The 242,481-nt window shown below is 41.0% G+C and overlaps 1 protein-coding gene, 1 long non-coding RNA gene and 1 pseudogene across 6 annotated transcripts; 2 read left to right on the top strand and 1 right to left on the bottom strand.

Moving 5' to 3' along the window:
- Positions 1-7,533: 7,533 nt before the first annotated feature.
- LOC117975143 (uncharacterized) lies at positions 7,534-10,633 on the top strand. The gene is made up of 2 exons (XR_004665358.1): positions 7,534-7,697; positions 10,512-10,633. It is a non-coding gene; the product is annotated as an uncharacterized LOC117975143 (long non-coding RNA).
- Positions 10,634-12,043: 1,410 nt separating this feature from the next.
- Positions 12,044-241,752, top strand: TRIM44 (tripartite motif containing 44). 5 transcript variants are annotated; one of them, XM_055094274.2, is made up of 7 exons: positions 12,051-13,081; positions 34,623-34,700; positions 75,253-75,492; positions 84,759-84,778; positions 240,216-240,330; positions 240,910-241,010; positions 241,099-241,714. In XM_055094274.2, the coding sequence occupies exons 1-7, from the start codon at positions 12,413-12,415 to the stop codon at positions 241,151-241,153; spliced, it is 1,278 nt and encodes a 425-aa protein (XP_054950249.1). In that variant the 5' UTR covers positions 12,051-12,412; the 3' UTR covers positions 241,154-241,714. The 5 variants fall into 5 exon arrangements, with proteins under 5 accessions (XP_003830412.1, XP_054950249.1, XP_054950251.1 ...); XM_055094276.2 differs by lacking the exon at positions 75,253-75,492 and having other exon boundaries at positions 241,099-241,752; XM_055094275.2 differs by lacking the exon at positions 240,910-241,010 and having other exon boundaries at positions 241,099-241,708.
- On the bottom strand, positions 207,486-210,829 carry LOC100986649 (keratin, type I cytoskeletal 18-like; annotated as a pseudogene).
- Positions 241,753-242,481: the final 729 nt, after the last annotated feature.

Genomic DNA, 242,481 nt, shown 5'->3' on the forward strand with positions numbered 1-242,481 from the left:
GAGACTAGAAATCTAAGGCTAAGGCTGCCTCCCTTGGTTAGTAAGACGACTGTACATCACACTTTACCTAGGACAGTTCTGGTCTCTACCTACTGTTCTGGCATGATTGTCAGTAGTGCTCCATTTCATTCTCGAGGTATTCCGGTTGGGACAATAAGTCATATAGTGATCCTTTCAATCGTGTTTCACTCTCGGCCCACCACTTCAAGTTTCAAGAAAGAAAACTAGGCACTCGATGCTATCATGAGTGCTGAGGACATCAGAGTCAACAGATACGGCCCATTCCCCCGCGGAGTTCACTGCACAGTAGGGGAGATACATGGCCGCTTTACGATTTATGAAGCACAAGAACAGAGGCACTGCTGGGCACAGGGGTAGGCAGTGATTGGGAGAGGAGATGAGGTGGCCATTACAAGAGAGGGAACAGCAAGTGCAAAGACATGGAGGCATGGCAAAGCATGGCATGGTTTAGGGAACCATAGAAATGAATCACTCCTAATGTCAAATGCAATGAAAGATTCCGGCCCCAAATTATTTTTCAGAAAAGGGCTATCTTACACTTGATTTCTTCCAAAGTCTCTCATTTTATGAGGTGATCTCCGGGTTACTTTATTTTAAATAAAATAAATTACCATTTAGGGAAGTAGATGAAATTAGTTGAGAGAGAGAGAGAGTATGTGTGTGCATGCGTGTGCATGTGCACGCATTCCTGGGCTCCCAATAATGCTTCCCAGAATAGCTGGGACTAAAACAGGGAGCTCACTCACAACAGAGTCTCTCTCCATCCAGTTCTCTTTACCCCTCTGCCCTGCACAGCCTGAGAGCAGGGTTTGCTAAGAGGGAGAGAGGCAAAGAGAGGAAAGCAGGCACACTGAGCCCAGAGCCCTAAGGACAGAGAATGAGAGAGAGAGAGAGAGAGACTGGCATAAAGACTCAATATTATTCCTTGCCTGGGGTATGTCCTCAAAATCCTTAGTGGTGCATGTCATTGTAAAGTAGCCTTTTAAAGACCACTTTTAAAAAGCAACAACATAGCACATGGCTATATTGTGGAGAATATATATATTCTCAACTATAAGGAATGGGTTTTTTTGTTTGTTTGTTTTTTGTTTTTTTGTGTTTTTTGTTTTTGGTTGGTTGGTTGGTTTTGAGGTGGAGTCTTGCTCAGCCCTGCCCAGGCTGAAGTGCAGTGGTGCAGTCTCGACTCACTGTAACCACCGTCTCCTGGATTCAAGCGATTCTCCCGTCTCAGCCTCCCGAGTAGCTGGGATTACAGGCACCTGCCATCATGCCCAGCTAATTTTTGTATTTTAGTAGAGATGGGCTTTCACCATGTTGGCCAGGCTGGACTTGAGCTCCTGACCTCAGGTGATCTGCCCACTTTGGCCTCCCAAAGTGCTAGGATTACAGGCATAAGCCACCTCGCCCAGCCTATAAGGGACTTTTTAAAAATATCCTGTTGTTATATAAAGGTATATGTACGATTTGTGATAAAAATTCCAGTGGCTGCATCATTTCGTTTCAAAAAGTCCTATGTTACAAACAATGTAGAAAGCTGTGAAGATGGTATGCCTTGAAAAGCTGTGTTCTGTGACTCAAAATGTAGCTCTGGTGACGATGAAGACATTGTCAGAATTGCCTGTGAAGAGTTGGAATAAACTTATTCCTGAAATTTGAGACACAAAAAGAATCAATGTTTCTAAATTAATATTTTATATAATATTTAATTTAAAATTTATTTAAATTAATACATGAAATATTACAAGGAGACACTGGAAATTTTCAGTTATATCCCCAAACATTTATACATTCAAGTTGGCAATACAAGTTTTCTTATATGATCATTTCATAAGAAAATGGGGGAATTGCCTAATTTGAGGTCACCAGATGTTTCGCACATACGAAACATCCCCCTTGGTCTATGGTGAACCAAGGCGTAGAGTTGAGGGAGCAGCAGGAGATAAAGTTGGAGAGGTAAACAGGTGGTCAAATCAAGGAGGACCTTGCATACCATGCTGAGTTTGCAGTAGGCAATGGAAATCTAATGGATATTCAGAAGATGAGTGTATCTTAATCAAATTTGCATTTCGAAAGAATGATTCTGATGGTAGTGTGGATGGTGAACAGAAATAGAAAAATGTTAAAATATGCTCAAAATATAAATGCAACACAGCACTCATGGCCCTGTTTTGCAGGTGCATCTTCAGAGCGTAGGAGAGGGACTGGCCCATGGAAAGTAACCAACACTTATTTTATTTATTTATTTATTTATTTATTTATTTATTTATTTATTTATTTATTTTTGAGACGAAGTCTTACTCTGTCACCAGGCTGGAGTGCAGTGGCACGATCTTGGCTCACTGCAACCTCCACCTCCCGGGTTCAAGTGATTCCCCTGCCTCAGCCTCCCCAGTAGCTGGGACTACAGGTGCATACCACCACGCCTGGCTAATTTTTTTGTATTTTTGTAGAGATGGGGTTTCACCATGTTGGCCAGGATGGTCTTGATCTCCTGACCTCGTGATCCACCTGCCTCGGCCTCCCAAAGTGCTGGGATTACAGGCGTGAGCCACTGTGCCTGGTCTACCAACACTTACAAAATGAATAAGTTAATGACTGAAGGAATGACCCACTCTGAAACTACCTGTTCTCACTCCTCATCCCTCCCCATCAGAAGAGGCTGCCTCAGCGTTTTCAGGATGGCTCTTCCTCATTTTGACTATGTCTGTGGGCCCTCTGGTTTATCTGTGTTTCTTAAACTGAGGCCTCTTCGGTCCTCAACTCCACTCCTCTAATATCTTGTCATCATTGTCTAAATAACTACTATGGCTATATGTTGTCTTCAAACTTTTTTGAAAATGTACCACTTTTTTAGAGAGCATACTTAGGGGAAATAAGTCACCTGTTACCTGTTCCTCACTCTCTACTCTTACCTACATCATTCTGGTACCTCCCACAATACAAATTTCTTTATTCATAGATAAGATTATAAACTGAGTCAAGATATTGAGAAAAATGCCTCACTCTATGGAAAAAAAAAAGTTAAGTTAGACTCCTATCTCAAACCATATACTAAGGTAACTTCTAGATGGAACTTAATGTGAAAGGGAAAATCATAAAGATAAAGGAAGAAGATATTGGAGTGTATATGTATAATCTTGGAGTAGAGATAAACTTTTAAAACAGAATGGATTTGACTATGTCAAAACATAAGGTCTCTATTCAAAAAGGACACCACTATAGACAATGATAATGGACAGGTGACAGACTGGGAGAAGATATTTACAATATCTAAAACTGACCAGGATTAATTACCCAGAAGAAACAAGAAAATTCTATGAAAACAATAATGAAATGTCAGAGAACTCAATCAAAAATAAGCAAAAGCAATGAACACTCTGTTCATATAACAAGAATATAGAGCCATTCATCTTTATAAGTAATCCGAGACATGCAAAAATAATACAAGTTATCACTTTATACCCATTGACAAAAATTAGAAAGTCAGATAATACCAAATGTTGTCAAGGAGTGGATACCTAAGATTTTAACAATCTCAGCATTGTATTAAAAAAAAAAAGAAACAGAAAGCATTCCTTAGTGCCATGTTTATGTAAGGACTAACACGTGCATAAACAAAATAATTACACTTTTTAAAGATAGATATATACTCAAGGATATTTATCAAACACATTAGAGTGAGTTTCTGTGGGAAGAAGTTGAGGGAATGAGAGTGGGAGTCTGTAGATAAAAGAAAAATTAAATTCAATTAAAATTACATAAAATAACTTTCATAAACTAAAGACAGGTGATGATCTGAGTTGTATGATTAACTGGCCTATCTGCACCTGAGTTCCAAAATAAATAAATAAATGGAGAGAACAAGCCTTGGGGAGATTTTCCCTCATAATCCCTGATTTACAAGGGCAGTGCACTAACCGCTGAAATACAAAGACTTTAATTACTTCCAGTCCAGAGGTGACTGCTTTTCTAACTGGAGTAACGGAAGGCAAATTTAGGGATTTTTCTCACTCCCAAAGAGGGCTGATCTTGCAGATGATTAAGTGTCTGCTTCCATTCCCCGAAGCCCACTCCGGTAAAAGTGAAGACCACCCCTAACAAAGCATTTTCAAGAAGAGGAGTTTGAAAACATCATTTTGCCAAAAAGAATGAGCACCACCCAGGGGTTAGGGAGCTGGCTTGGGGACCAGGCAGGAAGTCGGAGATTAACTCACAATTGACTGGATGTTCTTTTAAATCACTCTCTTGGCCTTTCGTTTACACACTGGTAAAATGGAAACTACACTAGCAGAGACTATAGAAAGTGTCTGAAGAAAACTGAAACAACAGTCAATGAAATCTTTTGAATTCTTACAGTGAATAAAATGATGAATATAAAAATGGGTATGTTATTATTGTTATAGTTACAGGAACTATTTAGCAAGTATGATACTCCATGAGTGTAATGAAAATGTCTTGATCAGGGCTTGTCTGAAGTTAGCTTTACACATGCTTATTTTTTAAGGGATTGGGGTGTTTAGAGCATTGTAATGTTAACAAGAAGTGAAGCATTTCCTTGTAAGCACTGGATGAAATGAAAATATTCAGAAGGGAATTGGGCCATGGAATTATTTTGTGCATCCCTCTCCAATAGGCTTCTGAGGAAAAGAGTCAGGCTCAGCCACTCAGCCATAAAGGCTTCATTCTTTATATTTTGGCAGGGCTGGGATGGGCTGGGAGATACTATATTTCACTGCACTGACTTTAATAGGATAAGATGTTAGCTAATATGATAACAGCATGAGATGAGATTCAGGTGATCTCAGGGGCTTGTTGGGGAAAATGAAATCAGTCACTGAAGTGACAGTCTAATTACATAAGAATGGGATCAGCTGAAGGGGTGCATTACCTTCCCTAAAGCAGTGGACTTTGAAATTCCACCCTGTTGTCTTTTCAATGTCTAAAGGTTTTTCTAAAATTAAATGTACTCTGTTATGCCTCTTACTAAACTCAGCTCTTCTATTTGGCACAGGTGAAGGGGACAGAAATAGATTTCACACCTGGAAGGAAAAGACAGGTAAAGTTATTTAGAATCAGGCAATTAGGGGGGATATTAACTATTCAAACCACAGATGAATATGGTAATATCCAATCTGAAAGATCTGGGTTTGAATCCCAACTCAGCTAGATTCTGGCTGTGTAAACCTTAAGTTTTTCACCTCTCTGAACCTAGGTTTCCTCATTTTGTGTAGAGTTCAAATGTTTAAAGACTTAAGGGCTATCAGCCACATAACAGCTGACACCTGTTTATTCAGGAATACACTATTTCTGGAAGTCTCACATGTACTCAGAAAACAGCTGCAGCTGCAAACTGCCCTGTCCTCCACATCTGCCTGCTGCTGAGCGTCTTGGAGATGGCTTAGAGCCATTGCTACCTACGATGAAAAGACAACGGCAATGCCAAGTGTGATGACCAGCCCCCAAGGTGACTCAAAGTTTTGGGGTAATTTGTTATTGTTTGGGCTCAGAAAATGATACCCCAAAATGAAGGCTTCAGAAGCATAAGTTTCTCTCTGACTTTCTCCCACTTTCCTGTCTCTAGCCCCTTATTCTCCCCCGAGGCTAGCCATAGAAACTAGAATTCCTCTTTTTTTTTTTTTTTTTTTTTTGAGAGGGAGCTTCGCTCTTGTTGCCCAGGCTGGAGTGCTGTGGCGCGATCGCCGGCTCACCGCAAGCTCCGCCTCCCAGGTTCAAGCCATTCTCCTGCCTCAGCCTCCCTAGTAGCTGGGATTACAGGCATGTGCCACCACACCCGGCTACTTTTGTAAGGTGAGTCGTAGACACCAGAACCTCTTTTCCCCAAAGCCAGTCATAAAACTTAAAAGTATTACTCTAACTTTCCCCCACATTTCTGCGTAAAAACTGGCCATAAAGAAACGATCTTACTTTGCTTGATTGTAGGTCATAAGACCCCCATTCCAGAGAAAGTCCTGCCCTGTACCTAGAAGGAAGGAATGTTGCACAGAAAGGCCAAGAGGAATCTAGACAGGCAGACCCTGCTGTCTCCCCACTCAGTCTGTTAGTGTTATCAGAAAGGGGCCCCAATCTAGACCCCAAGAGAGGGTTCTTGGATCTCGCCCAAGAAGGAATTCAGGGTGAGTCCGTAATGCGAAAGCAAGTTTATTAAGAAAGTAAAGGAATAAAAGAATGGCTACTCCATAGACAGAGCAGAGGGCTGTCGGCTGCCCACTTTTATGGTTATTTCTTGATTATATGCTAAACAAGGGGTGGATTATTCATGCCTACCCTTTTTAGACCATATAGGGTAACTTCCTGACGTTGCCATGGCATTTATAAACTGTCATGGTGCTGGTGGGAGTGTAGCAGTGAGGATCTCCAGAAGTCACTCTCATTGCCATCTTGGTTTTGGCGGGTTTTGTCCAGCTTCTTTACTGTCATCTGTTTTATCAGCAAGGTCTTTATGACCTGTATCTTGTGCTCACCCTCTATCTCACCCTATGACTTAAAATGCCTAACCATCTAGGAATGTAGCGCAGTAGGTCTCAGCCTCATTTTACCTAACCCCTATTCAAGATGGAGTTGCTCTGGTTCAAACACCCCTGACATTAGCATTAGATCATACCCTTTTTTCTTCAATCATATTTCTACATGGCTGTTCATACTTCATTGACCCTAAGTATAAAAATAGACAGTTTCCCCCTGTACTTTTGGGTCTTCATTCTGAAGACTCTTGTGTAATGTAAAACTTATATTAAATAAATTTATACATCTTTTCTTCTATTAATCTGCCTTTGTTCAGGTGATTTTATAGCAAACCTTCTGAGGGTGAAGTTTCCCCTCCCTTCCTACATTATGTAGCGATAGACAACTAACACAAATTTTATTAAAAAGAATAGTTTTTCCATAACAAAACCCTAAAATGTTAGAATGGTTTTAGAACTGAGCAGAGGGTAGAAGCTGGAAGGACTTTGAGAACAATGTTAGTGAAAGACTAGAGTCTTTGCTGGATGCGGTGGCTCACACCTGTAATCCCAGCACTTTGGGAGGCAGAGGCAGGCACATCACCTGAGGTCGGGAGTTCGAGACCAGCCTGATCAACATGGAGAGACCCCATCCCTACTAGAAATACAAAATTAGCCGGGCGTGGTGGCTCATGCCTGTAATCCCAGCTACTCGGGAGGCTGAGGCATGAGTATCACTTGAACCCTGGAGGCAGAGGTTGCGGTGTGCCGAGATCACGCCATTGCACTTCAGCCTGGGCAACAAGAGCGAAAAACGCTAGAGCCTTTGTAGGTGAGAACTTAAAGGGAAATGAGGAACATGTTTTTGGAAACTGGAGGAAAAGGGTCCTTGTTATGTAGTGGCAGCAGTTTAGTAACATGGTCACCTGCAGTAATGTGCAAAGTAGAAATTGTGCCTAACCAGCTGAGTGTTCTAGCTAAGGATATTTCATGGTAGACTGTTGAAGGTGCTAACTGATGTTTTCTTGCTGATTATAGCAAAATGTGAAAAGAAAGAGATCATCTAAAGGAAGGACTTAAAAAAAAATCCGGAACTTGCAAGTTTTGAAAATTCCCAGCTTCCCCAGATGGCAAATGATGCTACTGTGAAAAAATGGCTTCCAGGCAAGGAAAAACTCCAGGACATTCCCAGCAAAACATCATCAAATGATGAAGGTAAGAGTGCGGCTATAAAATCCTTTGTTCAGACCTCAAAAGGATCTATAGCAGTGATTCATAGAATCATTCAAACAAACCATAGAGCTTGGAGGAAGTTTATAGTGTTGTGCTTTAGCGGTTTCACTGAGGGATTCTACAGAGTAAAGAAGGGTTTATCTTGAAAAGAGCTGCATGTATAATTTTTGCCCAATGGTATGAGCCCCAATTCGATTTATAGAAGATTCACAAAGTTTTCAAAACAATTCTTTGGCAGAAGCACTGCCAGCATGGACACACAGACAGAGTACAAAATGAAAAGTAGCCTTTGGACCTCCTAAATTCTACTTGCAGTAAGCAAATTGATACAATTACACAGCTGCAAACATGAACTACTTTTAATGGAAAAGGAAAGATGACTCAGAGAGTGGAATCAAGAGCTCAACGGGTGAAATAAAAAGCCATGGGGAGTCATTCCTGAACAAGGAGTAGGTTTGAACCCTAATCAAACAGCTTCCAACATGTGTCTACCTGGATTTAAGGATTCTATGAGCCAGTGACTTCTCAGGCCTCCTGTCTTTCCTCCTTTTTGAGCAGGACTGTCTGTACCACTTATCTTTTTTATTTTTTTTTAGACAGAGTATTGTTCTGTCACCCAGGCTGGAGTGCAGTGGTGTGATCTCAGCTCACTGCAACCTCCGCCTCCTGGGTTCAAGCGATTCTCCTGCCTCAGCCTCCCGAGTGGCTGGGATTACAGGCATGCACCACCACGCCTGGCTAATTTTTGTATTTTTTTAGTAGAGATGGGGTTTCACCATGTTGGCCAGGCTGGTCTCCAACTCCTGATCTCAGATGACCCGCCCGCCTCGGCCTCCCAAAGTGCTAGGATTATAGGCATGAGCCACTGCGCCCAGCCTGTACCAGTTATCTTAAACCTGTCCCACCATTGCATTTTGGGGTGTGGGAGACATAGGCATTCAAATGAACTATACTTGAGGATCTGCACTTAAAACACTACACCAAAGCGCTTCATCCACACCTGGTCCCAATTTAGATGACAGGACTCCAGACTTTGAACTGATAATATAATGGGTTGAGACTTTTGGGGACCTTGGGAAGAAGTGAGTGTATTTTACATTTGGGAGATACGTGAATCATTGGTGACCAAAGGGCAGACTGTGACAGCCAACCTCCAACATGGCCCCAAAGATTCCCATCTCTTGGTTTTCAAACCCTTGTGCAGTTTCTGCCCACACTGAATAGAGCTAATCTCTAACCAATAAGCTATGTACGAAATGATGGCGTGTGACTTCTGAACTTAGGTTATAAAAGACATTGCATCTTCCATCTTGCCCTCTCTTGGATCACTTGCTTTGTGAGAATTCAACTGCCCTGTCTTGAAGACATTCCAGCAGCCCTATAGAAAGTGGTGAGGCCTTTTGCCAACAGCCATGTGAATGAACCATCTTGGAAGCAAATTCTATGCTTGTAGGTAAGCCTTCAAGTGACGATAGCACAGCCAACATCTTTACCAAAATCTCTTGAAAGACCCTAAGTCAGAACCACTCAGCTAAGTCACTCCCAGAGTCCTTGCTCACAGAAACTATGTAAGATAATAAATGTTTATTGTTTTAAGCTGCTACATTTTGATGTCATTTTCTATGTAGCAATAGGTTAATATAACAAGGGTGCTATTTGTGGACACTCCCAAAGATACTAATTCCTGGGGAATCAGATGGTTCGGATTTCTCTGCAGAGGGGTACAGAGATCTGCCTCATTGAGTCTGCCACACCTTGTCACCAGAAATTTATGGAGTCCCTTTTTAATAGTTTAATCTGGCCAGGTGTGGTGGTTCATACCTGTAATCCCAGAACTTTGAGAGGTCGAGGCTGGTGGATCACTTGAGTCTAGGAGTTCGAGAGCAACCTGGGCAACATGGCAAAACCCCATCTGTACTAAAAATACTAAAGGTAGCCGGGCATGGTGGCACACACCTGTAATCCTAGCTACTTGGGAGGCTGAGGCAGGAGAATCGCTTGAACCCGGGAGGCAGAGGTTGCAGTGAGCCAAGATCGTGCCAACGCACTCCAGCCTGGGCAAAAGAGCAAGACTCCATCTTAAAAAAAAAGTTTAATCTGTCTGCCTCTAAGACCCTCTCTCCACAGAGTGCTCAGATACTGAACTGAATTGTAAAGTGTCAGATACTGAACTGCACAGTATTATATTTTAACTTTCTGTCAGATAACATTAAGAAGAAACAGTAATAACAATAATGATGACATGATTCCCCTTCCCCTCATCAAAGACCCTGGATACAACAATGTCCTTTTAAGATATTAAAAAGGCCAGGCCTGTGGCTCACACCTATAATCCCAGCACTTTGGGAGCCTGAGGTGGGAGGATCACTTGAGTCCAGGAGTTGAAGACCAGCCTGGGCAACATAGTGAGACCCCGTCTCTACAAAAAATACCAAAACAAGTAGTGGGGCTTAGTGGCTCACGCCTGTGGTCCTAGCTACTTGGGAGGCACTTGGGAGGACTGCTTGAGCCCAAGAGGCTGAGGCTGCAGTGAGCTGTGATTGCACCACTGCACTCCTGCCTGGGCAACAGAGAGAGACCCTGTCACCAAAAAAAAAAAAAAAAAAAAAATTAAAAATTATTTTCATTGAATAAAAGACTTTCTAAATGTGAGAACGTTATGTTTGTAAAGGCTAAGTTGTTTCCTTTTAAGCCTGGGGGAGGACAGGAGTAGAAAATAACCAAGCAAGGCACACTTCTCACTAGGTATATTAATGTTGATGTTTGAGTTGACATTTGTTGAATTTTTTTTTTCAGAATGGTGCATCAATTCATGTTTCAAAAGCAGACACAGAAATAATTTCCAGAGAAATGAGCTGGGGGAAAACAGAAATGTGTATGGAATTGGAACAAAATAAACCTGATTTTTTTCAACATTGTATAGAATTGTTCTGAGGTTAAAAAGAAAGGTTTCTAAAAAATAAATATCTAACAAAAGCTGCACAAAGATTAGGCATACATTATCCATGGAGACATTAAAAACTATTAAAAAGTTTTTTTTACCCCACCTTATCCCCTGGTATGTTTGAGGAAAGCATCTAGAAATTCTAACTCAAAATCATCTAAGGGAATCAATGTAAAACCGACACCATTCCATCCCCTTTCATCCTTCTTAATACACCTCAGCCTCTCCCTTGACTAGATAAAAACGTAATTTTCCCTCTCCCAAATACAGTGCAAAACAAAAACCCTTCTGTGAATGGAGAGACATGGATATGGGGTAGAGGTGGAGACTTGCCTACATTACCAGCAGCCAGCCGAAAATGCCGTGTGTGTGTAAAATATGTTCCTTCAAAGGGGCATTGTGAGCACTAAATATAATTTGTGCCAAAAATAATAATGAAAGCTTAGTGAATACTCTACAGTGCAGGCATCGTTACATTTAATCCACAAAACTACCCCATGAGGTAGATATTTACCGTTCTTTTCACTTAACATCTTTTTTAAAAAGTGGAAAACAGAATGATGAATTAACTTGTCCATGGTCATAAAACTGATAGGTAGTGGCACCAGGATTTGGGGACCATCGGGCAGAGGATCTTCCAAAACCGGCTTTTAAAGAGCCACAAAAAGATGTAGCCGGGTTCTTGGCACTACAGTACTGCTTTATAAACAACAGTTCCCTTCTTTTCTCTTAGAGCCCAATGGGAATCTAGAGGGACACCTTACATAAAGGAAAATGACTGCAACCTGGACCTGTCACTCGACAAATACTGCCTCTCCCCACCTCACTTCACCTGACATCTCTGCCCAACCGAAGGCAGCTCTCAGAAAACCGCACAGAGGTTACCACCCCAGAAATTCTGAGATCCTAGGAGGTAGCAATGCAAATAGACAAAGCACAGTATTGCTTTGGATCGAAAATATTTGTTTGCTCATCCTGACTCCGATTCCCGGAGCCTAGACCAAACATAGCCCTTCCGCACTCAGGAAATCCCAAGAGGTCAGGTTCAGTCTGGTAAACAACACTGTCCGGGCACCTTGCAGAACACTGGGGGCTGTGACGGGCGGCGACAAATTGGCACAAGAGAGACTGAAATGCACAGGGACACCAGCCTAGTGGCCGTGAAAACTCAAGTTGACACTTCCAGGGAGGGAATGGGGGAGGTGGAGCCCAATTCCTGCCTCTGGAGAGAGTAAGAGACTTCCCCCATCCTCCTTCTCCCTCCTCCTCCTCCAAGGCACGCTGAGATTTGGAGCGGAGGCGCTGAGCCCCGCGGGAAAAGCAGAAAAGGGTCATTGCCACTTTAAATGACTCAGGAAGTAAAAGGAGGCCTCCTGACGGGGAAAGGGAAAGTGGAACCGGGGCGGCGCGGGGGCCGGCGGCTGCCGCGATCTCGCCCTGGTAGCGGGAGGCTGAGCGGGCTGCGCGACGCGGGGGCCGACGGGGGCGCCGGGTGGCCGCGCCGGAAGTGCCTTGCGCGGCAGAGGAAGCGCAGGGACAGAGCGGAGCAGGCCGAGCCGGCGGAAAGGGTCTTTGCTGCTGCGCCCGGGCAGGGGCTGCCGCGGCCCCAGGTCCCGCTTCGAGACGCGGCGCGGTCCAGGCGGGAGGCGACTCCCTAGGAAGGGACCCGGGGCGGGAGGAGGAAGTGAGGCCGCGCGGAAGGAAGGCGGCGAGCCCCGGGGCCCCGAGGCCTTGGCCGCGTCACAGCACCCACATGGCCTCTGGAGTGGGCGCGGCCTTCGAGGAACTGCCTCACGACGGCACGTGTGACGAGTGCGAGCCCGACGAGGCTCCGGGGGCCGAGGAAGTGTGCCGAGAATGCGGCTTCTGCTACTGCCGCCGCCATGCCGAGGCGCACAGGCAGAAGTTCCTCAGTCACCACCTGGCCGAATACGTCCACGGCTCCCAGGCCTGGACCCCGCCAGCTGACGGAGAGGGGGCGGGGAAGGAAGAAGCGGAGGTCAAGGTGGAGCAGGAGAGGGAGATAGAAAGCGAGGCAGGGGAAGAGAGTGAGTCAGAGGAAGAGAGCGAGTCAGAGGAAGAGAGCGAGACAGAGGAAGAGAGTGAGGATGAGAGCGATGAGGAGAGTGAAGAAGACAGCGAGGAAGAAATGGAGGATGAGCAAGAAAGCGAGGCCGAAGAAGACAACCAAGAAGAAGGGGAATCCGAGGCGGAGGGAGAAACTGAGGCAGAAAGTGAATTTGACCCAGAAATAGAAATGGAAGCAGAGAGAGTGGCCAAGAGGAAGTGTCCGGACCATGGGCTCGATTTGAGTACCTATTGCCAGGAAGATAGGCAGCTCATCTGTGTCCTGTGTCCAGTCATTGGGGCTCACCAGGGCCACCAACTCTCCACCCTAGATGAAGCCTTTGAAGAATTAAGAGTAAGTATTGGCCCTTCAGAGCATAAGCCTAGGGGTCAGGACACCTGGGTTTCAACTCAGGTGGCCTGGCTGTGACCACATTCGCTTTCACTGTGTCCCTAAGAAGCTAGTCTTTCCAACTTTTTGGGAGCAGTTCTTATTCACCCTTTTTAGTTGAACTCTTTTGAGAATCTGATGAAAGTTCTGGACTCTGACCTGAGAAAATACACAAAATCTAGTATACAATTTCTAGAAAATTGCAAGTTTCTGGTCTGTGGATCCCAGGTAAAGCATTTCTTGGGAGTTTTGACCCCACTTAGGCGAATTTCCACAGCATCACTATTGTTGAAACTGGTGCTTTGTGCTAGGGCTCTTGATAAGGCAATCTTTTTGCCTACTTGAAAACATGGGAAATAGGATTTTGCCACATGAATCCAAGCAAGTGATACGTCTGCATTGAAAAGACTAACAAAATAGTTTTAATAGTAACTTCATATGTGCCCCGAGTTCATTTTAGATTCTTCGTGTTTGAAACTTAGTAGAAAAGGAGGGTAAGAAGATGGAGGCCAAATTGGGGTGGGAGTGGAAGTTCCCATGTCCTCTGTCTGGATCTTTGTCTGTCGTGGACCTTAGTGGTCCCCCAGAACAGTGGACACTTAGGAAATATTTGTTGAATGAATGAATTTGCAGACGATGCGCCTTTTATTCATATTGTGGATGTTTACTATCATTGAGAGAAACTGCTGGTGTTAATCGGGGAGGGAGGGGGAAATTTTGAGTGGCGTGATCAGTTCATTAAGTAATCTGTATTGGTGAACATTGTCATATTATGATGACTTTTGCTTCCCTGAACAGGGAATAGCTGGCATTGGGATAACAAATACCTTGAGAGTGAAGATCCTCTGTATTAGGTTTTCCCTTTTTTAGTCCCTATTTATAATTGTAAAATGCACATTCAGAAAGTGTGTAAAAACTTACAGTCTAACAAATAATTATAAAACAAATACTGAGGTAGTCTCCATCCAGATTAAGAAATAGAACATTACTAGCAATATTGAAGCCTTTCCCCCATACCTTTTCCAATTATAACCATCTCTCTTCTGCATAAGTAAGCATAATCTTGTCTTCTGTGATCATTTCCTTGCTTACCTTTATGCTTTTACTCCATATGTATGCATTCCTAAACTTATTTGAACTTGACACTATGGGTGTCATATTTTTATCATGCATTCTTCTGGGTTTTGCTTCATTTTCTCAACATTGTGTTTGTGAGAGTCATCCTATGAGTGGCTGTAGTTTATTCACTTTCATTACTATTTCGAATTCCATTTTATGAATATGCCACAAGTTATCTATTCTGTCATAGATGGTCATTTGATTTGTTCCCAGGTTTGGGAGCGTCGGGCTGTTACAAACAATGTCAGTGTAAATATTCTTGGTCATGTCTCGGTGTACATTTAACATACATTGAAGTGGAATATAAACGCAGGAGTGAAATTGCTGTGTCAGAGGCTATGCATATCTTCAGTAATACTACATGTTGCCAACTATTTTCCAGAGTGGTTGTACCAGTTTGAATCACTATGAAGAGTATATGAGAATTCCTGTTGCTCTGTATCTTCAAAACTTGCTGTTACTGTATTTTTCATTTTTGTCAATCTTGTGGCTATGTAATGGTATTTTATTGTGGTTTTAATTTTCATTCCTCTGATTACTAATGACTTTGAGGATCTTTTATACTTCCTCTGTGAAGTACCTAGTCAGTTCTTTTGCCCATTTTTCTATTGAGTTGTCTTTTCTCATTATATGAGTTTTTATGTATCTGTTTGTTTTTTTTTTTTTTTTGAGATAGAGTCTTGCTCTGTTGCCCAGGCTGGAGTACAGTGGCTAGATCTCAGCTCACTGGAACCTGCGCCTCCCAGGTTCAAACGATTCTCCTGCCTCAGCCGTCTGAGTAGCTGGGATTACAGGCACATGCCACAATGCCTAGCTAATTTTTGTATTTTTTTTTTAGTAGAGACGTTTTTGCCATGTTGACCAGGCTGGTCTTGAACTCCTGACCTCAGGTGATCTGCCTGCCAAAGTGTTGGGATTATAGGTGTTAGCCACCGTGCCCAGCTATATATTTGTTTCTGATTTTTTTTGTTGTTGTTGTTCTTTCTATGTGAGTTGCAAATATCTTCTATGTGGTTTTTCTTTTTAAAGAAGTTGTGCCTTGAATAGAAGCTCTTCATTTTAATGTGGTAAAACTTATCAATACTTTTCCTTATGGTTAGTGCTTTTTGTGTCTTGTTCTACTTAGTATTGATTTTTGTGTAGTAGAAGTAGGGGCGCAATTTCATTTTTTCTCCATACAGATAGCCAATTGCTATTGCTGTATTTATTGAAAAGCCCTTCCTTTGTGCACTGATTTGCTGTCCCACTGTCATATATCAAGTGCCCATAATGTGTGTGAATGTGTTTCTTGGTTCTTCTGTTCTCTACCGTTTATCTGTTAGTATATCCCTGTGTGAACAGCATGTTTTCTCAGTTATCCCTTTAAAATATGTCTTAATATCTGGTAAAGCAGGTCCTTCCATCTTGTCCTACAAGAGTGTGTTGGCCAGTTTTGGCACTTTACATTTCTTAGAATCATAGTATTAAAAAGCCTGCAGGAGTGTATTTGGATATTAAATTTATAAGCCAATATAGGGAGAATTAATATCATTACAACATGAAGTCTTCTGATTCATTAATTTAGGTCTTTTTTATTGCTTCGCAGTAAAGTTTTATATTTTTTTCCTCAAAGATTTTTCACATCATTGTAAAATTTATTCCTAGATACTTCATAATTTTATAGTATTGTAGAAAATATGAGCCAGGCACAGTGGCTCACACCTGTCAGCTATATGGAAGGCTGAGGTGGGAGGATTGCTTGAGTCTAGGAGTTTGAAGCTGCAGTGAGTTATGATCCTGCCATTTCCCTCCAGCCTGGTCGACAGAGCAAGACCCTATCTCTAAAATAAAAATAAATGGTTTTAAGTTTTGTTTTCTAATTGAATATAGGAATATGATTAACTTTTATATATTGATTTTTTTGTGATCTATCTGCTGAATTATCTTACATATCCTAATAATTTATCTGTAGATTTATTCTACATACCTGATTGTATTATGTGTGAAGAGAGATACTTTTTGTTTGTTTCTTTTCAATCCTTATATCTGTTATTTGTTTTTTCTTGCCTTACTGCATTGGATAGCACCCCGAGTATTATGTTGAATGGATGTGATTGGTGGGTATTCTGGCCTTGTTCCTAGTCTAGCAGTAATTGATAACATTGCACAAATAAGTGATATGTTCTATGGTTTTTGAAAATAGATATGTTTTATCAGTTTAAAAAAATTCTAGTCCTGGTTTGCTAAGTTTTTCTGAATTTTGATTGGTTATTTAATATCAAATGCTTTTTTTGCATCTTTTGGGATGATCATGTGATTTTTCTGTTTCACTGTTATGATGATGAATTACATTAATTGACTTACTTATTAAAGTTAATTTTTAAAATCAGTGATACGTTCATATACCTCAAAAGCCTGTGTCCTTTTCACCTGATTCTTCTACCAGCTGTTGGTAACTACTTGTTTTTTTCTTAGAAACAGGATCTTACTCTGTTGATCAGGCTGGAGTGCAGTGGTGGGAGCATAGCTCACTGTAATCTCAAATTCCTGGGCTTAAGCAATCCTCCCACCTGAGCATCCTGAGTTACTAGGACTACAGGTGTGCCACCATGCCTGGCTAACTATTTATTTTTTATTTTGTAGAGATGGGTGTCTTGCTATGTTGCCCAAGTTGGTCTTGAACTCCTAGCCTCAAGCAGTCCTCCCGCCTCAACCTCCTACAGCTGTGGGATTACAGGCTGTTCCTGGCCAGTAACCATTTTTATTAGTTTTTTGGTTACCCTTCAGGTGTGTGTTTCTGCAAATATAGGTGTGTGCATATATATGGTCTTACTTTCATCTCTTCATATTGTTGTATTTTATAATTAAAGCAGAAAGACTAGCATTTCTGGGATATCCTTGATCCAACTTGGTCATAATAAAGTAGCCTTATGTTTTTGGATTTGGCTTATTAATAATTTATGTAGTTTTTTTTTTCATTTATATTTATGGGAGAAATTGGCCTATCATTGTTCTTTTACCGTTCTCATGAGATTTTGCTATCAAAGTTTGGCTTCATAGTCTGAGGCAGAGTGTAGTGTTTCTTATATATTCTTTCTCTCTTTTAATGGTCTGGAAGTATTTGTGAAAGATCGAAATATTTCTTCCTATAGTGATTGGTAGAACTGACCATGGAAGCCATCTATTCCTAGAGAGACTGAAGGGGGAAGGGAGAGTTGGTTTATTGTTGGTGCTTTGTTTTGTTTTGTTTTTTGGTTTTACATTTTTTAACTGATCACCAACATTTTATTATTATTTTTAGTTTCAAACTTTTAAGTTCTGGGGTACATGTGCAGGATGTGCAGGTTTGTTACATAGGTAAACATGTGCCATGCTGGTTTGCTGCACAGATCATCCCATCACTTAGGTATTAAGCCCAGCATCCATTAGCTATTCTTTCTGATGCTCTCCTTCCTCCCACCCCCTATCCACTGACAGGCTCCAGTGTATGTTGTTCCCCACAGTGTGTTCATATGTTCTCATCATTCAGCTCCCACTTGTAAGTGAGAAGATGCAGCATTTGGTTTTCTGTTCCTGCATTAGTTTGCTGAGGATAATGGCTTCTGGCTCCATCCATGTCCCTGCGAAGGACATGATCTGATTCCTTTTTATGGCTGCATAGTATTCCATGGTATATGTACCACATTTTCTTTATCCAGTCTATCACTGATGGGCATTTAAATTGATTCAGTGTCTTAGCTATTGTGAATAGCACTGCAGTGAACATACACGTGCATGTATCTGTGTAATAAAATGATCTATTTTCCTTTGGGTGTATATCCAATAATGGGATTGCTAGGTATTATTGTTTTACATAGTATTTTTGACTATGGACTCAATTTCTTTAATAGTCATAGGTCTGTCTAGGTTGTCTATTTTTTCTTAGGTCAGTTTTGATAAGTTACATTTTCTCAGATGTTTGTCCATTTTATGTAAATTTTCAAATGTGCTAGTATAAATTTGTGAATCATAATTCTTTTTTTTTCATTCTGTAGCTGTCTTAGCTATTCCTTTAAGAACTGTAGGCATATTGATTGATAATCTGCCTCTGATAATTCTAGTATGTGAAGACTTTGTGGACCTCTTTTTGCTGCTGTTTTTAGTTTTTCATGTTTCATGTTTTTATTTCTTTTTGTGCTGGGTTCTGTGTAGCTGTGTAGCTTCTCATTGCCTTTTAAAAACTGCTTATGGGACTTTTCCAAATCTTGCATGAAGCTGCATACTTCGAGAGAGGATTCGAGTTTGATTCTGCTAAGGCCTGAGAGTACAACTTGTTTAGAATCCGCTTCTACTAAATTAATTTCTTGAGGTTTCTTGGACCAAACTTTCAGGAGGACCTTGCCCACATCTTAGAGATTTTCTTTCATTTTTTTCCCCCTCTCTGTTTTGTTAACCTCTCTCCCTTCCCCTTTGGATGTTTGGATAGTGACAAGTTTAGTTTGCTTTTACTCTGAGATTTTTAGCAGGGTGAAAAGGTGAGAGGGTCCCAAGTCTATATGGAAAGGATCCCCTTTATTTATTTATTTATTTATTTAGAGATGAAGTTTCACTCTTGTCGCCCAGGCTGGAGTGCAATGGCTCCATCTTGGCTCACTGCAACCTCCACCTCCCAGATTCAAGTGATTCTCCTACCTCAGCCTCCTGAGTAGCTGGAACTGCAGGCGCCCACCACCATGCCCAGCTAATTTTTTATATTTCTAGTATAGAGATGGGGTTTCACCATGTTGGCCAGATTGATCTTGAACTCCTGGCCTCAGGTGATCCACCTGCCTTGGCCTCCCAAAGTGCTGGGATTATAGGCATAAGCCACCACACCTGGCCAGAAAGGATCTCCTTTAAATGGTTTTTCTGTTTGTTTGTTGTTGTTGTTGTTGTTGTTGTTGTTGTTGAGATAGAGCCTCATTCTGTTGCCCAGGATGGAGTGCAGTAGCGCGATCTTGCTCACTGCAACCTCCGCCTCCTGGGTTCAAGCAGTTCTCCTGCTTCAGCCTCCCAAGTAGTAGGGACTACAGGCATGTGCCACCACGCCCGCCTGATTTTTTGTAGTTTTAGTAGAGACCGGGTTTCACCATGTTGGCCAGGCTGGTCTCGAACTCCTGACCTCAAATGATCTACCCGCCTTGGCTTCCCAAAGTGCTGGGATTACAGGTGTGAGCCACCATGCCTGGCCATCCTTTAAATGTTTTACTCTGAGCATGCCATAGGCTTTGCTTTCTGTTATCCCATACTTCCCTCACACCTCAGTTTCTACTAACCAAATGCACAGCCTAGTTTCTTGGGCTCAGTATATGTTCTCAGATCAAGAACTGCTTCGTGTACTCTGCTTATCCTAATGTTAGAACATTACTAACTGAACTATAGACTTTACTGAATGTCACTAGTTTTTCCTATTGATGACTTCTGTACCACGATTCTATCCAGGACTTCACATTACATTTCCTTGTTTTGGATGATCTTGATAGTATTAAGTAGTGCTAGTCAGGTATTTTGTAGAATGTTCCTTGATTTGGATTTGTCTGGTGTTTTTTCTTATGGTGAAACTGGAGTTACAAGATTTTGGGAGAATATAATATTCTTCTACGCTTTGTTTTTTACACTTAGTACGTCTTGGAAATCACTCCATAGATTTGCTTCATTCTTCATGTATAGCAGCTGGAAATACTCCATTGAGTGTCATTCAATTCTTAATTTAAGATACCGTGTTTTTCAACTCTAGAATGTCAATTTGGTTATTTATTTAGAGATCTATTTCTCTGCATCTTTTTGGGAATCATTCTTGATTGTATGTTACATTTTTCTGATTCTTGTCATGTCTCACAGTTTTTCATTTAATGCCAGATGTTGTGTTTGAAGGAATTGTAAAGACTGGAGTAATATTTTCTTTATTCTCCTCAGAAAGAGCATGACATTTGCTCTTTTAGGTAGCTAGGGTGAGAAGCTGCTCATTTTGATTCGATAAAGATATGAGCTTGATGGCAGCTCTAGTTTCAGTTCTCTGGTTTTAAATGTTTCGAGTGCAATGTACATTTACTTATTGGCAAGAGAATATCTTGGAACAGTAAAAGTGGCTTAGTGGGATGATGGGCAAAAGAAGAGGATCGTTGTTATACTGCATTCATTCATTCAGCAAGTATTGAGAATCAACTGAGTTTAGGTACTTTCTAAGTATTGGGAATATAGCAGTGAACAAAATGAAAGTCTGTACTTCTGTCAGAGCTTACATTCTGTTGGAAGGAAGTAGAAAAGAACAAATAAGCAAACATGTAATAAGTATTATAAATGAAAAGTAAAACATAATACAGGATTAGAGAGGGACAGGAAATATCCTTGCTCTACCATTTTTTGACCTTAGGCAAGTTATGTTATAGTTTGTTCTTGTTTCTGCATTTCTAAAATTGGCATAATGATAAGAAATAAAATAGAACTTTTGTGAGAATGAAATGACTTTGTGGGTGATTAAGAGACTTTAACAATACTTAACACGTTGTTAGTGCTCACTAAATGTTAGCTCTTCTTTTTATTATTAATATAAGGAGGCTAATTATACAAGTTTAGAATTGAGAGGAATTTGTACAATTTATGTTTTGATACCTCAGTGTTTAACCAGGCTGTCAGTGGCTGGTATTGGCAATAGAAGGCCAAGTTCTTGCCAAAGTCTGCTGACATTTAGAGAAAAAGCAAACTTCAGAGTAGGCCAGAATGAGCAGAAAAACAGGGTGATCCTACAGCAAGAGGGGATTAGGGATGGAGACAACCTGCTAGGCCAAATGGACTGAGTGAACATCTTGAAGGGGCAAGATCAGCATTTAGTCACTTGAAGTACTGTTCTTTCTTTTCTCCTGGACATTGCTGTATTGCAGTTTTGGTCTGTGACATTTGGTCTCCAGAAGATTTTGTGGGTCGAAGTTTGAACTGAGCCTGGTCTTTAGCTTTATCATAGAAAAATAGTTATGCAGCCCAATTTATGACTTCTTACCTGAGTCATGACTTGTCATCTCAGATATGTGGGATTCTCTTACTCTGACCATAATTTCTATCTATGAAAATGGGTCACTGGATCTGACAAAAGAGCTTGATCTGGCTTATGGATTTATTCATATGAAAATTCTTACATTGTCAAGGGAATTTGCATTCAGAGATACATTTAATGAATTTTTATGTTGAACAATAAAAGTGCTTTAGATACACTCAGTAGTCTAGTAATTTTTAAAATTATTTTGAACACAACCTACAGTAGAGGAAATATATTTTATACTGTGATCTCCTTTATACACACAGCCACCCACTACACATACCCTTTTAACTCAAATGGAACACCATTTGCCTTACTACATACGATATGTTCTGTTTCTCTTCTATTCCGTTAAAAAAAAAATTCTAGACACTCCCACTAAATTGATTTCATGGCACACTAATGTGTCATGTCCTGTGGTTTGAAAACCACTTGTCTAGTTTACCCCAAGATCACCTGAAGAAAAGGTAGAGTCTTACAAAGTGGCAAAGGGAGAAGTGGTTGGCAGAATTCAGTAAATATATAGCATTTGTGGAGTTCTTAACATGGCTTTTCTAAAGACAGATCAAAAGGGTTTTAAGCCACACCCTTTGCTTTTAAGATGGATATTTGGGGAGAATGTTTGGTTAAGTGATAAGAGGAACAACTGCTTGGGGAGTGACTGAGGAACATTGGTGTCTGGGTGAATGGGAGGATATAGCTGTGATTCTCGAGGGGCTGGAGGTATGCCGTAGTGTATTCCATAGTGGTCAGTGAATCTGGCTTTTCATTCAGCTCATAGAAGAAGCTCTCACAAGGAGACAGAAGGTTGAAGGCTTGCTGTAATGTATCTATTTATATTTTTTACTTTTTATTCTTGCTGAAGAGATATAGGTCACCTTCTAATTAGAGTTTGTAGCACTGGCATACATAGTGGTTCAACCAGTGTCTTATTTATTTGTACAGAATAAGACAAAAGCTAAGACCAAGGTAAAGGGGATGGCATGCTGTCATTAGTTGGAGCCACCCTGCATAGTTCTGTAGAAAGTTTATGTGAGGCCTGCAGTTCTGGGATTTCCAATCAAAATGTACTTTCTTAACCTGTAAAAAGTCTTGGAAGTATGCAGTGAACTAGACAGATAGGGCTCTAGCTTTTTGGAATTCACTCTCTACAGTGGGAAAGAAATAGTAGAGTAATTTTGGATGGTGTTATATGCAATGAAAACAATAAATCATGGTAATGTAAGAATGAGTTGGTGTGGCAGGATAGGTTACTTTTTGATAAGATGTGTTATAGAAGGCATCTCTGAGCATATGACATTGGGCAGAGACCTGAATTATGACATCCTGTGAAGATCTAGGGAAATTTTCCTATTGTGTTACCATTCGATGCTACTGTATAGAGTCCAGTGATTTTATTCATGGCAGAGACAATTGGTTTGGTGTAAATGAACAACTCCTTATAGAAGGGTTAGTTGGCTCTGTAAATGAGAGAATGGCATTGTTCTAGCAATTGAATGTGTTGTTAGCATAGATGAAAATACTGCTCTATGGAGGGAATATGAGATTATTTTACATTAGTTAGATTTTTCAGGGGATTTAACATTGATGGTGGTGGAGCTTCATTAAATAACTAGAGTGCTTAGCCAGTGGTCTGAACAATCCGCTTTTGAGAGAAAAGGTCCAGGCTTTCTCTATTCTCTCTCCTAGAAGTCTGGTGCCCTCTTTTTCTCTTTCCTGGCCTTTCAATCAAAATAGGATGAGTTCATAGGCATTTTATGCTGTTAGGCAATTGATTTTTTGGGTAAGGTTGCTGATGCAGTAGGCTTATTCTTAGGCTCCTCTGGTTATAAAGGACTCTTGAGCCTCTTTCACCATTGTCTTGACCACCACTCTTGACAGGGAGGTTGCCCTGCCTGCCTGTTCATTGACATACCCACCTTTTCTCTCCGCTTGCACCTAACCTAAGTCTGAGAAGCCAGAGATTCATCTGTATCAGTGCCTCGTATGTGTTCTGCTTGAAGTTATAGTTCAGTCTGAGAGGACCAGCTGAGTTTCCTGTTCTTATTATTGTTTTAATATTCAGAACCAGGGGCTAAACTTGTTAGGTGGCAGTAAGGAACACATGCTCATGGACCTTTCAGAATAGGAGACGTATTATAGACAATGGATGAAACAGAAGCTTTAGTCTTGATACGGGGAGTAGAGATGAGAATGGGGTAAGAAATGCAGAAGGCTGGCTCTGGGAGAGTTGAATCTTGTGTGTGTGAGTGGGGGAGAGAGAGAATTTGCGTGTGTGTGTGTGTGTGTGTGTGTGTGTGTGTGTGTGTGTACGTACGCATGCGCACACGTGTTTGCGTGCATGTATATATCGCTATGATAGGATCAAGTCAACATTGCATCAGGTGCAAAAAAAATCAATATTGATGCCCTTTTTAAATGTCAGAAAACTGATCAAGAATGAAAAAACCAAAACCAACCAATCAAACAAAATTTCCCAAATATACCAAAGGCTCAATCCACAATTTACGGCAAATAACTCTATGGGCAGTGACTTTGATGTATACTATAATGTGCTAGATTATTTTTGTTGAACATTTATATATGAAACCCACTTCAGATGGGTTTAGTTAGTTTTTGGTAAGGTAATAATTTGTTTTTAACATCAATAAGAAGATTAGCAAATACATTCATTATAGTATGTCCGAACTGTAACATATAGCTGGCTTTCATTTTAGAGAATGATATTTTATTTTTTTAAACTAATTTTATTCATCTGAATAATTTTGGAGCACTTATTATGGTGAACTGTGTGGTGGATACTAAGAAGAATAAGCAAAGTTTCTAACTTCAGGAAGCTTACAGCCTAATAGGAAAGAGAATCTTTTCACATCCTTATTTGTGTGTATTAGAGAAAAGGTACAAACAGTATGCTATGGAAGTGGAGAGAAAAGAGAAATTGATATCACTGGAGGGCATGGAGCCAGGAATAGATTCTTAGAGGAAGGAGTCTTTGAGGTAGGCCTTGAAAGATGGGTAGGGTGTTACTAGGTAGATACAGGCTTTGAGGTATCCTTCTCTTTGTTCCCATTATAACAGCCTGTGAACATTTATTGTAGCACTAAATACTGTGTACTATGTCATGTTATTTCTTTCCATGTCTTTCCCTGGTGGGTTATAAATTCTTTAAGGCTAGAACTATATGTTATTCATCTTTGTATTCCCAGCACCTAGCACAGTGCCTGCTGGATGGTAGATGAACATGAAGTATGTGATAGGAAGTGTAATAATCTTGTCTAGTTCCAGGGCATTAATGAAGAACTGAGAGAGTATTGCATAGTTGTTGTAGATCAGTATTTACATTGGGATTAATTTGACTGCATCTAAAATAATGAAATAATTTGGAAAAATCCAAAATAACCACTCCCACATGATGTTTATTTCTCTGTCACATAAAATAACTTTGGGTGTAGGCAGTCTAAGGTTGGCGTGGCAGAACTATGAAGTTACCAGAAATCTAGGCTCTTTTCAGCTCCATTCTGACATCCTTACTGTGTCATGGGCCAAGATGACTGCTGGAGGTCCAAGTTCCAGAATGACAGACATAGAAAAGTGAAGAAGGGCACACCCCTCTATTTTTGTTTGTTTGTTCATTTGAGACGGAGTGGCACAATGTTGGCTCACTGCAACCTCTGCCTCCCGGGTTCAAGTGATTCTCCTGCCTCAGCCTCCCAAGTGGCTGGGATTACAGGCGCCTGCCACCCCGCCAAGCTAATTGTTGTATTTTTAGTAGAGACGGGGTTTCACTATTTTGGCCAGGATGGTCTCGATCTCCTGACGTCGTTATCTACCCACCTCGGCCTCCCAAAGTGCTGGGATTACAGGCATGAGCCACTGCACCTGGCCAGGCACACTGCTCTATTTTAAAGGGAACTCTCGAGAAGTTATACACATTGCTGCTTATGTTTCATTGGCCAGAACTCAATACCCTGGCCTTATCTAGTTGCAAGGGAGGCTGGGAAACAGTCATTTCTCCAGGCCACAGCGTGTCCAGCTAAAAGCTGAGGTTCTTTTACTAAGGAAAAATGGGAGAAGAATATTGAAGGACCAAACAGTCTTTGACCCAGTTGGCTTTGCAGTCTGTTTTTGAGTCTTAGCTCTTCCACCTACTAGCTGTGTAATGTTGAGTAATTCACTCAGCCTCTGAGTCTTGGTTTCTTCTTCTGTAACATGAGCTAAGTAATTGTTTCTCCTTATTGAGTTATGATGAGGAACAAACAAGATCATAGATGTAAAGAGTTTAGCACAGTGCCTGGAATATCATAAGCCCTCAGCAATGGGTTGCTCTTATTCTTATTACTGTTATAAAGCCATCTAAGGTTCTATTCTGAGTTCCTTTCCAGACAAGTTAGTCTGGCAGCAGTAGAAGTTCTGGACACCAAGTTTCTTGGGTGCAAACTGTTCATCCCCCTCTCCTTCTGTTCCTTCTGCCTGCTCTAATCTGGTGGGTAGATAGGCTGGAGAAAAACTTGTCTTTGGAGAAGAGGCTTCTGTATATTTCAGTGTCCTGCTGGTGCCTTATGCACTAGCTAACCAAAACACAGCTGGTAGGTCTAATTTTAGGTTCACAAGTCTTGCTGGTTGTCCTCTTTAGATTCTGTTTTACATTCTGAACTGTGGGAAGTTTTTATAGAAGCAGAGGGGAGGTGGGGACAATATACTCTTTACTTTCTGGTTGGAAAATAGCCTTCATTTTCTTTCTAGTAGGCAGTCATGGGGAGAGATGTAAGGTTAAGTTTATATAGGCACCCATACTATTTTCCTCTGTGAATTTTGAGTGTGTGTGAACCCTGGCAGGCTCTAACCTGTGTTGATTGGTAGACTCTGACTTCATGTGTATAAATAATGAAAATGCTAATCTTTGGCTGAGGTTATAAAACCAAGAGAGTCTAGAAACTTTTGTCTGTTGTTGAATTTTGAGACTGTTTTTGTCTGTTGTTGAATTTTGAGACTGTTGTTTTGAGACTGTTGTTGAATTTTGTCTGTTGTTGAATTTTGTTTGAATTTCCAGAGATATGAGAAAAATAACAGATAGCTGTCATTTATTGAGTGGTTTGTGGCCAGGTCCTTTTCATATATTGTTTCATTTGATCCTTAATAAAATTCCACAATAAGCTATGTTGTTATATTTTCCATTTTATATATGAGGAAACTCAAAAGAGGTTAAGTTTTGCTGACAGTTACTTAGCTAGCAAGCGTAAGGACTGGGATTTGAATCCAGGCCTGACAAAGTACATGTTCTTTCCACCATTCCATTTTGCCTCTACAAATTTGATTACTCCCTCTCATATTTAATCTAAGTTGTACTGACACATTATCCTTATGTTTATTTTCTGTATGAAGGCATTTAATAGATGAATACTTTCTGAATATCCTAAAACTATTTTCCCCTTCTCTTTGGTCTTCTTTTCTATATATTATATATAATTTAAATTAGTAACAGATTTTTTTTATTTTGTTCTATTCAGCACTTCTCTAGGTCAATACCTGATACTTAGTAGTCACTCAATGCATTGTTATTTAATTAATAATAACAGAAATTATAACTAACATTTATTGAGAACTTAGCTTGTACTGCTTCTCTAAACTTTCTGCATATTCTTTCATTTAATGTTTACCACAATTCTTTGAGGTATAGTATTTCTTAAGATAATTTTGTATATTATTCGAAGTTAGTGGCATTTCTTTTCTTTTGGTCTGTTTATTCATTCAACAAATATTTATTGAAGGCTTAAAATTTGCCAGGTGGAGTATTTTGGCCAGTAGGGAACCAACAAGAAGCAACTCTAAGTCATGGAATTTATAATCTTTGAGCAAAACAGACGGTAAGGAAGTTAAATAATAAGTGATATTTTAAATAATGATAAGTACTGTGAATAAACAAACTGGGGAAGGAGATAGGGAGTGACTGGGATGTGGGAATGAGAGGGAAGCCTTTTAAGGATCTGAGGACTTTTTGAACTAGTGACCTGGGTGTAGTTAGAGCCAGTGATGAGAAGCTCTAGGGGCATAGTGGTTCAACTGAAGGGAACAGCAAGTGTAAAAGCCCTGAGATAGAACAAGTTTACTAAGGGGATAAAATGAATGGCTGGAGTATAATCAGTAGTGGTGGGGTAGGGGTTGACTAGTAGATGAGGTCAGATTACCAAGTAGGCTGTGGTAAGGATTTTGGGTTTTATTTTAAGTAGTCATAGACTGTTTAAGCAAGGGAGTAAATGATCTGATTTATATTCTTAAAACTTCTCTTTGGTTCCTATGTGGAGAATGGGCTGTTGGGTAGCAAGAGTGGGAGCGGTATTGCTGCTTGTACCAGGTTGGGAATAGTGGACAATACGATAGTGAAGAATACATGCCAACTGGATATGGCATATATTTTAGAGTTCGGCCTAAAAAGACTTGCTGATGGATTTTTTTTCAGACCCAAGAATGACTTTGAGTCTGACAACTCAAAGTGATGGCCTAGTGTAGGAGTGGGTTTGGAGTTAGAAAATGAAGTAATGTAAAGGAGATGGTAAAAATTTTCGTACATGGGATGGTGATACTAAAATTTAATTTCATTTCCTTTTGACAAAACTTTGCTTTCTGATTTGATTCCTTAGGAGGACTTCCTCTCCCCTCCCCCTCCCCTCTCCCCGCTCCTCCCTGCTTCTCCTCTCCCCGCTCCCTCCCCTCCCCATTCTCTTAGATAGTGTCTCACTCTGTTGCTCAGGATAGATTGCAGTTGATCTCCGCCCACTGCAACCTCCACCTCCTGGGTTCAGGTGATTCTCATGTCTCAGCTACCCAGGTAGCTGGGAATACAGGCCATGCCCGGCTTATTTTTGTATTTTTAGTAGAGATAGGGTTTCTCCATCTTGGCCAGGCTGGTCTTGAACTCCTGGCCTCAAGTGATCCACCCGCTTTGGCCTCCCAAAGTGCTGGGATTACAGGTATGAGTCACTGCGCCTGACCAAGGAGGACTTCTGTATTCCACCTTCTGATCCTTTTCCACAATTTCTCCCAGACAAGACCTTCTGGTAAAATGACTAAGTTGGATTGATTTTTTTTTTTTTTTTTAGAAGAATGATATCAACACAAGCCAATGGAATAGGGAGGAAAACACCCCAATACAGATAGCTAGTATTCTTTCTGAATTCAACATCTTCTGATTGATTCTTTGTGATAATAGAATTCAATATTCAGGAGCCAGTTTAGGATATTTATGTGGCTTATATTTACATTTTTGCTGACACGTGACTTTTCTTTTGGGTGCCTAGCTGGTTATTGGCATTAGATTAGACTGACTTCCATGAAAGTGCAGAGACCACTTGTCAAGGAATTCTTCTTCCTATTCTGATGCCACTGCTACCTGCCATATTCTACTTTTGCTTCTACCCTTTACCCATTTTTAAGGCATGTTTCCATTAGCATGAAATGTTATTTCTGTGTTTTGGGGTGGATGGATATGAATGTATCAGGTAATATGTACTCCTTTGAAGAAAGGCACCCCAATTTTCATGGTGTTCAAACACAAGGAACATTAGAGGTAGAAAACATTTAGAATTGCTTCCAGGGATAGCAACTTCAGATGTCTACCAGAAAGGTAATGTAAAGAAGAGAAGCAAGCCAAGGTAACTGGCAAACTTGAGAGAGCTTGCTTTGCCTAAAGTGAGTAGTTGCTACTCAGCTTCAGCCAATTTCTGCTATATGGGAATGGGAGCCCATTACAGTCATACCCTTTGGATTTACAAAAGAAGCTAGAAATCTTTATTTTTATGTCATATGTCCTGATTTTTAAATGCTAGCAACTAACTTAAAACTCTTAGTGGATGTGTGGGACAACACTCTAAAAGACAAAGAAAATAGTTCTGTAGGCCTCAGGCTGTGGATATATAGCTTTTGATCTGGTCCATCTTCCTCATTTACAGATGGAAAAACAGAAACCCAGGGATGTAAAATGACTTCTCCAAGCTCACACAAGCAGTTGCTGGCAGTGCTAGTAGTAAAACCTGGGTCTCCCTTCTCTTTGTGCAATGCTCTTTACATTTGGAATGTTAATTGTTTTTGAGGATGTGAGAAAAGCTAATGTCATGTACAGCCCAAATTTTATATCGTTTTGAGGATTTCAGACCCCCTGAAATCCATACATGAATATCAAGTAAAGAACCTTCTCTTGAATCTGCTGGTCCGTATGTTTGCATTGTCAAAGGAAAAGGCCCCAGTATTTACATTTAGGCAAATTCATGGGAAGAAGCACTGGAAGCAGGAGACCTTGGCCCTCTTGGTCAACTTCTGCCTCTCTCCCTGCCTTACTGCCAGCCTTTTTTTGTTTGTTTGTTTTTTAGTATGCTAAATCTTAATTATGCAATTAATAGGAATATATTTAACTCTAAAATCCTTCTATCCTAAGTACCAGTCCCAGCAATAATTGCTTTTCTAATATTCTACATACCTATGTCACTCATAGAAAGTAATAATTTTTTAAAAAACTGTTACATGTACCATTTTGCAAGGTTTTTTTTAAAAAAAATTCAACAATATGTCATGCATTGTATCCAGGTACATACAACCTACCTCGTTCTTTTTATTTGCTATGTCATATTCCACTGTGTGTTAATTCCACAGTTTATTTAGCCACCCGGTATTTATGAATCCTTGGGGTGTTTACAGATTTTTAGTATTACAAACAGTGCTGCAATAAATACTTTTGTACATGCATCCTTGACACAGGTGCTAGTCTTCCTCAAGAGGAAAGGAGAAGTGGATTGGTAGGCATGTGATTTCAGAGTGGCAGTTATTTTATATATCCATCAACAACATATGGAAGTCCCCAATTTCCCCAGGGCCTAACACTTGCTGTTATGAGATTAAAATTTATTTCAGGCTGATGGGTAAGAAATTATATTTTAATCATGAGTGAGTTTGAGCATCTTTTGCATGTTTTGATGTGTTTGCATTTCACATTTCTATTTTTTTTTAAGACAGGGTCTTGTTTTATGTGTTCATTTTTTTTTTTGGAGATTTCTTTTGGGTTTATTTGGCCTTTTCTTACTGATGTATAGAAATCCCTTATGTGTTTTTTTCTGTATTCTTGATACTATGTATATGTTATAAATCTTTTTCATTTAGATCTTTCCGATCTTGGTTTTGTCACTGACCAGCTCTGTGATTTTGGGGACATTGTTTGACATCCACAATGCCATTTTTGTCCATTGTGAAGGAGAATACACTACCTTTTAGTTATTGTATTACTGTGAAATGCCAGTGAAAGAGTATAAGCGCTCTGAGCTTTGGGTTCATTTGATTTTCACCAGCCATTTTTTTCAGCTGTAAAGTGAGAATACACTGCTTTTCAGTGAAATGCCAATGAAAGAGCATATGAAAGTGCTTTGGAGACTAAAGAATACCTTCACATGTACAGCATTTTGTCCTTTGGTTTTATTATGACTCATCCCTAGGAGGTGGCTTCTGTGAAGCATCCTATGCTTCTACAGATTAATCAAATTCTGAGTGGTGGGTGTCACAATGTAACACTTGTCTCTTTTTATTCTACACCTTCTTAGGGGAGGAACAAGGTACATAAACAAGATATGCTCACATTGAACTCCTGTGTTCTTGGAATGCATTGGGTGGGATGGAAGTGGAGAAGTACAGATAGCAGGGGAATCCTACTACTTTGCTAGTCATGGTATGTGCCCCAAGGATTGACAATCATTTCTAAAAATGGAACCAAATGTCTACAAGGTTAGAATTAGGCTGTCTTTTCTTACTATCCTGGTTCACTTCTCAATTAGAACTCAGGTTTCAGAGGCAGCTGTTCTGTTCCACTATCTTTTCTGTTCACTGGTTCCCTAACTAGGGAACAAATGAGGATATAATCTCCTGTCTGGCTATCTTTTGACTAATGGCTGTCCTCAACAAACAAATAATTAACCAAAACATGGTACTATTCTATGGTTTGGGGATACTCAGACTCAGATACCACCACCCTTAGACCCAAACAACCCCATGCCCCTGACCTATGTCCCATACTTTTTTTTTTTTTTTTTTTTTTTCTTGAAATGCAGTCTCGCTCTGTCACCCAGGCTGGAGTGCAGTGGAGTGATCTTGGCTCACTGTAGCCTCTGCCTCCCAGGTTCAAGCGATTCTCCTGCCTCAGCCTCCTGAGTAGCTGGGCTATCCCATGCTTTTGAAGACCCCTCCTGTAGCCATGCCTGTCCCGTTCCGTACCACTCTTCAAGTACCTAGCTACCCAAGAATTACCTGGTAAAATGTCCTGAGCTTGCTTCCAGGGCCTGCAGAGCCTCTTCTTGAGTCCGTCTGCCTGAAGATGGACCAGTTTCTGATACATGTATCCCTAGGTCCCACATGTGTATCATGGGTGACCAAGAGGGGTATTCTCAGCTTGGACATGCTAGCTTGAACACCTGTGCACAAGGCCCCTTGGGGTGCAGGAAGGGACTGGAATGTGGGGAAAGTGGTGGGAGTGGATTGGGGCCAGAGTCCTCCATTTGGACTCTTGCCCCAGCTCTGCAGCTGTCAGGGTCAGGTCTGCCCCGAGGAGCCTCTGCCTTCTGACCAAATGCTTATTTTATAGATTTTTAAAAAAGCCTTTGGGAAAGGTTTTCTTCACCACTGATTTAGAGACTGAGTATAGCAGGCTCATCATAGAGCCCAGTTAATCTTGGTGAATAATTCACAGAGAGTGGGGTGGGGAGGTGGAACAGGTGAGTTTCCTGAAGGGAGGCTCTCTTAAGTTGCCTCTCCTCTGTCTCTTCCCTGGTTAGGCGATGCTGCTGATGCTTTGTGAAAAGGAGGAAGGATTCTGCTGACACACTGAATTTTTATGAAAGAAGGCTAAGGGTTCCCTTATCCATCCACACAAGGCACATCTGCTTGCAGACAGGCTGTCTGCTTCTTAGGGATTCCTTCGTTGTCGTTTTATTCTTTTCTGAAGGTTTTAAGGCACAGTTTGGTGCATTCCTTTCTGTTCTCTAGAGCCAGGGGGAAAGTCATAATGTATCAGAGCTCTTGCCGAAGAGCTTAAAATGGGCGCTGGCAGCTGGGATGTGGGGGAAGAGAGCTTTCCAGGGACAAGTGACCTGCTTGTTCAGCCAATGAGAAGCAGGTTAGAGGAATGATATCACCAGACAGGCTTTATTGTCTGATCATCTCGTAAAAGCAGGATTGTTTCTGGCAACTTAACCCTTTTTTAGGCACTTCAGGTCTCACCTGCTTCCTGGTATATGACCTCTAAGTTCCTTTTGTCAACTGTCTGCTATGAGACCACAGAGATTAAAGACTAAAATTAGCGGAGGATATAGGGGAGTTGTAAACCATCATTTTAAAAAATAGAACTTATTAAAATTTAGAACCTTTGCTAACATGGAAATGTGATTTAAGCTGTGTTTGGAGAACACATCTAAAGTAGATATTGGTTGTAGTCATGTTGTGTCTGATTTTTACTGTGTAGACTTGAGAGGCAAGAGAGGTCAGAGGGGGGAAAATTGACCCTTTAGTATATTTTAATTTATATAGTGGAATCTTATTAGGTATTTCCTATTTTGGAGGAATTGAAATTAGTTCTGTAAATTTGGAAGATATGTTATCACGGATCCAGAGGCCAATTTTGAGTAAGAGATACTTGCAGTATCTGTTTATTCTTGTACTTCTTCGTTGTCCCTACCCCATAGAAATGACAGTGAGTTTACCTCTTTGTGCTTCCTTTCCCTCATTGGTAAAATGAATGTTCCTACCTATCTGATAGAGTTGTTGAGATAAGAAAATAAATGAATTCCTGTGATTTTAGATTGTCCTATATATAATATAATGTATTATTATTATGGCATTCATGTCTTAAGGTTATATGTTCATTCATTGATTTGTTCAGACTTTTTGCAACATCTAGATGCTGGGCATAAGAGATACAGGGATATAAAAAAATACAGTTCTTACCCTTAAGGAACTGAAAATATCACGAGGGAGACGGATAGTAATAAAACTGTTTCATACTTCCTTTTTTATTTACCATGTGCCAGGCTCTGTTCTGAGTACCTTGACATACATTAACTAATTTAATCTTACTGCAGTCCTATGAAATAGATAGTTATTGGCTCTATTTTACAGATAAAGAAATTGAGACAGAGAGAGGCTAAGTAACTTGCCTAAGGTCACACAGCTAGTGTGTGACTAATGGCACTAGGGCTCTAGTCTGTGCTCTAAATCTGTACTGACCAATATAGTAGTCACTAGTCACATGTGGCTTTGGAGCACTTGTAATGTGGCTGGTTTAAATTGACTGGGCTGTAATTGTGAAATACTAGATTTCAAAGACCTAGCATAAAAAAAAATCTCATGTTGAAATTACATGTTATAATGATATTTTGAATATACTGAGTTAAGTAAAATACATCAAAATCAATTTTACTTTTTAATTGTGGCAATTATAAAATTATATACATACGCTTGCATTTGGGACTCACATTAGTCTTTTATTGTACTGTGCTATTCTAAATCATTATACTGTAATAATAGTAATAGCATATGAAATTTTTGAGCACTCACTGTGTGCCACATACTGTGCTAGTATCTTTTAAAACACTTTCAGTTAGGCCCCAAAATAGCCCAGTTTATTATCACTATTTTATAGAAGGGGGAGAAGGTTTTGAGACATTTAGTAATTTGCCTGAAATTAATCAACTAGTTAATGGCAAATCCAAAATTGGAACTGTATATGTCTGACTCAGAAACCTGTGAGTTTTATGGGTTTTTTTGGTGTTGAACTCCTGGCCTCAAGCAATGCTCCTGCCTCAGCCTCCTGAGTAGCTGAAATTACAGGTGCAAGCTACCACACCCAGTTAAAAAATCTGTGTTCTTAATCAGCACACTACAGTTCCATTCATAATTAAATTTCAGACTATTTTCTTTGTTTTAATTTTTATAAGTATGTTTAATATTGCATACTTCTATATCTGGTGCATAAAGGTTCAAAATAAAAATTACCAGTCTGTAAAATAGACATCTTGTATGGAACTGTCTTTTGTAGAGCTTCAGTGAACACCAGCACAGTTGAGCCTGAGATGAAGCAGTGAGTCAGCCTATACAAATTGTATTTAATTTTCATTCCATATAGTTGTGCCAGTCACTGGGCAATTTATGTCCTGACACTCTTTGTCCATAGAGAAGGGAAAGAGGGGCAATGCACCTCTCCTTTGTTGTTTAGCTCTCTTGGCTGCTAAGAAAAAATTGCTTTCTATTTCATTGTCTTCCAAAATGCTGTTTGTGTTTGAGAGAGCAACAAAATGCTGTCTAGTGACCCCTCACTTTTCTTTCTTCTAGAGCAAAGACTCAGGTGGACTGAAGGCGGCTATGATCGAATTGGTGGAAAGGTTGAAGTTCAAGAGCTCAGACCCTAAAGTAAGTATTGTTTCGAATTGATTGGGTGTTGGTACCCCAAGCATTTCATTCTCCTTGAGCTAAAATTGTGAGGTGTTGATGATCATCTCTCTGAATATTGCATTAAGATTTAATTAAGCCTGCCCATCAGAAACATTGTCCTGATATGCCTAGAGATAAGTCATCTATTTTTCTCCTTCTCTATTTTATGACTTACAACACATAATCATTCATTGTTTTCCCTGAACTGCAGACAAGTGCATTTTTAATCCTCCTTTACCAGGGGTCTTTGAATCTTTGGTCCTCTGTGTCCATTAGATGCAGCCAAAGGCGTCTGAGAGAAATACAGATCATCTTTTTTTTTTTTTTTTTTGAGACAGAGTCTCGCTCTGTTGCCCAGGCTGGAGTGCAGTGGCGCAATCTTGGCTCACTACAGCCTCCACCTGCCGGGTCCAAGCCATTCTCCTGCCTCAGCCTCCTGAGTAGCTGGGATTACAGGCCTGCGCCACCATGCCCTGCTAATTTTTGTATTTTTAGTAGAGACGGGGTTTCACCATGTTGGTCAGGCTGGTCTCGAACTCCTGACCTCGTGATCCGCCCGCCTCGTCCTCCCAAAGTGCTGGGACTACAGGTGTGAGCCACCGCACCAGCTGAGAAATACAGATCATCTTAATGCCAGGGACTGGCATGGGATCCAGACTCATCTAGTTGGTGTTCAGCACTGGCGTCTTATCTCTCCACTGCTTCCAGGGGCCAGCTGCCACTCAGAATACTTTTTTCCTCATGACCTGAAGTCTGGTTTGGAAACTGGTTTAAGTGTCCCGGCTTTTTTTTTTTTATTTCAATATGTTAGGGTCTAGAGGATTGATATTCTGGGAGACACCATAACGGGGTGGAGGTAAACGGAACTGAACAGACTTCCTTCTCCTTCCTACCCAGACACTTACTGTGGCACTACCTGGTATTGGGGCCAGCTGGCTTTGCCTTAGAATCAAAGTTTCTCACAATTAAATAGGGAAAGGCGCATGATTTTATTTTACTGTAGGTTCTTTTTGTTTTTTTTGTTTTTTGTTTTTTTTTTTTAAGAGGAATGGGACTAGCATTTCTTGAGTATCTAGTGAGAGCCAGGCACTTTGCTAGGACTCTTACATGATTGTGCTAAAATATACATACAAAATTTTAACCATTTTTGAGTGTACAGTTCAATGGCATTAAGTACATTCACTTTGGTTTTTTGTTTGTTTGTTTGTTTTTGTTTTTTGTTTTTTTGAGACGGAATCTCGCTCTGATGCCCAGGTTGGAGTGCAGTGGCATGATCTCGGCTCAGTGCAACCTCTCCCTCCCAGGTTCAAGTGATTCTCCTGCCTCAGCCGCCTGAGTGGCTGAGACTACAGGCACATGCCACCACACCCAGCTAACTTTTTGTGTTTTTACTAGAGACAGAGTTTCACCATGTTGGCCAGGCTGGTTTCGAACTCCTGACCTCAAGTGATCTGCCCGCCTCAGTCTCCCAAAGTGCTGGGATTATGGGCGTGAGCCACCACACCTGGCCACACTTTGTTGTGCAGCCATCATCACTGTCCATCTCTAGAGCTTTTTTACTATCCCAAACTGAAATTCAGTACCCATTAAATGCTAACTTCTCATTCCTGCTCTCCCCTTAAATACTTTTAATTATTTAACAACACTGTAAAGTAGCATTTTCTTCCTACTTTATTGATAAGAACACTGAGGTTTAGAAAGGTAGAATCATCTGCCCAAATCTAATGTAATATAGATGTGGAATTCAAACTCTGACTCCAGTGCCTGTACTCTTTATCTTATGTCATGCAAACCAAGCACTGGATTTTATCTCCTTTCTACCACATGATCACATTGTGCTGCAGTTTTCTAAATTGAAACACAATATGTGGCAGAGCCATAGACTGGTGGGCTCTTCAAAAGGTGGCTGCAGCCACAAGAATAAATTTCTCTTCATATGGCAATGAAAATATCGGGGACATTGGTAAGATCTCTTGTCTTCTGGTGTAGTCAGGGTTCCAGAAGTAGAGAGTTATGTTGGTAGATAGAAAAAATTAGGGTAACCTTTATCAACTTTCCTAGCTCAAAGTAGGAGGACCCCTGATAAAAGTTTTTCCTTTAGCTAGGATGAACCACTTATTAAAAGTTACCGAAAGCTTTTCTTACCAAGTTTCTCTGGTTTCTGGAGCAACTCCTGTTCTGCAGGAGACAACCATATTCTGATTCCGCCAAACTTATAATTAGCAGGGCAGTGAAGAGGGAGCGGATGTGTACAAATCACACTGAGTGTTCTCTATGTATGACTATAATACAGGTAAAGTGCTTTGGGATCCTTTATGAATGCATGTAGTGCTTCTGATGGAAAGCTTGCCAGAAAGTGAAAGGATTGAGCGGTTGCATGAGAGGAATCCCTGGAAGTGTCAGGGTTTTCTCTTGATGCATCATAAGGTAAAGGATATTTGTAAGGACCTGACTTGATCTTGGGTGTGTGTGTATACCTGCACCTCTTTTTTACGTTCTTTTTATTTTGCCCTGGATCATTTACTACCAACCTATTTTATTTTCAAGCCCCTTTTTAGTCTACCACAACCATATGCTGTATAAACTTGGAGCCAGCTTGAAGAAGGGTGAACGTAATTGCAGAATGACTGCCAGGTCAGGAATGGGGGTAAAAAACGGGCCACTTAAATATATAATTTCTGCACAAAGAAGATTTTCCTAGAAATAAATTGGCATCTTCCAAGACAACCCTTAAGTTTTTGTCTGTTCTGTTTTCCCACAGAGCCCCACCATCCCCTTTTTGAGTTGGCCTATTTAAGAAGGGCAGAAATCTCTTAGGCTTTGTGACCTGTCATTTCCTGGGCACAGAGGCTTTACATAGAAGCACTGATTGAGTCATGGAGGACTGAGCACCATCTCTGCCTCACTTCCTCTAGAATTCCCTAAAGCATCACAAAGCTTGATTAGTCCAGACACTGAAGCCTATTGGGGAATGAGTTAATTTTTACCTCTTGAGTTTTGCTAGAGAGCAGTAGAAGATGTCTAAGTTAATCATTTTTTTAAATTATAAAATAATACATACTTATAGATTTAAAAATACAGATATTCATAAAGAAAAAGTAAAATCTCTCCTAAGTTAGCCACTGTTAACAGTTTAGTATGTAACCTTCTAGACATTTTTCTATGTAGTACCTTTTCAAAATTCTTTTACAAAATTATACCCATGGTTTTACAATTGCTTTTTCCTTTATGTGGAATATCTTAGATATTCTTCTGTGTCAAAAATATAGACTTGATTCTGTTTAATGAGATGCCTCATTTTATCCAAAACATTTGTCAGACATCTTCTTTTCTTCCAGACCCAGAGGTTCTTAAACTTCAGTGTACATGAAAATCACCCAGAAGACGTATTAAAATATAGAGTGCTGTGCCCACCTCCAGAGTTTTTTATTCAATTGGCCTGGGGTGGCTAGACAATGTTCATTTCTATGAAATTATCAGGTGATGCTGATGTTGCTGTTTCAAGTACCACACTTTGAGAACCTCTGTGCTGTACCTTAGCTGTTTTCCTCTATGTTTGTTAATGATTTTTTTTCACTTCTTTGAACAAGTAGAAGAGCCCCTAGGAATAAGTCCAGGTGATTTCAACTTTGGAAAAAAGGTAGATAAAAATCTAGGCTTATGAAACAAGTTGAGCAGAGGTAGGAAAGGAGTAGGGAGGGAAAAAAGAGGTGGGTTGGGAAGTCAGCTTAGGCTAAAAGGACGGGACTGCTTTACACTGTCACTTCCAACAGAGAATTAGCAAAGCCAAAAAGAGGGAAAGGGATCCTGGTCGGGATTTAGGAGGATGATCAAAGCTCCCTGCCATGGTTGAGGTGTAGGCTGAGTTCTAAAACCAGAGGAAAATCAGGAACAACCAGCCATTATGGGTGAGCCTGAGGAGAGGAATCAGAGCCAGTGATGGTTAAGAAATAGGGTACAAGACCGAATGAAGTTTTGTGCATGGATGTTGCTGTGGTGAGCCCTGTTTTAAAGGGTACATACCTCTGGGCATCTAGAACCCTCTATATTGTGGAAGAAGATTACTTTTAATAACAAACAATCTTTAGTTTGTCAAAACGATTAGTAGGAAGTGGTCTTTTACATAATACGCTGTCCTAATGTGTTTGACTTGGTCTAGTTTGCAAACTTTTTTTTCTCCAGCCAAACTTTTCTGAAACACCTATTGCACAAGCAGGATTCTTATCTGTAGATTGAGTACATTTATGGTAGGCTTTAGGGAAAATTTAAAATGTAATCAGTCAGGGGTATGTGTGTATATGTGTGTCTGTACTTGGATTTTTAAGAAATTTAGAGCTTTTTTATTTCTTTATCTTCACAGCTTTCCTTTGTAGTGACTATGCAGTTATCTTTCACAGTTTACTCAGAGGTAACCTAGGCTTGGAAAACACGTTGATTCCCTTTCCTCCCTTCCCCCTGCCCAGTCCTCAGAAAGCATTGAACCAAAAGTACAACATGCTAAGCTCAATCAAACTAACCTCTTATTATGTAGTTAATAACAGCCACTTTCTCTCTATTATGTATTGATTGCTTTTCTTTCCCTCTGATATGCACTGTTCATTGTTTCCTGTAACTGGTGTGCTTGAAGCAAACAGTTAACACAGTTGTGTGTCTTGAATTCATACTAATCTTATATTCTCAAAAAGAAGCATCTTAAAACTTGAGCCAAGTGGCTCACATTATTCTGTGTGACTGGAGTGGGATTAAACATGGGATCTGATCATACCCAAGGCTTCCTGAAACAGCAGTTTTTTTTCCTTTTGTTTCCTCTAGCCTCTAGAGGTATTCTTACTGAAGTGTGAAACCAAAAAATTATCTAGCAGCATGAAATTAGTTAAATAAACCCAAGAATGGTTTTCTTTTTTTATTTCAGCATTTATGTAGCATTTTATAATTGCAAAAGAACTCTGCAATCATTTGTCATAGCTGATATCATTGGCATGGAACACAGCCCAGTCCTTCACTCTTCTGTGATAATCAGATTCTTGTCAAAAAATACAAATTTTAAATGTACAGGTAGTGATGAATATAAGCAAAACCTAATTTGAAATTCTTATTATTGTGTCCTATTGTGTCCTATTATTCACAAGGATCAAGCCAGGCATCATCTTGATCCTTGCCCTGTGCCAAAAAAGAAGTATTCACTGGGGCACTGTTTATTCAACCAGCTGAAGCAGAGAATTGAGATGCCTCAGCTATCAAGTTGTTACATATAGAAGTGTTCCTGTGGTTGATGAGTTATTAGAATTATTGACCCATTTCTGGACTTTTCATTTAAAAAGTTGTAAGTAGGGAATTTTGGAGATCATGAGTTATATTTATTTTATCCCTGTATCTTCAGCCCTTATTAGCATGGAACCTGGCACATAGTAATTGATATGTATTATCTGTTACAGCAACCTATAAAAATAAGTATTTGTCTTGTTTTATGGATGAGCATTCTGAGACTTCAAGGGGTTAAATAGCTTGCTAGTAAGTGATGGGACCAGGGCTTAACTCGAGATTTGTCTCACTTCATGTTCTTCACTCATACACTGTTATTGAATCCATGGGTAAATAGATGTATATATAGCCTGGCATCCCTAGCAATGTGACCCTTAACTGATTATTTTTTTATCACACTCTTCTTCTACCTCCCTTTACTGGGATCCTGTGCCATAGCACAGTCCCCCACAGCTCCAGAGAACCAGGACTGGAGAATGGCCTTTTCCAACAGAAAATGTGGGGAGATGGCAAAAAAGCCATAACCCTCAGAGCATTTAGCCCTCGCTAAATGAAGAACTGAGGCAAGTGCTTCCACAGTTTGACCCGATTAGTGAAGGACACTAAATGGGAAAAATACCTGTGCTCCCTCAGTCTTGCTCTAGGAAGAAGTAAATGTGGCCCCTTTTTATCCTCTCTAGACACTTGGGCAGGAGAAAAAGGAGAAACAAGCTCTTTCCCTCCTTCACCATTCCTCTGGCTTTATCAAAACAAAACAGCTTACCCCTCTCATCCTCCCCTACCCAATTATAAAAGAAATACAGTTGCTCCTTGACTTACAATGGGATTACATCCCAATAAACCCATTATAAGTTGAAAATATTATGTCAAAAATGCATTTATTACATCCAACCTACTGAACATCATAGCTTAGCCTACCTTAAACGTGCGCAGGACACTTACATTAATCTATAGTTGGGCAAAATAATCTAACCAAAGCCTATTTCATAATAAAGTGTTGAATAGGCTTATTTATTTTATTTTCATTTATTTATTTATTTATCTATTTTTGAGACAGAGTCTTGCTGTGTTGCCCAGGCTGGAGTGCAGTGGCATGATCTTGAGTTACTGTAAGCTCCACCTCCCAGGTTCACGCCATTCTCCTGCCTCAGCCTCCCAAGTAGTTGGGACTATAGGCGCCCGCCACCATGCCCAGCTAATTTTTTTGTATTTTTAGTAGAGACGGGGTTTCACTGTGTTAGCCAGAATGGTCTCGATCTCCTGACCTCGTGATCCACCTGTCTTGGCCTCCCAAAGTGCTGGGATTACAGGCGTGAGCCACCATGCCTGGCTGAATAGGCTTACTTTTAAAGTAAAACGCAGAATAGTTGTGTAGGTACTTGAAGTAGTTTCTATTGAATGTGTAGCACGTTTGCACCATCATAAAGTAGAAAAATCGTAAGTCAAACCATTGTATGGGGACTATCTGTATATGTTTTCAGTAGAAAAATGTAGAAGACCCAAGTATAAAGAAGAAAGAAATAAAATCGCCCATTTTTTTTTTATCCTTGCAGTGGTTTGTAAACTTTGGGTACTTACTTTTTATAAAGAAATGCAGATTCTTGAGCCTCACTCAAAGCATCTGATTTTGTGGTTCTGAGATATGCTTTTTAAATATGCAACCTGGATGATTCTCATGCACATGGTCATGTGCATTCTTTTGAGACCATACTTGGAGGTGAAAGACACCTATGGAAAAAACTGGGTAATATTATGGTTCTTTGTCTTTTGTGCATAAAATGGTATTATAGATTGAGTATCCCTTATCTGAAATGTTTGGAACCAGAAGTATTTTGAATTTTGGATTTTCAAATATTTGTGTTACGCTAGTTGAGCTTCCCTAATCTGAAAATCTGCAATCTGAAATGCTTCAGTGAGTGTTTCCTTTGTCAGTGCTCAAAGAATTTTGGAGTTTGGAGGATTTCAGATTTTGGAGTTTTGGATTTGGGACGTTTAACCTGTATTATATATTGTTAGAAGAAAAACTTCAGGGCCGGGTGCGGTGGCTCACGCCTGTAATCCCAACACTTTGGGAGGCCAAGGCAGGCGGATCATGAGGTCAGGAGATCGGGACCATCCTGGCAACACAGTGAAACCTCATCTCTACTAAAAATACAAAAAATTAGCCAGGCATGGTGGTGGGCGCCTGTAGTCCCAGCTCCTTGGGAGGCTGAGGCAGGAGAATGGTGTGAACCCAGGAGGCAGAGCTTGCAGTGAGCCGAGATCATGCCACTGCACTCCAGCCTGGGCGACAGAGCAAGATTCCGTCTCAAAAAAAGAAAAAGAAAAACTTTAGCCGAATTAAATTTAAGGGACTTTAATTGAGCAATGGACGATTCTTGAGTTGGGCAGCCCCCCAGAATCACAGCAGATTCAGAGAGACTCCAGGGGTGCCTCGTGGTCAGAACAAATTGGTAGACAATAAGTGACATAAAGAAATCAGAAGTGAGGTACAGAAATACTGGTTGAAGTATGGCTGCTGGGATTGGCCAAGACTCAGCGATTGTAACAGGCACATACTCCTAAGTTAGGTTTTCAATCTTGTCTACCTATTAAGTTAGGTTGTTCATCCACAAAGACTCAAATATAGAAGTACGGAGTCCTTCTCAGGCCATATTTAGTTTGCTTTAACAATTCCCCCCTTTTGGTCATTTTCTCAATTTTGAGAGATTGACTAAAACTTTAGTCACTGATGTCAGTATTACCATCATAAATGTACTTCATTTGGTCTTGAAACCCACTGAGAAACAGTAGAACAGTGAGTCTTGCAAAGATAGGCATAGAGACTGAGTAGTGGGTACCTCTTTATGCTGGAGTATACTGTTTGCAGGAGAAAAACAAAACCCGGTCCTTTCTGTCTAGGATCTATGTTTCTTTAAAGTCTTAGTTTGATTGGGTCACATTTAGCATGAGCGACTCCATTTTTGTTTGGTTTGGACTGTTGGGGCCTAGTACATGAGCTTAGTCCAAAACAATGGCCTCCCGTAGTTTTGTTTTAAAAAATTTCCCCTTTTGACCAGGTTCTCACTTAGGTGAGTGTAACCAAAACTTAGAGCCTCAGCACCACCCTCAGTTACCATCATTTTGGGTTTCCAGTCTCAGCATGTCATTCATAGGTTATGGTGTCCTGTAATATTTCTTTCAGCTCTTGTCATTCCAGTTGAAGAGAGACCATTTGACATTCTGGAGATGGCTGTATGCAAACATTTAAAACGTTTGAAAGAATAGAGTGCACTAGGGAGACTATTATGACTATTGGGAGGATAATACCAAGAGTTTGGAGTATGCTCCTTACCCAGGGTCCCCGTAAACCAAACCACCTAAAATCAAATAGATCAAAGAATGAGCTAACCAGTCTACTCACTTAACTAAGCAGTCTCTTCATTAATCCTCTAAAACTGAATCTCTACAATACCAGATTTTTTCTCCATAGGACACAACTGCCAACAGCTGCACATACACAGATACTTTTCTTTTAGCCAATTCTATTATTTAGCTTAACTTTCACAAGAGAATTTAAAGTCTGTTGTGTAACCATAGCCTTTACAGAAGAATCCGCTATAGAGCCGATTATGTGGGATACGTTTCTAATCATTGCCTTTTTTATTCCAAATCATGGACAAGGGACCTAACAAATGATACCCTTCTAGAAGAGTGAAAGCTTCCTGGCAGTGTTCTCTTTAATTCATGATGTGAGTTAAGAAGAGTGAATTAATGTTATGTTTCTGACTGATGATGAGGCAACGTATGTACCATTAAAGTTTCTCACCTACATTGGGCCTTCATCTTTTACCTTATAAAGTATAAGGTTATCCATGAATAAGGCTGGCTGCAAAATCCTTTACAAATAAAAGTATACCCTATAAGTGCACACAACAGACCCCCTTTTCATTTGTTTTGTTCATAGAAGCATAAACAAGAAAAAATATTCAAAGATAAGAGTCTTATGATAGTAGAAGTCTTGATCTGTGATCATGGGAAAAGCTGTTCACATCAAGGATGCCGTTTTCTGGGGAGAGACTTACCTGGTTAGCTTTACCCTAAGGGTTTCAATGAGTGCACATTTTTAAGAGTGAGGAGGGACCCTTCTCAGTTGTGAGATTATGAATCCAAAATTCAGGGTTCCAAAGTTTTGCTGCAATGTGGATGGCAAGGACAGTCTTTCTCTGATGTTCTTAGATGATCCGGTCTTTGGGTTCTAGATTGTGAAGGGGTTGACTGTCCTCAGTGAACCATAAAAAAGCTTTATTTACCTGGTGAAAATACACTGTAGCATAATAACTTAGTGTTATAACATTAGTCCTCTTGCATGGGGAGAGCTTTTATGCAACCAGAAAACATGCATTGAAAATAACAGTTGAATGAAATCTTTTTATAAAATGTTTAAATGGCCCATCAGGTGACCAGATGTACCTGAAGCTTTGATTGTTTTTCCTAGGAATATAGGACCAAACATTGTTTATAAACTATTTTAGCAATTAGTAAGTCACCACACCAATATATTCAATTTGGATCATTTTATCTTCTCTATGACGAGTCATGGAATGCTTTAAGGACTCAGGAAGGACAAGGTGCCCATCCTCGTTCTCCATGAGTCCATGCTTAATTAACATTAGACTTATGTCCTCTTGAATACCAGTAGTTTCTTCAGACTATGTGAATAGCACTAATAACTGATGGGTTATCTTGGGTAATTTGACTTAGACCTTAGAGTTCATTCATATTGTGTATCTAAACAATTTCAGTATTAGCTGATTTTGCATTAAAATCCGGCAATTTTCTTGATATTTAATTAATTTTTGTTCTGCTTGGGTTAGCAGTTTTATAAACCAGTCCGTCTTTTCATTGAAGTTCCGGGAATTCTTACCCAGTTCAAATGATATGATTCTGAAGTTATTAGAAACCTGTATTTAAGAGTGCTTTTTAGGATCCTTTTAATCCTTTCCTGAACCTCCTAAAAGACACCATATTCTAGGATTTTGTGTGTTCATGAAGTTTTCAGAAACTGCATCAGCATTAAGCAATTAACTGTGGGAATGACTTTAAATCATTATAGATGAAAACACAATTGACAAGGAAATTTGGTTATTTCTGTGGTCTACAATAACTTAACATAATAACCACAGTTATGATTAATAGCATATACTCAGACATATTAGAATTATAGAGATCTCATACAACTTTGTAACATATGTTAATATCACTCACTAAAATATAATCTGAAGAAGATTAAACTTTTTTTTTTTTTTTTTGACAATGCTTCCCATGTAACATGTCAAATCTGTAATCTGTTTACCACTCTTTTGGATGATTTCGGGGCCCTCTGTAGCATTTCAGTGTTAGAGGAAAGAAAAGGCAATTTTGAAGCTGAAATTTGATTTTGGTACTCCATCAAATATGTTAAAGGTTTAAAACACTTGATACTATGAAATAGAATTCCAGGTTACCATAAGTCATTCATTTAGCCAAAATGATGAGTCAATTTTTTTTTTTTTTTTTTTTGAGACGGAGTCTCGAGATGCTCTGTCGCCCAGGCTGGAGTGCAGTGGTGCGATCTCAGCTCACTGCAAGCTCCGCCTCCCGGGTTCATGCCATTCTCCTGCCTCAGCCTCCTGAGTAGCTGGGACTACAGGTGCCCGCTACCATGCCCAGCTAATTTTTTTGTATTTTTAGTACAGACGGGGTTTCACCATGTTAGCCAGGATGGTCTCGATCTCCTGACCTCGTGATCCACCTGTCTCGGCCTCCCAAAGTGCTGGGATTACAGGCGTGAGCCACCGCAAGCAGCCGTCAAAAATTTTTTAAAAGCTAAAACCTTTACTCACTGATAGAGTGAAGACTTAACTTTCCGAATCATCTGTCTCTTGTCTTTCCCCCAGCCCCTTTTTTGGTAGTTTATTTAAAGGCAAACAAAGGCCAAGCGCAGTGGCTCATGCCTCTAATCCCAGCACTTTGGGAGGCTGAGGCGGGTGGATCACGAGGTCAAGAGATCAAGATCATCCTGGCCAACGTGGTGAAACCCCATCTCTACTAAAAATACAAAAATTAGCTGGGCATCGTGGTGCATGCCTGTAATCCCAGCTGCTTGGGAGGCTGAGGTAGGAGAATTGCTTGAACCCAGGAGGCGGAGGTTGCGGTGAGCCGAGATCATGCCATTGCACTCCAGCCTGAGCAACAAGAGTGAAACTCTGTCCAAAAAAAAAAACAAAAATTAATTAATTAATTAATTAAAAGGCAAACAAAAATGTTTCATTATCTTTTAATATTACATGAAAATCTTGTTCAAGAGAGAAAGCCAAATTTCACTGTTGTACTACTGTACTATTAATGTCAACCGCAATTTATAATAAAACCTTAAAGACAAATCTTTCCAATCTTAGTTTGACCATAAGGTGAGATTTTCATAAACCTTTTTTTTTTATTATTATACTTTAAATTTTAGGATACATGTGCACAACGTGCAGGTTTGTTACATATGTATACATGTGCCATGTTGGTGTGCTGCACCCATTAACTTGTCATTTAGCATTAGGTATATCTCCTAATGCTATCCCTCCCCCGTCCCCCCACCCCACAACAGGCCCCGGTGTGTGATGTTCCCCTTCCTGTGTGCATGTGTTCTAATTGTTCAGTTCCCACCTATGAGTGAGAACATGCAGTGTTTGGTTTTCTGTCCTTGTGATAGTTTACTGAGAATGATGGTTTCCAGCTTCATCCATGTCCCTACAAAGGACATAAACTCATCCTTTTTTATGGCTGCATAGTATTCCATGGTGTATATGTGCCACGTTTTTTTTTTTTTTAATTTTATTATACTTTTAAGTTTTAGGGTACATGTGCACAATGTGCAGGTTTGTTACATATGTATACATGTGCCACGTTGGTGTGCTGCACCCATTAACTGGTCATTTAGCGTTAGGTATATCTCCTAATGCTATCCCTCCCCCCTCCCCACACCCCACAACAGTCCCCAGAGTGTGATGTTCCCCTTCCTGTGTCCATGTGTTCTCATTGTTCAATTCCCACCTATGAGTGAGAACATGCGGTGTTTGGTTTTTTGTCCTTGCGATAGTTTGTTGAGAATGATGGTTTCCAGTTGCATCCATGTCTCTACAAAGGACATGAGCTCATCATTTTTTATGGCTGCATAGTATTCCATGGTGTATATGTGCCACATTTTCTTAATCCAGTCTATCATTGTTGGACATTTGGGTTGGTTCCAAGTCTTTGCTATTGTGAATAGTGCCGCAATAAACATACGTGTGCATGTGTCTTTATAGCAGCATGATTTATAATCCTTTGGATATATACCCAGTAATGGGATGGCTGGGTCAAATGGTATTTCTAGTTCTAGATCCCTGAGGAATCACCACACTGACTTCCACAGTGGTTGAACTAGTTTACAGTCCCACCAACAGTGTAAAAGTGTTCCCATTTCTCCACATCCTCTCCAGCACCTGTTGTTTCCTGACTTTTTAATGATCGCCATTCTAACTGGATGTGCCACATTTTCTTAATCCAGTCTATCATTGTTGGACATTTGGGTTGGTTCCAAGTCTTTGCTATTGTGAATAGTGCCGCAATAAACATACATGTGCATGTGTCTTTATAGCAGCATGATTTATAATCCTTTGGGTACATACCCAGTAATGGGATGGCTGGGTCAAATGGTATTTCTAGTTCTAGATCCCTGAGGAATCGCCACACTCACTGACTTCCATAATGGTTGAACTAGTTTACAGTCCCACCAACACTGTAAAAGAGTTCCTATTTCTCCACATCCTCTCCAGCACCTGTTGTTTCCTGACTTTTTAAATGATCGCCATTCTAACTGGTGTGAGATGGTATCTCGTTGTGGTTTTGATTTGCATTTCTCTGATGGCCAGTGATGATGAGCATTTTTTCATGTGTCTTTTGGCTGCATGAATGTCTTCTTTTGAGAAGTGTCTGTTCATATCCTTTGCCCACTTTTTGATGGGGTTGTATTTTTCTTGTAAATTTGTTTGAGTTCATTGTAGATTCTGGATATTAGCCCTTTGTCAGATGAGTAGGTTGCAAAAATTTTCTCCCATTTTGTAGGTTGCCTGTTCACTCTGATGGTAGTTTCTTTTGCTGTGCAGAAGCTCTTTAGTTTAATTAGATCCCATTTGTCAATTTTGGCTTTTGTTGCCATTGCTTGTGGTGTTTGAGACATGAAGTCCTTGCCCATGCCTATGTCCTGAATGGTATTGCCTGGGTTTTCTAGGATTTTCATGGTTTTAGGTCTAACATGTAAGTCTTTAATCCATCTTGAATTAATTTTTGTATAAGATGTAAGGAAGGGATCCAGTTTCAGCTTTCTACATATGGCTAGCCAGTTTTCTCAGCACCATTTATTAAATAGGGAATCCTTTCCCCATTTCTTGTTTTTGTCAGGTTTGTCAAAGATCAGATAGTTGTAGATTAGCGGCATTATTTCTGAGGGTTCTGTTCTGTTCCATTGGTCTGTATATCTGTTTTGGTACCAGTACCATGCTGTTTTGGTTACTGTAGCCTTGTAGTATAGTTTGAAGTCAGGTAGCGTGATGCCTCCAGCTTTGTTCTTTTGGCTTAGGATTGACTTGGCAATGGGCTTCATCCCTGGGATGCAAGTCTGGTTCAACATACGCAAATCAATAAACGTAATCCAGCATATAAACAGAACCAAAGACAAAAACCACATGATTATCTCAATAGTTGCAGAAAAGACCTTTGACAAAATTCAACAACCCTTCATGCTGAAAACTCTCAATAAATTAGGTATTGATGGGACATATCTCAAAATAATAAGAGCCATCTATGACAAACCCACAGCCAATATCATACTGAATGGGCAAAAACTGGAAGCATTCCCTTTGAAAACTGGCACAAGACAGGGATGCCCTCTCTCACCACTCCTATTCAACATAGTGTTGAAAGTCCTGGCCAGGGCAATCAGGCAGGAGAAGGAAATAAAGGGTATTCAGTTAGGAAAAGAAGAAGTCAAATTGTCCCTGTTTGCAGATGACATGATTGTATATCTAGAAAACCCCATCGTCTCAGCCCAAAATCTCCTTAAGCCGATAGGCAACTTCAGCAAAGTCTCAGGATACAAAATCAATGTACAAAAATCACAAGCATTCTTATACACCAATAACAGACAAACAGCCAAATCATGAGTGAACTCCCATTCACAATTGCTTCAAAGAGACTAAAATATCTAGGAATCCAACTTACAAGGGATGTGAAGGAGCTTTTCAAGGAGAACTACAAACCACTGCTCAGTGAGATAAAAGAGGATACAAAGAAATGGAAGAACATTCCATGCTCATGGGTAGGAAGAATCAATATCGTGAAAATGGCCATACTGCCCAAGGTAATTTATAGATTCAATGCCATCCCCATGAAGCTACCAATGACTTTCTTCACAGAACTGGAAAAAACTACTTTAAAGTTCATACGGAACCAAAAAAGAGCCTGCATTGCCAAGTTTCATAAACCTTTTATAGCCCTTTACTGATCTGTTTAAGAGCAGATCAGTGCTTTAAGTGCTTAAGAAAACCCTGTTTGTGCTTTTATTTCTATGTTCAATTTACTGATAAACCAGCAAATACTACTTTAAATTTAGTCAAGGTGTTCACACACAGAATTTTTTTTTACAAGATTAATTTTTACAAGCCTTCCACAACTTGTTCAAACCTTTAGCTTATTCTTATCTAATTTAAAACAATCCTTTAACCCTCCAAACTAGGCAAAAATTTACATTCCCATGCCTTGTAATCTTTTACCAAATGTACATTTCATTCTCCTCACACACCTTGCTTGTAAAACTATTTTTTCAGTAGTCTCAATCATATGTTATAATGGTGACTCTTAGCAACTTTTACTTTTGGTGCATACATTTCCTTTCATGAATCCTTTCACAACTTAACACAGACCATCTATGTCATGTGTGGATTTTCCAACTTATCCTAAACATCCCTCTCTTTAAACTACTAGTTGTTTTACTTTAGGACAAGAATTACCCATAAAAAATCCTTTCTTATATAAAATCTCTTTTCTTTATAACCTTCTTTGCATAGCTAGGGGTCATGGCTAATTCCACATGTCCCCGGGACTTATCTACAATATAATGCTCCAAAGTAGGTAAATTGAAGAATTTTTAAAAGCAGTTTTAATTTCCCAAAGATTACTAAAGTTATGTGAACTACAACATTACAGTTTTTATTTTTCTGACAAAATATTTAAGGGCGTATTCTTAAAGTCAATTAATTAGAGCTGTTTTATATAAACATTACACACACGATACATGTATAACTACACAGAAGATTCAGTAGTTGTAAGATTTTTCATTTGCCAGTTTTGAATTTTTTTTTAATTGGATTACTGGGTTTAGGGTGGAGTCCTTGGAAGAACAGGGCCAGGAAGGCATGCAGTTTCTAAGGCCTAATATAATAAGCAGGCACAGATGGAAGGCAAAACAAGTCCCCCAAAATTAAGGTTCCATTTTTATACCAGATCCTGGATCCCAAAAGGAACAGGGCCTTAGATTTTGGGTAGATCTATCCATTTCCAATTCCTGGGGTTCCATGAGGAAAACAGGTTTTTTTTTTCCCCCCGAAACGGGGTCTTTTGCGCAGCCTGTTTTTCCCAAGGAGTCCCAGGCTGTTAGAGCTTGAATATCTGCTTGTAATTAAGCTGACGTTTAACTATAGCGCTCTTTAAAAAAAAAAAGTCCTTTTGAATATTACCCAACTTTGGCTAGGCCAAATGACCAATTTGTGTGCTCAGAAAAAGGAAAATTTAAGATAGTTAATGGAGGGAAAAAGAATCAACAAATGATAAAGGTCATGCAGATCTCAAACCAGAAAGTACTCATTCCCTAAGCTGGGAATTGAACCCTGAACCCAGGCTGCCATTGTGGAAAGAGAAACCACAGTCACGTGGTTACAAGGTCGAGCTCCCAAGGACGTAACTGACCAGTTTTCTGGGCTGTCTTGAACAGCAGGCTTATGGGGTCCTAGGCACGCATTTTATCCTAAGGTACCCCTCTTTATGACAAAACAATACAGAAAGACGCAAAGCATACTGGATTCACTACAGCTTAAGACCAGCCTCAGAATTCTTTTTTTGTATTAACCCAAACTTTATAGAGGAGATAAACAGTGACTTTTACGATTCATTTAACCAGTTTGCACAGAGAGAGAGAGGCCAGAGTCTGACTGGTAAGTAGTTCTTACCATTTTGCTGGCAGGCCAGACTTCTGGGTTCCTTTTCCCAGAGAGGCCCTAGTGACCCTGCTTACTACACTATAACCCTGGGTGCCAAGCTGTATCATAAAGGAAAATCATCTTTTTTGTTTCATGGATCCATAGCAAAAGACTCTCAATTTTGCAAGTTGCCACCCAAGGGGTTATGTGGGGTAACCCAGTCAACATTTTTCATTCTGGCCAGAGGAATATACATGTGACTAAACCTAGAAATAAGCCACTCTGCTTAGCAGTCAATATTGAACTGGCAGGACTCAAACTTGCCCTTGGTTGGACCCTGTCACCTTTATTCCATTTTTAACCAAGAAGGACTTTACTTCCCATGAGACCCTGGCTTTCTGCTGCACATTCAGAATCACTCGCCCACGCTCCGGGAGGGCAGCGAGGGTGTGGGCGGCCCGTGCGCATCCACCGCTCTTTGACCCTATCCCACGCCAGCTTGTGTGGCTGCGGAGTGGGCACATCCCTGGACTGAGAGTGCTTTGAGGAAAAGGGCTGCCCTCCTGTTTCTGCGATTAAGGATGCCTATGAACGGAATCTGCCATATCAGTGGACATTTTTGTGTTTAAAAGGAGAATGCATCTTTATTGAGCGCCAACTGTGATTCAAGCACTCACAGCAAATCCTGTGAAGTGATGTTACAGCAGATTCTAGGAAGTAAGACCTTCCCTAAGGCCTGGAACTTTCTGGTGTTGCCATGCATATTGTAGATGGCATGTGTGTGAAATTTTGCATATAGTTTTTGCGTGTGTGTATTTCATTCACAGTTTCTTGAAACCTAGGCTAAAAAAATTTCATTAACAATCAAGTATCATTAATAGACGATACAATAGTTCTTATAAAACATACACTGAAAGATGACCGAATAGGAACAGCTCCGGTCTACAGCTCCCAGCGTGAGCGACGCAGAAGACGGGTGATTTCTGCATTTCCATCAGAGGTACCGGGTTCATCTCACTAGGGAGTGCCAGACAGTGGGCGCAGGACAGTGGTTGCAGCGCACCGTGCACAAGCCGAAGCAGGGTGAGGCATTGCCTCACTCGGGAAGCGCAAGGGGTCAGGGAGTTCCCTTTCCTAGTCAAAGAAAGGGGTGACAGACGGCACCTGGAAAATCGGGTCACTCCCACCCTAATACCGCGCTTTTCCAACGGGCTTAAAAAACGGCGCACCAGGAGATTATATCCCGCACCTGTCTCGGAGGGTCCTACGCCCACAGAGTCTTGCTGATTGCTAGCACAGCAGTCTGAGATAAAACTGCAAGGCGGAAGCAAGGCTGAGGGAGGGGCGCCCGCCATTGCCCAGGCTTGGTTAGGTAAACAAAGCAGCTGGGAAGCTTGAACTGGGTGGAGCCCACCACAGCTCAAGGAGGCCTGCCTGCCTCTGTAGGCTCCACCTCTGGGGGCGGGGCACAGACAAACAAAAAGACAGCAGTAACCTCTGCAGACTTAAATATCCCTGTCTGACAGCTTTGAAGAGAGCAGTGGTTCTCCCAGCATGCAGCTGGAGATCTGAGAACGGGCAGACTGCCTCCTCAAGTGGGTCCCTGACCCCTGACCCCCGAGCAGCCTAACTGGGAGGCACCCCCCAGTAGGGGCAGACTGACACCTCACACGGCCGGGTACTCCTCTGAGACAAAACTTCCAGAGGAACGATCAGACAGCAGCATTCGCGGTTCACGAAAATCCGCTGTTCTGCAGCCACCGCTGCTGGTACCCAGGCAAACAGGGTCTGGAGTGGACCTCTAGCAAACTCCAACAGACCTGCAGCTGAGGGTCCTGTCTGATAGAAGGAAAACTAACAAACAGAAAGGACATCCACACCAAAAACCCATCTGTACATCACCATCATCAAAGACTAAAAGTAGATAAAACCACAAAGATGGGGAAAAAACAGAGCAGAAAAACTGGAAACTCTAAAAAGTAGAGTGCCTCTCCTTCTCCAAAGGAACACAGCTCCTCACCAGCAACGGAACAAAGCTGGATGGAGAATGACTTTGATGAGTTGAGAGAAGAAGGCTTCAGATGATCAAACTACTCCGAGCTACAGGAGGAAATTCAAACCAAAGGCAAAGAAGTTGAAAACTTTGAAAAAAATTTAGACGAATGTATAACTAGAATAACCAATGCAGAGAAGTGCTTAAAGGAGCTGATGGAGCTGAAAGCCAAGGCTCGAGAACTACGTGAAGAATGCAGAAGCCTCAGGAGCCGATGCGATCAACTGGAAGAAAGGGTATCAGTGATGGAAGATGAAATGAAGGAAATGAAGCGAGAAGGGAAGTTTAGAGAAAAAAGAATAAAAAGGAACGAACAAAGCCTCCATGAAATATGGGACTATGTGAAAAGACCAAATCTACGTCTGATTGGTGTACCTGAAAGTGATGGGGAGAATGGAACCAAGTTGGAAAACACTCTGCAGGATGTTATCCAGGAGAACTTCCCCAATCTAGCAAGGCAGGCCAACATTCAGATTCAGGAAATACAGAGAACGCCACAAAGATACTCCTTGAGAAGAGCAACTCCAAGACACATAATTGTCAGATTCACCAAAGTTGAAATGAAGGACAAAATGTTAAGGGCAGCCAGAGAGAAAGGTTGGGTTACCCACAAAGGGAAGCCCATCATACTAACAGCAGATCTCTCGTCAGAAACTCTACAAGCCAGAAGAGAGTGGGGGCCAATATTCAACATTCTTAAAGAAAAGAATTTTCAACCCAGAATTGCACATCCAGCCAAACTAAACTTCATAAGCGAAGGAGAAATAAAATACTTTACAGACAAGCAAATGCTGAGAGATTTTGTCACCACCAGGCCTGCCTTACAAGAGCTCCTGAAGGAAGCACTAAACATGCAAAGGAACAACTAGTACCAGCCACTGCAAAATCATGCCAAATTGTAAAGACCATCGATGCTAGGAAGAAACTGCATCAACTAATGAGCAAAATAACCAGCTAACATCATAATGACAGGATCAAATTCACACATAACAATATTAACTTTAAATGTAAATGGACTAAATGCTCCAATTAAAAGACACAGACTGGCAAATTGGATAAAGAGTCAAGACCCATCAGTGTGCTGTATTCAGGAAACCCATCTCACATGCAAAGACACACATAGGCTCAAAATAAAAGGATGGAGGAAGATCTACCAAGCCAATGGAAAACAAAAAAAGGCAGGGGTTGCAATCCTAGTCTCTGATAAAACAGACTTTAAACCAACAAAGATCAAAAGAGACAAAGAAGGCCATTACATAATGGTAAAGGGATCAATTCAACAAGAAGAGCTAACTATCCTAAATATATATGCACCCAATACAGGAGCACCCAGATTCATAAAGCAAGTCCTGAGTGATCTACAAAGAGACTTAGACTCCCACACAATAATAATAGGAGACTTTAACACCCCACTGTCAACATTAGACAGATCAACGAGACAGAAAGTTAGCAAGGATACCCAGGAATTGAACTCAGCTCTGCACCAAGCGGACCTAATAGACATCTACAGAATTCTCCACCCCAAATCAACAGAATATACATTCTTTTCAGCACCACACCACACCTATTCCAAAATTGACCACATAGTTGGAAGTAAAGCTCTCCTCAGCAAATGTAAAAGATCAGAAATTATAGCAAACTGTCTCTCAGACCACAGTGCAATCAAACTAGAACTCAGGATTAAGAAACTCATTCAAAACTGCTCAACTACATGGAAACTGAACAACCTGCTCCTGAATGACTACTGGGTACATAACAAAATGAAGGCAGAAATAAAGATGTTCTTTGAAACCAACGAGAACAAAGACACAACATACCAGAATCTCTGGGACACATTCAAAGCAGTGTGTAGAGGGAAATTTATAGCACTGAATGCCCACAAGAGAAAGCAGGAAAGATCTAAAATTGATACCCTAACATCACAATGAAAAGAACTAGAAAAGCAAGAGCAAACACATTCAAAAGCTAGCAGAGGCAAGAAATAACTAAAATCAGAGCAGAACTGAAGGAAATAGAGACACAAAAAAAACCTTCAAAAAATTAATGAGTCCAGGAGCTGGTTTTTTGAAGGGATCAACAAAATTGATAGACCGCTAGCAAGACTAATAAAGAAGAAAAGAGAGAAGAATCAAATAGACACAATAAAAAATGATAAAGGGGATATCACCACCGATCCCACAGAAATACAAACTACCATCAGAGAATACTACAAACACCTCTACGCAAATAAATTAGAAAAATGGATAAATTCCTTGACACATGCAGCCTCCCAAGACTAAACCAGGAAGAAGTTGAATCTCTGAATAGACCAATAACAGGCTCTGAAATTGTGGCAATAATCAATAGCTTACCAATCAAAAAGAGTCCAGGACCAGATGGATTCACAGCCAAATTCTACCAGAGGTACAAGGAGTAACTGGTACCATTCCTTCTGAAACTATTCCAATCAATAGAAAAAGAGGGAATCCTCCCTAACTCATTTTATGAGGCCAGCATCATCCTGATACCAGAACCGGGCAGAGATACAACCAAAAAAGAGAATTTTAGACCAATATCCTTGATGAACATCGATGCAAAAATCCTCAAAAAAATACTGGCAAACCGAATCCAGCAGCACATCAAAAAGCTTATGCAGCATGATCAAGTAGGCTTCATCCCTGGGATGCAAGGCTGGTTCAATATACGCAAATCAATAAATGTAATCTAGCATATAAACAGTACCAAAGACAAAAACCACATGATTATCTCAATAGATGCAGAAAAGGCCTTTGACAAAATTCAACAACCCTTCATGCTAAAAACTCTCAATAAATTAGGTATTGATGGGACATATCTCAAAATAATAAGAGCTATCTTTGACAAACCCACAGCCAATATCATACTGAATGGGCAAAAACTGGAAGCATTCCCTTTGAAAACTGGCACAAGACAGGGATGCCCTCTCTCACCACTCCTATTCAACATAGTGCTGGAAGTTCTGGCCAGGGCAATCAGGCAGGAGAAGGAAATAAAGGGTATTCAATTAGGAAAAGAGGAAGTCAAATTGTCCCCGTTTGCAGATGACATGATTGTATATCTAGAAAACCCCATTGTCTCAGCCCAAAATCTCCTTAAGCTGATAAGCACCTTCAGCAAATTCTCAGGATACAAAATCAATGTACAAAAATCACAAGCATTCTTATACACCAATAACAGACAAACAGAGAGCCAAATCATGAGTGAACTCCCATTCACAATTGCTTCAAAGAGAATACAATACCTAGGAATCCAACTTACAAGGGATGTGAAGGACCTCTTCAAGGAGAACTACAAACCACTGCTCAGTGAAATAAAAAGAGGATACAAAGAAATGGAAGAACATTCCATGCTCATGGGTAGGAAGAATCAATATCGTGAAAATGGCCATACTGCCCAAGGTAATTTATAGATTCATTGCCATCCCCATGAAGCTACCAATGACTTTCTTCACAGAATTGGAAAAAACTACTTTAAAGGTCATATGGAACCAAAAAAGAGTCCGCATCACCAAGTCAATCGTAAGCCAAAAGAAAAAGCTGGAGGCGTCATGCTACCTGACTTCAAACTATAGTACAAGGCTACAGTAACCAAAACAGCATGGTACTGGTACCAAAACAGAGATATAGATCAATGGAACAGAACAGAGCCCTCAGAAATAACGCCGCATATCTACAACTATCTGTTCTTTGACAAACCTGAGAAAAACAAGAGATGGGGAAAGGATTCCCTATTTAATAAATGGTGCTGGGAAAACTGGCTAGCCATATGTAGAAAGCTGAAACTGGATCCCTTCCTTACACCTTATACAAAAATTAATTCAAGATGGATTAAAGACTTAAACGTTAGACCTAAAACCATAAAAACCCTAGAACATAACCTAGGCATTACCATTCAGGACATAGGCATGGGCAAGGACTTCATGTCTAAAACACCACAAGCAATGGCAACAAAAGCCAAAATTGACAAATGGGATCTAATTAAACTAAAGAGCTTCTGCACAGCAAAAGAAACTACCATCAGAGTGAACAGGCAACCTACAAAATGGGAGAAAATTTTTGCAACCTACTCATCTGACAAAGGGCTAATATCCAGAATCTACAATGAACTCAAACAAATTTACAAGAAAAATACAACCCCATCAAAAAGTGGGCAAAGGATATGAACAGACACTTCTCAAAAGAAGACATTCATGCAGCCAAAAGACACATGAAAAAATGCTCATCATCACTGGCCATCAGAGAAATGCAAATCAAAACCACAACGAGATACCATCTCACACCAGTTAGAATGGCGATCATTTAAAAAGTCAGGAAACAACAGGTGCTGGAGAGGATGTGGAGAAATAGGAACTCTTTTACAGTGTTGGTGGGACTGTAAACTAGTTCAACCATTATGGAAGTCAGTGAGTGTGGCGATTCCTCAGGGATCTAGAACTAGAAATACCATTTGACCCAGCCATCCCATTACTGGGTATGTACCCAAAGGATTATAAATCATGCTGCTATAAAGACACATGCACATGTATGTTTATTGCGGCACTATTCACAATAGCAAAGACTTGGAACCAACCCAAATGTCCAACAATGATAGACTGGATTAAGAAAATGTGGCACATATACACCATGGAATACTATGCAGCCATAAAAATGAAGAGTTCATGTCCTTTGTAGGGACATGGATGAAATTGGAAATCATCATTCTCAGTAAACTATCACAAGAACAAAGTACCAAACACCGCATATTCTCACTCACAGGTGGGAATTGAACAATGAGAACACATGGACACAGGAAGGGGAACATCACACTCTGGGGACTGTTGTGGGGTGTGGGGAGGAGGGAGGGAGAGCATTAGGGGATATACCTAATGCTAAATGACGAGTTAATGGGTGCAGCACACCAGCATGGCACATGTATACACCTGTAACTAACCTGCACATTTTGCACATGTACCCTAAAACTTAAAATATAATAATAATAAAAAATAAAAAATGAAAACACATTAAAATAAATAAATAAATAAACATGCACTGATGTTGCCATGCCCCCCCCCAAAAAAAAAAGAACTTTACTGAGAGGAGGACCTCTACCCCAATCCCTTCCTTACTCAGGTAAAACGTACCCCATTACTTATCCAAAGTCAGCCAATTGGTGCTGCAGTTTATTTCCTTTGGATGAGGATAGTAACTAAGCTGAAAGATTAGCGGATTTAATTTTTGGAGGCTCTCATTTGTAAATGCACTTCAGTGCATTGTTGTTTATTCAGAACATTCTACTGTAAGTTACCTTTAGTAAGATTTTGTCATTTTCTGTAAGACTTTGCTGCCTCCTGTGCCTAATGCATAAGCCAGAAGGAACTCAGGTTTTCAGAAGTTTTGTATCCCATTTTTACATAAAATATTGGCTTTGCTCTCAGATTCCCTTGATTAACCTAGCCAATGATTTTTCCTACCTAAGTGGGCAAGAAAAATGAAACAAAGGGATGAAACAAAAAAATCCTTGCAAATCTTTAAGAGCTAAATTTTATACCCCTAAAATATTACCATTTGCTGTGAGTTTCTTTCTGACCCAGTCAGATGTAAGAGGCCTCTAACTGGATCCAAGCCAATTAATTACCAGACCAAATCCATTCCTGTACCCAGCCCAGTTTCCGTCATGACTTCCAAACCCAGTTTGGATCAGAAATTTGCTCAAAGAAACTCGGAGAGCTCAAAATGCAAATCCGTGGGGCTCCAAAATCCAAGAGACAACTTACGCTCCCCAGCTACTCTGAGACATCGGAGGACACAAGTGGATCCTGTGGGCACCTTACTTGTTCACTCGGCACTCCTGGGGGTCGTTAGAAGCTATACTTCAGACCCCACTTCTGACACCATTTGTTTAAACAAAAACGTCAGCTGAATTAAATTTAAAGGAGTCTAATTGAAAAATGAACGATTTGTGAATCAGGCAGCCCCCAGAATCACAGCAGATTCAGAGAGACTCCAGGGATGCCTTGTGGTCAGAACAAATGTATAGACGAAAAAAAAAAGTAAAATGACATACAGAAATTGGAAGTGAGGTACAGAAACAGCTGGATTCGTTACAGTTCAGCAGTTGCCTTATTTGCACACAGTTTGAACCCTCAGCAGTGTGTGACTGGATGAAATATGGCTGCTGGGATTGGCGAAGACTCAGTGATTGTTACAGGCGCATACTCCTAAATTAAGTTTTCAATCTTGTCTATTAAGTTAGGTTACAGTTCATCCACAAGGACTGAAATATAGAATTACAGAGTCCTTTTCAGGCCATATTTAGTTTGCTTTATATATATATAGAGAGAGAGCTTTGTATCCTACCTTTTTCACCTAAGGTTATCTCTTATAAATGGATACAATTTTATCATTTGAATCCTGTTCCATTGTTGAACCTCAATTTAGAAAACTGGGATTCTGAACAATAATTTTCCTGTCTACCCTTCAGCATTCTTAGTTGAGACAAACCCTTTTAACAAAGACAGATTATCAAGAGAAAAACAAATTTATTAACATATATACCTCGTGTGTGCATGTGATACCTAAGGGAAGATAAGTAAATCCCAAAGAGGTGGCTTTGAGTTCAGGCATGAATACCATGGAAGGGAAGGCTAGTTATAGGGAGATGCCCAGGAAAAGCATAGTAAACAAAGGTAAAGTTTGTTATGCAGATTTAAGTTGGTGCCTTCTCCATTTATAACATAAAAGAGTTTCTAGTGATTGGAAGTCATCCTTCTCTTCCTGGTATAGAGAGGGAGACAACCCTGCAAATGGAGATTTCCTTTACAGATGTACATTTCTCTTACAAAAGGGTAACTTCCCTTGTTTTCAGTACTTCTCCTGTATTTGCAGTTTCTCCAAATAATCAGCTCAAAACAATTCTTCTGCCAAAGAGGCGTATTTTGGGATGGAATATTCTGGCCTCCTACAGTCATATTTTGGGATAGCATATCTTGAACCCCATCAATAGTTACTGAAAGAAGTTATTCACAAAAGACCAAATATATGATTCTATCTATATGAAATGTTCAGAATAGGCAAATATATAGAGATAGAAAGAGACTCAATACTGTATGGGACTGAGGGAGGTGGAGGAATGTGGGGTGACTGCTAATAGCAATGGGGTTTCTTTTGGGGGTGATGAAAATGTTTTAAAACCAATGGTGATGATAGTTGCACAACTCTGGGAATATACTACAAACCACAAAATTGTATACTTTAAATGGGTAAATTGTAAAATATGTGAATTATATCTCAATAAAACTGTTGAAAGAGAACAAGATTACTGCCTGAATCAGTTTTTTCAGCCATTCACTTGAAGTGTCAGCAGTGAATATTAATTTTCTTTTTCCTTTTCTCTTCCTGACAGGGATGAGGGTTAAAAACCTGATGTTGGCCTCTGACAGGAGGAGGCAGTATACTACAATTATTAAAAGTTCAGGAATTGCCCTATCAGCTCAATGCTATCTGACCTTGGGCAAATCTATGCTTAATCTCTTCATTTCTCAGATTTTTTGTTCTTTTTTCAGTTCCAAAATAGGGAATAATAGTACATATTTCATAGGTTGTTGGGAAAACTAAGTGAGATAATCCTTTTAAAGTGTTGAGTACATAAGGAGACCCCCATCTCTACTAAAAGTTAAAAAAAAATTAGCCAGGCATAGAGGCACATGCCTATTGTCCCAGCTACTTGGGAGACTGAGGTGGGAGGATCTCTTGACCCCAGGAGATCGAGGCTGCAGTGAGCCATGGCTGTACCACTGCACTCCAGCCTGGGCAACATAGTGAGATCCTGTTTCAAAAAAAGTGCAGAGTACAGCCTCCTATAAATTGTGGCTGCTGTTAGCCTCCAGTCCGGAGAATAACCCTTACTTCCAGCAGAAGGGCAAGGGTACGTGAGGGCACCTTCCTCCCCACAAAGTTCCAGAAACCTTCCAAGCCTTGTAGAGAAAAATAAGCCACCTGTTTATAAATAATTCTATGCTTTGATCAATTAACACTTCCTAGGAATTATGACACCAATTGCATGTTTTAAGGGGCCATTGATACCTGTTTGAGTGATAATGACTTGCAAATAAATTGAGTTCAGTCTCCACTTTTGGGATCCCTTGGTGTGTGGTTTGTTGGCTCACTCAATCTGTGGGTCTTGCCTGGCTGCAGAGTAACTGGCAGTAGTTCAGCATAGGTCCGTTGCCTGTTCAAGTCAAAGCAAATGTATCTGCCTTGGGAGTGTGTAGTTGTGTGTCCATATATTCCCAATAGAAAGAAGAAATCAATGCATTGAAGCAAGTATGTTTATTGTTATGAAGCAGACTCCCTAGTTAGCAGAAATGCTTGGTGCCCAACTATAAGAAAAATAAAGAAGTTATTTTAGGAATAACTTTACTTAAAGTTATTTAAGAAACACATTAGGAAATATATTCCCACTTTAAAGTAAACGCTACTGAGATTCTTCACTCCCTACCTCCTCTTCTCCCTTCCCCTGCAGCTTTACCTTATCCTTCTCTTTCTTACTGGAGCCCCAGACCTCCTAATTGAACCACAGCACCAATAGATTATAGTCATTTAAAAACTAAGGTGGGCATGGTTTCCAAGCTGCCTGGTGGACTGGAGCATTGTTACAAAGCAGAGGGATTGAGCTTTAAATGGCTTAATAAAATTAACACTTTGTGATGTCTTCTTCCTCCTGCTCCAGCTCCTCTCTGCACTGACAGGAGACTTGATAGTATACTCTTTGCCAAAAGCTTGAAGGGCTGATTACACAGCGAACCTGGAGAGGGGAGTGAAGCTGTCAGGACTCCCCCCATAGCAGCCACGCTTCAGGTTTCCAGTGCAGGATTGTATTTGACAGTTAATTTAGGAGCCGGGGTACCTAGATATAAAACTTTATTGTGATAATAGTGATAAAATCACCCAGATTTTTATTTAAGGGCCTGCTGCTCTCCTGTCCCCCTCCTTCCTCTTTCCCTGTTAGCTCAAGCTCTCATTCAGTTAAAGAAAGAAAATCAGATTTGCTCAGGGAAAAAGGTGTTTTCTTTGATATTTTTAGACCAAACCTGCAGAATGCAACTCTCGGTCTACCTCAGATCTATATGTAGATGCTTATACATATATATAAATATAAATTTGAGAACAGTGCCTCTCTCCTGATTGACTGCATTTAGCCAAAGGGCAGAATTTATCAGGTCTTTACACCTAGGAAGAGACATTTCATTCAACCCAGTGATTCAGCTGATGTTCATCCCCTTGTTTAATGACTTTTGTTTACCTCTGCAGCAGGCAAAATAGATTCTACCATGTCTCCCTACTTCCTAACTCAGCCCATTTATTTAGACATTATGATCCCCTTTTATAAATGAAGAAACAAAGATTTAAGAGGTTAAGTGACTTGTTCACAGGGCTAAAGATGCTAGTAAGTTGCCTTTCTATGACTTCTATATGGAAGTTATTAACTTTTGCCTATAGAAGATGTATTGAGAATGGTATTCCAATGTAGTATTTGTTCAGACTTAGGGGTAAAAGTTTACATTGAATATGACATGCTTTTTTTTTTTTTTGGTGAAAGAGCACAAATATTGGAGTCAGATGACATGAGTCCATATATTTCAGTTTTATCTATAAAGGAGGACTAATCATACTATATTTTTATTAATGAAGATCCTGAAAATGAAAACTTGTGAGGAGATAAGAAACAGTGGAAGATGATTTTGGGGACTTAAATGTATGTTAGCAACTGTAGTTAGTTTAAGAGCACTGTGGTTCTTGGGTAAGCAGGTTGTTAGCTCCTTAAGGGAGTAGAGTAGGGTTTCAGTCTACAAAGAAGAGAAAATACCATGAGAGGCAAGTTGTGAGATTGAGGAGCCAACTATGCCCATAGACTGACTTTGTGTAGGTACAGAGGAACAGAATGTGACCCATCCTTCCTGTGCTTTCTGTACTTTGCTTCTGTATCATTGAAGTAGACTGACCCTGAGATGTTGGGCAGTCAGATCTGATCAAATCAGAAAAGGCAGCCATTGCTCCTTGACACCTTGTGGCCATTTATTTGAAACTGAGGCAAGGAGCCTCAGTATTGATATCTTTACTTTTCAATGCCTAGGATGAGTAGGAAAGTCTTTTAGATGTTCCCTTGGGAAATTAGATCTAAACTCCCAAGGGCATAGGCTCCCTCTTTTCTTTAGGAAAGCTTATTGGGGACTCTTCTTCTGTGAGAGCTCAGTAGATACCATATGGGAGGCACACAATAAAAGTTCACAGTTACTATTATCTCTAATGAGCAGAATGGTTCTGCTGATGGTTCTGTGTGCCCGGAGAGCCCTAAGTGCTTTCCATGTATTATTTTGTGTTAAGTTTAGAAAAATATCTATGAGAATGTTATTATTACCCTCATTTTACAAAGAAACTTTTTATGGAGAAATTTTCACCTTTCTGAGCTTCAGAAGCATGGAGTTAGCAGAACCAGTCCTCAAACCCCTTTCTCTACTCTATCAAAGTCCATATGCTGTACCGTTGTGAACCTATGTAGGAAAGAAGACTCAGCAAACATGAGAGCTACGTCTCAGTGCCCTTTCCTGAGTATTTGTGGCAGTATGCAGTTGTTTTGGTGTTGTGTTTTAATAAAATACAAATAACTGTGGCTTTATAGGGAAACTGCTTGAGAGAACTGGAATGGAGATTGAGTCTTATTTTAAAATTGCTTTAATCTTCAGATAAAATAGGCTTTCTTTGTATATTCAAGTCTAACTTATTTTAAGTCAAGACTTAAAAATAGTATAAATTCTGTATAGTTGCCCCTCAAACTTTCAGTGTCACTTTCCACCTCCCACTTCTACACGATAGTTCCTGAAGCAGAAGTTGTCTTTCTAGTTTGTGCATAGGCTAAGGTGTTAAGAAAGCAGGAAAACAAGATGGAATAGAAGCTCTCACCCTTATTCTTGGTTGTTACAAGTCCTGGGTGTCTCTGGGGACACATTCTTCTAGTTTCATATTCCTATAGCAGGGGCCACCCAGAATTTTTTTGTTTGCTCAGAAGTTTGTGACTGCTTTCTTTATTGACACCCTGGGGTCAGGCAAAGAGAGAAGCAACTTAAGAGCAAGCATTAGTATTGAGTCATAGTGAACCCAGCATCCCCAGTGAACTGCTTTCTGTTGCATCCAATTCAGTGTCATGTCACTGGGTTACACATCAAGTTGTCATGGCAATAAAGTTATAGCAGCTGACAGTGTGAACAAGCAGCCCTGGGAGGAGAGGATGCTTGGCAGCGATGCCACAGTCATAGTGGTTAGACATCCATCTCTCACGTTAAGGGGTGCTTGCCAGTCAGCTGTGACTGTGTCTCAGGTAACTGGGGAGCACAGGTGCTGTCTACTTCACAGTTATTAGGCCCTTTAAAGTACAAAGCCTCTAGGAAACATGGTCCTGAGCCTATATTATTCTCTCTGTGTATGTGTGTGTGTGTGTGTGTGTGTGTGTGGGTGGGTGGGTGTACACAAGGACATGTATATTTATGACTATATGGAGGAGGGAGAACCATGAAGGGAAGGCAATTCAGAAGAAGCATAGGGTCATATTCATGAAGCTGTTAAGGAACAATACAGAATTAGGGCTTAAGTACCAAAATTTATAGTCTTATGAAGAAATATTCTAGCCACAAGTAGAGGAAGGATGGAGTAGTCTGACTGAGATAGGGGATGTATTAGTCCATTCTTGCATTGGTATAAAGAACTACCTGAGACTGGGTAATTTACAAAGAAAAGAGGTTTAATTGGCTCACGGTTCTGCAGGCTGTACAGGAAGCACAGTGGCTTCTGGGGAGGCCTCAGAAAACTTACAGTCATTGTGGAAGGTGAAGAGAAGCAGGCATGTCATACGTGGCTGGAGCAGGAGGAAGAGAGAGAGGAAGGAAGTGCTACCCATTTTTAAACCAGATCTTGTGAGAACTCCCTCATTATACAGTACCAAGAGGAATGGTGGTAAATCACTCATGAGAACTCCACCCTTATGATCCAGTCATCTCCCACCAGGCCCCACCTCCAACATTGTGGATTACAATTGAATGTGAGATTTGGGTGGGGACACAGATCCAAACCATATCCAAAAGCATTTGTTTCTGGGAGTCAAAGCTATAAGCCAAGAAAAAGACTATATAAGAGAAAGCTGTGTTCCAAGCACCAAGGCAGAGGGAGTGAAGGGCACATATAATCACTAAGTTTGAAGGGGCCAGAGCTGGGATTTGAGATCAAGAATAGAAAGCCAAGGATTCAAGGCCAAGAGGAGATGAAAAGAGACAGAAAGCTGATCAAGAACAAGTTGGAGTTAGAAGCAAGATGCTAACCAGTGTCCTCAAATCACTCAAGAGTTCTTTGTGACTTTGAATTTTGTTTTAGCAAGTTAGTGGTGCAGGGGGCAGTGGGACTAGGTTAAAAGGTCTAAATGGGGTGAGCAGGGGGTGCTAAAGTGGAGCCTCGAAGATGGGTCTAGGTGTTTAGCAGGGAGTATTTGGAAGGGAATACAAATAAAAGAAGGGGATTTTCATGTATATGGGGCAACATCTCTGCAGCCAGACTGGTAAAGGGACACATGTGGGATAGCCTCTGACCTTCAGTCAGAATATATTGCCCACTGTTTTTTGCAGGGCCCTTAGTTAAAGTGTCATAATTTTTCCTTGAGGTAGTAGTAAGTCAAGAGACCTATTATCTGGTGGAGAAAATAAAACTTGACTCCAGAGTTTGGAGCCTGATAACTGCCTAAATCATGGCGTCATTAAGGGGAATAGAGGAAACAAGTTGACATTTGAAGGGGATCTGTAGGAGAATAATGTTGGGTCAGAAGGCAGATTGTATAATCAAACTATTTGGGTTTAAAATCTGCTACGTACTGTATGCCTGAATTTGGGCAGGTTTCTTACCTCCCTTCTTCAATTTCTTCATCTGTAAATGGGTATAATAATACTAGCCACCTCTTGGCATCATCATGATAATTAATTGCAGTATACACATAAAGTGCTTAGAATGGTGTCTAATATGTGGGGCACTGAAAAAAGGTAGCAGTGATAATGAATGAGGAGGGGAAGGGTTCAGTTTGACGCCTGATGGTTTGGATAATAGAAATGTATCCAGGTAGAGAAGTACATCAGCCAAGAGCAACTGTGAGACTGATTTCCTGTAGAGAAAATCTAGGCATAGGAGCCATCCTTATGGAGGTAGTAGTTGAATTTCCAAAGATGGAATGAAATTGTTAAGGCAGAGTGTAGAGTAGTGCTTCTCAGTGGAAAGTGATTTTGCCCCCAGAGGGCGGTGTTTAAAGACTAAGGGGTGTCAATATGCTGAATGCTACAGAGAGGTCAGTAGTGAAATTAAATAGAGTTGGTGACTAGTAGATGCCTTTGTGGTGGGGGAAAAAAGGGTAGCAAGTGTTATATGTTACTTTTTTTTTAAAGTCTGGTGTCAAAGGTAGAAGTCAGCTCCCTGTGATTTCATCTCCAACCTGACCAATCAGGACTCCTGACTCCCTGGTCCCCTGTCTGCCAAATTATCCTTAAAAAACCCCAGTCCTCAAATTTTCAAGGAGACTGATTTGAGTAATAATAAAACTCTGGTGTCCTGTTCAGCCAGCTCTGCGTGCATTAAACTCTTTCTCTATTGTAATTCCCCTTTCCTGATAAATTGGTTCTATCTGGGCAGTAGGCAAAGTGAACCCACTGGGCGGTTACAAAACTGTGCCTCTGAGAACCAGGATTAGACCACTGGTAAGCAATTCAGAACAGAGGAAAGCACCAAGATAGAAGCAGAGGCCCCAAATGTCAGTCAGTCATACCAACCAGCTGTGTGATCTTGGGCAAGTAGCTGAATTTCTCAGAGCCTCATTTTTTTTTATTATAAAAAATGAAAAGCCAAACTCAGTTTCCTTTTATCTCTAACATAATATAACTGCATAGATTTTAGACTCTTGAAGGAGTAATTCACTAATCCAGATTTGTCTCTAATCACATCTGTTGCCAAAACAAGAGTGGAGATTCAGGGCACCAGGAATCTAACTCAGTAGTTGTTAGGATGAGATAGCCAAAATAAGAAGTGAAGAAGATAATAGAATAATCTTGTCTTTTGACAATGCTCCTTAGCTGTTTTGGATGTCATTATTTTCATGGGCTTAAATCGAAATGGGGTTTTAAAAACTTTGATTATTCTAGAAAGGGGGAGTCATATTGGGAAGGAAGGGTCTTAAAGGTATTAAATGGGAAGGCAGAGAATGAAAATGTTGACAAATCTGGGCATAAGGTTTAAGCAGAATTATCTTTCCTGGTCCATTTGATGGTCACCCCACCCCCAGATCTTCTCTAGGCTTCTCAGTGGCTAGTTTTCTGTTTTAATTGTATTAGGTTGGTGTAAAAGTAATTGCAGTTTTTGCCAGTGAAATGGCACCAACATAATATTAACATTTTAAAAATAGATATTTTTTAGAATGGTTTTAGGTTAACAGAAAAATTGAATGGAAAATATAGAGAGTTTCCATATACTCCTTCCCCACATGCGTAGCCTCCCCAACTATTATCATCCTGTACTAGAATAGTACATTTGTTTTCATTGGTGAAGCTGTACTGACATATCATTATCACCCAAAGTTTATAGTTTGCATTAGGATTCACTGTTGGTGTTGTATATTGTATGGGTTTTGATAAATGTATATACCATTAAAATATCATACAGAATAGTTTCACTGCCCTAAAAATCCTCTGTGCTCTGCCTTTTTATTTTCCCTTCCTCCAAACCTCTGGCAACTGATCTTTTTACTGTCTCCATAGTTTTGCCTTTCCTATAATGTAGTTGATTCCAAGCCTTTTAGATTGGCTTCTTTCACATAGTAATATACACTTAAGATTCTCTCATGTATGTTCATGACCTGATAGCTTTTTTTTTTCTTGTTTTTCTTCTTTTTTTGGTGTGGGGGGGGGGTTGATTAATATTCTGTTGTCTGGATGTACCACAGTTGATTTATTGTTTTACCTACCAAAGAACATCTTGGCTGCTTCCAAGTTTCTGCAGTTATGAATAAAAGTTGCTATAAACATCTGTCTGCAGCTTTTTATGTGGATGTAAGTTTTCAATTCATTTGGGTAAATACCAAGGAGCATGATTGCTTAGGTTCTATGGTAAGAGTATATTTAGTTTTGTAAGAACTGCCAAACTGTCTTCCAAGTGGCCTTACCATTTTGCATTACCACCGTAATGAATGAGATTTTCTGTTCTTCCACATCTTCGCCAGCATTTGATCTTGTTAATGTTTTGACTTGAACCATTCTAATAGGTGTGTATGGAATCTCATTGTTGTTTTAATTTGTAATTTCCTAATGATATATGAGGTTGAGCATCTTTTCATGTGCTTATTTGCCATCTGCATATCTTCTTAGTGAGGTGTCTGTTTTTTAATCAGGTTGTTCATTTTCTTATTTTTGAGTGTTTATGGTTCTTAGTATATTTTAGATAACAGTCCATTATTAGATATGTCTTTTATTAGTATTTTTCCCAGTCTGTGGTTTCTCTTCTCTTTCACAGAGCAGAGGTTTTTCATTTTAATGAAGTCCAGCTTATCAATTGTTTTGTTCATGGGTACTAACATTGATGTTACATCTAAAAAGTTATCACTATACCCAAGGTCATCTAGCTTTTTTAAAATGTTATCTTCTAAGAGTTTTATAGTTTTGCATTTTACATTGAGGTCCATAATCCATCTTGAATAAATTTTGGTGAAAAGTGTAAGGTCTGTGTCTAGATTATTATTATTTTTTCATGTGGATGTCTAGTTGTTCCAGCACCATTTGTTCACGACTATCTTTTCTCTATTGTATTACCTTTGCTCCTTTGTCAAAGATCAGTTGACATATGTACCTGGGTCATTTCTAGGCTCTTCATCATGTTTCACTGATCTGTCTACTCTTTTGCTAGTATCACACTGTCTTGATTATTACAGCTTTATAGTAAGACTTGAATTGAGTAGTGGCAGTTCTTCGGCTTTGTTCTTCTTCAATATTGGGTTGACTGTTCTAGGTCTTTTGCCACTCCAAATAAACTTTAGAATCAGTTTGTTGATATCCACAAAATAACTTGCTAGGATTTTGATTGGGATTTTGTTAATCTGTAGATCAACTTTGGAAGACCTGACATCTTGACAATATTGAGCCTTTTTCTCAACATGGAATGTCTATTTATTTCTTCTTTGAATTCTTATATTAGAGTTTTATAGTTTTCCTCCTATAGATCTTGTACATATTTTGTTAGAATTATACCTAAGTATTTCATTTTTGGAGGTGCTAATGTAAATGGTATTATCTTTTTAACTTAAAATCGCGCTTGTTCACTGCTGGTATATAGGAAGGTGATTGACTTCTGTATATCAGTCTTCTATCCTATAGTCTTGCTGTTGGTTCCAGGAGGTTTTTTTCTTTTTTCTTTTTCCTTTTTTTGGTGAATTCTTTCAGATTTTCTACATAGACAATCTTATCATCTGCAAAGACAGTTTTATTTCTTCTTTCCCAATCTGCATACCTTTTATTTCCTTTTCTTGACTTGCTGCGTAAGCTAGGATTTTCAGTACAGTGTTGAAAAGAAAAGGTGAGAGGGGACATCCTTGCCTTGTTCCTCATCTTAGCGGGAAAGCCTTGAGTTTCTGACCATTAAGTGTGTTGTTGGCTGTAGGTAATTGTAGATGTTCTTTATTAAGTGGAGGAAGCTCCCCCCACCCCATTCCTAGTGTACTGAGAGTTTTTATAATAAATGAGTGTTGAGTTTTGTCAGGTGATTTTTCTGTATCTATTGTGATTTTTCCTCTTTAGCCTGTTGATGTAGATAAATTATATTAGCTGATTTTTCAAATGTTGAACCAGTCTTGCATACTTGGTATATATCCCTCATTTATGTCATGGTATATAATTCTTTTTTTTTTTTTTTTTTTTTGAAACAGTCTCGCTCTGTCACCTAGGCTGGAGTGCAGTGGCACCATCTCCCCTCACTGCAACCTCCGCCTCCCAGGTTCAAGCGATTCTCTTGCCTCAGCCTCCTGAGTAGCTGGGATTATAGGTGTGCACCAACACACCCAGCTAAATTTTGTATTTTTAGTAGAAGTGGGTTTTCACCATGTTGACCGGGCTGGTCTCAAACTCCTGACCTCAGGTGATCCACCCACGTCAACCTCCCAAAGTGCCGGTATTACAGGCATGAGCCACCACACCTGGCCTATAATTCTTTTTATATATGGATTAATTTGACTTGCTAGTATTTTGTTGAGATTTTCTTTAAGCCACATTTGTTTTAAAAAATAGTTTTTAAAAAGTGTTACATGTTATTTTAGAAAATTTGGACTGAGAAGTGAAAAAGAGAAAAGTACTTGTAATTCCACCATTCACAGATAACCACTCTCCAACATTTTGGTATTTATTTTGGTCTTTTATAATGAAAATAATAACAGTAACAACAGCAATAGTAAATACCATTATATTATTTCATCGAGTGGATACCTGAAGTAACTAAGCGGTTAACTGAGGTAGAGTTCCAATGGTAGTACCTTATTAACAAAGTGGAGGTGATGAAAGAAGTAAAGATACAAATGACTGCTTTTGCCTGGAGGCTTCTGAGGAAGATGAGAAAGATAGCTTAATGAAGAGTTTAAATGTTCACTTCAGTAAACTTTTGTCCTTTCATTCTCAATACCCCATTGTAAAACCTGCTCATGTCAGGCTTCTAACTAGGTCGCTGAGGATGACATCACTGAGAATGTTGGTAGTGGAATGCTGTTCAGAGTTTATGTCTACCGTGTTTCTAGGCTGCTGAATAATTTTCTAAGCCTGGTGGGTGGGCAGTTGTTTTATTCACAAATAGTGGCTATTCCACTGATACACAAAAGACACAAGAAATAGGAGATCTTGCCATCCATTGAAAAAGCCTTGACCTCCTTGTTGATGAAGTTTTTCCCTTGCCTGCCCTCACTGGAGTCTGGCCTAAGTTTGGAAGGAGCTCTCTTGGAGTACAATGTAGGAATAAATGCTGAAGGCTAAACAGATGCCTTAACTTTGAACTTCCCAACTTGAAGTTTCCATAGACACTGGCAAGTGGGGAGGACACTGTGCTGTGGGAGTGTGGACAGCTTGTAGCATCTGAAAAAGTTCCATTTCCTGCTTTTTTGTTTTTCTGTTTTAGAACAATGGCCTTTCAAATGAGGAAGAGGGAAGTGAAAATGGACTTTTTGGGGAGATATTTGGAGTCTTCAAACTCTATTTCATGCAGTCTACAATTTTTAAAGTTATTTTTGGAGTAGTCTCCTTAACATCTTGCAGGAAATTTGGCTTGTAGGACTGTTACCAAAAAGGGGTCCTGATCCAGACCCCAGAGAGGGTTCTTGGATCTTGCTCATGAAAGAATTCAGGGCGAGTCCATATAGTGAAATGAAAGCAAGTTTATTAAGAAAGTAGAGGAATGAAAAAATGGCTACTCCATAGGCAGAGCAGCCCCAAGGGCTGCTGGTTGCCTATTTTTATGGTTATCTCTTGATCATATGCTAAGCAAGGGGTGGATTATTCATGCCTCCCCTTTTTAGACCATATAGGGTAACTTCCTGGCATTCCCATGGTATTTGTAAACTGTCATGGTGCTGGTGGGACTGTAATGGTGAGGACCACCAGAGGTCATTCTCATCGCCATCCTATTTTAGTGGGATTTGGCCAGCTTCTTTACTGCAAACGTGCTTTATCAGCAAGGTCTTTATGACCTGTATCTTGTGCCGACCTCTTATCTCATCCTAAGACTTAGAATGCCTAACCTTCTGGGAATGCAGCCCAGTAGGTCTCAGTCTTATTTTACCCAGCCCGTATTCAAAATGGAGTGGCTTTGGTTCAGACGCCTGTGACAAAACAAATGTTTCTGAAATATTCAGTGTAGATTTGGATGCTTCTCTTTTGAGTAGCTTCCTGCTCCTAACCCTGACCATTAGTCTCAGTTCATCTCAGCAATACTTTTCTGAAACAAATTGTTTTTCAATCTCTCTCTCTTTCTCTCTCTACCTCCCTCCTTCTGTCTCTCTCTACCTCCCTCCCTCTCCCCCTTCCAACTCTCTCCCTCCCCCGTCTCTCTCTCTTTCTCTATCTCTCCTTCTCTTTCTTTTTCTTGTTTCGACAGAGTCTCATTTATAACTCATTGGAAATGATGAGTTGTAAAAGTACATTAGACTGGACCAGAGGAAAGTTTCTAAACCTAACTTTATTATCGTACTTCTCTTGTGACTTTTTTTCCCCTTCACCTATAAAATTAGAAGGTTAGATTCAGATGTTCAATAGGTAGTTCTGAGCATACAGTGGTCAAAATTTTCAAATTGCAGTGCTATGTTATAATTTCAATACAATGCTATGTTTAGTCATATTCCACTTCACCCTAATGCAACTATAACAAAGATATATCAGCTTGATTGTAACTAACATGCCAAAGGTTTTGATGTCTTAGGTTGGAAAATGCTTATTTGTTAATTAGAGAATGAGAGTGGGAAAAAGGCATAAAGGTTTTATAAAGCAGATTATTTTTTCCTTCAGTTTTCATTTGTGACCTGATCTGTATAAAATACAGTGTCATGCTGAAAACCCTATGTAATTAAAGCCATGGGAAATAGAGAATTTTAAAATCCATGACTCATTCACCTGCTGCAGTCTGGCCCACACCTTTACTAAGTGAGATGTCAGCTTCCTAACTGAACCACATGTGTATGTGAAGTCTAGTAAAATAGGTTGTGAGTCAGTTTTTATTATGATATCCATTTTTAGTTACTGGTAGCCATTAAGAGAGTTTCTCAGGCATTCAGAAAAGTCCATCCCTTAGTGAAAAGGTTTGGTCTCTGAGAGAAGGACCTAGTCATTTAAGACTCAATTTATTTCAGGAGTAGAGATCCATTGATCAATGATCACTGTAAAGCATAATAGCCCTAAAATACATACACTAAAAATAAAAAGGAATTATATAAACACAAATCACAGTTCTCAATCTGATACAGAATTTATAGGGACATTAATAACATTTAATACACTTTCCCATTTTCTCCAGCACCAGGGAGAGCACCTGCAGAGAGTATATGAGGGCTTATGACACTTAGTCACTTGATGTGTGAGCAGATACATGTCATACAGGCCTTATTTTGCACTGATGTCCTTAGCAGTGTTACAAAAGCTGCGTAAGGTATCAAGCTTCTTTCGGTTTCTAAGGGGCTAATTAAAAATTAATCTGCTACCCCCTCCTGTAGGCTTTGTCTTTCACAGTTTCCTTTCTTAGGTTTTCCCAGTTTGACTTCCCTTCTGACAGACTTTTATAGTGAACAGAGCACCAGACTGAGAACAAGAAGATTGGAGTCTTTCCCTCTTCTACAGGTTTGCAACCGTGTCCATTTCCTTATCTGTAAAAGGAAGGGGTTCATTTAGATGACAACTGTTTTCTCTTCCAGTTCTAAAATCCTCCATTGGCTTTTCTTCTGCCTTTCTCCTTTTGTCTACAGTTTACTTCTTCCCTGCTCCCTATCTCAGCTACACTCATAATATGCATAGTTGTTTTAAAATAATCATAAAATAAACATGGTTGTGAGGAAACATCAATAAATACAGTTGCTGGTAAAATTTGGAGTTTAGAAGTTCTCATTTTGATAATTTCTCACTTTGTTAGCCTTTCTTATGCCCTAAGCATAAATATAGCTAGCAGTTGTATTTTCTTTGGTTTGCAGTTGTTATAAAATAAAACAATAATATATTTGCACCCATCATAGTAAAAGTTTAAAAGCTTGATATAATCCAGTATTGGCAAGGGTGTAGGAAAATGCTTACTTTCATACGTTGTTGTAGGAATGTAATCAATACATCTGTCTCAGAAGGCACCTTGGCAGTGTGAAACAATATTTTTAGAGTATATGCCAATTTACTAAGTGGCTCTAAACGTCTTTAAAAAACTCATATGCGTATATTAAGAGATATAGCCAAGGATGTTTATTGCTGTGTTGTTTATAATAGCAAAAATTTGGAAATATCCTGTACTTCCATTAAGAGAGGAATGGTTAACTAGGAGACATACACACACACACACACACACACACACACACACACACACACCCCATCTCCATATCATACAGATAGTAAAAATAGTAGAATGAAGTTGATCTGTATGCACAAATATATCTTAAGTAGAAAAGTAAGACAACCATATTTTCACTATGATTCATTTATATAAAAACTACTTAATTATCTATATACATATATGTACATAACTATATAGAAAAATGGCTGGGAGGATACATACCAAACTATTAACAGTAATTGGGGCAGAGAGGAAGAATTTTGTTTTTTGTTTTGTTTTGAGATGGAGACTTGCTCTGTTTCCCAGGGTGGAGTGCAGTGGTGCGATCTGGGCTCACTGCAACCTCCACCTTCTTGGTTCAAGCAATTCTCCTGCCTCAGCCTCCCAAGTAGCTGGGATTACAGGCACCCACCACCATGCCCCGCAAATTTTTTTGTATTTTTAGTAGAGACGGGGTTTCCTCATGTTGGCCAGGCTGGTTTCGAACTCCTGACCTCAAGTGATCCAGCCACCTTGGCCTCCCAAAGTGCTAGGATTACATTCATGAGCCACCACGCCCGGCCTCATTTTTTACTGTATATATTCATCGTATATATTACTGGTATAAAAATGAACAAAACCGAAAGGAAAAAAGGATAAGAAATTACTCCCTGAAGAATGAAAAAGGCAAAAAGATTAGCAGGAAATTCATCAAAGATATTAGGGGAACATTGTTTTTAGGATATTCCCAAAACTTTAGGATCGGATAGGATCCATGGTGTGTATTTTGGCCAGGGCTGTATAGTAATAACTCTGCCCTTTTGTCTCTTTGTATGTTCAACTTACTCTTCTTATTTGTCTCTGTTCTAAAGGTAACTCGGGACCAAATGAAGATGTTTATACAGCAGGAATTTAAGAAAGTTCAGAAAGTGATTGCTGATGAGGAGCAGAAGGCCCTTCATCTAGTGGACATCCAAGAGGCAATGGCCACAGCTCATGTGACTGAGATACTGGCAGACATCCAATCCCACATGGATAGGTTGATGACTCAGATGGCCCAAGCCAAGGAACAACTTGATACCTCTAATGAATCAGCTGAGCCAAAGGCAGAGGTAAAGGAAAAGCCCATAATTATTAGTAGCAAGAGAAATAGGAGGAAACTGATGCCATATTTGTTAGACCCCATGTGGTCCCTGAACGTGAATGAATTGAAGTCTAGGTAGAGTATAAGTGTTTCACATGGTGTATAAACCAGTATGGAAGTATTGGCCACTAGTTTACTCAGTGGCTGGGCCTACCAAATTATTTATCCATCATTACTTTAAGGAGTATAGTCAGTGGGGGCAGATACTAATCACAATTAAGAAAGGAAGCCAAAAATTACAGCCAGAGAAGAGGGCAAGCGACAGACCCCAAGTTGTGAAATGAGCCTTTAAAGTCATCATAGACCTGGGTTGAATGAGAACAAATCATGAAGTAGAGCATAAAGCAGGCCAGAATGAAAGATTTTGGACTTACTTTGTACATAGTGAAAAGGTGTCTCAAGCTGGTTGTTATATGGAGCCAGCTGCATAAATTGGAGGCATAACTGCTGGATTAAGAATGGCATGTGCACTAGGGCATTGTAAGATTAAAAAAAAAAAAAAAAAAAAAGATGAATGAAAGACACAAGGTAAATGTTGAATCACTATACAAATGTTAGTTGTCATATTCATTGTTATTTTTAACAGGAATAAAAGGGTCTTAGGCATTTTACCAAACAACATATTTAGGCATTTTGAATCTACTTTGAAAAAATTATTTAAGGTAGCCATTAAAAAAAAAAAGTACAAGCTGGGCTCAGTGGCTCACGCCTGTAATCCCAGCACTTTGGGAGGCTAGGGTGGAAGGATTGCTTGAGTCCAGGAGTTTGAGACCAGCCTGGGCAACATAGTGAGACCCTGTGTCTACAAAAAAAAAATAAAAAAGTAGCAGACATGGTCTCACCTGCCTGTAGTCCCAGCTACTCAGGAGAGGTAGGAAGATTACTTGAGCCCCGGAGGTTGAGGCTGCAGTGAGCTGTGATTGTGCCATTGCACTCCACCCTGTGTGACAGAGTGAGATCCTGTCTCAAAAAAAAAACCAAAAAACAAAAAACTTATATTTCAGCCACTAGAGAGAGGCTACTATTAATCAGATTTCATAATTTGACAATTCTAGTGAAGGTAATGCCAGATAGGTTTAGGGTAGGTCCTTCTAGAAAAAAACATAGGAGAGTCCTGTGGACTTTCTAGGACTGTTGCTGACTCAGCAAGTCCATCCTTAACTGGACGTCCTGCCTTGGCTTGAGAGAGCCTGGCCACAGAATAAACTGGCCAGTAGAAGAGCCAAAGTAATCCAGGAGGCAGGTATTTCCAAGCTATCCTGACAGGAAATGTAAGAAACCATTGAAAGGTATCTGCTATACCCATCCAGGGCTTTGGTTAATTTTCATCAATGTGTGAAAAGAATAACTCTTCTTTTCATTTTATTCTCCCCATAATTGAGAAATTACGTGCCTAAATAAGTTTCTAGATAGGCAAGAGAGCACTTTATATTCATCATTTCCTTTAATCCTTATGTCAGCATTAACTCCATTTTACAAATGGGATATTTGAGATGCAGAGAACTGCAGAGATACTGACCCAATATCATTTAGTCAGTAGAAAATAGAGCCAGGGTTTAGATTTAAGTCTGTGCTATTTCAGTGCCTGTGCTTTCCCCCTACTATAAGACATATGCTAAGCATCCCATCTGTATCTGTGGGAAAATGAGAAGAATCCATGTTCTAGACAGCTTTGCATACCTTTACAATGTCAAGATGGTCAGTTTGTGTCTTAATAAACAAAAGGTTCAACCAGAGTTAATTCAAGGGATCGACAGCATAATTCTGTCCACAGTTCCTATCAAGTTCGACCCCTTCATTTATTCCCTATGTTGATTAGGTTGTTCTTTGAAAAATAAAAATTTAATTTTGGCTAGGCGTGGTGGCTCACGCCTGTAATCCCAGCACTTTGGCAGGCCGAGGTGGGAGGATCATCTGAGGTCAGGAGTTTAAGCCTGTCCTGGCCAACATGGCAAAACCCTGTCTGTACTAAAAATAGAAAAATTAGCTGGGTGTGGTGGCGAGCACCTGCAGTCCCAGCTACTTGGGAGGCTGAGGCAGAAGAATCGCTTGAACCCAGGAGGCGGAGGTTGCAGTGAGCCAAGATTGCAGCCACTGCACCCCAGCCTGGGAGACAGAGTGAAACTCCATCTCAAAAAAAAAAGTTTAATTTTGGGGTTTATTCTTCTCTTTTATTTTAATCTATGAATTTAGTCCTTCTCTGACATTAGCTGTCCTTTAAGCACCTCAGCTGTACTATGCTTGTTAACTCTGATGGAATTACTCTTAAAGGGATGCAAGAGCTGACAAGGCTTAAGGACCAGGCTACAGACAAAATGAGCTATTAAAAACAGAGATAGCGTTCAGCCACTAGAGTGTTTACAAAGAGCTGTTATTATTTAATAGCCTCTTGTTCCAGTTAATCTGGTAACTTATTGGTGAGAGCAAATATCTAGTACCTGTCTTTCAGTCATCAGAGGAATTATGTTCTTTTTGTGGTATAGAATTTATCAAAAATCACCTGCATTTTGAATTCAGCCATAAGACCTTCCCTCCAACATTTTATTATAAAATTTTTTAAACATACACCACAGTTGAAAGGATTTTACAGATTATGCCTATGTACCTACCACCTAGATTCTCCCATTAACATTTTGCCGTACTTGCTTCATTACGTATCTAGCCATCTTTTCAACCTTCCACTCACTGATCTATTTTATTTTTGGCATATTTAAAGCAAATTGCAGCTTCTGGTTCTGAGCAAGATGGAGTAAACACATTCTATTTTACTCCTTTCACTTATTACAGTAGAAATCTCTGGGCAAAAATGCTGAAATCATCTACCAAAAGACTCTTGCAGGTGGAAAAAAGATGGCATACTGATCAGGGACCTTGGGATTTGAGAGGATACAAGGCAGTGAATTTCCTGGGGTTTTCTTTACTTCCTATGTATGCTAGCCTGGGTGTTCTACAAACTGGAAACACTAATACACACAGACAAAAAAAAAATACCCAAGAAAAGCCTGCTTCTGGAGGCAAACATCATGAAAAAAGTGGCGCTGCTCCTCAACCCCAATTGGCACGCAGCAGTGGAGCCAGTGAGTGAAACTCACTCATTTTATATATGCCCTATGTTAATGAGGTATCTTTCTCTATGGAGCCTGTGGGTGAAACTCTTACTTCTACCTTTGGCCCTGCTCCTCCCAGTAATGAGTGGTACCCATCTCCTATGCATCCGTAGGTGGAACTCTGACTTCTGCCCTACCCTGCAGTAATAGTACGGAGGAAGTAGTACCTCTTCGTTTTGGAGACTGTAGATAGAGCTCTAACTCCTCCCTCTCACCCCTGCATTAACTAGGCTATGCACTTCCCCAGCTGAGTCAGTTATTGGAATTTTATCATTCACTCCTGCCCTGTAGTAATGATTTGGTTTCCCTCCTCCTCCCCAACTAGCTCTGTGGAGAATGTAGAATGGAGTCCTGTCATTTGAGTGGGGCAGACAAGAATAGCACTGTAGAGGCTTTATAAACTTAAGGTGACATGTGAACCATAGTTCACAGAAAGGATCCAGGACATGCATTCTGAATCTAAACAGGTTGACTGCTAAAATAGAAGATTTAAATAGGAACTAGGTTTTTATAATATAACTCATCATGTCCAGGATACAGACCAAAGAACCAATAAAAATCTCAATTCTGTAAGCCCGAGGCAAGAGGATCGTTTGAACCCAGGAGGTTGAGGCTGCAGTGATCTGTGTTCACACCACTATACTCCAGTATGGGTGACAGTGCAAGACCCTGTCTCAAAAAATAAAATAAAATGAAAATCTCAATTCTAAGGAGAAAAGAGAATTGATATATGCTAACTCTAAGATGGCATAGGTGTAGGAATTAAAAGACAAAGATTTTAACCTGCTATTATAAGAATGTTTCAGTGAGCAATTACAAGCACTCTGGAAATAAATGAAAACCTCAATAAAGAAATAAAGATATTAAAAAGTACCAAATGAAAATTTTAGAACTGAAAAATACAGTAACTGACACCAAAAATTCACTGGATGGGCTTAATGGCAAACCGAAAGAAAGATTTGGTGAATTTGAAGATAGATTGATACTGATCCAATCTAAACAGCAACAAAAAAACATGGAAAAATAATTGAACTGAGCTTCAGGGACTTATAGGACAATAATGAAAGATACATGTCACCAGTGTCAAGAGGGGAAAAAGGAAAGTAGAGCTGAAAAAATAGTTTGAAGTAATAGTGTCTTAAAATATCTAAAATTTGGCTGAAAGACATAAACCTACAGATTTAAGAAGCAGAGTGAACCTAAGCAAGATAAACTAAGAAATCCATAGCCAGACACATCAGAGTCAAACTTCTGAAAACTAATGGCAAAGAAAAAAAATCTTGAAAGCAGAGTAGCTAAAGAGAAATGACACATTAGCTCTGCAGAACAGCAGTATGAATGAACATATGTCTCCATTTATAAGTCTGTTTTTACATGCTCTCAGAAATGGTTCATGGTTTTCATTTAAAGGTATTAATGGCTTTTATTAAATTTATTCCTAGTTATTTAATATTTTCAGTACTATTGAAAATAGAATTGTTTTTAAATTTTATTTTTCAGCTTATGTTAGTATATAAAAATATAATTGGTTTTTATATATTAGCCTTATATCTTTTTTTTTTTTTTTTTTTTTGAGACGGAGTTTCGCTGTCGCCCAGGCTGGAGTGCAGTGGCGTGATCTTGGCTCACTGCAGATATTAGCCTTATATTTTGTAACCTTGTCAGATTCACCTATTAGTTATAATAGTGGCTTTATAGATTCTTTAGGATTTTCTATATCAGCAATTATGCCATCTACAAATAGAGACAGTTTTACTTTCTTTGTTTCTAATCTTTATGCTTTTTATTTCTTTGTCTTGTCTTACTGCAGTGGCTACAACCTCCAGTGCAATGTCTAACATAAATGGTAAAAGTGGACATCCTTGCCTTGTTCATAATCTTAGAAGGAAGGGATTCAGTATATTACTATTAAGTATGATTTTTTGTAGATGCCTTTTATCAGATTCAGGAAGTGCCTTTCTATTCCTAATGTGCTGAGGGCTTTTATATAAACTGATGTTGACTTTTGTGAGATATATCTTCTGTATCTCTTGAAATGATCATACGCATTTTTTTCATTATTCTGTTGTAATGGTTAATCATGTTGGTTAATTTTACAATATTAAATTAACCTTGCATTTCTGAGATAAAGTCCCATTTGGCTATGATGTATAATCTGGGTTCAGTTTGCTTATATTTTGTTCAGGAGTTTTGTGTCTTTGTTCATAAGGGATATTGGTTTATATATTTTTATAATGCCATTGTCAGGTTTGGGTATTAGGATTATGTTGGCCTCATAAAACAAACTGAGAAGTATTCCCTTCTCCTTTATTTTTTTTTCTCACTGTTTTTTGCGGAATTTACTTACATCATTTTATAAAACTCTTTATAAAGCTAAGTATTAAAAAATGGTGTGTCTTTATTTATATGTCATGAGCATTTTTGTCTTTTGTCCAGTTTGGTAAGGAGAATACTGAGTTGCAATGAGCTAATATTGGAAAAAGTATGTTCAGATGGGTAAACCATTAAAAATGATACATGCATATGATAACCATTTATTTTAAACTTGAAACATATTTGTACTTTTTTTTTATTCTGAGGCAAGGACTTTGAAAATATGGGTTTGCTAATTAGAGTTAAATGTCATGTTTCTGGCTAAACCATACCCATTTTGCGCCATTTATAAGGTCCAATTTCAGACTCTCTATAGTGAGGGTGATACCATTCAAAGCAAGCTGAATGCAGAATCTTAGTTCTTATAACTTACTGTTTCTAGTATTTTGCTTGTGTTTCACCTACACCAAAATTGACAACAATTTTTAAGTAATTCATCTTTATTAAATTCTGTGGATGCATTCAACTTAGTTCTTATGTGAGCAAGTTATCTCTCTTGCATTCACTTTTTGTTATTTAATTAAATGTGTCATCATTACAAGTTCATATAAACAGCCTTGTTTGATTCTTAGTGAACAACATTTCCACTGGTGGAGGTAGAAATGGGAGGTTGCACAAGAGTGCAGTCTGCCATCAGATATCACAAAGAGCATTTGTGATATCTTAATTAGGGATTTGGGAGCAGTGCTTAATCTAACAAGTCATTTAAATGGAAGTTGGTATTTAATAGACTCTCACTTCTGGTATTCTCTGAAACCAGAATTTGCTTATAATAGGAGTAGAAATTAATCTTAAACCTTACCTATATCTTGAATAATTATTTACTATGAGCCTTGTGCTGTGTTAGGTGCGGTGAATACAGAAATGAGCAAAACACAAGTTTCTATTCTCAAGGAGTTGAAATCCAAAGAGGGAGGCACTGTTTGATGTTGTCATTGTCAGTTTTCTTCTCTAAGTACTAGTGTAGAGTGGCAAACCCTACAAATGTGGGAGAAAGGAGGAGGATTAACTTATTCAAGATGTTAGTGAAGAAGTTTCGAGTAAGGCTTGATCTTAAAGGATAGATAGGAATTAGCTAGGTTTTTAGAATAGGGATGTGCATTTCAGGTAGCAGGAACATCACATGCATATCTTTTACTAGCAAGGTTAGCAATCCTCTCTGTGCCAACCTATTCAAAACGGCTTTATAATTCATATGTGTGTGTATATTCTTGCTTTGTAACAGTGACCATTGTTTCTGAAAAGAAGCATACATCTATAAGCAGTAGAATTGGATGAACATATAGCAAAACTTTGTGTCCCATCTTTTCTGTCCTTCCCCGCTCTCCCCTAGAAATGTTATTAATTAACAATTCAAGGAAAGTAAAATAATGGCTACTATTTGTTGAACGATTACAAGGTACTAGACACTTGCTTAGTGTTTTACACAGATTTTCTCATTTATTTTAATCCATATGGTGACCCTTTGAGGTAAGAACTAGGATCTTTATGTGCAGATGGAGAAACTGAACCTTGGAGAAGAAAATTGCCAAAAGCTTCACTTTTGGGATTAATGAACCAGAATTTGAGACCATGTTTTTATATTATAACTGAGAAACCCTGTCTCTTAATCATTACACCAAGGTATGTGATTGTGAGGAGGACTTGCTCTAAATTATGGGAGAAAGTTTAGATATTTTTTCCATAAAGTTATCTTAGACAATTAGGCTTAAACATCCAAAAATAATTGAAAAATTTGTGTTGAGATGTAATTATGTCATTCATAGTTATGTAACTCATATTAAATTTAAATTATATAACTTTTTTATTGGTATATTATAGTTCCCGTGAGACATACCAGATGATAAAAATGCGAAGAAATTTTCCACCATCCCTATACCCTCCCTCTACCACTCGCCCTACTTCCCTCTAGTTGGAGTGTGGATGATTAATGCCCTTCCCACTATTGCAGATCTTTAACAGTCTGCCAAAGATGCCCTTCATATTCGACCTCAAATGGCTAGTTTGATTTAAATCACCTTTCTGGCTGCAGCTGTACTTTACAGGCTTGCACCCTGGCAGTCTCCCTTTACCTCAGTCACGCTCAACCCCACATTGCCCTCAGTTCCAACCTTATACCACCCCCAGCGCCCTGCCCAAAACACACATGTGCACATCCCCATTCTCTAGTTTCACAGAACTCAAGGTCCCTTGAACAACACATTTTTAGAAATTTGCCTCTGCTCTTGCTAGTTCAGGGTTCTTCCCACTTTTCTCTGTTGTCAGCCTGGGAAAATACTATTTATCCCTCAAAGTGGCAATATCAATGTTACCTTCTGTGTGTGAAGCTTTTCCCACCTTCTCCAGGAAAGGCAGTGTTCATAACTTCCCTGTTGATTCTCATATTATTCTGTTTATGTTTTTGGTATTGATCATAACACATTTAGTAATAGTTCATTTTCTTTCTGCCTGTTTCTCATGCTCCTGATTCGAAAATCCTAGAAGATTAGATCATTATGAGTGATTGTTTTTCCTTAGTTAGCATATATATATATAGTAGCTTCTTAATGAATCCTACTGAATTGTTACTGATACTGATATATAGCCTTTATTAAATACATCCTGTGTCACAGGCACTGTGTTTGATGATTATAAGCATTATTTCATTTAATCCTCATACTCATCCTATGATACAGAGACAATTATTACCCCATTTTACAAATTAGGAAATTGAAGTTAAGAAAGGCAAAATAACATGAGTAAGCTAATACAGCAGTAGAGTGATAGGGTTAAGACTTGAACCCAGAACATCGGACTTGAGAGCTCATTCTGCCTTATACCAGTAGGAACCATTCATTCATTCATTCATTCTCCGAGGAGTACAACCAGAATGCACATTCTCTATTAAGACTACCCTTCAATGGCTAAAAAGAAGGATATAAAAGATACGCTGACACCAAAAGGATGAATGAGGTCCCTTGGGAAAGGCTTGAGAGTTATTTGAAAAATCTAATTTGATCACAGAAGGAAGCTCAAAGGAATCTGCTGTGATCACTTCTGATAGGTTGAGAGAATGCCATACCTGGAAAAATAATGTTAACACATTGTTTTTGAAAAGTGGGCAAGAAAAAGAGAAGAGCCATTGTTTGGTGGAAGAATGATGTGGATCATCAAATGCCAGAACTAACCGCTTACGGAGGAGAAGACCAAAGTCCAGATTAATTAATGTTTGCCCAAGGACACACAACTAATAAGTAACAGAGCTTGGACTAGAATCCCAATTTCTTGAGTCCCAGTTCAGTGCCCTTTATACCACAGTGTTCTTTATATTAGAATTGCAGTGTTCAGGTTTGATGAAAAATGCTAGAACAAGGCAGAAATGAGTCTTTGAAGGAAACAGCTTGATGTTTTTGGAACTGGCTAGCTTTTGTCTAAGACCTGCCTCTATTTTGGGTTTCTCACTTTGCTAAGAACTAAATACTGCCAGCCATACAAATGAAAAGGCAAGGCAATTATTTAGGCCTCCTAGGTCTGTGCATTCACTTCTCTGCTCTGCTTGTCAGGGCAAATTATCAGGTCATCTCCACGGGGCAGTTTGAACATAGGATTATATTAGCTCTTGTCTTAGCCTTTAGATGTCTGTTGGTTTGTCTCTGTTACAATAAATGTATAGTCCACACATTCAGGTTGGGAGAGGGGAGGGAAAAGAAAGAAATCTGACTCTGTCTGTACCAACAGTGATTTCTAATACTGTTTCTTTCTGTTTGTCTTTCAGGGCGATGAGGAAGGACCCAGGTAAGATCACATTGTTGCTTGTCTTTTCTCATAATTGAAGTAGAGTGACATTTGTGGCCTTTTAGTGCTCCATGAAATATAGACAGCCAAGGAACAGCACAGAAAAGGGATCTCTATCTTAAGCCTGGGATTTGAAGATCTTATTTTGTAAGACTCCTGTCTCCCTCTCATCTATGTCATTTCCTGCCTGTAACCTTCAGATAAGTAACTTTGCTGTATTCTTTTGTACATTCAGAATACCTTGTTAAGAAGAATAGGCACTACATTTAAATGGTAATGTAGTATCATTGTGGTAATGGTAATGGTATCAGGTGGACTGACTAGATAAATTTTTGTAGTCTTTCTTGATTGGAATTGGATTGATTTTTTTAATGGGCTCTAGATCTAGTATTCTTTATTTCTGACCTATAATATCTTTGTGTCAGACACAAGACACCTATATGATGAATCCTAGGGTACAGGTATACAAAACTTTGTTTAGGAAAAAAAAAATGTTCTTTGTGCTTCTGTATTGCCACAGTTGAATACAGTTTAGAAGTGCATTTTATTATTGTCTCAGCCTTGCAGTGAACCTGGACTGTGGTTTACTTACCCTTCCTGTCATTCTTCTCAAGCAGTGAAAACAGACTCCGGGAAAAGCTACAGCTGTGTCATCAACACAGTTGAGGAATATTTGTACAAAGTAAAAGGCAATGTCCAGATGGGTCCCATCTGTCACATAGAATCAAGGGTTGTTAAGGCTGGGAAGTATCAGAATGGTCATCCAGGCCACTGCTATTCAAACTTTATTTTTAGCAGAAGCACCCTTTTTTGAAATGGACTTTAAGCAGAGCCTCAATGTGTAAAAAACAATTTTTCTCTGGTTAAAGTTGGGGCAGCATTCATTGAACTTTCTCTATTCTTCAAAATAGACCCTGAGGAGCTTCTGCAGTGACCTAGGGTTCCTCAGAACTCAGTTTGAAAATCACTCTCAAGTCCCTTATTAAAAGAAGCTAAATGAATTGTCAAAGGTTACCTTACTGGAATCAGGATTTGACCCTTCTTTGTTATTTTGTTTGTTTGTGTGTTTGCTTTTTACAAACCAACAAAAACAGTTTCCTCTCTTTTTTCGTTTTCCCTCCCCATATCCTGAGCCTCTTTCTTAGCGCCAAATGTTGTCCCACATCTGCATCTCTTGGTGTGTTCTTCCCTTGGAAACTATAGTTTTTAACATCTGCTCTGGAACAACAAGACCTTGTCTAGCTCCTTGTCTACTATGGCTAAAGCCACAGGCACCCAACTTTAAAAGGCATAGGCATCTTGCTTTAAACCTACAGGGTTTCAGGGAACCACTTCAGACTCCATCTTTCAACCATTCTCAGGAACAGGCTCCTTCTTTGTTGTGGTTCTTTTCCTTCCTTCCTCACTCTTCACTCCCTTCCTTTTGTTCATTTAACATATATTCGTGACCTACTGTGTGTCTGGCACTGTGCTACATCCTGGGTATATCATGGTGACTAAAGCAGGCATAGTTCCTACTCTTGTAGATCCTAAGTGTAGTGGGAGAGGCGAACATGTAACTGGGCAATTACATGGTAGGGAATGTGTTCTGATAAGTTTAGGCTACTTTAGGAAGAGCTCCTAAGTTAGTCTTGGAGGATAAGGGGAGGCTTACCAGAAAAGGTTATATATAAACAGAGATCTGAAAGGTTGGAGCAGGGGTTGGTTGTTCTAGGTAGAGTAAACAAATTGTGTGCCAGTTCCAGACAAGAGAGGAGTGGAAGAAAGACAGCAGAGCCCAGATCATTTAGGGCCTTATAGACCTTCTTAAGGCATTTAAGCACTATACTGAAGGCAATGGGAAGCTATTAAAGATTTTTAAACAGGAATTAACCTGAACAGATTTGCATTTTAGAAGTGTCTACTACCTATGGAATGGAAAATGAATTGGAGGTGGATCAAGAGCCTGGGAGACTTCCAGGCACAGTGATGCGCACCTATAATTCCAGCTACTTAGAAGGCTGAGGTGGGAAGATTGCTTGAACCCAGGAGTTCAAGAGCAGCCTGGGCAACATTATGAGACTCTGTCTCTAAAAATAAGTAAATAAAAAATAAATTTTAAAAATTGAGGTCGGGCACAGTGGCTCACGCCTGTAATCCCAGGAGTTTGGGAGGCCGAGGCAGGTGGATCACCTGAGGTCAGGAATTGGAGACCAGCCTGACCAACATGGTGAAACCCTCTCTCTACCAAAAATACAAAAATTAGCCAAGGGTGGTGGCGCACACCTGTAATCCCAGCTACTCGGGAGGCTAAGGCAGGAGAATTGCCTGAACCTGGGAGGCAGAGGTTGCAGTGAGCCGAGATTGTGCCATTGCATTCCAGCCTGGGCAACAAGAGCAAGACTCCATCTCATAAAAACAAAAAATTGAAAAATAAGAAAAGAGCCTGGGAGACTAGTTAGACTAGGTTATCGATGATGGGAGCCTAAATCAATATCTTCTAGTTACTGGTTCGGTTTTTATCATTTTCCACAGACCTTTGGTTTAGATGCACTTTAAACTATCTCCTTGGCCCTCCTCTGCCTTTTCTCTCAGGATTAGCTCTAGCTCCTTAAAATCCAGTCCAGTCAGAGCCCTAGACTTACTTTCCCAGAAAAAGAGTTCAAACAAGACCATGATAAAGAAAATACCTTGGCAGAGGTAGTGTGCAGACTCCACAGGATAGCAGTGGCATTTCTGTCTTAGGAGAGCCGAATTATGGTGAACACACTCATCTTTATAGCCACATGCCAGAGTCACATTGATTAGAAGAATACAAGGACTGTATGAAGAGATTAACTCCCTTTAAAGATACTGTTCAGTGTGAGATTCTGGCTTTAGAGTTTAATTGCAGATACCTTTGTATCATTTTGACAAGATAATGGAAAGGCATAGAGTTTCTTTACTTGTAACCAAGATGTCAGGCCATCTCCCTTGAGCCAGGCTGCTATGGAGGTCAGTAAGGAGTCCATTGGACTAGGAGTTGACGGATCCCTTTTTGGTACAATAAGTACCAAAAATAAGTGCATGTTCTGATTTGTCAGAAAGGAGGAGGAGGAGTCAGATTTTCTTTTTTAACCTTTAAATTCCTACTTGTTGGTTCAATTTACTTTATTTGTATTAAACTACCATTTGGCTCAATTTATTCTGATTAACCCTTCAAGGCAAATTTTGCCTTTGATCTGAAATTTTTCTCATTTATGATATATACTTTACCCTTTCAACAAGCCAAATAGAGTTTTGTTCCAAAGGCTTCTGTATTGCTGACAGTACTAAATGAGAGTTTGATGTATAAGGAACGCAGAAAGGAAGTGTGGGAGTCCCTACACAAGGGATGGATGAGAAATGAAGCTGGAGACACTGAGTTCCAGTTCTGCTTGGATCATTATGCCTTTGTCTCCTTTGCTAGCATTCTTTTCACACAGCCACTTCTCTACTGTCTACATAGAAGTTCAAAGAGAATTAGATTCCAACCAGTCTCCATGGTGGAAGGAAAAAAGAAAAACTCCTGTCCTATGGAAACATATTTGTCTATAATGGATCTTCCTCCCTTTCTACTAGCTGGAGTGTCTTGCCTTTTTTCCTCTTTTCTGTTTTGATTTCCCAAGCTGTTTGATATTAGGGGACCAAATGTTGTGCTTTTAGTCATGTCTGTTCCTTGCCTTAAATTTCATTGTGCAGTTATTCTGCTAATTTACCACAATCATAATCATAGCTACCATTTATTGACAGTTCATTATGTCCAAAGTGCTTTATATATATTCTAATTTAATCTGCATGCAAACCTCATGATGTAGTTATTAGCCCACTTGTCAAATGAAGAAATTAATGCCTTGAGAGATTAATTTGCCTTAGATCACATGGCTAGTAAGTGGCAGAGCCATGACTTGAATCTAGTCTGGCTTCAGAGTTTAACCACCAAGTGCTCTCAGCCACCATTTGGACTATCTTCAAAATGGCAGCATGCTTCTCTCTGTGACCCTATACAAAAGCCAAGAGGATTCACACACAGTCCTCAGAATATGACTTTGGTCTTGTTCCTCTAACCTGGGAGTTCTTCAATTGCTTTGACATTGAGTTGCTGTGGCCCCTGTTTTCTGCAGGTTGCTTCCCCTCTCAGCCTCTGTCATTATAAAGGGAATGTCTTTGTCTCATTCTCACACAGTATCCTCTGAGGGTTAGCAGAAAAAGGGGTGCTCCCTGGGGAGCAGCCAACTAAGCCTGCCTTTGACTCCACAGAATAGCTGTCTGATGCCTCTCAAACTGGTATCTTACTCCTCAGATCCATGATACACAGTCATATAGCTGGCAAGAATTCTTGGAGGGCATGGAGAAACAAAAGTCCTAATATGTAAAACATGTGTATTAACTGCTGTGGAGTCATCATTTAAGAGAGTGTCTTTGACTTTGGGAGACTGACCCTGATCACGAGGTCAGGAGATCGAGACCATCCTGGCCAACATGGTGAAACCCCGTCTCTATGAAAAATACAAAAATTAGCTGGGCATGGTGGCGTGTGCCTACAATCCCAGCTACTTGGGAGGCTGAGGCAGGAGACTCACTTGAGCCAGGGAGTCAGAGGTTGCAGTGAGCCGAGATCGTGCCACTGCAATCCAGCCTGGTGACAGAGCAAGACTCCGTCTAAAAAAAAAAAAAAAAAAAAAAAAAAAAAAAGGTACCTTTGAAGCCCAGAGTGATTTTTTTTTTTTTCCTAAGCAGAAAAGCAATTTACACTTTTGGCATCAATTTTCTGCCTTCTCTGTGCTATTATGAGAGATCTTGTGTTCACTCCCTCACAGGTTGGCTCCTTCTCTACTCCTGCTGGAGCCTGCTGAGAAGTAATATATATCCTAGGAGAGGGGGTGGCAATAGGATCTGTTGGCGTAAAAGCTATTGTGTAGTGGGAGGAAGTCAGAGAGGGAAAAGACCCTTAAACTCTTGTGCTTAGAGGAGAAGGAGGAAGATCAGGATTAGATTTTGATTTGCTATTGAGGTTTTCTGTAATTTTTTTTAACCTAAGAGGAAAATGGCTTTTTAATAGTAACACCACACTTGGAACTTCTGTAGAATTTTTCATCTTCAAAGCTGGCTGTTATTCAGGCAAAAAGCTCCTGCTGAGATCACTGTGAATCTGACCCATACTGATTCTGCGATCAAACAGGAAGCGTGTTCTGAAGGAGTAGGAGCCGAAGGAGAGTCAGCAGACCTAGCTTCTATTTTTGATTCTGTCTGTGACTGACTGTGTGACCTTGGGCAAGTCATTTAACATCCTTGTACTCTTATTTTTAGTTCCCTGTAAATATTATCCTCACCCCTCTTCACTCTTTCCTCCACCTAGTTTTGGGGATATCCTTGTGAGAAGGAATACAAGTCTTTTATCACATATGGAGTGGAAACAACCTGCTTACAGATTCTATAATTTGGTGGATTTTTTTTCCTCAATTTTGTTTCTTTAAAAATTATCTTGGGTCTGTATTCTAGGTACTTTTTTTCCCCCTCTAAATGAATAACCATATGTTCTTAGATATGGCATTTTTCTTTCTATTTAGGTTGTAGAGATGAAAGAGGACTAAGTTAGTGATACGCTTAGGTTTCTTTTGTCTTCTGATTGCAAATTTGTGGTTTGGTTGTTGCATTGTCTTCATTGCAGGAAGTCTATCTGGAAGCTGAAGAAAATGGCTGTGATACTTGTGATATGGAATGGAACTATCAGGACTGCTTATTATGCAGAGTGGGGTGCCAACATCTAAGTTGGCCTTCAGCATACAGAGTCTCTTAATTGTCACATTTCCCTGTTATGGAACCTGAGTTGACCTTATTTTTCCATGCTAAGGATTGTTTATCCCTCACTTAAGTCAGATGAAAGTTGAAGCCACACTATGCATTGTGCTGCCTGTCTATACCCAAAGCATACCTCCTTGCTAAAATAATTGATTCAGAAATTTGCCCGTAAGAGTCACAACTTTATTTTGTGCATGTTAGTATATTAACCAGAGATTCCATTCACAGCTGGAAAATTCAGCTGAAGTGCCTCTAGCTTATTGCATCTGCCTCCACCTGGAAATGTTGACTAGAAGCAGCCTATATTTTTAACATACATCTACCTACTTTATAATGCTAAGAAAAAAGGGCCCAAGAGGAAGGGGCATGGATGTCACTTTGCATGCTATGGTTTAACTCTAATCAATTTGTTTACCATCCGGTACAGTAGTTACCATGCTTGGCAGGCTAACCTTGTTTATATATTTGGGCTCAGAACTTATCAGGATAACATTTCCCACTAGGAGCTCTATTCCCTAACCTCTCAGACAACAAAGATTGCAGAGGAATTCTTTCTTTCAACAAACATCTTAGAGTGCCTAATGCCAGGCCCTCTGCTAGGCCTTAGGGATATGGATATAACTAAGACTTTGTTCCTGCATTTAAAGATCTCAAAATCTAGTTTGAAAGAGAGCTAAATAAACCATTTTAATTTTATCTATTTATTTATTTGTTTATGAGACAGGGACTTGCTTTGTCACCTAGGCTAGAGTGTAATAGTACAATCACAGCTCACCGCAGCCTCAACCTCCCTGGCTTAAGTGATCCTCCCAACTCAGCCTCCCACCCCCATCAGCGAGTAGCTGGGACAATAGGTTCATGCCACCATGCCTGGCTAATTTTTTTATTTTTTGTAGAGATGAAGTTTCACTTTGTTCCCCAAGCTGGTTTTGAACTACTGGGGTCAAGTGATCCTCCTGCTTCGGCCTCCCAAAGTGCTGAGAATACAGGCATGAGCCACCACATCTAGCCAGCAATTTAAATTTTATATTTAAGTGCAGTGTAATAATTATTATGATAAATTATAAAGAAGCATTGAGTGCCAACTATATGTGAGGAAGTATTTTAAACATTTACATATATTATCTATATATATGGATATATATATATGGTCTATATACATAGGACAACAGTCCTAATAATGTTAATATATTAATATTATATTAAATATAATTACAATTAATATAATTATATTAATTACAATTAATATAATTATAATTAATTATATTAATTATATTTAATATAATGACATTAATTGTATTAAATATAATTATATTTAATATAATGATATTAATTGTATTAAATATAATTATATTTAATATAATGATATTAATTGTATTAAATATAATGATATTAATTGTATTAAATATAATTATATTAATTGTATGAAATATAATTATATTAATTATATGAAATATAATTATATTAATTATATGAAATATAATTATATTAATTATATGAAATATAATTATATTAATTATATGAAATATAATTATATTAATTGTATGAAATATAATTATATTAATTGTATGAAATATAATTATATTAATTGTATGAAATATAATTATATTAATTGTATGAAATATAATTATATTAATTGTATGAAATATAATTATATTAAATATAATTATATTAATGTTATTTATTATGTATTAATTATATATTATATAAATATACAATTATATTAATATATTAAATATAATTATAATATTAATTATAATACATTAATATCATTAATATATTATTTTTATTTCTAATTTGAATGAAAAAACTGAGTCGCAGAGAAGTTATACACTCATGAGGTCACACAGCTAAAAAGTGGTAGAGCCAGCATTCAAACTCAAGTAGTCTGACTCCAGACTGCAAGCTCTTAACTATTGCAGTATAATGATTCTCTGAAAAAAATGTTGGATGTAGAGTAGGTTCCAACTAACTCAGGATAAAGAATCAGAAAATATAGCGTTTCTTCTGGACCTTGACAAATGGATAGGTCTAGGCTTCTTCAGATTGGAAAAACAGGAAAGCTGTCTAAGCAAAGAGGTAAGTAGGAAGGCTCAAGGAGTGAAAACACATGTGCTGTGCGGGGAATGGTGAATAACTGCATGACTGGCCTGGGGCAGGAGACTAGACTAGAAGGTGGGTTGAGTCCAGCTTGTAAAGGGTGAAGTGTACCATGTTGAGGCACCAAAAGTTGTTACTGTTTTCTGTTACACTTTACCTCTTGACTACAGCATTGCCCCCTTATAGAAGAAATGGACAGACTTCTGAATCTTACAGGTTTCTTCCTCCAGTCACATCTCATGATTTGTTATGGGTAAATTGCTTTCTTTACATTTTTGTTTCCCTATCAAAATCTCACATCTTACTATACTTAAAGGACAAATATGTTTTGAAGCATTTAAAGTATTCCCCTTTTGGGGGTTGCTCTTTTAGTTGGAAAACTAAGCAACTGAGGTAAAGTAGTTGTAGAAGGGAATTGTCTATTTGATTTGTGTCTGTTTTGATAGCTTCTGCCTTCCTCTAATTTATTCTTTCTTTTCTTTTTTTCCACCACGTTTATTACATAAAAGACACTGATATTCTATTCCATCATTATCATCACTAATGTTTGTGACCCACTAAAATGATTTCCCAGCTCATCAGTGGGTTACAATCCATGGTTTGAAAAACACTGCAGCAAATTTTATGCTAATCTGCCATGGATACAGGGTTACCATGTCCATGATACCTTGGCGTGAACTAGAAAAAGGTGCCCTTTCCTCAAGATGCCTAATTCCATCTGCCAAAAAATTGTAATGTGCTGACTTTGTTAGAGTAAGATACTGTCATATGCCAGAGAATAGTTAAAAATAAGTAAAACTTGATGTCAACATTATGAATGGTGTGCCCAGTAAATAATTATGTTGTAAGCACCCTGTGCACAACTGTACATATTTGCCCTGGTGGACACTAAACCACATGACAAAATAGGTTGGAGGTGTTTGTTCAATGGATAAATTATCTCAGAGTACCTGTATACCAGGGATTTGTGACAGCTGTTTTGCCTTCTTAGGGCCTTTCTGCTCATTTCCCTATTAGAGTAGCCAGATAAAATACAGAACACCCTTTTTAACTGGAATTTATATAAACAACAACAAAAAATTAGTATGAATATGTGCTACACAATATTTGGAAGATACTCATGCTAAAAAATTCATTATGTATTTCAGAATTGCTAAAAGATTATATCTTAAATGTTCTTAACACAAAAAATAAGTGTGTGAAGTCATGGATATATTAACTAGCTTTACGTAATTGTTCCACAATATTTACACATATCAAACATCACATTGTATCCTATAAATATACACAATTCTTATTTGTCAATAACATTTAAAAATTAAGAAATATTTAAAAACATTCACTGTTATCTGAAATTTAAATTTAACTGGGCACCCTGTTGTTTTTTTATTTCTTCTTCAGTGTTTAAGTTCAGGGGTACATGTGCAGGATGTGCAGGTTTGTTACATAGGTAAACGTGTGCCATGCTGGTTTGCTGCACAGATCGTCCCATCGCTTAGGTATTAAGCCCAGCATCCCTTGGCTATTCTTCCTGATGCTCTTCTTCCTCCCACACCCAACCCTCTGACAGGCCCCAATTTGTGGTGTTGCCCCCATGAGTCCATGTGTTCTCATCATTCAGCTCCCACTTAAAGTGAGAATGTGCAGTGCTTGGTTTTCTGTTCCTATGTTAGTTTCCTGAGGATAATGGCTTCCAACTCCATCCATGCCCCTGAAAAGGACATGATCTCATTCCTTTCTGTGGCTGCATAGTATTCCATGGTGTATATGTATCACATTTTCTTTATCCAGTCTATCAGTGATGGACATTTGGGTTGATTCCATGTCTTTGCTATTGTGAATATTGCTGCAATGAGTATATGCATGCATGTATCTTTATAATAGAATGATTTATATTCCTTTGGGTATATACCCAATAATGGGATTGCTGGGTCAAATGGTATTTCTGGTTCTAGGTCTTTGAGGAATCACCACACTCTCTTCCACAATGGTTGAAGTAATTTACACTCCCACCAACAGGTTTTTCTCTGCACCTTGCCAGAATCTGTTATTCTGACTGGTGTGAGATGGTATCTCATTGTAATTTTGATTTGCATTTCTCTAATGATCAGTGATGTTGAGCTTTTTTGTTTGTTGGCTACTTGTATGTCTTCTTTGGAGAAGTGCGTATTCTTGCCCACTTTTTAATGGGGTTGTTTTTTTCTTGTAAATTTGTTTAAGTTCCATGTAGACTCTAGATATTAGGCCTTTGTCAGATGGATAGATTGGAAAAATTTTCTCCTGTCTTCCTCTAATTTAAAGTCAAGTTTGGAAAGCACAGTAAGTCCTCACTTAACATCATTCATAGGTTCTTAGAAACAGCAGCTTTAAGTGAAATGATGTATAACGAAACCAGTTTTACCATAGACCAGTTGATATAAACAAGAGTTAAGAAAGATTTAAGAAAGATTAATAAAACAAGCAAGATAATTATTTACCCCATTATTCCAGTTCACAGTCATGAGTGGCTGGAGCAGCTCAGGGCACAAAGTGGGAACCTGCCCTGGCCAGGATGCCATTTCATTGCAGGCTGCACACACACCCACACTCACTCAGACTATGACAATTTAGACACACCAGTTCACCTAAGGTGCACATCTTTGAGATGTGGGAGGAAACCAGAGTACCTGGAGAAAACCCATGCAGACATGGGGAGAAAGTACAAACTCCACACACAGTGGCCCGGGCTGGGAATCCCCCCGCCTTTATTTTTCCTCATCAACATTATAAAAAAAAAAGTTGAATGAAAAGACTCTATTCAAGGACCTGCTGTAGTTTAGTTCCTTCTAAATTAATGGAGAAAAGCAACATTGAAGCACCATCTTCCAAATAGATTTAAGGATTTAGAGGTTTTCCTTAAAAGGTAATCAAACAATTAAGTTGATGTGAAGGAATGCCACATTGGTCCCTGAGTTAGAGCCAATGCTGAGGAGTCTAGCTGCAGCCTAATTCTCTTCTTCCTTGTTTGTCTTCATAGCTATTTTGGATTAGCACTAAGCAGAGTGGATTTTAGGAAGTCACACAACTTCAGTCTATGTTTTAAGAATAACTAAATTTGATGTCCTTGGTTATGCCTCCCTCACCTGTGGACAGCCACAGCAAAATTGGTGGTGGTGGTGTCTTTTTCATTTTAGGAGAAACCTGCTGGTCTTAAGCATCTTGTCACATTTTTTCCCAGTGAGAGGCAGGCAAGAGGTCAGTAATTCTATTTTCCCAGCAGCTTCCGAGGGTCCTTCTTTTTTTTTTTTTTTTTTTTTCTGTAGCTCTATGTCACTGAACTGCAGTTACCTCTTTATCCAGAAGCTGAAACAGCAGGCATCTGTAACTCATGCTGGCAGCATATGCTGGTGGAGTTTTTTGTTTGTTTGTTTTCTTTCCTAGACGATGTGAAGTTCAGAGTCGATGAGTGCAGATTTTCTTAAAATTAGAACTGTAGGGAGGTGGCTTCAGAACTTTAAGAAATGTAGCCAAAGGCTGAGTTACAACTGGAGTACCCTAAATGGTGAGGTTTTACAAACCATGAGGCAAATTCATGTGCCTATACTTGTTTGGACCCAGGACCTAAACATGAATGGTTGCAGGTTCATAAAATAAATACTTTCTTGTCTATAAGCAGGGAGTTCAGCGAAGAAAAACATTTTCTTATATAAATGCCTCATTCCTTCTTAGCACCACTACCAGTTGTTCCCTGTAGGTTCGCAATGTGGTTATAAAATGGAAAAGCATTTTGTTTTCTTGGTGAGTACATGTCTTACCCTCTGGTTTCATCATTTCTATTTAGAGGGAAGTGAGATTGAGCATGAGAAAAACAGTGCAAAGAGGGAGGACCTGACAGAGTTGCAGCAAAAGCAGGGAGAGAGGCATTTCTCAGCTGCTAAATGCATCTTGGTTTAGATACTTTGGGACAGCTGCCATTTTCTCCCACCTGTACAGGTATTATTGTCTCTCATACAAAGACTAGTTAAAACTCACTAAGCTGCCAACTTTTCCCTACCTTTCAGGATTGTCCAGGGTTAATAGTTATCCAGCAGTAATACCTGCCTGTGTATTGAACATTAACTAGGAGCTAGATCTACATATATAATTTCAAAGTTTTAAAACAACTCTGTGAGGACAGTTATTCTAATCCCATTTTTGTTTGTGTATATGAAGATAGTGATGTTATAAGAAATTAAGTGACTAAGCCGTGATCACACAGTTAGAAAGTGACTCAACCTGGATTAGAACCCAGATCTGTCAGGGTTAAAATTCTGTGCTTCCAACTATTATACTGTACTGCCTTTGTCAGAAGATGGAAGATTCATATCTTCCAACCTCATGGCCAGGAAAAAGTAAAGCTGATGGATGGAATTATGACAAGCCAACAGGGATTTGGTACTTTTATGAGAAAATTTTTTCATTTTCTTTGTTGAATGTCAACAAGCAGTTTGTCTGAGAGGAAAGTTGAGGTGGGGCTTGCCAGGAAAGTGCCTAAGGTGGAATGAACAGGAACTTCTCTCCCCAGACAGGTAAACATTAGTTTACTGACTGGCTGTGGAGCCATCAACTGCCATTGCCTCTTCTGAAAGAGCCACTGTTCACCAAGTGGCAGGTGCAGGCCAACTGTTACCATGGCAACAGCAGGAGAGGCAAGCAGTTTAATTCCAGAACTGATAATTAACTGGGGGGTACGGTGCGGGGGGGGGAGAAAAATGGGGGGATAATTGTTGCAGGAGGGAAAACTTAGCAATTACCGGCAAGTTGCATAGATGAAAAGGCCAGGCACAGATGCTCCAGCCCAGCATGCTACTAGCTTTTGGCACTCGTTCCCTCAGGTTAGGAATTTTTGATACACTAAAGTGAAGGGTTGAATCCCTAGCCAACCAAGTCTTTTTAAGGAATTGCCTGAGGAAAGAAGATTGTCACGTAGGCTGTGAAAAGAAATACAGGGGGCCAGATGAATGACTACCCGAAATTATACCACTCACCCAGAAGTGACCCAGAAATCCTATCTAAACTCTGCAGGAGGGATTCATACTTGGTAATAAAATAGGACCCATAAAGCATACTTGTTGTGGGTGTCTACTTCTTTGGGTCGAATAGGGGAAAGTGGCTTGTTAGAAAATAAAAGGAGGACTCGAGGAAGTGATGAACTTGTTTAGGTACTTAATCATCATAGCTATTAGTCCATCAACCCTTCAGAGACTGTGTTAATGAAAGTAGCCAGCACTCACATGGATGATTATCTATCTCATTTAATCCTCAAAACAATTTAGGAAGAACATGCTATTAATATTCTCATAACAGACTCAGAGATGTTCAGTACCTTGACCAAGGTCATAGAGCTAGTAAGTTAATGTACTGAATCTTATCCTATTGGGTTGTATTTTTAAAATAGAACCTATACTATTCTATAGAGAAATCGTGGTCCCAATCTACAACAAAATCAGACTTAAGCAGATATAAACAATTTATAATAAAAAGGAAAATATTTTTTCTAGTAAAACAAGGTTAGCTGCAAAGTAAAATATCCCGAATGAGCAATGTTGGAGAATATCCTTTTCTTTTGAGATCTATCAGGCTCATAGCTCAAGATTAGCCCTATGTCCCAAGCCCTGATCAGGTGAATAATGTGAGTCATGATTCTTTCCTAACTTGGTTCTATGGCTCAGGTGGGATAAAGCTCAGAAGAAGAGGAGGTTTGTTGACATTAAGCAATGCAGAGGCTGTCCAAAACTCATCTAAATGATCTGTTAGAACCAAACTTCCATGATGTATGTATTTTTCACGGGAAAAAATGCCATAATATACAGTAAGACTTCCCTGTATTCCTTCGTGTGTGTATGTGTATGTTAGAGAGAGAGAGAGAGAGAGAGACAGAAACAGATATTTTACTTTGAAACAGTGAGTCTCAGTTGGAGGAGAAACATGGCATTCATTCAGTAGAGTTTTTAGAGCACCTGCTTCATTCTAGCATTGTCTTTGGTGCTAGGGATATAACTGTAGAGAAAACATTCAAAGTCCCAGCCTTCAAAGAACTTATGCTATAGAATCTTAAGAAAAGGTAAAGGAAGGTAAGTGATGTGTAATTTAAAAGCACATTTTAAGGAGACTCATTAATCCTTCTTTCAAAATCTGTTATAGAAAATAAAACTTACCCAGTCCTTCTGGCTGGTAGGAAGATATACAAAAGATAGAATAAGAATAAGAGAGCAGTAGAGGCCAGGTGCTACAGCTCACTCCTGTAATCCCAGCACTTTGAGAGGCCTAGGCAGGTGAATTGATTGAGGCCAGGAGTTCCAGACCAGCCTGGCCAACATGGCAAAACCCCGTCTCTACTAAAAATACAAAAATTAGCCAGGCATGGTTGCACACACCTGTAATCCCACCTACTCAGGAGGCTGAGGCACCATAATTGCTTGAACCGCGAGGCAGGATTGCAGTGAGCTGAGATCGTGCCACTGCACTCCAGCCTGGCCAGTGAAGCAAGACTCCATCCTAAAACAAACAGAGCAGTAGAGGTTGATAATCACTATTTAAAACTATGAGGTTACCCTTGATTTTCCAGAGGTTTGACAAACTAATAAGTTAATATTGCCTTTGCAAGGGAAAAAATTAATATCAAAATTTGGGAGCTTGACTGACACAGTAATTATGCTGGAAAATGTAATTTTGCCTCCATAATAGAGATGGGATTATTTCAAGAAGATCTCATTAATGTGCTGTTCATCAACAAATAGGAGTGTAACCTTTCTTTTATTAGATTAATGCAGGGTCGTGATGCAAAAGGCTGTTGGAATAATTCTCCTTTGTTCTAAGAAAATAAATTAAGTACCATCTTAAAGTCTAGATATGGAAATTAAAATCATTAAAGACAGAAAAACAGTGTGGCCACTCATTCCAAAATCTCCATGAGCCTTCTGTCATTTCTATAAAATTGATTCCTTTGTACATTTATGAAACAAATTTGATCAAGTGTCTACTATGTGCTAGGTAGTGCTAGATGTTGGAGCTATAGTAGAAACCAAAACCAAATGCAGTCCTTGTTTTCATGGCACTTACCACATGGTGAATGGTCTCTCCTCCACATTTGAGGGGCATATATTTATTCTGTGTCTGCTCAATTCACTTTAAAGGATCGGCAGCCTACTAAAACATTCATGTCACTTGTAGCTGTAAATGGAAATCTCCCAATGCAGAGCTTTCTAGATATATTAGACTAAACACTATTTTAGCTCTCAGTTTGCTCTTCTAAACTAGGGTTCCATGGTCCAGTAAGTTTGCAAAGGCCACCTTCTTGGAGTTCCACAAGTTTCATGATGCAATAAAGACTTTGAGCAGCCTTGTGATAATGAAATATGTTTAGTTTGTTTAACCTGACATTCCCAAACTTATTGACCGTAAGACTCTTAACCCCATCACATAAATGTAAGTCTTTAGAAGCAGTGTTCCTCAAGATATACTATGATGCATGCTGCTTTTTCTCCACTAGATGTTGGGACTTGTTGCTAATGACTGACATGCAGAAAGAGGGTATAAAGAAAATGTAGAGTCATTATCTTAGTTGAAATCATCTCTTCACCATACTTTGGGACTTCTAGGACATTTCTCTGCTATTATTCATGTAATTTATTTGTACCGCAATTAAAAGTGTAACTATCAGGGGTATAGAAAATGAAGGTAATACATATTCCTGGGAAAAGGAGGCCCAGAGAGGGCTGTTCAGATATTTTTAAAAATTGCCATTAAAAAAAAACTTGGATGTACATAATTCCATTTAAAAAATATCACCATAAGTTTTATGTTCTTTTCGTCTTAATAATGTGATTTTTTTCCTATTTTTAATAATAACAACGCAGTGGTACCACTGTAAAACAATCAACCCAGCACATTGCCTAGCACAGAGTAGACACTCAAATCTTGGTTAAATGAATGAATGAATCAGGCAGTGACAAGGAATATTACTAAATATAAAGCAATGCAGAACAATTACATTTTTCCAGTTTTAAGTCATTGCATAAAGTGGGCCAATCCTTCTATGTCTTGATAGTGCCTCTTACATCTAAAAGCTAATACATGTTTATCATATGTTGGGAAGAACCAAGAAAACATTTTACAAACCCTTAAGTACTGCATCTAACGAATAGTAATTTTTTTTCACCAACGATCATGGAATTGCTTTAACTTTCAATGTGTGAGAAATTTATCTAATATGGCCAGGCCTTGATGCCAGATGGATTATACACTAGGATCACAGTATTCTGACTAAAGGCCAAGAGAGAAGGGCAGTGAGACCAGGATATCAGGCTTTCATTAGAACCTGGCTGTCTCAATTTTCTCATCAGTCATATAGGAGCAGTAGTACCTACTATGTATTAAGAATCAAGTAATGATAGTATGTAAGAAATACAAGTAAGAAGAGTAAATTTTGTCTTATACCCTTTAAAAGCGTAAAGTGCTAAACAAGTGAAATAAGAGTGAATGAAATAAAGGTAAGTCTTTTATAATGGTATCTGTTAAGACATAATTGTATTTACAACCTGAGGCTTAAATGAGTCATGAGTCATTTAAACATTTACCAGAAATAACAAAGGAAACAAGAAAATTGACCTTGATTCAGCACCTTTACAATTTACAGGATGTGCACAGACATCTCATTTCCATGTTCTGTCAATCCTGAGAGGTGGTTTTGCTATTTCCATATTACATAGATGAGGAAATTGAATGAGTATAAGTGACTTGTCCAAGTTTGCCCAGCTAAAATTAGAAGTGGCAAGAGTTAGAGTAAGACCTTCCTGTCCTACATCCCATGGCTTTGCTGTCCTAGCTACTTTTGTTCAAAACATAACTCTTGTTTTCTCCTCTGTCCTCCAAATTCTTCTACCCTTTGCCTTCTTAGTAAGTGGCATTATTCTGTCTCAGGCCAGTAGCCGAGGAATTATTCCCAATATCTTTCTCTTTTTTTGTGCATTCCACATCCAGTTAATCAGCAAATCCTGTCAGATTTGTCCTAAGTATATATCAAATATAGAGGCTTCACACCACCTCTACCTCACCGTCCTGGTGTATGCCACATACTTCCCTTTAAGAATCCTACTGCCTTCTTCCTGTTGGCCACTCTTGTTCATTCTTCCTCCTGCCAGACCTCCCCCGACCCCCACTGCCATTCCATTCTTCACACAGAAGCTAGCATGAACTTCTAGGATACAAAGAAGATCATGTAATTCTCCCAGTCAGAACACTGCACTATGAATTACATTGTGTCTGGAATTTGTGTCAGAATAACCTGGGGGAAAGAGAGCCTATAAAGCCTCACAAAATGAGGCTCCCACCTACCTCTCTCCATCCCCATGCCCCATTGCTCACCTTAGCCACATTGCTTTCTTCCTCTTCTTCAGAGGTGAAGTTCCTTCCTATGTCAGGGCCTTTGTGCTCATGTTCCCCTCTGCAGGAATGCTCGTCCCCAGAGTTTCACATGACTCGCTCTCTCGCTTCATCCAGGTGTCTGCTGAAATACTACCACTTTAGAATAATATTCTTGACTGTGTTTTGGTTTTCTGCATAAACTTGCCACTGCATGAAAGTGTATTATATATTTAACTTATTTTCTTTCTTTTCCGCTAGAACATAAATGTAATAAGGGTAAAAATTTTGTCCATTTCACAACTGTATTCTCTAGAGCATAACAGGCATTTATTTTTGAATATACAAATCGCTTTGCAAACCCTGTTTTCTAAGTGCAGAAAACCCTGGTTTGGAATAGGAAAGTCTTAGATTCACTGGATTACATTCTCAGTCTGTCACTTTGTGTAGGTCATTTGCCTTTAGCAGTTATTTGTGAGTCTGCTTTTGTTATTTACAAAATGGGGATAATAAGGTGATACAATTGGGGGGGAGTTAAATGAGCAAATGTATATTATGAGTCTTTTGAAAACATTAAGGTGTTATAGACATGGAAGAGAAAGCCTGTATTTGGGCCTCAGAGCCTAATCCCCCTGTAAGACAGCCATTGTAGGGAATTTATACAGACCCATTTCTTCAGTGTTTCTCTGCAGCTCTTACAGCTTGACAGAGATTCTACTCTGCCAGTGTTAGAATCCCAAGCCTAGGATCTTCATTCATTCTCAGACACTGGCCTAAAGAATAACTTGTCCAAGCCATATGGTTTCCACATGGCTATGGGAAATAATGCTTATGGATCATAATTTTTGCTAGGAACCAATATTAAACCATCTAGGAGCAGTTCTCTTAGGCAGGACTACCTTAATGACAGGCAAGTATTCTCTTGAATCTTTTCAATATTGTTTTGTTTTCAGAACATGCAGATTATGCTTAAGTAAACGAGTAACACTGTTATTACTGAAACCAGATCTATCCTAATGCTGTTTGGGATGAGAATATAGTTGCCAAATTGATTTTTTTTTTTTCTTCAGACAGAGTCTCGCTCTGTCACTCAGCAGGTTGCAGCGCAGTGGCGTAATCTCAGCTCAGTGCAATCTCCGCCTCCTGGGTTCAAGCGATTCCCCTGCCTCAGCCTCCCAAGTAACTGGGACTACAGGCATGTGCCACCATGCCTGGCTGATTTTTGTATTTTTAATAGAGACAGAGTTTCACCATGTTGTTCAGGCTGGTCTCAAACTCCTGACCTTGAACCCAGGAGGCCAAGGCTGCAGTGAACTGAGACTGCACCACTGCACTCCAGCGTGGGTGACCAAGTGAGACTGTCTCAAATTTAAAAAAAAAAAGAAAAAAAGAAATTTATTGAATACTTACTAAGTGACTAGTAAGTACTAAGCATTTTACATGTGAGTATTAGTGTGGGCCTTCAGACTTTGTGTTAGAGATAATCTTTCTTTCTTTAGTAATCTTTACTAATCTTTTAGTGGTTGTATAAAAGAGAGGCATGCTAATATCACTGTAGTTAACGGGAAATTATTGGCGAAATCCTCACGTGAGTAAACGGAATCATCTCGGATTTCTTGCAGGATGCAGGGAAACATTCTGGATGTAGTACAAAATGGATAGCCAGTGTCCATGCTGCCTGCTGCTCACTCTAGTGCCCGACTATTATGGAGACTCACTGCCTGTCTCCACTTTATCTGTACACCTCCTACCTTTCTTTCAAGGTCCCATTTAGTTGCCTCTTCTTCCATGAATCCGTCTTTGATCCTTCAATCTTTATAGTTTATTTTTATTTTTTTATTATACTTTAAGTTTTAGGGTACATGTGCACAACATGCAGATTAGTTACATGTGTATACATGTGCCATGTTGGTGTGCTGCACCCAGTAATTCATCATTTAACATTAGGTATATCTCCTAATGCTATCCCTCCCCCTCCCCCCACCCCACAGCAGGCCCCGGTGTGTGATGGTCCCCTTCCTGTGTCCATGAGTTCGCATTGTTCAATTTCCGCCTATGAGTGAGAACATGCGGTGTTTGGTTTTTTGTTCTTGCAATAGTTTGCTGAGAATGATGGTTTCCAGCTTCATCCATGTCCCTACAAAGGACATGAACTCATCATTTTTTATGGCTGCATAGTATTCCATGGTGTATATGTGCCACATTTTCTTAATCCAGTCTATCGTTGTTGGACATTTGGATTGGTTCCAAGTCTTTGCTATTGTGAATAGTGCTGCAATAAACATACATGTGCATGTGTCTTTATAGCAGCATGTTTTATAATCCTTTGGGTATATACCCAGTAATGGGATGGCTGGGTCAAATGGTATTTCTAGTTCTAGATCCCTGAGGAATCGCCACACTGACTTCCACAATAGTTGAACTAGTTTACAGTCCCACCAACAGTGTAAAAGTGTTCCTATTTCTCCACATCCTCTCCAGCACCTGTTGTTTCCTGACTTTTTAATGATCACCAGTCTTACTGGTGTGAGATGATATCTCATTGTGGTTTTGATTTGCATTTCTCCAATGGCCAGCAATGATGAGCATTTTTTCATGTGTCTGTTGGCTGCATAAATGTCTTCTTTTGAGAAGTGTCTGTTCATATCTTTTGCCCACTTGTTGATGGGGTTGTTTGTTTTTTTCTGTAAATTTGTTTGAGTTCATTGTAGATTCTGGATATTAGCCCTTTGTCAGATGAGTAGATTGCAAAAATTATCTCCCATTCTGTAGGTTGCCTGTTCACTCTGATGGTAGTTTCTTTTGCTGTGCAGAAGCTCTTTAGTTTAATTAGATCCCATTTGTCAATTTTGGCTTTTGTTGCCATTGCTTTTGGTGTTTTAGACATGAAGTCCTTGCCCATGCCTATATCCTGAATGGTAATGCCTAGGTTTTCTTCTAGGGTTTTTATGGTTTTAGGTCTAACATGTAAGTCTTTAATCTATCTTGAATTAATTTTTGTATAAGGTGTAAGGAAGGGATCCAGTTTCAGCTTTCTACATATGGCTAGCCAGTTTTCTCAGCACCATTTATTAAATAGGGACTCCTTTCCCCATTGCTTGTTTTTGTCAGGTTTGTCAAAGATCAGATAGTTGTAGATATGCGGCGTTATTTCTGAGGGTTCTGTTCTGTTCCATTGGTCTATATCTCTGTTTTGGTACCAGTACCATGCTGTTTTGGTTACTGTAGCCTTGTAGTATAGTTTGAAGTCAGGTAGCGTGATGCCTCCAGGTTTGTTGTTTTGGCTTAGGATTGACTTGGCAATGTGGGCTCTTTTTTGGTTCCATATGAACTTTCAAGTAGTTTTTTCCAATTCTGTGAAGAAAGTCATTGGTAGCTTCATGGGGATGGCATTGAATCTATAAATTACCTTGGGCAGTATGGCCATTTTCATGATATTGATTCTTCCTACGCATGAGCATGGAATGTTCTTCCATTTGTTTGTATCCTCTTTTATTTCATTGAGCAGTGGTTTGTAGTTCTCCTTGAAGAGGTCCTTCACATCCCTTATAAGTTGGATTCCTAGGTATTGCATTCTCTTTGAAGCAATTGTGAATGGGAGTTCACTCATGATTTGGCTCTCTGTTTGTCTGTTATTGGTGTATAAGAATGCGTGTGATTTTTGCACATTGATTTTGTATCCGGAGACTTTGCTGAAGTTGCCTATCAGCTTAAGGAGATTTTGGGCTGAGACGATGGGGTTTTCTAGATATATAATCATGTCATCTGCAAACAGGGACAATTTGACTTCCTCTTTTCCTAATTAAATACCCTTTATTTCCTTCTCCTGCCTAATTGCCCTGGCCAGAACTTCCAACACTGTGTTGAATAGGAGTGGTGAGAGAGGGCATCCCTGTCTTGTGCCAGTTTTCGAAGGGAATGCTTCCAGTTTTTGCCCATTCAGTATGATATTGGCTGTGGGTTTGTCATAGATAGCTCTTATTATTTCAAGATACATCCCATCAATACCTAATTTATTGAGAGTTTTTAGCATGAAGGGTGGTTGAGTTTTGTCAAAGGCCTTTTCTGCATCTATTGAGATAATCATGTGGTTTTTGTCGTTGGTTCTGTTTATATGCTGGATTACGTTTATTGATGTGCGTATGTGGAACCAGCCTTGCCTCCCAGGGATGAAGCTGACTTGATCATGGTGGATAAGCTTTTTGATGTGCTGCTGGATTCGGTTTGCCAGTATTTTATTGAGGATTTTGGCATCGATGTTCATCAGGGATATTGGTCTGAAATTCTCTTTTTTTGTTGTGTCTCTGCCAGGCTTTGGTATCAGGATGATGCTGGCCTCATAAAATGAGTTAGGGAGGATTCCCTCTTTTTCTATTGATTGGAATAGTTTCAGAAGGAATGGTACCAGCTCCTTGTACCTCTGGTAGAATTCAGCTGTGAATCCATCTGGTTCTGGACTTTTTCAGTTGGTAAGCTATTAATTATTGCCTCAATTTTAGAGCTTGTTATTGGTCTATTCAGAGATTCAGCTTCTTCCTTGTTTAGTCTTGGGAGGGCGTACGTGTTGAGGAATTTATCCATTTCTTCTAGATTTTCTAATTTATTTGCGTAGAGGTGTTTATAGTATTCTCTGATGGTAGTTTGTATTTCTGTGGGATCTGTGGTGATATCCCCTTCATCATTTTTTATTGCGTCTATTTGATTCTTCTCTCTTTTCTTCATTAGTCTTGCTAGTGGTCTATCAATTTTGTTGATCTTTTCAAAAAACCAGCTCCTGGATTCATTGATTTTTGAAGGGTTTTTTATGTCTGTATTTCCTTCAGTTCTGTTCTGATCTTAGTTATTTCTTGCCTTCTGCTAGCTTTTGAATGTGTTTGCTCTTGCTTCTCTAGTTCTTTTAATTGTGATGTTAGGGTGTCAATTTTGGATCTTTCCTGCTTTCTCTTGTGGGCATTTAGTGCTATAAATTTTCCTCTACACACTGCTTTGAATGTGTCCCAGAGATTCTGGTATGTTGTGTCTTTGTTCTCATTGGTTTCAAAGAACATCTTTCTTTCTGCTTTCATTTCGTTATGTACCCAGTAGTCATTCAGGAGCAGGTTGTTCAGTTTCCATGTAGTTGAGCGGTTTTTAGTGAGTTTCTCAATCTTGAGTTCTAGTTTGATTGCACTGTGGTCTCAGAGACAATTTGTTATAATTTCTGTTCTTTTACATTTGCTGAGGAGTACTTTACTTCCCACTATGCGGTCAATTTTGGAATAGGTGTGGTGTGGTGCTGAAAAGAATGTATATTCTGTTGATTTGGGGTGGAGAGTTCTGTAGATGTCTATTAGATCCGCTTGGTGCAGAGCTGAGTTCAATTCCTGGGTATCCTTATTAACTTTCTGTCTCGTTGATCTGTCTAATGTTGACAGTGGGGTGTTAAAGTCTCCCATTATTATTGTGTGGGAGTCTAAGTCTCTTTGTAGGTCTCTAAGGACTTGCTTTGTGAATCTGGGTGCTCCTGTATTGGGTGCACATATATTTAGGATAGTTAGCTCTTATTGTTGAATTGATCCCTTTGCCGTTATGTAATGGCCTTCTTTGTCTCTTTTGATCTTTGTTGGTTTAAAGTTTGTTTTATCAGAGACTAGGATTGCAACCCCTGCCCTTTTTTGTTTTCCATTTGCTTAGTAGATCTTCCTCCATCGCTTTATTTTGAGCCTATGTGTGTCTCTGCATGTGAGATGGGTTTCCTGAATACAGTACACTGATGGGTCTTGACTCTTTATCCAGTTTGCCAGTCTGTGTCTTTTAATTGGAGCATTTAGCCCATTTACATTTAAGATTAATATTGTTATGTGTGAATTTGATCCTGTCATTATGATGTTAGCTGGTTATTTTGCTCGTTAGTTGATGCAGTTTCTTCCCAGCCTCGATGGTCTTTACGATTTGGCATGTTTTTGCAGTGGCTGGTACTGGTTTTTCCTTTCCATGTTTAGTGCTTCCTTCAGGAGCTCTTTTAGGGCAGGCTTGGTGGTGACAAAATCTCTCAGCATTTGCTTGTCTGTAAAGGATTTTATTTCTCCTTCACTTATGAAGCTTAGTTTGGCTGGATATGAAATTCTGGGTTGAAAATTCTTTTCTTTAAGAATGTTGAATATTGGCCCCCACTCTCTTCTGGCTTGTAGAGTTTCTGCCAAGACATCAGCCGTTAGTCTGATGGGCTTCCCTTTGTGGGTAACCCAACCTTTCTCTCTGGCTGCCCTTAACGTTTTTTCCTTCATTTCAACTTTGGTGAATCTGACAGTTATGTGTCTTGGAGTTGCTCTTCTCAAGGAGTATCTTTGTGGCGTTCTCTGTATTTCCTGAATTTGAATGTTGGCCTGCCTTGCTAGATTGGGGAAGTTCTCCTGGATAATATCCTGCAGAGTGTTTTCCAACTTGGTTCCATTCTCCCCGTCACTTTCAGGTACACCAGTGAGACACAGATTTGGTCTTTTCACATAGTCCCATATTTCTTGGAGGCTTTGTTGGTTTCTTTTTATTCTTTTTTCTCTAAACTTCTCTTCTCGCTTCATTTCATTCATTTGATCTTCCATCACTGATACCCTTTCTACCAGTTGATCAAATCGGCTACTGAGGCTTGTGCATTCGTCACGTAGTTCACATGCCATGGTTTTCAGCTCCATCAGGTCCTTTAAGGACTTCTCTGCATTGGTTATTCTAGTTAGCCATTCGTCTAATTTTTTTTTCAAGGTTTTTAACTTCTTTGCCTTGGGTTCGAACTTCTTCCTTTAGCTCAGAGTAGTTTGATCATCTGAAGCCTTCTTCTCTCAACTCGTCAAAGTCATTCTCTGTCCAGCTTTGTTCCGTTGCTGGTAAGTAGCTGCATTCCTTTGGAGGACGAGAGGCGCTCTGATTTTTAAAGTTTCCAGTTTTTCTGCTCTGTTTTTTCCCCATCTTTGTGGTTTTATCTACTTTTGGTCTTTGATGATGGTGACGTACAGATGGGGTTTTGGTGTGGATGTCCTTTCTGTTAGTTTTCCTTCTAACAGTCAGGACCCTCAGCTGCAGGTCTGTTGGAGTTTCCTGGAGGTCTACTCCAGACCCTGTTTGCCTGGGTATCAGCAGCGGAGCCTGCAGAACAGCATATATTGGTGAACAGCAAATGTTGCTGCCTGATCATTCCTCTGGAAGTTTTGTCTCAGAGGAGTACCCAGCCGTGTGAGGTGTCAGTCTGCCCTTACTGGGGGCTGTCTCCCAGTTAGGCTACTCAGGGTTCAGGGACCCACTTGAGGAGGCAGTCTGTCTGTTCTCAGATCTCCAGCTGCATGCTGGGAGAACCACTACTCTCTTCAAAGCTGTCAAACAGGGACATATAAGTCTGCAGAGGTTTCTGCTGCCTTTTGTTTGCTTATGCCCTGCCCTCAGAGGTGGAGCCTACAGAGGCAGGCAGGCCTCCTTGAGCTGTGGTGGGCTCCACCCAGTTCAAGCTTCCTGGCCGCTTTGTTTACCTACTCAAGCCTCGGTAATGGCGGGCACCCCTCCCCCAGCCTCACTGCCACCTTGCAGTTTGGTCTCAGACTGCTGTGCTAGCAATGAGCGAGGCTCCGTGGGCGTAGGACCCTCCGAGCCAGGCATGGGATATAAAATCTCCTGTTGTGCCATTTGCTAAGACCTTTGGAAAAGTGCAGTATTAGGGTGGGAGTGACCTGATGTTACAGGTGCCGTCTGTCACCCCTTTCTTTGACTAGGAAAGGGAATTCCCTGACCCCTTGCGCTTCCCAGGCGAGGCGATGCCTCGCCCTGCTTAAGCTCACGCTTGGTGCACTGAACCCAGTGTCCTGCACCCACTTTCTGACACTCCCCAGTGAGATGAACCCAGTACCTCAGTTGGAAATGCAGAAATCACTCGTCTTCTGTGTCACTCATGCTGGGAGCTGTAGACTGGAACTGTTCCTATTCGGCCATCTTGGCTCCACTTCCTATGTTTTTTAAATTAATTTATTTTTTAGATTGACAGATAAAATTGTGTATTTATATAGTACAACATGGTGTTTTGAAGTACATATACATTGCTGAATGGTTAAATCTGGCTAGTTAACATGCATTATCTCACATTATCATTTTTTATAGTGAGAGCACTTAATGTCCTCTCTTAGCATTTTTCAAAAATACAGTATTTTATCTATAGTCACCATGGTGTAGTCACCGTGCAATTTATCTATTAAACTTATTCCTTCTACCTAGCTGTAATTTTATATCCTTTGACCAACATCTTCCTAACCCCTCCCTCAACTGCCCCAGCCTCTGGTAACTATCATTCTTCTCTCTACTTCTGTAAGATCAACTTTTTTAGATTCCACATATTAGTAAGGTTGTACACTATTTGTCTTTCCATGCCTGGCTTGTTTCACTTAATATAATGTCCTTCAGGTTCATCCGTGTTGTTGCAAATGGCAGGATTTCCCTTTTTTATGGCAAACTAGTATTCCATTGTGTATATATACTACATTTTATTTATTCATTCATCCATTGATGGTTGCTTAAGTTGATTCCACATCTTGGCTATTGCAAGTATAATTTATCTTTGGACTTACCACTTCTCTATTTGATAATTATCTGTCTGCTATATTATACCAACAGCCTTCAAGCTCCCAAATGGCAGTGTCTGTACCCAAATTTTATCTCTATAACAAGTCTGTTGTAGCAGGTCTGTTGTATTGTTTGCTCTCTCTCTCTCTCTCTCTATATATATATATGTGATACTTTGCCATGTTCTAGACTTGGAAAATGATTGACTAGGACTCATGAACCCATGGCCATTCCTTAGATAATAATGATCACAGCCGTAACAGCTAATACTGATTGAGGGCCTACTATGTGACAGACACTGTTAAGGGTGTTACCTGTCATAATTCCATTTAATCCTTATAATAACCCCATAGGGGTAGAGTAGATATTATTGTCATCTCTATTTTCCAAATGAGGAAAATTAAACATTCAAAGATAAAATAATTTGTCCAAGGTCACATAGCTAGTAAATGGTAGACTAGTATTTGAACCAAAGCTTTCTGGCTGCAGAGTCATATCACTATTGTAGACTTGCACTGAAATGAATACAACTTCTCCTATGCATGTCTCCTCTTAAAGATGGTTTTAAATCTAACTCCTCAAGGCTGTTATTTATTTTTGTTTAAAGTGACTTACCTTCCCTGTTTGCTCTTTGAGCCTTCTGAGAAAGGCAAGGATGCAGCAGAGAGAGCCTTGGAGAGAGTAAACTGTATTCTCAGGAATACAATGGCAGAAGAGCACCTGGAGAGATTTGAGCAGTGCCCTTTTCCCTTTCCTTGGGAGGTGACAGGCTAAGAGGGTGCTTTCATGGCAGTGGCTGCCCTTTCAGCTTCAGGCTTGTGTACCTTGTACATGATGAGACTGGAGAACAGTGGACTGTCTGAGCCAGTGACCGTGCAGGCTGCTCTCTGGAAAAGCAGGGTGTGAATGCAAATTTATTGTCCTGGGACATTCCCCAATATAAATAGACTTTTTGTGCTAACTCCTGCTTTTCCAATTGAGGGCTATTTTCTCTTTCTTTTTTTAAAACAATCTTTCTAGATGGCATTTTTTTTTCCTTCCTGTCTTTGAGTGATAGGGCTCACATCTAGGAAGGAAATGATCTTTTACTTCAAAGGTTATATCCCTGTCAGACTTAAAGTTGTTTAAAATTAAGTCTTTGCCTCTGGAGCTCTGCGTCAAGGTGAAGAATGCTCACTCCAGAGTTCTGACTCCTTGAGGACTAGAAGTAAGAGTGAACTCTTGCCTTGAGCCAGGTACAGTCGGTCAGGGAATAAGTCTTTATTGAGCCTTGACTAGGTGCTTGGGCTTGTGATAGGATGAAATCCTTGCCCCCAAGTTGCTTACAACCATGGGGAAATGGTGTAGAAGAGTCAAGATCATAATATGTGAAATAACCAGACAACAGTAAGATAATACATAATTAAGAACCAAATACATATATCAAACTCAAGCAGTTGTAAGCATTCTCAGAATCAGTGTGATGCAATGGTTAAAGAATTTTGGCTTTGGGGTTAGAGGTTCTGGGTTTGAATTCCAGCTTTACCACCTGCTAGCTATATAACTTTAGACCTACTATTTAACTATTTAAACTATTTAAACTAAGGAGTTTAACTATTTAAACTCCTTAGGCCTTAGTTTTCTCATCTGCAAAATGGAGATGATAATAGTATCTAAAGTAAGTTTGCTGTTAGGCTTAAATAAGATGATCCATTCATTCAGTTAAAAAAAATTTCAGTGCCTTCTTTGTGCAAGGCACTATTTTAAGTATGTGGAATACACAGATGACCTTGGAATCTCAGTGGCAATAACGACAAATGTTTGTTTTTCTCACATACTACATGTCCACTCTGGATCAGCTTTAGCTCTGCTCCCTTCTCCTTTATTCTAAGACCAAAGCTAAAGGTGAGCCCCTATGTGGGAAATGCTGGCAAAGGGAAAAGGGCAATAGAAAACCATGCAATCCACCCTAGTAGAGCAGAAAATCACTGTTGGAGCAGAGTGAGAAGTGATTTCAGATGGGGAGAAAGAGAGTCCTGAAGGCCCACTAGATTAGAACATTATTGCAGTGATTCAGATGAAAGATCTTGACATTCTAGACTTGGATAAGCACAGTAGCAAAGGAGAGAAGAGAACAGGTGGAGGGAACAAGGATACAGGGAAATGGAGAGGACTTAGTGAGTGGCTGTATTTGAGGAATAAGGGAGAAGGATGGAGCTAAACTAAGAGCACTAGCTTCCAAAATTAGCTGTGCTACTAAGTTTACTTAGTTGTGTAAACTCCAGTCATTGAACCTCTCTGGCCTTGAGTTTTGAACATTTATAAAATGAGAGTCCTGAGTTTGATGTGGTCCCTAAGGTTCCTTCCAGCTCTATTCCTCTGGCTCTAAAACTCCAAGGTCTTTGTTCTGGAAGACCACACACTACTGGGAGTGGTGCTATTGGGAGGCTAAATTAATTTCGAGAGAAAGATGTTACAAAAACCTAGTTTTGCATTTGTCTGCTTCTGTTGGGTTGTGTGCCTTTCCTTTTTGCCTTTGCTCGTAGCCTTCACTTTCTCCTTGGCTTGACTGTGAATCCAGAAAGGAGATAGAATTTATTCTTCATCTCCAAGGTGGGATCCTTGGGAAGACACAGGGCCTGGAGGTCGTGGAACTAATGCAGCCTTGTGCACAACACCTTTCCAGTGTCTTTGGTATCTTGGCATCTTTATATGCTTCCATTAGCATATTTTGCAGTATGATAACATCTTCACAGATGTTAGTCAGGAGGTCTGTTTGGAGAGAAACTTTATGTTCCCCTATTCCCACATATCCACAGAATCAGAAACTTTGGCCAACACTTTCTTCTTCTCAAGGGCATGCTTCTTCCTCTCTTTTATCTCTTGCTTGCTCCTTCTCATGGGAAGAGGAGCAACTTGTCTCATTGGTTAGAGTCTGGCAATCATTTGGTCCCTCTTTGTTGTACAGAGTTAATGTGTTAACAACTCCTGCTCCAAAAAGACAACATGGTCTTATCCTTTTCTTTTGCTTTCTTTGATCACCTAGTTCAGGCAGGGTGGGCCTTCCTTCTGCTCACCATTACAGTAAGCAGATTAGGATGGAATTGCCTCTGATAAACCCAGACAGGTCTTTCTTTCAACTTCTCTTTCAGGTCACTTTTCCCCTGGGATTTAGATAACTTTAATTTAGTCGGAGAAGCGGCAGAAAACAGTCCATGTAAGTCAGCACTGTACTTTATTAGTTGGGTCTCCATTAGCAAAAGTAGTACCTTGATCACAGTTTAGCTGCTTAGTTTCTGCTCTTCCTGTTTGAAATTGGAGAATCTAGTAAATAAGTGACACCATGACCTTTGGCAGAACCCGTTCAGCATCACATCACAGTTGTTAATGGTTTCCTATCCCTCTTTCCCAGCTTTGCCAGTAGGAGAGTACAATTATCAAAGAGGAAGACGGTTTGCACCTTGCATCATAGGAAGTAGTTTACAAAGCTGAGTGGCCATCAACCAGTATATGCTTGACCCATAAACTGTGCTTCCAGGAAACAGTCCAGCTTTATATCCTGGCATTTTAACCATTTCAGATGGTCTTTTCAGTTAAATGATTACTTTGACTTCTCAGTATTAAATTTATTATGCAGTATGAGCTCTCTGAAGATGAATGTTGTACTTAATTTTTAAAAAAAAAAACCTCCTTCTCATACCCATCCCTATTCCATATCCCATATAGTGTTTTGTAATAAAACTTTTCAACTGGAAAGTACTTAATAAATTCTGACATGATATCGAAAGACTTTTTTTTGTTGTTTGTTTCTAAAATGAGAGGCCAACTCAGTTGAAATGGCTAAGCCATTTGTGTGCATAGTTGCAATCCCAGTTGATTCGTTACAGAAAAAATTTAAATCTTAATAATTATTTTCAGGACCTCTGTCATGAGACAGAGCTCATGGGCCTTGATTTATTCCACAAACATGTATACCAGATACTGTATGAGGCACAACAGAGAAAAAGAATAAGCCAGGGGCCTTGCTTTCAAGGCATCATAGCCCAGTTGAGAAATGAAATTCCTGAACAAAGAATTATAATCTACCAGTATGAGAACCCACATAGAGAAATGTGTTAAGTGCTATGGGAAGCAGAGTAAAATATGACTAGTTCTTCCTAGGAATCAAGGAAGATTTCACAGATGTTGACTCATTCCGACCAGTGACTTGAAAAGAACTGTACAACAGTAAGTTGAATGGTGACAGGTAGAGAATGGACATCCTAATGGTAAGCTCTGTTAGTTACAAGGAGATTTTAGAACTATGGTTAAGGGGAAAGTGTGCATTGCCTCACTATTTAAGTCCTTTGTCAGCATCGTGCTTTATTTTGCAAGAAGAGGGTTTTGCCAGCATTTATCCTTCTGGTTCTAGGCAAAGCTTGGGTATAAAAGAAGTAAACTTGGTATATTCTGAGGCAGCCATAATTTGAAGCCTTTCAGTCTTGATGTTTCACTCATTCATTCATTTGTTTATTCATTCTCTCCTGCTCTTTCTGTGCAATCTGATAGAACAAAATTTAGTTTCTTTTTAACCATCCCCTATTCTTTCAGTTCTTCTTTGGTATAACTATGTCTCCTGTTTCTTACTGTGTTTGTCGGAGACTAATTGTAAGAAACCAAAATCCATCCAAACTAGTTCAATCAACACAGAGTGGTAAGGAAAGGATATGGTACATTTCATAAGACCCAATAAAAGCAAGTATTTCTGTGCCTGGTGGAGACAGGAGTAGGAATTGCTTACAACCAGAGATTACTCTCACAGTCTTCTTTCTTCTATTTGTCTCTTTCTCCTTTTTGCATCACTCTCTACCTTCCAGAACAGCCTCCTCCTTTTACTTGTGTCTCTCTTCTTCCTATGTAATTTCAGCTTGCACTGGCATCACTTTGGCCCATGCCCTGCAGTTCTCTGATGCACATTTACCCTTACCTTAACACTGTCTCAAAAGAAAACCCAGCCAATTCATCTGTCTGTTAATTAGCTGCTTGAGTTAGGTGGGCATACCTAGTCCAGTCAGCTACAGTAAAAAAGTATGCGTGTGTTGGGGTTGGGAATTTATCTGGTTATATAGGGCTTCTCCTCCCCAAGGCCAGGGTAGAGCAGAAGGGTAAATTGGGAAAGGTAGGCAGAATTGAATGATACTCTGCTTTATTTCCCTAGAGAGACAAACCAGCGTACAATCTAAGATGACAGTTGAGATTTTCTTAACGGAAGTTTTTCATAGTTGGACAACAGAGTGCTCCTACATGCCCACATTCAGTGTCCATTCCAAAACAAATTCTACTTCTTCCATGTGTAGCATTTTGCAGATAAACTGAGTAGTGATTATTCATCCAGCACATAGTTCTTACCCCTGTTTCTCACTTGCTTTGGCCTCGGCAGGCCGGGATATATGAGAAAAACCAAGAATTTGGAGTCACTGGATTTATTAGTTCCATCTCTTACTAATTCAGTGACCATGAATAAGCTCCAACATCTTAGAGTCTCTCTTCCCTGATTCAAAAAATGAGGTTGACTTGTGCCTCACCAGCCTCCCTGGATACTTACAAGGAGCACATGATAAATGTGTGTTGAATAGTAAAGCACTGTGCAAATGAGTTCAGTTATTAACAAATTATGTTAGAGATGGAAACAAAGGTTGATTTTTGGCTTGTCTGACATTTAGCATGAAGTACTAAGGAATAGATTCTCTGATATCTGCTCATCCAAGTCAAGGCATGGTTTTAGGCAAGATTCGTAAACAACACGTTTCTGGTGCTCTGGCTCTCAGACTGTCATCAAGCATGTGAAGTTCCTTGAATGAAAGACGTAATGGAAACAAATGGGTGCATGCTCCTACATCAATGTGTGTGTGTCAGTATGGCCTCCAGGCATGATAGAGGACCTTTCATTTTTTAGCTGAAATTATTTTAATCATTATAGTGGTATTAAATGGGCTGTTATCTGGGTGCTTCTTTTAGTTAGATGGTGATGGTGAGAGAAAAACATGGACCACAAATGTGATTTAACTGAGGATCATCTTTACTTGGTGTGGATAAGAACAAAGAAAAGACCAAACTTGTGAACATACAAGATCACCTTCCCTGGCCCTCCTCTGTCAGTCACAGGTTAGGTATGCAATAGATAATCCTCAGTACTACTGCTCTGTTCCAGGATGGAGAATTAAGGAGAGGAGAGGTTGGAGGTGCTGCCAGCTCTTTTTCTTTGTCTTTCTGTGGTTGTATTATGTCTCTGTGCTGTGGTGGGATAATGAGGAAATATTGTGAGAATAATGTTCTTTCTCTGTGGGAAAAAAAGATGTATATATATATACATATATATGTTTACCACTTCAGATGTATTATTTGAAGAGAGGCAACTTGATGTAATGGAAGGACCATGGGCTTTGAAGTTATACAGACACGAATTCAAAAATCAAATCCCACATTAACTATTTTTTAATGGATATGACCTTGGGAAATTACTTAACCTCTGTGAACTTTTCAGATGTTTCATCCATGCAATGCAGATAATAGTGCAGATATGTGATCCCCTAGGACAGGGCCTAGCACATAGATGCTCACTAAATGGTGCCTATAGTGGTAACTATGTAGGCCCCTGATGGTCCTTGGCCCCAAGTGGCAGCTGCAGTGGAAATTTTAATCAGAAGGTTAGGGGGACTTCTTTCTAAAACCACGGTTAGTTCGTAAGGCTGCTCACAGCCCTCTGCTGCAGTTATAACATTCACTGAATCACATAGAGGGACCTTTGGGGAAAGAGAGCACTGCCCAAGGCATAGCAGACTAAAGGCCTAAAGGAAACTTAGATGGGGAATGGGGATTTAAAACTCAATGATTTGATGGTGGGTAGCCCAAAGAGAATGTTTAACTTGGATTCAAACTTTGAGTGTAGACTGTAGAATTGAATTTAAGAAAGTTTTATTATTTAATCCCCTGCTATGTGGCAGGTACCATGCAAAGTAGCTTGCATACTTAATTTAATTTACTGTTCATGGTAGCTGTACAAGGTAGGTGGGATTATTCTCACTTTGAAAATAAGTAAAAGAAGCTAAATAATTTGTTGAAGGTCACACAGCTAGTTGAAGGTCACACAGCTAGAAGTTGAGGGTTCGCACTCAACCCAGTTGTGTTTCCAAATTCCACATTTTTCCCAATATGCCTCACGGCTACCAGATCTCATAGCCCACTTGCTTAGTGCAGTAATTTCTAATCATGGCCCTTGGATCCCTGAAGGATTCAAGGGGATCCCTGAAGATAGAAATGAATTCTATGTGCCATTTTCATTATTTCAAAAACCTTAATGGAAAATCTTATATTTAGTTGCAACAAGTTTATACTTGGTAACAAAAATGGCATGTTTCTTTGCTTACAGTTAATGTTAACTGTTTTTCTCCCATGGTGACCTAGTTTGTCAGTTATTGATGTATGTAATAAAACTAATTAAATACTCAAAAATGCTTTTGGTTAGACAAAGTCTTTCAGATTCTGAAGCTCATGGGGAGGGTAAATGGGTGTTCTTGATGGTAAAAAATATATGAAATATAGTCAGATTTGAAGACTGCAAATTGATGGGTCATCAGCCAATTCTGGCCTAAAGATGCATTTTGTTTGGCTAATAAAATGGTGTTGTTTTTTAATTTGTAAATTCCTGACAAACATTTAAAAATTAGAAAATGTCACATCAAAAAGCAGATGTTTAAGCTTCTTTTCAAAATTCAAAAGTTCTGGCATTAGTGGATCCACATTTGTCCATGACAATAACCAGCTGGAACCGGGTTGTTACTTAGATGAACCACGTGCTTTTTCCAGTTTCCCACAGCCTCCACCTGACCCAGTTCATTGATGTATATTACCTGTCAGGCTCAGTAAGCATGTGAGTCTGTGATTCCTGGGCTAGCTCAGACTCCTCATCATCTTGTTTGGCTATGGAGTAAAACCCATTTTCCGTCTGTGATCACTCACATCTTTTGTGACACTCTGTACAGCTTTGTGTCTTGGGATTTTTTTCTTATGTTGTTATTTTATGTCTTTCATGTAAATAGGTCTGTTTGACAAGAGCCACATTCTCATCAGTTCACAGTTGGCATTGTTTTGGGGGCTGGAAATGCAGAGGAGTCTTATGGTGCTCGCACCCTGAGGGAGGTCACAGTCTAGCCTTGTTTCTTTTTAATTTACAAAGCATCCAGCATTCTGATGTGCATGTTCAGGACTTATTAGAATGTGGAGATTAACAGCATGGGATTTGGTATCAGAAAGACCTAGGTTAGAGTACTGATGTAGTTTATGTAAACTCTTCAGCTTCTGTTTTCTTGTCTTTAAAAGGGGGATAATTATAGTACTTATGGGATACAGTGAGGTTTGAATGACCCAGTGATTATCAGGGGCTTAGTTCCAATCCATAACATTTAATAACTGCCAAATACCTGGTAACTCTTATTACTAGGGCTGGACATACAGTTGGCTCTCAATTGATGCTTGTTGAATTAACAAATAAATTGAACAAATTGAGTGTAAGGAATTAGATGTATTCAGACAAATAACTGCAATGGATGATGTCACCAAAAGTGTCTCCAGCAGGCCTAAGGACTATGAATTTTTTTTTTTTTTTATAATTTCAACTTTTATTTTAGGTTCAAGAGGTACATTTGCAGGTTTGTTACATGAATATATTGCATGATGCTGAGGTATGGGGTACAATTGATCCTATCACCCAGGTAGTGAGTGTAGTACCTAATAGTTTTTCAACCCTTGCCCCACTCCCTTCCCCATCTAGTAGTCCCTAGTGTCTATTATTGCCATCTTTATGTCTGTGTGTACCCAGTATTCAGCTCCCACTTACAAATGAGAATATGCAGTATTTGGTTTTTGTTCCTGTGTTAATTCACTTAGGATAATGACCTTCAGCTGTATCCATACTGCTGCAAAGGACATGGTTTTGTTCTTTTTATGACTGCATAGTATTCCATGGTGTCTTTGTATCATATTTGCTTTATCCAATGCACTGCTGATGGGCACACAAGGTTGATTCCATGTCTTTGCTATTGGGAATAGTGCTGTGATGAACTAAGAGTGCATGTAACTTTTTGGTAGAATGATTTATTTTCTATTGGATATATACCCAGTAATGGGATTGCTGGGTTGAATAATAATTCTGTTTTAAGCTCTTTAACTGCTTTCCACAGTGGCTAAACTAATTTACATTCCCATCAACTGTGTATAAACATTTCCTTTTCTCCATAGCCTCACCAGCATCTGTTGTTTTTTGACCTTTTAATAATAGCAATTCTGACTGGTGTGAGATGGTATCTCATTGTGGTTTTGACTTGCATTTCTCTGAGGATTAGTAATGTTGAACATTTTTCCATATGTTTGTTGGCCGCTTGGATGTTGATATGGTTTAGCTCTGTGTCCCCACCCAAATCTCATCTTGAATTCTATTCCCATAATTCCCATGTGTTGTAGGAGGGACCCAGTGGGAGATAATTTGAATTATGGGGGCAGTTTCCCCATACTGTTCTTGTGGTAGTGAATAAGTCTCACGAGATCTTTCATCTCATTTTCTCTTGCCACCACCGTGTAAGAGGTACCTTTTGCCTCCTGCCATGAATCTGAGGCCTCCCCAGCCATGTGGAATGCTAAGCCCAATTAACTCTCTTTTTTCTTCCCAGTCTCAGTTATGTCTTTATCAGCAGCGTGAAAATGGACTAATAGAGTAAATTGGTACCAATAGAGTGGGGCGTTGCTGAAAAGATACCTGAAAATGTGGAAGCGACTTTGGAACTGGGTAACAAGCAGAGGTTGGAACAGTTTGGAGGGCTCACAAGAAGACAGGGAAATGTGGGAAAGTTTGGAACTTCCTAGAGAGTTGTTGAATGTCTTTGACAAAAATGCTGATAGTGATATGAACAATAAGGTCCAGACTGAGGTGGTCTCATGTGGAGATGAGGAACTTGTTGGAAACTGGAGCAAAGGTGACTCTTGTTATGTTTTCGCAAAAAGACTGGTGGCATTTTGCCCCTGCCCTAGAAATTTTTGGAACTTTGAACTTGAGAGAGATGATTTAGGGTATCTAGTGGAAAAAAATTTCTAAGCAGCAAAGTGTTCAAGAGGTGACTTGGGTGCCATTAAAAGCATTTAGTTTTGGATGCGCACGGTGGCTCATGCCTGTAATCCCGGCACTTTGGGAGGCCAAGGTGGGCGGATTATGAGGTCAGGAGTTGGAGACTAGCCTGGCCAACATAGTGAAACCCCCGTCTCTACTAAAAATACAAAAATTAGCTGGGCTTGTTGTCAGATGCCTGTAATCTCAGCTACTTGGGAGGCTGAAGCAAGAGAATCGCTTGAAGGTGGGAGACAGAGGTTGCAGTGAGCCAAGATCATGCCACTGCTCTCCAGCCAGGGTGAGAGAGCAAGACTCTGTCTCAAAAAAGAAAAAAAAAAAAAGCATTTAGTTTTAAAAGGGAAACAGAACATGAAAGTTTGGAAAATTTGCAGCCTCACAATGTGATAGAAAAGAAAAACCCATTTTTCTGAGGAGAAATTCAAGCCGTCTGCATAAATTTGCATAAGGAGGAGCCGAATGTTAATCCCCAGGACAATGGGGAAAATATCTCCAAGGCTTGTCAGAGGTCTTCACAGCAGCGCCTCCCATCACAGGCCCAGAGGTCTAGGAGAACATGGTTTCCTTGGTCAGCCCAGTGTCCCTGTGCTGTGTGCAGACTAGGAACTTGGTGCCCTGTGCCCCAGCCACTCCAGCCATGGCTGAAAGGGGCCAACGTAGAGCTCGGGCCTTGGCTTCAGAGGGTGTAAGCCGCAAGCCTTGACAGCTGCCACATGGTGTTGAGCCTGTGAGTGCACAGAAGTCAAGAACTAAAGTTTGGGAACCTCCACCTAGATTTCAGAAGATGTATTGAAATGCCTGGATGCCCAGGCATAAGTTTGCTGCAGGGGCGGGGTACTCATGGAGAACCTCTGCTAGGCAGTGCAGAAGAGAAATGTGGGGTTGGAGCCCCTACACAGAGTCCCTACTGGGGCACTGCCTAGTGGAGCTGTGAGAAGAGGGCCACCATCCTCCAGACCCCAGAATGGTAGATCACCGACAGCTTGCACCATGCACTTGGAAAAGTCGCAGACACTCAATGGCAGCCCATGAAGGCAGCTGGTAGGGAGGCTATACCCTGCAAAGCCACAAGGGCAGAGCTGCCCAAGACCATGGGAACCCACCTCTTGCATCAGCATGACCCAGATTTGAGACATGGCATCAAAGGACATCATTTTGGAGCTTTAAGATTTGACTGCCCTGCTGGATTTCAGACTTTCATGGGGCTGGTAGCCCCTTTGTTTTGGCCAATTTCCCCCATTTGGAATGGCTGTATTTACCCATGTCACACAGGTAGAACTCAGTGTGCCTGTACCCCCATTGTATCTAGGAAGTAACTAAATTGCTTTTGATTTTACAGGCTCATAGGTGGAAGGGACTTGTCTTGTCTCAGATAAGACTTTGGACTGTGGACTTCTGCGTTAATGCTGAAATAAGTTAAGACTTTGGGGGACTGTTGGGAAGGCATGATTGGTTTTGAAATGTGAGGACCTGAGATTTAAAGGGGACAAGGGCAGAAAGATGGTTTGGCTCTGTGTCCCCATGCAAATCTCATCTTGAATTTTACTCGCATAATCCCATGTGTTGTAGGAGGGACCTGGTGGGAGATAATTTGAATCATGGAGGTGGTTTCCCCCATGCTATTCTCATGGTCGTGAATAAGGCTCACGAGATCTGATAGTTTTATCAGGGGTTTCCGCTTTTGCATCTTCCTCATTTTCTCTTGCTACCACCATGTAAGAAGTGCCATTGCCTCCTGCCATGATTCTGAGGCCTCCCCAGCCATGTGGAACTGTTAAGTCCAATTAAACCTCTTTTTCTTGCCAGTCTCAATTATGTCTTTGTCAGCAGTGTCAAAACAGACTAAAACAGGTGTCTTTTTTTTTAAGAAGTATCTATTCCTGTCTTTGGCCCACTTTTTCATGGAGTTACTTGTTCTTTGCTTGTTGAATTGTTCAAGTTTATTATCGATTCCAGATGTTAGACCTTTGTCAGATGCATAGTTTGCAAATATTTTCTCCCACTTTGCAGGCTGTTTACTCGGTGGATAGTTTATTTTGCTGTACAGAAGCTCTTTTTTAATTATTATACTTTAAGTTCTAGGGTACATGTGCATAACGTGCAGGTTTGTTACATGTGCCATGTTGGTGTGCTGCACCCATTAACTCGTCATTTACATTAGATATATCTCCCAGTGCTATCCCTCCCCCCTCCCCCACCCCACAACAGGCCCCGGTGTGTGGTGTTCCCCACCCTGTGTCCAAGCGTTCTCATTGTTCAGTTCCTACCTATGAGTGAGAACATGAGGTGTTTGGTTTTCTGTCCTTGCGATAGTTTGCTCAGAATGATGGTTTCCAGCTTCATCCATGTCCCTACAAAGGACATGAACTCATCCTTTTTTATGGCTGCATAGTATTCCGTGGTGTATATGTGCCACATTTTCTTTATTCAGTCTATCATTGATGGACATTTGGGTTGGTTCCAAGTCTTTGCTATTGTGAATAGTGCCACAATAAACATATGCATGCATGTGTCTTTATGGCAGCATGATTTATAATCCTTTGGGTATATACCCAGTAATGGGATGGCTGGGTCAAATGGTATTTCTAGTTCTAAATCCTTGAGGAATCGCCAAACTGTCTTCCACAATGGTTGAACTAGTTTACAGTCCCACCAACAGTGTAAAAGTGTTCCTGTTTCTCCACATCCTCTCCAGCACTTGTTTCCTGACTTTTTAATAATTGCCATTCTAACTGGTGTGAGATGGTATCTCATTGTAGATTTGATTTGCATTTCTCTAATGACCAGTGATGATGAGCATTTTTTCACGTGTCTGTTGGCTGCATAAATGTCTTCTTCTGAAAAGTGTCTGTCATATCCTTTGCCCACTTTTTGATGGGGTTGATTTTTTTCTTCTAAATTTGTTTAACTTCTTTGTAGATTCTAGATATTAGCACCTTGTCAGATGAATAGATTGTAAAAATTTTCTCCCATTCTGTAGGTTGCCTGTTCACTCTGATGGTAGTTTCTTTTGCTGTGCAGAAGCTCTTTAGTTTAATTAGATCCCATTTGTCAATTTTGGCTTTTGTTGCCGTTGCTTTTGGTGTTTTAATCATGAAGTCCTTGCCCCTGCCTATGTCCTGAATGGTATTACCTAGGTTTTCTTCTAGGGTTTTTTGGTTTTAGGTCTAACATGTAAGTCTTTAATCCATCTTGAATTAATTTTTGTATAAGGTGTAAGGAAGGGATCCAGCTTCAGCTTCCTACATATGGCTAGCTAGTTTTCCCAGCACCATTTATTAAATAGGGAATCCTTTCCCCATTGCTTGTTTTTGTCAGGGTTGTCAAAGATCAGATGGTTGTAGATGTGTGGTATTATTTCTTAGGGTTCTGTTCTGTTCCATTGGTCTATATCTCTGTTTTGGTACCAGTACCATGCTGTTTTGCTTACTGGAGCTTTGTAGTATAGTTTGAAGTCAGGTAGCGTGATGCCTCCATCTTCGTTCTTTTGGCTTAGGATTGTCTTGGCAATGTGGGCTCTTTTTTGGTTCCATATGAACTTTAAAGTAGTTTTTTCCAATTCTGTGAAGAAAGTCATTGGTAGCTTGATTGGGGATGGCATTGAATCTATAAATTACCTTGGGCAGTATGGCCATTTTCATGATATTGATTCTTCCTATGCATGAGCATGGAATGTTCTTCCATTTGTTTGTGTCCTCTTCTATTTCATTGAGCAGTGGTTTGTAGTTCTCCTTGAAGAGGTCCTTCACATCCCTTGTAAGTTGGATTCCTAGGTATTTTATTCTCTTTGAAGCAATTGTGAATGGGAGTTCACTCATGATTTGGCTCTCTGTTTGTCTGTTATTGGTGTATAGGGATGCTTGTGATTTTTGCACATTGATTTTGTATCCTGAGACTTTGCTGAAGTTGCTTATCAGCTTAAGGAGATTTTGGGCTGAAACAATGGGATTTTCTAAATATACAATCATATTATCTGCAAACAGGGACAATTTGACTTCTTCTTTTGCTAATCGAATACTCTTTATTTCTTTCTCCTGCCTAATTGCCCTGGCCAGAACTTCCAGCACTATGTTGAATAGGAGTGGTGAGAGAGGGCATCCCTGTCTTGTGCCAGTTTTCAAAGGGAATGCTTCCAGTTTTTGCCCATTCAGTATGATATTGGCTGTGGGTTTGTGATAAATAGCTCTTACCATTTTGAGATACATCCCATCAGTACCTAGTTTATGGAGAGTTTTTAGCATAAAGTGCTGTTGAATTTTGTCAAAGGCCTTTTCTGCATCTATTGAGATAATCATTTGGTTTTTGTCTTTGGTGCTGTTTATATGCTGGATTATGTTTATTGATTTGCGTATGTTGAACCAGCCTCACATCCCAGGGATGAAGCCCACTTGATCATGGTGGATAAGCTTTTTGATGTGCTGCTGGATTCGGTTTGCCAGTATTTTATTGAGGATTTTTGCATCGATGTTCATCAAGGATATTGGTCTAAAATTCTCTTTTTTTGTTGTGTCTCTGCCAGGCTTTGGTATCAGGATGATGCTGGCCTCATAAAATGAGTTAGAGAGGATTCCCTCTCTTTTTATTGATTGGAATAGTTTCAGAAGGACTGGTACCAGCTCCCCTTTGTACCTCTGGTAGATTTTGGTTGTTAATCCATCTGGTCCTGGACTTTTTTTGGTTGGTAGGCTCTTAATTATTGCCTCAATTTCAGAGCCTGTTATTGGTCTATTCAGGGATTCAACTTCTTCCTGGTTTAGTCTTGGGAGGGTGTATGTGTCCAGGAATTTATGCATTTCTTCTAGATTTTCTAGTTATTTGCGTGGAGTTGTTTATAGTATTCTCTGATGGTAGTTTGTATTTCTGTGGGATCTGTGGTGATATCCTCTTCATCATTTTTTATTGCGTCTATTTGATTCTTCTCTTTTCTTCTGTATTAGTCTTTCTAGCGGTCTATCAATTTTGTTGATGTTTTCAAAAAACCAGCTCCTGGATTCATTGATTTTTTGAAGGGTTTTTTGTGTCTCTATCTCCTTCAGTTCTGTTCTGATCTTAGTTATTTCTTGCCTTCTGCTAGCTTTTGAATGTGCTTGCTCTTGCTTCTTTACTTCTTTTAATTGTGATGTTAGGGTGTCAATTTTAGATCTTTCCTGCTTTCTCTTGTGGGCATTTAGTGCTATAAATTTCCCTCTACACACTGCTTTAAATGTGTCCCAGAGATTCTGGTATGTTGTGTCTTTGTTCTCATTGGTTTCAAAGAACATCTTTCTGCCTTCATTTCGTTATGTACCCAGTAGTCATTCAGGAGCAGGTTGTTCAGTTTCCATGTAGTTGAGTGGTTTTGAGTGAGTTTCTTAATCCTGAGTTCTAGTTTGATTGCACTGTGGTCTGAGAGACAGTTTGTTATAATTTCTGTTCTTTTACATTTGCTGAGGAATGCTTTACTTCCAACTATGTGGTCAATTTTGGAATAAGTGCGATGTGGTGCTGAGAAGAATGTATATTCTGTTGATTTGGGGTGGAGAGTTCTGTAGATATCTATTAGGTCTGCTTGGTGCAGAGCTGAGTTCAAGTCCTGGATATCCTTGTTAACCTTCTGTCTCGTTGATCTGTCTAATGTTGACAGTGGGGTGTTAAAGTCTCCCATTATTATTGTGAGGGAGCCTAAGTCTCTTTGTAGGTCTCTAAGGACTTGCTTTATGAATCTGGGTGCTCCTGTATTGGGTGCATATATATTTGGGATAGTTAGCTCTTCTTGTTGAATTGATCCCTTTACCATTATGTAGTGGCCTTCTTTGTCTCTTTTGATCTTTGTTGGTTTAAAGTCTGTTTTATCAGAGACTAGGATTGCAACCCCTGCTTTTTTTTTGTTTTCCGTTTGCTTAGTAGATCTTCCTCCATCCCTTTATTTTGAGCCTATGTGTGTCTCTGCATGTGAGATGGGTCTCCTGAATACAGCACACTGATGGGTCTTGACTCTATCCAGTTTGCCAGTCTGTGTCTTTTAATTGGAACATTTAGCCCATTTACATTTAAGGTTAATATTGTTATGTGTGAATTTGATCCTGTCATTATGATGTTAGCTGGTTATTTTGCTCATTAGTTGATGCATTTCTTCCTAGCATCGATGGTCTTTACAATTTGGCATGTTTTTGCAGTGGCTGGTACCATAGGTTGTTCCTTTCCATGTTTAATGCTTCCTTCAGGAGCTCTTGTAAGGCAGGCCTGGTGGTGACAAAATCTCTCAGCATTTGCTTGTCTGTAAAGGATTTTATTTCTCCTTCACTTATGAAGCTTAGTTTGGCTGGATATGAAATTCTGGGTTGAAAATTCTTTTCTTTTAGAATGTTGAATATTGGCCCCCACTCTCTTCTGGCTTGTAGGGTTTCTGCCCAGAGATCCACTGTTAGTCTGATGGGCTTCCCTTTGTGGGTAACCCGACCTTTCTCTCTGGCTGCCCTTAACGTTTTTTCCTTCATTTCAGCTTTGGTGAATCTGACAATTATGTGTCTTGGAGTTGCTGTTCTCAAGGAGTATCTTTGTGGCTTTCTCTATATTTCCTGAGTTTGAATGTTGGCCTGCCTTGCTAGGCTGGGGAAGTTCTCCTGGATAAAATCCTGAAGAGTGTTTTCCAGCTGGGTTCCATTCTCCCCATCACTTTGAGGTACACCAATCAGACGTAGATTTGGTCTTTTCACATAGTCCCATATTTCTTGGAGGCTTTGTTCGTTTCTTCTTACTCTTTTTTCTCTAAACTTCTCTTCTGGCTTCATTTCATTCATTTCATCCTCGATCACTGATACCCTTTCTTCCACTTGATCAAATCAGCTACTGAACCTGGTGCATTTGTCACGTAGTTTTCGTGCCGTGGTTTTCAGCTCCATCAGGTCATTTAAGGTGTTCTCTACACTATTTATTCAGTTAGACATTCATCTAACCTTTTTTCAAGGTTTTTAGCGTCTTTGCGATGGGTTCAAACATCCTCCTTTAGCTCAGAGAAGTTTGTTATTACCAATCGTCTGAAGACTTCTTCTCTCAAGTCGTCAAAGTCATTCTCCATCCAGCTTTGTTCTGTTGCTGGCAAGTAGCTGCGTTCCTTTAGAGGAGAAGAGGTGCTCTAATTTTTAGAATTTTTCGATTTTCTGCTCTGGTTTCTCCCCATCTTTGTGGTTTTATCTACCTGTAGTCTTTGATGATGGTGACGTACAGATGGGGTTTTGTTGTGGATATCCTTTCTGTTTGTTAGTTCTCCTTCTAACAATCAGGACCCTCAGCTGCAGGTCTGTTGGAATTTGCTGGAGGTCCACTCCAGTCCCTGTTTGCCTGGGTATCACCAGTGGAGGCTGCAGAATGGCAAATGTTGCTGCCTGATCCTTCCTCTGGAAGCTTCATCTCAGAGGGGCACCTGGCTGTAGGAGGTGTCGGTCAGCCCCCTATTGGGAGTTCTCTACCAGTTAGGCTGCTCAGGGGTCAGAGACCCACTTGAGGAGGCAGTCTGTCCATTCTCAGATCTCAAACGCCGTTGTGGGAGAACCGCTACTCTCTTCAAAGCTGTCAGACAGGGACGCTTAAGTCTGCTTGTTTCTGCTGCCTTTTGTTCAGGTATGCCCTGCCCCCAGAGGTGGAGTCTACAGAGGCAGGCAGGCCTCCTTGAGCTGCGGCGGGCTCTACCCAGTTCGAGCTTCCCAGCTGCTTTGTTTGCCACTCAAGCCTCAGCAAGTGGATGCCCTCCCCCAGCCTTGCTGCCACCTTGCAGTTCGATCTCTGACTGCTGTGCTTGCTAGCAGTGAGCGAGGCTCCGTGGGCATGGGACCCTCTGAGCCAGGCACGGGATATTATCTCCTGGTGTGCCATTTGCTAAGACCGTTGGAAAAGCGCAGTATTAGGGTGCAAGTGTCCCAATTTTCCAGGTACCATCTGTCATGTCTTCCCTTGGCTAGGAAAGGGAATTCCCTGACCCCTTGTGTTCCCTGGGTGAGGCAATGCCCCACCCTGCTTCAGCTCACACTCCGTGAGCTGCACCCACTGTCCGACAAGCCCCAGTGAGATGAACCTGGTACCTCAGTTGGAAATGCAGAAATCACCCATCTTCTATTGCTCACGCTGGGAGCTGTAGACTGGAGCTGTTCCTATTCAGCCATCCCCTCCTCTCCCATCTTATCTGTCCAAAAGCTCTTTAGTTTAATGATTAGTAGATCCCACTTCTCATTCTTGTTGCAATTGCTTTTGAGGGCTTAGTCATTAATTCTTTGCCAAGACCGATGTCCAGGATGGTGTTTCCTAGGCATTTTTCTAGGAGTCTTAGAGTTTGGGGTCTTGTGTTTAAATCTTTAATCTGAGTTTTTTTTTTTGTATATAGTAAAAGGTAGGTATCCAATTTCATTCTTCTGTATATGGCTAGCGAGCTATCCCAACACCATTTATTGAATAGGGAGATCTTTCCCCTTTGCCTATTTTTTTTTTTTTTTTTTTTTACTTTGTCAAAGATCAGATGGCTGTAGGTGTGCAGCTTTATTTCTGGGTTCTCTATTCTGTTCCATGGGTCAGTATGTCTGTTTCAGTATCATTACCATACTGTTTTGGTTACTATAGCCTTATAGTATAGTTTGAAGTCAGGTAATATGATGCCTCCAGCTTTGTTCTTTTTGCTTAGGATTGCTTTAGCTATCTGGGCTCCTTTTTGGTTATATACTAATTTTAGAATAGTTTTTTTTTTTTTAATTCTGAGGACCACAGATTATTTTTGATGGCTTTGAATACGTTGCAGGATGAGACCAGAGGAAGTACATGTGGCAGAATCAGCACCCAGAGTTATTTAAAATAGATTTATAAGCCTACCTCTGTGGGATAACATCAGCCCCAGTTTAATATAAGAGAAGAGAAGAATAAATCTCTAATGTCCTTGCAAGGTAGACTCATGCTTAGTGTTTTGAGAATGTACTCAGGACTTCAGAATTGGCTGTAGGCTAGACTCCCTTATACAGCAGCTTGAGATTATCTCCCTGAAGAATTTTAACAGTTGCTAAGGTGACTGCTAGAAGCATTGGCCACTTTCTTAGGGATCCTGCATTGCTTTTTAGAGCCTTAAGGACAGGCAGAGGGGAACTAACAGATATTGTATGCTATCATGGTCTCATTTAATTGTAACACTGATCCTCTGAGAAAATTCACTAAACAGATGACAAACCGTATCTCAGAGAGATAAAGGAATATGTGCCAATATTCATACATGTTGTAAGTGGCAAAATCAGGACTCTTTCTACAATTCCACATAGCATCTCAAAGCCATCCCCATCACCCCTACGCATATTAAATACATAGTACCCATCAGCCCCACCCCCACCCTCAGTCTGAAAAGGAAACTTAAGGCAATCAAAATGGATCGACTCAGTGAACACATGCTGCCTTCTTTCTTTTTATTCATTTTCAACTCTATTTATTAAGCACCTACATTATGCCAGGCACAGCTCTTGGTGCTGAGGATACAGGGTGAACAAATCAGATGAGATCACTTCTCTGGTGGAATTTAACTCTAGTGGGAAGAGCTAGACAAAAAAACTAATAAACCACTAAATGAAGAAAATAATTTTTGATAGTCATGTGAGAAAGCAAGTGAAACAGTGATTTGGTAGAAAGGGACTGGGGAGAAGAAGCTACTATAGCTACAATGTGGAAAGTGTTCAAAGAAGGGCTAAGGAGGTCACTTTTGAGCTGAAACCTGACAGAACAAAGGAGCCATCCAAGCAAAAATGAACATGGGGAATGTTATAGGCAAAGGAGCAGGGAGTTCAGACCCCATCAGACCACTTCACGTTTTAGCCTTTTTTTTTTTAATGTAATGTGCATAACAGTGAAGCATGTTTCTGATTTATAATCTGAATGATATGGTATTATTCGGCGTTATTATTTTTCTAGGTATTTTGGCAGCGGGGCTAGTAATCTTACTTCAAGAAGGCTGTGATCTGCACAAGTCCCAGAGACAAGCTGGCGTTGTAGGAGGAGAGAGAACATGCGAGTTTACATTTGTTTGCTGAGAGAACCGCATACTTTAGGCTCAGCCTGAGGAGCGACTCACTGTATTCAGGGATGGTCAGGATCCAGATATGCCAGAGTCAGTGGGAAGCCTCCAGATCCCTAGTCACACAGATAGAACTTAGGCACCTCGGAAGCAAGCTGCTGGATTATGTGAACATTTGTTTTAGTGCCAAATGGGACTTTTCCCAAGATGTCTTTGGTTATCATGAAGAGTAAATTCTAAAACAAGGAAGGAAATAAAGTTATTTTTGTGTAGATAAGAATAGACTAAATATGTGGCATAGAATAATTGAGAGAGCCAGGAGTAGGAGAATGTTATGACCTCGAACATGGATCAAGTGGAATAACTTTTAAAATGATAAAAATCACTGCCTAGACCTATGCTTTTCCAACCTAGAACCTCTGAAAGCAGTAACGGGAACTAGAAAGCTGTTTGTAGTGTTTTAAAGATAAAAGTGAATGATAAGGCCACATAGGCTATCCTTTACTTCATGCCCTTTCAGATCATTCTTTGATCTTTCAGTATTTCAACAAATCGTTAATGAGTTATCTACTGTGTACCAGGTGCCATGCCAAGTGCTAAGAAATTGTATAAATGGCTCAAGTAAGGATCCTTGCTGTTGATACATTTTAACCATCTAATGTGGCAAAGAGACAAGTAAATGGATAATTTTAAAACAATATTATATATACTGATAGAGGGGTTTATGGAGTACTTTGTGAAGTCCAACGGGTGGGGGGAATCCCAATCCAGCTGGGGTAGGATCTTGGAAAACTTCCTAGAGGAGACATTGCTAAATCTCAGTCTTAAAGGACATATATAAATTAGCCAGTTGGATCCAAGGGAATGAAATTCTTGGCAGAGGAAAGATCCTATACTTATGTATAGGGCTTTTAATTCTCCAGAGTACTTACTCATTGTATTAGTTAGAATTGTGTTCTGTTCTGAGGAACAGAAAACTCTGGTATCAGTAGAATAAGTAAATAAAGGTATGTTTGTTTCACAGAATAAATTTGGAGATGAGTGACATCTGGCTTTGGTTTAGTGGCTACTGATGTCAGGACTGCCATGTGTCTCTGAGATTCCCTGGACATTTCCTTCATGCTTGTTGCCTTATGATTGAAAAAGAGCTGCAGCTTTGGGTATTATACCCATGTTCAGTCATGAGGGAGGGGTCAGAAGAAGCACCATGTCTCTATTAATCAGGAAAGTAAACACTTTCCCAAGGAGCACCCCACCACCACCACCAAACCAGAAGACTTATCCTTCTGTGTCATATGCTCAAGTAAAGCTACATGCCACTCCTAACTGCAGTGTAGGCTAGATACACAAATACTTAACTCTTCTCCGGAGTAGAAGTTAGCAAGGAGAGTGAGTTGGGAATGACTAAGTCAGTATCTGCCAAATATATAATTTAATTTGCCTCCTTATAATAAGTTTGTGAGGTAGAAAGAGTGGGTGTTATTAGCTCCACTTTACAGAAGAAGGAACATTTGGAGAGCCAGGTGATACCTAAAATCACAAAGCTGAACATTTATTCACTGATAACAAAAACAAAAGCTAATATTGGTTGTAGGTATGCTTGTTACACACCAGACTCTATGCTAAGCGCTTTACATATGTTCTCTCATTTCCTTCCCATGCAGTCCTGTAAGGTAGGCTGTCCTCATTTTATAGAGGTATCTGAGTAACACATCTGAGGTATAAGGAGATATTGACATAAGTTCCCCAGGATCGCAAAGCTAGTATATAGCAGAGCCCTCAGGATTCAAACTTCATTTCTCCAGAATGTCAGCCTGATGCTCTTCTTGCCTTACCTCCCTTTGATTTAAATGATCAAAATGTTCTCCCTGTAGATCCAGCGAATGTACCACCTCACTGATGTTGCCCAGAGCCCTTGAAGCCACTCTATGCCCCTGTTACTTCTTTTAATGTATGTGACCCACTCCTGTTTCTTCATTATTGCTTTTATGGACATAGAATCCAGCAACACATTATTTCAAATGTGCTGCCATTATGAATACATTTTCTTTCATTGTAATAGCACCAACCATAATGAATACATTTTGTATCCATGCAGATGTCACTGGTGTTTTCAGTGCTTCATTCTAATTTATGCTGGAAAATGAATACTTAAAGTATTGCCCAGGCTCCCATTACTCCAGAGGAAATTAGGGACGTCTTGTGTGTGTGCATATGTTTTTGTGTTCATGTAGCAGATAGAATGTTTTGGTCAGAATGAATTGTGTGCGTGAAATGAGAGCCTAGCCCTTTCCCGGAAGGGCACTTTGGAGGTAATTCACTATGCCTATCAGTGAACCTGTGCAAGCAGGTTTTTTGTGAGTGGGTGTTTGGGGCACAAATTATAGTCAGATTTTGTTAGAAGTGGAAGAGGGAAAGCCCTACTCATTGAGGGATACACGTTTTGGGGTGCCCCAGGGTCTTCTGGCCATCTTATATACAGCCAGCAAAGGTTGCAGATGTGCTTGGTGGCAGCAGTCACCCCATCTATCAGCCTCACACTGACGTGGCCTTCAATGTTGAGGGTGAACAGTGAGACAGAGGCCTACTGGGGAGCAGAATGTGCTAGGCTTGTGGTTAATTATGTGAACTCACCTTTATGGCAAGTGTTGGTTCATGACGTAGAAGATAATAGTCGAAGACTCTGAAACTATGGATAAGGGCAGGAGTACTCAGCTATCCAAGAAATGACCTCTCTTATGTTTGAAACAATATGTAGGCCAGAATGCTGCAGACATTCAGCCTGTCTGTAGGGGATTCTCGAAGTGATATACTTTCAGATACATCTGTGCCAAAAATACTATTTCTGAGGCTTGAGATCTGAGCAGCTAAAGGGTACCTAGAAGATAACTTGTAAGATCCATTATTACGAATTTTTATTCAAGGGCTCTGTGTATTAAAAGAAGGAGAAGTGGTGGTTTTACAGAATATAAGAGTATTCTAAGTTTCTTTAAAATACTACATTTTTATACCATACCTATTTAAATCTTTTAAATATTCAGAAGTTGCCTCTTAATAAAAATTGTCTACTTCGTTTAGGATTACTGACTCCATAATTTCAAGGCAAATCAGAGAAGGAATAGTGATTGCAAACTGAATTTAGAATGGGTGTGTATTTATGTATGTATATATGTATATGTATGTGTGTATACACACATATACAACATGCATATATAGATTAAGGGGTTTGGAAATGTTTATTTTGCCTCTAACACAAAAGGGCAAGAACCATTCTAAAACTTGGCTTGGGGAGAAGCAAAATTTCTCTCTAATCTTTAAGTAATCTTAAATTTTGCCAGGTTTTTATTGCTGAAAATCTAGGAACAAAAAACTAGGTTGTAGAATTTCAGTATCTTTTATTTTCTGTTGCATAATGAGTACTTTTCCCTCTTGCAGTCTCTCAAGCCTTAATTTTTACATGGTGCATCACCTGACTCTTATGTCAATACCTGAAAGACAGATTTGAAAGAACTGGTTATCTCAAATCTATCTAGAAATAGAGCCTAGATAAGACCAGTGCAATAACCTTAAAGAAGGTATTGTTCTTTGCTTCTTTCACCCCAAAAAGCTACAAATACTTGTCCTGTACTGACTGAAATGTTTACTATTTTACAGGAAATTCTATAGAACCAAGTATACTGCTTGAGGGGATTAATTAAAACACAAATGAATTTAGCTCTGAATTGAATCTGACTTCCATATTCTCCATTTTTGCAGATTCAAATAGCAGTAATGTTTGCTGTATCGCCTAAAAGAAAACAGCAAGCGGCAAAAACCTTCAGAGCTCTGCTTGTCTGAGGAGATGGCCCCACTGTTGACCATTTCCTCAGGGGTGGTGATTCAAAGCACATTTTATATTTGCCCTGGGGCAAGAATAGCCTTGCTTCAACCTAGAAGCCTTTTTGAAAGGGGTGCAGAAAGAAGAATGGATAGAAGGTGCCTTCTGCAGCGTTGCCTTCAGGTTTCTGTGGACAGAGCACAAAAGACAGATGCAGTTTACCATCAGAGCAGCTTTGAGTCAGAATTGTAGGAGGCTAAAACCTGAGAAGAACCTCTGGGTCTCTGCACCCCTATTCGGGTAAGAGTTCAGTCTTTATGGTGGACAGCAGGAGTGGCAACACAGTATCAGCCTGATTCTCCTTCAGTTTGCTACTTTCAGCTCAGTTAAGCTGGCAGGCAAGCCTGGGAACCAGCCTGAATCCCTCCCTAGGAGCTGCCCATCTTAAGAGAGTTCCTCTAGCAAATGTGCCTTCAGGGGCCTATATAACTGAAGCAAAGCCGTTTGCATCAATTCATCCTACACATGTCTTTTGCCTCCTAAAACGTTCAAGGTTCCCTGCCATATGCATATACTGGATAGTAAAAGTTTCTAGTCTCTCAATTGCTGTGCTTATAAGTCTGCTCTAAGATGATTGAAACACATGAGAGAGAACCAGCCCCAAAGAGAATGTGGCACTTTATTTCCTTAACCTGAGTCATCTGTGCTTTCACTGCCATTCTTTTGTTGTGGTTGTTTTTAGCCATGAAACGAACTCAAGATTTTTTAAAAATGTTTTCAACCATAAATAGCTCCTACTGAATGAGAATAAGTTAATACCAAACTTAGGTATTTTCCAAAACTTTTAATTTGAAATAAAACAAGTTACAACTATTATTTATAAAATATTAACCTTGTGCCCATTGTAATATTAAGAACTTTAAAAAGAGTTTAGTCTTTAGTAGCATTCACATCTACTCTATTACGTAGGTCTTACTGGATGCATTTTACAAATGAGGAAACTAAAACTCAGGAAAATGACTTTCCCAAAGTTACATCATCTGCTTATCTCAGTTCCCAGTCCTTTCCTTTTAGATGGTTATTGACAACTAGAAGACTGAAGAAAGATTCCATCAAAGACTCCATTGGCTCACTTAAGATAAGATAAATAGGTTGACTCTTCTTTTAACCAGGTGGACAGGAAAAGCCACCACACAATGCACACCACTTACACTACTACCTCATTAACCCAGGAGTAACAGCTACTGAGGCCTGGCAAGATTCACAGTCCCACCCAGCCTTCTTTTTAGTGGGAAGAACATGAGTTTTGCAGCCAGTCACTCCTGAGATCCAAATGTGGTCAAGTCACTGACCCCTCTGAACCTCACTTTCCACATCTGTAAAACAGAGAATCATAATGCCTTCTTCACAGAGATGCAGCCCTAATTGGACAAGAGATTATAATGATACCTATTATAATGCATACTCATTGAATAAATTTTTTAAAATACACAGTAATTTTCTCGGTGTTAGCGAAAGGTTTCCCAGGCACCATGAAGTGTTTTGGCTGCAGCAGGAGAGTGGTTGGCAGATACAGTGTTCTTCAGTTTCCATTTTTCGGGCTCATCCTTTAGAACCAACTTTGCTTTTTATGTCATGTTTTTCCCTCCAAGGTAGGAGGTGGGCTGACGCTTTCCCTTCTGCCCTCCCCATCCTATAGCTCTCTGTAAGTATTCTTTTGCCTCCCTTTTGTGATTTCCTTAAGTGCTTTTAATGGTTGCTTGACACTAGAAAGATATTCCCAGCAGGCACTCAGTTTGTAATCACTGCTTGTTGCTTGATGTGAACTTGTGGCTGACCTCTGGGAAAGCGGTGTGGGCGGGCATGGGGACGAGAGGAGGGAGCAAGGCTCTGCTCCAGCAAAGCGAGATGGTGCATCCCTGAGCAGCTGGCTGGCAACTGAAGGGGTGGCTCTGAAGATTGCTGTCACGCCTCCTTGCCACCTTGGGTCAGCCAGCCTGTCTGGAAGTATAATCAGTAGTGGGTTATGGTATGGTTAAACAACCATATTCTTAAACACCAGCAAAGCACAAAAGAAAAACAGGATGATAGAGCAGCTACAGTACATTTCCACAGTGTCTCTGTTATTACCACAAGGCGAATGGAATGCCCTGAGGAGCAGCATGCATACAGCTGGAACTAATCATCCCTTATTCCACAGCCTGTGACCTGGGGGCCTAGAATGTCCCCCACTTTTTTTTTAATCCTGTAATTCTGACTGTGTTCACCAAGGAGGTGATTGAGGTATTGCAAATGGAAGAAAAATACAAATTCTTTGTATCTTCCTTTTACAAATCTTCTTAGACACATGGCTGCTAATCAGGGCTGTAAGTGATTAATCTGGATACTTGCCTTCAAGCAGCAGTTCCCTGTCTAGAGGAGGAAAAGCCAAGTGTCTGTACCCAGTTAGTATCACCACAAGAGACACCTGTGGTAGTGAGTGTCAATGTCAGGGAAATGGATTTCATGTTAAATGCCTTGTGCCCAATCTTTTGTGACCCGCCTGAACCTTATGGGCATATCCCCAAACCACACTGTGAGCTAGGACTTCATAATGAGGCATTCAGTGTCTACCACTGTTCACAGCCTCACTTCCTAGCCTTTGTAATGAATTACCCTGTTTATGGACATGGCTCACTTTCCAGGCTGCCACTCCCCCCTTCCTCACCAGCTTTGATGCCAGCCTATGGCAGTTGTTCATGCTTATTCCCTTGATTAGGCTACTTCTAACTCACCTGGTCTTACCAGCCCTTGGGATCCTGCATTTCTACTGCTCCCCCATGAACAGTAGAGCCACCAAGTTCCCCTTGGTCCTACAAGCAGGACCCCAAATTCTCTGAGCCGGAGGGTGGATGATGAGTAGTCTCTGTAGGATGGAGTGGTCAGCACAGACTTCATGGAAGACGTAGACTTAGGCTGCTTATGATTTGGGTGGGGAAAGAGAAAGGATATGGCTATTCTACCCTGGAGCAAAAGAGATCTTTGTTATGACTTGTTAACAGCCATTTAAACCATGATTGTGAAGGAGGAGTTTAGAACTGGAGCTGCCACAGAGATTCAAGGATTATCTGTGGATTTTGGTGTTGTACTGTTCTTTACCAAAGGGAGGGGGAGGGGACATAAGGGGTTGTTGGAACAAAAGAAAGAAAATAAAGCCTCTAGTATGGCGTTATATCAGATTCATGGAGTCCTTCTATTCTCTTCCTCCAGACAATTTTTATATTCCTGTGTTGGGCCTCATTTGAGAGTCTGGTTTTGGCCTCTAACAAGAATGCCCCTTGCAGCCATGTTGTGACCATTCATGCCAATTAAAATGAATAAGAACTAAGTGATCGTCTTGTCTTTCACACAAACCAGTGGTTCTCAGCGTTGGTTGCTGGACCCCTACAGTTAATGGCTCTATTTCCAAAGCCTGGTCTTTCCATCCTCTTCAGTGGGCAAAAAGAGGCATGTGATTAGCCACCAGAGGCCTTAGTCCCACCAGGGCTCTGAGCTGTATCAGAAATCAGAGTAAGGAGAGGTGGCTGGAGAAGCAGTTTGGGAAGGACATAAGCTTTCTCTTTACAGCTGAACATAAACTAAGTTGTTCCACAGGCTTTGCTTAAACTTTTACAGACAGAATTATCACTCTTCTTTTTAACTCCTTTTTTAATTCTTGTGTATATTTCAGCCTGAGGCCCTAAAAATAGTTTTTTTATAGAGGAGTATCTTTATTGTCTCACAGCAAATATTTTTTAATTTGAAAACAACTCTCAAAAGAATTCTCTCATCTTTTCCCCAAAGTGGTTGACTGAAAAATATTTATTTTATTGTCATTCCCCTCCTCCTACCTGTCTCTGCTGGGCTGAGTGAAGATTGCAGTGGAATGTTTTAAGTAGTGAGTGGGTGAGTGGCTAGGGAAAGTAAAAGACCTATGCACCTCATGCTGACTTCTCATGTTAGGGTAGAAGAGCCATCTGATATATTTATTGTTCTATATTAAACTTGAGTCTGATTGGGACTGAGAATGTGAGAGCCTTAGAAATCACCTAATCCAAGGAGGAAGAAGGGGACACAGCAATATGTCATGAAAGTTTAGTATGTGTAGGGTAGTGCTTCATACAGCGTTTAATGAGAAAAGTGATCACTTAATAGTTTACCATGTGCTATATGTTTTTACATTCATTAAGAACCTGGGAATCATTGATCCTCTTTCACAAGTGAGGAAACTGGGACCCAGTGGAATAAGTTTTGCCCAGAGGGTACTCAGTTAATAAGTAGAAGGACTGGATTCAGCCTTGATTTCTCTGACTGTGCACTCCTGCTCCTCTTAGCCTAAAAGGCAAGGTTGAGAGTTCTGACAGCAGGGAACCTTGTCATCCAAATTACTGACAGTTGCCCCTCAGTTAAGCAGTCTTAGAGGGCGACCGGGCCTTACTCAGTTCTAAGAGGCATATTCCCCTGGTGCTCCTTAGGGTATTTACACTGTTCCTTCTGCCTGGGCCCTGCAATTGGGCCAATGGTGAGCAAGTGCTTTCCAGGTATCGTAAATACATTTTATGACACTTGATTTCTATTGAAATCAATCGTAAATACGATAGATTTCTATTGAAATCTATCGTGAATACATCTTATGACACTTGATTTCTAAGCCATAAACAGGTTATTCTTCATATAGATGAAACAGGTTTGAAGTTGTAGAATTATGTCATTTGGGTGCCACAGAAGAGCCGGCTTCTGGAAAAACTGGGAGGAGGGCAAAATGTGTCTTTAACAATCCTTATCTGCTGCTTTCAGCGCCCGGTACTTATGCCCTAGTCCTGACCCTTTAAAGATTATCATTTCTCTTCCCCCCAGCAAAACTTAACCTCATCGTAAGATGACAGCTGGCTCATCCAGAAACTCTTCTGCACTCAAGTGGTTTTTGGTGTGGTCCCATGGCATACTCTTGTCTTGTAATACATACTGATTTTTAACTAGGGGCTGAACTGTAAGGAACCTTCTAAGTGCAACACCTTAGACTACAGGAACAATTTTAATAGGGACTTTAGGCTTAATGGCTTATGGGAGATCTTTTGAAAGTGGCAAAGGCCTTGCTGTTTTTCACATGCTCTCATGTTTGGCATCTGTTACCTCCTCCAGTACATAGAGCAGTCCTTTGAGTTCAAAGCACTGGGCTTTGTTCAATCTTGAGATTGGGCAGTGACATATAAAGGATGGAAAGCTGCAGTCTTCAGTTCCTCTCTTGTCTCTGCTTCAGCTCTATTTGATGTTTTTATGTGTTTTGGGTCATCTAATGGTGACCAGACTAGTGCTGTCTCTCATCTGACAGCACTGAACTGCAGTACAAGGAGAGCCTCTGGTAAGATTGGCTGAAAGTAAATTGATGTGGTGTTCATCTCTTTGCTGTCTACATCAAGCAACCCTCCTCCCAGGAGGGGCAGATTTCATATAGTTCAGACCTGTTGACTGTATCATGAGCTTTTGGAATATTGAGGTTGGAATGCAGGTGGGAATAGCTTTCTTACCTTCTTTTCCGTTTCCTAGGGAAACTTATAACAAGAACACTTACTAAAAGGGCAGGGGTAGAACTGGGTAGTAGTAAACAGGGAAGGAACAAGGCAGTAGGAGAACAGGGACCCTCTATTCCCTTTCAGAAACGTCCACTTCTCAGTTATACTCATCTGAGAAGACATGCTGGCAGAGATGCTTGAGTTATTAACTAGGCATAAAACACCTCATAGTTTCTTGTTTTTTCCATTTCAGAGCCCTCTCACTGTCCCTGGCCCAGACTTTAGACTCCTGGACAAGTGAGTCTGGCTTTGACAAAGAGGGAGCCCTAGCCTCTGCTTGGGAGCAAGTGTCCATTTGCTCCAGACCCCCAGCATCATGACATTGGCCCCTGTAATACTCTTCCAAGCCGAGTTGTAGATCTGTGCTGATGATGTAATCAGATTTGAGCAGCCTAATGCCTGCTGGCCCCCATGTAGGCTTTATATTGAGTTACCACTGGGTGTTTGTTTTTCTTTTTTTCCTGAAACATCTGCTTGTGCTGCCTCAGGGAGTGTCACACAGAACACAGCCTATATATTTTAAGCATAGCCCTTGTTCACATTTTGAAGTGCTGTCAATGTGGTAGACGCCATATGGAGCCCTGACACCCTTCTCACCTCCTGTTCTTTCCCATCTACACCCCCCGCCCCGACATTTTCTTAGGAGACACTTCAAGCATGACCCATAAAGATAAGCATTAGGAGCTGCTGATGAGACACGTTCTCTCACTGGACCATCGCACATTTTATCTCAGCCATTCTGAACTTTTCACAGCTCCTTGAACATGCTGAGCTGTTTCACATCTTCAAGAGTTTGTTCAAGCTGTTCCCTCCACCTGGCATACCCCCCGCTCCTTGCCCCGTTGTCTTCCTAGAAAATACCAATCCATCTGTCAACACTCAGTGATAAAGTCTTCTCTGACTCTGTAGGTGGAATTTAGCACTTCTTCTCTTATGGCTCATAGCTACATTCTTTGCTATACTGTGAGCTCCTGAATGGTAGAGATATCTGATACACCACTGTGTTCCATCACTGGCATGTATTTGGGGCTCAGTCACTGCGAGGTGAAAGAATAGCCACTGACTTCAGGAGGGGAGTGATACAAAAACAGTTGAATTTAGTTGAGTACTCATTAGGCAGTAGGCTGAACACATTATATCCATTATCTCGTTTAATATTTATATCAACTCTTAAGAGGTAGATCTTAATACCATCCCTTCCTGAGGAGTTGCCCCTACACACACACACACACACACACACACACACACACACACACACACACACACTCATCATTCTCTATTCCAGCATCCTGGTTTATTTTCTTCATATCCACTATCTGAAATTATTTACGTGTTTGTTGTCAACTTACTGGAAATTAAGCTCCATGAAAACAAGGACTTTGTCAGTCTTTTTCACTGCTATTTTACCTATTTGAGTGCCTTATATACTGTGGGTACTCAATAAATACTTGTTCACTGAAAGCACAAATGAAGGAATGACTCCCCATTTCACAGATGAGGAAACTGAGGCCTAGATGTTAAATAGCTTTGCCAAAGTTACACAGCTCAGAGCTGAAGGGCTTGGATGGTAAGTAATCCTGGTCTCATTCCAAAGTGGATGATCCTAACATATTATACTACCTCCTGTAGGAATTCTTCAAGTAGACAGATCTTAGTGCTCGTAGAGAAAGGTATGCTTTCCTGCTGGATGTAGTTTTTACCTTGAAGGTTTACCTTCCCTGCCTCTTATCTCACCAGTGAAATCCCTCCTTCTGGGCCAAAGCAAGTTATGAGAGCTGCCATATGCCAGCTGCCAAATGTCTTCAGTGCCAGGCATGTTGCCAAACTAGGGGTAAAATAGTGAATGAGAAACAAATGCAGCCTCCAAAGAGCTCAAGTGACAAAGACTGACTTTTACAACATAACGGTGCTGAGGTGCACTGAAGCCCTGAACCTCTGGAGGCTGCAAGGGTAGAGCAGTGATGTGTCAGACCACCTGCATCACTGGTTCCCTGATGGCACTTAATTCAAATTTCATCCTTTGGTAGGGTCTAGTGAAAATCAGCTCAAACCTTGAAAGATATTTCTATGTAACCTAACTAAATGAGTGAGACCTTGGTGCCTCTCACTGCAGGACAGGCAGGATTGAAAATGAAACCAATATCTGACCCAACGAGATTCTGTCCTAAGTTCAGGGGAACAGGTTTTGGTGGCAGGCCCTTTTACATGACTGTTTGCTGGAGCCCACAAGAACCAAGATGAGAATCTGAGGGAAATGGCCACTTTGCAGCCAGGTTACAACAGGAGAGTCATGACCGGCTGCAGTTATAAAAACTGAAAAAAAAAAAAAAATCTAGCTGTGCAGCTTCTTTTTTAAAAAACAAACAACCAACAAATAAAAAGACACTATTGGGGCCAGGCATAATGGCTCACACGTGTAATCCCAGCACTTTGGGAGGCTGGGGCAGCCGGATCACCTGAGGTCAGGAGTTCGAGACCAGCCTGGCCAACATGGTGAAACCCCATCGCTACTAAAAATACAAATATTATCCTGGCATGGTGGTGTGTGCCTGTAATCCCAGCTACTCAGGAGGCTGAGGCAGGAGAGCCGCTTGAACCCAAGAGGCGGAGGTTGCAGTGAGCCAAGATTACGCCACTGCACTCCAGCCTGTGCGACAGAGTGAGACTCTGTCTCAAAAATAAATAAAGAAACTAAGAGACTATTGGGATCCCCTGTAACGAGGAGAAAGTTTTCGAGTAATTGGTGCCCAGACTGGAGTTTGAGTCTGCCAAGGCCTTGGAACATCTTTAGCAACAAGGTACCAGTTACCTCCTCTGCTACTAGTAATGAGGCATTACCAATAACCCAGCTGAATAAATGCAGCCAACTGATGTCACAAGCCCCCTCATGTGCTCCCTTCACTCATCATTGCCCAGGGCCAAAAACAAGAGCCAGGCCATGGTAGTTTCAGCGCTGCCTAGGATTGTGGGACCTTGGGATGTTACTTCCTTTGTCTACTCTGTATTTTCTTCGTCTGTAAAATGGAGTGTTAATGCTGTTACACAGGGTTATTATGAAAACTGTAAAGATTTGGGTGAAGTGATTAGTTCAGTGTCTAGCAAGTAATAACTTCCATTTATTAATTGTAAGTGCTTATAATGTATAATTATCCTCATTTTACAGATATGGAAACTTTAAAGAGGCATCTCACCCAAGGTTGTACTGCTAATGCATGCTGGAATGGGGTCTCAAAACTTAGTTGTGTGCTTTTTCCATGATCAGTCTCAACCACCACAATAACTAACCCAGCTCTCCCACTTCTGGATCCATGCATCAGCTGACATTTCATCTGAGGGAAAGAGGGGAGCCATGAATTAAGTATCCCCTCACCTCTATCTTGGCCTTGCTGACTTGATATCATCCTCATCTCTCTCCCTTCATAGACTGTTAGGGTAAGAGGTGGATAAAGTATTAGAATCCAAGCCTGCCTTGAGAACAGCTCACAGCTGGGTTATGGAGAGTTAGAAGTTGGCAAACACACAGCTGTTTTATAGAGAAGCCAGATGAGAACATTTCTTCATGGAGGTGAATTTGTTCTTCAGGTTTCTTTGTTTAGGGAAGGCTGGATATGAGCTTGCTTCTGCTTTGTCACTGTAACAGCATTCCCTGTCCATGGGCCACACCATCCTTTACTCATACGGCTTCCAGTAAGGCTTACTTGTTTGTAAGAATAATCAGTTTATGATGCAGCATTTTAATTCAGTCTAGAGCTCCAGTGGTTATGTGTGCCTGGTCATTGCAGAGACAATTAGAAAAGAAATGGAGGTTGGATTTACCTGTCAAAGTAAGCTGTTCATGAGATTCCTAGGCAGTGTCTCCATGACCAGCAAGTGGCCCATGGTTTGCCTGGGAAGGTTTCTTGAACAGTCACGCTTTATACGATTGTTTTGATCATTTATTCATTCACTCAAAAACATTTGTTGCAGTTTGACCAGTGCCAAGCACATTACCAGGTACTGGTGATACGGCAGGGAACAAAATAGTTAAAGCCGTTTGCCACCACAAAATAATTTTAGATAGTGATCAGTGCTATGAAGACAATACAGCAATTTAGTGTGATAGTACAGGGATGGGGTGGCTACTCTAGATTTCCTGGTCCAGGACAGCATCTGAAAAGGTGATATTGGAGCTGAGACCTGAATGTTAATGAGTCATTCATTCCAAGATGTGAGGGTAAGAGCTTTGAGGCAGACCAGCAAAGCACAAGCCTTAAGGCACAAACAAGATCAGCTTACTTGGGGAACAGAAAGAAAGCCAGCGTGGCTGGAAGGTGGCATGAATCAGGCTGGAAAGGGAGAGAGGGGCCAAAGCATGTAGGAATTTGTGGGCTATGGACTTTATTCTAGGGGTTATAGGAAGCCATTGAAGGATTTTTAAATGGGGTACTGATGTAATCTATTGCACATTTTTGAAATATTATTCTGAATACAGTTTGGATAATAGGCAATAGTGCATTAAGATTAGAAGTAGGAAGACTAGTCAAGAAGCAACTCCAATAGTTCAAGCAGGAGATGGTGGCAGCAGTGGAGAAGATGAATGGACACACATGGGAGAGGTTGTGCAGGGTGAGTCAATAGGACATGCTGTTGGACTCAGTGGGATAGGGAGATGGTGCTGCTAAGATTTTGAGCACCATGCTTGGCACATTCTTATTCATGATAGCTGTCACCGTCTTTATTTTTTAAATGGCCTGTACACTAAAAGAACAAACTTGAAAAGGAATCTTTAGTCCATTGGAATGACAGCATGGTGCCTAGAGTGTATAGGTGACACCAGTGTTAACTCTTCCCGTTTTTTTTAATAGATAGCAGTTTCAGAGGAAATGGGTGTTGCAGGTATGGTGAAATATTCAGGAGCCAGAAACTGACTTCCAGTCGATCTCACTCTACCATCAACTCACTGTATGACTTTTAGTCTCTCTTAGTCTTGGTTTCTTCATATGATGTTATTAAATAACTATAAAATGTTTTGAGCACTTACTGTGTGATAGGTACTATGTCAAGCTCTTTATATATCTGCCAACCACTTCATATACATTAATCTAATTTAATCCTTCCAGCAGCTCTTCCTGGTAGGTACTACATTGTCCACTATTTCCAAGTACGAACACCGACCTCAAAATCACACAGCTAGTAAGTGGCAGAGCTGTGATTCAAACCCAGGTGTTTGTGACTCCTAGGTCCATATTCATAACCTGCTGCCATATGAAAAGTAGCACTAGGTCATTATGGGTTGGTATACTTCCAACTTCCTACAACTTCAAGTGAAGTTCATCATCATGGGACTCCCAAAGCTACTGAGAACTGTTTTCTGTGTGTGTGTGCGCGTGCACGCATGTGTGTGTATCTGCCTCGCTCGCTCGCTGTCACACACACACTTGTGCATGCACACATACAGCGTGAATCTCTATTCAGACAGAGATTAGAGATAAGTGTCAAGTATATTTATTTATTGATCCTTTCTCTTTTTCTCTTTGGTAACTTGTGAGATACAGCAGCTGAGGCAACAGGAAATTTGAAGTCCACCATTTTATTAAATTTTATGTTTAAGATTTCTGTGGAAGGAAACTGCTTGAGAGAGATTTGGTTTCCATTATACACATGCCAAAAGAAGATGAGGAAACTGGGTCAGGTGGATTTCCTGAAGGTGCAGGAAGCAGGGAAGGCAAGTCCTTGGGCTAATTTCTGCTTCTAACTCTCCACCCCGTGAAATTGCCTGGGCCCTAGTAGAGGGTATAGGAAAGGTTCCTTTCAGACCTCATCACAGGAGATTGCCAGTGATAGAAAATCCAGCAGCACTGAGGGGAGGAAAGGGAAGCTGGGGAAGGCCAATGTAAAGGCAAAGAAAAGGAAAAACTTAACTGGCCCCAGGGCATTTTTCTCTTGAAGTTCAACAGGAAACTGTGTAATGTAGAAGTTATTTTAAAGAGATGGAACAGATAGACCCATACATGCATATATATGCACACACTGTATCCCATGCCAGGTCATCTCCCTGCAGACACTTTGAAATTGCCCCATTATTGGCAAGGGTGTGGGGAAAATGGGCATTCCTGTGCCGATGTGAGTAATGATTGTAAATCAATATAAGATTTCTGGAGGGTAGTATCAAATGCCTCTAAAACCATATCTCTTGTGTTCTTTGCAGAATATCTGATTTTAGGTCTGGGGAGGAAATAGCTAAGCCTGAAGGCTGTGTAGTGCTAGAAAGTAGGGAAGTGCTCAAAAACAAAAACAAAAAACAAAAAACCAGAAAACCGTTATTGATGGGGATATGTCAATGGAACATAGGACCCAACTACCAGAGCACTCAAAGGCGAAAGCTGAGCAGTTTGAGCAACAAAATAGTAATATTGGATTATAACCCAAAGAATAAAATAAACATCCATGAGTCCATTCTGATATAAATGATCAAATAAATAAATGAAGGAGAAGAGACAAAGCTCATGTTCGAAAGTATTCCACATAATGTATGTAGATATTTCACCCTCAAGGAGAGGGAACGTAACTCCTCACTCTTTAAGTATAGGTGGCTCGTAGTGACTTCCTTCCAGAGAATACACTGTGGGAATGGGAAAAAAGAGTAGCCATACCATAGAAAAACATGACAAGCACTACCTCAGCCAGGTGGTCAAGGCCACCTTCAACAGTGCTGTCATATTGATAGTATCAACCCTTGATATGATGTAATGATAATGGCACTTTACCTCTGTAATTTTCCTTCCAAAAGCCCATAACCATGGGCTAATTGTGAGAAAAACATCAGACAGCTTCCGATTGAGGGACATTCTGCAAAATACCTGATCAGCACCCCTCTAAACCGTCCTCACCATCACAAACAAGAAAAGTCTGAGAAACTGTCAGAGCCAAGAGGAGCCTATGGAAACTTAATGATGAAATGTGGTATTCTGAGTGAAATCTGGAGCAGGAAAGGGACTTTAGGGAAAAACTAAGGAAATCTCAAAATATGAACTTTAGTATGAAGGTATCAGTATTGGTTCTGTGAACCTCAAATATCTGAGACAGGTCTCAGTCAATTTAAAAAGTTTATTTTGCCAAGGTTAAGGACACACCCATGACACAGCCTCAGAAGGTCCTGATGACATGTCCCCAAGGTGGTCAGGGCACAGCATGGTTTCATACATTTTAGGGAGACATGAGACTTCAATCAATATATGTAAGATATACATTGGTTCGGTCCAGAAAGGCAGGACAACTTGAAGTGGGGAGGCGGCTTCCAGGTCATAAGTAGATAAAGGACAAATGGTTGCATTCTTTTGAGTTTCTGATTAGCTTTCCACTGAATCAAAGGAAGCAATTGGATATGCATTTGTCTCACGTGAGCAGAGGGATGACTTTGTTGTCTGTCCTTTGTGAGGGAGGTATGTAGCTTTTTTATCTTTGTAGCCATCTTATTTAGGAACAGAATGGGGGACAAGTTTGCTGATCGCGGTTCCCAGCTTGACTTTTCCCTTTGGCTTAGTGATTTTGGGGTCCCAGATTTATTTTCCTTTCATAGTTCATTGGCAACAAATATACCATGCTAATGTATGATGTTCATAGTAGGGGAGACTAAGTATGGGAATCCTCTGTACTATCTTTGCAATTTTTTGGTAAATCTAAAGCTGTTCTAAAAATTAAAGCTTATAAAACAAATGCAAACATGCCTTTGGACCCAGGAGGAAACTCCTGGGAATTTTTCTTTGGAAATAACTAAGGATGATTCATCCACAATGATGTGTGTCACAGAGATGTGGGTAATAGTGAAAAGGTAGAAATAATTTAAATGCCCAATATTAGGTATGATAAATCCATACAAATCAATCATGATCATAATCTTATAGAAATATATTTCTTGATATGACATTCATGATTGATAACTGAGTGGAGAAAGCAGACTGAAGGAGACTGTCAAGTATGAGCTGATTTTATAAAAGATACTTATTTTTATATATGTATAGAAGGTGTATGGGGAAATATATTTCACTGTGATAATGGTGATTATCCGTGGTGGTAACATAATGGAATTTTTTTTCTTTTTTATGGAACCAATACTTGTGTGTTACAGAAAGTAAAAAGCAACAAAAAAGAAAAAGTTACTCTTTGAATTAAAAAAATAAGGCTGTAAATGATTCTATTCTAAATCCAGCAGCAGTAAAGGACTCAGTCCTAAAGAAGGGAATTCTGAGAGCAGATGGGACACTGGCAAGCTACAAGCCTGCCTGTTACTTCCATTCAATCACCTCCCTATTGCAGGGCACTGCCTGGGCAGGCCTGCTGGCTCCTTTTAATCTTCCATAGAAGTAGGCCATCCCCACACAGGTTCTGCCAAGTGCAAGAAAGGTAGCTACCTATAAAAACAGTAAATAGGCTGCAAGGTACATGGAGATCAATTCAAACTTGGCACTGTGGTCAGAGTGTGGGCCTGAGGTCATGCTGGAGACCCAAGGCTCTCTCAGAGGTCCCTAAATAGGTCTGGAGAGACAGAGTCAGCTGTGAGGGCTGAGACAAACTCAGGTCTGTATTTCTTCTTCTTCTATAGTAATCCTACTCATCTCTGGCATTTTTTCATCTTAAAAAAGCACGTGCTTGTATCTTCCATCTCTTCATGGTAGGTGTTAATATCCCATTTTTTCAGGTGAAAACATTTTGCCTCAGAAAACTTCAGAAAAGACAGGCTCATCTCTTACCCAAGTCCAGTTCATTTCTGGGGGTTCTAGAGTCTGATTGCTTAACCTAGTTCTATTATTTACAAGTCGTGTACCTTAAGCAGGTCTTGCAGCCTCTCTGGGCCTCATTTTTCTCATCTGTAGAATGGAGATAATACCAGAAGCTATCGGTGAGTTTATGTATATAGATTTCTTAGCACAGTTTGTGGAACATTGAGTAAGACCTCTGTGAATAGTGGCCATTACTGAAAGAGAGAAGGCTCATAGGATAAAGTAGAACCCGAACTAGAGAGAGAAGAGCCCTTCTCCTTGTGGTTTAAGAAGGAATTGCAGTGAGGCTAGAGCGAAGTCAAACTTTTTTTAAGACCCATGATGAAATAAAGAATCATGGGACTTTTGCTCATGGCAGAGCTTACTCTTGGGTCTGCACTAGGTAATGATCAGGCAGTACTGTGTCTGGAATTTATTCCTTCCAGTGGGTTCTTGATCTCGCTGACTTCAAGAATGAAGCCGCGGACCTTCGCGGTGTTACAGCTCTTAAAGGTGGCATGTCCAGAGTTTGTTCCTTCAGATGTTCAGATGTGTCTGGAGTTTCTTCCATCCAGTGGGTTTGTGGTCTTGCTGACTTCAAGAATGAAGCCACGGACCTTCACGGCGAGTGTTACAGCTCTTAAAGGTGGTACAGACCCAAAGAGTGAGCGAGCAGCAAGATTTATTATGAAGAGCGAAAGAACAAAGCTTCCATGCTGTGGAAGGGGACCCGAGTGGGTTGCTGCTGCTGGCTCAGGTGGCCAGCTTTTATTCCCTTATTTGGCCCCACCCACATCCTGCTGATTGTTGTGCTTACAGTCCTTTAGCTAGACACAGAGCACTGAGTTGTGCATTTTTACAGAGTGCTGATTGGTGCGTTTACAATCCTTTAGCTAGACACAGAGCACTGATTGGTGCGTTTTTACAGAATGCTGATTGGTGCATTTACAATCCTTTAGCTAGACACAGAAAAGTTCTCCAACTTCCCACTCGACCCAGGAGGTCCAGCTGGCTTCACCTCTCAGTACCGGGTAATCAACCCAGTATTTGGGCCCAGCCAGAAAGAGGTGAAAGGACTTGGAACATTTAGGCCATCCTTCAGATTGTGGTGACGGGATAGAGAGGGGCATAGGAAGCAAAGAGAGACAGCTGTATGAATGAGAGCAAATTAATTAGCTCAGCAAGTCTATATGTTGGAGGGAAGCTTTCTTAGTTTTTGTCTGGTTTGGAGTTTTCCTAAACTTTGCTTAAAATGCAAGGCATCCTAATTTCCCAGATAAGGATACTGGGTCCTAGAGTCACACAGCAGAACCAGGACTAGAACTCTGGTATTTTCATCATGTTTTTCTCAGTTAGCCCAAAATAGACCAAGGACATTTTACTTTATTTTGTAAAGTTCAGATCCCTTAAAGCACAGTAACCTCCTTATTTTCAGCTCAGGCTGTTGGGGCAGGTGAGTGTGGGACAGAGGGGACAAAGAAGGCAACTCGCTCTGTCTAGTAAAGAAAGGTCCCTGGATCCGAGTGTTTAGTCCGTCTCCCCAGCAGTGCTGATCGCATATTTACTGCAACTAGGCAACCACTTCCTCAGATACTGAAAGTGTGAGACTTCCCAATTGGCTCCTTGTACAATGCCCAGGCAGTGTAATTTTTGGAGAATATTAAATCTATCTTTTTGAATTTCAGCTGACTCTAGCCTTCGTTCCTTGTCAATACCTCTTAATTCCTCCATCCTCCTGAGTTAAATAATCCTTTTACAGCAATAATCAATTAATAAATAACCAAGAACTCAGAAGACATGAGTGATGCCAAGTCACATTAAGTCGTACTATATGCTTAGGAAAAGAAACTATTAAACTTGCAAAGTCAGAATGCCTGCTACCTGATTTATTAACTTCCCCTTTATGCCCCTAAAGCTCTGGGTACAGAAGCCAAAAAGCTAAGCTGCCTATATATGCAGCCTAACTAACTAAAAAATTGTCACAGTGAAACACTGTAAAATGATTATGATAAAATATAATCATTTTATCAGCAGGTGTTTAGGGTCTGAATGTGGAGCTTATGGCATGCCTCTGACATTTCAGTTTCACAGGCACCACATCAGACAGTAAGCCCAACTCAGAGAAGGGATACAGCATTCTGCTTACTGGAATGCCTTAGTCTCATTCTGTCACCCCATCCCCTACCCACAACCAAGAAAGTGTTAAATTTCACACCATCCTCCTGGTCAGAATTTAGGAGCTCCCAGTTCCTTTAGCTAAACTTTTTTGTTTTACATCCCCTAAAAGAAATTTTAAAAGTATGTGCCTTTTTGCCCGTTTTTAAATTAATTCCTGAAATCATAGTATCAAGTGTAAATCGTTGCTAAGGGTGTGATCACTGACATGTTGTGTAGTTTATATGAGTTTTTATATATATTTTTGTCAAAACTTTGGCACTGTGAATTTAGCTTATTAAATTTACAAGCAAGGTGCACTATATAATCTAATTGGCAAAGCCAATTTTGGTGGTCAAACCATCCAGCCAAATCAGACTTGCTTTCTGTCAGATTAAGTCTGATTTCATTTTTTTCAATACAAATAAACATTAGCACACACCTCATGATAACCACCTCACTTTTGAATTTGAAGTGTTAGATCGATGGATAGATAGATAAAACACACAGCCTTGCCAAGAGTTTCCTGCCTGAATGAAAAAAGAGATTGTCTCCTTTACTATTGCTTGCAGTTCTCTCATAGGACTCCTCTAAGGGAGACATTCTAAAATTGTTACATGCTAAGATTCAGAAGGGTGAGTGAGAGTAGCATTCTGCAGAAGTGTGGGAGTATGGTGATCTGTAAAGTGGGAGTGGCTGAAACAAGAACCTTACAGAGCACAGGCATGTTTCTGAGAAGGTAAGTTTTAGGAAGCAGTATATATGGAAGTTAAGGATTTGGACATTAATTTTCTTAAAACTACCCAGGCCCAAATACTTCCTGGAAAGTAATTACATACCACAAGGGTATCCATACCCCAGTTTTAAGGCCACCACTTTTAGATACAGCAGTACCCTCAAACTAGATCAGTGACCGAGCTAAGGCCGGTTAACTAAACTTCACTCCGTATTTGTTCTCCCCAGTGTTTGGCAGGCATGACTTTTCTTGAGACCTGCCACCTAGAAGGGTCAGAGTGATACTCAGCCTTTCTAGTTAGTACCTGTATTTCATTAGGTCTGGGTTGTCATTTAAAAAACTCTCCAAGTGAGCAAAGCAGGATACTGTTGCTCTCCAGATATTTGAAGGGTATTTGGGGATAGGAACACACTTGTTCTGGAATGTAATGTTTCAGCTGCCAGAGCTAGGAACATTTGAGGGAAAGGCAGGAGGAGGCAGGTTTTTATTCAGGATAAGAAGGAAGGTGGGTTGAGGAAGAAGGGTAACATTTTTTATCATTTGTATTGCATAAAATACATAAAGCTTTCACAGTAACCCTGGAAGATAGCATTTCGACGAGGAAACTGAGATTCAGAGATGTTAGTGACTTACATAAGATCCCACAGTTTATTAGTTAATAACAGGGATTTGAACCTAGTTCAGTCTGGTGACACAAAAGTAATTATGTAATGCTGCCTCTCTCATTGGTAAGTACCTGCTATAGAATGTGCTGTCTGCCTGACACCCTTAGTTTATTTAAAAAAAAAAAAATGAAATAGCCATTAACCTCTGAGTCCCACTCCAGTTGTAAGTCTAAGTGTGACTGGCAGGTGTTTCAGAGGAGCGTGATAAGTGGCTGAGGTAGAAGGCTGTATTACTTCCCTTGCAGAAAGTGAAGACTTTTATAGACTAAGATAAAAATTTCATGAACAGTCAGGCATGGTGGCTCATGCCTGTAATCCAGCACTTTGGGAGACTGGGGCAGGTGGAATCACAAGGTCAGGAGTTCAAGGCCAACGTGGTGAAACTCCAGCTCTACTAAAAATACAAAAATTAGCTGGGCATGGTGGCATGCACCTGTAATCCCAGCTACTCAGGAGGCTGAGGCAGGAGAATCGCTTGAACCCGGGAGGCGGAGATTACAGTGAGCGAAGTTCGCACTGATGCACTCCAGCCTGGGTGATAGAGCAAGACTCCATCTCAAATATAAATAAATAAAATGAGATAACCTCATGAACATAGATGAGCTTATATACAAAGTTTATATACAAAGTGAAGCAAGAACATTCAGGAGAGGAGATGATGCCTCACACTAATTATATTGTTGAACCCTCCAGGAGAGACAACATACAAGCTGAGCAAAGCTCTGTGTTATAGATTCAGTTATGATCCCTTTTCTTTTTCATTATTGTGAGAAGTGGGTTATTATAAAAATAAGATGCTTTCTTTGAAGGTGCTGTTCTGGGAAGAAAAAAAAAAAAGGTTCTTCCTCCCTCCCCTGAGCCTGTATCTCACCTACTAGGCTTTAAAGTCCTAGAGGGCAACTCCTGTGTTCATCTTATTCATTTTTGTGCCTAGCATCATGACTTACACATGGTTGACAGTCAACAAATATTTAGCAAATGAAGTAATCAATAAATGATATGCCAGTATCCTAAGATCTCATGTTTTAAACTGTGAGATAAATTTCAGGCCCAAGAACAGGTCTCTTTTAGGTTAACGAGAAAAGATTTTATCAGTTCAGACTTCAGACCTTTTCCCCAAGCCACTCTCCAAGTATTATAGTAACGAACCTGGCAACCAAAAAGAGTTTATTTATAATTTGGTTATTCCCAATTTGGCAAGAGAGTTGTTGACTTCTTTGAAAATATGATGAAAAGTATGTCTTCTCTCAGACAAAGGAACACACAGATAAAATTCTGTATACAATTTCATTAGGTCCATGAACGTTTAAACTATGTGTCTCACGTTAAGAATGCTAAAAAGTGAACTGCAGCTTAGGGCAGAGTCACCATGCTGCCCTCATATTTGAAATAAAACTGACAAGAGAACAATGAGGGCTTGCTTTGGATATAATACCAAGGGGGAGAATATGACGCCAGTTCCAGCTCTGCCTTGATTCTGGTGAGAAGCTTTCATAAAAGACCCTTTGTTCCCTTTGGGACAGATGCCATTAAATACTGCTTCTTAATGACAGCCCACTGTCCAGCTTTTCCAGCATGCACCCTTCATCCCATGATTGTATAACCAGCAGGAAAGGGGAGTGGAAACAGGGCAGAGTTTGGAATGGTGAAGATTATTGAGTTGGTTCTTTTGGCTCCTAGCATATACTTAACTTGCAGGACCTGTTTCTTGAAATGTTTCTGCCCTTAGTGGAAGTTCTAGAAATTTGCTGCCTAGGATATTTTCCCTTAAAGTCTTTCCCAAATGGATGCAAAAGAGCACAGGTTTTATATAGACATAGATAATCCCTTGTGAGATGAAAAATTTCTAGGTAATAGCTGGGAGCTGATGTTCTACAGGCCTTTTCCTTTTCTACCAGCTTGACCACTTCAGACTTCATCCAACTGAAACTAAACCTTGAGTTTTAAGGACACAGACCTTACTATGTGACCCTAGGATTTTACATCTCTCAGAGCTTCACTTTTTTCATCTGGAAAACGGGGGATAATAATAGCCCCTACATAATAGGAAGAATGGGTGAGTAACACGTAATTCAGTGCCCCGGTCCACAGTAAGCACTTGCTCAAGTTGGCTCTTGTTACTATTTTAAGGGCAGTGACCTATAGAAGTGGATGGGGAGAAACTAGGCAAGTTTGCTACTTTTGCTTTTCTGAGTGTGCTCATTCCTGCATTTTCAGGCTCTACCTTCTCCTTGCCCCAGTCCCTGTACCAACAGTGTTCTCTCCCAGGTCCAAGCCAGAGGGGCTGTAACTCTGAGCAGCTGAGGTACTAGCCATGCCTGAGGGACTTGACAACTATTTGACCACTGAAACATCACTAACATCTGGAATAACCTGGCCAGGGCAGTAATGACTGACCAGTCCCTTCAACTGTGTCCATCCCTCCCTCCCTTTCTTCCTGTTGTTTGTATTTCACTTCCTTTTAAAAAACAATTATTTATTGAGCACCTCTATGTGCCCAGCCCAGTGCTAGTGCTAGATATACATAGTTAATAAAGTGTTGCTATTCTTATATGCTGTAGTCATGGGTAGAGAGAAGAGTAAATCGTAAACAAATAAATTATGTAATGTGATAAGGCCTATGACAGACATAAGATAGAGAATCACCAGGGAGTCCTACTTAGTAGAGTACCTTCTCTGACGAGGTGGCATATGTCCCTATGGCATGAGTTGAAATCTTGGATTTTTTTCCAAGTGGAGAGTGCCATTGAGAGTGCAGATGATAGTAGCTTCTCCTTGTTTTTTCTCTCCTAACAGTAGATGGCTTAAGGCTTAGAGGAAATCATACACCTGATTTTTACCAGCAATTTATTTTGTCAGTTAAGTTTAAAAGAATTATGACTCTCACCTGCTCCTTTAAATAGCTGCTCACGTACTGTATACCAGGTACTTTGCATTTTATATGTATTCTCTTATTTAATCCTCTAGTAACTCAAGAAAGTAAGTTTTATCATCATTCCCCCTATGGCCAGATAAAGAAATCAGAATTTAGAGAAACGAAGTAACTTGCCTTTGGCCATATTGCTCAATCATGGTAGTTAAGACTTAATTCCAGGTATGTCTGACATAAAGTCTCTGCTATCAACCAGTAGACTAGGCTGCCTCCCTTCTTGTGATATCTTAACTCACCTGGTTCTCCTTTTCCTTTGTAGTGGTGCCAGTGAAGAAGAGGACACATGAAGGCTTGCTACCCCCAGTGGAAAATCATCCCCTCCCCTTGTGTGTATGTGACAGCGTGTATGTAACGGCTTCTGATTTCTGTGAAAGCTGCTCAGCAACAAACGTACTTCCACCAGATGTGTCCCCAGATCCACAGCAGGCACTTATCTCTCCAAGGGATGACCAGTTTTATGCTTACTGTGTCCTTCTCATCCTCTGGTTGTGGTAGGTCAAGGAAAAGAGCCCCTTTGATCCACCAGGAGCAATTAAGAAAGGGTCCTTCAGGTAATCCCTCAATGGCTGCTTTGAACTTACTCAGGAAAGCCAGCCCCCATAATATTGTATTACCAAACAGTATCGCTTTGTTAGGAAGGATCTGGAATAATCTTGAAGGGAAGTCAGAGTTTTCTCCCTGCCTATTAACAAAAACCCAATTTTGTTCATATTGAAGCATGAAATAAATGAGAGCAAGGTAGGGCCAAATTGACTCTTGTGGACAGTCCCTAAAAGTCCAGTTCTACATTTGTGAAAATTGTGGTGCCATGAATTAAGATGGATGACTGGAAAAAGGTGTTGGAGAAAGAGTTAAAGATGAGGAAGAGATATTTTTAGTATATGAAGTTATCCAGGACTTGATATTCATAATTCAGTGCTGTGGAAATGAAAAAAATGATTGAAGAGGTGGAACGGAAATGACCTTAGGGGGAAAGAAAAGGACCAAAGAAGTCTGATTAAAAGTTGAAATCAGTATTTCTGAATTCAAATTGCTTGAATTTCTAAAATAGTCAGTAAAGGATCTAATAGAACCAGAATTATTTGGGTGAATTCTGCAGGTTTTATGGGCTTGTCACAACGTGAAGGGCTGGAATGTATATTACCAAATGGGAATTTCCATTGTAGGTTTTTGCTAGTCCCACCCCCATTTTAGCCTAATTTGGCTTAAACGCAGTATGGGGAGAATTGTTCCCATTCCATGTGTTCTGAATTCAGCTCATCTCCCAGCATATAGATATATCCTCCTTTAACTGCGACCAGAACCCTTCTTCCTGTGGCACTCCCCACCCATAGACCTTCAGATCATCTCCCACACCCTGGATCTCACTCTCCTCTTAGTAACAGAGACACACCTGAGGGTGGACTTCCTTGCTTTTCTCTACTTCCAAATCACAATTTCTTACAACCAAGCTTTGTGCTCCCAAGTAAGCAGGGATGTACTAGGGGAATGTAAAACTGCAAACTTAAAAACCTGCATCTTCTTGAAGCATCAGTTTTACTTACCAAATGGTTTAGAGTCATAAGATGACCTATTTTTATATAAAAGTTATATTATAGAATAAAATGTTCATACACATAGACTGTTAAGATAAAAAAATAGGAATCTTGCAAGGTAATTCTTATTTGCAAGTGGGTTATGTGTTCACTCTCCTCTACCTTTATGGTATTTTGGTGTTCACTTACGAAGCATACAACTAGAACCATATCCAAGCAGACTCTGGGTTGCTGTTAACCCAGGGCCTAGACTTCTAGTGCCTCTGAGGGAGAACCAAAGGAGCCTGCACTGGGGGAAATCCCTTTTCCTGCCTGCCTGTCTGCCTGTGACCTGTGTACGTATTACAGGCTTTAGGGCCAGCTGATTGTTATGCTTGCAGGATGGTTTTGAAACAGAAACAATACTTGTTTACTGTAGGAATCCTATTTATATTATTTTTCAGTCCTGTGAATGCTGTGAAATGATTTATTCCTTTGAGGCCAGGAAGCTCCCAGGCATATATGCTTCTAGGTTAGGATTGTCCTGACTCACTAAAGATGCCAGGATATTGGGGCTGAGGGGAGTTTGAGGTGTTAAAAAAAAAAAAAAAAAAAAAAAAAGCATTTTTCTCTCAAACTGATGGCCAAGAAATGGCTAGGACAATTTTGGTGCTTTACCTATCTCTGCAAAGACTGGAGAATTTGGCATACCATTAATTACAACCACCAATCGTATCCAACAAAAGTACCCTAAAAGAAGGACCAGTGGCCACTCTCGAAAAAATTTAAGTATCAGAAGATTAAAAAGATTTTAGGATTTGGAAGCTTGTATTGTCTTTCCCCAATAATCATTGTTTGATCTCCAAATAGTAGCCTTATATTAGCAATGGATAGATCATTGGTTCTCCATATCTGATCATATGTTACTACTTTGAATCAGTATTTGGGAAATTCAAGCATTTATGCAGTGGATATAAATGGAAATATAAAAATATGTGCCAACCTGTCTCAGTAACTTATCATATCTCTGTGATCCTCAAGGAAAGCACTTTTGCTTTTACTTAGAAAGCGTTTCAGATTTGCTTTATAGACTCCTGCTGTCTTTAGTACCTGATAAAACTTTAACCAGGGAAGCATTAAACACAGTGCAGCAGCTTTTGCCCAGGCTTCTAAGTTCCTGCCGGCAGCATTTATCAATGTAAGAACTAGGATGCTTCCTGCAGTGGCACTACCTTCCCCTAGAGCTGGAGCATGCTGCTTGGCCTTAAGCCTCAGCATGATTAAGCTTCCCTCCTGCCAGGTCAGTAAAAGTTAGAGAGCTCAGAATTGTGTCTTGCCTGGGTGCAGTTTGCAGGGTTTGCTGAAACCCCTAAAGAGAAGTCACCAAGGGAGGCAGGTAATGAATGTTTCCAGAATCAGTCGGATACTCATAGCAATTTCTGGCTATCTTTCAAATGTTGAATTTCTGGATGCTGAGAGGACTTTGATTTGATATCATTAAATCCAGGACAGTCCCAAGAAGTGCTTGGAGTCTCGGCTCTGACAGCCCAAGAAGGGAAATAACTTGTATTAAGGAACAACTATGAGCCAGGCCCTGAGCTGTCTCTTAGATAATAAAACAGATGGGGAGTGGAAGAGTCATTTGCTTCAAGTTACACAGCTAGGAAATACTCAAGCCAAATCTTGAACCCAGCTCCCCCTAATTCTGTGGACAGGCACTTTGTACCACACACCATGGTCCACCTAAAAACAGAAGGATAAAAAGACTTCAGGTTTTCCCACTGTGTGCTGACCATCCCAATTTATGAATCTTTTTCAAAATGACATTTCACAGTTATAGTTAGGGCTCAGAAATGGCATTGAGGTAGCCTTATTTCTCCCCTTTAGCAGATGCTTTAAGTACACATTGCTGACTTGAGCCCACCCCCAGGAGTTGCGAGAACATTTCCTTTTTCATGCCATCTTCCATAAATAAGGTGTTTCTTGGCCTTCAAAGGTATAGAACTTTGCAGCAGTAGTAAAAGTGAAGGGTGTTCTGCTCTCTACTCAACTTTATTTGAAAATGTCTGCAGCTTCACTGCTGTAGAAAAGGAAATCTTCATATTTTAGTAAACTTAGCTGCCAGTGTACTCTGTGAGGATGTGGCAATTCAAAGTCCAGTGAATCTGGACTCTCTTACTGATTCCTGGTTTTTGTGTGTGTGTTGGGGGAGTGTGTACCTATATATAAAGGACAAGTGTGATATGTGTGTATATGTATATACATACATACATGTCCACACACACACACACAATATTTGAGAACTAAGGAAAACTCAAAGCAGCCCCTTCATTATCTTGCGTACTACTTCAAAGATTTCTGTCAGCCCTAATTACAAGTGTCACCATATAGTTGGGGCTTAGGTACTTGCTTACAAGAAGAGCAATTCCCTAGCAAAGGTCATTAGCTCCTAAGGCACTGAGTCAAAGTGACAGCCCTGAAGGAAATTGCACTCCAGCCCTCCTCCAGGATGTCTAATAAGATGGGAAACTTGGATGCCCAGCCATTTTAGTGACCTGAGAGTCTAACTACTCCAGTTAGACCTAAGGGCACAAATGCAGAATTCATGACCTTGTAGTTGTGGCAGGGTCTAGGAAGTCCTCTCTCCCCAAGTAGAAAATATTCTCTTGCCATTCCTGAAATTCCACATTCATATAATGGCTGTGCAATACATGCTTCTCAATAAGAAAATTAACTGCATGTTTACTGTGTGCTGATCACATCAGATTTTTATGTTTAAAAAAATCTCATTATGGATTGAGTCCAGCCCAGCTCTAAGAGAAAAAGAAGGCCCATATGGGAGACTTCAGTCTCATTATTATTGCCTTTATCCAGCAGTGCTTATGAAGCCCCCTACCCTGTCCCATTCCAGAAACCATAAGACTCAGGCAGTTCTTGATTCTGGAGGCCTGCCTGGTAAGATAAGATAGTATCATTTGGAACTGAGAACATACCAGAAACAGCAGAACGAGGGCCAGAGCAGAAAAATGAAAATAAGTGGAGACACTTATGGATACATTGGTGCAAAAAAAGCCACGGAGCCCATACTGGGCTTGATATGACTTTGAGGGGACAGCAGATTAATACTTAATGAGGGTTAAACCTGACCAGTCTTTCTACAGTGACAGGCCACACTGCATGAATGGGGAGAACCAATGAATCCATTGTCCTCTGCCTATTTTCCTGTGCACAGTCACATTCCCTCCTTAGGAATCTTCCCCTTCCACCCTTTACATTAAACAAGGGAACACTGAATCTTTCAAGGGAATTACACGTTTGGGTTAATGTTTCAGTATATCATTTTCATACTGTAAATTATTTTGTAAGAGAGATTTACTGCTATCCCAGGATGTTCGGACTTGGTGCCCCTGTGCATTTGGAAATCAATAAACTATTACTGGAAATGCCATTTGTCTCTCAGAGTTGTGCACAAAGGACCCTGCAAGGTGTAAATGTTTATGACGAGCTGCATACTTGACTGTGGTAATGCTGGAGATGATGGTGTTTTGGTTACTAGATGTGGGAGTCTAATTTACTCCTGACTTTTCCACAGTGCCTTAGGAGAGAGCTCTGGGAAGTGGCAAAAGAACAGACTTGAGATCATTATTATTTAGTGATAAGTTTTCTCCTCAAAGTAAAATGATCCAGGCCTAGATTACATTTTATGAGCAACTTAGATTATAACCTAAAGAATACTTGGTGCCAAATTGTGTTTTCAAATAACATTAAAGTTTTAGAATTTGGATGAACTAGAAGGAAGGTCAAATTGTAATTTTTGCCACATTTTCTAGAAAAAAAAAGTCTTTTAGAGCAAATTACAGTTAGGCCAACAAAATCTTTGTTTTGTGAAACTTTAGAAATACATATTTGCATGTAATTGATGAAAACATAGAATGAGTTGTAAATGAAGCAATTCCAAGCTGGTTTGAAGGACCAGAGGTTGCATTGAAATCAGAAGTCATATACTCAGAGGCCTTCAGGAGCCAAATGTGAAGACTCAAGATGGTAGATACTGTGTGAATTAGAAAATACCAAGCCCTGCCTAAATGCATTAAAATTTAATGTTTAAAAATCCTAAAACCCACCAGCAGGTGTATCTGGAGGGACAGTTTGTGGACTCTCCTCTAAATTTTCTTTTAACACATTTATCTTCATCAGACCCTTTTAGTTAGCTAGGGACTGTGTGAGAACCTTGAGAAAATTGTCCAAGAGAGGGAGATAAGTCACTCAAGGTCACCCAACAAGCCAGGCTGGTAAAGCCCAGGACAGCAGACTCTCTGTCTCCGAGAGCAATCATTAGGCCCTACTTCCTCTTCCCCAGTTGCGGAGGACACTGCTGCCTGGTGGGGTGGCACTGCCTGCCACTGTAGCACTTAGGAGTCTTCAGTGTTTTAACAAACCACAATGTGTTTGGAGGTTTTCTTCCCTGCTTCCTGGTGCCAGTATCTCAACACCACATCCATTGCCCCAGCCCTTTCTTGTTTTATCTTTCCCTCTGAAAGCTACAACTCTATATTTTATTTTATTACTCTTTGTTTGGTCCAACATGGCCCCATTTCCTTTATACTCATAAAAAGGTAGAATTTCAGCTTGTCTGGAATATCTCCTGGCCTTCACAAGGCACCACAGTTAGAGACACCCAACAGAAAGTCGTAATAAGAGAAGATGTCACAGAAATAGAAACAAAAGCAAAAGACTGCTTGAAGTCAGTAACAGACTGCACTAAGTGTCTGTGCTTGTTAACTATTGTAATCTCCAGGTTTAAATCATTCATTTATGTTAATAATAAGAGCTGTCACTTAGCTCTTTCTCTGGGCCAGGTACTCTCCTGTTGTTTTTCACATTATCATAATAGTAACAGCACCAATACTATCATTCCCCACTTTGTTGCTCAGGAATCAAATTTAGAGAATTAAGTACTGTGACCACGGTTACACCCTAATAAGCGAGAAGCCAGAATTTAAACCCAGGTCTAGCAGACTTCACAGCCTCTTTCCTTAATCTCTTCTCTCCTAGCTGCACTGATTCCATCTTGTATTGGTGAATAACAACACTGATCCCCCTACAACTACCCCCACACATGTACAGTATGGCCTTGGGGCAAAGGAGTTTGCCTTTTGCAAAGAAGGTCTTGCTTTGTATAGCCTGTAAAATGCAATGTACAGTGAGGGAAAGAAAGTCTAAGGGTAGCAGTCAAATCTTCTGGCCTGAAACTGTACTTTTGGAAGGGAGGACTGTTAGACTTGCTTTATCTTCTTTATTCCAAGGCCATAAATAAGGAAATCAACGAGAGGCAAAACCATGTCTTCTTTTGCTATAGCCTTAGAATCCTGAAAGTCAGCCAGCTCTGACACTGAGTCTGTGATTTAATTAAACATGTTGAAGGCTCTCCAACAGCTTGACATCAGGCCAGCTTCATATTCTTGGAAAGGGACAACAGCAAAAGGAGCTTATCTGTTTTAAAGTTCACTTACTGAGTTCAGCTGTCACGGCCACAGCATACCATTTGCCTTATAAAAATGGCCCACAACCTTCACAATATTTTAGGATTCATGGCAACTCATTTACCTAGGGCTTAGCCACCTGATAGCTTTACCTATCCCTATTTCCTGAACACAAAATCTAAACCAGTGGTTTGACAATGAGTAACTGAGACAGAACTAGAAAAATCTAGAACCTCTGCTGAACCCATCAAAAGTGACTGAGAATTAAGAAGTAAGCAAACAAGGCTTCCAACCAATTGAAATAAATACCATGAAGCAAACGCATAAGACAAAGGCCATACATCTAGTCATCAGGCACCTCCTCAGAACCTATTTGCTCTTCCTTCACACATATTTCTAACTGTAAAGGAAAGAAACAGACTTTTAGAGGAAACAAGAAGGAAAAAGGAGGACAGCAATAGAGAAAATGGAAATTTTGAGTAGACTGCAAAGCTCCAAAGCCCTGATATATGGGTTATTTAGTGTCAAAAACAGTCTATACACATCTCAATCTTTAAGAGCCTCACTGTATCATGGGACAATATTCTATTTAAAATGATGACCCTGTGCACCATACATAAAAAAACTATGCTTAGAAGACAAAAATGTGTATATCAAACATTTTAGAAATATTTACATCCCAATGGTTAAAAAAAAAAACTTTTAGGAATTAAAAGGAATAAACCTTTGACCATCCAGAATATTTAGCTAAATCAAACAGTGTATATCCCCCTAGCTGACTTTTATTGTTTCATGGTGTTCAGAGAGTTTTTTTCACAGCTTTGTAAGTGACTTTCATGCTACAGTGCTTTGCATATAATGGCATGAACAATGGAGGTGCCAACTTTCCAATGTGATGAATAAAACTAATAACTAGAATACAGATCAAATTCTGTTACAACAAATACTGCTACCATAAAAGTCACTTAAGCATCCCTGTTATTTCTAAGCCCCTGTTGATTGCGCATTTATTTTAGGCAATAGTCATTCAACAAAATTGGAACATAATAAAAAGAAACTGGACCCCAGCGCAAGTTGAGTGTAACACAATTTAACCTGTAATAACAGATTCTCACTTGTATTTCTCCAGCTCTTTGCTGTAAGAAGAATAAACGTTATGTAGATATAATACCAGCGTGACAGCTTGTGGTTGGTGGTTTCTAGAAGAAATAATTCAGAAGCAAAAGACACACGAAGTTATGTGGCAGTTCCTCACTAGGGAATTTGGTCTCCAGGGCCACTTTTGACCTTAATCCATGTTGGAGCCATCAATCAAAGAATTGCTTGCATCTAATAATGGTGTAATGCCGATATTAAGCCCTGGAACGAAGATAGGATTCATTTCTCATGGATTATTGAGCACTCTGGGGTAACCTGGCCCTGATCTGATGATGCTAAGATTTAAAAACCCAGATGCATGTGACTAGAACTATCTTTTCTCCCATGATGCACTGCTTTCAACACTGCATGACTGTAAAAACATGTGCCACGCTGATTATATACAGAGATGGTCTAAATCAGCTGCATCCCATTTGGTACCCAGGCAAGGATTTTTCCATACCTATCTTTTTGCTGGTGGTAATGATGAGTTTTGTCACTTGCTATAACATTCTCTGTCTGTCCGTCTTTTTTCTTTTATGTAAATACTTTTGTGACTTCGTTGTAACCAGCATTTTGTAATACTCTTAACAGCAGAGGGGATTAAATCATGATTCACTTCTGAACAGTACAATCAGCAGTAGGAAAACGAGGAGGGAGGGAGAGGGAAATTGTCCACCACTTCCCAATGATAATGCCTGGCTCGGACCCCAGATTCACATCATACTTGAAGTTCATAAATTCTGGGCACTGCTCAGCTTGAGGAGGCAGGCATTGCTCCTTCATATTTCAGGGTGAGACAAATGCTCTGTTGAAGCCATGCCACTACAGGATACGTTCACCTCTGCTTGCTTTCCTCCCTAAGCCAGAGTGTAGTTAAACATTTATATGTCCCAGGCCAGGAGATCAAATTAAGAGGAGGTTAGCTACTTTCCCTGGCTCTTAAAAACATTTGAGTCCAAGTATGGTTCTCCGGCTTGAGGGTGGCCATTTGTTGCCTCACTGTTTTTATTAGGACATCTGGAGATTAGAGGTGTTAATTGGAAGTAACTGTTCTGTATTTGGTTTCTCTCCACACATTATGAGACCTTTTAGACCCAGTTGGATGGCTATATCCTAGTATGAAATTCAACTTCTAAGTAGGAAGAACTATGATAGAGGAACAAGATTGCTCTTTGACTTGGTGATAGTAGGGCAATAGGGAGTGTCAGTAGGGTAGTTTCAGGTGGGGAGGATGACAAACCACTGATAACAATAAAAATGGGTATTTCTCAACACTCAAGCCAATTTCCCATTTGATAACAAGTAGGTTCTGATCTATTTTCCCCAAATTAATATTTTCCCTGGAAGATTCTGACCTGTCTGATCAAATAAAGGCATTCCTCTGAGAGTATACCTAGCCCACTTGTGGCCAAATTATACTTGACTGTTATGTACTCAAAACAAGCTTTCCTGTTAATCTCTTTCTCTTACCTCTATTATGAGGACAAGAGGTGGAAGAATTAGGTCACCGGGGCATCTGCCATTGCATATGTTTAAGTGGTTTAAAGAAGCCAGGATTCCTAGAATGGTCTGTCTTTTGCCATTTCCGGGACAATGAGAAAATCCATCTGGAGTGTTTATGCCCCTCTGAATAGCCAAGTCATGGGCTTGTTTGCTTTCAGTCACTGCCTTCAGAAAAAGACAATTTTACAATGACTTACTTCTAATAATCACTGAAACAGCCTCATGAGGACATGCAAAACTGCTGTCTATCTTCAGACCTGGCCCATTGTCAAATGGCAGACTTGCAGAGCAAATAAGGGACCTGGCCTAGTTCACAAGGCAGTCAGAAGTGATCCAAAGTTCAGGCTCCCCCTCCCTTTTATCACTCCACCCTGCCTCTACTCCTCCGCCTCCTATTCTTCCGGCCTTTCCATCTGGAAACCATGAGCCTCATGGATTCCAGGCACAAATTCTCAGATTTCAGATGTTTGGGAAATTTCTCAGCTTGGGTCATTCTTCAAGAGTAAGAAATTGAATTTGTGAGAAAAAAAAACAGCTGAGACTGTTTCACAGAAGAGAAAATAAATAAGGTGTGGTGCGTATCCATCCTCTTCCCAACTCAGCTCCAAAACCACACACAATGTCTAACTTCAAAAAGAGTATTTAGATCCCCCCTGGGAAGGAACAGAATGGAAAAACAATCTCTACTCATAAAAACACTTTTCTGCCTTCTACAGTATAAACACAACTGGCATCAGATAATACAATGTAATTGATTTTATGTGTGTAATTGGGGAACAGAAGGGTCTCTAGAGGGTAGACCTAAGAGTAATGGAATGGAGTGAAAAGTAAAATTTAGACTAAATTGTTGGGAGGAAACTGTTAACATTGTGAACCACTTGACCCTAGTGTTGCATCTTCACAAAAAAGAGCAATGTGCCGTCTTCTGTCTTTGGAAAATGGGACAAGCTTGCTCCTGATACTAGGTTTTAGAAGCATACAGACTTGGTTTTAGTACTGGCTTTGTTCTTTACTAACTCTGAACAATTAAATGAGCAGATGGTCTACAGGGCTTAGTACAGTGCCTGACACATAGTAAGCACTTAGAAATGGTAGCTTCTGACTGTTGTGCTGGAGTCCTGTTAGAGATTCAGTAGATGGAGCCACCTTCATGTTGCCCCTCACTGAGCTGCTCTGCTCACCTCTAGATGCTCCCCATGGCTGTTTCATAGCCCTCTGTACCACATCCCCATGTACTTTTTCATATCAACGGTAAGTACCTCAAATTACCGTATGTATTTACTTGTTCATAAGGTTGATGTCTGTAACTCTTTGAAGGTTGTATTAGTCGTTTGCTCCTATATTACTAATGATGACAAAGTCGCCTGACAGAGTAGATGTTCAAATTTAGGGACTTAAACTGACTGACATCTTGATAATGCCCATATCCAGAGGTACTCCAGATATTATATCTTCATGCAGAAAACTGAAAGATACCTTTAGCTACATCTACCCCAGAATGAGTGTCCAAAGCAGGTGGCACCACCAAAAGGCACCTTCTTTTCCCATGAAAAGAGGGAAGAGAGTTGAGAAGCCTCACTCCCATCCCTGCTCTGCCACTGACAAGTTGTGTGGCATTTGGCACATCATGTTCTCTCTCTACATGCGCCTAAAATGACGGGTAGGGTCAGAGACATTGGAGGATCTCTCTTTTCTCTTCCACCTCTAACACTGTAAGATCTTAGCAAAGTAAAAAGGACAGTGATAACAGAAAAATTGTTCCTCTAAGAGTCCCAAGTCATCTTTTTTCTCTCCGTGTATGTTAGCATTTGTGTGTGTCTGTGGGTGTGTATGCATGTGTGTGGAAGCTATACAAGGAACGCTGAATCCATATGTAGACTTCATGGAGACTAGTACTGCTCCAAATGTGCACAAGCCATGTGATATGGTTTGCCTCTGTGTCCCCACCCAAATCTCATGTTGAAATGTAATCCCCAATGCTGGAGGTGGGACCTGGTGGGAAGATTGGATCATGGGGGAGTTTTCTCATGATTTAACAACATCCGCCCTTTGTTGTCATGATAGTGAGTTCTTGTGAGATCTGGTTGTTTAAAAATATGTGACACCTCCCCCCACCTTCCTTCTGCTCTGGCCATGTAAAGTGCTCACTCCCCCTTTGCCTTCCACCATGATTGTAAGTTTCCTGAAGCCTCCCTAGAAGCTGAGCAGATGCCAGCATCATGCTTGCTGTGCAGCCTGCAGAACTGTGAGCCAATTAAACCACTTTATGAATTATGCAGTCTCAGGTGTTTCTTTATAGCAGTGAAAGAACGGACTAATACACCACGAAAAAAAAAAATGTACCACAGTCAAATAAACTGGGAAGCAAAACAGTGGGCCAAAGTTAAATAGGTTTCTTCCCTGTAGAATTTCTGGGAGCTTTTAATATGTTCACGTGCATTGTAGAGCTTTCATGTAACAATTTTCTAGTTTTCTGGCAGATCTGTGTAACAATTTTAGGAAACACTGATTTAGAGATGAATCTAACTCTTCCTGAGTTAACTGTTGAGAGAACAAAGGCCCAAAGAGATTCAAGGATTTGCTTAAGGTCACCTGGCTATTGGGAAACCTGAGTTCTCCATATTTGACCACTGCATCCCAGAAGAGAATGTCTGTTTAGTGACTCAAGAGCCCACATTAGAACATTCTAGGAGACACCCCAAGGTTTCTCCCTTGATTCTAAAGGGAAGAGTTTGATAGGCTGCAATTCTCTGTCTCAGGACTTGCACAGACATTAACGTTCAGCATAGTGCAAGCTTCTTTGTCAGTGTGGTGCCGTCGGTAATATGGGGTGCAGCTCTGACAAGCTATGGTTCTCTCTCTCTTCCTCTCTCTCTCTCTTCTTTCCTCCCTCCCTCCTGGTTCTCTTTTCCAGGTTACATTCCAGACTCACTATTGTCATACTCTTGAGTGATAGTAAAGAATAAAACAGCACTGACCTGCTTGATTAAGATCTCTACCGCATCGATATACTGATCACCAGGGTATTCAGGTGCCCAGTAAGCCTTGTGCATGAGAAGCCTCTTGACTCAAACGAATGGTGACTGGGAAACTGAGGTGGAAGGCCACTAAAGGTGGCAGTTTGTATCTGGCCTCTTAACAGTGTTCACCATGAAACATTCTCAAATGCCTTCCCTGATATGTTAGCCTGAGGCATCAGAGGAACCGTCAGGTGCCTTGTGGGGCTATCAGTGTGTGACAGGCAGCAACATGGGGGTGGGAGGTGTAGTAAGAGTAGGTGTGTGTGTGCAACACCAGAGGGAAATATAGGCATATCAGGAAGAATAATGACTTGGCACCCCTCCAAACTGCTACTGTTTAGATATTAGGTCAACATTTATTTAGAGAAGATGGAGGCAGGTGTGGGGTAGGGAGCTGGAGTCTGTGTCCCCACCTGCTTACCACACTCACAGAAATAAAAGCCCAGGCCCTCTTTTTAGAAGACCATTTAGGGACCATCTGTTGTTATTCCAGCCTAACCTTTTTGGGGTCTCACCCTATCCACTTCCAAATGGCTTTCAAATTATTTCTTCCAATCCCATACAATTATGTCCCTGAAAGGAGTTCTTGGAAGTGCAGTTTTGTCCATCTCATTAGTGAGGTTTTTGCAGCACTGCAACCCCCTCCCCCAACAAACTGGTCATATGTTGTGTGTGTGGTGATCAGGCTGGTGATTTAGTGAGGAGCCCACTCCTCATCTAGAAAGTATGCGTGACACCCAGATCACAACACTCTCCATGTGGTCACCGGCTGTCTCGTACAGAGTTCATGAACTTCCAAGTAAGAAGAGACACAAGAGTGGTATTTTCTTAGGAGATTATTAGACCCACCAGAAGGTAACAAGAGCATTTAGCAATGATAAAGAATAAATATCCCCACTTACTGGGGCAGCTCTCTTTCCCATCTCTTCCTCATCCCTTTCCTCAGCTTCCTCCTACTCCTCTCCCAGAAATTAAGGAGCTTCATCTAGAAGAGCTCATGGACAACAAACATGCCTGGAAAAAGCTATTGCCTGATTGGCTCCCAGTTTTCATTGTGATGTTTCACACCTATCAAGTGACTTTGTTTTTAGAAATGCACAACCAAAGTATGGCCTTGAATTGGATCAACCCACCATCTCACTTCACAATACTCAGCCTAACATGACAAAACCACCAAGACAACCAGTTAATTTAACTGGAAAAAAAATCAGTTCAACCAGTTGTTTGGCAGAGGTTAAGTAGAACTGTGTTGATTGAATTATGCATTTTAAAAGGAGGTTGCATAGGTACAGCTGAAGTGAAATCCTTTTGTGACCTTGAACTTGGATTTTTATATCAACATCAAAGATTTATTAATGAAGGCTCAAGATTTCCAATAAAAACTTTTCCAATTAAATGTTTCCAGTTGTCTTCCTTTCCCAGGTGAAGTGGCCAACTTCACTAAGCCCAGTGGCTGCCTTTTGCCCAAGCTCTCTATTCTTGAAATAGAGGTAAGTTGTCTTTGAGTGAATAATGGGAGGCATTCTAGATCAGAATGCCTGGGTGTGGCATTTACTAAGTCATTTTAAACCAGTAACTTATATGCCCTTTGCCTCCATTTCCTCATCTCCAAAATAGAACTTGCCACACTGGGTTGATAAGAGGATCAAGTAAGATAATGGGTGAAAAGTGCTTAAAACAGTACCTGGCAAATAGTAAGTTATCAAGAAATGAAATAGTTATCAATATTAGCATCATTATCTTAACTTGATTGGTGTAGTAATAAAACAGGTTATTGGATAGGAAATTTGGTGGTATCCAATCCCATTTTTAGAAATCTCCCTGAAAGAAATGTGACATAGGTACAAAGCTTTTTGCATAAGAATGATCATGTAGCATTGCTTTTAAGGGCAAAAAATGTGGTAATGACGTCAGTATTCATTAACAGGGGACGGGCTAAGTGTCTGAGGATCTGTCCTTGTAGAAGAACACTCTCCAGAAAATCAAGGGTAGGTTTGTCTCTGCTGACTCAGCCCAGCAAACAGTGCTTCCGAAAATCACTGAGGCCTCCAAGTTCAGATTAGGAATCACAACTTTCCTTCCTGCAATCACAGAACATTCTCTGGGAAGCTAATCAGGATGACTTTTCTTTAACTGGGAAGAGTGGATTTGTGTCACTCCAGCCAAACTCTGAAGAGGCACAAGCCCTAATGAGGAAGAGATCAAGAAACATTGTTGAACGATACCCTGGTTCTCAGTATAATCCCATCTCACGACTGTGACCTTCAAGTCATAGGGCCAGTAGAGTAGGTCAAATGAGTTAAAACCCTAACTTTTGGACTTTGATAACCTTCCTTAGAGCTCTCTACTGTGAGAAGAAAAGGTCATCTGCTAGGCCATGTTCAAGCAAAGAAAAGTGGGATTTTTCCCATCTCTCATGATTCCCCAATCCCAATCCTTTAGGGTTTACCTATTCATGTTAACCAAAAACACTGAGTTGGAAGTGGAGCCAAGCCCCTTACCACTTTACCACTCCCTAACCTCATTCCTGTTATGTCTGATTTCTACCAAACAGGAGCATTAACCGAGATCCCTTTCCCCAAAACAAAAGCTTTGCCCATTTGAGGCTCTTGTTTTGTTTGGGCCCTTCTTGCTATCCTTCTCTTGTTCTGCGCTTCGTTTTCTCTGGGCCCCATTCATTCCAGTTTCTCGAGAGAAGAGGAGAAAGTACAGACCACAAGAAGGAAAAGTATTGTAATTCTGGTTGCTTTTTTACCCACAGATGACGACTCCTATTGTAGCAGCCGCATCACGTGTATCATTGAGCACTCCATCGTGCCCTTGACCCTTCCTAGTCCCAGCTCCTTGTCTTGGAGCAACAAAATGAAAAAGCTGAAGGCCAGGCGTGGTGGCTCATGCCTCTAATTCCAACACTTTGGGAGGCTGAGGTGGGTGAATCACTTGAGGCCAGGGGTTGGAGACCAGCCTGGCCAACATGGTGAAACCCCGTCTGTACTAAAAATACAAAAATTAGCTGGGCATGGTGGTTTATGCCTGTAATCCCAGCTACTCGGTAGGTGGAGGCATGAGAATCGCGTGAACCCGGGAGGCGGAGGTTGCAGTGAGCTGAGATCGCGCCACTGCCCCCTCCAGCCTTGGGGACAGAGTGAGACTCTGTCTCAAAAAAAAAAAAAAAAAAAAAAAAGCTGAGGCGAACGCCTCTGCGCCCCCTAGAGGTTGGAGAGTGCAACCAACAATGAGTGTGAACACATGGAAAAGCTCAGTGCCAGCCTCCAAGCTGTTAGCAATGAAGAGGGAGCTTGTGGGGCAGGCTGATCCAAGTCCCAACCGCCCTGAAGGGAGATTATAATCCCCAGTTCCTCCTCAAGAACTTCTCCATTGTAAGGCAAATCCCACTTTTCTTCTTGCTCCCATATTGGCACCTAGATATCAAGGGAGGCAAAACCAAATCCTTGGCGTCTCAGCTCTGCTTTTGTAAACCAATTTCCCCACTAATAAGAATTGGAGATTGTGTTTCCCCGTGCAGTGCCAGACCAGGCCAGCAGGGGTCTAACATTAGTTGCTTTTAACCTACAATGACTGGCTCTCCACCGTAGTGGCTGAGTGAGTGAACTTGAAGTGAAGAGCTAATAGCCATGACTGGAGAAAACACGTATAAACAGTGCATCCATTTTTGTAGTAAGACTAAAAACAGTCCAACCCACAGGATATCGATTTTCCTTATCCACAATGAAGTGCTTGGTTTAATACACTTTTCCTGTTTACTCTGAAAATGCATTCATAAAGAGAGCTATCTTAATCCAGGATCTTGGACCATCCAGATTTCTGTCTGAAACAGTTCACTAATTGCTGTTTGGTCTCTAAAGAGGATGCCATGAGGACTAAAGATTATATAATAAAAAAGACAATGTCTCAAAAAGCAAATGTCTCCAACTTATAGATGTCATAGTTTTAAAAACAAAAAAACACATGAGTTTAGTATTTCTGGATCATTCTTAAGGTTGGTATTTGAAACTGTAAGCTCAAATCTTTACATTGTCCTTGAATATATTTTCACTGTGGCTATTAATTACAACAATGATTAAATACCTAAAAAACTATTGTACTTTCCAGTTTTCAGTCTTTTTACATACATTATCTCGTGGTCCTTTAATACAAGAAAAAAATTAGTCTCATTTTATGGCCAATGAAATTGAGGCTCAGAGAGGTAAAGAATGTTGCCTGAGATCACACCACTAGTAGTAGCAGAGCTGGCAATTTTCCATGCCAAATGCAGCAATTAAAGTCCATGGGCATTACAGGACATTTACATATGCAAACATTTATGTAATGCAACCTTATTATGAATGGTATTTTTCAGCAACTAACCTGATTTTACTTATTAATATCTATTTATATCTTGTTGCTATGATAGAATAATCATACTATAATTTCTTTAAATTAACGGAATGCATGCTTTTGATGAAGTGCACATTCCTTCACATAGCCCTCCCTGTTCTATGTTTGGCTCTTTGATGAGATAGCAGGAAGTGGCAAGAATCCAATCTACCCAGATTCAAAAATTCTCCTTATCTTAAACAGGCCACTCTGTCAGAGAAAATGAAACTGTTTTAATCACATAACGACCTGAAGTGCTAGGTACTATTATTTTTCTAGATGAAAAAAGAGGCACAGAGAGGCCAGCTTGCCCAAGTGCAACAACTATAAAGTGCGGGGGCTGATTTCTACCCAGCTAGACTGACCCCTACCAGGGTCACAATCACTGTGGCACCAGGTGCAAAGACCCTCCAGATAGCACAGAAGAGGTAACAGGACAGACTCTATAATTTCCCCCAAAAGAGTCTAACGTGGTTGTGAGAACCAAATAAAAAGGGCTCTGTTGTTATACCTTAGAGAATAGGGAGAAGCGTTACAGGTTTTTTAAAAAGTCAAATGCAATATGGATTTAAAATGACTTTATAGACAATATAATTTTGATACCAATCACTCTGAGCTGCTTGGATTCTCACAGAATCTCCATTTTCTGCCCTCCCTTTTATTTAGAGATTTAATGACCTTAGATAACATTAAGGAAAGGCACCTTGAGCTTGCCTGTCTGTAGCCACCGGCACTACAGACCTGGCGTGGCAATCTGCCCAATCCCCACAGGGTGAGTTCCCACGAACTGATAACCTACTATGTGCCGGCATTTTGCAAACTGCCTCTAGAACAGGCACTTCAGGCTGCCTAATGAGTGGGTGTCTACTCCCTCTTCTTGCAGGATTGGGTGCAGGGGTCCCCGCTCCCAGGGGCCTCCAGAAACAGGCTCAGTCTCCCAGCTCCAGGGGCCGACCTGATTGGTGTAAGGGAAGTCCCGCCCTCTTGGTCATGAGTGGTTCAGAAATGAGCATGTGACTTGCGGGGGCTTCTGGAAGTTTCCTCATGCCCACAAAAGCCTGCCAGAAGGTACCACCTCTCTCCTTTACCCAGATGGTGCCTACATTTGTTCCTGTGATTTGAGGAGGAAGCTAACCTGGGGCTTCGGAGCAGAAGGTAAGGCAGCTTGAGAGAGACTCACTATGACTTGTGCCCAAAGCTCTAAGACCCTGCGGTCCTCACAGCACCCCCACAAGGGAAGCCTTGTTAAGGCCCTTTTGCAGATGAAGAAACTGAGGCCGAGGGAGGTACAGAGTAAATAACCAAACTGAAGTTCAATCAAACCCAGGGATATCTGCCTCCAAAACCTGGGCTCCCTTTCAGCTCACTGATCTGTCCACTTGTCCAGAGTGGGGAAAGTTAGAGCAGGACCTCTTTGATCTGGTGAAACCAGTGGACTCCTCCACCCCAGGCATACCTTCTGCTTCCCTCCACCTCACCTTTCTTAAGGCAATTCTCTCTGCTCACAATGCCCTTCACTGTCCCCTCCAATCCCTGACATCCTTTCCGGCCTCCACAACCCACCTCTGAGTTGCATTCCACTTCTGTCCACAAAATGCACTCGATCTGCAGCCTATACCAGGCTTTCAGCTGAACTTCCGACCTCATCATGTTGTACCCTAGGTTTGGCAATTCCCAAGTTTGTGTCATTCCTGGGGGTTTTCATTTATCCACATTTAACTACTGTTATTGACCATTAGGTCTTCTTGGGACCTATTTCTGGCTTGTACATCTGCGTATCTTAAGGAATCAGGTCTGACACCAGGAGCTACTTTTTCCCTGCCAGGAGCTACATTCGGTATTCCTTTGTTCCCCCTATTCTCTGTAAGGCAAACTAGGCTCTTCCCAGTCCCAAGTATATTGGTTTTACAAACTTGATCTTTTCTCAGGCCATTTTTTCTGTCTGGAATGTTCACCCATTCTTCATGTCCACCCAGAATTATGTTCATTTTTGTGTGTATCTTATCTCCTTTAATGACCTGGGGACTTCATGAGGGAAAGACCTTAGTCAATCTCATCCCGATATCCTCACAGCACCTAACACAGTGCCTGGCCCATAGGAGACATTCCGTAGATGTTTGTGGAATGACAAATGAATGAGTGAATGAATGAGTTTTCCCCTAATATGAGAAGACTGCAGCTAGTAGACTCTCAGGACCAAGGATGTAACTCTTTCGTGGAACTGGATCTCCCAACGAGGTAGTATTTTACAGTTGGTGGGATCTCACACTCTTTTAAACTATTTAAATGACTATCAGTCTCTCATATATTTTAAATAAGACTTTTTTTTTTTGGTTCATGTCCATAGGCAGTGTTGCAAAGCCGAGCATTTTATAATCAGTAACACTGATAAACGTGTGGCAGCTCCATTCACCCCCACTGCACACACGCAAAGTCTCAGACAAGGCTCAGGCAGCCTCCCCCATCCTGTATCTTCTGGCCTAATTATAGCCACAGACTAGGTTGCAGGTGGAGGGTTCTGGTAGATAATTGAAATCCACAGACACCTGCTTTGCACTTGACAGCTTTGACCTTCTCTTCTGATCAGGTTAATAAGTCAGAAATATAAGACACTGAAATTAGGCCCCCTCTCCTTGCCTTAACCCCAGACAGCCAATAGTGCAAAGTCAAGTACTATACACTTATACTCTCAAAAGACACAGAAAGATGGAACAAAGCTCCCACCTACCCACCTCCACCCCTCTCAGCTCCTGAGTTATAATGATACTAATAATAATAATTCAAAATGATCCGTATTTTAAGAAAATTCACCTGGGAAGACTGTTGCCTCATGGTTAAAAGCACAGGCACTGGAAGCAAGCAGACCTGAGGTCAAGTGCAGATTCTGCGACTTTCAACTGGGGGCACTTGAGGAGGTTCCTGAGCCTCTCAAAGCACTGATTTCCTCATCTGTAAAAACCTACCTCACAAGAGTTTGGACCAAAGTTGTAAACATTACTCCATAAACAGTAAGTCTTAGTATCTACACAGACTCTGGCCCTCTTCCTACTGGAATATCATTTTGCAAACAGGACCGGTGTGGAGACCACCCTCTCTACTCTTGCCTGCCCCACCCTAAGGCAGAGAGAGAAACAACACAGAGAATTTATCCCTACCTTTGACTCTTTCTCTTTCCCCCTCCAGGGGCCCACTGCCTGTCACATTGCACACACTGTCAGTGGCTCTCATGGTCCTCACTCAGGGCACTCTAGAGGATCTTCTTAGCAAGTAGACTTTGGAGACAGATAGCAGGATTTTGAATTCCAGCTCCACCCTAGGACGTCCATTTACCCCAGCTTGCCCTGAACTTCCTAGTTTTAGCACCAAAAGCCCTTGGTCCTGGGCAGAGCAGGACATTTGGGCCTTCTCGCTCCATGCCGTCATAGGCTGTAAATCCTGGCTAATTTGACCTCTTAATACCTTGGTGATTTGAGCAACTCTAAAATCATCCTTGGTCATTGGAATGGAAGAAGCGAGCGCTTGGGGCATCCTGTCCCAGAGACTCAGCCAACTTTCAGATTCTACCCTAACCCACTGTGTGCACTAAAGGGCCTGTCCCCAGGACCCCTAAGCCCCCACTCTTAGCCTGGCCTGCCCTTGAGAAGCTATCAGCTGCCTAGTCTCAGGGTCATCTTTTCCCTTTGGGTGGGAGGGAACCTTGTCATGACCACAACTAAGGCAAGCACTCAGCTGGCACCCTCACCTGTGTTTGAGTCGCCATTAAATCTTGACTCTCCCCAAGCCAGAATGAACCCAGGACAAAGGAAGCCAGTGGGGTTGAAGGAAATGGGAAATGTTCTCCCTGAGGGACCAAGTGTAGGCTGGAGATGAGGGGAAGGTGGACAGAAATGGGGCAGCTGCTTCTCTTTAATGAGAGCAGGGCCTGTTGTCTTCCCCAGGAGCACATCAACAGCACTGGTGAACCTGAAAATCAATCCTCGTTGCTGCTGAGCAGGGGGTTGAGCCAGGTCAGCTGGCAGCTCTGGCGTTATGACTCCACGCCCTACAGGGAGCCTTCCAACCACCCATCCAGAGTGACACTGACATGAGAGGAGCAGCCACCATGTGCAGTACCCACTGGCTTCTCCCAGGGTGGCTTTCTGCTATTATTGCTGAGCACTTTACAGTTTGCTGGGTGTTTGGAATTTTGAAACAATCCTTCAAGGTAGACAGTATCAATGTTTCCACTTTCCAAATGAAAAAAAATATATATATATAGGCCCAGGAAGTCAAAGGGATTTTTCTTCCTTTGACTAATGGAAGAAATGTCTCTCAGCTGGTGTAAAGGTAGTGATTGAGGCCGAGCGCAGTGGCTCATGCCTGAAATCCCAGCACTTTGGGAGGCTGAGGCGGGCGGATAACTTGAGGTCAGGAGTTCAAGACCAGCCTGGCCAACATGGCAAAACCCAGTCTCTACTAAAAATACAAAAATTAGCTGGGCATGGTGGCGCATGCCTGTAATCCCAGCTACTCAGGAGGCTGAGGCAGGAGAATCGCTTGAACCCCAGAGGCAGAGGCTGCAGTGAGCCAAGATCATACCACTGCACTCCAGCCTGGGCAACAGAGTGAGACTCTGTCTCAAATAATAATAATAATAATAATAATAATAAATAAATAAAGGTAGTGATTGAGAGTAATCTTCCATCTTGGAGTCCTGTCAGAAAAATGATTCTGAGCAAATACCTCCAATGTATATGCATAATTTATTTATAAATTATAGCCATAACTATTGTATTGACTATTGTATTAATATATTAAGTATATTATGAAACATGCAAATGAACATTAATAAGGAATGAGACCATACATATAAACAGAAGGTCCAATACTTGCTTCTTCTGCCCTAACAGACATCTTGGATGAAGTGGGCACTTTGGAGACACAAGCCCAAATGCCTACTGGAGCCAAGCAGGCAACATATGTAAGCGAACTGGGCTGAGCGTGAAAGAACCAACAGTCCAGGCAGGTTAAGAAGTGGCAACTGATTCTCAGCCTCAGAACTGGAGACAATAAAGAGTAGCAGGGACTGTAGCAGAAATGAGAACAAATACCCCACCTAAGGGGAGCTGCTGTTATTCAGTTTCAGCCAATTATTGCCATATAAGAAAGTAGGTCCAGGGTTTCTGACCTTCCAGTTTTTTCAGTAAAAGTCATATATCTATATTTTTTGGTGAAATTGTACAATTTTTATGGTGTTGGCCACTGATTTTACTTTTTTCAACAAAATTCCTGAGGTCCAAGTGGGTCAAAATCGGCTTGCAGTCTTCCAAAGGACAACCATTAGAGTAAAGGAAAGAGCTTTGCCTTTGTAGCTAGACGGTCTTGATTTTAAATCCTATTTCTACCTTTAACAAGTATTTTAACCTCTCTATGTTTCAGTTTTCAGGCCAATAAAATGGAAAGAATAGGCTTTTGGAGGGTTAGTGATGATGTACATGAAGCATTTAACACAGTTTCTGGCACATAGCAGAGGTTCAATAAATAATACCTATTGTTAGTGGGGCCCACCCACAACTCAGCCCTGCTGACTGCTGACCCAGTTCTCTTTCCATTATGAAGAGGCTTAAACAGACAATCCACATACCTGTCACTCAACTTCCAATCCTGCACTTTGCAGAATTAATTCTGCTACAGAAAGGCAGGTCTTTCCCACCCTGGTCTTATCATTCCCAAGAAGAATCCAGAAGCCAAAGAAATGAGCAGGCTGTCACCCTAGGAGGCTGGTATGGCAGGTGGCATGGAACAAGCAGTGGGAGTCAGACAATCTGAGCTCTAGTCCAGGCTTTGCCACTAATGAGCCGTGTGAGCTTGGACAAGTGACTGAACAACTCTGGGCCTCTGTTTGCTATTAAAAGTAAGCACAGTAATATCCACCTAAAAGAGTAATCATGAGAAAGTCAAATTATACATTGTGCCAGATTTCCTCCATCTACCTCCCCACACCTGCCACTCTCCTGACTTGTATAGGAAAAAGCAACTGTTTTTCTCCATGCCCACACTGAACACAGAACACTTCTTTGACCAAATATGGGAGAGAGAGGGTTGTCCCACACCAAGTATTAATAATTCTCCACTTCTTGATGGACACCAGCTGGGTGTCCTATAATTTAACTCAATTATGACACTATCTACCTGGAGATAACATCTAAATCCTACAAGTTAAGGGCTTGGTCCCATGAGATTGCCCCATTTCAAACACCTATTGCAAGTTTAGGTTGTCACCCATGCTTCTGACTGATTGACTATAAATCAGAGGTTCACATGACCTCCTCAGGTTCAACCATTTAGGCTAGAACAGCTCACAGAACTTAGGAAAATAGTTCACTTATTCGATTACTAACTTATTATAAAAGGATAAAACTCAGGAACAAAGGGGAGACAGGCATAGAGCAATGTATGGGGAGTGGGAGGAGCTTCCATGCTATCTTCCAGGCGCTGCACTTCCAGAACCTCCATGTTTATGCCTTCCTGGGAGCTCTCCAAACTTCATCCTTTTGGGTTTTCATGGAGGCTTCATTACAGAGACATGATTGATTAAATCATTGGCCACTGGTGATCAAGTCAGTCTTCAGTCCTTCTGTCCTCCCAGAGGAGATTGGGGTGGGATTGGGGAAAGGCTTGAAATTCCAAAAGTCACCTCATTTACGTAAACTCAGGTGTGGTTGAAAGAGGCTTATTATGAATAACACAAGACACTCCATTCACCTTTACTACTACTATCACTTAGGAGATTCCAAGAGTTTTAGGAGCTCTGTGCTTGAGAATAAGGACAAAGACCAAATATATATATTTCTTATTACAAGTCACAATATCACACCACTCTTCTCCCCCTAGCTTTGTGCCCTGGAGTTTGATCTTAATGGGCTGCATCAATGGGACCCTCCCCTCTGGTTTCCAGTAGGGTTCAGCACTGAGATGCATCAACAGGTGACCAGTGGTTGGAAAGAAAGGGAGATGGCAGAATTTATTCCCCCAGCTTGTGGCAGTGGCCAGAGGCTATGCTCCTCTCAGTCTCCTATCAAGCAGACCATTCCTACAGCTGCAGTTCCAGATCACCATTCAGCTGTAGTCACAGATCCAGATGCAGCTATCACTATCTTTTTCTTTGGGGATCCACTTCCTCCCCTTACCCTTTCAGCCCAGGGGTGGTAACAGCTCCCCAGTCTGTCTAGCCCCAGGACTTCACCATCCTTTATTGTTTTCTGTTAACCCCACCACACCTTTGTAATCAGTCTCTTACTAAACTCTCCCCCGTTACCCTGATTGTGCCATCTGTTTACTGCAGGACCCTGACTATGACACATATAGCATATATTTTTTTTTTAACCTTGGAACCTTAGACCTGGAAGCCACTCAAGCATTGTTGTTGGAATTTGAGATCATAAGCCTTTCTGCTTCATCCTCAGGCTGTCAGAGAATCCAGTTACCCAGAACCCTCATCTCCTGAGTGGCCCAGTCCATTAAGGTCCAAACATGTTGATGGGATGCACATTCATTCACAAATGTTTGTCATGTACCTGTAAGATACCAGGTCCTGCACTAGGTCCTGAAGATCCAACTGAGATCAAGCAAACAATGTTTGTGTCTTAGTGGAACTTATAGTCCTATGGGATGATGTAGAAATTGTTCCCAGAGAGACAGTCTCTTTGCAGGCCATTTGGAGGCCAGCTGCCTGGCCAGAGTTCCCATGGCCATGAGGACCCAAGGATGCTCCCTCAAGACTATATGAATTTGTACTTATTGTTCGCAGCCAACCCTGTAGATTGGCTAACCCGACACCCATCCAGAGCTCCTAGCCACCAGTTCTGTGGCCATGAAACACACTTCTGGCTAAGGAGACAAGCATAAATCTTTAGGTTGGGGCTTCTAGCAAAGCCCTTGCTTCCCTTATAAATTAGGACAGACTCTGCTGGTGTCAACCTTCATTCTCTTTTTGCCCTTCCCCTTTATCCGCTTAGAACAAAGATGTGATGCTTGGAGGTGCAGTGACCATGAGACAGCAAGCCAATACTCTAAGTGTGGCAAAGCAGGAAAAATAAATAGCTTGGGTCATACAGAATCATTGAGCTGCATTCCTGGACTGCTTAATTCTGAATTTGTATAAAATAAATAAACCCCTTTCTGTTTAAGCCACAGGTAGGTAAGTAGTCTGTTACATACATTCAAGAGAATTTGTATCTGGAGGGAACCTTCGGATTGTCTGTTCCAACTTATTGCCATGTATATGATGAAACTAAGGCACAGAGAAGGAAGGAACTTGCTCCAAATCACACAGCCCAACTAGAGCTTCCATCTCCCAGCGAGCCCTAGTCCTCACTTACAAGCTCCTACAACTCATGCAAGGATTAAGCTCTGTGTGTTTCAGCTATTTGCCTAGTTAACAGGTCCTTTGGAAACACAGCTAATTTCATTCAGTCCTGAGTGGTCCCCTTAAAAAAAAAAACACCTAGCTGATGCTCAAGTATAACCCTGTTGAGCCTCTAGTAGGTCTAGTCTGGCTAACCCTGCGCTGGGTGATTTTCAGAGCTGTGAAGAAGCACTTCGTGCCACCCAAAGGCATTTGTGAGAACAAATTGAGAAAAATAGAGGTTCTCTGCCTCTTCTCTGTCTCTTGGCATGGAATTTTTGTGGATTGTATTTAACCCTATCTCTAAAGCTACCTTTGGCAGTGCCACTCCAAAAGTACTCCTGATTGGAGGCAGAGATCTGGTTCTGTCCCTTACCCCAAGTAGTCCCCTCTCTCCTTCCCCACCTTCATCTACCACCACGCATATGCACACACATACATACACACACACACACGCACGACACATGCTGGTGATTTTGCTGTTAGTGAGTCACTGCTTTAGGAAGTAATTTCTCTCTTCCTGAGAATGCTGAGAGAGGAGGAAAAGCCATAGAAAAAGAGACTCTAGAATCCCCAAAAATAGGCTCATCAGCTTTATCAGAAGCCGCAGTGGACTGAATGTTTATGTCTCTCTAAAATTATATGTTGAAATTCTAACCCCCAGTATCATGGTATTAGCAAGTGGGGCTTTGGGTATGTGATTAGCTCATGAGGGTGGAGCCCTCATGAATGGGATTAGTGCCCTTATAAAAAAGGCCCTAGAGGCTGGGGAAGATGGCTCACCCCTGTAATCCCAGCACTTTGGGAGGCTGAGAAGGGCAGATCAGAGGTCAGGACTTCAAGACCAGCCTGACCAACATGGTGAAACCCCGTCTCTACTAAAAATACGAAAATTAGCCAGGCGTGGTGGCACATGCCTGTAATCCCAGCTACCCTGGAGGCTGAGGCAGGAGAATCGCTTGAACCTGGGAGGCGGAGGCTGCAGTGAGCCAAGGTCGCGCCACTGCACTCCAGCCTGGGTGAAAAAATCAAGACTCCACCTCAAAAAAACAAACAAACAAAAAAGGAGGCCCTGGAGAGCTCCCTTACCTCTTCTGGCAACTATCAATGGACCAGGAGGCAGGCTTTTGCCAGACATGGAATCTGCCAGTGCCTTAATCTAGGACTTTCCAGCCTCCAGAACTTTGAGAACTAAATTTCTGTTGTTCTTAAGCAACCTAGTCTAGGGTACTTTGTTATAGTAGCCCAAATGGACTAAGACAGGGACCTCCTGCATGCCAAGAGTACCACATGCTGCAACCTGTTTACTTTCCCCCAGGACATTCTGCATATTCATTGGGAAGCCTGCAGTCATTGCTGTAGGATAAATTCAGAATTCTCAGCAGCTAACAATGCCCACCTGTCAGCTTTTTCCCTAGGTCCATCTCCTGCACTGCAGTCTGATGAGGGCTGCTGAGGGGAAGCTGGAACCCACCATTCTGCACGCTCATGGTTTTGAGCAGGAGTTAGCTGATTCTGGAGCTGGAAATGCTCAGCTCGAGAGATGCTGATAAAGAGAACCTTCTTGCTCTTCTGGCTGTTCTAGAGCCCTGCTCTTGGGATGATGGGACCCAAGAGCCCAGTGGCATGGCTTTCTCCAGGGTACCAAACTATCAACACCATCATCACTACCACTACTACAATGACGATGGTACCTAATCTGTAAATTGATTACAACAATGGCCCCGATTCACCTTCCCTCCCTCATCCACACCATTCCAATGTGTCTTTGCAGTTCTTCTCTTCCAATACTTGACTGTTTCCCCATACTTTGAATCTGAATTAACTTGTGACTTGCTTTGGCCATTTGAACGCATCAGAGGTGACATGGGGCCAGTTCTAAGCTTAGGCCTCAAGAGGCCACACTCTCCATTGGGACCCTGCCACCAACATGTGAGTAAACCCAGGTTAGCCTGTTGTATGAGGAGCAACACGTGACCCATTTACCCCCTTGTTCCAGCTGACAGCCTACCAATCTCCAAACATGTGAGTGAGGCCATCCTAGCTAGACTAGCAAGCTCCCAGCCAACCTGCCCACTGACCGCTGACACAAAATCAGCCAAGCCTGGCCAGATCAGCAGAGCTTCCAAGCTGACATATAGACTCATGAGCAATAACAATACATGATTCTTAAGCCAATGAGTCGGGGGGTGGGGGGCGTTGGCTGTTACATAGTCATTTTTTGACCATTTACTATAGGCCAAGCTCTGTGCCAAGAGCTTTTCACAGAGTGCTTCATTAAATTCATACAACCGCTCCACAAAGTAGAAATTATCATCTTCATTCTCTAGAGGAAGAAACTGAGATTTAAAAAAATTAAATAACTTGCCTCAGTCACACAGTAAGAAGTGGATCTAGATTTGAAGCCAAGCATTCTGACTCTACAACCATATTAGAATCTTTCTTCTGGTAGCCTTTTTTTTTTTTTTCTTTTTCCACAGAGCTGTTTGGCTCCAAAATTTTAGGACTTTTTCTTTTTAGATTCCTGTCATAGTACCTGCTACAGGGGTCCCCAACCCCCAGGCCATGGACCAGTACCAGTCCGTGGCAGGAGGTGAGTGGCGAGCAAGCATTGCCTCCTGAGCTCACCTCCTGTTAGATCAGTGGTGGCATTAGATTCTTATAGGAGTGTGAACCCTATTGTGAATTGTGCATGCGAGGGATCTAGATTGTGTGCTCCTTATGAGAATCTAGATAATGCCTAATGATCTAAGGTGGAACAGTTTCATCCTGAAACCATCCCCCCACACCACTCCATCTGTGGAAAAATTGTCTTCCATGAAACCGGTCCCTGGTGCCAAAAAGGTTAGGGACTGCTGACCTACAGTCTGTTTGGGGTCAGGGCATGAGTGATTTTGGCCCATGCCTGAGTGCACATTCTGAATAAGGCTGACTGTCATATCAGCTCTAATTTCTGTCTTTCCTACATGTAATCCATCAGCAAATCCTGTCGACTCTACCTTCAAAATCCATCTGAACTCTTGTCACTTCTCATCATCTGTGTCACTACCAGTCTAGTCCAACCCACCATCCCCTTTGACCCGGTTGATTGAAGCAGGCTTCTAACTGGTCTCCCTGACTCTATTCTTCCCCACTACAATCTTCTTCTTAGATCAGTTATAGTGATCATTTGAAAATTAAAGTTAGATTATGGCAATCTACTGTGCAATTGTAGATTGCCATAATCTGACTTTAATTTTAATTTTAACCCTTTAATGATTTCCCAGAACACTTAGAATCTCAAATCACTACCACATCCTCTAAGGTTTCATGATCTGGGCCCTGGCCATTTCTACAACTTTATCTCCCTCCACCTTCCCCCTGCTCACTGCTGTCTGGTCATGCTGGTCTCATGGCTCCTCATATCCAAAGCATGCTCCTGCCTTTGCATTATTTCCTCTACCTAGAATGTTCCTCTCCCCTCAAATATCTACAAAGTCTTACTCTTACACCCCAAATATTACCTCCATAGTACTCTATCTCCTTACCATGCTTTATTTGTATTTGGAACACCTACTACTACCTACCATTATGTCATATTTTCTTACTGTTTCCTTTTTTTTTTTTTTTTTTTTGGAGACAGAGTCTTGCTCTGTCACCCAGGCTGGAGTGATCTCTGCTCACTACAGCCTCTGCCTCCTGGGTTCAAGCGATTCTCATGCCTCAGCCTCCTGAGTAGCTGGGACCACAGGCTTCCACCACCATGCCTGGCTAATTTTGTATTTTTAGTAGGGACAGGGTTTCACCATGTTGGCCAGGCTGGTCTCAACTCCTGAGCTCAGGCAGCCTCTCCCAAGTTGTCATCAACTGATCCCAAGTGCAAGAACCCAGAAACTTGCAAGGGTTCCTGCACATGTATCCTCTGTCTTATCTTCAACTGACAGTTCCAAGCAAGGATGCATCTCAGGACTTTAAAAATGAAATAAGTAATAAGCTAGTATGCAAATAGATCCAAAGAAATTCAGATCATTTGAGTACGGAAAAATGGCCCATTGCTATCCTGAGTTGACCCACCTTTTTGGCCCTAGTGGCAGTTTCTGGAATTGCAGGCAAGGAAGAGGCAGTGGAAGGTAAAGGGAAACATTTTGTTTATTCAGCAATTATTTTGGCCAGGTGCAGTGGCTCATGCCTGTAATCCCAGCACTTTGGGAAGCCGAGGTGGACGGATCACCTGAGGTCAGGAGTTCGAGACCAGCCTGGCCATGGTAAAACCTTGTCTCTACTAAAAATACAAAAATTAGCCAGGCATGGTGGTGGGCACCGGTAATCCCAGCTACTCAGGAGGCTGAGGCAGGAGAATCAGTTGAACCCAGGAGGCAGAGGTTGCAGTGAGCCGAGATCATGCCACTGCACTCCAGCCTGGGCGACAAAGCAAGACTCCGTCCAAAAACAAAACAAAACAAAACAAAACCAAGCAGTTATTTCACTAGACTCAAGACATGGCTGCCTCCCCTTTGGGAAGTCAAACCCCAGTCTCTAGCAAAAGAGGATCTAGCAGTACCACTGTCCAGGGGTATTGCTGATACCTGCTCTGTTCTGGTCTGTGGAACATTTGGCGGGGTGCGTCTATTTGAATCCTCACAACAGACATGCTAGAGAGATGTCTATCCCGTTATTAACAAGGAAACCAGAATGTGAAGTATTCCTAGAGCTAAAAAGGGAAAGAATTGGAACGTAGGTCAGGCTGATTCTAAACCCTGTGATCTTCCTCGTGCTGACCAAAGGGGATAAACTTTGCAAATTCAACTCATTGCATACCACATCGAACTTCCAAAGTCTCTGAAATTTGAACTTTCCTGCCAGTTATAGTCTCATTAATTCAACAGCCTTCATTGATTGCCTCCTGCATGCCAGGAACTGTGCTTTGCCCAGTGGCTTCCAGAGAATGACAAGTGAACAATGATAATGACATAATTTATGTGGCAAAAATGCAACTCCTAAGGAGTGCCTCTCTCAAATTGAGTTACTTTTTCACTATTGAATAAATTGTAATTTGAAAGGCTAGTAAAAGTGCCCTCTTTTGGTGAGCCAAGCCAATCAATACGTGCCATTTTCAATGCTTCATTCTGCTTTTCTCCTATTCAGGCAGACTGGAGAAAAAGCAAGCATTTGAAGGCTGAGGTTACTGAGTTAGGTTTCTTAATACAATGAGGGTTTTTTTTTTCTTTTTTTTTTGTTTTTGAGTGATTTGTTTCTGAAGAATAGACAGCCTAGGGCAGCAGGCTAAGTGGACTGCTTTCCTGGACCCCCAACCCCCCAAACTCCCGCCCAACACTGGGCTTGCCTGTCCACTGGTCATGGAGGCAGGGTGAGGGGGATAGGGAATAGCCTCTGCCAAAATCTTCTGGGAGATGCAGATACTCTGATGGCCCCAGGGGCCCATCCCTGACAGCTGTCGTCAATATTGATCAACCACAAAGCAGATTCTAGAACAGCAGATACTTGTTACAGAATGCACACGTTCACACACAAAACCTGGGAACTTTGGCTCTAAAATCTTAGAAGGGGTTATTTCTGCCTTGCAGGATTATGTGTGGGTATTTTTTTCTTGTTGTATCTCTGCAATGCCTCATTTTTCTCTATAGATCTGTATCATCTATAATCAACAGGTGTCATTGGGCTGCTCCACCCCGCTTTCACTCTCCACACTCCCTCCACCCTTCCTAGCCCCTCGCATTCTTTTTTCAGAGTGTTTTTTTTAAAATTCTCTCTCCCCACTTTACAGAGATGAGGAAAATCCTCTCTCTGCCCTCTCCACCCTCCTACTTCCACCCTCTTCACAGCCTAAGAATGCAGAGGGTCCAGGAATCTAAAAGCAATTTCTCCTGTCCTCAGCAGTATGCCTGTCAATCAGCTTCCCCCAGCTGTTTCCCTTAGAAAGGAACTGCCCATGGGCCCAAGCGAGGAGGATGGCAGGAGTAAGGATGGCCACAAATCTGTCCAGCACAATTTCTTTTTCCTGAGCTCCAGGAAGGGCCAGGCTAAATCCAGTGACCTGGGCCACAGATCCATAGTGTGATCTTTGAGGCACAGAGATGTGTGGGGACTTGCCACTTCCCTCGTTTGTCAAGTGGAAAGAATAATGCCTTCTGCCTCACAGGTGTGTAAGGAGGGTCAGAGGAAATTATGACTACAAACGTGTTCCAAAGGTTGAGAGCCCTGCAAAATCAATCACCAAGCCCCAGAAAGCCTTTCTCCTTAATTTCTTTCCCATCTGTCTTCTCCTCTCCACTCCCCTAAATCTCCCTCTTCGTGGCCTTCACACCCCTCCCCTGCTCTTGGGGCCTCCCTGTCTTCCCTCTTTCCTTGTCTCAGTCCCAGCTCCATACTCAGGCCCAGTCATCTCTGTAAAACCCACTACTCAGCAAGGCACATCCCTCTATAAAACCTCCAGTAACAATCCTTTACCAAGACAAAAAGCAGAACTCCCGGCTGGCTGGGGATGGGCAGAATTATAAGCATGGCCCCATGACACTCATCCATGTATATATAATATGCTTCCTTTTGAGTGTGGGTGGAACATATTAATAGGTTGAGCTGTCACATCCCTAATTATGTTATACAGCAAAGGGGAGATTATCTAGGTGGGCCTAATTTAATCAAACAAGCCCTTTAAAAGTATAGAGTGTTCTTCAGCTGGTGGCAGAAGAGGAATTCAGAAATTAGAAGTATGAGAAACATTCAACAACAGCCAGCCAGGAAACAAGAATCTGCAAACCACAAGAAGCTGAATTGGGCCAGCAACCGGGATGAGCGTGAAAGCCGATTTTCTCCCCCAGAGCCTCCAGATAAGAGCCCAGTCGGGAAACACCTTGATTTTGGCCTGTGAGACCCTAAAGAGACATCCAAATGCTCCTGCCTGGACTTCTGACTTACAGAACTATGGCATAATACATGCGTGTCATTTTAAGTTTCTAAATTTGTGGCAATAGAAAATGAATACACCTGATATTTCAAAGCCTTAAGAATTCTTATTCAGCCTACTTCTCCAATCCCACTCTCAAACATAAGCTCCGGAGTGATTTGGGGGTTCACATCTGGCCTCTACCACTTGCTGGCAAGTTATGTGGCATCTGTGTTTTTCCATTACTTCATCTATATATTTAGGATAATTACAGAACCTTCCTCATGAGATCGTTCAGAAGATTAAATGAGATAATGCAGGAAAGCCTTCAGTATAGTATCTAGCATAAAATAAATGCTGGATAAATTATTTTTTCTTTGTAGTATTATATTCTCTGCAGATGTTCCCGTTAAGTCAAATGGGTTTATTTATTAACTCAGGAAAATGCACTCTTGTGCTTGGCTCACTTCATGGCCACTGCCAGCCACGCCTTCTGCCTGCTACTGTGCCTCTCAAATGCCCATCTGTATTAGTCCATTTTCACGTTGCTATAAAGATGCTACCTGAGACTGGGTAATTTATGAAGAAAGAGGTTTAGGCCAGGTGCAATGGCTCGCACTTGTAATCCCAGCACTTTGGGAGGCCGAGGCAGGAGGATCACCTGAGGTCAGGAGTTTGAGACCAGCCTGGCCATTATGGTGAAACCCCGTCTCTACTGAAAATAAAAAAATTAGCCAGGTGTGGCGGCACGTTCCTGTAATTCCAGCTACTCAGGAAGCTGAGGCAGGAGAATCACTTGAACCCAGGAGGCAGAGATTGCGGTGAGCTGAGATCATGCCATTGCATTCCAGCCTGGGTGACAGAGTAAGACTCCGTCTCAAAAAAAAAAAAAAGAGAAAGGTTTAATTGACTCACAGCTCCACATGCATGAGGAAGCCTAGGAAACTTTAAATCATGGTGGGAAGCGAAGGGGAAGCAAGGCATGTCTTACATGGTGGCAGAAGAAGTAGAGGAGGGGAATTGCCAAACACTTTTAAACCATCGGATCATGTGAGAACTCACTGTAATGAGAACAGCATGGGGGAAACCACCCCATGATTCAATCACCTCCCACCAGGTCCCTTCCTCAACACGCAGGGATTACAATTCAAGATGAGACATGGGTGGGGACACAGAGCCAAACCATATCAATATCCTTTCAGGCCTTGCTCAGATTCCTCCCTACTTCATGAAAAGTTCCCTGGCCTCTCCAGCTCATAGTGGTCTAGCCCTTATACTAACTTCTACAGTACCAGAGAATGATGTAAATACTGAGACTGTCTCATACCTAATCATGTAAAATTATGCTTTTTATTACAAAAGAAATGCCTGTTAGAGATAATAGGGAAAATCCATAAAATTTCAAGGCAGGAAATGAGTTGCTATTTCCACCATTGTTAATATTTTGGTGTATTTCCTTCCAGTCTTCTTGGTTTTGTTATTTGTGTAAATGTAAATATGTATGTAAACAGTTGCCTTTCTGAGCATAACTCTTTCTGCCCAAGGCATTCATCTGTCTGAGAAGAGATTAGGATTTGTTCACAGAAAGAATTCAAAGAGAAAGAACAACATGATATTCAGCTGTAGTCATGCAAAATAGGATTATACAGGAAACCAAGGCATTAAGAGTTGTTTTAGCTGAGGTTCCTATACTAGTTTCTTATTGCCACTGAAATGAATTACCATAAACATAGTGGCTTAAAACAACACAAATTTATCCTCTTATGGTTCTGGAGGTCAGAAGTCTAAAATGAGCCTTATGGGGCTCAAGGTATTTTTAAGATTTCCTTCAGGAGACCCCAGGAGAGACTATTCCTTTCCTCTTCCAACTTCTAGAAGCTGCCCACATTCCTTGGCTCATGGGTGCACCACTCCAATCTCTGCCTCCATCGTCACATCGTCTTCTAGCTTTGACCTTCTGTTTCCCTCTCACAGGGACTTGTGATTACATTACTTGTAATTACAACCACCTCCCCACCCCCATGTCAAGATCATCATGGTTCCTCACTGCTTAGTGTCACAGAACCAAACTAACTCTGCAAACAGGAAAATTAAGCAGCAATCCAGTGGAGGGGAGAGGAGCTCCTTAAGGGCTGCTGCTGCAAGCAGCCATGGTGTTTGGAGGGCTCCCAAGGACAGGAAGCTGCTAGGAAAGCCATTCTCTGAATTATTATAGACATAGCTACCATTTGTTGAGTATCTATGTGCCAGGACCTATATACTAGGCTGTCTTTTAAAATAGTTGATAGGAAAAACAACATTGAAATAGCCACAGAATCTGAGATAAAAATTGCCCACACTCCAGTCACCTAATTAAATCAATATTTTAATTTTTACACACATATACATAGATTTTTCATATTCATTATATCATAGATATAACTTAGAATGTGAATTTCCACATTTCCACTCTAATTTTTACCATAAATAATATTTCCATTTGGCAAAAATCACAGTTTATCGCTCTCTTTCCAGTGTTTCTCCCCTGCCACACTATAACCAGTATTAACAGCCTGAGAACATCTCTCTACATATTTATCTATGTTCACTGAAAACAATAATAACAGTAAACAAAAGGTCTTAATGCTTGTTATAATACAGACCTGTTTCCACATATTACCTACTGTAGCTCACTTAATCCTCCAAACAACCTTATGAGAGAAGTACTATTGTTATCTGCCATTTACACATGAAGAAACTGGGGCCCAACATACACAGAATATTCAAAAATGTAAACAAATCTGTACAAACAAAAAAGGAAGATTTTTTTGGTCATTTAAGAAATATAGAGAAAGCCAGGCATGGTGGTACATGCCTATAGTCTCTGCTACTCGGGACACTGAGGCAGGAGGCTCTCTTGAGCCCAGGAGTTCAAGGTTGCAGTGCACTATAATCACACCTGTGAATAGCCACCGCACTCCAGCCTGGGCAACATAGTGAGATCCTGTTTCTAAAAATATATAGAGAGAGAGAAAAAGAGGAACACAGCACATAGTTCACAGTGGTAGCTTTTGAAGTACAGTATATCTTGCCATCTCTCCAGGGCAACAGATCCAACTCTAGCTCATTTTTAAGGAGCAATAAAGAATGCCCCATTGTATGAATATACCATCATTTATTGCACCTATTGATAAGCATTTATGTTACTTCCTTTTTTTGCCACTACAAATGATGTTGCAATAAATATCACAGAATATAAATTCTCAGGTCCTAGAGCTTTTATTTTGATAAGGTAGTATCTATAGACTTTAGTGCTGACTTCGGAAACTTCCATACGAAATGAGAAACACAGCCATAAGCTGAGCCAAAACGTAAGACTTCCTTGAAATATGTGGGCTCCACCTAGGTCAGAGAGAGAAGATATACCATTTATATGGCCAAAGGAGTGGTAGCCAAAGAAGACACACAGCTAAGGAGTCCTGAGCTGGCACAGAAGGAGGCCAGACAGGGCCCAGCCTCTGTACATAGCCCAGTCAATTCCACGATTCCCTTGGACATCTCTGGAGCAGACAGACCTACAGCAAACACGCTGCCCCAGTACCATAGCATCCACCTTCTAGTCTCCATGTGCTCATTCCAAAGGAAGAATGGAGAAATAATGTATAAAATCACTCTTATTACCTTTCTGCTTCCCCTAGGAACTCTTGTGCACAGGGTGTGTGTGGCGGTGGGGAGGGAGGCATTAGACTGTGCCTCAGAACCTACTTTTATTTTTTAATTTAATTTAATTTAAATTTTTTTTGAGACGGAGTCTGGCTCTGTTGCCCAGGATCGGGTGCAGTGGCGCAATCTCAGCTCACTGCAACCTGGGTTCCACCTCCTGGGTTCAAGCGATTCTCCTGCCTTAGCCTCCCGAGTAGCTGGGATTACAGGCGTGCACCACCACACCTGGCTAATTTTTGTATTTTTAGTAGAGACGGGGGTATCACCATGTTGACCAAGCTGGTCTCGAACTCCTGACCTCAGGTGATCTGCCCACCACAGCCTCCCAAAGTGCTGGGATTACAGGCGTGAGCCACCACACCTGGCCAAAAGATAGTTGAATCACTGGTTAAGGAAAACATCATGGTGGGAAAAAAATGGAAGAAAATATAAGGGATAAATGAGAAGGAGAGAGGTGACAGGTAGAGATTAGAGAGAAAGAATAGATATTCTTGACCTGCCTAGTGGAAGAGAAAAACATCTAAATAAATATTTATAATAACTTCATATGTATAAAAACAGATGTAGATCATGTAGGGAAGCATTTTCAAGTAACAAAAACAAACAAAAAAACTGACCACCCTCCAGTCTAAGGGTTCATTTTTCTTGCATAACAAGAAGTCTAGAGGAGGCTACTGCTGGTTCAGCAGCTCAGCAGTGTCAGGTCCGGGGTCTCCATGGGGTTGCTGCGTCAAAGGGAAGATGCATTAGTAATTTTGCTAGATATACCCAAATTCCCCTGCACATAGCATGAGATTGTGCCATTTTGCATTATCTGAAATACAGCTTATAAACTAAGGATCAATATTCCCAATGGATAAAGAGTTTCTAAAAATTGAGAATAAAATCAGCAACAACCCTACAGAAAAATGAACAGAATTTATAAACTGTTTGCAGGAGGGAAATGCAAATGATCATTAAATATATGGGAAGAAACTCAGCTTCCTCAGGATAGGAAAAGGCAAGTTAATAGTACACAGAAATATCACTTCTCCCCTATCAGACTGGCAAAAATCCAAAGTCTGACTACCTACTCTTGATAAGGCTGTTGGAAAAGAGATTCTCTCATAAGTTGCTGGCAGAAATACAAAAGAAAAACCATCATGGAGGGAAATTGGGACTGTCTAGCAAAATTACAAACTCATCTAACCTTTGACACAGCAATACCACTTCTAGGAATCTATCTCAAAAATAAACTGGAAAGAATATGAAATGGCATATATACAAGGATATCCACTGCCAATAATTATAATAGTAAAAGAACAGAAACAGTCCAAATGTCTATCAGTAGGGGACTGGTTGGATCCATTATGGTGCATCCATACAATGGAGTATTATACAGCTATAAAAATGAATAGGACGGATTTCTATATAAACTTATATTTCCAGATATATTGTTAACTAAGAAAGGCAAGGGACAGGAAAGTGTTTCTGGTATGCTCTCTTTTGTTGAAGAAAGGGGGGTAATTAATAAACATATATATTTGTTTATATTACCAAAAGATAATAATAGAAGGATAAACCAAAAACAGTTAAGATGGAGACCTATAAGGAAAGGAAAGGAACAGGGTAGAGAGACAGAGATGGACCCTAGACTTAATTGTAATGTAGTTTGTTGTATATTTTAACTTTGGAACAGTATCAATGTTTCAAATAAAAACACAAACATAAATAAAGATGAAAAGGAGGGAGGGTGTCATAGCTCACGTCTGTAATCCCAGCACTTCGGGAGGTCGAGGTGGGAGGATCACTTGCGGCCAGGAGTTTGAGACCAGCCTGGGCAACATAGGGAGACCCCCATCTCCACAAAAATAAAAAAATTTTAAAAAGCTACGCATGGTAACACATGCCTGTAGTCCCAACTACTCATGAGGCTGAGGTGGGAGGATCACTTGAGCCCAGGAGGTCAAGCCTGCAGTAAGCCATGATTACACCATTGCACTCAGCGTGGGCAACAAAGCAAGACCCTGTCTCAAAAAATAAAAAAATAAATAAAAGATAAAAAAGAAATTAATAAACTTGAAAAAATGGAAACAAGTGATAATGATTATGTATTAGGTTGGTGATTTAGCCACATAAAGAAGAATTACTGCAAATGACTCTAAAAACAATAGTATTTTGACAGTATATCCTTAATGGGATATATATCCTAAGGACTAAAAAGAACCATGAAGAAATATTAAACTGCATTCAATGCTCTATAAATCAAGATAGACTAGATCATGTTATTTTATAGTAACAAATAAAGCCAAATCAATGTGCCTTCAACAACAAAGGTTCTTTTCTCCCGTGCTACACACGTTTATTGTATGTTGGCTACAGCCCTGGTCCATGTTGTCTTCCCTCCGTGACTCAGGCTGGGAGAAGAGCACCTGTCTGGAATATTGTGATAGTCATTGAGACAGACAAAAAAGTACTCAGGCTCTTAGACTTTCTTCCTGTAAATGACCAATGTTACTCTTATTCCACTCTCATTTTATTGGCCAAAGAAAGACACACAGCCTGAGTCCAACAGGACAGAGATGTATAATCCCCTACAGAGATTGGCACCAAACATGAGTGAGCAATGATACAGTCTCATACAGAGAGGAAACTATTGGTATTGTCATTATGAAACTATCCTATACATATTGCAGGATCAGCAAATACGTGCTTTTATTAACGTAATTATGAACTAAGATTTTTTAGCACATATGACAAGAGACAAAAACTCAAACTAATTAAGACTCTGTAATCTAAGGTTTTAACTGGAAATATCGATATGAACTCATAATTTATCTTTCCCCAGAGAGAACTATTTGCCTTTTGCCAGGGTAACTTTGAAAAGGGGAAAGTCCATGAATCCACCCCTTGTTTATTTCTTTGGTTCTCAATTATAACTCTGGCTAGAATGTATAATTGGGATGAATACAATTAACAGATAACAGATCCCTCACATTGGCTCCCTGGCTTACAAGTTAAAAGTCATTTTGATAGGAGGGGCCATATGGAAACTACCCTTTATCCTGGCCAAGATAGTAACTCAGAAGCAATGCTTCATTTTAAGAGGAATTGCAGAGATTACTGCTACTTTTGAGGACTTAAAGGATGCAAGGATAGTGGTTTCCATCACACTTCTATTCAATTCACTTTTTTAGCCTTTGCAAAAACCAGACACATCATGGAGGATGGTGGTAGATTACTGTCAACTTCACCAGGAGGTAGCCCCAGTTACAGCACAGCTGCTTTGCCACTGGTGGTACCTCTGACACTTGATATATGGCTGTTGATATGGTGAATTATTGCTTTTCCTTATTCCCTAATAACAGGGAGGTCAAAAAGCAGCTCTCCTTTATATAGCAAGGAAAGCAATAGACCTTCTCCCTTGTCCTCCTGTTGAGAGAAGCATTGGTGCAAAAGAGGTAGGTGCCACGGGAGTCTGGGCCACCTGTTCATGTCATTTGCTCGTGCCTTCTGTATTTGATCAGGCAACATCCTGACTGTATCTTTTTTTTTTGGAGACAGAGTCTCACTCTTGTCACCAGGCTGGAGTGCAGTGGAGCAATCTTGGCTTACTGCAACCTCCACCTCCCAGGTTCAAGCAATTCTCCTACCTAAGCCTCCCGAATAGCTGGGACTACAGGTGCATGCCACCACGTCCAGCTAATTTTTGTATTTTTTTTCTTAGTAGAGATGGGGTTTCACCATGTTGGCCAGGATGGTCTCCATCTCCTGACCTTGTGATACGCCTGCCTTGGCCTCCCAAAATGCTGGGATTACAGGCATGAGCCACCGCGCCCAGCCCTGACTGTATCATTTTTATTGTACAGTGGATTACTGCTCTATCCACCCAAACTTATGACTCATTGGATTCATAATACTCAGATCACAATGAACATCTGTGGTGCCATGTAGTCATTTGGTGTCCCATGGTCAGGCATTTAGTCTCTGGCAGGGCTTGAGAGCACAGCAGACTCAATGCATGGCCTTGCTGAAGAACCCTAGAGGTCTCTGCTACATCTCTCCTCTTGAAGTTTCTTAAAACTCCTGCAGCATTATCATCTGCATGTATACCTCTAGTACTATTGGATCTGCTGGGTCATACCTCCTAAGTGGGAGGGAAACTTGTACTGCTGCTTGGACATTCTGGAGAGTCCTTTTTACCCTCTGAGCCCCACTGTCCCACTTGAAACTGATATCCCTCTGAGCCACTCAATAGGACTTGGTTATATTCATGATCTAGCATTAATACAAATTTGACCCTAGCCAGAAATGGACTGTGCCATATTACAGCCCCACACAGAAGCGGCCCTAGAAATAGCGGTGGAGGGAAATCCACCCTGTGGGCAGAGCTGCCAGCAGTACACTGCTTACTGTGTGGAAGTGTGGACTCCTTGGAGTAGGGAATGGCTCTGCTTGTTGGTCAGGGGTCTGGAAGGAAAAAGATGATAGTCTATGTACCACCTCCAGTGTCCCAACCCTGCAAGGTGTCCCTGAGCTGGCCTTTTAGCTGAGACTTCCCGAAGTCATTCTGCCATTTTTTTCTCTCGCAAGTTGCCTCTGGGTGATGAGGTACATGGAAGACGACTTTAACGACTTTATCTTGAGGCTTTGAGCCCAATGTGTCATACCTGTTTTTTCCTACAGTGCTTCTGCCAGCACAACCGTCTGAGGGTGGACAGAATGCCCCAACTGTTGACATGATAACCCACGTTACATTGTCACAGACCAAAAAACACATTTTACTACCAGCCAGGAGTGACACAATGGGATCAAAACCACAGGATATAATAGTCTGCTGTGTACCTCATCACCGAGACAGCCGGCTTTATAGAAAAAGGTGTGATGGGCTGATACAGTCTCAGCCGAAGGGCCAGCTTGGGACAAATGCAGGATCACCACACTGGATGTGACATCCACGCTGAACCAGAACCAATATATGCTGCTGATATGCATGGTTTCAGAAACCAAGTGCTGAAAGTACAATTGTCCTCCTCACTAACACTCCCAGTGAAGACATGCAGAATTTTAGCTTCTTATTCCCGCCACCCTAGATTCTGTTGGATTAGAGGTCTTCATACTTAGGTGGGAACACTTTTACCTGGGTACCTAGTAAGGATTCCACTAAATTGGAAGTTGCAGAACAAAATGAGCAGTGTGGGAGTGAGATGATAAATACAGATTTTGGCCGTTTGACCAGCAGCAGCAGTGGGGACTGTGGCTTTGTTTGCTAAACATTTTTAGATCTCTTGAGGAGATTGCAACTGGCCATCATTTGGAAGAACTAGACTTGTACCTCCCCTCTAAAGAAAGAAGTATGGGTGATTTTTCCCACATGAGATCTGAATACTGCAAAAGGATCTGAGCATGTCTAAAAGCCTAAGAGGCAGTAGGAGTGGATGTACCCATTCATGTACTCCTCCAGGTCCACTTGGTCACCCTGTACCAATAGGCCTTGGCCATGTGCCTTGCTTCCTGGTCAGTGCAGCCCTAACTGTCACTCACACTGTTGTCTTGGTTATAAAGCTGTGCCCAGAGCCACTGCCACCAGCACACACTGAGGAGTACGCATGTACAACAGTGAGTGCCAAGAGAGCCACCTTGACAATACGCTGGCTGCACAGGCCACATGGAGATCCTGGCTTCCCCTGTAGCCATGATAGCAGCAAAGAAATACAACTCAGGGATGCAGAGGAGATAACAGCATGTGGGATGCCACATGGCAGACTGTGCTGAGATGCAGTCTTTCCATGCCTCCTGTGTCAAGAGGCTGTGAGCATCTGAGCAATTGGGTGCTTATTGGGAAGCTGTGACCACCTGGGAACATCTCCCTTTGTACTTCATCCTTTCCTCTGCCTCACTTCCCATTTCTTTTAAACCTCCCTGCTTCCCTGGGATTTCACTCTTGCCAGTAAACTGTTAGCACTTACACTTTTGCCTCAGCCTGTTTTCTAGTGAGCCGGGACCAAGACCAAGACACAGGGCTGATGACTGCTCTGGAGAAAGAACTGCACAAAATGAGCTTGGGCCATCTTATTGTGCCTGATAGCAAGGAAATGATGAAATATTAATGGTGTCAAGTCAAAAGGACACAAGAGCCAATCTGAAGGGGCTCCCACTGGCCAAAGATGGCACAATTTGGCATCAAAAGACATACTGACTTCAATGGATTTAAACACCTTAAATATATGTTTAAATTATGAGTTCTTAATAATACTAAGAAAAAAATCATTGGCAGCTAGTTCACTGACTTAGTATTCTGAAAGATGATAAAGAAAAAGACAGGTATATGTATTATGTCTTTTCTGTAATAATTATTTCAGGATTACAAATAGTTGGTAAGGGAAAATTCTTCTCTGTAGAAAAATTCTACCTAATAAATGCAGAAGGAATGATAGATTTGGAAAATCAGCATTTTGCAAACCTGAATGAGATAATGGACCAGGCAATGATCAATAAAAACTAACACCATTAGATAAAAGTTTAATGGAGAACTTGATAATGGCAAGAGGAAGCTAACATCTCTGAAGCCACAGATCATTCTCAACATTACAGAAAGTGAGAGAAGCAGATAGTCTGTTTCTGCAAAGTGATGCAAGAGAAGACACCACCCGTGAATCTAATCAAGCCAAAATCTAACTATCAGTTTGCAGGAAATTCGGGAGACAGAGGATCAAGTTCAACAACAACTCAGTGATGCCAACAGCCAAATCCAGAATGTGAGAAGTTCTTTAAGGGGACAAATGACTCTGTTTTGTCAACACATGAATGTGATGCATGAACTTTGTTTAGCTCCTGATTATAACAGACCAACTGTTAAAAGATATTTTTGAAGCAATGGGGACATTTGAGAATAGACTAGCATGAGACGTTTTTAGGGAATTTCTGTTAATTTTATTGGGTATTGGCATTATTGTCATTTTTTAACAGTTCTTATTTATTGTAGATGCATACTAAGCTAATTTTGAGTGAAACAATATGGTTTCTAGGATTTGCCTTAAAATACTCCAGAAAAAAAATCAGAGAGAGATGAAACAAGAATGGAAAAATATTGGTAATTGTTGGAGTTGGGTGATGGGTACCCTTCTCCCTACTTTCTTGTGTATGCCCTGGTTCTTCTACTTTTGCTCCTAGGTCCATTCTCTGCCCTTCTGTGTCTTGCTCTGAGGTCTGGGAAGCCACCTTTATTGATAGAAACACCCAGACAACTTTGTTGGCTGGTTTCTGGTGAGTTGAGCTAATAGTGGTCCCCAGAAGTAGATCAGGAGTGGGAGAAGGAACAGTCAGGGGATTTATCCTCCATGTACCCTCTCTGCCTTCCTGTGGTCTGACAGTAGCTTTGCTCCACTATAGCAGTTATATTAGTTTGCTGGGGCTGCCATAACAAAGTAGCACAGTGTGGCTTAAACAACATAAATTTATTTCTCACAATTCTGGAGACTAGAAATCCAAGATACAGGCGTGAGCAGGGTTGTTATCTTCTAAGGCCTCTCTCATTGATTTACACATGCCATCTTCTCCCTGCATCTTCACGTGGTCCTCCCTTTGTGCATGTCTGTGCCCTAATCTCTTCTTATTAGGACGCTAGTGGCTCATGCCTATAATCCCAGCACTTTGAGAGGCTGAGGCAGGCGGATTGCTTGAGCCCAGGAGTTCGAGACATCCATGGGCAACATGGTGAAACCCCATCTCTACCAAAAAATAAACAAATAAACAAAATTAGCCAGGCATGGAGGCACACACCTGTAGTTCCAGCTATCCAGGAGGCTGAGGTGGGAGGATTTCTTGAGCCTGGGAGGTCATGGCTGCAGTGAGCTGAGATCGCACCCCTGCACTCCAGCCTGGGCAACAGACCAAGACCTTGTCTCAAAACAACAAAAACAAGAAAAATCAAAAAACTGGACACCAGTAATATTTGATTAGGGCTCACCTTAATGGCTTCATTGTAATTTTATTAATTCTTTAAAGACCCAATCTTCAATTACAGTCACATTCTTAGGTACTGGCATTAGGACTTCAATGTATGGATTTTGGGGGTTACACTGCCTGTAACAGCAGTGATCAGCAGACTTTTTCTGGCAAAGCATGAGACAGCAAATATTTTAGGCTTTGTGGGCAATACAGTCTGTCACCAGGGCTCAGATCTGCCGTTGTAGCACAAAGCAGCTATAGAGAATATGTAAATGAATGGACATAGCTGTCTTCCAGTAAAACTTTATCTGTAAAACAGGTGGCAGACCCCTGGGCCATAGTTCGCCGGCCCCTGCTTCTGGTGGTTAGTGCCTTTTCCATGTGTTCATTTCTCCCTGGTCTCTGCCCCTGCAGCAGAGGTGGTAATAGCTTCCCACTATTGCTAATCCTTGGGTGTGACACTTTCCCTTTTTGGTTCCATTAACCCTGATGATGCCTTCTTTGGCCCCTTCATTCAGTTCTCCTTGGGTAAACGCTTTGTGAGTGTATCCTCTCTTTCTAGTTTGGACACTGTCTGATATTTTATATTTGAAATTCTAAGTTTGAAATTGCCCATAAAAGAATCATAATGGCCGGGCGCAGTGGCTCACGCCTGTAATCCCAGCACTTTAGGAGGCCAAGGTGGACATATCACGAGGTCAGGAAATCAAAGCCATCCTGGCTAACACGGTGAAACCCCATCTCTACTAAAAAGATACAAAAAAATTAGCCAGGCGTGGTGGCGGGCACCTGTAGTCTCAGCTACTCGGGAGGCTGAGGCAGGAGAATGGCGTGAACCCGGGAGGCAGAGCTTGCAGTGAGCCAAGATCACACCACTGTACTCCAGCTTGGGTGACAGAGCGAGACTCCGTCTCAAAAAAAAAAAAAAAAAAAAAGAATCATAATGAGGCCAGGCACGGTGGCTCATACCTGTAATCTCAGCACTTTGGGAGGCCGAGGAGGGCAGATCACTTGAGGCCAGGAGTTCGAGACCAGCCTGGCCAACATGGCAAAACCCCATCTCTACTAAAAATACAAAAAATTAGCTGGGCATGGTGGCCATGCCTGTAATGCCAGCTACTCAGGAGGCTGAGGCATGAGAATCGCTTGAACCCAGGAGACAGAGGTTGCAGTGAGCCAAGATCGTGCCACTCTACTCCAACCTGGGCAACAGAGTGAGACTTTGTCTGTCTCAAATAATAATAATAATAATAATAATAATAATAATGAAAGGAAAGGACCGATTTAGAAGGTAAACTTGATATGAGTTGCCTCTTGTCTCTGAAGAGTGCCCCAACCATGGAGGGGCTAAGAGGGAGAAGACAACAGGTGCTCATAGGTGAGAATCAAGAGGGAGCTTGGGCAGGGAATATGTCTAGGACCTGATCAAGCCAAGAGAGGGACCAGACCACATGGGACGCCAGCCACAGGCTTCAGTGGCCCCCACCTGGGGGCCAGCTTGGACCACGCCACCTCAGCAGGCCCAGGGCAAGAAGCAGCCCAGACCAGCGACTCTGCAGCTAGCCAGCAAGGATCCAAAGGCCACCACCTCCCTCTGCCACCACACATGCAGGCCCCAGTCCTTCTCCACACACCCGGGCACCATCTCATGGAGGGGCAGGAGGGAAAATATGAGGGACTGGGATTTTTTTTGTTTTGTTTTACTTAAAGAGGCTAACCATGACTTCTAAAAACCTGCATCAAATTAGGTTACAGGATTGGACTAAAAGTGTTTTATCAAGCAGCCAGGTCCTGTGCGGAAAATCAGAGTAATTATAAACAAATAAAGGAATGACATTTTCTCTGCGCCCCCAAGAGAAGTGTGGGGAATTTTGAGAGTGCCTATACCTGTGTTAGCCTGGCAGCCCCACACTAGCTAGAAAAAGGAGGCCGAGCTTCAAGGGCTGAAAACAGTCTCTCAGGGATTTTAGATGCAAACGTGTTCTTGGGTAAAGCCCAGAGAACCACAAAAGCTAAGGCAAGCTTCATCAAAAGATAAAGAGATGTTTCTGCCACCCACCCAACCTCGGAGCCAGTCCTCAGTTCTCACCCACAATACTCACAGCCAGAGGGCCTGGGAACCTTGCTCAATCCCATTTCACCCCTTCTCTGCTGGCTGCTGCAGTCCCCAGGAAATAAAGCCAGCAGGCTGCCAGCTGGCCTCAGCAATCCTCCTTCCTCTTCCTTCGCTCTCCTCCTGTGCTGCTCAGGAAATTGCACACATTTCCCCTGGCTTGGTGCTGGCCAGCAGCGCAGATGTCTGCCCCATTCACCTGCCACCTGAGGCCACTGGGTAGGAAATGAGGAGAGCGAGCTCATGGGAAGGGAAAGCAAACTCAGGGTGACGGCAGAGCCACAGGGCACAAGGATGGGGAGAACCCATTTATTTAGATGAGACTGTGGGCCCCTGCCTTATTTAGGGGCCCAATCCTGGAAATGCTTATAAATCAGTATCAAAAATGCCTTCATTCATCCAGAACAATCTGGAGGGGAAAGTACCCTGTCAGCTGGGTAGTAAGAAGGATGCAGAAGAAATTGTTAAAAGTAACAGACATTGTTTCAATCATTCATTCAACCAGCAGTTATCAAGTGCCTGATTTGAGCGGGTGGGTGTTTTAGGCATTGGAGATAGGGCGATGAATAAGACAATAGTGTGGGAGGAAGGCAAGAAACTAATACACACAGCATGTATGTATACACATACACATGCATGTACTATACACCTATGTGCATTTCTACATACAAAATACATGTCTGCTTTACACAGATATGTGTACATATAACACATATGTAGCATGAAGTAGGGATGAGTGATATGAAGAAAAGCAAAGCCAGGTTAGGGGAGACAGAGGGTCAGGGAGGCCCCCTGAGCAGGCCCCTCCAAGGGAAACGGGCCAGCAAGTTTGGAAAAGGCCTTTCTATTCTCCAAGGGCTCTCCTTAGGCCTTACCAGATCCTCTCCCTCAGGCTTCACATCAGTCCTATTGTCAAGTCAGGGAAACTCAGGACTAGAAAGATTAGTCAGGATTTGAATCTTTATCTCTGAGCTGCCCTGACTTTTCTTTTTTTTTTTTCCTTCTGAAACGGAGTCTCCCTCTATTGCCCAGGATGGAGTGCAGTGGCACAATCTCGGCTCACTGCAACCTCTGCCTCCTTGGTTCAAGTGATTTTCCTGCCTCAGCCTCCCGAGTAGCTGGGACTACAGGCACGTGCCACCACGCCTGGCTAGTTTTTTTTTTTTTTTTTTGCATTTTTAGTAGAAATGGGGTTTCACCATATTGGCCAGGCTGGTGTGGAACTCCTAACCTCGTGATCCGCCCACCTCGGCCTCCCAAAGTGCTGGGATTACAGGTGTGAGCCACCATGCCTGGCTGCCCTGACTCCTAAATACTATGAAGGCCGGGCACTGTGGCTCACGCCTGTAATCCCAACACTGGGAGGCCAAGGTAGGTGGATCATCTGAGGTCGGGAGTTCAAGACCAGCCTGGCCGACATGGTAAAACCCCATCACTCCTAAAAATACAAAAATTATCTGGGCATGGTCATGGGCACCTATAATCCCAGCTACTCAGGAGGCTGAGGCGGGAGAATCTCTTGAACCCAGGAGGCAGAGGTTGCAGTGAGCCAAGATCACGCCACTTGCACTCTAGCCTGGGCGACAGAGCAAGACTTCATCTCAAAACAAACAAACAAACAAACAAAATAACTATGAAGTCCCAAGTCTTCCAGAAACTCCCGTCTCATCAGAAAGGCCCTAAACAAGGAAGCAATGAAATGAGGGGGTTAAGGGCACAGCCAGGAGAGCAGATTCCCGGGGTTCCTGGGTGAGCCAGTGGGAGGCAGTAACAGAAGTAGAAGCCGGAGTGTGAGGGTGGTGCAGCCAGGGTATTCATCCCCTTGTCCCCTCTGTCTCCTGCCTTGGTAGTAGCTCGTTCTGCTGTAGCAGCAGTCAGGACACTTTTTCTGTCAAGGGCCAGATGGTAAATATTTTAGGCTTTGCAGACCATATGGTCTCTGTTGCCACTACTCCATCCTAACTATCCCACTCACTGGGGCTTTGGGGAAATTATTTCACCCTCCCACCATGCCTCTACTTCCTCAGTTATAAAACGGGAATCGAAAGAATTCCTGCTTCGGGGGTTGTGGAAAGTATTACATGAAATAACATCTGTAAAATGCTTGGCACAAAATAAGCATTAAGAGCTGCCACTGCTGTTGCACAGCAGGCCTTCCGCTTCATCGGGTTCCACATCCACCAATCACAGAAGGAAGATATACAAAGCACTAAGCAACAACAATACAACAATAAAAATAGTCCAAATAAAAAACAATATAGTATAACAACTATTTATGTAGCATTTACATTGTATGAGGTATCATAAATAATCTAGAGATGACTGAATGTATACAAAAGGATGTGCATAGGTCGTATGCAAATACTACACCATTTTATATAAGGGACTTAAGAATTCCTGGATTTTGATATCTAAGGGGAGTCCTGGGACCAATCCTCTGTGAATACTGAGGGACGACTGTATTTACCTCTGCCCTTGCAAGTCAGCAGGTGATTAAGCACTGGCGGGTCACCTGTCCTACCCTCACTCCTGATCCCAGATGTAAAGACCTCTCTCTCTGGCCTCTCTATCAGGAGAGGCCCAACTGCAGATTGACTGAGCTCAGACAGAAGCAGCCCCTTGGAGGTGAAGTCAGGCCCTTGCACAAACATTACCTTATCTTGCTGAATTTCTCACAGCAATTCTGTCCATTTGATAGAAAGGAAGACTGAGGGTATGGATGATAAGAATTGCTCAGTTTATGACACCATCCTGATGCACCATTTCCTCACAGATGGGGAGGTGTTCAGCTGAAAAAGTAGCAGACCAAATGAATGGTCTAGAGGTGAGAGAAAAGGTGTCCGCTTCTCCTTTTTCATTCCTTTCCCAGACAGCCTCAAACTGTCCCTAAGGTGCCACAGGATCATGCTTCTCTCCCATGTTCCTTCCCAGCAGCGTCTATGCAGACCTCCCCCTGCTCCATCAGAATCCATCAAGACCTACCCTCCTGTGTTCCAGGCTCTCTGGGCCTCCTAATCTCACAAATACATTTGAATAATAATAAAAGCTGATTTGACAGTGGGATGAGCTCCCAGAGAGCATATACATTTTAGCAAAGCTTTAATTCCTTTGAGGGTGGACTAGTCATAGTGGTATTGTCAGGTACCATGGTAGACCCTTTGAAGATATTTTCATTTGGTTGGGAAAGGAGATATGGAAGCTTTGTTCCATCTGACAGATGAAAAAAATTGAAGCTCAAAGCATGTATATATCTAGTAATGCCCTCCTACTTAGATCATGCTGGGATATCTGCCATGGAAATCAGAAATATAAATGCTATCACATAGATCAAGAATTTCGCACAGTAAATATTAGTTATCTGACCTTCTCCCTTTCCAATCCTCTAACCCTAGGCTGGAGGAGATATTTAGGTAAAGCATTTAGGTAAAGTAAGGAAGGACAATGGAAGCCAGATATTAAGGAGGAAGAGTTCCAATTGGATATAGAGAAGGAGAAAGTGAAAAGGGGCTATTTACAGAGATATATTGCACATTCATCCAATCACAATTTAAAATTTGCCAAACCTAACCCATTTTCCATAAATCCATTTACTGACATCTAGAAACCCCTCTGAGAAATCTATTTCTGGTCTCCTTTTGAAGAGTTATTTAATTCCCAGGGAGCCTGGCCCAGTGGCAAGATATTTCCAAGAAAAGGGAGGGGAATCTAATTCTCTATTTGGTTTAATTTTGTTCTGGAACACTTATGAAGGCTCAAATCCAAGGGGAGAAAAAATACACTCCTACTTCAGGCTGCACAGCAAGGACAGAAAGAGAAAGCAAAAAATTCTCTGTAAAAAGAGGTAGGCACAACCTCACTCATATTTGCACCACTTTACAAACATAATTTGCCTGAATTTGGAGGGAAACAGGACTTCCAAGACCAAGGGCAGGTGGAGAAGATGGAACAAAATGAATGTTTCCATCTTGTAAAGGTTTGAAAGGGAGTGTACTTTAACAGTGGAAGAGGAATGGATGGATGGAGGGATGGAGGTAGGGATGGATGGGTGGGTGGGTGGATGGGTGGGTGGGTAGGTGGATGAATGGATATGTGGGTGGAAAGATTAGTGGGGTGGATGTATGTCTGTGTGCGTGTATGGGTAGATCAATAGGATGGATGGAGGGAGGATGGATGGATGGATGAATGGATGGATATGTGGGTGGAAAGATTAGTGGGGTGGATGTATGGCTGTGTGTATGGGTAGATAGGATGGATGGATGGATAGATGGATGGGTGGGTGGATGGGTGGGTGGGTGAGTGGGTGAACTGATATGTGGGTGGAAAGATTAGTGGGATGGATGTATGGCTATGTGTGTGTATGGGTAGATAGGATGGATGGATGGATGGATAGATAGGTGAGTGGATAGATTAGTGGGTGGATGTATGTTTATGTGCATGGATGGGTGGATGGAAGGAGTGTGCATGGATGAATAGACAAATGGATGGATGTGTATATGGGTGGGTGAATGGATGGCTGGATGGGCGGGTAGGTGATGAATGGGAAGGTAGAAGAACTAGGTGGCTAGCTAAATCCTGCTTATGCTTGAATTTTGTTTGGCCTGCATGATGCTTTGAAAACATTTGAATCAGTTGCTTTCATTTAAAGCAGAGAAAATTTTACCTAAAACCTTTGATTTCTGGCTTCTCTTGAAAAATCAAGGGAGCTGGCAAAAGTGAGACCACATTTCTTCATGGCAACAATTAACTAGAGCTGAGTAATGACTGTCCCTTTAAACAGGGCACACATGCTTCAGTCCCCCAGAGTCCCTGCTGATGCACATTGGCTCTAACACCTGTCAACTTCACTCTGTCAAAGTATCTGCCTGCCCAGGAGGCATTCATAAATGCAATAAAGGACCTAGTAAACATAGGCCCCGTCCTAGTCCATTCAGGTTGCTATAACAAAATACCTTACACTAGGTAGTTTATGAATAACAGAAATGTATTGCTCACAGTTCTGGAGGCTGGGAAGTCCATGAACCAGGCACTAGCAGATCTGGTGTCTGGTGAAGGCTCACAGACACTTCATAGATGATGCCTCTTGCTGCATCCTTACCTGGTAGAAGGGACCTGGGAACTCCCTTCAACCTCTTTAGCAAGGTCACTAATCTTATTCATGGAGGCTCTGTCTTCATGACTTCATCACCTCTTAAAGCCTCCATCTCTTAATACTGTCACATTGGTGATTAAGCTTCAACATATAAATTCTGGGGGAACATATTCAGACTATAGCAGACCTTTCAGTAAGCAGACACATAGCAAGTGTATTATTCTCCATGTTGCTTTTTACTACTTCCACTGTCACAATCCAAGCCTTACAGGATGGACATAGAGGTTCCATGGGTTACACAAGACCTTGGTTCTTGCCCCTCCGTATACCTCCAGTATGGAGATCTAACCTCTCAGCAAAACACTTAAAGCCCTTCCACATCCAAGTTCCCACATGCCTACTAAACTCTATATTCTATGCCACTGCAAACTCAAATATCTAAACTGGCTTTCCTATTAGGTAGGACATGAACCAGCGTTCTTTGCCTTTGTTTGTGTTATTTCTTCTTCCAGAAATGGGCCCTCTCACCGTTTTTGATCTGTCTGGTTAACCCTTCATCTTTCAGCCTTAGCTCAAGTATCACCTTCTTGTTGAAGTCTTCTCTGACCACTCTCTCCAGACAGAATGAAATACTCCCTTCTCTCTGTCCCTACAACTTGGACAATTATATGAACACAGACCCCTGTGACTGTCTATCCCAGGAACCACAGCACCTTACCTGATCCCCGGGGCTCAGTGCCGTTCCTGGTTGGTTTTCAGGCACATTTATTGTTGCATGAGTCATTAGATAAGATGTACCCATCTAGCCATTGAAATATCAAGGAAATGCTTTACTGCTATGGTCAGGTTGTGCACCACACCACTGAAGGAAGCACCATAGACATAGATCAAAATAGGAATGGAGCCCCCCAGATTGTACAGTACACAGCAGGATAGGTGGAGGACCTGCCCACAGCCCATCCTGGCCTTGGATGACATGGTCCTTCCTCATAATCATATCCAGTTACAGTTGACTTCTACTGAGTGTCACCCAGTCCAGAGGCCCTCACTGAGTGAAAGGGACATCTATTATTCTACAATTAATCTATTCAGTACAGAGCCTCATCTTCTTCCTCATAATCTTTCTCTCCCTCTGTCTTTTGGTTCTAGGCCTTAGTTCCTGACAGCCCCTATGAAGGTATCTATAAGTTCTTTTCAGCTCTGATTCCAGGGATGGAGCTTACCAAACTATTTTCCATGCCACCTGTCCCTCCTGCCTTCCTTCTTACCCGCTCCTGAAGCTGAAAGCCATGCCCTCCCATCCTTAGTTCATTCCTTCTTTCTAGGAGTTGGGCCAACAATTGGTGATCTGCACTAATCAGGTTGTCCAGGTTAAAGGACCTCCTCTTCACTACTCTTTGCAAAAGATCCTGTGTTTTTTTGTTTTGTTTTGTTTTCCCTATAGCCTGTATTCTTTGAAGTATTTCCTCATACTCTACCCCCAAGCTAGGTAAGACTATCCTGGCAGCCAATCTGTTATTGACCTAGAGTCCTCTGGGTCACCTGACATTTCCTGGCTGTCTTCAGGTGAGGACAGTGATTGTCTGCACTCGTTCATCTCCAACCCACCCCACCTCTGTTTCTTGAATTGTCATATGATCTACAGCCTAAGAGTATGCCCAAGGGTGCCAGGGAAGTGGGCCTAACCTACCTTCCACAGGTTTCCCATGCTGCCCTGAGTGAAACCCTTGTGAATCAGAGGGGCAGGGGGCTTGGAGCTTAGAAAAGGATTAGACAATATGAGGAAGTTCGGTTTTCCAGTGGAGACAGGCTGCTTCGTAAGTGCTGATACTTACAAAATAAGTTTGCAACTCTCTGTGGAGTTTACCATTGTTTCCAACGTGGGGAGGATCTGTGTCTGTACTTCCTTTCCCATCGTGCCTAGAACAGGGTAGATTACTAAATGTCGATGGCTGATGTGTAGGTCTAAAATGGCCATCACTACTGCAATGAGTTACTTCTTCATTTCATTTGATTCATGGGGGCTGCCTGCCTGGCCACTGGTCTCGGCATGTGACCTAAGCCAGATAATCAAATAACCCATCTCCATGGCCATAGTAACTTGCCAAGACAAGGGTGGCATGTGACCCACACAGACCAATTAGGGGTTTTCCCTGGGATTTTATATATAGGCTCCAGGAAAGAGAAACTCTTTTCTTCCACTGGAGTTTCCAACTAGAGTGATGTAAGCCTACAGCTTACATAGTTTGGGACCAGGCCTCCCTCCCACTCTTCCTCTCTTTTGCCTCTGGAATGTATGAAGTCATACATTGAGAGAAGCAGACTTGGAGGTAGGAAGAGAAAAAGATGGCAAAAAAGAATTGGGGAGAAAAGGAGAGAAAGAACAGTGGAGGGAAGAGAGAGGCCCACCAGGATCCAGCACATTTTTTAATTTTTTTGAGATAGGGTCTCTGTCACCCAGGCCGAAGTGCCGTGGGGCAGTCTCAGCTCACTGCAGCCTCAACCTCCAAGGCTCAAGCAATCCTTCTACCTCAGCCTCCTGAGTAGCTGGGACTAAAGGTTTGTGCCTCTGTGCCTGGCTATTTTATCTTATTTTATTTATTTATTTATTTTGACCTCTGAATTTTTTTTTTCTTTTTGAGACAGTCTCGTTCTGTCACCCAGGCTGGAGTGCAATGGCATGATCTTGGCTCACTGCAACCTCTGCCTCCCGGGTTCAAGCGATTCTTCCGCCCCAGTCTCCCAAGTAGCTGGGATTACAGGCAACTGCCATCATGCCCAGTTAATTTTTGTATTTTCGTAGAGACGGGGTTTCACCATGTTGGCCAGTCTGCTGACCTCAGGTGATCTGCCCGCCTCAGCCTCCCAAAGTGCTGGGATTACAGGTGTGAGCCATCATGCCCAGCCTGACCTCTGAACTTTTTATTGGCCTCCTGCTCCCCAGAGAGTACCCTGCTTCTCCTGGCTTAATGTCTCAGAACTTTGGTGTCACTGGTCTCAGACACCACTTTGCCATCCACTATCTGGCAGGTGGTGGTCTTTTGGATGGTTTTCATGGAGTTGCTGATGTCCAGGGCATCACCAAGATTGAAGTCCTCGCCGTCTTCCAGCAGGTGGTGGTAGTGGCGACCTCAACCTCCAGCTTGACCTTGATATTCAACAAGGCCTCGTACTCCTGGGCCTGGCGCTGTCCCTCTGCCCGGGTCTGTGCCAGCTCTGACTCCAGGTGCAGCAGGATCCTGTTGAGCTTCTCCATCTGCAGGGCATAGTGGGCCTCCACCTCCCTCAGGCTGTTCTCCAAGCTGGCCTTCAGATTTCTCATTGAGTCCAGGTCGATCTCCAAGGACTGGACCGTACATCTCAGCTCCATGAGTGTCATCTCAGCAGCTCCAACCTCGGTGGACTGTGTGGTGACCACTGTGGTGCTCTCCTCAATCTGCTGAGACCAGTACTTGTCTAGCTCCTCTAGGTTCTTCTGAGCCAACTTGTCATATTGGGCCAGAATGTCTGCCATGATCTTGGCAAGGTCCTGAGATTTGGGGGCAACTGGGCTCCACAGTCAACCCAGAGCTGGCAGTCTGGGCTTGCAGACCTTTTACTTCCTCTTCATGGTTCTTCTTCATGAAAAGAAGCTCCTCCTTGAGAGCCTCAATCTCTATCTCCAGCTGCAGCTGAGTGACATTGGTGTCATCAATGACCCTGCAGAGTTTATGGATGTCACTCTCCACAGACTGGTGCATGGCCAGCTCTGTCTCATACTTGACTCTAAAGTCATCAGCAGCAAGACGGGCATTGTCGATCTGCATAATGATGTGGGCATTGTCCACAGTATTTGTGAGGATCTGAGCCCTTAGATCCTCGATGGTCTTGAAGTAATGGCTCCAGTCTCTGACCTGGGGTCCCTTCTTCTCCAAGTGCTCCCAGATTTTGCTCTCCAGTTTCCGGTTCTCAGTCTCCAGCCTCCTCACTCTGTCCAGGTAGGAGGCCAGGTGGTCGTTCAGGCTTTGCATGGTCTCCTTCTCGTTCTGGATGCCTCCCATTCCTGCCAGACCCCCAGCCATCCCCGCAGCCAGGCCCCCAGTCCCCATGCCACCCTGGAAGCTGGTGGAGCGGGACACAGAGATCCAGGAACCAGAGCCCCCAGCGCCTGCATAGAGCGCCTGCATAGACGCTGGCCGCGCTGCTGACCAGCCGGGCGCCGTAGCTGGGCACCTGGACAGAGCCCAGGGACCGGCAGCTGGTGGAGAAGGTGCAGTGAGTGGTGAAGCTCATGCCGTCCAGGGAGGAGAGTGAGAGGACAGGACTCAGACTTTGCCCTTATTTTATTTTTTGTAGAGATAGGTTCTCCCTACATTGCCCAGGCTGATCTTGAACTTCTGGGCTCGAGCGATCCTCCTGCCTCAGCCTCCCAAAGTGCTGAGATTGCAGGTGTGAGTTGCCAAACCCATCCCTAGCACATTCTTGTGACCAGTTACCTGTTTACCTCTCATCAGCCTTCAGCTGCTCTCTGTCTCTGCCTCTCTTTGTGCCTTTAGCTTTAATTCATACCACCAAGCACATAAGTCTCCAGATTTTGGGGTCTGTGAGGGAACCTGAAGGGCTCAGATAGTCACCCTTGTCCCAGTTAGACTTAACTTGTGCCCAACACCACCTCATGTGTTGGTGATCAATGTATGGATTGGCAGTCCTTAGGTGACAGACCAATTCCCTATGACCAGGGAGATGGAAGTCAAAAGGCACCATCGGTCAATGTAGGAGAAGAAACCCCAGAAAGGAGGCTGAGGCATAGCAGCAACTGGCACTGTGCCCACCCAGGTCTACCAGCCACCCAGAATTTGATTCTTTAATATTTAATATTTATTAATAGGTAGAAAATACTGAGTCGACTGTTAGTAACTAACTCACACAGAATCTCAAAAATTAAATAAAAGGGAATGAGACATGGGAGGCAAAAAGCAATTTCCTCAAAAAATTCAATTTGTTTTGTTCTCTGTGTCTGATTTCCTTTGGGTTGGCCCTGCTTTCCTTAAGATCTCCAAAACCCCAGACTCGGCTTGCGTCTGGAACAAAGGCAAGACAGGGGCCATTTCTCCAGCCTAAGCCCAGGCCCAGGCCCAAGCCCTGCCAATAACAGAGAGGCTGGCTCAACAGTGAGGTCTCCCCAGGATACATTAACCACCGCCTCAGTGTGAAAGATGATCAGCCATGAGCTTAATTCCTCATAAAATATCACTTAGGCCAGAGCAGGTTAGCTAAATATGTGGTCCTAAGAATTAAACAGTTTCCCTTTTAGCTCCAACAAAGAGGGGAAAGGCAGGGCTGCAGGGGTATAATTTTGCAGTGGCCTTCAGGGCTGCTCATGGGCTGGCTGCTAAGTTGCTTGAGGGTAACATCATTGCAATGATAGGGTTAAGGTTTTCTCATCTTCCGCTGGTCCATCCCTCCCCCTATTAACCATGCACGTTCCTTCAGTGCAGGTGGATATCAGCAGAAATCTAAATGTTCTCTCCCTCCTTCCCTAGGGACAAAACCCAGCCTCCAATCTCTATAGACTTTAGTGAAAGATGCCAGGAATGTAAAGTATGGTGAACATGCTTTGTCAGAGGTAAGACATCAGTGTATGTATGGCATTGGTTATACATGTTTTAATTTCATCACTAAAGGAAGTATATGATATTCACTACTTTCCCCCATATGGCCTCTGATCTAGCTATGCTGGTTTCCTCAATATTCTTTGAACACAGCTGACACCACTCCCACTCAGGACCGCTGAACTGGCTGTTTCCTCTGCTTGGAATACTTTTCTCCTAGATAACTCTGTGGCATGCTCCCTTAATGTCACCTTTTCCGTGAAGCTCTCTCTGGTCACTCCATCCAAAGCCTCAGCCACTTCAAATTGCTGCTTTTCTTCCTTGCGCTGCTTTTCCCTACTTAGCCGTATTATTTACACTTGATATGTTTTATCGTTTAATTTGTTTGATCTGTTTCCCCTTACATAATGTAAGCTTCATGAAGTCAGGGATTTTTTTTTCCTTTTTAACTTTTAAGTTCAGGGGTACAAGTGCAGGCTTGTTACATAGGTAAACTTATGTCATGGGGGTTTGTTGTACAGATTATTTCATCACCCAGGTATTAAGCCTAGTATCCATTAGTTGTTTTTCTTGATCCTCTCCCTCCTCCAACCCTCCACCCTCTAAAATGCCCCAGTGTGTGTTGTTATCCCCATGTGTCCATGTGTTCCTATCATTTAGCTCCTACTTATAAGTGAGAACATGAGGTATTTGGTTTTCTGTTCCTGTGTTAGTTTGCTGAGGATAACGGCTTCCAGCTCCATCCATGTCTTTGCAAAGGACATGATCTCATTCTTTTTTATGGCTGCATAGTATTCCATGGTGTGCATATGTACCACATTTTCTTTATTCAGTCTATCACTGATGGGTATTTAGGTTGATTCCATGTCTTCAATATTGTAAATTATGCTGCAATGAACATATGCATGCATGTGTCTCTATAATAGAATAATTTCTATTCCTTTGGGTATATACCCACCAATGGGATTGCTGGGTTGAATGGTAGTTCTGCTTTTAGGTCTTTGAGGAATCACCACACTGTCTTCCACAGTAGCTGAACTAATTTACACTCCCACCAACGTGTATAAGCGTTCCTTTTTCCCCACAACCTCGCCAGCATGTTATTTTTTGACTTTTTAATAATAGCTATTCTTACTGGTGTGAGGTAGTATATCGTTGTGGTTATGATTTGCATTTCTCTAATGATCATTGATGCTGAGTTTTTTTTCATATGCTTGTTGGCCACATGTATGAGGTCAGGGATTTTCATCTATTTCATTCACTGCCTCATCTCCAGTGATTAGAACAGTGCCCGACCTGTAATAGATGCACAATAAACATTTGTTGTATTAGTGAATGTGTCAGAATGAGCCCATATTTGGGGTTAGATATGGGTTAGGATGTGTCCACAGCCAATTATGAACAGTGAGACCTGGGTACATGACTTCACCTCTCAGGATCTCAGTTCTCTTATCTGAAAGTTGGATATGACATCTATTTCATAAGGTCCTAGAAAATGTCAACAACGTAATGCATATAAAGGGTTGAACACATTGTCTGGCTAGGAAATAAGTTACTGCCTAGTTATATTACTATTGCAAGAAGAGTAAGTGGTTGCTACTTCTGAGGTGCTTGAAAACATTTCAACAGAAACACAAAGAAAAATAAAAAGCATCCCAAAGGATTATAAATCATGCTGCTATAAAGATACATGCACATGTATGTTTATTGCGGCACTATTCACAATAGCAGAGACTTGGAACCAACCCAAATGTCCATCAATGATAGACTGGATTAAGAAAATGTGGCACATATACACCATGGAATACTATGCAGCCATAAAAAAGGATGAGTTCATGTCCTTTGTAGGGACATGGATGAAGCTGGAAACCATCATTCTGAGCAAACTATCACAAGGACAGCAAACCAAATACCGCATGTTCTCACTCAGAGGTGGGAATTGAACAATGAGAACACTTGGACACAGGATGGGAAACATCACACACCGGGGCCTGTTGTGCGGTGGGGGGAGGGGGGAGGAATGGCATTGGGAGATATACCTAATGCTAAATGACGAGTTAATGGGTGCAGCACACCAACACGGCACACGTACACATATGTAACAAACCTGCACATTGTGCACATGTACCCTAGAACTTAAAGTATTAAAAAAATAAAAGCATCCAAATCTGCCTGGATTGAGAACGGGGCAAATGAATCTTGTGCACAAGAACTTGATATGTAAACATCTGTGTGTATGTGTGTTTGCACATGCACATGCGCAGGTACCTCCCATTCATATAGAAGTCAGACTTTCATGGGTTTTCATTCCCATGGCAGTTTTTCCAAGTTTCATATTTGTATTTCTGCACGTACACAAGTGTTGTGAACACCACACACTTCCACAAGCATGCACATGCATGAATACACATGCACACACACGTGCACACATGTTCCTCCACCCCAACCCCTAACCCAAGGGGTGAGGCTCTCTGGTAGGGCAGCTACTTCACTATTCCTGGCTTGCAGGATTTATGCCCTTACAGCCATTTGCACTGAAGTTCCTTGCTAGACACTGAACCTGCTCTAAGCATGCCTCTCTGTTCCTCTTCCACAACCCTCTTGCTAGCCCAGACTGCACCTTCTAAGTCCCTTCTTGAAAGGACACCTCCCTTCAAGACCCAGAAACCTCTAGTGGTCTGACTGCAAAGGAGAGTGAGGACACGGGATAAACAAATACCAGTCCTGGCCCCAGGTGTCACTGAGAGAAGCCCCAACACTGAGCCAGAGTTTAAAATGGCAGTGGCTTTCTGGAGGACTTTCCTATGTGGCAAGGCATGCTGAGGTCTAGACCAGGGGGCAGCTTTCAGGGTAGAACCAGCACCTGCTGAAAACAGCTGGTGTCATTATGTAGCCCCTAGCCCCTCCATCCTACCCCATCTGCCCTCCCTGCCATAGTGAAAGTAGAGTCCTGGTAACAGCACCAACTTTAAAATCAGGTGGTTTGGGGATTAGAATCTCAGCTCCAATACTTGATAGCTGTGAGAAGTTCAGCCAGTTTCTTATTCTCTCTGAATCATGGTTTCATCATCTGTTGAGTGATCTGAACTCCTTAGAATTATTGGAAGGATTTAAATCAGAGTCACCATGTATTTCTGCTCAGGTTGTGCACTGCACAGTTCCAGGGAGCCATCATTGATATGGGCTACAAAATCAATGACAGCCCTTGGATTGTGTAGGACACAACCTTATGTGATAATACAGGTATGAAATAATATGTTAAAAGCACCTGGCCCAAGGCCTGGCACCTAGTAGGTACCAAATAAATGGTGGCCAAAAAATAGGTTTATTAATCATGCCTTTAATTCACAGAAAGGCACCCACTGGCTGGGTGTGGTGGCTTATGCACATGATCCCAGCACTTTGGGAGGCTGAGGCAGGCAGATCACTTGAGGCCAGGAGTTTGAGACCAGCCTGGCCAACAGGGCAAAACCCCATCTCTTAAAAAAAAAAAACACACACACACACAAAAAACGTGGTGGTGCACACCTGTAACCCCAGCTACCTGAGAGGCCTGAGGCATGAGATTCGCTTGAACCTAGGAGGTGGAGCTTGCAGTGAGCTGAGATTGTGCCACTGCACTCCAGCCTGGGCAACAAAGCGACACTCTGTCTAAAAAAAAAAAAAAAAAAAAAAAAAAAAAAAAAAAAAAAAGAAAGGTACCCATGTAGCCTTCACTGAGGGTAGGAAGTTTTAGCCATAGTCATATACAAGGCAACTTCAGTGGTGATGGAATATGATGTCCTCGGGACATCCATTTTTATTGTTCTTTAGATTCCAGAGTTTAAGAGTTTGCTCATGGCTTTTGCTCACTGGAAATTTTCTTGGTGAACAATCAGATATCTTGCAGTGCTAGAATGTGTGTGCTGTTGGAATCATTTGGTCTTAATGAGGTGGGATTTACTTTAAGTGGAGCATAATTGCCCTTCCCCATTAAAATATTTTCTTTTAAATCAAAACATTATGTACTATGTCCTTTTAAACATAGCTGACCTTTAAAAAGGAGAATCTAGATGCTCAGACCTCCAACCTCAATCCTTATGGTGTGGTAACTACCCCTTCTATACCCAGGCAGAGATGGGAGATTTACTTTCTGGTGAGGTCAACTCGTAGACGTGGGATATATGTGAGAGAGGTAGAAGATGCCTACTACACACAGGATTTACATTCTGAAAAGTTGGACTGTCAAATATGCTGCCCCTACCTGGGTCCCATAAAGCTACAGCCAAACCTAAACCACCCCACCCCAGGCAGGAGGCTGTAGGGTTCTAATCAGCCCAGAAAATTGGCTTAAAAATATGAACAACAAGGAGTCCCAAGTGAAACAGCCAGGTCCCTCTCAGTCAGCCTGTAGTGAAGTTCACCAGCTGCTAAGCCACACTAACAAGCAAAGAAATTCCAATCGGCAGTTTAGAGCCTCTCTCCTAGATGTTCATCAGATATTGAGGGACTGATTTTGACACAGAAGATAGAGACTAAAAATAACAATCAGAGCAAAAGAAAGAGAGAAAGAGATGAGAAAAGGAAGGAAGAAAGGAGGGAGGGAGGGAAGAAGGAAATAACTCTGACACAATTAATACAAAGCAGGGGCAAAATAATACTGGCCAACATACTGAAACCCTGTCTGTACTAAAAATACAAAAATTAGCCGTGCATGGTGGCACGCACCTATAGTCCCAGCTATTCAGGAGGCTGAGCCAGAAGAATTGCTTGAACCCGGGAGGCGGAGGTTGTAGTGGGCCAAGGTCACCCCACTGTACTTTACCGTGGGCAACAGAGCGAGACTTCGTCTCAAAAAAAATAAAATATGGGCCTGGTGAGGTGGCTCACACCTGTAATCCCAGCACTTTGGGAGGCCGAGGCAGGTGGAACACGAGGTCAGGAAATCAAGACCATCCTGGCTAACACAGTGAAACCCCATCTCTACTAAAAATACAAAAAATTAGCTAGGTGTGGTCGTGGGCACCTGTAGTCCCAGCTACTCGGGAGGCTGAGGCAGGAGAATGGCATGAACCTGGGAGGCGGAGCTTGCAGTGAGCCAAGATCACTTTACTGCACTCCAGACTGGGTGAAAGTGCAAGACTCTGTCTCAAAAAAAAAAAATATATATATATATATATATGATTAGTAGTCATGATGAGAGAAGATATTGCAACTATGAAATAAGAATGAAGCTCATAAAAAGAGAAGAACAAGAAAGAACTCATAGAAATAAAAAATGTGAGAGCCAAAATAAAAATGCAACAGATGGATGACAAGATACAGCTGAGGACATCCCCCAGAAACTGTAACATTACAACAGAAATGGAAAATGAAATAAAGTGAGAAGATCTGTCTGGAGATCCAAAGTCTAAATAACCAAGAGAGACAATGGAGGAGGGGAAACATCAAAGAACAAAATAGAAGAACTTTAATGAATGGAGGAATCTAAGTTTCTAGATTAAGGAGGCCTTCAAAGAGCCTAGCATAATGTAGGAATTCTCAAATCAAAGTCTGTCATTCCAAAACTTTAGGTCACCAGAAATGAATAAAAGCTCTCAGGGAAAAATAGAGATTAAAATGTCGTCAAATTAGAAGATGACACAACAGTGCTTTTAAAATTCAGAAGGAAAATTATTTCTAACTTTGAATTCTTTAGCCTGCCAAACCATCAGTCAGAAGTGAATATAGAATACAGACATTTTTAGAAAATGCAGGGTCTTAAAGAATTACCTCCCATATACCTTTCTAAAAAAGTTACTGAAGGATATGCTCCATCAAAATGAAGGAGTAAACTGAAGAAAAGGAACACGATCAACTGGTAATCCAGCACAGGGGAGAAGAGACAGGGAATTTTCAGGAGGATGGAAAAGAAAAGTCCAGGAAAACAGCTGTACGGCAATTCAAAAGCAAAACTAATCCAGAGTAGAGCAGGAGAAGAGAGATATCTAGAAAGTGTCTCTGGGGATAAAAAATAAAAGTGGTAGATTATCTGACATGCTTTGTTATGTAGAGAGGCATTCTATAGCTGTACAAATATTTCACCAGAAATTTGACAAACACCAAACTTTTTTAAAAAAACAATTAAGTACAAGAAAAATAAAACATTCTGTAATTACCTCATATAAGGACTGTTAAAATTTCCTCTCCATAATATATCTTGAAAAATTATTCCACTTTTCAGACAACTATTATTTGTCTTTTATTTTTGTTTTGGGGATAAGTTTTTACCCAGAAGCACACTACATATATGTGCTGCAAGACATGATAATTTGACATTACAATTTCAGGCAATGACATACCTACCAACTGATTCAACATTTCCATTCATAGACTAGCATACTGGGCAAATTTGAGTTACTTGCCGCATATGGATGAGCCCCAAATGCTTTGTTATGCAAGGAGTGCCAAATAAGAAAGACTTTCTACAACACTTTAGTCTTTTGGGTGTGCATACTGTTTCCACGTTTTGAGGTATTCTCATATTTAGCTTTTATTTAGCCCTAAAGGTGTAGTTCCATACTGTTTTTAAGTGCAGCTTGAGCAAATGATAACTATGACCCCAAAAAGTTGATGAATACAATGGTGCAACAAGAACCTACCTTCCAGAGAATGACTCCCTCTTCCATCAGACACTCAAGTCTACTCCTCCTCCTTTGGTGAATAAAGTAAGTCTTTACTATATCAACTCATTGTGTATTATTTATTTAAGCTTGTTTTTATTGTTCAATTGATATTTTTCCTATCTGTGAAAGTTGAGCATCTTGGGTTGGGATACATTAATATTTTCCCCTGTTAATATTCATACAGTTTTGTTTTGTTTTTTTTTTCCATTTAACAGGTCTTCACTTAGTGGCAGGGTTTTCAGGGTCAAATTAAAGTCCTTAAAAGAAATATGTGTCATGAAAGGAAATGTAATTACACAACCTGGATCAGCAATGAATAATACATGGTCCAACAAATACGAATTGAATAAAAATAAGAATTGGGCCGGGCGTGGTATAAGTGACTTAAGCCATGTCGGGAAAATGAACAAAGAATTGTATTCAAAGGGTGTTGTAACATAATTGTCTTCATACTCCTTATTAGAAAGTCAATATGTAACATATAAATTTGAAATATCAAGAATAGCAATATAAACATGTTATTTAGAAAAATGGAAGTAAATACTTAAAAAAACATCTAAAGCATTGAATGTGCTTGCCTCTGGAAATGAGGACTAGGGTGAAGAGAGAGACAAGACACTGCTTTTCATTATGTTTTATAGGACTGTTTGACTTTCTAAAGTAATAACTAATAAAAATTAAAATTACATTTAAAAAGGCAATAAATATTCATTGGAGAAAACTTGGAAAATAGAAAAATGGAAAGAGATAAAGTAAAAGTCATTCATAACATATCTACCCAGAAAAGCTGCTGATGAAACAATTGTAGGCTAGTTTTGAGTTTTTCTACTATACATACATACATACACATTTTTAAATAAAAGTGAGATTGTATTGTTAATATTGTTTTGCAACCTGCATTTTTTTCCTCAAGGTAATTGTGGTAAATTTTCCTGTGTTAATATTCATCTACTACATTGTTTTAATGGCTGTATATTCCCCATTATACAAATATACTATAATTTATTCAGTTCAACCCAATATTTACCATTAATTATTCAACCAGCATAATTATTCCACCAAACAAACGCAACTTTTGATTCTTTTGAAAAGATAGTAGAAAGGAATTTTCTCTATCCTTTGTTCAATTGTTGTCAATAGTTTCTATTTTGCTTTACTAGCAAGGCTGAGATATTTGACTTGCTCTGAGATTTTCCCCTGACAATTCACACTCTTTTTAAAATTCTCTCTCCCTTTAAAATTGTAAAGGAATGTGTATGTGGTAAATAGATGTTCTTGCCTGATAGTGACCATTTTCTCATCTTTAGGGAATAGCACCTCGGTTTTTCTTCCTGGAATCCCTCCTCCCTCTCAGGCAATGGCTCAGCCTATGTGGTTTGGGTGAAACCGAACCCACCTCTGGTCCAGGGTGACCATATGATCTCACCTGGTCGTTCAGCCTAATTCATCTTTTCAGGCTCCATAAATAGTTCAGGGATGGACGTATGGCCAGAAAGGATGCAACAGAGTCAACACCACAGCTTTCACTGGAAACTTTAGGGAAGAAGATTTCTCTTTCTTTTCACTGGGATGGCTGAGCTGATAAAAGTTTAAGTCTGAGGTGGCTGGTGACCATTTGCTACTGCAAAGGGAAAGCCTGCCTGAGGATTCAGCCAAAGAGGAAGAAAAATAACCAAGAGATTTAGAAAGGCAGAATCATGACGACACCTTTTGAGCACCTGGATCCAGCACTGCCCAATGCTCCCAGCCAGTGACAGGAACTAATACATTTTCTTTTTCCCTTAATCTCTTTTGAGTTGGGGTGCTGTCATCTGCAAGTGAGTATATGTGTTAATAATATGTACTCAAAGTCAAATAACTCAAACAGTATTGGTAAAAAGTGAAAATTAAAACTTCCTCTTTTCTTCCCCAAATTCTCAGTCCAAACACCCCAGAGACAATCACTTCTCGGTTTCTTAACTATGCTTCCAAAATGTGTCTGTGCATTTACAAATATACCAATTTCCAATTTTTGAAATATACAAACAGAATTATACTATCTATACTATCCTGTAACTTGTGTTTTTACTTTACCATGAGGAAAGAAGATACCTTGCCTTGCACAAATCTAGATGTTTACTTCATTTTTCCTAAGACTGTTTTTTTTCTTGAGATGAAGTCACGCTCTGTTGCCCAGGCTGGAGTGCAGTGGCATGATCTCAGCTCACTGCAACCTCTGCCTCCTGGGTTCAAGTGATTCTCCTACCTCAGCCTCCCAAGTGGCTGGGATTTCAGGCGTGCGCCACCATGCCTGGCTTTTTTTTTTTTTTTTTTTTTTTTAAGTAGAGACATGATTTTACCACGTTGGCCAGGCTGGTCTTGAACTTCCAACCTCAAGTGATCTGCCTGCCTTGGCCTCCCAAAGTGCTGGGATTACAGGCGTGAGTCGCTGTACCCAGCCATTTTTCCTAAGACATTTACTTGCATGGCTTCATTTTGCAAAGGAGTGTATTGTATGGACATCCCATATTCTAACCAGTCCTGTACTGATGACCATTTAGGTTTATCCAGTTTTTCATCATTAAAAACAGGTTGTGATGGGCATCATTCTTTTATCGTTTTGTGCAGCAAATCCACAAAGCCAAAGAAGTTTATGCTTCTGGAGCCTCATTGCCCAGGCCCCTTCCAGGGAGCTTACATTTCATTTACTGTCACAGGATGCAGGTAAGTGCATGCCAGCCGCACAACGTAAGAGTGACGCCCAGTAATAGTACTACTGCCCCATGCTGACTTACAGGGGTCAAGATCCAAAGTTGCAGGACCCTGGGTCATGTCTCAGTAAAAACGTGCCGGAGGACAACAGGTACAGAATTATACAGAAGTGGAAGAGACCTGGTCTGAAATGTACAGAACAAGAAGCTAGTCTGGGGAAAGTTCCAATTGTCAGAGGTATGAAAAGGGTTTTGATTCTCACAAAAGTCTACCAGAAACAGAATAATTCAGCATGTACAACAAAAAATGTACCATATGGTTTTTTCTTTTTTGACAAGAATCAGGGAGAAAAAAATTTATCAAGATCTCTTTGTAGGGCCAAATCTGCAGCAATACCACAAGCAGCAAGTATATGTCTGTATGAAGTGGCACGTTTTCTCATCATGACTATCAATAATAAAGAACAAATTTCAATTTACTATGCCATAGGAAAGACTGAACTATCTTCCTACTCTGTTTATGAAAAGTGATATTTCAAAATTGTTGTCATATGAATCAGAAGCAATCAAAGAGTATGCAGCCAAAAAGTGTAGGAAGGAAGGCATTGTAAAAGCACATGAAGCAGTAAATTAATAAGAATATTATGTTATTTTTCTGAATTTTGTGATTATGGTATTTGGCAGCTTTTTAAAATGTGTGACTTTTGTAGTTTATTCTCTCTTTGCAAATAAATATTCGTTGTGTGCCTAACTTATATGTGTAATTTTGTGTTTTTTTAAGAGGTTCTCTAAACTTGTCTGAAACTCAGGCTCTGCAAAACTTGCTTCTGCACCTTTGTAAAGGATGAACACACACGATCTGCAGCCAGACCTCCCAGCTTCAGATCTCAGCGGGGCCATCTGCCAGCTTTATAATGCTGGGCGGTTTACTCTGCCTTTCTATGCCTCAGTTTTCTCATCTACGAATTGGGGATAATAACCTCAGAGGGTTTTTTATAGGATTAAATGAGTTAATACGTATAAAAAACCCAGAAGCTGGCCATCAGTAATCATCAATAACAACTACTTTTTTTTTTTTTTTTTTTTTTAGATGGAGTCTCACTCTGTTGCCCAGGCTGGAGTGCAGTGGTGTGATCTTGGCTCACTGCAACCTCCGCCTCCCGGGTTCAAGCGATTCTCCTGCCTCAGCCTCCCGAGTAGCTGGGATCGCAGGCACCCATCACCATGCCTGGCTAATTTTTGTATTTTTAGTAGAGACAGGGTTTCACCATGTTGGCCGGCTTGGTCTCAAACTCCTGACCTCAGATGATCCACCCGCCTTGGCCTTCCAAAGTGCTGGGATTACAGGCATGAGCCACCGTGACCGACCACAACTATGTTTATTTCTTATGCACATGTGCAGGTATTTCCACAGGATGCTTTCCTAAAATTATAAGCCCTGGTACAAGGGTACACACTTGATGAATTTTAATAGAGAATGCCAAATACTCTTCAGAAAGCTGGGCCAACTTACCCCCACCCCACTGTATACATAGTGACATATCTCAGAACCAAGGAATCAGGAAGTCCATCCCGGGTGACTCTAAGGCTTGGGTTCTTACTTCATTCCTGAACATGTCCAGGTCAAATTGGTTTGGTGGCTACTGGGAATTACAGACCCTGCTCCCAGCTGACACTCCTGTGAATTTTGGCAGCACCTTACATTTACGACATGCCTTACCTTTTATTGAGCACAGTGGCCCTGTAGGTTAGGCAGGTCGGGGCAGTGATTAATAATTTATGGAAGAAGAAATTATGTCTCACATCAGCAAGAGACCTATGCAAGGTTACTCCAACTGGTAAGCATTAGCTGGGGCAAAAGAAATTGCAGTTTTTGCCATTAAAAGTAATGGCAGGCCGGGCGCAGAGGCTCATGCCTATAATCCCAGCACTTCAGGAGGCCGAGGCGGGTGGATCATCTGAAGTCAGGAGTTCGAGACCAGCCTGGCCAACATGGTGAAACCCTGTCTCTACTAAAAATACAAAAATTACCTGGGCATGGTGGCGGGTGCCTGTAATCCCAGCTACTTTGGAGGCTGAGGCAGGGGAATTGCTTGAACCCAGGAGGCAGAGGTTACAGTGAGCCGAGATTGCGCCATTGTACTCCACCCTGGGCAACTACAGTGAAACTCCGTCTCCACAAAAAAAAAAAAAAAAAAAAAAAGTAATGGCAAAAACCACAATTACTTTTACCCCAACCTAACATGAAGGAGAGGACCAAGAACCCAGGGCTTCTGAAAACCTGGAGTGTGTGTTTCCTTGTGGTACCTCGTTGCCTTTCAAAATTCTATTAAAATGAAATATATTTTTTTAAATGGCATATATTCACAATGAAATATACCCTTTACTCCAAGTCAGTAGTGAAAAGCAGGCATTAAGGCTATATGATATACTAAAAGGGCACCTCTTAGAAAAACAAAGTTAATTGCAGCCTCTTGATTCAAATGAAATCCACTCTGTTTTAAACTTTCAATTATAGTAAGATAAAGCTGCAGAGAATGTGCTTTCCATCCTAATTTGAGACTTCAGATGGCAGCTCCTTTTGTACTTCTATCTTTAAAAAACTGCCTCCCCCCAGCCCCCAATCTTGTTATCTTCTCTTTGACTTGCCAAACAAATCTAGTCCAAAAAAATAGAACTGATTAAATGCCTAAGGGAAGGAAGTGAAGAGCTTAAAATCAGTCGAGTCTGTTACCACATGTTCGGGTTAATTTAACTTTGCTCACACGGCAAATTAGAAAGGAAAAGGAAAATTTGCATACAAGGACAATTAAGAATAAACTAGAGGTGTCATTTGTCCCAAATTAGGACAGGATCCCATAATTTGTTTTTCCACCAGAAGAGTACTTTCTGGCAAGCAGAGACTACGGGGTGCACGCTTTTCTTCTCCGATGTCACGAGCAAGTGGGCGCTTCATCACAAAGGGAGGCTCAGCCCACAGTCAGCTGTGCCTCAGGCCTCCTCTTCAGCAAGCCAGGCTAACCACATGGTAGTGCTTCCATGCCCTAGCTGTTTAGCTTATGAAAAATGTGAACATGCCTAGGGTCTGTGAAAGTGCATCCAGGTCTAGTGGTAGATAGACAATAGGTAGATGGATGACTGATGGAAAGATTCATATGTAGATTGATCCATAGATAGACAGCAAGGGGATTTATTTTATATAACATGGTGGCTCCCAGGCCACCTTCTAGCCTGCCTACCCTGGTAATTTCCACACACTGTCTGTCCTCAAAGCTCTAAGAATACTCTAAAGACCCACTCTGTAAGTATAATAATGGGGATACATTTTTAATGTGCAGGACATAGTATTCAGTAGCCACTTTGTTATTCCAGCTGCCACAGGAAGTTTCTCTCACTCCTTAGCAAAGGATAGATTTATGCAATAGAAATGCCCAGTCTTGAATCATCCAGAGATTCACTTCTTAAAAGGAGCTTTACAGGCTGGTGCGGTAGCTCACACCTGTAATCCCAGCACTGTGGGAGGCCAAGGCGGACAGATCACGAGGTCAGGAGATCAAGATCATCTTGCTAAACATGGTGAAACCCCATCTCTACTAAAAATATTTTTTTAAAAAATTAGCCAGGCATGGTGGCACCCACCTGTAGTCCCAGCTACTCGGGAGGCTGAGGCAGAAGAATCGCTTGAACCTGGAAGGCAGAGGTTGCAGTGAGCAGAGATCGCAGCCTTGTACTCCAGCTTGGGTGATAGAGAGAGACTCCGTCTCAAAAAAAAAAAAAAAAAAAAAAAAGGAGCTTTACAAGAGCTCAAAGGCCAACTAACCCAAAATAGGAACTGCCAAACTTCTTACCCCTCACTGGTGGACCCGAGGGAAACATACAGAGTGGGCTCTGAAGTTGTTGAGCATCTGGTTGTGGTGTCAGTGATGGTATTTTTTGTTTGCTTACTTTCTTGATAAGTAACAGAAATGAGATCTGGTTAATTTAATAAAAACAAAATGCAAGAATTTATCAAAAGGCTATATGATAGCATAGCAAATTCCAGGAAAAGCTAAGCCAACAGTAGGAACCCCAGTAGCTCTGGGAGTCTGGGTAGCAGAAACTAATAATGGGCAGTTACAGCAAAGAACTACCTTTGAGAAAAGTCTGTTCAAAGGATTTTCCTATCAGGTTGCTCCACCTGATTCCTAACTGGGTGAGAGCATCTGATTAGCTCAATGTTAAGCCAAGGCAGGGGATACAGGACGCAGGGATAGAAGCCTGTATACCTGATTCATACTACTGGGGGAGGACATCTGATTAGCAAGGACAGAAGCCTGTATACAGTGGTAAAGAAGGGATTCCCCAAAGACCAGCTGCTACTATATATATATATATATATATATTTAAAGGCCAAAGGGATGTGGGCAAGCAAAAGCAGCAGATATCCATCACAGTCTAGTTTCTGCCTATAACCCAAAGAAAGAGGTGTGTTTTCTCACTTGGAGTTGGGCCCTTCCAAAGGTTTCTAACCCAAAGCATGAAATACCCAGTACTCTATTTCAGGAAACTAAAGATTGTACTCAGGAACAAAATTTCCCCATTCTTGACCTCACATATCAAGGACAAGCTCACCTAAACCTTCAAAAGAGATAAGGGGTCCAGGGTATAGACAAGTGAACATCCAGGCACAAAGCACTGTAGCAAGAGCTATGATAGGGAGGTGCAGAGTCCTACGGGAACACACAGCAGGACACCTGGCCTGACCTGGACTCAGAAAGAGTCAAGGAGGAGTTAAGTGAGAAGCTGGCAATCTACAAAGAAATGTCGGATGTCTGAAGGTAGGAAGAGGAGCAGGTGACACACTGGAGGAGGTGAACCTGGTCAGTCAGCCGGGAGCACATGGGGGTGGCAGTAGATTGAGCTATTGGCTCCAGTTCTTCACCACTCCCTGGAGCCTCAACTTTGCTGTGGCCAGGATGAGGAGAGCCTCTCTCCCCATTTACTCTGACTTGGCTGTGAGATCTGGTAGGTGTGTCTCTATGCCAATCCTAAGAGGCATTTTCATAGCTTAGGTCTAAGGTATTAGGCGTCTCCATGAGGAGAACGTGCCCCAGCTAGCTTGATGGGCGAAGGAGGTTGAGAGACACATGGAGAAGGGCCACAAAAATGCAACTAGAAGTGGAGCCAGACCCAGTCTAGGTCACTCAAACCCCAATCGTGAAGGACCCTTGTACCCCTGTTAAGTTGAACTTGATTCTAAGGGCAATGGACTCTATTGAGGTGTTTAGGAAGTAACACAACAGATCTGCTTTTTAAAAAGCTCACTCTGATTGGTTCATTAGTGGGGTGGGGAGACAGATTCCCTGAAGTTCACAACCTTAATTTTTCAATGTTTTTGGCTTACAAGCATATCTAATAATATAAGCATGCTTTTATTAATTAATGAAAGAAGAAATTGACATTGTATATTCATTATAAACTCAACTATATGCATAGAAAAAAATGGAACATATATAAATAGAAAAAACATATGTAAATAGAAAAAACATATGTCTAAAGGTTTACAGTGATTATCTCTGGATGGGATTATGGTTATTTTCTATAATTGTATGATTTTCTACAGTGTCACCTGTCTTTTTATTATTCTGAAATAGGCTGAGTGCATTGGCACGTGCCTGTAATCCCAGAATTTTAAGAGTCTGAGGCTGGTGGATTGCTCGAGGCCAGGAGTTCAAGATCAGCCTGGGCAACATGGTGAAACCTCATTGATACGGTTAGGCTTTGTGTCCCTACCCAAATCTCATCTTGAATTGTAATCCCCAGGTGTTTAGGGAGAGACCTGGTGGGAAGCAATTAGATTATAGGGCAGTTTCCCACGTGCTGTTCTCCTGATAGTGAACTCTCATGAGATCTGATGGTTTTATAAATGGTAGTTTTTCCTGCACTGACACAGGCGTTCTCTCTCACCTGCCACCATGCCTCTTCCCCCACCACCATGATTGTAAGTTTCTTGAGGCCTCCCCAGCCATTCAGAACTGTGAGTCAATTAAACCTCTTTCTTTATAAATTATCCAGTCTCAGGTATGTCTTTATAGCAGTTGAAAATGGACTAATACATTAGTCTCTGCAAAAAATTAGCTGGGTGTGGTGGCTTGCACTTGTGGTCCCAGCTATTTGGGAGGCTGGGGTGGGAGGATTGCTTGAGCCCAGGTGGCAGAAGATGCAGTAAGCTGTGATTATGCCACTCAACTCCAGCCTGGGTGACAGGGTGAGACCTTCCTTGTCTCAAAAAGATAATAATAAAATAAAATAAAATAAAATAAAATAAAATAAAAATAAAACCACAATTTAGTGGGCATTTATTACACTGTATGCTCTCATAAATTATTCTATTTCATTATCACTTCCCTTTTTACAGCTGAGGAAACTGGATTTTAAGAACACTTTATTTTCCCAAGGTCAGCCCACTAATATGTGGCAGAGTCAGAACTTGAAACTTGGTCCATCTGACATGAAAGCCTGAGCCATGACGCTAGTTTTCGTGTTTGTTGTTTTGGTTTTTCAGGGCATGCTCAGATGTTAAGTGTAAAGTCTGACAAGTTCTAACAGATGCATATTCTGTAACCCACACCCTGAAAAAAACCTAGAGCATTTCCATGACCCCTAAAGTTCTCTCTTCCCCATCTTTACCCTCAGCCTTCAGCAACTACTGTTGTGGTTTCGCAACTACTGTTGTGACTTCTTTATAAATGGAATTACACAAAACGTATTCTTTGGTTCCATCTTCTTTCATTCCACATCACATATCTGAGATCATAGTGTGTGTCTGCTGTTCTTTATTGCTTAGTAGTACTCCATTTCTCTGAATATGCTGAAGTTTGTTTATTCATTCTCCTATTACAGATACTTGGATTATTTCCACTTTGGGACCATTATGAACAAAGCTACAATGCACATCACACATAACTCTTTGTGCTCAGATATGTATTTTCCTTTCTCTTGGGTAAATACTGAAAATTGGAAATGCTGGGTCACACAGTATATGCATAGTTAATTTTATAAGAAACTAACTGTGGCATCATAAAAAAATACTATGTTTGGTTTCTACCCCCAGGTTTCTGACACAGAGCTCCTAAAACTCTTGGAATTTTCTGAAAGATAGGAGTGCTAGGAGCATCTTTAAAAAAAAAAAATTGGTCTTTAACACCGGTTCCCAACACAGATCTGCTAATTCCCCTGGAATTTCCTGAGTGATAGGAGCATCTCTTGTTCTAACGAGGTGACTCTTGGTGGGGCTCCTGGATAGCTTCAGAATGGGGACTGGTCACCAGAAACACACCAAGCCATGATAAGAGGCTTGGAACTTTCAGGTCCATCCCCCGTCCTCCTTGGATGGTAGGGAGGATAAAATTGAGTTAATAATTGGTCATGCCTACATGAAGCCTCTATAAAAAACCCTAAAAGATGGAGTACAAAAGCTCCAGGTTGGTAAACATATCCACGTGCCAGGAGGGTGGCACACCTCTGCTTTATGGGGACAAAAGCTCCTATTCTCAGGCCCCTTCTGGACCCAGTTCTACGCATCTCTTCATCTGGCTGTTCATTCATTCCGGATATCCTTTATCCAGATATCCTTTATAATAAGCCAATAAATGTAAGTAAGCATTTCCCTGAGTTCTGTGAGTCCTAAAAAAAATTTTGAGTCGGAATCTGAGGAAGAGATTGGGTTGTGTGAACCTCTCCTTTGTATAGCAAGTTGATCAGAAGTACAGGTGACAACCTGAGACTTGCAATTGGCAACTGAAGTGGAGGCAGTCTTGTTGGACTGAGCCCTTAATCTGTGGAGCATGATGCCAGCCCTAAATAGATAATGCCACAATTTAAGTGAATTGTAGGACACCCAGGGGGTGTTTGGAGACGTAAAGAATTTTTTGTTGATGTGGAGAAAGCCCACACATTTGATGTCAGAAGTGAAGTGTTGTGAGAGTATAGAAAAATATTGATTTTTCCTCTTTTAATAACAGATTTCCAAAGTGTGTTCACCATTTTACACACTTACCAGAAATGTATGAGAGTTCCACTTATGCCACAACTTTACCAATACTAGGTATTGTCAAACTTTTTAATTGTAGTCATTCTGGTGGTGGTATAATGGTACCGCATTATGGTTTTAATTTACTTTTAATTGACTACTAATGATGTTGAGACCTTTTTCATGTGCTTATTGGCTATTTCTATATCTTTGTTTGAGAAGTGGCTGTTCAAGTCTTTTGGCCATTATTCATATTTGATTGTCTTCTTAATGAGTTGTAAAAGTTCTTAATATATTTTGAATTCTCAGAATGTATATGCAAATGTTTTCTTTCAGTGTGTGGGCTGCTTACTGATTTTTTAAAAAATATCTTCAAAGAGCAAAAGTTTTTATTTTTATAAGACCCCATTTATTAATTTTTTTCTTTTATGGCTAGTGTCTTGTGGGCGTGGGTGTGTGTGTGTGTTTGAGACAGAGTCTCACTTTGTCACCCAGGCTGGAGTGCAGTGGCGCAATTTCAGCTCACCAAAACCTCCACCTCCTGGGTTCAAGCGATTCTCCTGCCTCAGCCTCCCAAGTATCTGGAACTACAGGCGTGCACCACGCCCGGCTAATTTTTATATTTTTAGTAGTGACAGGGTTTCGCCACATCGGCCAGGCTGGTGTCGAACTCCTGACCTCGTGATCTGCCTGCCTCAGCCTCCCAAAGTGCTGGGATTACAGGAATGAGCCACCGCGCCTGGCCCTTCTGTGTCTTTTCTAAGAAATTGTTGTCTATCTCAAATTAGGAATGACATTTTTGTATGTTTCTTCTGGAAGTTGTACAGTTTTAGCTTCTTAATTTAGGTCTACGATCTATATTGAACTAATATTTGGATATGGTATAAGGTGGAATCAAGAGTCTTTTTTTTCCCCACATGGCTATCCAGTTATTCCGGCACCTTAATTTTGTTTTTCCTTTCACCACTGAATTGCCTTAGCTCTCAAATTAAAACTCCACATATATAAACTTATTTCTGGATTTAGTCATCTGTTTCATTGATCAGTTTATCTGCTTTTGCACCAATACCATGCTCTCTTGATTACTGTAGCTTTCTATTGAGGATGCTGAGGCAGGAAAATCGCTTGAACCTAGGAGGCAGAGGTTGCAGTGAGCCGAGATCGCACCACTGCACTCCAGCCTGGGGGACACAGCACAACTCTGTCTCAAAAAACAAAACAAAACAAAACAAAACAAAAAAAGGAAAGATTTGGAATCAGGTGGTTTATAAGTCATCTAACTAGGTACTTTTTCAAGATTACATGACTATTCTAGGACTGCACACTTCTATATTAATCTTAGAATCAGCTTGTCAATTTCTTAGAAAAAAAGAGTCTGCTCTATGATAACTGTGATGTTCCTACAGAGTAATTTGGGGAGAACTGACATGTTAATAATGTTGAATCTTTCCACCCTTGAACATGAAATATCTATTTATGAAGGTCTTTAATATTTCTCGGCAGTTTTGGACTTATTAACATGGAGACCTTAAATATCTTTCATTAACTTTGTCCCTAAGTATTTTATTTTGGGGATGCTATGGTAAATGATATTGAGTCTTTGATTTCATTTTCCAACTGTTTGTTGCTCTGTCATATAAATGCAATTGATTTTTGCATACTGACCTAATATCATGCAAACTTTCTAAAGTTAAATCTTACATAACTGGGATACACTCTATTTGGTAATGATGAATTATTTCTTTCTAAAATATTCAATTTCTCTAGTATTAAATTAAGAAATGTTGTATCTAGGCCAGGAGGGATATTGGTCTATAATTCTTTTCTTGTAATATCCTTAGTATTTAGGATTATGCACACCTCATAAGTCAGAAAGTGTTCCCTCTCCACTATTTTCTGAAAAAGTTTGTGTGATATTGGCATTATTTCTTCCTTAAATGTTTGATAGAATTTATCAATGAAGTCATGTGGCCCTGAATTTTTCTTGTGGCAAGGCTTTTAATTATAAATTTAAGTTTTTAAACAGATATAGAGTTATCCATATTTTATGCTTGATATTTTGTGAGCTTCATAATTTGCGTCTTTTAAAGAATTTGTCAGTTTTATCTAAATATTTAATTTATTGATATGAGATTGTTAAGAAATAGTCTTTTGTCTTTTAATAACTGTAGAAACCTGCAGTGGTCTCTCATATTTCATTCTTGATATTTGTAATTTGTGTTCTCTTTTTTTCTTGATCAGTGTAGCTAGAGGTCTATCAGTTTTATTACTCCTTTCAAAGAATGAACTTTGGTTTTGTTGATTTCCTAATCTACTTTTTATTTCACTGATTTACACTCTTTATTCTTTCCTTGTATGTACTGGAGGTATAATTTCTGTTTCTTAGATTCTTAAGATGAAGACTTAGATCATTGATTTTAAGCCTTCTTTTCTTTTTAAAATTTTCCCCCAGCTTAAATAAGGTATAATTGATAAATAAAAATTGTATATATTTATGGTGTACAATGTGATCTGTTGATTCATGTACACATTGAGAAGTGATTAATTCAAGATAATTAACAGCCATCATCTCATATACTTATTTTTTTGTAGTGAGAACATTTAAGATCTATTCTTTTAGCAACTTTCAAGTATACAGTACCTGATTATAAACTATGGCTACTATCTAGAATAAGATCTCCAAAACTTATTCATCCTGTCTCACTGAAACTTTGTACTCTTTGACCAACATTTTGGCATCCCAAGCACCATTCCTTCCAGCCCCTGGTAACTACCATTCTACTTTGCTTCTATGAGTTCAACTTTTTCAGATATCACAAATAAGTGAGATCATGGTGTAGTTGTCTTTCTGTGTCTGGCTTATTTCACTTAGCATTATATCCTCCAGATTTACCCATGTTGTCATAAATGACAGGATTTTCTTTTTAAAAGCTGAATAGTATTCGATTGTGTGTGCATATACACATATACACCATATTTATTTTATCCATCAATAAACACTTTGGCTGTATCTTGGCTACTATGAATAATGCTGCAACGGGCATGGGTGTAGTTTTTTTTTTTTGTTTTTTGTTTGCTTGTTTTTGTTTTTGAGACAGAGTCTCGCTCTGTTACCCAGACTGGAGTGCAGTGGCGTGTCTCTGCTCACTGCAAGCTCCACCTCCTGGGTTCACGCCATTCTCCTGCCTCAGCTTCCCAAGTAGCTGGGACTACAGGCACCTGCCACCACACATGGGTAATTTTTTGTGTATTTAGTAGAGACGGGGTTTCACCGCGTTAGCCAGGATGGTCTTGATCTCTTGACTTCGTGATCCACTCGCCTCGGCCTCCCAAAGTGCTGGGATTACAGGCGTGAGCCACCGTGCCCAGCCGGGTGCAGTTATCTTTTTATCTCTCTCCATATCTCTATTCCTTTGGATATATAACCAAAAGTGAGATTGCTGGATCATATGATGGTTCTATTTTGAATGTTTTGGAAAAGCTCCATACTGTTTTTCTTAATGGCTGTGCTAATGCCCACCAATAGTGTGCAAGGGTCCTTCTTCTCCACATCCTTGCCAACACTTGTTATCTTTTGTCTTTTGTGTGTGTGTCTGTGTGTGTGTGTGTGTGTGTGTGTGTGTGTGTGTGTGTGTGTGTGTGTGATGGAGTCTCACTCTGTCACCCAGGCTGGAGTGCAGTGGCACAATCTCGGCTCACTGCAACATCTGCCTCTCAGGTTCAAGCGATTCTTCTGCCTCAGCCTCCTGAGTAGCTGGGATTACAGGCATGCACCCCCACACCCAGCTAATTTTTGTATTTTTAGTAGAGACAGGGTTTCACCATGTTGGCCAGGCTGGTCTCAAACTCCCGATCTCAGGTGATCCACCCTCCTCGGCCTCCTAAAGTGCTGGGATTACAGGCGTGAGCCACCACACCTGGCCTTCTTTTGTCTTTTTGATAATAGCCATTCTCACAGGTGTGAGGTGATATCTCATTGTGGTTTTAATTTGCATTTCTCTGGTGATTGTTGATATTGAACATTTTTTCATGTGCCTGTTGACCATTTGTCTGCCTTTTTTTGAACAATATCTATTCAAGTCCTTTGCCCATTTTTGAATCTGGTTATTTGTTTTCTTGTTATTGAGCTTTTCGAGCTCCTTTTATATTTTGGGTATTAACCCCTTAAAGGCTGTATGGTTTGCAAAATGCTTTCTTGCATTCCACCGATTGTCTCCTTGCTTTGTCAATTGTTTCCTTTGCTGTGCAGAAGCTTTTCAGTTTGATATAATCTCATTTGTCCATTTTTACTTTTGTTGCCTGTGCTTTTCAGGACATATCCAAAAAAATGTTGCCTAGACCAATGTCAAGAAGTTTTTTCCGTTTTCTCCCAGGAGATTTACAATTTGGAGTCTTATGTTTAAGTCTTTAATCCATTTTTTGTCTATGGTGTGAGATAAGGGTTCAATTTCATTCTTCTGTTTATGGATATCCAGTTTTCCCAACACCATTTATTGAAGAGACTGTCCTTTCTCCATTGTGTGTTCTTGGCACCTTTGATGGAAATCAGTTGACCACAAATGCATGGATTTACTTCTGTAAGCCTTCTTTTTCTCTGATATAAACATTTAAGACCATAATTTTACTCCAAATGCTTCATTAACCGAATCTCACAAATTTGGATATGCTATGGTTTTATCAGGACAAAAGATTTTAAAACTTTTCTTGTGATTTATTTGATTCATGGGTTATTTTGCAATGTGGTTTAATTTCAAAATATTTGGATTTGCCAAAGTTTTTTTTAATCTTGATTTTTATTTTAATTCTGTTGTTATTAAAGAATATATTCTTGGCTGGGTGCGGTGGCTCACGCCGGTAATCCCAGCACTTTGGGAGGCTGACGCAGGTGGATTACAAGGTCAGGAGTTTAAGACCAGCCTGGCCAGGATGGTGAAACCCCATCTCTACTAAAAATACAAAAAAATTAGCCAGGCATGGTGGTGGGCACCTGTAATCCCAGCTACTTGGGAGGCTGAGGCAGAGAATTGCTTGAACCCGGGAGGCAGAGGTTGCAGTGAGCCGAGATGGTGCCACTGCACTCCAGCCTGGGCGACAGAGCGAGACTCCATCTCAAAAAAAAAAAAAAAGAAAGAAAAAAAAGGATATATTTTTTATTATTTCAGTCCTTTGAAATATACTGACACACATTTGATGGCCCAATTTATGGTCTATTTTGGTGAATAAAGTACATACATGTAAACATAAAAAATAAAGTACATAAACATAAATGTACACGGGAACATAATGTGTATTCTGTAATTGTTCAGTAATGTTTGATAAAATGCCAATTAGGAGGCCAGGTGTGGTGGTTCACGCCTGTAATCCTAGCAGTTTGGGAGGCTATGGTGGGCAGATAACCTGAGCTCGGGAGTTCGAGACCAGCCTGGGCAACATGGCAAAACCCCATCTCTACTGAAAATACAAAAAAATTAGCTGGGCTGGTGGTGCACTCTTATAGTCCCAGCTACTCGGGAGGCTGAGGCAGGAGAATCACTTGAACCCAGGAGGCAGAGGTTGCAGTAAGCTGAGATCGCACCACTGCAGTCCAGCCTGGGTGAGAGAGCGAGACTCTGTCTCCAAGAAACAAAAACAAAAAAAGGTCAATTAGGTTCTGTTTGTTTAGAGTTATGCAAATCCTCTACATGTTTTCTGATTTTTGTTTGTATGTTGTATCAGTTACTGAGAGAGGAGAGTAAATCTCTTCAACACTTATTGTTAATTTGTCTATTTCTCCTTTCAATTCTATCAGTTTTGCATTCATATACATTGAAGTTTGTTAGCGAGTGTTCAGGAATTGCATGTCTTCTCAATGAATTGATTCTTTTCTTATTATGGAATGTCACTCTCTATCCCTGGTAATTCTCCTTGTCTTTGTCTGATAGCAATATAGCCACTCCTGTGTTTTTACAATTAGTCAACACATGGTTCTCTTTTCTATTCTCTTTTAAGTTGTATGTATCTTCATATTTAAAGCATATGCTTATAAACATCATATAGTTCAATCTCACTTTTTAAAACCTAGTCTAGCTCTCTTGCTCTTTTCATTGGAAGGTTTAGTCAAGCTAGATAGAATACAATCAGTAATTTGATTGGGTTTGATTCTACCATCTTGCTATTTGTTTTCTCTTTGTCCCCTTGTCCTTTGTTTCTTATTTTCCTCTTCCTGTCTTCTTTTGGATCAGTTGGGTGTTTTCTAGTATTTCATTCTATCTTCTCTATTAGCTTTTTAGCTATGCCTCTTTGTTTTAACTTTTAGTAGGTGCTTTGGGGATTAAAATAAACATAATTTATCACTGTCTACCTTGAATTAACTTTATGCCACTTCACATAAATGTAAGAACTTTACAACAATATACTTTCATTTACCCACCCTCATCTTTTGTGCAATTGTCATACATTTTGCTTCTACACAGATTATACACTTCACAATACTTTGCTACTATTTTTGGTTTAAGCACTCAAATGTTTTTTTAAAGAACCTAAGAAATAAGAAAAAATGTCTTTTACATTTATGCCCCACATATTTTCCATTTCTGGTAGTCTTTTTAATGCAGATCTAATATCATCTGGAATCATTTTATTTCTGCCTGAGGACTTCCTTTAACATTTCTAGAAATGCATGTATGTTAATGATTCATCCAGCTTTTGCTTATCTGGAAATGCCTTTATTCTACTTTTTAAGACTACTTTTTTCCTGGATATAGATTTATGGGTTGACTGAGGTTTTTTATTATAGCTTTGTTTGTTTTTTATTTAATCACTTCAAAGATGCTGCCAATTATCTTCTGACTAGTTTTATGTCTGATAAAAAAATAGGAATATTTCTCGTTATTCCTTTTTTTGTAACCTGTCTTTTTTCCCTGGCTACTTTTTAAATGTTCTCTATCTTCAGTTTTTAGCAATTTGATTATGATATGCCTAGGTGTGGCTTTCTTTGTGCTTCTCTTAAATAAGTTTTATTGAATTTCTTGGATTTGTATGTTGACATTTTTTCATCAAATTTTGGGGAAAGTGGCCATTACTTCAACTTCTTTTCCTGTCTCATTTTTTTCTCTCTTCTTTTGGGACTCCACTTACACATATATTATACTGCTTGATGTTTTCCCACAGATCACCGAGTCTTTATACTTTTTAATGCTTTTTTTCTCAGTGCAGTTTAGATAATTTCTGTTGACCTGTTTTCAAGCTCACTTGATGTTTTCTTATGCATTATTCAATATAATGTTAAGCATTAGATACAGTGAATTTTTTATTTCATGAAGTATGCTTTCTAGTACTGTAATTTCCACTTGTCTCTTTTTAAGGTTTCTCTTTCTCCATTGAGATTTCTATATTAATGTGTCCATCCTTCCTTTTAATTCTTGAACTTATTTCTACTAGCTGTTTTAAAGTCTTTGTCTGCTACTGTCAATATCTGTGGCATCTCTAGTCCTATTTCTACTGACTTTATTCTCTGGGTTGTGGGTCACGTTTTCTTACCACTTTGTATGTCTAGTAATTTTTTTATTGAATGCTGGGCCTTATGAATGCTACAATGTTGAGTTTGGATTATGTTGTTTTCCTTTAGGGTGTGGAGTATTGCTAAGGCAAGCATTTAATTTATTTGTGGTTTAGCTTGATCCTGTTGAGGCTTGTTTCTAAGCTTTGTTAAAGTAGGCCAGGAATAGCCCATAGGCTAGGGCTAGAGCAGTCCTGTTTCTAAGGATTGGCCTTTCTGGGATCTCAACTGAATGCCCAGAGTGTTCAGTGATAGAGCTGAACTGTGATTGGCCAGAAATCCAATGTCTGTCATTGCTGTGTAACCTCAAGAATCTCCAGCCAGCGCACAGACCCTCAGTAGGTACCCTCTGCTAGGCTATGCAGGGTCCTGTTGCACATGTGCAGCTTTGTATTTGACCAAAGACTGAAGGGGACCCATAGGCAGATTTCTAGGGTATCTTCCCTGTTCGGCTCTTTCTTCTTTGATATCCTGCTATTGAAATTCCAGCCACTGGCTGGGCATGGTGGCTCACACCTGTAATCCCAGCCCTTTGGGAGGCTGAGGCGGGCAGATCACAAGGTCAGGAGATCAAGACATCCTAGCCAACATGTTGAAACCCCATATCTACTAAAAATACAAAAATTAGCTGGGCATGGTGGCGGGTGCCTGTAATCTCAGCTACTCAGGAGGCTGAGGCAGGAGAATCGCTTGAACCAGGGAGTCAGAGGTTGCAGTGAGCCGAGATCACGCCACTGCACTCCAGCCTGGGTGACAGAGTGAGACTCCATCTCAAAAAAAGAAAAAAGAAATTCCAGCCACTTCCACAGCCTGAAGTCTGAACTCTGCTGACTCCACCCAGTGAAACTAGTGCTGTCTTGTGGGATTTAATTCCTTGTGCTGCCACTTAGAAAGTGTCCCTGGCAGAAAGCTAAATTGAATGTGGAGCTTAGCACATGTGTTTCCTTTGCTCAAGATTTACTGGCCAGGTTTTGGTAAATCTTTACAAGCACTGAGCAAAACTCTTGGCAAATATTAGGTGCTTAGTAAGGTGTTTTTTTAAGGAGGAAGGTGTGATAAATTTAGTTCACTTCTGGAAATACCCACAAGGCTATTCAAATGGCCTGTCCAGAGAATCAATCTCCATTTCCCCCATCCACTCTCAGCTTCCCCTCAGGGGTAACAAACTTTCTCCCCTCTTCAGAAGCTGACAAGCAGTTTTCTGTGCATTTGGGTTACTCAGTTTGTAAAGCTTTGAGCATTTAGATAATGACCAGAATTACATTCATCCACAGTTAAGATACACCCTGTTCTCTGGGGGATTTGATATACTTTTTCCAAATCAGCTAAATGCTCTCTGGAAGAATTATTGGTGGGGAGGGGAGGCTAAACAACTTAGCATAAATCATCATTCAGAATGTGTCCTTGAAGCCCTGCATATAGTTTCTTGTGTTACCAAGAAAAGAACTTCTGAGTCTGTTTAAAGAAAGCAGCAGCAGCCAGCTCCAGTGTCCTCTTCAAGGAGAACGCTCCAGGTTTAGGAAGCTCTTGGGTGAAAGAAATCCCCAACAAGGCCTCCTGGCTCCTTGTATTCACCTCAAACACCCAGCTCGGCCTTATCTTCCCAGGGCCCATTTTCTGGACCAGTGAACCAAATAAAGACAGGCCATTTTCTTTTGTTTGCATCTTGACTGGGAAGACCAGGTCTCCAAAGGAAGGATTATTTCAAGCTTGCTTTGGAGATTGTTTGAATTTTTCACACTTTATCCTTATCTACTGCCTGTCCCCTGACTCCAATCACCCTGCAAGCTAAACACACCATATATAATCAACACCATCTTCTCTCCTGTGAAAGACGTGTCATTTGGCTTTGTGGCCCAATGACCACATTCTTGCCTTGGAGACACTGGATGGGTAATTTGAGTTCAGAATCCCTATAGTTCGGCCAGTAGATCTAACCCTTCAACTAAGATTTCCTCTTCATCAACAAGCACTAACTTTCCCCGTGCCTACGTTTTGATTCAAAAGTACAAGACGAACAAAGGATTGAAAAGATTAAATGTGTGAGAGTTTTAATTTTCCTCTGGGGGAAAAAAGACAGCAAGTTATGATTTTCTTCTAAGCAAACAAACCATTTTCCATATGCCTCTAAGAGAAAACTGCTTTTCTATTATTCTGCACATTCCACAAATAAGTCCAGTGGGGAGGAGGGTGCCTAGGAAGCAGCACATTTTCTTATGTTGTAGAAAATATCTGTTTTCCAACTCATAGTCTCTAAGCTCTAGTAAAATAATTAGGTTCGAGGAGCAACTCTGCTTTTGAAAGGCAGCCAGGGAGCATGGAAGAGCCAGGGCTTACTTTCTGAATGCTGTGAGGGCCTCTGGGTGGGGGCCTAGTGAGACCTGACCTCATGGCCTGAGGCATCTGATGCACTATGCACCTGCCCCCATGGTAGGACACTTGCCCCTCACCACGAGATGGGTCTGGGAGGCTGTGCACCCTACAGAAAGATTGTCCAGAAATACCTTCTGGAGTGTTACCTTCTGGATTCTAGCTCTTGGGGCATATATAACCCCCATTCTCAAACCTTAGAGGAGAACCTGGGGTGGCCCTTCACATCCTTGCTAGAACTTCAAAGACTTTGGTACCTGGCCTTGTCATTCCCCTACTTCAGTCGCCCCCAATCTTTTTGGCACCAGGGACCGGTTTCATGGAAGCCAGTTTTTCCACGAATGGTGGGGGGATGGTTTTGGGATGAAACTGTTCCACCACAAATCATCAGACATTAGATTCTCATAGAGAGCACACAACCTAGATCCCTCGAATGTGCAGTTTGCAATAGGGTTGACGCTCCTATAAAATCTGTCAGATCAGCCGCAGCATTAGTAGGTGGAGCTCAGGCAATAATGCTCACTCCCCTGCCACTCACCTCCTGCTGTACCAGTACCGGTCCATGGCCCTGGGGTTGGGGACCCCTGCCTTACTTCATTACCTTCAATAGTTCCCCATTGTTTTTATGATGAAGTTTCTATTCCTCAGATTTTCTCACAAGTTTTTGTTTGTTTTTTGTTTTGAGACAGGGTCTCACTATGTCACCCGGCTGGAATACAATGGCACAAACACAGCTTATGGCAGCCTTGACTCCTGAGCTCAAGCAATCTTCCCGTCTCACTATGCCTGGCTAATTTTTTATTTTATTTTTTTAGAGATGGTGTCGGCTATGGTGCCCAGGCTGGTCTTGAAATCCTGGGCTCAAGTATTCCTTCTGCCTCAGCCTCCCAGTGTGCTGGGATTACAGGGATGAGCCACTGTGCCCTGCTGGTAAGTTCTTAATAACCTGATCCTGCTGTATCTTTCCCTTATCTTTCACTCCTCCCTCTGCAATTCTCCCTCCACTCTCCTAACCCCACCCTCCGCCAACCCCTGCTTCTCTCCTCCAGCATATGGAAGTCTTTGCAGCCCCTTGGATGCACTGGACTCTCCTTCAGTTTGGAATGCTGTACCTGGAGGGTGGGAACAACATGCCCTTGCTCCACCCTGCTAACTCCAATTCTCACCTCAAATCTCAACACAGGAGTGCTTCCTCCAGGAAAGCCTCCTTCAAGGCTGAGTTGGGCATCCCTCCTGCTTGCTGCCATAGTTCACTGTGCTTACCTCATCACAGTTATTCATTCACAAGTATTTACTGAGTGTTCCCATATAGCAGCCACTGGGCTAGGTCCTAGGAATACAGTGGGAAGAAACACTAATAAATAAGTAAAACAAACAAATACCTGAGAAAATCCTATTCGTGGTAATTTCTGGGAAAGAAAAGGATATAGACATGGAAAATAGGGGGTGAGGTAAAGACCACCTTATCCTATTTTATTCTTATGTTCTCTTTATTACTCTTTCCACTAGACAGCAGGTATCCCAAGAACAGAGATTTGTGTTACTCTTCGCTTTACTTCTAATGCCCAAGTAGGATGCAGCATAATGAAGGCATTCAATAAGAGCTTGTGGTATGAGCCATAACGATTTTCTCTTCCTTCCATTTCCGGGCCTGTTTTCAACATTGTTGGAAACTGGAAATTTCAAATCTCTTTCCAGGAAGGGTCAACTGGACAGAGAAAAAAGGACATTGAACGAAGACACTCTGAATTAAAAGGACAGAGAACAAAGACCCTGGCTTATTTGGAAATCAACCTCCTTCCCTAATCTGCCATGTATTTGATATCTATCGTTATTGGTATTTTAAATATAAGGACGTTTTAAATATGACCTCAAATTCTTTGACAATGCTTCCTCTTGAATGTGGGCTGGTCCTAATGACTAGCTTCCAATGAGTAGAAATTGCAGAAATGATGTGTTAATTTTGAGGCTACATCATAAAAGACAAAGATAATGCAGCTTCCATCTCCGTCCCTCTTCCATCTTGCTCTGTAGGAAGCCAGCTTCCATTTTGTAAGGACATTCCAATAGCCTAAGAAGCAATGCCCATGGTAGGAACCGAAATCTCCTGCCAAATGACAAATGAGTGACCATCTCAGGAACAGCTCCCTTACCCCACCAAGCCTTCAGAGAGGACTGCAGCTCCAGCCAAAACCTTAGTTGCAACCACATGAGAGAGCCTGAGTCAGCCATTCAACTGAAGTGTTCCCAGACTCCTGACCCACAGAAATCCACAGATAATAAAAGTTTGGTTTCAACCACTATGTTTTGGGGTAATCTATTATGTAGCAGTAGATAATTAATATAATTTGTCTGCACACTGGAACTTATGTCGTAAAAGAAGGGAGTTAGCTGGGCCTTCTCTGCAAGAAAAGCCTCTCTCCATTCCAGACAAAAAAGGGGAAGTTGTCTGAAAAATCAGAAGGGTAGTGGGATGGACTGAATATTAGTGTCCCCCTAAAACTCATAAGTTAAAATCGAATTTGCAATGTGATGGTATTTGGAGGTGGGTCCTTTGGAAGTTAATTAGGTCATAAGGGTGGAGCCCTCATGAATGGGATGAGTGACCTTGTAAAGGGAACCCCAGAGAACTTTCTTGCCCTCCCTCTTTCTGCCATGTGGAGATACAAGGAGAAGTGGACACTCTGCAACCAGGAAGAGGACCCTCTCTAGAACTGACCATGCTGGAGCCCAGAGCTTGGACTTGCAGCCTCTGGAACTGCAAGAAATAAATTTTTGTTGTTTACAAACCACCCAGTTTACAGCTGATATAGTTTGCATGTTTGTCCCTTCCAAATCTTATGCTGAAATGTGACCTCCAATGTTGAAGGTGGGTCCAGTGGGAGGTATTTGAGTCATGGGTGTGGATCCCTCATGAATATCTTGATGCCCTCCCCACAATAATAAGTTCACATGCGATCTTTCCGGTTGTTTAAAAAAGCAAAAAAACCAAAAACAAGAGAGAGACGGGGACCTCCTCTCTCTCTCTCGCCATGTGATACGCCTGCTCCCCCTTTGCCTTTCATCATGATTGTAAGCTTT

Source organism: Pan paniscus, chromosome 9 (genome assembly GCF_029289425.2).
Source record: "Pan paniscus chromosome 9, NHGRI_mPanPan1-v2.0_pri, whole genome shotgun sequence".
In the NCBI taxonomy this organism is placed as follows: Eukaryota; Metazoa; Chordata; class Mammalia; order Primates; family Hominidae; genus Pan; species Pan paniscus.

Excerpts from the sequence above, each read along its gene's own strand:
- TRIM44 (XM_055094274.2), top strand. The coding sequence starts at position 12,413 with ATGGCCTCTGGAGTGGGCGCGGCCTTCGAGGAACTGCCTCACGACGGC. Across the intron at positions 84,779-240,215 it reads GGCGATGAGGAAGGACCCAG|AGATGGTGTCGGCTATGGTG; the intron begins GTAAGATCACAT and ends TTATTTTTTTAG. Across the intron at positions 240,331-240,909 it reads TGAGCCACTGTGCCCTGCTG|ACAGCAGGTATCCCAAGAAC; the intron begins GTAAGTTCTTAA and ends TCTTTCCACTAG.